The sequence below is a fragment of the Arvicanthis niloticus genome, chromosome 8 (assembly GCF_011762505.2).
Source record: "Arvicanthis niloticus isolate mArvNil1 chromosome 8, mArvNil1.pat.X, whole genome shotgun sequence".
In the NCBI taxonomy this organism is placed as follows: Eukaryota; Metazoa; Chordata; class Mammalia; order Rodentia; family Muridae; genus Arvicanthis; species Arvicanthis niloticus.
Genome location: NC_047665.1, coordinates 75,122,920 through 75,385,635, shown reverse-complemented (window position 1 = coordinate 75,385,635; position 262,716 = coordinate 75,122,920). Strand labels below are relative to the sequence as shown.

The window sequence follows — 262,716 nt, the reverse complement described above, 5'->3', positions numbered from 1 at the left end:
AATTAGACAAGGAAATATATAAGAAAAAAGACTCCAATAGCACAGGAAATAATCTCAAGAACTGAGAAGACTGAATTGAAATGAAAATGTTTCCCAAGACAAAGAAATCAGCCAGCATATTGTGAAGAGCTGGTCTAGTAAATAAGAGAAAAATCTTTGCTAACCATACCCAACATGGGACTAATCTAGGATTCACAAAGAATTACAAAAAAACAAAACAAAAAAAACAAAAAAAAAAACCATTTTTTTAAATCATCAATTTTTAAAAATGTACTGATGAATAAAATAAGCAATCCTCAAAAGAAAAAGCACAATTTAGCCAGTAAATATTTGAAAAAGCATACAACAACCTTGGTAATCTGGAAAATTAAACTAAAACTTCTGTAGCTAGGCAGTGGTGGCACACTCCTTTATTCCCAGCACACAGAAGGCAGAGACAGGTAAGTGGATCTCTGTGAGTTTGAGGTTAGCCTGGTCTACACAGAGAAACCCTGTTTCAAACAAAACAAAAAAGCAAGAAAACAATGACAATAATTATGGCAAAGACATGGGAAACGAGAAATTCTTAGACACTGGTACAAGAAATGTAAATTAGTTCAGCCATGATGGAAACTGGGGTGAAAGTTCCTCAAAAAGCTAAAAATAGAGCTAACTAACATATGATTTGGCTACACCACTTCCTGGTATATACCCAAAGGACCGTATGTTTGCATACCACAGAAATACATGCACATCTGTGTTTACAGCTGTTCTGTTCTCAACAGCCAAGATATGGGCCTCCCCCCCCACACACACACACACAGGTGTTCACCAAGAAGAATTGTATTAGTTACTTTTCTTTGTTTCCTTTTATTCCCCCAAAATTTTAAAACATCATGTGCATGAGAGTATGTCTGTTTGTGGGTGTGTGCACATGAGTGCAGGTGCCTGCTAAGACTGAACACAGTACATGTCCCTAGAACTGGAGTTACAGCATTTGTGAGGTGCCCAGCATGAGGACTCAAAACTGTCCTCCAGTCCTCTGCAAAAGTAGTACATGCACTGAAGCACTGAGCCATCTGTCCTGTCTGCCTTCATTTACTTATACATTATAATTTTAATTAATAATATATAATTAATATAATATATAGTTATATAATATATAATTAATATATGTAATATATAGTTACATATGCTAACTATATATAGTTATATATAATATATAATGTATAATATATAATTATGTATATATGATCTATAATTTTAAATTATAATATAATCACAGCATCCCTGCTTTCCTTCTTTCAACTCTCCCTACATATCCCCCATTTTCTCTTTCTCAAAATAATGACCTCTATTTCTTTTTTTTTTTAGATATTTTATTTACACTTCAGATGCCATATCCTTTCCCCATTCCCCCCCCTTAGAAAACCCCTATCCCATGCCCCCTTTTCCTTTTTGCACATATACATTTTTTTAAAATGTTAATCATAGGCTTTATAAGTTTGGTATTGCTCAATCAGAGGTGTAACCCACTACCCAACCTAGATATATCAACTATCTTTGACTGGTGGAGATACATGAACATCTGCTTCCCTGTCTCCCCCCTCTTTCTCTCTTTCATCACCTAGCTTCTCCTCTCCTTCTTCTCCTCCTCTTCTTACTCCTTCTCTTCCTCTCAGTACTCCTCCCACCTTAGCTCCTCCTACATATCACCCTTCCTGTTAAAATGAAACTTTTCTCTCAAAATACAATTAGAGCATAATTATGCCAATTTGTACCCGTGAGGTACAAGATAGTCCTCATACCCAGTCCATCATTTTGTTGACTAACCAGAACCTCTGTCGTCTCTCCTAACTAAAACACTTAGTTCTGAACCTGGCTTTTTCCTTGGCTTTAGGATGAATGTCAACTGACAACCATCCACTCAAATCTTTTATCTCAAGGTAAATAGCCAGGATTGGCTATGAGGCTATAAGTTTTCAACCCCATCAGAAATCCAGAATGACTGAGTTAACTATAATTGTGGGAAACACAAAGCATAGCTTCTAAAACTTAGCCAATTTATAGAGACCTCTGAACACCTGGACACTCCCTCTACTTCAAAATGTTGGAGCATCTGTTCTTCCGCCTTCTGGCCCAGGATCATCTGACAGACCTTAGTGCTGCAGAATTATTAAGGGCTGATTACTCTGTCTAGGCAGATATAATCAGTCGACTATTCTGCGAGTGTGTCCTTTTCTGGACAGTAATTTGTCTGTAGAAGGAAAGAGGCACTTCTTGTCTAGTGGCTGTCTCACCACAACTGGAGTAACTCCAAAGATGCTCAATTTCTTCTTAGAATTCAATATATGAAGCTGTCAGGAGCAGACAGGTCTCTAATCAAAACGAACATTAATACAGAAATGTTTGTCATGTCAATTCTGTGGATTTCTGATGTTTTGAAAATCAACTATCCATGTAAGGTAACCTGGACTGTTGCCTGTTAACTCCACTCAGCTATTTCTAAATAAAACATAGAAAACACCCTAACAATAAACTCCAACCCATGAATTTGCTGTAGTCCCTTAACTCACAGGCTAACCATCTCAAATCAGTTAAAAAAAAGTTAAAGAAGGACTGGGTCTAAGCCTTGTATTCCTAAGTGTGTTATACTGGTACAATGCCTATGAGGGTAACAATATTCATCTCACTCTTATATCAACAAGAAGCTCGTACCAATGAAAACCTTAAAATTTGTAATCAAAGTAAATTGGTGCCATTTAAGAATTTATATCTTCATCTTGATACTAATTATACAGATTTCTACTAATAGGTTATGGCTATGCAATAAACCCTAGCTAATCCTCTCTATTCCCACAAAACCACTACTTTTCCCAAGAAAGACAGCCCAACATTTACCACCTTAGTCCCCAAGCCCAGGGAATAGGGGTGCTGACTCTTCATTAGCTTCTTTAAGCTGAATATGGGCGTTGAGATATTAGAAGAGGGGTGGGGGGGGGGAGGAAGAGCAAATTGATAAGCCTCTGATGCTGTGTCTTCACTGCCTCCAGATGGAATTCCCGGACCTCAGAGGTTTGAGCAGGTCTGCCCAGCTTGCTTGTTGAGTAGATACACCAAGGCTGATCATTCTGCAATATACAATTCTCAAAACAAATTTTAGTATCAAGATAGTTTTTTTAAAAAAGAGAGCTGACATTTTATTAAGGATGTTGGTTCTAACCGCTTTTTTCCCCCTCTTTTATTGGATATTATATTTACATTTCAAATTTTATCCCCTTACCACATTCCCCCCCCCCACCTCCCAGGAACCCCTTATCCCATCCCCCCTCCTCCTGCTTCTATGAGGGTGTTTACCCACCTACCTCCCATTCCCCCTCCCCACCCTCATATTACCCCACACACACTCAGTGCTCAGCCTTCAAGGTACCATTGACCTCATCTCCCACCTATGCCCAACAAGGCCATCCTCCCCTACATGTACAGCTGGAGTCATGTGGCTCTCCATATGTGCTCCTAGGCTGGTGGTTTAGACCCTGGGGAGCTCTGGTTGGTTGGTATTGTTGCTCTCCTCATGAGGCCACCAACCCTTTAGGCTCCTTCAGTTTACTCTCTAACTTCTCCATTGGGAACCTTTGATCAGATTAATGTTTAGCTGTGAGTATCTGCCTCTGGGTATGTCAGACTCTGGGGGACCTCTAAGGAGACAGCCTTATCAGGCTACTGTCAGCTTTCCCATCCTGACATCCATATCAGCGTCTATTTTTGGTGACTGCACATGGAATGAATACCCAGGTGGAATGGTCTCCATATAACCTCTCTTTCAGATTCTGTCCCACACTTTGTCTCCATATTTGCTCCCTTGAGTATTTAGTTACTCCTTCTAAGAAAGACCTAGGCATCCTCACTCATGACCTCTATTTCTTAACTTATTATGTTTATGTGTATGTATATAGCCTCCAAAATCTTTAACTACTACCTGCTCAGTATTTATAATGCATTTGTACATATATTATTTCAAGGCTGACCACCTGGCATTGGATAACCAGTTTGGTGCCCTTCCTTGGTGATGACCACTTCTCTTGCTACTTTCCTATAGTTCTTTGTCTAGGGTTGAGGCTAGATGAGATTTCCCCTTTATTGTTAGCCATATCTGTTCATGTTCTTGTTCAGGTCTTGTTTAGACACCATGTTGATAAACCTAGTAGGTGAGACTTCTCTGACATTCCTAGGAGGCAAAATCTCATAGCTAGCTTCAGATTCCTCTGACTCTTAGAATCTGCCCCTTCTTCTGAAATGATCGCTGAGTCATAGGTGCACGAGTCGTGCTGCATGCAGATGCCCCAGTTGGAGCTGGGTACCACCTACTTGCTTGTTCTCTGCATCTTTATCAGTTGTGGCTTTCTGTGATGGTCTTGGTATGATGAAAAGAGAAATTTCCCGAATGAAGAGTGAAGTACATTTACCTATGGGCATAGGAAGCATATTTAGAGAGTAGTTAGGGATTATGTTGGTTTAGTAAAGGGTGGTTGTGGGTTCTCCTCCAAGATACATGAGTTCATTAGCCCTAGCCAGTGGGCTGGTTTCCAGTGACAGGCATGGTTTCTTTCTTGATGAGCAGGCATTAAATCCAACTAGAAAGCTGAAGTGGAAATTTCTGGTTTCTTCAGAGACTCAGTTGTATCATGTGATGTTTTTCTGGAAACTGTCTTTTCAAAAGATGTTTTTGCTGAAGCAGACACATGGGAGGATGTTTTGCTGAGAATTGACAGGCGGTGTTTTTATGGAAGTAGCCTGGGAAAAGAGCATGTGATGTTTTGCTAGAGCATATGCTTAGAGGACACGTGGTGTTTGGAAAGGTTATAAGTATAACCCAACAGTCAGTGGACAATGCTGTATGGTATTGGTTCACCTTGCCATTCTTTGTTGGTCATCATTTGTTGTGACTTCATAGAGAGAAACACCACCAAAGATCTTCTGGTAGTGTTTCCTCTTGCCACTTCCGAGGACTGGGGCGGATTGGCAGCACCTCATGGTTTCTTCTGGATCGAACTGCCACTGCTGATGGTGTTTGTGAGTGGATCCAGCTGCCACTGCTGACAAAGCAGATTGGATTTGCTCCATTGAACTATTTCTAAACAAGAGCAAATCTTCCTTTGCCCTATTAACCTTTCTTTTCTACTCCCTCTGGTGGGTGGTGGGCTAGAAGGGAGGTTAAAACATTAAAGGACCCTTATTAAAAATAGATTTAAAAAAATACAAGCCTACAGAAAGCTCCTGATTACTGTGAACTACGCATTCCTCTACTGCACCCTTAGGGTTATTGTGCAATGTCCCTCCGTGTTGCGGATTATAGGCCTCACAGTTGGGTAGAAGTATTGGCTGCTTCCTTCCTTTGGAAAATCACATGGCACATTCTGGTATCATGAAAGCTAGTCCTCTGGAAGGAGGCTTTCAGACAAAGACTTCAGATCATCTGGGTCTGAAGCATATGGTGTAGTCCTGTCCCCCACCCCACCCCAAGACAGGGTTTCTCTCTGTAGCCCCTGGAACTTGTTCGAAACTAGGCAGGCCTGGTACTCAGAGATCCACCTGCCTCTCCCTTCCAAACGATGGGATTGAAGGCACATAGGGTGTCTTTAGCAATGGGACTTACCTTTAATTTCTGGGAGGCAACCAAAGGCACAGAAATAGCAATGTTTTGGGAGACTTTGGGAGCATTTATTAAATAGTTTATGACTCTCAGGGGAAGAGGCATTGATTGTCACCCTAGATGGGAAAATATCATTTAAACTGTATATGTGTATGCAGACTTACACATAATTTTAGGTAGATGGTTAATAACATGATTTCTTATGATTTTTTTTCAGACACCTTAATGGTTATTTTACCCTCTTTCTTCTGTATTAATTTACTCTCTCCCTAATTAAACCCCCATCCTTTCATTCTTTAAAGATTCTTATCACATTATTTATTTCTCGTGTGTGTATATGTGCCTGGTATGGTTGTATGACTATGTGTGGGTGTAAGAGAGAGCTTGCATGCATGGTAAGTGTGTGGAGGCCAGAGGACAATTTACAGAAGAAGGTGGTTCTCTCTCCCTCGGAGATCCTAGAATCAAATCAAACTCGAGTCATCAGGCTTGAAATACAAGCACCTTTCCTTGCTGAGCCATCTCACTGGCCCATATGGGTGATTTTTCTCATCAGTGTGAACAAGCACCCGAGAAGAATCGACTTTGGAGAGAAAAGGGCTTTGCTGTTGTTTTATGTTCAGGGTGATCCAGCCCACCATGGTGAGAAGCATCATGGGAGATATAGGAGGTGGTTGACAACATTGTTTATGCAATTAGGGAGACCAAAGAGTTGGATGCTGGTGTTCAGATTTTCTTCTTTTTATTCAGAATAGGTTCTCTGTCCAGGGAACGGAGCTGCCCACACTTTAGGTGGGTCTTCCGGTCTCCACTCACTTAAGGCGCAGACTCTTACAGACAGACCCAGAGGTTTGCCATTTTGTCATTCTAGATCTTTTGAGGAAACAATTAATATTAACCACCACAGGAATGAATAAAGAAAGTTCTGTACAGGGGCTGAGAAGATGGCTTAGCCAATAAAATGCTTGCCTGGCAAACAGGTCTCAAATCTGAGTCAGATCTGAGACCCATGTTTAAAAAATAAATCCAGACTTGATGACATACACTTATAATCCCAGTGGTAAGGCTTTCTGGCTAGCCAACCTTGTCTAATTGGTGAGCTTTGAGTAATAAGAGGTCCTGTCTCAAAAGAAGAAGAAGAAGGAGGAGGAGGAGGAGGAGGAGGAGGAGGAGGAGGAGGAGGAGGAGGAGGAAGAAGAGGAAGAGGAAGAGGAAGAGGAAGAGGAAGAGGAAGAGGAAGAGGACGAGGAAGAAGAAGAAGAAGAAGAAGAAGAAGAAGAAGAAGAAGAAGAAGAAGAAGAAGAAGAAAGAAGAAGGAGGAGGAGGAGGAGGAAGAAGAAGAAGAAGAAGAAAGAAGGAGGAGGAGGAGGAGGAGGAGGAGGAGGAGGAAGAGGAAGAGGAAGAGGAAGAGGAAGAGGAAGAGGAAGAGGAAGAAGAAGAAGAAGAAGAAGAAGAAGAAGAAGAAGAAGAAGAAGAAGAAGAAGAAGAAGAAGAAGAAGAAGAAGAAGCAGCAGCAGCAGCAGCAGCAGCATTTGGTACCTTAAGCCTTCAGCCAATGACCTTTTCCCATTCTGGAGATTCTGACCCTGCTTCCATTCCCCAGATTATAGATTATATAAACCTTGAATCACACTAAGTAAAGTTGATCTGCCTCCCCACAGCTAGCCCTGGTTTCTGACACCCTGTGTCTGCTTCCTTTGCTCTCATGGATGGCTATCAGATGAGGATCCCTGGGGGCAAGGAGGGACACAGGCGTATTTGCCTAACAGGGCCCTAGATCTTAGTAGGCCCTGAGACCTTAACACAATTGACTCCATGGTGGAAATACTAGTCAGGTTGTGAAATTTAGCACATAGACAGTACCACCTGCCAAAAGTAAAACAAAGACTTGATCCATCAAAGTCCATAGTTATGAGAAAGTCTCTAAATGTGCTCACCTTGCTTTTTGGCTTCTGAAGTTCTGCTTCTGGTTAACTGTTCTTGTTAATTGAAATATGTCAATCAAGGATATGATTTTTGTGCTTAAAAGCTCACCCTAAAATAAGGTGGGAGCTACAATGGGATTGATGGTCAGCTAATAAAGATTTTATACAGGTGTCTTAGTTAGAGGTTTATTGCTGTGAACAGGCATCACAACCAAGGCAACTCTCTCATAAGGACAACATTTAATTGGGGCTGGGTTACAGGTTCAGAAGTTCAGTCCATTATCATCAAGGTGGGAACATGACAGCATCCAGGCAGGCATGGTGCAGGAGGAGCTGAGAGTTCTACATCTTCATCTGAAGGCTGCTAGCAGAATACTGGTTTCCAGGCAGCTAAAATGAGGGTCTTAAAGCCCACACTCATAGTGCCACGCCTACTGCAACAAGGCCACACCCACTCAAACAGAACTACACCTTCTAATAAAGCTACTCTCTGGGCCAAGCATATACAAACCATAGCAATAGGCTTAAACCCTTGTCTGACCAGTCTTCTCTGGTAAATACCCCAAAACAATATACAACAAAAAATTTTTTTATTGAGCTACAAAATAGGTGGAATTTTGACGTTTGCAAGAAAAATAGAAGAAAAGAATGAAATAGATTGGATTAGAATGAGTCAGACTCAGAAAGACAAATATATTTTCTCTCACGTGCAGAATACAGATTTAAATTTCTGTGTGTGACATTGTAAATGGAAACACACAGAAAAAAAAAAACAAGCTATGCCTGTGTTGCGGGTTGTAAATGAACATGTGACTTATTTGAATTTCTTCACTGTGGAGTTAGAATGATGTACATATAAAGCCAAAACTCTTGAGCTGCTAGGCATAGTGGCCCTTACCTTTAATCCTAGTGCTTGGGAGGCAGAGGCAGGAGCCTATCCATCCTGGTCTATAGGGCCAGTTCAAAGACAGACAGAGGTACACAGAGAAACCCTGTCTTCAAAAACAAAACAAACAAAAACCTCTTTAGCTATTTTTCACACCCTTTCTCTTAAAAGGGTGTTATTATTTACCTTTTATATGTCTGGCTGTCTTGCCTGCGTGTGTGTGTCTGCTGTATGTGCTTGCAAAGGAAAGACGATAGCATCCAAACTCCTGGAGTTATAGACTGTTGTTAACCACCAAGTGGGTGCTGGAAATCTACCCAAATTTCGGTCCAGTGTGATTAGCTGTTGAGCCATTTCTCCAGCCTCTATTTTTAATATTAATTAATTTACTTTACATCCCAAAAGAAGAGGGGAGTTTCCCCTCCCTCTTCTCCTTCCAATCCTCCCCCAACCAATCCTCCTCCCCCTTCCTCCTCCCTTTCTTTTCAGAAAAGGGCAGGCTTTCCATGGATATCAACCTGCCTTGGCATATTAAGTTCAGTAAGACTAGGCGCATCTTCTCCTATTGAGGCTAGACAAGGCAACCCAGTTAGGGGAAAGGGTCCCGCAAGAGGCAACAGTGTTAGAGACAATCCTGGCTCCCTCCTGCCCCTATTTTTAGTACCCTTAATATCCATTTATTTCTTATCTCTATGTCTGACCTAATATCCTTTTGAGTTTCAGGTAAAACTTTTGAAATGGCTTTTAGACTCATGTCTATCAATCTGAAAGTTAAGAACGCAGCCGTGTGGGGTCTGAGTCAGCTGCAGAATTTATTCACCTAACTGGCTATAGCCTTCCTTTCTAAGGTCCCCAACTCTGTAGCTGGTAAATACATTGATTTAGAAATCTCTCTTTCTATAACTAATAACAGCTCTAAACACACATATAACTGCTTCCAAGGTGAAACATATCCGTGGTGGTTTGAATCATGCACCAGGTACGCAGACCTACATTTGGGGGGAAAAAAAGTGAAATAAAGTTGGAAAAAAAAAATTGCATCAGAATCCAAGGGTTGTAGCACATGATTGCAGTTCCAGCATTCAGGAGGAATTATGAATTGCAGGCTAGCCTGGGCTACATGGCAAAACCCAGTCTCAAAAACACCCAAACGAGGGCTGTTAGGATAGCTCAGTGGGTAAGAATACTTGCTGTGCAAGCACGAGGACCTGAGTTCAAGTCCCTGGAGCCCATGCTAAAAGCCAGCATGGTTTACACAACCATGTGTGAACACATGTGTAAACAAACGCAAGGCAGTTACCTTGAGTTCACTGGTCAACCAGCCTACCCTTAAATGGCTAGTGTCAGTTTTAGTCAGAGACCTTGTCTGAATAAAATAAGGCTAAGAATAATAAAGAAAGTCACCTGACGTGCTGCTCTGGCCTCTAAATGTGTATACAAAGGTACATTAGCATAATATACCCCTGTGCATGCACCAGACAGACGGAGGTGAGGAGAGAGGAGAGAAGAGAGGAGAAAGGAAAAAAAAGAACCGAGATAGAGGACTGTGGAGAAAGCTCAGTGGGTAAAGAGACTGTCTTACAAGCATGAAGACTTGATCCCCAGATAAAAAAATATTTAACAACAAAGTGCCTGGGGGAAGGTGCTTGCTTGTAATCTCAGTGCGGGGCACTGGAACACACATATAGATACAGAAAATAAAATAAAGGCTGGGGAGACGTCTCAGTGGATAGAGAGTTGACCCTGAAGGATGAGGACAGAAGTTTCAGTGGATAAAGAGTTCACCCTGAAGGTGTGAGGACAGAAGTCTCAGTCACCAGAACCTGCAGGAACCTGGGCCTCTTGTCAGCACAGGGCAGCAAGACAAAGACAAGGGATCCCTGGGGCAAAGTGGCTGGCTAGATCAGCCAGATTGGGGCTAGGAAGACAGCTTGGCAGGTCAAAGTGATCACTGCCAAGCCTGATGAGGTGGTACATTTAATTCTTAGACCTCTACAGTAGAAAGAGAGAATCAAAGTATCTCTGACCTCCACATGTGCTATGTGCACCCTCAAATAAATAAGTGAGTAAATAAATAAATAACAAGTAAATGTGATTTTCAAAAGGACAGGAGGAGACTCTTTCCTAAGAAGTAAAGTGGAGTGTGATTGAGGAATACATTTTACAGCAACTTCAGACCTCTATAGGAAAGTATACCTGTACCCAGATGTGATCACACACACACACACACACACACACACACACACACACACACACACACAGAGAGAGAGAGAGAGAGAGAGAGAGAGAGAGACAGACACACAGGCACACAGACACACACAGACACACACACCAAGATAAAGAAAAAGCAATTGCAATAAAATAAAGAGTAACAGTGTTTATATTAAACGTAATGACTTTTGTCAGTGTTCAACCTATAAATCTGACCATTTATTTATTTAATGAGATAAAGTCTGTTGTAGTCCAGGCTAGTCTCAAACTTAGCATGTACCCAACGGTAGCCTTGAACTGCTCCTCCTGCTTCCATCTTCCTAGTTCTGGGATTACAGATATGTGCCTCCACATCTTGCTTTATGAAGTGCTGGGGGCTAAAGCTAGGACTTTATGCATACTAGGCAAGCAGTAACCCAGCTAAGCTAAATTCCCCAGCACCTGTACCCTTCTTTTGACGGACATAAGCAAATTAGTTTAATAATGAAAAAAGATTGTGAAGTGCACATTCTGGGCATAGGGGAGAAATTTTTACTGATTGAGTTTTAAGACATTAGATCACTGACAATCATGGATTTTGCTTCAGAGAGTTAAAGAGATACTCTATGTGGTTGAGCCTGGTCATGTGCCATTACAATTCTAGCACTTGGGAGGTTGAACTAGTAGGAATTGCCCTTGGGTGTCAGCCTGGGTGTCAGTATAATTATGTCAGTACATAATTATACTGATTATTATCTGGCACATTATACTGAAAAAAAAAAACCTTCAGAACTCTGTTTTTTGTTTGTTTTTGTTTTTACTTTAGAATTCTGTGTAGATAATTCATAGCACTGTGTACCAAGACACTAAGTAGGTGGTCAGCAAGCTAGAATCCAGAATGGCAATGTGATATACTGGAAAGAAGCTAGCAGTCAGGAAGCCAGAGACACTCTCCCATCTGTCCTTCACCCTCCAAAATACTCCCACCACTTGCTTTGCCATCATCCCTATATGGCATCATTTCTTGTGTTAGGAAGGGTTATGTAGAGAAATAGACTCAAAGGAAAATACATAATGTGTAGTGTGGTGGTTTGAATAAGAACGCCTCCAGAAGCTCATATATTTGAATGCTTAGTCACCAAGAAGTGGAACTGTTTGAAAGCAATAGAATGACTAGGAAGTACCATCTTGTTGGAGCAAGTGTGTCACTGGGCATGGGCTTTGACGTTTCAAAAGCCCACACAAGGCCCAGTCTCTCTCTTTTTGTACCAAAGGATCAGGATGTAGTAGTTTCCAGCTACTTCTCCAACACCATGCTTGCCTGCTGCCATGCTTTCCTCCTGTGATGATAATGGACGAACTCTCTAAAACTGTAAGTAAGCCCCCAATTAAATGCTTTCTTTTCTAAGAGTTGCCATGGTCATGATTTCTCTTCATAGCAATAGAACAGTGAGTAAGAAAGTTATTTGATTGGCAAAGGACAGAAGTGGCGGGGAGAGGAGTGTAGCAACCGCTGTCTGCACAGAAGAGGAAGAGAACTCAGTAACTGCTTGGTCCACGAAGCTGGAGCCGCAGCCACAGTCTGGCTAGGAAGCTCCCTGGAGAACCACAAGGATTCAGTTCCTATTGGAAAGCCAGAAAATCTGGAGTCTGGTGACAACCTCAGTGATGCAGGCGTCCACACTCAGGAGAAGTGAGAGAGGCGGATGACATGGCTTTTTTTTCAGACTTCTTTATAATGGAACCACTCATTCTCTCCTATCAGAACGTTAATCCTCTCTGGAAACACACGGGCAGACATGCCCAGAGGTTTGTTTCCACAGTCATTCCAAATCCCAGCAAGCTGACAAGACAAGCCATCACGTTTCTCTTCTACATGCACAGAAAGTGGACAAAATGGTATTGGTTGTATCCCGATGAAAGGTAGCTCAGACAACAGGAAGGTGTTGCTCAAAGTTCTGGGTGACACACGTCCTGAACAAGGTTTCTCCTGAGGCTCTCACCTTGCAAGATAATCTATTAGCCCTCATATGACATTTTCTTTTTACGTATCCAACCCTTGTGTCTTTTCCTGTTTTTATAATGACACAAAATCTCAGCTGTATTTAATTAGGGCACTAGTCTAGTTACTTCATTTTTACCTTACTTACTTAAAATCTAACTCCAAGTGTAGCCAAATACAAAGTACAGGAGGTGAGGCGTTCAAATATGAATTTGGGAAAGGTACTGTGGCAAGACACTTGAGAAAGATAACTTAAGGAGGGAAGGTTTACTTTGGCCCTCAGATTGAGAGGCTTTAGTCTGTGGCTTGTTTAGCTGCATTAATGTGAGTTTGTGTTGGGGCAGAACAGGGTGGGGGGAGTGCATGCTGAAAACAAATCAATTCCTTGTATGAGGCCAGGGATGGTAGGGGACACGAGAGAGAGAGAGAGAGAGAGAGAGAGAGAGAGAGAGAGAGAGAGAGAGAGAGAAGGGGAGGAGGAGAGGGAGGGGGAGGGGGAGGGGGAGGGGAGAGGTGTAGATCACAGTGATCTATTTCCCCCAGACAGGCCCTTTTTTTCTCTTTCTTTCTTTCTTTCTTTCTTTCTTTCTTTCTTTCTTTCTTTCTTTAAGATTTATTTATTTATTTTATTTATATAAGTACACTGGAGTCGTCTTCAGACCCACCAGAAGAGAGCACCAGACCCCATTACTGATGGTTGTTAGCCACTATGTGGTTACTGGGAATTGAACTCAGGACCTCTGGAAAAGCAGTTGGTGCTCTTAACCACTGAGCCACCTCTCCAGCCCCAGGCCCTTTTTTCTAACTGCTCACTCAGCTACAAACTCACTGTTGGATTAAGCTGCTTATGAAATCAGGGTGTCTATGATCCATTGTGTATCAACAACTGGGGACAAAGTCTTCAATAAACACATAAGCTTTTATGAAGAACATTTCATATCCAAACTCTAGGAAGAAAGGCCAAAGTTTCATTTATAATAGGGGATTCACTAACATTCTGAAATTCTGAAACCCTCAGTAATTTTCCCCTTGCTGCTACTCTTGCTGATGCCACTGCCACTGATGCTGCTATTATCCCTCCTCCTGTGATGATGAGCATTGATCCCAGGGCCTGGCACAGATGGACCACCCTGACTCCATCTTAAAAGTCATCTTGTGCCGGGCAGTGGTGGCACACACCTTTAATCCCAGCACTTGGGAGGCAGAGGCAGGTGGATTTCTGAGTTTGAGGCCAGCTTGGTCTACAGAGTGAGTTCCAGGACAGCCAGGGCTACACAGGGAAACCCTGTCTCGAAAAACCAAAACAAACAAACAACAAAAAGTCATCTTGTTACAAGGTCAAAGCAAGCTCATTCCTGTTTGCTGTAAAACTTGGGTTTGACCATGTCTTGCCCTATTTTCTGGAATTTGACATGTCTGACACATGTTTAGCCAAATAACTTTGAGATGTTTTCCAAGTTCCTATGTAACCAAAAACCCTTGAAAACTTCCCAGCCTTGAGGTTTTGAGATAAATATAAACCTCCACCTCCTCCTGTGTGCAATACTATTTTCTCAAGCCCTTTAGGGAGATAGTCCTATCTGATGGAAAAGAAAGCTTGACTAAAAGAATTTATTCTCCTTTGGAGGGATTAATAGCACATACTAATCAAGCAATCTATGACTGAACCCCCACTCCTTTTTTCTTTTTGAAACAGTCTTACTATGTAGCCCAGACTGGCCTGGAGCTGACTGTGTAGACCAGGCTGGCCTTGAATTCATAGAGAACTGTCTGCTACTGTATCCCAATTGCTAGGATTAAAGGTATAAGGCACCACAGCCAGGTTCCCCTTGCTTCTCCTCAAATTACTATCATCGGGCTGGAGATCCTGTTCAGTGATCAGATGTGTTCCTAAGGACAAGGAACCTGGATTCTGTCCCCAGCATTGAAGAAAAGAATAACATTACTATTCATGAAACTCCATAAAGGAAAGAAAGATGAATAGACTATTACTTCCAGTTTAGCAAAGCCCACAAGAGGATTTCAGAACTCAGAATGAGGTAGGAACTTCCCTTTAGCTTTTATGACAGTTGATGCAAAAAAAAAAAAATTACCTTACGCAGTTATATTATTTGTAACATAAAGACCCACAAGCCAGCTTTCAGGCAGATCTAATTATTAATTTAAAATAGGAGAAATGCTCTGTAATGTGTGTTGTGTTGGTAAATCGTCATGTATGCTCATGAGCCCCTCCCACACTTCAGCTCCAAGTACATTTATGTGGCGTGTCCTTTGAGATCCTTTGAGCTGTGGCAGGAAGGAGAGAGCAACAAAACATAAGAGAGTAAAAATACCATGTCCTTGAAGACAGACTGTTTTGTCATTTATCCTATGACATGGAGAGGACCCCAGGTCCCAAAAGACTTCAGTTATTGGGTTCAGCTGTAGGAAGCTCCTTCATTGAGAGAAAGCTTAGATGGGAACTCCAAATGACTACTTCGTCTTTCCTAGTCAGTTCCAGGCCACATGTTTGTAAACCCCTCCTTGATGATGTCATCCCTCTGTTATTTATTCTTTCACTTAGAAGACTCACTTGAGGGGATGATCACTCTATCCGGGTTTTCTCTCTCTGTTAGGTTCCAACCGACTGCCTAAACAGGCCTTCCTCCAGTTGACTTACCCTGGATGTTTTATATATATGACCAGTATTGTTTTGGTTCCCCCACTGCCCTAGTGCTCTTCACTCTTTTATGTAGGCTTTCTATATACATAATGCATCCATTTAAAACCAAAAGTATGGCTATCATAGGGCAATCTCCAGTTTGTACAGCGCAAGGTCTTTCTTGGGATCTCAGAAGATCTTACACCAAGCCACAGACAAAAGTAGTGCAGTGTGGGGAAAGCTATAAACAAGAAGCAATTAAAAATTAGCAATGGACAGATGCACAGTAGAGAGAGGGACATGGAAGGATTCTGTGACAACCTCTACTCCCCCTCCATCAAAAAGTCACATCCTACACAAGAAACTATCGAAGAGAACTAACTTTTTTTTTTTTTAAAGATTTATTTATTTTATATATGTGAGTACATTGTAGCTGTCTTCAGACACACAAGAGGGCATCAGATCCCGTTACAAATGGTTGTGAGCCACCACATGGTTGCTGGGAATTGAACTCAGGACCTCGGGTAAAGCAGTCAGTGCTCTTACCTGCTGAACCAGCTCTCTAGCATGAGAACTAACTCTTAAAATGTGTGATGGAGATGCCAAAGTGTAGCTTTCCATGATTGATGATTTCTGTTGGGGGAGGAGGAAAAGGATTCAGTTCTATTTAAGCGGCAGGCCACAGAGAGTTTAACCATGCTCCAATGATTATACACATAACACAAATAAGACTTGTTTATTTTTCTATTTTTATTCTTATTTTTATTTTAATGGTTTTTTTTGGGGGGGGTCACAATAATTGGGGATGGACATGGAAAGACTAGGAAATGAGTGTGACTGGAGTGCATGATGTGAAATTCCCAGAGAACCAATAAAAATGTTATGTTGAAAAAAAGTAGAAATGAGCTAAAAATGTGATGTACATTGTGTCTATGCAGAAAAATGTATCTGCGAGTGAAATATTATTCTGTTTTCACTTCTATTTCAGGAGCTGCAATATTTGCAACATGATTTGGATGAACTAATCTTGTTAATTTTGGAAGCTGCTCAATCAGTACACCCCCTCCTTCACCTCTCTTTCTCAACTTAGTAAGATGCTATTGATATTTGTAACGACAAGCAGTTTCTGTGGCACTTGACCTGGATAGCACTAACAAGTACCTCATTCACTAAACTGGGAGCTAGTCCCAAAAAAAAAAAAAAAAAAAATCCTTAGCTCCAACCTTTTCAATGTTTTGTTTTGTGGTTTTGTGTTTTTATAAATCCCTTACTGTGTGAAGGTCCTAGTATAACTTCCCTTTTCCTGAGTGAACGCTGATAAAATTGACCAAATTGTACTAAGATGTTCTCACATTATCATCTGGATGTATAGAGATGGAAGAGCATGTGCTTTGTATTCCTAAGGTCCTGGGCAGGGCCAATGCCCAAAATTAAAAAAAAAAAAGTTCTAAGAAAAAAAAAAAAGACAATCTGTGTAGTATTTCTTAGCTGAAATTTATAAACAATAACTCAGTTTCAGCACTCAGGAGTCTGAGGTAGGAGGATCTTAAGTTCAAGACCAGCTTGGGTTTATAGAGCAAGACTCTGATATAATAAACAAAACAAACCAACCAAACAAACACAAAATGAAACAGAAAAACCACACAACAACAACAGTAAAATAAGGGTGAAAAGTGAAGAAAAACGGGGTTTTTGCTGTGAATATTGTTTCATACAACACAAAAACAAAGTTCTAGAGCAAAATCATCTTAAAGCATAGAAACTTGGGTACTAGTCACAATTAATGTATTTTTTTTTTTTGAAAGAAATTAAAATTGAAGATGTACCTAAAAGTCCCTGATGGCCAGGTGAGGTGGCATGTGCTCTTAGTACCAAGATGGGAAATGTACTGGTACGCTGGTGGATGGATTTAACACGTGTATTGACTGACTTCCCTAATAATGAGTGCCGCTGCTGGGTACTTTTCAGGACTATCGGCCGTTGGGTATAATCTCTGTAGAAATGCCTATCTAAGTCTTTTTTACATTTTAGAAACTTGACTTTTCCATTGTTGAATTTTGGGAAGTAGCTGTTTTGTTTTCAACTGTGATATAGCTAGGTGACTGCAGGGACCTCAAACTCCTGCTTTCAAGTGGTTCTTTTGCTGCAGCCGCTGGGCTGTTGTTTAACAAAATCTCAATTGTTTGATTTTACCAATGAAGAACCGGAGGCTGGGAGAGGAGAGCTAGCTCAGAGGCAGAGAACACACCCAGCTGACCTTCCTACTCAACAGAAGGTGTACCTTTCTCTTCTACTTCCTGTGTGTTTCCCACCTGTCCTCTTGACTCCCTCTTACTTGATATTTTTTCTTAATAATCCCATCTTCATTTACTGGCATTTGTTTGCTTGCTCTGCCTTTGACCTATGGTTGACTTTATTTTTAATTCTGTTTAAAATAAGGCTGAGCCACACCACAACTAGAAGCAGGTTTTTCCAGTAAATAAATGAAGATCCTAGAGTAATCCAGGCATTGATCTGCTGCCCCCATCTTACTGCATGTCCTCAAGCCCAACATTCTTGTCAGCTGCAGTAAAACAAGCTGGCCTGTGTGAGCCTCACAAACGTTGAGATAAGACTGGTGCTTTAGAATAGCCTTGAGCCCATGCCAACATCCTGCTATCTGACACACCCTGGACTCGAGAAGTAACCCTCAATTTATGAATTCATTCTTTATTATACCGTGAATACCTGCTCATGGGTTTATCATTTCAAAGAAGTGTGCTTGGGCCCTTTAAAGGTCGTTGTGTCCGCTCCTGAGACTGACCACGACCCTAACTAATTAGAAGCATTTTCCCTCAGTGAATAAAGTTGCTTTTGGTTTATTTCTGATTTCAGTAGTCCTTCCTCGTTATTTGTACACCCCATGACCCCAACAAACACAATCTTGGGGTTCACAGTGTGATCAAATATCCTGCAACAGTCCGTAGGCTAACTAGGACTGTAGTTAGGTGTGCTATTACACCTAGTTTTTAAAAAAAAAGTATTCATTTTGTATGTGTGTGTGTGTGCACGATGTGCCTTTTTAATCCATATCTTTAATCAAGCTATCCTGTTTCCATAACACTTTTACCAAAACCAAAACCCAAACAATTCAATAAAACTTTTTTTTAAAAATTATTTGTGTGTGTGTTCCCACATTTGTGTGTATGTGGGCACACTCACGCACAGAATAAACGTGGAGCACAGACCACAACCTCAGGGGTTAGCCTTCAAATTTCATCTCATTTGGGACAGGGGCTCTTTGATATTTTTCTGCTGCATATGCAAGGTCATCTGGTCTGGGAACTTCCAGATATTGTCCCAACTCTGTTTCTCATCTACTTCTAAGTATGGTGGAATAGCGATGTGTACCACCACAGTCAGCATTACCTAAATTCTGAGGATTCAAACTCAGATCCTCACGCTTGCATGGCAGGTGGTTAACCTAATGAGCCATCTCCTCAGGCTTCAATATAAATTTAATTGAAACATGACATTTTGAAAAAAGTATCGTTTGGTAGTTTCATAAAGTCCTTGGTCCTTCTGTACCACTTCTCAGCGACTAGGCTTCTATGCTTGGGCCACTCTTCTTTTTTTTTTTTTTTTTTTTTTTTTTTCAAGACAGGGTTTCTCTGTGTAGCCCTGGCTGTCCTGGAACTCACTCTGTAGACCAGGTTGGCCTCGAACTCAGAAATCTGCCTGCCTCTGCCTCCCAAGTGCTGGGATTAAAGGCGTGCGCCATCACCGCCCGGCATGGGCCACTCTTCTAATACAATTATTAAAACACTTTATGTGTTAGGATCATATAATATTTTTCTTTCGAGTTTCAGGCTTTTTTCCTTGCTTTTATGACTCAGATTATAATAGCTACGTACAGTTTCAGTTCATTTGGTCTCCCTGTTCTTTAGCAGTTCACATTTATCTATCCCACTGGTGATGGTAGGTAACAGAGCTGTTCCTGGATCTGCGCTGTTACTTGTGTTGGTGCTGTAACAAAACACCTGACAGAAGCAAGAGAGGGAAGGAAGGATTTATTTTGGGTTATATTTCTAGGAGATACAATCTATCATGGTAAGGAATGTATAGCAGCGTTAACAGAAGGTGTAAAGAGGCCATGAATCTGAAAGAGAGCAAGGGGGGATATATGTGAGTGTGCAGAGGGAGACAAGGGATGGGAGATATGATATAATTATACTATAATTTCAAAAATAAAAGAAAACAAAAGAACAGAAAGTGGTTGGCCACATTGCATCCAAGTCATGAAACAAGGAACAATGAATGTGGGTGCTCAGCGCTCTCTCTCTCTCTCTCTCTCTCTCTCGTTCTGTTTCTGTCTCTCTTCTCTCTTAAAAATGAACTTATTTTATTTTTATTTATGTATATGTGTCTGTGTGGGGGTATGTGCATGAATGTTGTGTAGGCTTAAAATTTTCAAAACCTACTTTAGTAAGGGTTCTTAACTGCTTTAACTTCCCTTCTAGCCCACCACCCACCAGAGAGAGTAGAAAGGAAAGGTTAATAGGACAAAGGGGGATGTGGACTTGTTTAAAATAGTTCTTTTGGGTGATTCCAATCTTTTTTGACAGGATATCAGCTGTTCAGATCACAGGAATCAGCAGCAGTAGCTCCATCTACTCCAAAACACTACTTACGAATCAGCAATGGAAGTTTGATCCAAAAGAAACCACATAGCTCTGCCAATTGGCCCATGTCTGAAAAAAAAACAGTAACAAACCAACCCACAGAAATATCATGAGAAACATTTTAGTACATTTTTATCTATGAACTCATCAGCGACAATAAGCGAAGAAGGCAAGGTAAATCACTGCCACACAGCTTCATCCATTGTCTATTGGGTTATATTTATACCCTTTCCAAACATCACATGTTCTCTCAAGAGTCTGCTCTAGCAAAAAACCATAGGCTCCCTTTCCAGGTTGCTTCCAGAAAAACACCACGAGTCTGTTGCTCAGTAAAACATCCTCTCTTATGACAGTTTCCAAAAAAAAAATCACATGACACAAGTGAGTCTCCAAATTACCTCGAAAATTTCCACTTCAGTGTTGGGTGCCCATAGAGGCCAGAGACATTGGATCCCCTGGAGTTGGAATTAAAGGCAGTTGTGAGCTACCCAACATGGGTATTAGGAATTGAATGCAGGTCCCCTGGAAGAACAGAGCACACTCTGAACTGCTGAGGCGTCTCTCTATGCCTCTTCCTCCTTTCCATAATTTTGTGTATTTCATTAATGCAATAAGACTGTTTCTATATCCTTCAGTATTTTCATATATATTCATATTTTCAAGGCTACTACATTGTTTTAATTATCTTACATGTTTTGTTTGTCACACTAGACTTTGAGTTCCTTGAGATTAATTAATTTTGTTTCTTTTTGGCAGAACAGAAAGCCAATTCTAGGGCCTCAGACATGTGGGGAAGCACTCTGTCACTGAGATACACTCCCACCCATATTCAAACATGGTGGGAGTTTGGGAAGTATTTGTAAAAGAAGGAACATCTAAAATAACCCTTTCAAACTTAATCTTTATTCATTTATGCCTCTTAGGACACATAAATGTATCACTTTACATTTTTATGGCCATATGCAAAAGTAAGTATTTTAAAAATAAAACATCTATAGCAATGCATAATCAAGAATACTTCAAATTAGGCAATATACTGAAAATACTTAAAGACATTAAACATGTTTTATGGGATCAAGTTTTCAGTTAGAATTGTAACTTCACATCATTAGAAGGCAGTTTGGGCGGATTTCTGAGTTCGAGGCCAGCCTGGTCTACAGAGTGAGTTCCAGGATAGCCAGGACTACACAGAGAAACCCTGTCTGGAAAAAAACCAAAAAAAAAAAAAAAAAGGCAGTTTGGGAACTGATTCAGTCTATCATATCCACACATATATTATAGCAGACTTAACACTTTAAACCAACATAGCTATACAAATTACTTTTTCTTTTTTTAAATTTTATTTTCAATATGTGCGTGTGTGTGTGTGTCTGTTGTGTACACGTGTGCAGGTGCCAATAAAGGTCAGAGGAGTCATATCTCCTGGTTCTGGAGTTACAGGTGGTTGTGGGCCCCACAATGTGAGCTCCAGGAATCAAACTTTGGTCCTATAGAAGAGCAATCATGTTCTTGACTGCTGAGTTAGCTCTGTAACCCCAAACAAATGAACAAAACCTTTTTTAAAAATCAGATTTATTTATTTGATTTTACCAGTGTGAGTGTTTTGCCTACAAGGTATATACCCCATATGGGTGTCTGGTACCTGAGGAAGTTAGAAGAGGGCATTGGAGCCCCAAGAACTGATGTTACTAGAGGTTGTTAACCCCAACGTGAGTGCTAGGAACCAAACTTGGGTTCTTTGCAAAAGCAACCAGTGCTCTGAACTACTGAGACATTTCTCTAGAATTTTTTTTCTTTTCCTTTTTAAAGACAGGGTCTGTCAACATGGCTGTACTAGACTTCACTATGTAGACTAGGCTGGCCTTGAACTCCCAGAAATTTTACTGTCTCCCTGAATGCTGTGATTAAAGTCATGCCACACCATGCCTGGGTCATCTCTCTTTCTAGTTTTAGCTAAGAATCTCAATATTTTGGGAAGGCTTGTTTGAACTCCCAAGTTAAGAGTGTGACTCTCATGCCTCTGTTTCCCTTGTGTATGTGTAAACCAGAGTACACATTCTGGGCATTAGTTCTTGACTTCCAACATGTGAGTACTGAGAATTGAACTCAGGCTGTTAAGTTGGTGGCAAGCACTTTCACTCACTCAGCCTTATCACTGGCCCTCAACACATTACTTTCAAAAGTAAATTAATTTCTTTAAGGAATATGTGAAAAATGTACATGTCTATGTCTGGAATATATATATATATATATATATATATGGAATATATATATATATATATATATATATATATATGTCAAATTCCCACACTTTTCTTCTACTTCTTGCTCCTACTTGCAACTTCTCTCAAGTAAGTAATAGGCAGCTGTGCTAGTTTGGGTTACTATTGCAGTGATGGAACACCATAACCAAGGCAACTTGGGGAGGAAAGAGTTTATGAGTTTATTTGTCTTACTCTTCCACATCACTGTTCATCATCAATGAAAGTCAGGACAGAAGCCAAGCAGTGGTGGCCCATGCCTTTAATCCCAGCACTTGGGAGGCAGAGGCAGGCAGATTTCTGAGTTTGAGGCCAACCTGGTCTACAGAGTGAGTTCCAGGACAGCCAGGGCTACACAGAGAAACCCTGTCTCAAAAAAACCAAAAAAAAGTCAGGACAGGAACTCAAATGGCAAGAACCTGGAGATCTGATGCAAAGGCCATGGAGGGTGCTGCTTACTGGCTTACACAACCTGCTTTCTTATAGAATCCAGGATCAACAGCTCAGGGATAGCACCACTCACAATGGGCTGGGTCCTCCCACATCAATCACTTAATTTAAAAAAAATGCTCTAAAGTTCTCTAAGAGTCTGATCATGAAAGGATTTTCTCGATTGGGGTTCCCTCCTCATAGATGATTGACTCTAGCCTATGTCATTTTGACATAAAATTATGTCAACCTTGTTTAGTTTCTGAGACTGGACCAGATCTTGTCCCTTTAGGGTGGTGTGCCCATAAACTACTTTCAACCTCTGAGATCAACATTTTTTATATTCTATACATGAGATCATGCAACACTTGTCTTCATGTGCTTGACTCATTTTGTTTAGCATAATCAACAGTTCCAGTCATACTGTCAGGAATGACAGGATCTGTGACCACCTAAGTGCTTAGTGGCTAAGAGTCTTTGCTGGCAGATTTCTGAGTTTGCCAAGCCTGACAGACCAGCTGAATTCAATCCCCAGAGCTCCCATTCTGGAAATAGAGAACTAATTATGTAAACTGTCCTGTGACCTGAGCATTTGTGCCTCTCTGCCCTCTACCCACACAAATAAATGTAATAAAAAAGGACTGGCAAGATTTCCTTTTTCTTAAGGCTCACCAGTTTTCCATGTATACATACCACATTTTAAAAGTCCATTTACCGGTTTATACTTAGCTTGCTTCCGCTTCTTGGCAAAAGCAGCTATTTTAAAAATAGTTTACTTGACTAGCCTCAATTTCCTTTATCCTTATGCTATTCCACAACTGGAGATTCATAAACCACACAATAAAATTCAGTGCAGTCACTGGCAAAACATGCTGTCATTAGTACCTAAAGACCGACAGAACCAGTAGGGTAGTGTATTACATAAGTCTAATTAATAGTTGTCAAAATTGAGTATTAAAATAAACACCCAAACCTTTTTCATGAATATGCATACCTGAGTATACTAGGACTGACTGAGAAGCACCCACGTTCAAGAAAACAGCAGGTGAGGCAAAGGTGAAAACACAGTGTTCTCATGTTGAAAAAGTTAGAAAACTTGTGTCTTTCTTTGACATGATCAGGACAAGTCTCATTTATAACAGGTTTTATGATTTGACTGACCCTACTCTTGCTAACTCATTAAATTTTAGGACCTTGGGCAGGTCAACTGCCCTCATTTATAAACACCTTATAGTGCTTTTGAAATAGATCATACGTTTGCCAAACATCATACATATGAAGGTGGTGAGGCACTTGGGAGAGTCTCTCTTCTCTCTCTCTCTCAATTAGAGAATCTAATCTCAGTTAGAGAATCTCCTTGTTTAAAACAGTTTCTGATACTTTGTTTTGACTGTACAAACAAAACTTAAGCTCTCTCTCTCTCTCTCTCTCTCTCTCTCTCTCTCTCTCTCTCTCTCTCTCTCTCTCTCTCTCTCTCTCTCTCGTTTTTCAAGACAGGGTTTCCCTGTGTAGCCCTGGCTGTCCTGGAACTCACTCTGTAGACCAGGCTGGCCTCAAACTCAGAAATCTGCCTGCCTCTGCCTCCCAAGTGCTGGGATTAAAGGCATGCGCCACCACCGCCCGGCACGAGAGGTTCTCTCTTGATGCCAGCGCTCCTCCAGTGCGTTTTGTCTTTTTGATTAATTGATCAATGAGTCCAGAATTTTTTTCTAGAGTACTTTTGAGTACAGGCCACATGAGCTCTGAAAGAACTCTTCAGGTGACACTGTCCGCAACACCCAGATGGACATGTTATCAGTGTACGTGCCTGTCAGAGCAACTACAGAGATTGTTTTTTGCTTGAAGCTTAAGAAGCACTTCGGGGCCGGACAGTGGTGGCGCAAATCCCAGCACTTAGGAGGCAGAGGCAGGTGGATTTCTGAGTTCGAGGCCAGCCTGGTCTACAGCGTGAGTTCCAGGACATTCAGGGCTACACAGAGAAACCCTGTCTCGAAAAACAAAACAAACAAAAAACAGAACAACAACAACAACAACAACAACAACAACAACAACAACAACAACAACAACAACAACAACAAAATCAGCACTTCGGAGACGCCCACAACGCTACCCGGAAGAAAGGAACTTCCGCCACACATAGGGAGGGTGGGCTACTCGAAGAAGCCGAACCGGAACAGGAGGGAATGACGCCTTCCTACAGAGGAAGGTGTCCGGAAGCGCCGTGGGACTACAGTTCCCATAAGCCCGCGGGGCAAGGTGAGGGGGCAGGCGTCGAGACAAAACCGGACAGGCCTTGCCGGTCATTTGGCTATATCAAGGTAAATGCCGACACCGCGGCTTCGAGGGAAGAGTAACTTATAGTTCACAACTAGATTTGTACGAGTAATCTTCCCAACCCATACTAAATCGACAAAAGTGACGCTCCCAACGGGGCGTCCTTGAGATTTCCCGGCCACGGCACCTCACGCCTGCGGCGAGCTTTCTCAGTGCCTAGGACGCCGGCATTACTTTCCGCACCGACCTTCTCCATCCCTAGCCTCCCGCGGGGCTGGAGGTGGGCTGAGCTTGACTCCTGGGCGTGGAGAGTTGGGTAGTGGAGGTGTTGAGCAGCGGGCCGCCACTGTTCACCTTTGCTCGCTCCGTGGCTGCCCTCGGCACCAGATGGTGAAAGCTGTTCCAGACTTGGAGTCCATCCTTCCACTTAATCCCCCTTTCTACCCTTTAGCGTGGTGTAAATCCACAGGAGAGGCCAAGTGACTTCTCCTAGGTCATAGAGATTAAGTGTCAAAAAGGAAGTTTTGAACCCAACTTTTTATGATTCAGTCCCTTCCACAGTATAATCCCGAAGCTAGGCGCTGAGCACCACCGACTCGTGTGTGTTTAAACACAAGCGGTATCCAGGGGGCCCCTTTGGGACCTGACATAGAATCCTAGCGCGTCATCAGCCTCGCTATCCTCAGCCTGAATATAAACAAGCACCGGGTTCTCCGAAGACCGACCCCAGCCAAAGCGCCTCGCAGCTTCTTTCCCCTCCTCTGAGAACGCGCAGCCCCCGTGCACGTCACCGCGGCGGAGCGGGTGGGTGGGGTTTGCTGCACCGCGGCGGTGGCGGCGGAGGCTAGTGGGTCCTCCGGTGACTCCGGGGCGGGGCTGTGGGGAGGGTGCCCACCGACTGCAGGACTTCTCGGAATGGGGGGTGTGGCTGGTCGGCCAGCATCTTCCGGGTGGGAGAAAAGGTCCGCTATTACGGGCGGCGCAACCTCGAAGGCCTGCTGCTAGAGATGCTCTTCCTCTCGGTGAGTTGTTTGGCTGTTTTTGTTGGCTGGGATGTACTCTAAGACACGCCCCACGAAGGAGGAAGGAACCAGGCCACCTAGGTCGGTGTGGCCTTGATTGGGCAGGCAAAGGGGAATTGACCAGCTATGCTCCCGTCATTAATCCGCGGCCGCGCTCGGTGTTCAGTTTCATGCAGGCTCTTGGGAAAGCTGGTGCTGCTGCTGCTGTGTGATTCCCGCGGACAGACCTTGGGACCGGGGCCGGCGCTGGCAGCTGGAGATGGCGGACACACGATCAGTGTATGAAACCAGGTTTGAGGCGGCCGTGAAGGTGATCCAGAGTTTGCCGAAAAATGGTACGTGCAGTGGCTTTGGGTAAAATACCTCTCAGCTGGTTCTAGTCTACGTTGTTTAGCGTCCCCTCCCATTCTGTCTTTAAAAGGAATGTAATTGAAAGAATGATACTGAATGTTAATTAATTACTCGCTGATTTTTGAGGCCAAAGGGCGGCGTATTATCTAGGTTTTAAGTAGTTTATATTCTTGAGAACAAGTCTTATCACTTAATGACTGTGGATTTGGGTAGGTTAATAAACAAAACCAAAAACAGAGGAGGGATATCTGGTGCTACCTAACTCAAAAGTGTCATCCAAACCTTCACAAACTTTTGATATGAAGTGAAAGGGAAGAACAACCATATTCACTTGTAAAATGATTGTTTTGACTATGCTGTGTCAAACACTTTTCTTTGTGTGTACCCTGGCAACAACTTGTAAAACTTTTTGTAATTTTGTTTGACCAGTGTTAAGGAATTTTTTCCATCACTAACTTTTTTCTTTCAATGTTCTAAGTAGAGAAGCTTGGGAAGGGAGACTTTTAATTTGAAATTTCATATTCATTTGCTTTGTGATTTACTTTTCATAATAAATTAGATTAAGACTATCTTAAGCATTTTTCTGTATGCACTAGATTTGTAGGCCAAATCAAACATAACATTGCTATAATACTATGGTATTTAATGCCTTCCCTTTCCATTTATCATCATTTGGCTAAGTAATGAGTAGTCAGCATAGTTCATTTCAGTAAAAAATTTCAGGCATAGTTTTGGAAGCTTGTAGGGCATATGATACCATGTGCAATGCCCTGATTTAGTTCCTGCACACCTTCAAAAACAGTGGCCAGGCTGTGATCCCAGCTTCTTTGGAGGATCAAGAGGGCTGGAGTTAGGATTTTGTAGGGAGCACTTGCCTACTATGTAGAAGCTCTAGGCTCAATGATATTTTATGTTTCACTTTGTATTGGAGGAGAACACAGGGAAGACTAAAGGGTAAGTCCAAACAAGCTAAATGAAGGAAGGAATAATAAGACCAGAATGGTGATGCATGCCTTTAATCTTAGCACTCCAGAGGCAAAGGCAGCTGGATCTCTGTGAGTTCAAGGCCAGTCTGATCAGTTTTATGCGAACCTGTCTTAAAAAACAAACAAAAAAAAGAAATAATATAGGAACTCAATTAGACATTTATTAAAAAATTGTTTTAAATTTTATTTACATTATATTTAAATTTTATTCTGCCTCCATGTATGTCTGTTGTGAGGATGTCAGATCCCCTGGAACTGGAGTTACTGTTACAATTGTGAACTGCCATGTGGGCACTGGGATTTGAACCTGGGTCCTTGGGAAAAGTGGCTAGTGTTCCTAACCGTTGAGCCATCTCATCTCCCCAGCTTCAGATATTGAGACTTTTAAATGTTCAGTTAAAAATATTTATAGGGCCGGGTGGTGGTGGCGCACGCCTTTAATCCCAGCACTTGGGAGGCAGAGGCAGGCGGATCTCTGAGTTCGAGGCCAACCTGGTCTACAGAGTGAGTTCCAGGACAGCCAGGGCTACACAGAGAAACCCTGTCTCAAAAAACAAAAAAACAAAAAAACTCTGAAATCATACTTTCCTATAAATATTCTTTAAAAAAAAAAAAAAGCCTCTGAAATCATACTTTCCTATAAATATTCTTTTTTTTTTCTTTCTTTCTTTTTTGGTTTTTCGAGACAGGGTTTCTCTGTGTAGCCTTGGCTGTCCTGGAACTCACTCTGTAGACCAGGCTGGCCTCGAACCCAGAGATCCGCCTGCCTCTGCCTCCCAAGTGCTGGGATTAAAGGCGTGCGCCACCACTGCCCAGCGATTTCAGAGTTTTATGTAAGTAGTATATTCACTTTTCTAACCCATGCGTTTTGTAGGTCTTTGAAAATTGCTAAGCTAGACTTGCTCTTTGTATTCTTTCTACTTCATTATTTTACATTCTACGTATTGAGAAACCTATATATAATGGATTGCAGGCTAGCCAGTTTGGACTACAAAGCAAGATCCAGTCTTTTTTTTTTTTTTTATTAAGATAGACTTGTTAAATGGACCTTGCAAGAGATGCGGTGTACTGTAGCTCAGTGATAGAGGTTTCCTGGGACCTTGGGTTTAATCTTCAAAGAAAAAAAGGTAAGAGGCAGGCATGGCTGGATGCCAGAGTAGACATTTAGCAGGCACGAAGCCACCAGTAATAGAGACAACCCCCTCAACCCCAGGAAAAGGACAAAAAGGCACTTGTGTTAGACAACATGTAATGTGCTGTCCCTAAAGCTAACTGATATATTTGAACAACATTTGGTACAATGAAGTTAAATATTTTTGTAGTTTTTTTTTTTTTTTTTAGGTTTATTTATTTATTTATTATGCATGAGTACACTGTAGCTGTCTTCAGACACACCAGAAGAGGGCATCAGATCTCATTACAGATGGTTGTGAGCCACCATGTGGTTGCTGGGAATTGAACTCAGGACCTCTGGAAGTGCAGTCAGTGCTCTTAACCACTGAGCCATCTCTCCAGCCCCTTGGTTTCTTTTTTGAGTCAAATACATGCTATGTAGCTCAAGCTGGCTTCAAATTTGGGAGATTCTCTTGCTCCTAGTTCTGAAGTACTAGAATTATAGATATGTTCTACCATGCATGGCTTATAATACTTTATTTAATTGCTTATTTATTTGTATCAACATCCTAAGCAAATGCTATACCATTGTGCTGTAGTTCCAAAAGTTATTTTAAACTATTTGGTTGGCTTTGAATTATTTTGCAAGGAAATCTTGAAGCTTTTGTTATTTATTTCCTAACTTTTATTTATAGTCTAAAATAATGAGGGGCAAGGGAGATGGTTCCTTTGTTAAGAGTGCCTGCTGCTTTTTTAGAGGACCCAAGTTTGTTTCTCAGTGTTCATCCCTCCTATAACTTCAGCTCTCGGGAATGCAGTGCCCTCTTCTGGTGTCCACCAGTTCTGACATGCACATGGATATACACAGGTGCTCAATAAAAATAAAATTACAAACAAATCTAAGTTAATTAATTATGTAAGGATTGATAGACTCTTAGTTACTAGACATGTAAATGGAAACACATCTGTTGCGTAGTCATAGAAACATCTTTAGGACAGAAGTAATGCTGTCTTACACTTAGGATATTTAATATATATTTTCATTTTTTGTTTACATACACTGTAATATGTACCATTTACCTAAACCAATAAACTGTAGCTTTTGTTAGCTTACTGAAGCTAGGAGACGAAGTTGTTTAGTTACAGTATTTTATATTTACTGTGTGTTATGTGTGTATCACTTGTTGAGGTTAGAGGACGTCCTACAGGAGTTAATTTTCTCTTTCCATGGTGTCTTGGCTACAAGTGCCTTATATGTGCTGAGCTGTCTCACCTACCCCTCCTTTTACAGTTTTTGAATTTTTAAATTTAAATTTGTGCTATTACCTCATTCTGTCTTTTTTCTATTTTTATTTTTTGCTGTATAAAGAATAACTATCTTGTTAGAATACTATATCTAAGAAAAAATCCTAAATGTTTATTTATTATATAGGTAGTTATTATGGTGATTTGGAATTAATTATACACTCTTGGTCAAACCTGAAATACTAGGTTTCAATCTGACTATGTTGTAATTTCTAGTTAAAAAAAAAAGCCTGTTAGCTTTTGATTACTGCATGTAATGCTTGATATATAAGTTATCTTGAAATTATCTGTATAGTTACTGTTTTATAGCAATTTTCACTTTTGAAAAGCATTCAGCGCTGGGATGAAGAGCTGGCTCAGCAGTTAAAAGCAGGTGCTGCTCTTCCAGACCTATGCTCAGTTCCCAGCACTCACATCAGCCCACTCACAAAGCCCTGGGACTCCAGCTTCAGGGGGTTCTATTTCAGCGGGCACCTGCACTCCCATGCAGATGCCCATGCAGATACCCACTGTCTTAGGGTTTTACACTGTGAAGAGACAACTCTTAATAAAGGACAACATTTATTTGGGGTTGTCTCACAGTTTCAGAGGTTTTGTCACTTTTCATCATGGTGGCATGCAGGGATACATGTGGTCCTAGAGAAGGAGCTAAGAGTTCTACATCTTGATCCGCAGGCAACAGGATCCACTGAGCGCCACACTGCCAGAGCTTGAGCATATAATACCTCAAAGCCTGCCTCCACAGTGACACACTTTTATTGAATATTGAAACTTATTGTACTTGCTTATATAATTTGAGAGTTTTAAATATAAAAATGTTAGCTGGGTGGCAATGGTGAACTCCTTTAATCCCAGCACTTGGGAGGCAAAGGCGGGTAGTTTGATGCCATTATGCTCTACAAATCAAGTTCTAGGACAGCCAGGGCTAGAGAGATTAACCCTGTCTCAAAAATCAGAACAAACAAACAAATCCAAAAAGATATGATATTGGAAACATAAAAAACAAATATATTAACATGTACAATAGCTTAATATGGAAAGTAAAGCTCCCGTGGGAATCTGAGTGGCCCAAGTGAAAAAACTACATGGCTATGTTGACTATTAAATATCAATGACTTGGCCAAATGTCAAGTTTTTTTTTTTTTTTTTTTTTTACCAGATAAAGGACTTTGGGAGATCTAGTTAGTTTTGGACACCTTTGTTTGTTTCTCTCTCTCTCTCTCTCTCTCTCTCTCTCTCTCTCTCTCTCTCTTTTTTAGGTGTTTTGTTTTTAGAGACAAGGTTTCTCTGTGTAGCCTTGGCTATTCTGGAGTTAACTCTGTAGACCAGGCTGGCCTTGAACTTAGATCCAAGTGCCTCTGCCTCCAGATTGCTGGGATTAAAGGTTTGCATCACTGCCTGACCACCATTAATTTTTTTGAAAATAGTTCTTCACATATATATTTTTTTAATGTAACACTTGCTGGTTATTTCATTTACATCTTTAAAATGGTTGCTAGTTTATTTATTGGACTGATACTGTCCTTAAAAGTTTGAACTTCCAGAACTTTCTGAAAGGAGCTTTAGCCCAGGTGTGGTGGCTGCTGCTTTAACTCAGCACTCAGGAAGCTGATGCAGGAACATTGCTGTGAATCTGATGCCAGTTTGGGTTGCATAGCAGGTCCAGGCATACCTGAGCTACAGTGTTATACTGTATCTGAATAAAACCAAACCAAACCAGGAAATCACTAAGTGTGTGTGGGTGGCTAAGATAATACAGGGCTTTATGTTAATGAGTCATAGTCCCAAGTGATCTGTATTTAATGTATGTTTCCCATAGGATCATTCCAACCAACAAATGAAATGATGCTTAAGTTCTATAGCTTCTACAAACAGGCAACTGAAGGACCCTGTAAACTTTCAAGGCCTGGATTCTGGGATCCTATTGGAAGATATAAATGGTAATTGCATTTATAGAGCTAAGAAAGACTTTTAATTTAAATGAGTTAATTATATAGCTGTTATGTGTTTTGTGCATAAAGCATCCTAGGTATACTTCACAATTTTATTTTTTAAAGTGCTCTTAATATACTTTTACATAAAATTTTGGGGAAGATAAGAAAACAGCAAAATGTAATGACTAGATACTTTACAGATAGAAAACTAAGAAAATGTTTGTACTTAGTTTTTCTTTTATAGAGATTCCTTCCTCTACTCCCAGATTAATTCCTCATGTTAAATGAACAAGTTTGATGTTGGTAGTACAACTCAGTAATTCTAGCAGTCTGAGGTAGAGGCAGAAGGATCAAGAATTCAAGGCGAACTCTGGCTACATAGTGAGTATAAGGTAAAAAAGAAAGAAAGAAAGAAAGAAAGAAAGAAAGAAAGAAAGAAAGAAAGAAAGAAAGAAAGAAAGAAGGAGAGAAAGAAAGAAACCCAAAATCAACTCTTTATCTCTTTGAGTTGCCAAAGAAAATAGTGGCTTTGTTTGTCAAGTGAATTGTTTGCTTTGAGACTTTAAGGTAATGTGTAACAAGGTATGACTCAGACTGCCACATTAACTTTGGTCTAAGGTGACTTCTGACCCTTGAGAATAATATTGGTTGTTAATGTTGTAGCTAAAAGAGCCATGAAATATCTAGATGCTCTTCTCTTTTCTGAATCCACTAATACTTGATTCAGCTTAATATCTGTAAAGACTACTGCAGATTTACAAATATCTGACAAAGGTTAATTTTAGATTATACTTTATCAATAGAGTGTGGTGATTAGTGCATCGTGTTTTCAAACAATTAAACCATTAGATTCACAGATGAGGAAATCATTTCTTTCCCTAGATTTGACCTTGGCAGAGTTAACTGCTTCAAAAAAAAAATGTTTTAAGACAGGATTTGTGTTTTTTTTTTTTTTGAGACAGTCTCATCCTAAAATTCACATGTAGCTGAGGATGGCCTTGAACTTCTGCTCTCCTGCTCTGCCTTCCCAGATTTGGGGTTACAGGCAAGATTACAAGCATGAACTACGATTGCTAATTTATTCCATGCTTGGGACTGAACCCAGGGCCTTGTGCATGCTAGACAAATACTTTTACCACCTGAACTACATCCTTAGTCCTGGTCCATCCTTAGTTCTAGTGTACAAATTTGTTGCATATTTAAATTAATGGAATTTTAACCAAAATGTTTATTTGTTTACAACATGGCTTTCAGAGTTCTTAAAATCTTCTAAACTATTCATTATTGCTACTATTCTTTTTTTTTGTTTGTTTGTTTGTTTGTTTTGTTTCTTGTTTTTTTTTTTTTTTTTTTTTTTTTTTTTTGAGACAGGGTTTCTCTGTGTAGTACTGGCTGTCCTGGAACTCATTCTGTAGACCAGGCTGGCCTCAAACTCAGAAATCTGCCTGCCTCTGTCTCCGTCTCCCAAGTGCTGGGATTAAAGGCGTTCGCCACCACTGCCAGGCTTGTTTTTGCTTTTTTTGTTTTTTGGGTTTTTTTTTTTTTTTGTTTTTTGTTTTTTGTTTTCTTTTTGGTTTTTCAAGACAGGGTTTCTCTGTGTAGCCCTGGCTGTCCTGGAACTTACTCTGTAGACCAGGCTGGCCTCAAATTCAGAAATCCACCTGCCTCTGCCTCCAAATTGCTGGGATTAAAGGCATGAGCCACCACTGCCCAGCATTTTTAATGATATAAAACCTTTTGAGACTGGAGAGTTCTTGCAGAGGTCTTGGGTTTGATTCCAAGCACCCACACTTAGATGTCTTACAACTGCCTGGGACTCCAGTTCCAGGGAATCTAATACCCTCTTCTGGCCTGTGAGGTCAATTGCATATAAATTTGCCTGTAAATGATACACATACACACTCAGGCTCACATATATACACCAAAAAAAAACAAAAAAATCTTTCGGGTTGGAGATATGACTCAGTGGTTAAGTGTACTTGCACAGGACCTAAGTTTAGTTCCCAGTACCATATGTGGTACTCGCAACTGCCTGTAGTTCCTGTTCCAGGAATCCAACACCCTCTACTGGCTTCTGTGAGTTCCTGCACACAAGTGGTGCACATAAACTCCTGTAGGTATACACACATGCTAATAAAATTTTAAAAATCCTTAAAACCTTTGAGAGGGTCCTTAGGAAATATTTATGAATGGTTATAGTCTTCTGTGCTCTACACATATGTTGATGGGTTAATGCTTAATATATTAAAATTCTAATTTTTTTTGACTATTTATACATATATGAGTAGTACACTGTAGTTGTCTTTAGACACACCAGAAAAGAGCATCAGATCCTATTACAGATGGTTGTGAGGCACCATGTGGTTGCTGGGAATTGAACTCAGGACCTCTGGGAAAGTAGTCAGTGCTCTTAACTGCTGAGCCATGGCACCAGCCCTAAAATTTTATTTTATTTTTTTATATTTTCAAAAATGATTATAAAAGGTTCCATACAGCCATTTGCATGCATGTATGTAATGCTCTCTGAGCTCATCCCTCCATACTCTGCTGCACTTCCCTTTCCCCCTTTCATTAGCTTCCTCATTTCACTAAGCCTGGATGCATCGGCACAGACATGAGCTTCTTCTGTTCAAGCCTAACATCTGTAAATGAGAGAAAGCCTGAGAAGTCTGTCTGTCTGAGATCTGGTTAGTTCACTCCATAGGATTTTCTCTACTTGTACTCATTTTCTGCACTTAGCATAACTGCATTCTTTAATGACTTCAGGCATGAACTATGATGCCTAGGTCAAAAATCAAGTGTTTCTTGTTATTACTTATGAATTTTAAATTCTAGGGATGCTTGGAGTTCGCTGGGGGATATGACTAAAGAAGAAGCCATGATTGCATATGTTGAAGAAATGAAAAAGGTAGGAAAACAATTTATGGCAGAGAATAAAAATACTCAAAGGAGCTCGAATTTACTTTTTTTGTGTGTATGTGATAGTAGTTGGGATTAAAACCATGCCAGTCAAGTCAACTACCGTACTATTAAGCTATATGTCCAGCACCTCTGATTTATTTATTTATTTATTTGTGACAAGGTCTTATGTAGCTTAAGCAGCCTAAACATTGACAAGTGACAGAAGATAACCTTACAGGTACCACGCAGCCCTGGTATTGGAGATAGAGCCCTATGGCTTCATACATGCTGGGAAAACACTCTGTTAACTGAACTACATGCCCAGCCTGTCTGATGATCGTAAAGAAATTCCTTCTGAGCATAAAGGAAATCTGTAATAAGGGAATTAGTCTCCCCAACCCCAGAGGGTTTTCAACAATTTCTGTTTGGAAAATTCAGATTTTTTTTTTTTGTCTTGCCTATGTTATGCCCTTTGTTACGTTTTCACAACTTTTGTTTAGTGGACTTTAGCACAGAGGGCAGAGTTTAATTCTTCTGCTGTTAGCACTATCAGTAGCATAAACACAAAGGTGCCTTTCAAAAGCAGAGAGAATCAAAAGGCATTGCAGTTTGATAATTGTTTAAAAAGTTATACTTAGTTATTTGTGTGTATGTTAATTAAGTATAAAGTTGAACTGACAATAATCTTTATTCATTTTTTTCTAGAGTTTTATAAAGTAATGGTTTAGCCACATTTTAATGTGAGAAAGAGAGCAAGTAATTACAATTACTTGCACTTGTAATTCTAGCACCCTGGACTCTTATGCAGGAGGATCTCTATGAGTTCATGACCAGCCTGGCCTACATAGGGAGTTCCAGGACAGTCAGGGCAACAAAGTGAGATTTGTGTACTTACCCCCAACCCCAAACAAAAACAACAACAAGCCCCAAACCTAAACCCAAGCAGATGGATGATTCTAATGTGTCCTATGGTCTTGAAGGTGTCAGAGTGTTTATCAATTCCTGCTTTTGTTTTCTTAGAAGCTTCCTTACTATCAAACAGTGCATAAGAGGGGCCCTCATTCTAGTGCCTTCCACACCCCTGCTTGTAATGTACAACTTACAGATTCTTACATCGAGTTTCACATGAAGCCTGTGTAAAATACTATTTGAATGAGAATACTTTTAAAATAAAAAACATTTTCTTTATGTGTATGCATATGTGCCTGAGTGTATGTGGAGCACATGCATGTAGGAGCCCTCAGAGGGTAGAAGTGGAGCTGCAGATGCTTGTAAGCCTCCATGTGGGTGCTGGGGACTTAACCTGGCTTCCCTTTAAGAATACCAAGTTCTCTCTAACAGGTAAGCCAGATCTCTAGCCCCAAGACAAGAAATCCATGTTTTAATTTACTTGAAAACAAAATGTAGTCTGTATACATTTATATATATTTCCCTTTGGGATGTGTGCTAATGATTTCAAATCTGAAAATTATTGACAAGCTGGAAGAAGTAGATTTTATACCACTGCAGATCAATTTAATAGTTGATGATTTTACAGCATTCCTCTCTCTTACTTACAGATTATTGAAACGATGCCCATGACTGAGAAAGTGGAAGAGTTGCTGCATGTTATAGGTCCATTTTATGAGATTGTAGAAGACAAAAAGAGCAGCACGAGTTCTGACTTGACCTCAGGTTGTATGATCTTTGTTTCTCTGTAAGACACACTGTCTTATGAACAAGGGGGGCGGCCAGGCTGAACTCTGACTCGCTAACTTCTTGCCTCCCTGCCCTGTCTCCTGGATTACAGGCGTGTTTAATCCCGCACAGCGCTGTTTTACTTTTTTAAAATTAACTCAGCAGCTGATATTATGCATACACTAACACCTGTATGTCTGATTTTCTCTTTTACTTTCACATGCCAGTCCGATTGGAGAAAATCTCCAAGTACTTAGAAGGTAGGAGTCATGAAATCCATGTAAAACTTCTGTTTAAAATTTGCAGGGCAGTGGGGCTGGAGTTATGGCTCCATGGTTAAGAGCACTTTCTATTTTGCAGAGGATCAAGTATGATTCCCAGCACCTTATGTCAGTCAGCTTACACCTGCTTATTACTCTGGCTCTAAGGTATCACCAGAGGCCATCTTCCCCCCATACATATGGAATCCCCTCATACTCACATACCCTCAGACATAAAAGTAAAGATAAGTAACTGGATTGAAGAGACAGACGGCTAGCTGAGTGGTTCAGAGCACTGGCTGCTCTTCCAGAGGTTCTGGGTTCACTTCTTAGCACTGACATGGTGGCTCACAACTGTCTTTAACTCTAGCTCTACAGAATCTTGTGCCCTCTTTTGGCCTCTGAGGGTACCAGGCATGCAAGTGGTACACAGACATATGTGAAGGCAGAACACCCAAACATGAAATAAAATTTAATAACCAAAAATACTAATAGAAAAATAAATAATAAAGTTTACAGGGAAAAATAATTCTGCACACATACATAAAACATAAATTTATCATCTAGAAATTGTTATCCAAAGCAAATATATTGTATTGAGATTCTAAAACATTAAGCTGTATGTTTTAACCTTATTAAAATTTGCCAAGTGATTTACTTTTATATTACAAAAATATATAATTCATATCTTTTTGGGTTCTTAATTAAATTAGAAAACTTATATTAAGTGAATTAATGCTGCTATGCCAAGGGCAGAGGTCAGAGGGTGAACTGGGATTCGGCTATGTATTTCTTTCTAGTGAGTCCTAGGGATCAGACTCAGGCCCTCAGGCACGGCAGCAGGTGCCTTGTCCCACTGAGTCATCCCACTGTCCAGTTTGTTTTCATAAATGATTTTGTCTTGTGAAATATGTTATTTATACCATGGATCAATTATTTTTTAGCTTATTTGTAAAATACTTATATATTTAGAAACAGTTTGTTATCATAACCCTGGCTTTGAACTTATTATATAGATGAGGATAGCCTTGAGCCCTGGTCAGTCTGTTTTAGGTTGTGGGGTTCCAGGATTGTGCTTCCATGCCACCTGCCCTGTACTTACATGTTCATTTATTTATGACACAGTGTTGGTATATATAGTCCTGGTTGGCCCAAAACATGCTATGTAGAGGAGGCTGACCTGGAACAGTTACTTCTTTCTTCCACCTCCTAGTACTAGAAATTCCCCCCCCCCCCCCCCCCCCCCCAGACAGTGTTTCTCTGTGTAGTCCTGTCTATCCTGGAACTCCCTCTGTAGACCAGGCTGACCTTGAACTCAGAGATCCTCCTGCCTCTCCCTCCTAAGTGCTAGGATTAAAGGCGTGTGTCACTACTACCTTGTTTAATCTTGTTAATAGTATTAATAGTATCTTTTGTATTGCAGATTCATTATTTTGTGTTATGCTATTGTAGATTGAATTCTTTTTAAAGCTTAATTTTTGAGTTATATATTATTACTAAATAGAAATAGAATTGTTTTGGTATATCAATCTTATATGTTTCATTTGCATTTACCATTATCCTAATGGCTTTCTTTTTTTTTTTTTTTTTTTTTTTTTTCGAGACAGGGTTTCTCTGTGTAGTCCTGGCTGTCCTGGAACTCACTCTGTAGACCAGGCTGGCCTCGAACTCAGAAATCTGCCTGCCTCTGCCTCCCAAGTGCTGGGATTAAAGGCACTCCTAATGGCTTTCTTTTCTTTTTTCTTTCCTTTCTCTCTCTCTCTCTCTCTCTCTCTCTCTCTTTCTCTCTCTCTTTAGCTCTGGCTGGCCTAGAACTCATAAGAGACAGTAATTTGAATTAAGGGATTAGTGGCCTTGGGGCAAGACCCCACCCAGCTAAATTTAGGTCCAAGCAGTAGTACAAGCCTTTAATCTCAGGAGGCAATGACAAGCAGATATCTGAGTTCAAGGCTAGCCTGAGGCAGAGCAAGTTCTAGATGAAAACTTAAATCCAGGCTTGGTGGACCACACCTTTAATCCCATTGCTTGGGAGACAAGCATGCAGATCTTGGAGTTCACAGTCAGTCTACAGAGCAAGCTCCAGGACAGCCAAGCTTAGGCAGGAAGGAGTTGGGAAACTGAGAGCTGGTGGTGATGTAATAGAACAAGGGGCCATGTTCCAGCCCCAGCAAGCAGCAGAACTCGGCAGCTTTGGCCACGTGGCTCTGGCTTTAGAGTAAAAATAGAAAGGACTACTGGGACAACTGATGCTGGTTAGCTGGAGCTAAGAAATTAGCAGTGATTAAGAAGAAACCAGCATTGCTGAGGTGAAATCTTCTGGGAAGTGTTTTTGAGAGCACAAAGGAGCTGTGTTCCATAGTTAGCTCACATTGTACCTCATGCTGCAGCTGGACTTGGCAATGTGTAAGCGTCACCCAGGTGGTACTGGTTCTTATCTTATATGTTCTGCCTGGGTGTATGTAAGCAGAACTGGAGTTATGGACAGCTAGCTACAAGCCACCATGTAGGTACTAAAATCTGAAGCTAGGTCTCTGACCCGTTTTCATTTCATGTTTTAGATCTTGGTAATGTTCTGACCTCTTCAAATGCCAAAGCTGTTAATGGTAAAGCGGAGAGCAGTGATAGTGGGGCTGAGTCTGAGGAAGAAGAGGCCCAAGAAGAGTTAAAAGGAGCAGAACAAAGTGGCAGTGATGGTAGGTGTTGGGAACCTGATTAATACAGTTAATAATTCTATACTTGATAAGATAAAAGGACATGAGAACATTTGTGCTGATTTTTTTTTTAAATTATATATGATTAATGCATGTGGCAGCATTTGGGGTATTGTTTGAACTATCAAGATTTTCAGTGGGATCAAAATGTTCTACTCTAGAATATCTGGGCAGCCAGCCTTCATCATAAATCAAGAGTTAGCTGAGGGTGGACAAGAGTAGGCTACTCTTCCAAATGTTCTACATAAAATGATATACTATATAATTAAGACAGGGGTATTTACTTTTATTTTACTATGTATATGGGTGTTTTGTCTGCATGTGTTTTTGTGTACTGTGTGTGCAGTGCCCTCAAGAGGCCAGAAAAGGGAATTTGGAACTAGAATTACAGATGGTTGTGAGATGCCATGTGTGTATAGGGAATAGAACCCAGGTCCTGTGGAAGAGCAACCAATGTTCTTAACTGCTAAGCCATTTCTGTATCACAGTATTTATAATTTTAATTTTTGGAAAAACTGCCTCAGTTATCCTAGGCTGGCCTTAAATATGTTCTGTAGCTAAGGATGACCTTGAATTTCTGATCTTCCTACCTCCAGACGCCCTGCTGGATTACAGCTGAGTGCTATCATGCTCAGTTTATGAATTGCTGACATTTAAGGCCCTGGTTCATTAGTGTTATGCAAGGAACTCTATCCCTAGCCCCATACATATATTGTTTATGGTGTTATTTTTAGAATGGATATATGTATATATACTTCAGCATTCTATCAAAATTCTTTAGCATTCTATCAAAGATAAAATGGAATTTAGAAAACAGAATATAGGCATAAACATATTTTTGCTTGCTGAGGATTGAATGCAAGTCCTGGCACATAGTAGACAAACTTTCTACCCTGAGCTATGTGCTCATTTGTAAATATTTTGAGACTAAGTCTCACTATGTAGTTCAGGTTCATTCCAAATTTAACAATCCTCCTGATTCTGTCTCTAGAGTGTATTGATTACATTGTGTCACTTGCTAATCCCCTTTTGCATACTGGCTTTAGTGCTGTCCTGGAACTTGCTATGTAGACCAGGCCTCAAATTCACGAAGATTGAAGATTGCCCTGCCTCTTGTTTCCAAGTGCTAGGATGAAAGGTGTCTGCTACCAAGCTCGTGTGTGTGTGTGTGTATATTTTAACAAATTTGTTTACCTTTTGTTTGTGTACACATTTGTATGCATATGGACATCAGACGACAGCTTTTGGGGGTCAGATACCTTCTTCCATCATATGGGACTTGGGGATTGAGGTCAGGTCATGAGACTTTACAGCAAGTACATGTACTTGTTGGTCTCCAGCTCAAAGGGTCATGTTTGAAGCCAGGTCTGTTGACTTAATCCTATAGGCAAGAGGACAGGCTGAATTACAAAGTGAATAGTAGACCATTTAAGACTACATAGTGAAACTATTTCTCAGAAAAACCAAAACAGGTTTTGTATTGTGGTAGACACCTTTAGTTTCAATGATTGGGAGGCATTCTCTGTGAGAAGTGTTGTATCCTGATGTCCTGTCTTAACAAAACAAAATACCCACAGAAACCAAAGGAAAGAACATGGTAATATTCTTTTAAACCTTTTTCCCATTTTGAGATTTATTTTATTTTTGTGTGAGTCTGTGAGCATATTGCTGCCTACAATATTGGATCCTCTGGAGCAGGAGCTCTAGGCAGTTGTGGGTCTGACATGGGTGCCGGACAGTCTCTGTAGCACGAGATGATGATGATAAGGAGGAGAAAGAGGAGGAGGAGGAGGAGGAAGAAGAGGAAGAGAAAGGGGAAGAGTTTTTAAAGGATTTTTGAAGAGTTATGGTGAGTGGGAACAGTTTGAAAAGTTAAGACGAAGTTTGAGTGAGCGTTGGTATTTAGCAGTTCCATTTACAAGGAACATTTTTCCTATCCAGATAGGAAGCCATTCAGAGGATTGTGGTAGTTTGGGAATTATAGAAGTGATTATAGAAAAAAAATTTTTTTCTTTCTATGTAGACCATGCTGGCTCTGAATTCAGAGTCCACCTACTTCTGCCCCTCGAGTGCTGGGATTAAAGGCTAAGTCATTAGGCCTGGCTACTAGGTACTTTTGTACATCTCCTTTTTATTTGTTTTCATACAAGATAAGAAAATGATGAAGAAATCAACAGATAAGAATTTGGAAATCATTGTTACCAATGGCTATAAAGATAGCTTTGCTCAGGATATACACAGTGACATTCATACCGATTCTTCCCGGAGTACCAGAAACAGTGAAGATGAGAAGCCTGGAGAACAGAGCTTGCAGCGGACAGCAAACACTGCTGTCTGTGTTCACCAAGGTATTGTCCTCAAGTGCCCCCTCTAATCTTTTTCCGACAGTTAAAACATTCTAATAGTTCTAGAATGCTTAGGAATCATTTAGAACTTAAAAATGTCGTATTTATTAATGTCTTCTTAGGGTTTGTTAATGCTGTAAGGGTTAGTTACTTTGAAGCACGGTGAATTAGACTCAGGGCATTTTCTTTGTTTCTTTTTTATTTTGTTCATAGTGTGTGGTTTGTGTATCATGGTAAGTCTGTGGAGGGTCTGTGGAGGTCAGAAAGGACAACTTGAGTTTCCACCATGTGAGTTCTGGGGAGTGAATTCAGGTTGGCAGGCTTGGCCGCCAGCTCCCCTGGTCTCTGAGCCATGGTGTATTTTATTAGGTCCAAGCTCTGTAGACCTGGTGGCCTAGAACTGCTGATCATTCTCCTGCCTTAACTGCCTGAATCTAGCTGACATTTGTTCAGTTATGTAGATATAAAGTTTTGGAAGCTTATTTAAAAAAAAAAATCCTGACCAGGCGTAGTGGAATACCTGTCACTTGAGCACTTGAGAAGCTGAGGTAGGAACCTTGTGGATTTGAGACCATCCTGGTAGACAGATTTCTCTCCCAGAATGAGTATAATATAGGACTGCTGAATTGTGAAAAATAGAATGAAAATGTATTTTTCTTGTCTTAGAGTATAGTTACACTGTCTGGACATTTATTTATTCATATTTAGATACAAATGAAGATCCCAGCGAAGATGCTTCAGGAATACATCATTTGACAAGTGATTCAGATAGTGAAGTATACTGTGATTCTATGGAGCAATTTGGACAAGAAGAGGTAAAGATGACATTTTCCTATTGACAAATCTTTAGAGTGGTATTTCTAGCGCACAGAATATGGTATGACATTCATGCACAGAAATGCCATAATAAAATCTGTTACTTTGTGTGATAACAAAAATTAGCAAAGGCAAAAAACCTTTTAATGCATAACTCTAATGTGCCTGCCTCTTCATTGCTTTGGAAACATGCCTGCTGCAGGGCAAAGTGCTTGCTACAAGCTGCAGACTCGAGAGCCTCAGACCTTACACAAAGCTGGAGGGTGTTTGTAATCTTTGCACTTCAGTAGTGAGATGGGATGTGCTGACAGGAGAATCCCTGGAAGGTCACAGGCCAGCTAGACTGCTTATGTCCTCATGAAGGATGAAAGACCCTGTTTAGTGGAAAGCAAGGGAAGGCACCTGAATTTGTGGTCGCTTAACCACCACATGTGGGACTGTGGCACTCTAAATGCTAAAATAACAGCCATGAACACATGGAGTACATACACAACACATGCACAGACACACACACACTCTCTTTCTCTCACATCACACACATACACACACACACACACTCTCATACACTCATACATACATGACTAAAAAAACCTTAAAATGCTTAAACATTTATAGTTGTGTGTGTGTGTAAGTTAAAATATATAATAAGGCTGGGAGATGGCTCAGTGTGTAAGAGCACTTGTTACACAAGTATGTGAGGACCTAAGTTTGAATTCTCAGCGTCTATTCAAAAGCCGTGTGTAGAGGCCAGCATGGTGGTGTACAGCTTTAATCCCAGAACTCAGGAAGCAGAGGCAGGCAGATTTCTGTGAGCTTAGTCTAGCCAGGTCTATATTGTAAAACTTTGTCTTAAAAGGGAAAACAAAAGCCACTAGTGGCTCTGTGTGCCTGCTCCACTTTAGTACTGGTGGGAGTAGAGAGAGGATGGTCCCTGGGATTTTCTGCTGTCAGCTCTAGGTTCAGTGAGAGACCCTGTATCAAGGGAATAATGTGGAGTGCGGCAGTGATAGAGTCAGCTACTAGATACTGTCTGGTCTCTGCGCGTGTACACATGGGAGTACATGCACACACTGATACGTGTGCTTTTACACACACACACACACACACACACACACACAAGAAAAAATATACCACATAATTTTATTAGAATACTACATTAGAATCAGAATGTTAATATAAATGGTAGAATAATAAAATAATATAGAATTCTATTATAATTTACCATATGTGTATTTTATAAATATTTTATGGCATGTAAATAATGGAGATGTAAAGAGTAAACTGTGTAGCCATGAGCTTTTCTACAACGACGCTGAAACTTAATTATTTATGAATAAATGCCTAGGCCATAAGCTTTGACTCCTTCTCTGACGAGCTCATAACTTATATAACCTGTTTGATTATTCTAGTTTGTGTCTGCCACATGGCTAGTTACCTCTCCTCAGTTTCATTTGTCCATTTCTTCTGAGTCTGGACAAAGTTTCTCGCCTCTCTAACTTCCGGAGTTCTAATCTCTCTCTACCGGAACTCCCACCTTCTGTTTCCTGCCATCAGCTTTTTATTAACAGGTCATCCTTCCACATAAGAGATCCTCTTATACAAACTGTGTATGCTACTGTTCCTGCTAAAACATTGATTAGTGAAGAAAATTGAATGATCTTCAGACATAAATTCTTCAAACTGACTATACTCCAGTCAATGAAAACTTTTTGTTCAAGGGCTGGGGAGCTGGTTCAGCAGTTAAGATCCAAGTTCTGGTCCTAGCATCCATGTCAAGGCAGCTCACAATTGCCTATGAACCCAGCTGCAGGGGATCTGATGCTCTCTTCTGGCCTTCAAGGGCAGTACTCTTACTTGAAAAACCTCCACACAAATCTACATACAAGATGTTTACATACACACACATACACAAAACTAAAAGTAAAAATGAAGCCTTTAAAAGCAGAAACTATTTTTAGTAAAAATATTCAGATTTCTGTAAAGATTCAGTACTGGAAGAACAAATTAAAACAATAGTCTGTGGTTGTATGTGGTGGCCTACACCTTTAATTCTAGCAGTTGGGAGGCAGAGGCAGTCATATCCCCAAGTTTGAGGTCAGCCTGGTTTACGTAGAAAGGCCCAGGCCAGCCAAGGCTACATAGTAAGACCCCTGAAACAAAACAAAACAAAACAACAACAACAAACCCATGAAAGTTGGTGATTTGTACCTTTTCCCCCCTCTTCAAGATAAAGTTGTACTATGTAGCTCTGGCTGGCTCAGAACTCCATATGTACTCATGTCTGGTGTTGAGTTTGACCTGTGATGGCACCTGCCTGTGCCTCCCTCATGCCTCCGTTGTGCACTATGGCGTACATTTCATGGCCGTTACCTTTTTCTGTTGACCCATGGATTTAATCTTCAGGAGTTCTGTCTTGGTTACTGCTGCTTTGGTTTCAGCCATGATATGGCTAACTGTCAAAGAAATAAGCTTAGTGTTTTCTCTCTTCTGAACTCTATTCTTTGTCTAGTATGCTGGCACTAGTTTTGTGTCAACTTGGAAGAAGCTAGAGTAACTTTTGGAAGGGGACCCTCAGTTGAGAAAATGTTCCCACCAAAATAATCCTTGTGGGGTCTTGGTTGAGAATGATGTACATGAGCCCAGATTACTGTGGACAGAGCCACCATTGAGCCTATGCTCCTGAATGGTGGAAGAAAGCAGGCTGAGCAAGCCATGATGAGCAAGCCAGCAAGCAGCACTCCTCATGGGTTCCTGCCTTGATGTTCTTACTCTGACTTCCTCAGTAACTTACAAGTTGTATGGTGAAGTTAACTCTTTCCTTCCCTACCTGCTTTTGGTCATGGTGTTTCTAGCCTATGACAGGAACTCTGAGACACCTCTGGCTTCAGTTTTCACTTGCCTGTATGTGAACCATTTTCTTTTTCTGTCCTCTTACAGTCTCCTCTCCTATACTTATCGTAGTATGTCAGCAAGTTGTCTAGTCTGCAAAGCTCTCCTGCTTTTGCCCTCCGTGCTCAGGCTTTTGAGACCAGTAGGATTCTGTTGGAAGTTTTCAAATCATCTTCCATCCTACTACACCGATGGCCCTCTGTCTCTATGAAACCTTATACTCATTGGTTCTTTTTGCTTTTGCATCAGTGGCTGACTATAGCTCTGGCTGGTCTGGATCTTACCATGTAGACCAGGCTGTCCTCTAACTCAACAGAGATCTGCCTGCTTCTGCTTCTGAGTGCTGTTATTTAAAGGCATGTACTACCACTCATTTGTTCTCAGTTGAAGCCTTTTCTGACCTGAGTTGCAACTCAGCTCTAGTAAGGGTTAGGTACCAATTTGATTGACCTCTGGAGTCTGTGCTGTGTGTTGTTTCTCATGAATCTCCACAGACAATGGAGCAGTGATCTCTTCTGACTCCTTACTAAGCTGGTAAACAAAGATCCCCTTTCCTTGAAAAGGAAATTCCTATCTCTATTATTTCCTGTCTGTGGGAAGCCGCATATAAATTGAAGAATTTTTTAAATAAAGGAATATTGTCATCAGGAACATGAAAAGATTCTTTTAGAAAAGCAGTATTTATATTACCATGAAAACTTTGGTCTATCATTTATATGTTTTTAAGTTCTAACTGTCATTTTAAATTTGTAGCCTTTAGACAGCTTTATGTCAAACAATGGACACTTTCAGTGTTACTTAGGTGGTGATCCTACTCAGCACTTGGAAAGTTCTGGTTTTTGTGAAGATGCTCGACAGTCTCCTGGAAATGGCAGCATTGGGAAAGTGCAGGTGGTAGCGGTCAAGGGAAAAGGTGAAGTGAAACACGGAGGAGAAGATGGCACAAGTAGCAGTGGAGCCCCGCACCGTGAGAAGAGAGGCGGAGAGAGCGAGGACTTCTCCAGTGTCAGGAAAGGGAGAGGTGTGTAGTTCTTCATTGACTCCTGACGTAGTCTCATTGTCTAGGCTCAGACGTGGCCTGGGACTTGGGATCCTTTTGCTTCTGGCTGGCAAGTATGACAGTGCTCAGCTCTATTTCTTTTAAATCTTTTGCGCAGTGTTTTTTTAAAAGAACGTTTTGTATCTCTCTCTCTCTCTCTCTCTCTCTCTCTCTCTCTCTCTCTCTCTCTCTCTCTCTGTGTGTGTGTGTGTGTGTGTGAGAGAGAGAGAGAGAGAGAGAGAGAGAGAGAGAGAGAGAGAATGTGTGTGCGTGTCTGTGTGTGTGTGTGTGTGTGTGTGTGTATACTCTCTACATGCAGTGGCATGCATGTGGAACTTCGAGGACAGCTTTTAGGAGTCGGTCTTCTCCATCATGTGGCTCCCATAAATCAAAGCCAGGTCGTGAGCTTAGGCAACAAGTGTCCTTGCTGAGCCACCCTGGCAGTCCATTATAGAGTATTTGTAAGGATTTGTCTTTCCTTCTGAGCAATCACTGGCTGCTCCAACTGTGCTGCTACTTTTGTTCTCCGTGTAAAAGTCAGTCTGAATCTTTCATCTTTCCTTACAAATCAACTAGTAAACATGAAGGAACACTGAACACTGACACACTGACAAGGGAGTGTGGGCTTGGAAGAGAGTCAGTGGCTAAGTGTGCTTGCTCCTAACTTGAAGATTTAGGTTTGATCCTTGGACTGAAGGGAATATAACTTCCATTAAGTTGTCCTCCGACCTCTAATGCATGCCTTGGCATGAGCATTCCCTCTGACACATCTGACACTAAATAAATAAATGTGGAAAGACTTAAAAGAGAATAGTGACATGATCAGGGAGTAGATTAGATACGAATGAGAAAACAAGTAAATGTATTTGTTGTAGTTATTTCTGGTGAGAAATGAAGATACTGTTGATAAATGAGAGAGAGATAGAGAGATAGATAGATAGAGATAGATAGATAGATAGATAGATAGATAGAGAGATAGATAGATAGAGAGATAGATAGAACATAAATATATAGAATTGTAGTGTAGAACAAGAAGTATAGCTCAGTTATAGCTTGAGTTCCATCCTCGCCATTGATGGAGAAAAGAAAGGGGAAAAGAAGGATTGAGAAATAAGCATTTGAACAAAGTATGGATAATAAGGTTATGGCCCAATATATCCCTTATGAATTGTATTATAAGCTAAATATTTATATAACCTGTCTTCAGTATACTCAAAACACTGTGTCAGTCTGCTCTTGGGCAAAGTCATCTAACACAAAGCTTGTTTAACAGTATCCTGTACTTCAGGGGCTGAGAGATGGCTTGGGGATGAAGAGTATTTGTTGCTCTTGCAGAGGACCTGGGTTCAGTTCCCAGCACCCATATCACAGGGTTCAGAACTGCTTGTAACCCCTGTTCTGGAAATTGAGCACCCTTTTCTGGCTCTGTAGACATCTGCACAAACATAAACATTCTCTCTCTCTCTCTCTCTCTCTCTCTCTCTCTCTCTCTCACACACACACACACACACACACACACAGAGACAGACAGACAGACAGACAGACAGACAGACAGACAGATCTTAAAATAACATACCACACTCCAGGTGAAAATCGCATTGCTGTATGGGTATTTTTTTGTACTGCTGCAGTGTTAAAGAACTATCTGTAGAGTCTGTGTATTCAGGGCAAACGTGTGTACACAAAGCATAGAAGTAGAGAGGAAATCAGGGATGGCATCTTGTACTAGTTCACTGACTTTACATGGTTTTTTTTTTTTTTTGCCAGAGCTCAAATGGATAGGGTGTGCTTTCACACTTGATTTTTCTGCTTATACCTTTGAATAAGAGGGTGTGGGGAAAGGCAAGAAGGAAATACCCTTAGCTTCTGTTTTAAGGGAAGATCTGTAACACTCTATTTTTGCAAGAGTATACAGTAATAAAAACTGTTAGCTCTGCTGGGGATGTGTAGTTCAGTGGTAGAGTGCTTGTCTCTTGCATGTGAGGACTCAAGCCCCAGGAACACACTACACACACACACACACACACACACACACACACACACACGGAGGGGGGAGGAGGGGGGAGAGTGAGGGAGAGAGAGGGAGAAAGAGAGAACACATAAAGGACAAGAGGAACAACATAAACATCTCAGCCTTCTGAAAATAATTTGGCAATACTAATGAGGAACCTTGACAAATCTGAAACCCTTTCATTCAACAGTATTATATTACAATCTGTAAGTCAGTACTAAAGGCGGTTGATGGTTAATAATTGGTTGTCACCCTGATAGGATTTATAGTCACCTAGGAGTAAAGCCACTGGGCAGGCTTATGAGGCATGTCTAGTAGGTTAATTTATCAAGCAGAACTTTCAGTAAAAAAGAGGAACTGAGAAGAGCACTGGTGATCATCTCACTCTGCTTCCTAACTTCAGATTCTCTGTGCCCCATGCTCCTGCTGCTATGCCAGTCCTGCCATGATGGACTTCCCCTTGACTGCAGGCCCAGATAAAGCCAACCAACTAGCCCTCCCACCCACCCTCCCTTCCTCCCTCCCTCCCTCCCTTCTTCCCTCCCTCCTTTCCTCCCTTCCTCATTCTCTCTCTTTTCCTTCCTTCCTTTCTTCCTTTCTTCCTTTCTTCCCTCCCTCCCTCCCTCCCTCCCTCCCTCCCTCCCTCCCTTCTTCCTCCTCTTCTTCTTCCTCCTCCTCCTCCTCCTTCTTCTCTCTCTCTCTCTTTTTTTTGAGACGGACTTTCTTGGCTGTCCTGGAACTCAACTCTGTAGAACAGGCTGTCCTCAAACTCACAGAGATCCACCTGCCTCTGCCTCCCAAATGCTGGGATTAAAGGCACACACCATTACTGCTTTGCTGAAACTTTCCTTTCTTAAGTTGCTTTGATTAGGTACTTTGTTCAGCAACCAGAAAAGTAACTAACATAGGAGTCAACAAAAAATTTAGAGATGGATTAGTGTAGAAAGACATTCATTGCAACATTTATTTGTATTAGCAAAAATTTGGTTTTGAAGCCTGAGAGACAGTAAAATTGCTTGCTACATACACCTGATGGTTCAGTCCCTGGAACCCACAGTAGAGGGAAAACGTGATTTCTGATGGTTGTTCTAGGATTTTCACATATGCCGTGGCACACACACATTACATCCATAGTTACACACACACACTTTAAAAATAATTGTAGGTTTTTTTTAAGATTTATTTATTTTATGTATATGAGTGCTCTATCTGAATGTACACCCACATGCTAGAAGAGGTTGCTGGGAATTGAACTTAGGACCTCTGAAAGAGGAAGCAGTACTTTTAAATGCTGAGCTATCTCTCCAGCATCGGTTTTCATTTTTTTGAGACAGGGTCTCCCTATACAGCCCTTGCTATCCTTGACCTCTACGTAGACTAGACTGGCTTTGAACTCAGAGATCTGCCTGCCGTTGACTCCCAAGTACTGGGATTAAAGGAGTGCACTGACTCACACAGTTTTAAAATAATTGTTATTCCTCCTTGCAGCTCTCCCCATTGTCTCATGTATCCTAGGCTAGCTTTGACCTCTTTATGTAGCCCAGGATGACCTTGAACTTCTCCTGCATCTACCTCCCAAGTGCTACTGTACCTGGTTTTTGTATTAGCAAACATTTATAACCTCTAGTCAGTTGTGCAGAATGCTTAGGTCAATCACTTCGTTGTTTATATTGGGTGTTTTTGGAGTAAGAGTCAATGATGGAGATAAATGTTTGTAATATGATTTAAATAGTACATAATCATGAGGGATAAAGCCAAATTTTAAATCTGTGCATATGAAAAGTGGTAATATAGAACAATCTTAGTAGGTTTTTAATATGTATAAGGAATATGCAGTTTATAACTAGAAAAAAACCCCTTTTGTGCGCTTACAGTATATTGAAACCAAGAAGAAAAATTTTGTTATTTAAATACTTTTAATACTTTAAAACAACAGTTAAGGCATTTTTAGTTTAAATCAGTTTTAATTGCAGTAATGAGCATTTACATTTGAAAAAAAAGATTTATTTTGTGTGTATGAATATTTTGCCTGTATGTATATATGCACCATGTGCATGCCTGGTACCCAGAGTTCAGAGGTCAGATTCTCTAGAACTGGCATTACAAATGGTTTTATGCTACCATGCAGGTGCTGGGAACTAAACCCAGGTCCTCTTGCAAGAGAAAGTGTTTTTAACTGCTGAGCCATCTCTCTAGCCACAGTAAAGAGGTGTTTTTTTTTTTTTTTTTTTTTTTTTTAATATGTATTCTGAGCATGTATCTTCCTTATGAATTGTATAAAAATGGTCATATATTATTAAATTATTAAATTATGTACATATTTCCCTATTATATAGTGATTTCTTTAATGCTAATGGTTTATTTTGTGTACTTCTTTATTGCTTTTATTTTACTTTGTACATGTATTTACACATCAAGGATTAGCAAGGAAAGTGAATAACAGACTATTTCTATTTGAAAAAGAAATGTACAACTTACTTTACTCTCTTAAAGTAGGGCATAGAATGCCGCATTTGAGTGAAGGAACCAAGGGTCGGCAAGTAGGAAGTGGCGGTGATGGAGAACGCTGGGGCTCAGACCGAGGGACCAGAGGCAGCCTCAACGAGCAGATCGCTCTTGTGCTCATCAGATTGCAGGAGGACATGCAGAATGTCCTTCAGAGACTTCACAAACTGGAAACACTAACTGCTTCCCAGGTAAGCCGCTGAGTTTATCTTCTTGTTATCTTCTGGTTTTTGATTCTATAGAGCGGTTGTAAATTCTGTCTCCATGAGATTTGTGTAAATACATCTTTACATTCAAATTTACATAAATATATATTTTCACAAGTTGACACAAATTTAAAATTTTTTTGTTAACAACCAGATCACCTGGTTTGAACATATTGTTTAAGAAAAGACTGGCCTAAAAGACGAGTGCTGTTTCCATGAATAGAAAATGTTTAGAGTGTGAAGTTGAGCATTACAGAGGGCTTGAGAATATAGTTAAATGTCTTAGCTTTCACAAGGCGCTGGCTTCAATCTGCAGCACTAAATGGAATAAAAAATCAGCACATTGAAGTTACAGATTGGATGCTTGGTATTAGAAGAAAAATTTTTACCTCGCAGGTTTAGAGACCACACTGGCCCTACAACTCCCAGTGTAACTGATTGTGAGCTTCTGATCCTTCCTGCCTCCACCTCCCTAATACTGAGATTATAGACATGAGCCACCCTGTTGTACATCCATCCCCAACCCCACAGCTGTGGTCAGTGTAGGCTTTAGTGTGATCTAAATGTAGCACGAAATGAGACAACAAGAAAACCATCTTTTTCTTTTTTTAAAAAAAATTAGAACTATAAGAATGTTATACAGGACTATGGCTGTAGCTTAGTTGGTAGAGTGCTTGCTTGCCTAGCATGCATGAAACCCTGGGGTTTGATTACCAATATTGCATAAATTTTGTGTGTGTGTTGGAACAGCACAGGAAGGCAGGATTACAAGTTCATATTGAGTTATATTGGGAGTCGTGGGACCAGCCTGGGTTAGAGACCCTTTCTCAAAATAGACACAAACAAAAATAACCCAAAATTACACATTTTTTTTTTATTCTGTCAAACCTTTTACTTTTTGTTTGTATTTTAAGGCGAGATTATCATTGCAGACAAGTAATCAGCCCTCCTCACAGGTAAGAATTTTAAATAAATTATAAGACATTTATATTTTATGAGATACTTAAGTCATTAAATATATATGAAATCTACCCTTTAGAGCATTGAAGCTAAAAATATATTTAGAGTGTGGTCTTTTGGCTTTTACCCATTTTTTCCCCCTTGAGAGTGTTTTACTTTATTTTGTAATGAACTTATTTCCTACAATAAAAAATTGGATGTGTTTACTTAAGTCTCAGAAGTCTGCTTACTGAGCATAGAATGATCTGTCAGAGTAGAGGTTTGTTATTTGCTTTATTTTTTGAATTATGTATTAAGAATGTGTTTAAGTTTCTCCATATGGTATTTAAGAGATAAATGACAAGTGTATTTTATTTTTTTCAGAGACCATCTTGGTGGCCCTTTGAGATGTCCCCTGGTGCATTAGCTTTTGCTATCATATGGCCTTTTGTTGCACAGTGGCTGGTGCATTTGTATTATCAAAGAAGGAGAAGGTAATACTATAGTTTTCTACTTGAAATAGTGCATGCAGCCTTATAACTTGTAGTAGACATAATTTGAGTGGTAATTAAAGAGATAGGTCCATTTTATAGTTGCATTGTCATTGTGAATATCTGCTGATCCTGACCCCTAAGCTACCTTGAAAAAGATATCTCCATATTTCTAGGTACTTGTAAAAGATAAGCAAATTTTCACTCAGATATGTGATGGATTTGTACACCTCTAAGTTGTGTAACATGACAATAACTATATGCTTTTTAAGTTTTATGACTAATGGAAATATCATGCTTTTAAAGGCTGTTTATTTAGAAATAGCTTTAATAGAATTTCAGAAGCAGCAGTCAGTGTCTTGGTAGTACCTTTATAATCTCTTCATTCGTGTGCTCTTTGAAGATACAGACACTAATTTAAATCACTTCGACAGTACTCATGTGAGTTCCACCTGTTCTTTGCCCCCCCCCCCCCCACCTGTTTTTTTGAGATAGGGTTTCTCTGTGTAATAGCCCTGGAATGCACTTTATAGATTAGCCTTGAACTCAGAGATTCACCTGCCTCTGCTGGGATTAAAGGTATGGATCACCATACCCTGCTCAACCCCATTTTTTATTTTTTATTTTTTATTTTATTTGGGGTATATTAGGTGCTGAGACCCAGGGCCTCATAGTAGGCAAACAGTCTACCACTGAGATGTACCTTCTAGCTCCCTCAAACTTCTTTTCATGTTTCTTTGGTAGAAAGACAGCAGTTTAGGGCTATAGAGATAGCTCAGTTTAATTTTCAGTACCTACAGAACAGAGCTGGGCATGGCGGTACATACTTGTAATATCAGTGGTAAGGAGGCCGGTACAAGCTGATCAGGGGCCAGCCAGCTTCACTGACCCCCTTTAAAATAATGGTCCTTAATCCTCCTAATGCTGTGACCTTTTAATACAATTCCTCCCAATCATAGCATTATTTTTGTTGCTACTTCATAACTGTACTTTTGCTTCTGTTATAAATCTCAATGTAAATATCTGTATTTTCCAGTGTACTTAGGTGACTCTTGTGAAAGAGTTGGTTGAGCTTCAAAGGCGTTGTGACTCATAGGTTGAGAACCTGTGTTCTAAAACAGAGATAGCCACTAAGGCAGCAGTTCGCAGTCTGCCACGGCATTAGGAAGGTTGAGAACCAGTGCTCTAAGAATGCCACCTGAAGTTAATCTATGGCTTCTGCATGCAGCCAGCATACACACATGCACCTACACATACATGAATACATACACACATGAAGCTCCCCTCCAAACACATGCACATACACATGTAGAAAATATAGAAAAGGAAACTAGTTGAGAAATTTGACATAGAACAATAATTTTTTACTTAAGATTGAAGCAGCTTATTACATTGTGAAGGGTTAAGAAACAAGTGACATACCAGGCATGATAATCCATGCCTATAATTTCAGCACTTGTTGGGTGCACACAGGAGGAGCAGGAGTGCCAGGCTAGCCAGTTACATAAGGAAAGAAAATTGTTTTAGTAGTTACAGAAAATTGGACTTTTTTTGTTTATTTTTGTTCTTTATTCCTTGAGCTTGAGTTTCAGTCTTAGCCTAGGCTGGCATGAGCGCAGGCTAGCTTTCAACTTGTAGTAGTATCCGGCCTTAGCCTTCCAAGTGCTGAGATTATAGGCCTGTACCACCAGAGCCCTTTGAAAATTGGAGTACTTTTATAAAATTAATTCAGTGATTCATTTGCCTTAGAACAGCAGTGCTAGCAGAAGTCTAGTAAAGGAGGCTTACCATTTCTTCTAAGTGTCTCTTTAGTCTAGTAAAGGAGGCTTACCATTTCTTCTAAGTGTCCCTTTAGTCTAGTAAAGGAGGCTTACCATTTCTTCTAAGTGTCCCTTTAGTCTAGTAAAGGAGGCTTACCATTTCTTCTAAGTGTCCCTTTAGTCTAGTAAAGGAGGCTTACCATTTCTTCTAAGTGTCCCTTTAGTCTAGTAAAGGAGGCTTACCATTTCTTCTAAGTGTCCCTTTAGTCTAGTAAAGGAGGCTTACCATTTCTTCTAAGTGTCCCTTTAGTCTAGTAAAGGAGGCTTACCATTTCTTCTAAGTGTCCCTTTAGTCTAGTAAAGGAGGCTTACCATTTCTTCTAAGTGTCCCTTTAGTCTAGTAAAGGAGGCTTACCATTTCTTCTAAGTGTCCCTTTAGTCTAGTAAAGGAGGCTTACCATTTCTTCTAAGTGTCCCTTTAGTCTAGTAAAGGAGGCTTACCATTTCTTCTAAGTGTCCCTTTAGTCTAGTAAAGGAGGCTTACCATTTCTTCTAAGTGTCCCTTTAGTCTAGTAAAGGAGGCTTACCATTTCTTCTAAGTGTCCCTTTAGTCTAGTAAAGGAGGCTTACCATTTCTTCTAAGTGTCCCTTTAGTCTAGTAAAGGAGGCTTACCATTTCTTCTAAGTGTCCCTTTAGTCTAGTAAAGGAGGCTTACCATTTCTTCTAAGTGTCCCTTTAGTCTAGTAAAGGAGGCTTACCATTTCTTCTAAGTGTCCCTTTAGTCTAGTAAAGGAGGCTTACCATTTCTTCTAAGTGTCCCTTTAGTCTAGTAAAGGAGGCTTACCATTTCTTCTAAGTGTCCCTTTAGTCTAGTAAAGGAGGCTTACCATTTCCTCTAAGTGTCCCTTTAGTCTAGTAAAGGAGGCTTACCATTTCCTCTAAGTGTCCCTTTAGTTGTTCAGAGAGGGAGAAACAGTAATGAAGTTTTCTGCCTCTTTATTGAGTTTTACATGTTAAGCTATCTTTCCAATGCAGATTGCTCAGTACAGTGTGTTTTAGTGAGGTATGTTTGAACACAGTTTGCTTATATATGTGTGTATGTGGCAGATGATCCTGGAAGGGAGGCAGAACTATGTTGATAAGGAAATGAGTGTTACACTTGAGGGTATTTAGGTACCTTAACCTGGGCTTTTTTTTTTTTTTTTTCCCCGCTAAATTTTATTTTTTTCTTTTATTGATTTATATCCTGATTATAATTTCCCCTTCTAATTTTTCTATTTCCTCCCAACTTCTCCTCCCTTATGTATCTGCTCCCTTTCTGCCCAAAGAACAGGCTTCTAAGAGATAATAACTAAACAGGACAATATAAAATATAACAAGATGAAGCAAAAAATGGTCATATTGAAGTTGACATGGCAACTAAACGGGAAGAGTCTCTAAAGCAGGCATAAGAGTCTGAGACCCACTCATTTTCAGTCAGGAGTCTTATAAAAAAAAAAAAAAAACAAAAAACAAAAAAAACAAAACTAAGCTGAAAGCACCAGAGGACCTGGTGCAGACCCATGTAGACCCTGTGCTTGCTCATGTGCACCTTGCTTAGTTGATCCATAGGGCTTTTTTCTCCTGGTTACCCCTGTCCCTGTAGCTCTTATGGTCATTCTGCCTTTTGCTCCTCTTCCACAGCATTACTTTAGTTGTGAGGGGAGGGCTTTGATGGAGACCTCCAATATGGACTCTTTCTCCAAATAATGTCTGGCTGTGCGTCTTTGCATCTATTCCAGTTTGCTGCCAGAAGCAAACCTCTCTGATGATGACTAGATAAGGCACTGAAGTATTAGTTTAGCAGAATCATTGGGAATTGTTATTGATTTTTTTCCCCCCTTGTAGTAGTATGTGGTTTTACCCTAAACTTCTGAGCTAACTAGTCTCTCCTTCTTGGTTGCCTAAGCAGTGTCAAGTGTGGAGTCTTTCTTAAGGTCTTAGATCAAATCAGACATTGGTTACCTTATTTTCCACCATTCTGTGCCACCATTGCCCTAGGCCCCCAATCCCAAATAGGGAACAGATCTAAACAGAAAATTCTCAATAAAGGAATTTCAAATGAATGAGAAACAAATAAATGTTCAACATCCTTAGCCATCATGGAAATGAAAATCAAAACTGCTTTGAGATTCTGTTTTACACCTGACAAAATAGCTAAGATTAGAGATATAAGTGGCAGCTCATGACAAGGAGAACACTCTTCCATTGCTGGTGGGAGTGCAGACTTGTACAGCCCACTTAGTGCTGTGAACTTGCCTCTTAGAACCACTTTCACTGTATCCTGTAAGGTTGATATGTTGTGCCTTTATTTTTATTAAATTCTATAAAGTAAAATTCTTTTTTTCTGTCTTGACCCATTTTTTTATTGAGTAGAAAGTTGTTCATTTTCAATGAATTTGTAAGCTTTCTGTTTCTATCATTGATACCTAGCTTTAATCTGATAGGAAACATGGAGTTATTTCAATTAATTTTTTGTATCTGTTGAGATGTGTTTTATGTCTTGAGTATGTGGTTAGTTTTGGAGGGAGTTCTGTGAGGTGCTGAGAAGGTATAGTCTTGTATCTGGGTGAAATGATCTATCTGTTAATATCTGTTATAGATATTAAGAATTGAAATTAATTTTTCTTTTGATGAGTATTTCGTGTCCTCTCCTATCTCTTCTGATTAGTTTTGATTTGTAGTATATTTTGGTAGATATTAAAATGGCTACTCCACTTGCTTCTTAGGTCTGTTTGCGTTGAACATCTTTTTCAAACCCTTTGCTCAGAAGTAATGTCTATCCTTGATATTAAGGTGTGTTTCTTAAATGCAGAAGGATGAATCACTTCTGCATTCATTTTGTTAGTCTGTGTCTCTTTTCATTTGAGACCACTAACATTGAGAAATATCAGTGATTAATGATTTTTGATACTTATTATTTTGTTGTTGATGGTGGTTGTTTTTGTTATTGGTGTGTGTTTCCCTTCTTTTTTGCTGGAATGTAATTATTTATCTCCTGTGTGTACTTAGCCTCCTTAGGTTGGAGTTTTCCTTCTAGCACCCTGTGTAAAGCTTGATTTTATATATAGATATTGTTTAAATTTGGCTTTATCATGTAATATCTATTTTTCCCTTCTATGGTTATTTGAAGCTTTGCTGTGTATAGTAGTCTGAGCTAGAATCTGTGTTCACTTAGAGTTTACAGCACAACTGTCTAGTATAATTGAGAAGTCAGGTTTAATTTTAGGTCTGCCTTTACATTGTTACTTCGCCTTTTTTCTTCTTGCAGCTTTTAATATTCTTTCTTTGCTCTGTGTATTTAGTGTTTTGATTATTACATGGTGAGATTTTTTCTTTTATCTTACCACCCCCTATTTATTTATTTACTTCTTTTTTTTTCTTTCTTTCTCTTTCTTTCTTTCTTTCTCTTTTTCTTTCTCTCTCTCTTTCTCTCTTTCTCTCTCTTTCTTCCTTTCTTTCTTTCTTTCTTTCTTTCTTTCTTTCTTTCTTTCTTTCTTTCTTTCTTTCTTTCTTTCTTTCTTTCTTTCTACAGTGTTCTGCCTGCATGTATGCTTGCAAGCCAAAAGAGGGCACCAGATCTCATTATAGATGGCTATGAGCCAACATATGGTTGCCGGGAATTGAACTCAGAACCTTTGGAAGAACAGTCAGTGGTCTTAACCTCTGAGCCATCTCTTCAGCCCAAGACTTTTTTTTTCTGCTCCAGTCTATTTTGTTCTCTGAATGTTTCTTGTACCTTCATTGACATCTTTAGGTTAGGAAAAATTTCTTCTGATTTTGTTGAAAACATTTTCTGGGCCTTTGAGTTATGTTTCCTCTCCTTTCCCTATTCCTATTATTCTTAGGTTTGTTCTTTTTAGTGTCCCAGATTTCCTGGATGTTTTATGTCAGGAGTTTTTAGATTCAACAGTTTCTTTGATTGATGTATCCATTTCTTCTGTAGTATCTTCAATGCCCAAGATTCTCTCTTCTGTTCTGTTGGTGAAGCTTGCCTCTGCAGTTCTTGTTTGAATTCTTAAAATTTGCATTTCCAGAATTCCTTCAGTTTGTGTTTTTATTACTTCTAATTTCATTTTCAGGTATTGAATAGTTCTATTCATTTTCTTCAAATGTTTGTATTTTCTTTAAGGGATTTATTGATTTCCTTCAATTGTGTGTGTTTTCCTGGGTTTAAGGTTCTCTATCACTTTCACATAGTTGATTTTAAGGACTTTTTCTTGTGCTTCATCTTTGGAAGATTTAGGGCCTGCTGTGGTAGGATAGCTGGGCTTTAGTGGAGACACTGATCTGGCGTCTTGTTGATTTTGTTTCGCGCTGGCATTTGGGTTTGGGATGCCTGTGTAAAAAGGTCTAGGTGCTGATTTCTGGATTTATCTTGTTAGCTGAGTCTTTTTTCCTTTGTTCTTATTTGTGGGTTTGCAGACAGAGAAATAGCTGTACAGTGCATGTTTTCACAGCCTGTTCCCCTGGTGTGTTCTCTGGGAATGCCTGCTCATTTGGAGCCTTTGTAAGTGGGATGAGTTGGGGGAAGGAAGGTTGGAGGAGAAGGGCTTGTGATCCATTGGGGATGGGGCCAGAGAGGAAAGGGAGACCAAGGCAGACTTCTCGCCTCAGAGCTTCGGGTGAGATCTGGGGGAGTTGGGTCTTAGCTTTAGGAGAGGTGTGGCTCTGCCTTCAGCCTACTTGTTGCCCTGGGAAGAGCTGCCCTTGGGTTAGCAGGGTGTGCCTGTTGGAGTTGGGATCTGGGACAAAGGAACAAGTGAGGAGAGGTTAGGAAGGTGTGGTCTGGGGGACCCACAGGAGATGTGGAGACAGGTAAGAGAAGGTTGCAGCTAGGGACAAGACTCGGGGATTGGGTCTGGGGGATCAGAAAAGATGTGGGGACAGAAAAGATGTATGTGGGGACAGCTGAATGGTTTTTCTGACAGGCATGGCCTGTGGTTTATCAGGGGCTTAATCTGGTAATTTTTAATTTCATAGTTAAGTAGTGACTATAGTTTGGAAAAGAGTATGTGAAAGAAAGGTGTCTAGGTCTTGTATTGTGATTTGTTGTTTTTCTCATTTTGGTATAGAGTATAAATTCAGAGGTAAAAGATTAGTTACTTCTTGCATGTGATGTAAAGAGCAACATCTATAGATTTCTTGTTTAACCCAGTTCCTAGGGATCTTGCTTAGCCTCTGCTAGGAAAATAAAAATATTATTGAACAGACTCATTAAAAACTTGAAGAGCACTCTGAAGTTTTGAAGGTCTTGATTGATATTCATTTGCACTTTGGAAGACTGGGAGTCCAGGGACTAAATTGTTTGCTGCTTTGTAAAGGACCTGTGTAGCAGTCTACATCATGTGGTCCTTGATAAGTATGGGGAACTGTTTGGGTATCCTGTACCCACAGCTAACATTTCTGCTACACCTTTGCAAGCAGGTTTTTTTTTTCCCCCTCCAGAATCACCTACATGTCTTCGTCAGGCATTTGAATTTTCTTCCATGGGCATTTTGTTCCTGATGCAGAGAACATCTGTTGCTTAAAACCTGAATATTTAAAATGTCACTTGTGCCAAGGAAATATATAGGTTTTCTACAATTAAGGATGATTTGAGTGTTTAAGATATTACACCTTGGAGAGATGGTTAAGCTATTAAAAGCACATACTATTATACTAGAGGACCATAGTTTTGTTCCCAGTACCCATGTTGGTGTGTCACAACTCTCCCAAACTCCAGAGTATCTGATGCCTCTTCCAGCTTCCATGGACACCTGAAATCATGTGCACATGCATACTCCCCCTGATCCCCCCCCCCCTTTTTTAAAGCACTTCAAGGTGCTGGTAAGAGTCAATGGTGGTGGCACACTTTTTTTTAAAAAAAAAGATTTATTTATTTATTTTTTATGTGTGAGTACACTATAGTGGTCTTTCAGACCACCAGAAAAGAGGGCATCAGATCCCATTACAGATGGTTGTGAGCCACCATGTGGTTGCTGGGAATTGAATTCAGGACCTCTGGAAGAGCAGATGGTGCTCTTAGCCCCTGAGCCATCTCTCCAGCCCGCTCACTCCTCTTTAACACACAACTAAAAGTAAATAAAAAATGATTTTGCCAATGAGCTGCATAGGAGTGTGTCTAGGGTGAGGAGTAGATCTGCGATGAGAATTCTGTGTCTTGGCATCCTGAATCTGCTATACATTCTTTCCAGCAGTGCAGTCTTTTACACATCATATACTGACTGTTGTGCTCTGAACTAGCAAGACCACCTTCATAAAACTGTCATATTATATATTCATGTTTTGAGGTAGATGTTGCCCCACCCTCCAATCACTGAACTGAGCTAGGAGCCTGCTTTATTTAATCTCTGAATCACTGATCCAGTACATGAAAATAAGTCTGGGCTTTTAAACTTTTTCATATTTTCATAAAGTTATGAATTAAGTCCCCTAATATTAACTATATATCAGCCAGTTAGAAAAGTATGAGAATTATAAGGTAAAAGGAAAGATATGAATTGAATTTGTCAGAAATGCTTTGAGGGCTGTTATAGCTTTACTTAGCATGTGAAAAGCCCTAGGCTTAGCCCTACAGCAGCAGGAAATGAACAAATACATTTGATAATTTGAGTACCTGCAATTACATCTTTGCTACCAAGTTAAGTCACATGAAGTAAACTTAGAATCTTCATTTGTAGTTTTATAGTTTTATTTTGAATCTGAATGCTGTGTTATTGTCCATAAAAATCATTGGTATGAATGTGCTTCATATTCAGGTTACATTTATACTTACAGGAAATTGGTTTTTACTTTCTTTTTAAAGAAAACTAAATTGAAGAAGTGGCCTTTTATTCAAGAAGACTGCTGGGCCTGAATGACTAAGAGATGGATTGGAAATGAAGTGGAATTCACAAGAAAATCTCAGTCTGTGATGATTACATTTTTTTGTCCAGTAGTTTGGTTTATATAAATATTCTTTGCACTACAAAATGGTAACATTTTAAAGACTAATATTGCTGATACTTGAAAAATCAATCTCAACTAGGTTTTACGTAGCATCCATAGACTTACTCTTTTTGAGCTTGAAGGACTTTAAGTTATTAATTATTGTTCAGTAACTATCACCTGATTTTCTCCCATAAGAATTATAAGCTGCATTTCTAAGGCATAGCTACAATTATGAGATAAAATTTATACTTTTTACATTTCTAAATTAAATACAAGAAAGAATGCAAAAGCAAGAGTGGCTTTTAAATGAGGTTAAATCATTTTGTATCAGTCCCTGAACTGTGAGCTATGTAGCAGAAAACTGACGGAAGAATCCTCTCCATTCTTTGTGGTCTGCACGTAAGACGGCTTTATTTAGTGGCTTGATTTCCCTGGCTTGCTCAGGGGAACTCAGAAAATCATCGTCCTTGGATTGTGCTTACTATTTACATACAAATGATCGCTGAACAGACTTAACTCGATGATGGAGATGAAGAAAAGGCCTAATGTAGGTGTAAAAGTGTATTCCAACTTCAGAGATGGCTTATCAGATTTTAATTTAACCATATACACTTAATCCTTTGTAACCATTTTTCTTTAAGTGAGGATATCTACTGTCTGCTTCATAGGCTGCTTTGCAATAAAATGAAAACTTATTTATACCTTTTTTACTAAGGAAACAAACGCATGAAAATCCTTTTTTTCTGCAAGGGGTAAATGACAGTCTGGATTCTTAACCTCTTAGTGCCTCAGTTTTCCTTTGGGGTATACTTCACAAGGCATCAGAAGTACTTTCAGTCTACAGGTCTCTATGTCCACATAATTAAGGAATGCCTAAATAATGGAAGTTTAAGTTCCTTCTGGCCATTAGAATCAAAGGAAGATTAATTTAGATCCTGGAAGAATGTATTTAAAAAATAATCTTCCTCATATACTTTCCCAGCCTATGCTCAGTAATATACTTTATGCTTTGAAGATTTAATTTAAAAACTTTATAGCAGATCCTTATCTGCTTTTCCTTTTGAGACAGAGGCTTGGTAGCTCATGCTACCCTCCAGATCTCTATGTAGCTGAAGATGACCTTGAATACCTGATGTTCCTCTCTACTTTTCAGTTTCTGGGACCACAGGCATGTACCACCATGGACAGCTTTGGATAGTAAAACATTGCAATTTGTTCTTGATATGTATGATGTTGGGGGCATTAGCATTAGGTCTGAATATTTTTGGTAAGAAGGAAAGCATCCATCTCTAGAATATAGGGGTATTCTTTGGAAAAAAATATGAAAACATAATTTACTTGTCCTAGACTTTATAAACAGTTTTATTTTATTTTGAGACAGGGTTTCTCTGTGTAGCCCTGGCTGTCCTGGAACTCACTCTGTAGACCATGCTGGCTTCAAACTCAGACATCTGCTTGCCTCTTCTTCCCAAGTGCTGGGATTAAAGGCGTGTGTCATCAACGGCCCAGCATAAACACACTTTTTAAAACTATAACCTTATTTTAAAATTGTGTATCACAACTTGGTTGATCTGCCTAAAATGATCTACTGGCTTTTGCTTATGATTAAAAAACTCTCAAATCTATCTTATACTTTTTCAAAGGATGAAAAAAAAAAGCAAATAACTGAATTATTATAGAAAACTTTAGACCTGTGGAGATTTTTGTTTTAAATTATAAAATTTTAAATTATAGAAGAAGTTGGTATGGTAAAGTGATGGCTTGTTTTCTTCTATAAATCAAATGCAAATCAGAGATGTAACCAGTTGTGATTCATTGCAATTAGTCAAGTGTAACTAACTCCTAAGGGCAACCATTTGTATCTTATATATCAGAATTACTTTCTATAATTTGAAAGCACTTTGCACATACTTCTTGTATATAAAGGATGTAATTACAGTATCCTGTGGTAATGCTTTAAAAGATGAACCTCATTTTAAAAATTGACAGCTATGGTATTTTTTTAATGATCAGCTTTTTCGTTTATTGTAAAACTAAGTTAAAAATAAAAGGTTAATGAGAAATGAAATGGTTTTTATGACTTGTTAACTGCATTGATTGTGTACAAAGCTAAAGTGAGAAGAAACAGTAGTTCATATACTGTAATCTTAAATAGCAGGCAGGAGATACAACTCTCGAAAATGCCAAGCATGTGACCTCCCGAGGTTCAATTTCCAGTACCATGTAAAAAGATAAAGTTCACGAGACTAAATAAAGTCGTATTATTATATATAACTTGATCAAAGATGCAGAAATGAATGCAATTTAACTCATTTGTCATCTGATACTAGTAATACAGTTAAAAAAAAAGAGAGGGAGATAGGATTTTACTATGTATAAGCTTCGACTGGCTTTAGACTTGAAGCAATCAGTCCTCTTGCCTCAGCCTACAAAGGATAAAAAAAGAGCCATTTTGCGTTTCAACAGATGTGAAGCTGAGAATGTAAAGGTACAGAGTAAGGTGCTGTTTCCTGGCTCAGGCTAGAGTTGTCTCCAGTGAAGGAGACTTTATACCCATATACACAAGGACAGAGATGGCTTCCTAGTGTTTGCTGTTTCAAATCGCCTTCAGCCCAAACAATGTTTATGGGAAGGATGATTTCTGTAGGGAACAACCAAGATTGTTTATCTCACTGTTTTGTTTTTTTTTTTTTAAACATAGTTTTTTTTTTTTTGGCAGGTGTAAATTTAGATGATACATTATTCCCAATAACTACCATTACACAACAGTGCTTTATTTGGTGGCAGGATATTAGGTGATGAGCAGCATATGCCATGTCTGTGATAGCAAATTAATTTTCTATTTAAGGGCTATGTTGGCCAGTTTGATCTCTAGCTGACAGGCTATATGAAAGGATATGAAAGGAGAGAACCTCACTTGAGGAAGTGCCTCCATGCCGGGTGGTGGTGGTGTACGCCTTTAATCCCAGCACTTGGGAGGCAGAGGCAGGCGGATTTCTGAGTTCGAGGCCAGCCTGGTCTACAGAGTGAGTTCCAGGACAGCCAGGACTACACAGAGAAACCCTGTCTCGAAAAAAAAAAAAAAAAAAAAAAAAAAAAGGAGGAAGTGCTTCCATAAAATCTGGCTGTAGGACTATTTTCTTAATTAGTAACTCAAGGGGGAGGGTGCTGCCACTGTGGGTGGTGCCATTCCTGGGCTGGTGGTCCTGGCTTCATATAAGAAAGCAGACTGAGCAAGCCAGGAGAAACAAGGCAGTAAGCAGCACCCCTCCATGGCCTCTACATCTGCTCCTGCCTCCAGGTTCCTGCCCTGTTTGAGTTCCTGCCCTGACTTCCTTTGATGATGAACAGTGATATAGAAGCGTAAGCCAAATAAACACTTTGTTTCACAACTCGCTTTTGGTCATGGTGTTTCTTCACAGCAAAGGAGACAAGAAATAAGTCCTATGCAGTAATGTTTTAGGTTTTAGTGTTTTTGGGTATGCCCATGTCACAGCACATGTATAGAGGTCCAAAAGCAACTTGCTGTCCTCTCCTCCCATTGTGTGGCTCCTGGAGACTGAACACAGGTGGTTGGGATTGGTGGCAGGGACCTCTACCTGCTGAACCACTTGCTGGCCCTAGTTTTTATCTTCAGAATGTTTTACTTACTCATTCATGTATATACCATTTAGTCACCTGAATATGTAAATAATCTGTATTAGTTACTTTTGACCAATGCAGCTTATTAAAAAAATAATTTGGGGCTGCTGAGATGGCTCAGTGGTTAAGGGCACTCACTGGGTGTTCCTCCAGAGGACCTGGGTTCAATTCCCAGCATCCACAAGGCAGGTCACCATTGTCTGTAACTCCAGCTCCAGCAGTTCTGATATTTTCATAAATATACACACCCAGGCAAAACACCAATGCACATTAAAAGATAAACTTGTCAGGCTGGGATGGTACACATTATTATTTGCAGTGCTCCAGATGCTGAGGCAGGCAGATCTTTGAGTTCGAGGCCAGTTTGGTCCATAGGACAACCAGGGCTACAGAAAGAAACCCTGTCTTGAAAAACTAAGCGTGCTGGGAGTGCCTTGAGTCTTTTGAAACGTGAGTGCTCACCTCCAGTGACACACTTAATCCTTCCCAAACAGTTCCACCAACCAGGGACCAAGTCTTCAAGGATGAGCCTATGGGGACCACTCTCAGTCACACAATAAAAGAAACAACACTTCTGGAACATAAGTTAAATAATCTGAAAAAATTTTTAATCATTCTGTACAGAAAAATAAAAGAAAATGAAATATAAATATGTGCAAACTGATTCACTCTGAAAACAACGCAGAAAAAAAAGCATTTTACAAAACATACAGTGTCTTCCCACCCTTCTCTTCTGTATACTTACATACAGCACACTGTTTCCCTGTTTATTCAGCCATCATTTACATACTTTTCTAACGACTCAATGTTACATTCATGTAGCCCCAGGCAGGCAGGACCCCTCAATAATCCCCAGCAGAATTTTACTATAACTAATTGTCCAGTGATTTAAGAAGCCACTAGGGGCCAGGACTCTTGAACCCCAGGTTTGTTTCTTAATATGGCTCTGCTTATTCTAATTCTACAAAGTAATTAATATTTGTGTGTTAGTGGGGATTGAACACAGGGTCTTTTGCACACTAAGCATCTGCTACCTCCAGCCCCCGGCATCTTCGTGCTCACTTTTAACTTGCCCACATCTTTTCAATTTGGCAGCACAGTCATTTAGCCATTTTTTGATTCCAAAGCTTTTTTTCTTTCTAGTACTTGAAAACACTATGAGGATGATAGAGTGAATAGACTGGAGAATTATGCTGTCACCTGAAAGTGAGTCAATTAAATGAAGTTGTAAATATATTTTGAATATTTCTAGTAAAAATGGTGACTGGAACATTAAGTAGTCTTTACTAAAATAAGCACAGTAAGCACAGCACTGATTATGCATCGTTGCAAACTCCACTCTATCTGGGCTGTGACTAGGTAGGAATGAGAGCACTAAAGTCAGTATGCAAAAGGGGATTAGCAAAAACTTTACCTATGACACACGGGAATCTTAAGTTTGCTCTTCTAGGGAAATATTGAAAGTCTCAACTAGTTTAAGATAAGACTTGTGAGCTAAGTCTTAGTACATATTCTTTGAAAAGAATGATACTGAAATCACTAGTTACAGCTACATTTAGTAAGCAAAAGTAATTATTACTATTTGTCTCTCACGATGTTTGAAACAATATGATGTAAAGTATAAGTTTTTCTATTAAAAGTGAATAAGCTATCAAAATCACTTAAAGTATCATACCCAACCTTTCCACTACCCACTTAAACAAGCAGGAATTGTAGGGGGAAGCACCAAGAGCATTCAAGGCAGTGAGACTCCATCACTAGTAAGGTGAGCTAGAACCTTAGTTCTTTTGACTAGTCCACACTCTGCAGACATACAGACTGCTGAGGAGTATGGTCTTGGTTGGCCTTAGTCTTTACATTGCAGTCATACTCTGGTGTTACATCTGCTCCTGAATATGGGGACTTCCATCATCATGTCTGGCTCACATGATTTTCTCAGTCATGCTTGTCTCATGACAGCCTCAAGAACGGCTTTGCATGTAACCATGTGCAAATAAATTAAATTTAAATGAAACGGTATTTTTTTTGTTTGATATTAACACCAAAGTGAATAGAATTCAGCAGATACAGATAAGCTTATGGCTCGTTCCCTCTATTTAGAGTGGTAGTGTTTTGGTTTATTGATATGTTGCTCTTCATAAAGTGCCATGAATAAATAAGATGAAAAAAGCTATTATGGTTTATATACAGTTCTAAGGTAAAGATTAATTACTGGTTATATTTCTTATGTATTTTAACTCTATAAAAGCTGTTGTACTTAGTAATTAAAAGCTGTTTAGTCTAGGCAAAATAATGACTCTTATCCCATTTAGACCAATCTAGTATTAAGTAGCATATTATAGTAAACCATAATTCTGTATTACAAGTTAGATAAAAATGGCATGCGTGCTACAGACTAAAGCCAGATATGGTCAGGTGCTGAGCATTGTTCCTGGCTTCAAAATAGGATGTATCTGTTTCGTCGTCTGGTTGGGGTACGAAAGGCATAGTCTGATGCTGCAGATTTTCCCAGTCCACCTCACTGAAGAGAGGATGCTGTTTCAGTTCTTAAGAGGGAAATACATAAAAAACCAAAATGAGAAGATGATACCATGATTTAAGCTCTGCTCTCAGGAATTAAAAAAGAATACCTTAGATGTATCCTACTTTACTATATCTGTTTAATGTGTGTCTCGCTAGTAAGCTACACACTTTAATCTATGTCATTTTGCACATCTCCTGGTGTATGACAGGTGCCTGGATTATATTTGTTCAGTGAGTGAATGAATGGATGTTGTAGAAGTGCATCTTTCTCGATGCCAGCGTCTTCTCACACCGTCCCTCACTTGAAGATGGTTTGGCTTGCTGCTTCCCTGCCTCTGGAGCTCATGATTAATGCTCCAGTTCTCATTCATCTCCTCAGCCACCTGCCATGTCACGGCAGTCTCTAAGCACCATCTATTGCTCTACAACTCAGAGATGAAGCTCGTCCTTCACTCTGCTTTCTGTACTTTATGCACATTTCACATACATTGATGATGATCTGCTGTCTGTTTAACTTACTGCTCTTTTGCTTTGCTCTTTATCTGTTTGAAATAAGGTTTCACACTGTAGCCCAAACTAGCCTGGAACTCACTGTGTAGCTCAGGCTGAATGTTTTTACAGTTCTCTTCCTTAGCCTCTCAAGTGCTGGCTTCACAGGTACATACCAGTGTGTATGGCTTGGTTCTGGTCTTCAATATTTCTCACACTTTGTCTCCATGTCTCTGACTTCCTTGATTCCACTGACTGCATCTTTAGAATTTAGTAGCTAGCACTATATGTCTAGAATATTTCCATCACAGCACACCCCTGTTTATAAGATGTCAGACTCTACATTTAAAATTTTTTTTTTTTTTTTAAATTTTGAGACAGTCTATGTAATCCTGCTTGTCCTGGAATAGTCTCTACGTAGACCTATTAAGGTCAGCCTTAAACTGCCTGCCATCATTCCTGGGTCCTTTTTATATTTTTATTACTTCTACCTACTAAAATGAAAGCATGTTCACTGGCTGGACTACACTGTGATATTTAGTTGCTAAAAATCAGCACTCCTTTCTTGGCTCCTTCACTGTTTGTTCTTGGCAGTGCTGGTGATGGAGCCCAAGGCCCGGCACATGCAGTGCAAGTGTCTACTGTGGGGCCACAGCTTCTCTGCATGGTTTTTTGGAAAGGCTTTATTTTATTTTATTTACTATGGAGTCTAGACTGGTTTTGAACTCATGGCAGTTCTATGTCAGGCTCCTAAGTGCTAGGATTAAAGGTATGAGCCACTAAGTCTATCTCTTTTCAACCCTTTACCTTTAAAAGCAACAATATAAATGTTAGTAAATAAAGAACTGACAAGACAGTAAGTAAACTCAACCATATCTACTTTTAAGGAGAATACTGGAAGATGACTAATGGTTATGGTGGTAATATTGATTTAGGAGATTTATATGCCTATAAATTGTATTTTCTCTAAAAGATACGGTATAATATTGTTTCTGGTACCTTATGGAGTTACAAAATTCAGTGTGTTAGTTGCAACTACACTGGGCCGAGTTTTAAAATGAAATAAAGACACACATATAAATGCCTGTCTAGAGGAGTAAGCAGTAAAATTAGTAAGTGTACGTAGGTCACTGACAAGCCCTTACCTCTCATTCCCGCTCTCTTTGTGTCGTCAATGGTTAAAAGCATGGCCATTGCACTTTGTGCATTATCAGATAGCTTTTCTTCACCTTCTGGCCACGGGATATCTACAAGTGCAAATATGCAAGTAAAGCTGGTTGATGTTACTTTCTGCAACCTTGAAGAAATCAACACCCATTTTTCTGGGTGTATCTTACTTTCTTCTGCCTTATTTTCTCATGCCCCTCTGGCCCCATGTTTAACTCTATATTAAAATGCCTTTATTAAACAGATTTTTAAATCATTCTCAACTAATAGGGATTAATAATGATTTAATAATAAGTAGTAATTATTTTCTTTTCCCCTATGGGTGCAGTTAAGGGTCTTGTGTATGCTAGACAAGTGCTCTACCATTGGGCTGCATCCTCCAACTCTGAATCTATCCTAATAGAAAACATAAAAAGAATCACCTCTTTTTAAAATATTCTGAAATACTTGTTGTGGCGTTTCATCATTGAAAGGGGGAATTCCTGTTAGAAATTCGAACAAGCAAACTCCAAGTGCCCACCAGTCTACCGCAGGACCTGAAATGTGAAAGGAGACACGCGGAACTTACAAGCATATTATACAAGTAATTGACAACAGAAACATCAGTGCACTGATGCTTGAGCCATCAAAGCCTTCTGACTTCAGGGCTTTCTTCTGTTTCCATACAGCACAAAAACTCAAATTACCTTCAGTCAGGCAATAACAGTCCCCTTAGCTTTCCAGAGGTTTAGATTAGCAATACTTTTCAAGGCCACTTTTGAGAGATTAATATATTCTGACAGTTTGATGAATTCTATATATTAACGAACAATGGAGTATATTTTAGAAAATATTAAGTTAAGAAATGACAACATAGCCAGGTAGTGCTGCTATAAGCTTTTAAACCCAGCATTTGGGAGGCAGAGGCAGGCAGACCTTACGTTTGAGGCCTGCTTGGTCTACAGAGCAAGTTCGAGTTCCAGGATAGCTAGGGCTACACAGTGACCCTGTCTTGAAAAAACAAAAATAAAAAACCAAAACACGCCCCCCCCAAAGATTACACTGTATTTCACTTGTTTCACCCAACATATGACAGTAATATTTATACCAACTTAAAGAAAAGTAATTACTGAATACCCTAAATAGTGTTTTACTATATATTTTGTTGATGTAAAAATATAGTTCTTAGCTCAAAGGGAATAAAAGCTATTCTGTAGCCAAATTTGAATGATCCTGGTTCCAGATTTAGTTTGTCTTCAAGGACATGTCTGGAGTCAAGGAGATGGTTCAGTGGTTAAGAGCACTGGCTGCTGTTCTAGAAGACCTGGGTTCCATTCCCAGCACTACAACCATTTTTAACTACAGCTCCAAGGGATCCAATACTTTCCTCTGGCCTCAGTAGGCACCAGGCATGCACATGGTGCAGACATATATGCAGGCAAAACAACATACACATAAAATGAAAATAAGTAAAATCTCAAAAAGGAAAAAGAAAGGCGTGGTCCACTGTGGAAATGGTTACATGGGACTGTATTAACAAGGAAAGTTGTAAGTCAGACACTGACTAGGTAACACTGGTGGTGCCCACAGGGAGGTCATAGAAAAGCAGGAAAAACTCAGTTATAGTCTAACAGTCTTAAGCTTTTGGATTGGTGGGAGCTAGTGGTTTGCCAAAAATGAACATTAGTTTTTGCTCTTTGCTTTAAAACATTTTAAAGGTTTTGATGGTTACAGGATGTTAGGTTAGACATAGAGGTGGGCAGTGATGGCTTTTAAATGTACTAAAAAGAGCCCAGGATAGTTTGACTCTGGTCTGTGATACCTTTTAACTCTCCATAATCCTAATGTTCAATCATTTGGTCTTGTAGAGTCTTTAACACAGATGTGGACTTTGTTTCTGGGAAGTTCATTCACAGGTACCCAAATGGCCAGTTTAAATATTTTTATGCCACAAGGCTAGGAATGCAGCTGACAGCAAAGACTGGGCTGAATAGACAAAAACGCAGCCTTTGGAGGGAGGAACACTTGGTAGAATCATTAAGAAGTACATCTACCTATTACAACCTGAGTCAGATTGTTTTTTTCTTTGTATTATAGTAGTACTATACTTACAGCTTAAATAATTAAGAAAGCAGTCAGGGAAGGTGATGCCTGCCTGGTTTGCAAGTTCTAGGACAGCCAAGACTACAGAGAGCCTATCTCAAGTTTCCCCAACAACCCTCCCCCCGTAAGATAGTAGGTATGTAGCTAAGTTATTAAGACTGTTTGCCTTTCTTCTATGAGGCCCTAGGTTCAAGTCCTAGCACTCTAGAGCTAGAAGCACAAGGATTAGAAGTCCAGGGTGATCCTCTAGCTACATGATGAGTTCAAGGCCAGCCTGAGCTACCTGAAATCCTGTTTTGAAATAATAACCCTATAGCTTAACGAAGCAAAAGTAGCAGCTGAGTGAGAAGCAATTGAATTGACCAGGTTGACTGTATTTCTCTATGTGTTTACAGTCCTTTGAACTATATGCAGTGTTTTGTCTAGAGTATGTTTTGGTTTTTCTTTTAGCTAGTTTGATTACATAGCTATGACCTCCTGAGGCATGGCTAGTTCAGGTTTCAGGAATGGTCAGCTTCAAACATCTGGCTGTTATAAATCTTGTGACTATATTTTTCCTACTCTTTTGGTATTAATACAGATCAGATAACAATTATTATTTTAAAGTTTTTTTTTTTTCAGAAAAATTGTCTTTTTCCTGTGTACCAAATGTTATTAGTGACAAGAGTAGAAATAAGAGGTCAGATCCCTTGGAACTGGAGTTGGAGATCGCTGTCAGCTGCCATGTGGGTGCTGGAAATTGAACCTGGGTCCTCTGAAAGAGTAGCCAGTGCTCTTACCTGCTGATTTATCTCCCAGCCTACTTAAGGATTTTAAAATAAGATTTAAAGGTTAACTATGGTAAAAATTAAAGAGTATATACATTAAGTACATATATGCTTTTATCTTTAAAAAACCTGTTTATGGCACACTTTATTTTTTTTTGTCTTCATCATTTCTGTTTAGGAAAACTCTGACTATAAAATATTATTTTTAGGGAAATCTGTATTTATTATGAGGTAGAAGTGACATACTATATCTTAGGTAGGCTTTACTGCTGCTTGGATTCTCAAAAAGGCTCTTAATACATTTTTTTTTCTTGGTCTTAGTTTGAGCATTAAAGAATGTCTCATTTCCACAAGAGCTGGCCAAGATTATAACTGACACTGGCTGACGAACTTGTCTTAGCAAAGCAGGAAGGGAAAACAAATATTGTCAGACATCGTTCTTTGTTATCCTTGTAATTGTAGTTTTGAAGAAAAAGGGAGGAGCTAGCAAATGTTTTTTTGTTTTTTTTCTTGGAGGAATAAGGGGAGAGACAGGAGTCTCTTGGGACCAGTGATGGCAGACTGGATCCAGATTACTTATGTATTTACAACATCACCACTATCATGATATATCTGAAAAATGAAAGAAAAAAAATCTATGACTTTTTGTTAGATTGCATCTGTCAGAAACAGACTTACCTCGAATTATGTTGTACGCCATGAGTACACTGTTACAACAGAGTAATGATTTAATGAACACACTCTAATCACAGTATGAACAAATTGTTTTATCTAATCTCATACATATTATTTAACAGCAATGAATTAATGGTGAGTGGCAAATTTACCTTCCTTGAACTCAACAATGAAAAATGTTTAATGCAGAACAAGGTCTAGAAACTATGTAAAAGATTTTCTACATATAGACTAGTTCTTTAACTTTTAAACATATTCTAAATGTACATTTTTAAATTTGATTAACAACAAGCAGTTTAGAAACCTGAGGGCTGTGGTGGTTTGAATGACAATGGCCCTAGAGGCTTGTAGATCTGAATAGCATGCCACTGTGAAGCTGCACCATGTGAAATGATTAGGAGATGTGGCCTTGTTGGAGAAGTGTGTCACTGACGGTGGGCTTTGAGGTTTCAAAAGCCCACTCCAAGCTCAGAGCCCCTCTTCCTGCTGCCTGTGGACCTGGATGTACAACTCTTCACTACTTTTTCAGCACCCTCTCTGTCTGCCTGCCGCGGGCCCTGCTTCCCACCATGATAATAGACTGACTCTCTGAAACTGTATGCAAGTACAGCCCAATGAGATGCTTTCTTTTCTAAGAGTGGCTTTGGTTATAGTCTCTTCCCATCAGTAGAGCACTCATTAAGACAAGCACTTAGTAAAAAGCATATTTTAATAATTTAATCACTCACTAAATGCAAGACATTAGTTATTACTCTTGTAAATGTTTCTTTTTCTCTTTTTTAGCCTTACTTTTCAGAATTAACATTTGAAAATGCCAGATTCAAATCAATCAGAAAGCTCAAAATTAATGTTTTACTATCTACAATTTTGTTGGCCCTGACTGAGATAAAAGTCTTTGTATACTACCTTTTAAAATTCTGTCCTAAATTCTACAGTTAATTCTCAGAAGTGTGTATCTTAGCTAGGCCTGGCTGAGACCTGGAATAACTGGTTTTTAATGGCTCAGAGAGACAAAGGATGAGGGAAACATAGATAGGCAATGATCCCTACACATTACTGCCTCTGTTATGTCTTTAAAAAAATCCTAAAATGCTCATACTTACATATATTACATTTAAAAATAGTTAGACATTATCGATCCATAAGGAATAACAATTTTAGTTTTCAGTAAGTTAAAATGAAGTGGCCAAAGGTTTGTAATTCCATTTTCAGGAATCTTAGGGGGCAGACTGAGTTTTTGCCCATGTTGTTACATAGACAAATGATAGAATGTTTTTAAAGTAAACAACAACAACAACAAAACAAAAACCAAACCCTCAAATAAGCGAGCTCAGCAACACAGCTCTGTGGGTAAAGCAGCTGGCACGCAAGTCTGACAACCCAAATTAAGTCCCTGGGACCCACTTGAAGGTAGGTGGCACAGCAGGTAAAATGCGGTTACAGGCTTCAGATGCTGCTGACATCCTTAGCTCTAGACTGGTAGAGGCCAATGATCTGCTGAGAATAATTTTGGCTATGATAGGCACAAGGATGTTAGATCAGATAGGAGTGGGCAGTATATGGCTTTCAAAGGCATTAAAAGTAACTCAACATAATTTGGCGATGGTCTGCAGTATTTTCACTACAATTAGGAAGCTCAGTTATTTGGCCGAGTAGACTTTAACACAGGTGTTGGGCTGGGGAGATGGTTCAGTGCATTATAAGTGCTTATCAGGGGCCAGGCACTTTAATCCTGGCATTCTGTAGGCAGAGGCAGTGAGTTCAAGGCTAGTCTGATGTATATAAGAGGAATCCATAGTGAGACCATGTCTCAAAAACAAAAACACCGCATACCTCTCAAAGAAACCAACACCAAAACCAAACCAAACAAGAAACAGCTGTGCTTGTGAAGAAAGCATGGCGCTGAGTTCAGAGTCCCAGGGTATATGTAAACACACAGATGCAATGGCATGGGGGTCTGTACCTCACTGCTCCTGCAGGGAGACAGGAAGCAGAGACCAGAGGATGCCTAGGAGTCTAGGAATGGGCTGCTTAGCCTGGAGTACACAGAGAAAAATAGCAGAGACTCTTTCTCCAACAAGGTGGAAAGCAGATGAGGGCCAATACCTATTTTCTGACTTGAGTGCCTGCATTTACATATGTATATGTACACACATATACACACACAGACACGTGTATATACATCTTTATTAAAGGTCTAACTTTTGTTTGTTGCCCCCAGTCTCCTGTCCTACCTTTTTCATACCATTCCTCCTCCCCCTTTCCTCCTTCCGAGAGAGGGTGCTCCCCATCCCTGAGGCCTTAAGTCTCAAGGATTAAGTTCATCTTCTCCCACTGAGGCCAGACCAGGAAGACCTCTGCTATGTAAGTGCCAGGGGCCCTGGACCTTCCTGTGCATGTTCCTGGTTGGTGGCTCAGTCTCTGGGGGCTCCCTGGGGTCTGGGTTACTTGAGACTGGTGGTCTTCCAATGATGTCACTTTTTTTTTGTTTTTGTTGTTTTTTTTTTTTAGATTTATTTTTTATTATTTTTATTTATGTGTCTGTGAGTGAATGCCATGTGTATGCATGTGCCTGGAGGTCAGAAGACGTTCAATCCTTAGTTACAGAGGACAAAGATTGATCCTGTATTTATTTATGTGTGTGCTGCATGCATGTATGGTCTGTGCATGTGCACTCATCTGTGCATGTGTGTGTGGAGACAAAAGGTTAACATTAGGTGTGATGGTTTGAATAAGAATGACCCCCATATGCTTATATATTTGAATGCTTAGTCAATTTGAATGCATGGCACTATTTGAGAAAGGTTAGAAGGATTAGGAGGCATGGTTGTTGGAGGAAGTGTATCACTAGGGGTGGGCTTTGAAGTCTCAAAGCTTAAGCTAAGCCCAGTCCTCTCATGCTAGAAAGCATGGTCAGGATGCTAGAAAGCATGGTCAGGATGCTGAGCATCCTTTCAGCTACTGCCCTAATACCTGCCTGCCACCATGCTTCCTGCCATGACGGGAATGCACTGCTGAAACCGTAAGCAAGCCCCCAATTAAATGCTTCCTTTTCTAAGAATTGCCTTAGTCATGGTGTCTCTTAATAGCAATTGAATAGTAACTAAAGCATTGGTATTGTCCTTTATTGATCTCTACCTTATTTTTTGAGACAAGATTTCTCACTGAATCTGGAGCTCAAAAATTTTTCCTTGAATTACATACACATGCGCACACTACATTAATAAATGTAATAAAAAAGGCACACACACCTGACTTGAAAGCAGAAGCAAGACTATTTGAGTAAAGGAAGGTTTCTGGTGAGTAGGAGTATTAATATTAGGCAAGTATAATGCTACATACATAATATATACATATATACATGATGAAACTCATTACTTGGTATGCCAACAAAATATTAAAAAAAATTAATGCATAAATTTAAAAACTCACGATGACATGTCAAAATAATGCAGCTAGAGATACAGAGAAAACACCACATATAAAGAGATAGACGGCCAGGAAACTATCACAAGCTTGCACATCATGAAAGGCTTGCTTCTTCTACGGGTTTTAAAAGTCTCTACTCTGGACTTCAAACTTTTAGATCTGTGAAGCAGAAATTTTTGCTGCATTTTGAGCCACTAACTTTGTAATATTTTGTATTATCAACTTGGCAGATGAATATAGTTCACTTCAGAATGTAGAAAGAAGCATATTTTTTTTTTAAAGAGAAAGGAAGAAAAAAAGAGATGGGCAAAGTATTATTTTATTCTAATGTACCTTCCTGAAGGTTGGTTCATTTCTGGATTGACCATTCTGGTGAGGATAAATAGGGGTGATTTGTATTGCTGTTGTTATAATGACTATTGGTATAAGTTACCCAAGTAGGCCAAGCTTTGAAGTACAGCAGTGTCTGACTGGAGCTGGGGTAGGGTAGAAAGCAGGAGAAAGGTGGAGCTATCAAAGGATACATGGTTTACGGCTGATGGAATGTCTTAATATTATAGTGATGTTTGTACAACTTCGGAAATACATTGAAACAAGCAAACAAACAAAACCCTGCATCGCATACATTAACTGAGTGAATTGTAAATAATGTAGATTGTAACTCAAGAAAACTATTTTCTGGAGTTCTGAGTTCGGTTCCCGGGATCTACAATGTGATGTCTCACAATGAACCTGACACTCCTCTGGCCTCTCTGGACACCAGGCATGCACCTGGTGAACATACATAAATGCAGACACTCATACAATGATGATGATGATGATAATAATAATAATAATAATAATATAATAAATAATAATGGAATCGTTTAAAAAAGTTACTATTTTATAAAAAAAGGGCTAATATTTAGTTAACTATAATTTTTCATGAAATACAGTTTTTTTCATTACAAAATTGCATTGTAATAATCTGTTTTACTTAATAGGATTATGTTGAGGTTTTTTTTGCTTGTATTTAAATTTCATAAGTACATTGCATGCTCTTCTGTTTTTGTATACAAATGTCTGTATTTGTTGGTCTAATTCACATAAATAGTCAAAATGATCTAAAGTTCATTAGAGCTGGAGTTGATAGATTACTGAGTGTGTGTCGGACATGTCTTACAACCTCTGCTCCAAGTTTGAATGAGACATGGGAAAGAAAATGACCAGAGCTTCACTGGAACTGACACGGCCTGCTTACTGCTGGGGTGTCTCAGACACTGAGAACCCAGTGTGACCCCTGCCTCTCCAGACCACGGCAGGGTAATTGAGAACCGAGTGTGTGACTTGCCTCTCCAGACCACAGCAGGGTAACTGGGATTTGGGATATTTGGCTGTGCTTATGTTGCAGTTTCTATTATATAAATCCAAAGTATAAATAAACTGTTAAATTTAACTGTTAACACCTGACTGCATTAGTTGCTTTTTGCATTGCTGTGACTTGAAAATAAGGTTAGATTCTTAAGAGTGAACAGAAATTTAGGGCTAACTTTAAAGTCACTTTAGTCGAGATTGAGGGGAGACTCAGTGAGACTGAATCAAAGAAGGCAAAACCATTGAATCTCAGATGTGGCTCAGTGGTAGAACTCTTTCCCAGAGCACATTTAAGGCCTTGGTTTTTATCTTCAGCCCCACAAAGTAAATAAACACAAGAGAAACGGCTACATGATTTAAAGTGTTTATTCCCCTATACCCAGAGAATGCTTTTTTTTGAATCGTGTATGTGTAGTGATTTATGCATTTTGTATGTATATATACATGTGTGGGTATGTGCACACATGAAGAGGCCACAAAGTTCACGTGGAACATCTTCCTCTATTAGTCTCTGCCTAATTTTGTGAAACAAAGTCTCTCGACTAAACCTAGAACTCACTGATTTGGCAAGACTGGCAGGCCAGCAAGCACCTAGGATCCTCCTTTCTCTGTCTCTTCACTGCTAAGATTATAGGCATTGGCCAACATGCTACCTCACTCTCCCATTTCATGACTCATTTTTAATGTAGGTGCTCTTGGTGGATCTGACTCAGGTTCTTATGTTTGCACGGCAAACATTTCATTAACTCACCTGGCCATCTCCACAGCTCCAAGTTGTTTCCTTTTTCCCACTATAAATGCTCCATGACAAAGAGATGCCATGTACTCTTTTTAAGTATCGAAACCAGGTCTACATAGGAAAATGTTGTCTCAAAGAGCAAAAATAAAACAAACAAAAAAGCCTTCCGGTTTGTACCTGTGCTTGGAGCAGAATCTTTGCTCTGGATCCCCAAGAACTTAGCCCATACTCAGTTGCAGCTTGACCCTCCAGGTGTTCTGACACATCTAGGATCACAGACACCAAATACTGACACTGTTGCTGTTGCCAAGAGGTGCTTGCTGACAGGAACCTGGTGTGGCTGTTCCTTGGGAGGTTCTGCCAGCAACTGACCAATGCAGATGTGGATGCTAGGAGTCAACCATCAGACTAAGTTCGGGACTCCGGTGGGGGAGTTGGCAGAAGGACTGGAGTAGTGGAGGGGGATTGCAACCCCATGGGAAGAATAATGTTGGCTGGCCACACCACCCAGTGCTCCCAGGGACTAGACCATCAACCAAGGAGTGTACAGGGAGGGATACATGGTTCCAAATACATCTGTAGCAGAGGATGGCCTTGTCTGACATCAATGGGAGGGGAGGTCCTTGGTCCTGTGGAGGTTTGATGCTCCAGGTGCTGGAGCAGTGGGGTGGGAGAGGGTGGGTGGGTAGGTGAGTACCCTCATAGAGACAAAGGGGAGGGAGGAGAAGGTGGATGTGGGATGGGGGATTTGTGGAGGGGTAATCAGGAAGTGGGCTGTCATTTGAGATGTAAATGAATGGAATGATTAATAAAACAAACAAACAAACCAACCCCATGCCCACAGTATGGATGTTAGAAGACAACTTAGTGGAGAAGAGGAACCATGTAGTTTCCAGGGACTGAATACAGATCAAAGAAATTTCATATAAAAGCGCAATGTAGTCACTGATAAGATATGAAACCCAAGACACATAATGCATATCTTACCATGGGCTGTACCCAGTAAGAGCTCAGGTGCCAGGTAATCTGGAGTCCCTAGAATTCGTCCGTCATCTACTGGCGGTGCCCCTCTTCTCACACTCTTTGGAGTTCTGTATGATGTTCCCAACTTGACCTGATTTGGAGTCTGCTCATTCAAGAGACAACAAATATGTTAATTTCTTTCAAATGAGTAACAACAAACATTCTCTAGGTATGAAACATGCATTCAAATCAGGGATTTAAAAGCAGACTCAGGCTGGTTATAATTATAAAAAGGTTCTTACTGTGATAAAATTCAGTAGCTCAGATAACATCAATTGTTTCAGTAAGATATGACTGTAAACAAAAACAATTTCTTTTGAGAGAGTTTTACTATATAGCTCACACTGACCTCAAACCCATGATTCTCTTTTAGCCCCAGGGAATTCAGATTAAAGGTTTATAAGGAGGTATTCCACCTAAGAAAAGCACCTTGACAGCCTAGATTGATACAAATAAGAAAAGGTATGGCTGACAAAATGACTGAAAAATATTAAGACGATATGTAAGATGAACCAAGTATCTGTCACCTCTTGCACTAAGCAGTCCTTAAAGGTTATAATGTAACTGCTGTTTAACATCAACCTCTGGAAGCAGTGTGATGGGGCTTTTGCCCCTTACAGGCATTTGGAAAATAGGTTCTGAGGTTAAGGGGCATCGAAGCCCTTAAAGGAAAACTGAAATCTCATAACCTAAATTTGGAGTGTAATCTTTTTTATAACGCCCCATCAAAGGAATAAAAGAAATGGAATTTTTGGTTTATATAGTATAGAAAATAAAGACAAATAATATTTGAAATATATATGCTGTTGGCGGATATCGAGATAAACTTCAATTTCCTATCAAAGTATATTGAGATCAGTTTCTTAGAAAAGCACATTTATACAACTATTAAGAATAATAAACATCACTATCAGCTTCACTTTTATGCATGAAAAAAATTTCAACAATCTACAGGAGAATCAAACTGTGTAATTAATACCATATAACCTGGGCAAGAGGCAAGCATGTGTCTTAATAGGTTACTATTCTAATATTGAAAGAATAAAGTGGAATATACCTGATGTGACATACAGACCCTTCCTTTCTCAGTAGGGGTCACAGCCATGGGATATGAACCACTGTAATCACAGGAAATGTCCATACCATCTAAAGAAGTTATGCTCATTTTGGATGGTTCTGAATTACTGGATGCATTAATATGACTGTTAAAACTTCGAAAAGCCACGATGTTGGTTTTAGAGGTTAATGTTTTGGGCACCTTTGAAGGAGGAGCTAACATTTGGCTAGTGTCTTGGCTAGAAGCATGCCAGTCATCTTTTGGCAAGGAATTCTCTTGGCATTTTGTTAACATAAGTAGATCTTCAGTATTTGGTTCTTCAAAAGAGTAGTCTCTGATGCTTTTATCTGGTTCTAAAGCCTGAATTTCCAGTGAACTTTCCATCATAGACGCTCCAGGAAAGGATGAATCAGAATCCATACAGACAGTTTTAGGAGCTCTGTCCTCTTCAGAACATACAGAATTAGAATTGAGGCAGTCCTTTTTATTGCTCAGCTCGCAGTCTTCATCGAGTTCAGACATAAGGTTCTTTGCTATCGTTGGTATATGCAGTTCTTCTGCAGTTAAATAGGTGACAATGTTCTCCTTATTAGCATAGTCATGTTGCTGACTTCCGCACACTGATAGCCTTAGGTTCTGGACTTCCGTTGTCAAGCCTGTATTTTGATTTGCACAGCAGCCCGACCTTTCCTTATTGGCCTCAGACTCCATACAGTGTTTTTTACTTTGTATAATTTCCTGACAAGGACTGGAGTCAACCAAGTGGAAATTTCTTTTACAGTTTCTTTTACCAAGGTGTTCTTCAGATGTAGCACTGGACTTTACAGCCCACTGACTGGACTGACAGAAACCAGCCTGTCTCTCGTCAATGGTCATGTTCTCATTATTTATATCTGGTTCTCTTGCTTCCCAAGAGATTTCCCTGAAGCTTTTTCTAGGGAGGGTCTCTTGGTTGCTTCCAGGGGCGGGAATGGCACTGCTGTCACGAATGGGAGAAAGTGTTAATTCCAGATCTGTTGTTGTCTCGATGGCACTTGTAGATTTTGCATACAGCATTTCAGCTGCATTCCAGCTCATCCTTGCACAGCCTGGGGACTTGGTACTCTATGAGGAGGTAAATGCTACTCTCAGTTACACACCTTAGATCTTTCATAGCTTCCAATCTATGATTCCCCACATGTGATAAATAACCCAGTGAGCTAGTATGTAATCCTTTATTGTTTTTAGATGAAACAGAAGAATTAAAAGCAGTTATAGTATAAGCTACAATATAATACTACATTGGTTATAATCACACTGTTCCAAATGTAACATTGATTACAATTTAAATAAGTTATGTCCCAATGCTTATTTTGATAATATGTTACATGATATTAAACAAGAAAAATTAACAGAATATATTCAGTCAAATTTTGGGGTAGGCTTATATTATAAATATAGTACATGATCTATTTTGCAACAGGGATATGGTGATTGTTTAAAATGGCAAAATGTAAAAGCCTAAAATCTACTGACTGAAAAATTACTGACCAAAAGTAGTTATTGTAAACATGTGTCACTATATAAACAATAACATAAAACCAGAAATATGTATGAATTAAAATCCATTGTTGGGGCTCTGGATATAACTCAAGTGTAGAGTGTGCCAGTGGACAAAAATAAATTAATAAAAAAGTAATTATCAAAAAGACCAACTGACACTGGATTGAAAACAAAGTGCTTTTCTTCCTTTTAATTATTTTATTTTACTTATTCATTTTACATCCCACTCACTGGCCCCTGCCAGTCACAGCCTCCCACAATCTTCCGTTTCTTTTTTGAGACAGCCTCATGTATCCCAGGCTTGCCATAACTAAACACATAGCAAGGAGGAGCCTGAACTCTGATGGAATTACAGTATGTGCCACCAGACCCAAGTTTCATGGTGCTGGAGACTGAGCCAGAGTGCTGTGCCTGCTAGGCAAGCACTGTACCAGCCCCAGAGGAGCAAAATGCTTTTCTTGAAGACTGAATTGAAAAAAAACCTGAAGGTACTTGTTTCAGAATTTTGTATATATTATATATACAATATATTGTGTAAGAGCAGCCAGTGCTCTTAACTGCTGAACCAACTCTGTAACCCTATAGGATCTTATAAGAATGCTTTCACAGCACAATCTTCTGCAGTATCAGTACTGCCTTTTTGTTTTCCTGGCATTACTGGAGACTGAATTTAGGATTATGCAAAACAAGAACTATACCACAAAGATACAACCCTAGCTTTAATGGCATGTATTTTTAATGTACAAACATCAAACTTTGTTAACTATCATTAACTTACTTAGTAGTGAGGAATACTTAGTTCTAAGCAAAAAGATTTTTGAATTATAATTCAGTGGTATTTCTGGTATAGAACTGATAGTGTTATCAGAGCCCCTCCTGGTCCACTGTTACTTGTATGATCTCAGCTTTCCTATGCTCTAGTCGGCTGTGCTCTCAGGCATGCTTCCTCAGTGTAGCACTGAGTGGGAGGAAGTGAAGCTATAGATAGACTGAAAGAGCGCACAGTGTGATCTCTGTAATATGAAGGAGATGAAATAAGAGTTCTAGGAGTAAGAATCTGGTTATTATACAGCATGTGTATCTGTAGCAAAGTCTAAAAAGAAAAAGACTCGATGTCTTGTTTTATCTATGTTTGACTTTACCCTGAAAATACAAATATCCAACAATAATGAAAAAAGTCAGGTTTCTGGGAATAAGAAGCAAATATGATATAAATTGCTTTATCAAATGACTTATTTTGATCTTAAACTTTGATGGAGAACTTAGTATTATTTTACACTTACGTTTCTATGACCTTTTCTATTTATTAGCACCAGTAACTTCATAGAAAAAGCAAAAACAATGTATAAATTAAATAAAATAATATTTGCAGGGTTGATTCAAGGCAGGGTTTTTCTTTGTAGCCTAGGCTGTTCTGGAACCTAGAGATCCACCTGCGTCTGCCTCCTGAATGCAGGGTTTAAGGCATGAACCACCACAGCCTGGCATAAGTAAAATAATTTAAAGACCATCTATTCATGTGGCTAACAGCTGCTCTGTAATAGACTCTTTTAAGGAAACATCCCTATTAACTTTATGTCCTAAAAGTTATATCTGAAGAGTTTCCATTCTATTCAATGAGAAAGTCATAGTAAACAGTACTGAAAGAGATATTGTAAGTTTTAAAATTATGTTGGGAAACAAACAACAAACCCTCAGTTATCTAATGTCTTTATTACAAAAGGAAATGAAAAAGTCTGCCTGGAAGTCAAACATTTTCTGTCCAGTTACTACAATACTTATTCGTTCATCATACATTAAGTAAGACCAGAATCACAACTAAATGAGAGAAGAATTGAAGCTTTTACAAGAATCTGACACAATAAAACTGAAGAATTTTTTCTAATACCTCAACCGTACCCATGTAGCAATGTCATTTCCTACAGGTTTCTTATGGAAAGGTATGGTGTTGGTATCATTGGTTTCATGTGCATTATTAGTTTTAGGTTATGCGTGTACTTCCTCCTAACCTGGCAGTCTCTTTCCCACTTGGGACTGCTGTGGCATTCTGACTCCACACTGGATACGAAGGTATGAGACTGGCTACTGGTACTTGAGGTACCCAGTCTTTTCCTACACTGGAGTAGATTAGAAGTCAGACATTTCACAGGTATTTCTGGATTGGATGCAAGTGTTTCAAAACCTGTAGGGAAAAGAAAATGCTAGTTTATTTTCACAGTTACTAGTTGTTTATGGGTCTTGACTCTTTCCAGGTAAGTGTACTATATATTATATATTATGACTACTCGTTGTGAGCATTACCTAGTCCACAAAGATATTGATACATCTGCTATGATTTTTATTATGTTTATATTCAGGAACTATTTCAAATGTAGGCAATGCTTTGAAGGTTATAACTAAACCAAATCACTTTCATTTGTAAAATGAAAGCCAGGATAAGGAAATTAAAATACAATTAGAAGAAAATTGATTTTGAGCTATATATGATTTATTTTGGAGTTATCAATAATGGACCATTTACTGGTATGCATTAATAAGATATGCTGTAAGGGTAGAATGTTATTAAATTTATCTAGCTCAATTTATGTTTAATTAACGCTGTAGCTGGAGATGTTGAAATTTATAATGCTCATTGGTGTGAAAATTACAGAAAGCCATAGGCATTTGCTTTTTTTTTTTTTTTTGCAGTGCTCAAGATTGAACCATTGACCGTGTGTGTGTGTGTGTGTGTGTGTGTGTATCTCAAATATTCTAACAGTGAGCTTTACACCTATGCACCTATGCCTCTCTTTAAGGGATTCTGTTCCTATGATCTGATAAGTCACATGATAGAAAACTGACTACTAATGAGCCACTGCGATAAGGAAGCACCCAGAGTACACATGCTCCTTCATCCTACATAAATAGCTAGAAACGGCTGCTCCTTAGTTGTGTGTGTGTGTGCGCGCGCACGCGCGCGCATTTGAGTTGGATGCCAGAGATCAGTCTGGGGCAGGGTGTCCCATGCACCATGCATCTTCTTATTTTTTAAAATATGTATTTAAAGTAAGTTTTTTTTTTTTAAAGATTTACTTATTTATTTTATGTATATAAGTACACCATTGCTCTCTTCTGACACAGCCGAAGAGGGCATCAGATCCCATTACAGATAGTTGTGAGCCACCATGTGGTTGCTGGGAATTGAACTCAGGACCTCTGGAAGATCAGTTGGTGCTCTTAACCGCTGAGCCATCTCTCCAGCCCTAAAGTAAGTTTTAAAATTTTTATATGTATTATATAAATTTTAAGTGTTTTGCTTGCATGTATGTCTACACCATGTGCATGCCTAGTACCTGTGGAGGCTAGAGTATGTGTAAGATCCCTGGAACCAGAGTTGTAGACAGTTGTGAGCTGCCATGTAGGCACTGGGAATTGAACACAGGTTCTCTGGAAAAGCAGCCAGTGCCTTTAACTGCTGAGCCATCTCTCCAGTCCCTACTTAGTTTTTTGAGATAAGGTCTCTTTTCTGGTCTAAAGCCGGATAAACAGTCTAGGCTGGCTGGCTAGTCAGCCCAAGGGATTTCTGTCCCTATCTTTAGTGTTGAAATTACAACAGTGCACCACCATGCTGGCTTTCTCAAGTGGTTCTGTAGACTGGTTAAAGGCCCTCACTTCACTTTTCATTAGACCAAGACAATTACGCTTTACTGACTTAGGAGAGGATCTAAAGAGTTTATGTACATATAATGGACGCACACTGTGACGGCTTGAATGAGAGTGGCCTGCAAAGGCTCATGTTGGACTGATTGGTCCCCAGTTGACAAAACTGTTCGGGAAGGATTAGTTATAGCCTTATAAGAGGAGGTTTGTCATGGGTACAGACCTGAGGCTAAAGAAAGACATTGCCAGTGTGTCCTTGGCCTCCTGCTTGTGGATCAAGATGTGAGCTTTCAGCTGTTACTCAAACCATTACTTCTGTGTTCTAGCTCTGCCATCATGACCTCTAACCTCTGGAACTGGAAGCCCAGTTAAATTCTTAAATGCTTTCTTTTGTTAAGTTGCCTTGGTTATGCAGTTTTATTATAGCAATAGAGAGGTAAGAAACATACATCGTTTTTCTTTCTCCAAAAGGGATGAACATGGCATTAAACGCTAGGAAATTAGAGCCTTGTAACATAGTAAGCATTACATTTTACAACTAGGAAGGAAGTTTCATTTCAAAGCCCATCTAATACAACTTAATTTTTCATACACAAATCCTCTAGGTGGATCAGTAGGTCTTGAACTAAGGACCTAGCTGCCTCTGGGTGCTGGGATTAAAGATGTGTGACATCATCCTCAGCATCCGTTTTCAGATACAAAGATACGGTTACTTGGAAACCAGTCATGGTGACACACACCCTTAACTTTTTTACTTAGGAGGCTGAGGCAAGAGGATTGAAATTTAAAGGCCAATCTCAGCTCATAGTTCAACATCAGCCTGGACAACATATTGAGAACTTGTCTCAAAAACACTAGCAAAACAAAACAAAATAAACAAACAAAAGCCCCAAAAGGAAACCAAAATCCTACCCCCAAAACAAATAGTAATAAGAAACTGCAACCTTTGAGTTTTTAAATTTAAACTACCTTGAAAAATTTTAAAATAAGTTTACAAAGACACTAAATACTACAGTTACTTTGTTCTCTTCATGTAAAATTTCCATAGACCCAATTATAGTGAAATTCACCCAACAATCATTTAGATAATTGAATATGATTATTAGCAAGATGGTTTATTCTATGGACTTATAAAATCTACTGTGTTTGTCAGAAATGGCGTATATATAATGAAATATAGAAGGGCCACAGATGGCCTGAAGTTATTAAATTGCTATTAGAAATGTAAAGTTTTGAGATATTTTTGTTCTTTAAAGGACACACTTAGTGGAATAAGATACCCTTTTATACTCACTTGATTTTAGTAGTTTGCTTGAGTAAGAAGTCGGCTCCTTCTGATCTACGGACATAGGACAAATTAATCCTTGAGAAAGTTGTCCTTCAGACTTAGGGGCTGAAAACATGTTTGCAGAGTCTTGATCTTTTTCTCCAACTGGTGTGAACTATTAAAAAGCAAAATTATTTGGGGTCAGTGAGATGGTCAAGGTAAAGGCACCTGCCACCTGATGGCATGACTTCAATCCCGGTTCTCCATGTGGCAGAAGAAGAGAACTGCCTTATACAAGTGTCCTCTGCTTCCACTTGTGCACTCTGGTGTACACATCACACCTACATGTGATAAAAATGTTTTAAAAAGAAAAAAATACTAAAAGCAAAAATTAAACACAAGTACTAAGAGCTTCAGCTTCAGATGAATACTGTAGAAGCTCTACCACCTGAATAAAAGAACTGCCAACAGTAACGCTGTCTCATGCTTGGTACTTACATCCATCCTATTTTTATTTTAAAGCAGGCTTTAAAATTTTCAGTGGTAATCATGTAAAGGTATTTTATAAATTTTCCTTATGAGGTACTTACAAATCCCAAAGAACTGATGAGAGATAAGACTTGTCCTGGGGTTCTTGAATAATCTTGCTTAGGTTTAGACATTGACGGTGTTGTGAGAATATCCATCATATTGATGTCTATACATGCAAAAGAAAATATATGAATATATTTAAAACCTTTGCTTATCATTGAGTATATAAATAATACATGTTCTGAACTTTGTCTTTCTGTGCTAGAAACTTTACCTATAGAACTGGCTGGCGTAGGATACACATATGCAGAGGCAACATTTATAAGTAATTAACTAATTGAAATCATTAAAATTTTGAGTAGAGATATAGCTCAGTGGCAGAGTGTCTTGCCCAGAATAGCATGCATAAGGCCCAGGGTTTAAGTCTCAGGACTGGAAAAAAAAGTTTTCTTGAACAGTCTTGTAGAATAGGTTGAATATAGTGAAATAACTCAAAATGCTATCAACTATTCAGGAAACACTAGCTCACAAATTATCAGTTATCTCAGTCAAGCAATTGCCACTGCTGTTGACTAGTCACCAAAATGAGATTGTATGGCTTACTGCTGAGCAAACTACAGTCTCTCACTGTAAGATACAGAAACACTACCATGGAATAGAGCTAGGAGTTTCCTCCCTGCTGGCTAGCCATCACAGTACCAGAGAGTGCCAGGGGTCTGGCAGGGAGGGACTGGGGATAATCAGTAACAGTTTTATTGAGCTGTAGATACATACTGCTGCTAGACTAGAGGCAGACATGACCACTGGTGCAATAGTTTTAAGTGTGTTATGTGGGTGACTTACTAGTCTCTGAATGGATTTAAGCCCTGCTCTGAGGGAGGGAATCCTTGTCTGAAACTGAACTCAGTCATAAGTTCATGGCTGGGAATGTATTAGGTCCTGGGGAGGGGGAGGTCCCTACTGCTCTTATTCTGACACATGGATATGGTGTACCTGTCAAATCACAATCAAAATAATTATGTTTACTAGCCACAGGTCATTGTTGCTGTTGGCTCTAGCTAGAGAAGTTTATTTTTGAAGTGGGCTTAGTAAGTACAGATGCTCATACCCAATCAAAGTGATAAAAACAACTGACTGTCGAGTGCTCAGCACGAAGGGACACACTTCACTATAGCTGGCAAGTGGGGGAGACTGGCGTGGAATTCTGACTTACAGGAATGACTACAGGATTCTTAAATTTAAGCCAATGTGATCACCTGACCAAGACTTAAGATTAGGCCCACCAACATTATGCCATGGGGTGGAAGGTGTTAATGACGTTTCTCTTTCCTGAGGATCTCTATGTCGTTAATGGTTTCTGAGGGAGGAAGAGACAGTTCTTTCTCTGAGGTAGCTACTGTTAAGGGCACACACTCTAGGAAATGACCCTACTATAACTAACTGGGCATTTAAGAAAACACAAAAGACATGAAAGCATCAGATGCACTAATTGGGAAGAGGAAGGGGATCAGTAGACATGGGGTGACAGGGGGAAGTGTGTGTGTGAATATGACTAAAACACATTATAAACATGTATGAAAATTCACTGTTACCTGTTAGACTTAAAAATTATAAGCTCTGAAATTAGGCAAGAAAATTTGTTATAAATAAAGTACTGAGAAAAAAAGAAATAAGTTAATTCAACTATGGGCCTTTTATATCAACTAATATGTTAAGCTTAGGTCAAGAGAGAAATGAATCTATTTTGTTAGCATGTTTCAATATATTTGAATGCTTAGTGACCTGGGAGTGGAACTGTTTGAAAGGATTAGAAGGATTAGGAAGTGTAGCCTTGTTGGAGGAGATGTGACCTTGTTTGAGGAACTGTGTCACTGCAGGGTGAGTGTTGAGGTTTCAAAAGCACATACCAGGTCCAACCTCTCTCACTCTGCCTATGGATCAGGATGTAAAGCTCTCAGTTACTGTTCTAGTACCTGCTTGCATGCAGCCAAGCTCTCTGCTATGTTGATAATGGACCTATGCCCTGAAACTGCAAGCAAGCCCCCACTTAGCTGCTTGCTTTTATGAGTTGCTTTGATTGTGCTGTCTCTCATAGCAATAACAGTGATTGAGATACTACTTTAAAATAATTCAACATTGAATATAATACTTTATTATTTTATTTAGATGATAAAGTAAAAGTCTGTTCTATTTGATGTAAGTCTTTAAGAAATATATTCAACCTGAAACCCAAGCTCTTGGAAGGCTGAAGCAGTAAGATTACTATGAGTTCAAGGTCCAAGGAAGGCCCTGTCTTAAAAGCATTATACTACAAGTCTCAACATACCAATTTCATTTGTTTCACACTGATGAAGCAGTTAAAAAAAAGGAATAATAATCTTACATATTCTAGGCCTGCCTTACTTTATGACCAAAAATGACTTGAACATACCAATATAGTCCTTTTCCATTTTGCAATAACTGATTAGGAGCTGGGTTTATGTTAAAAGAAAGATAATATGGTAAATATATTATATATTATAGAACATCCCTCCTATAGACTGCACAATCAGATATTACCTCTGAATCAAGACATGTGAAAAATCATATGAAGCGGGATTAGGAAGACTATAAAGACTTTCATATCAGCTTAGGTAAGACGTTTACCTAATTTAGGTATAATTGTAGACTTGTATTTTTAAACAATTATAATTTAGAGCTTACAATTTTGAGTTCCAATTTTACATTACTCTTCATACATTAAACAAACCTTTTGAAAAAACTAGCACATGACTGTATACCTGTGTTCAGGGGCAGAGGCTAGAGAGACAGGAAGACTGACAAATTCAAGGCCAGCCTGATCTCTATAATGAATTCTAGGCTAGTCAGGGCTATAGAATAAGAACATGTCTGAAAAGTCCAAAAACAAGGGCTAGTGAGGTGGCTTAGCCTGGTGACCTGAGTTTGAACCCTGGAATCCATGTGAAGGTAGGAGGACAGAACTTATTCCACAAAGTTGTTTCTCTGACCTCCACACATGCCATGAATGCCTCCACATCATGCACATATACACAATAATAAATAAATGAATAATCCAAAATCCAAACCAAAAAGCTCTGCCTTTTCCTACAACCCTTTTGGTGTGTGTATCTGTGTTGGTGGAATACAGATCTAGGGCCTTGGATATGCTAAGCAAGCAAATTACTGCAGGGCCACGTGTAGCATTCTCATCTACAGTTTTCCTTTGGTTTGTTTTTTAAGCTTTTAAATTAGCACACAAAGGGCTGGATTTCATCAATAGCATCTTTATACATTGTGTGGTTACACTTTGTTCTCATTCCTTACCCTACCCCAGGGTCTCTTCACCTCTCTTCTTCATCTATACTTCTTTACAAAAAATGGATTTATGTGTACAAGTGTGTGTCTGCATGTCTGTAAGCCCAAATGCATCTGTGTGCCTGTGGAGGCCAGCAGAGAGCAGCAGATCCCCTGGAGCAGGATAATAGGCAGGTGCAAGCCCCTGAAAGTCAGTGTATGGAACTGAACTCTGGTTAGAGAACCATGTGCAGCAAACACTTTTAATTGTTGAGCCATTTCACTAGTCTCTCTTATGTACTTCTTTTTTTTTTTTTTCTTTTCTTCAGAGCTGAGGACTGAACCCAGGGCCTTGCGCTTGCTAGGCAAGCGCTCTACCACTGAGCTAAATCCCCAACCCTTGTGTACTTCTTAATAGAGAATCAGCTCTACTTCCAAGTTGGTAATTTATCATCTTGCCACATTTCTATGATGAACTTAAGTAAAGTCTTGTTTCAATTCATTACACAATGGTACTGCAAATCATTTTATTCACTTACATTTTGTTCTCTAGACATAGTGCCTTAAACTTCAAAACCTAAGATCGACAGGCTAGGAATGTAGCTTAGTGTCAGAATGCTTGCTTAGCGTACAAGAGGCCTTGAGTTCAGTCTCTAGTATTTAGAAATCAAAACATCAAAACCAGGTATAGTTAGTGATCTACTTTTATAATCCCAGCACTTGGGAGATGGAGGCAAGAGTTCACGGATATTTTTGGCTACATAACAAGTTTGAGTACAAGCAAGGCTACAAAAACCCTGTGTTACTCTACCTTCTTCCCCCCAAAAATCTATATAAAATCAGAGAGAATTAAAATATTTTATCTTTTTAATATACAAATTTCCTTTTGCCAGCATTAGGCCAATATACAATCTCTTTAGAAAAACTGTGCTTTTTTTTTTCTTTGTAGTTTTATTCATGAGTCAGTTGTCCTTTGTGATATTAACAATGTGAAATGTTTACTTTGTTTACTTTGTTGTTTTTTTATGCTAGCATTTTAAAAATTCCTACTCAGAAATGAACTTATTTCCTTACATACAGGAACAAATTGTATCTGTCAAGGTCTTGGTGGTGGCAAGATGTACCTACATAAGTGTTTTAGGAATCAGCTCTGGGTTAGATTGTTCATGCTTAAATATTCATCCTGTTTCAGCATGGATAAAGAGAATGGTGGCTGCCAGTTCCAGTTTTAAATATCTAAGGAATTTTAAGGATCTTTGAAGATCTAAGAATGATCTTTTATTTGTTTGTTTCTTCTTCCTCCTCCTCCTCTTTCTTCTTTTTTTTGTTCTAGGATTGGATCCAGTTAAGCAAACATTCTGCCAACATACCCCAAGCCTCCTTTGAGTGGGACAAAACCAACATCACATACTCATTTCTAGCCTATCTCAGAACAAACAGCCGTCACATTTTATCTAGTATAGTAAAAAAAGGTAATGGAAGAGTCTCAAAGTTTGTTGGGTTTTTAAAAAGGCGCTTACCTGCTGTCATTCTTACCTCTATTCAGAGTAACCTTGGAAAGGCCAAAATCTGTCAGCTTAATATGACCCTCATTGGAAATAAGCATATTGTCTGGTTTCAAATCCCTGAATATACAAAAAAAGCAAACTGATACTGAATTACAAAAAACAACTGTAGTTATTTCTTTTCAAATAAAAGTATAGAAAACAGCTCTCAGAAATATCTGTTACATATTAGAATCTACAAAAATCTGTGTGGTTCAATACTAGATTATTTGGCATTATTTTTGGACATCTCATCCTCCTGCCAGTGCAAATTTATATCCACTTTTTAAAAGTAAGGCATGATTAAGCTTTAACAGAGCAGAGCCACTTACTTTTCTCTGAACAGACGAAAGGTGGGCATGTCAGCTGGGACCACAAACTCTGTTACTATTGCATGTATTGGTGTGGGAGTGGAAAGAGGTTAGTAATCTTTACATTAAAATGTCATGTTTATGTTCGAAGCAACAGTAAACAAATACAGGCAGGTTAAATAAGAGCTAATGCGGTCTCTAAGTACATATTACAACTGTGCTGTAGGTCAAATAGGCACGTCCTGTATGTGAGCAAGTAGTCTCTGCAGAGAGTCAAGATTCTAACACATCCTCTTTAAGTAACAATGTGTGAAACGTCAGTCTTACCTATGGATGATCCCATGTCTGTGCAGGTAGTCTAAAGCCAATGCTACTTCAGAAATATATTTTATAGCCATCTCTTCATCAAAATAACCATATATATGTAGGAGAGACTTGACATCTCCACCAATAAGATATTCCATTATCTATCAAAAGAGAATTTAAAAATGATATTTTTGAAATATATAGTGTTTAGGCATTACTGTTTTATTTTGTTTAGAAGAGTTATTTTTATTTTTGTTATCACTCATGGGCCTGAGTAATAACAAAAAATATTTTCTGCCCCAGCTTTCCAAGTACTGGGAATGTAAGCATGCACCATTAATCCCAGCTTCTTACTATTTTTCTGGTGAAAAATTAAACTGGTCAGTTTGAACAAAAATCAGTTATATAAAAGTTCTAAGACTATTAGATTTACTTCCCACTTGCCAACATCTCAGTTCACAAATTTTTAGCATGGGCCAGAACTGGTTTCTTCTCCACACACATATATTTTTTTTTTTTCCCCACGAGACTCGGGAAACGGGACGGCGGGACTCGAACCCGCGCCACACACATATTTAATGTTAGTATTATGAATTGTCCTGGCTAGTTTTTATGTCAACTTGACACAAGCTAGTGAACCTCATTTGAGAAAATGCTCTCATAAGCCTATAGGACATTTTCTTACTGATTGATGGAGGAGGGCCTAGTACATTGTGGGTGGTACCATCCATGGGCTGGAGATTCTGGGTTCTAGCAGGCTGAATAATCCTAACACCTCTCTGGGTGTTAACTTTGCATAATGAGATTATGAATGTAAGGAATGCTGCTCTGTTGACCTTTAATGCTGCAGATAATGCTGATAAAATTATCCATGGCCTGAGCTCAGTATTTCCAGTTTGGACAAACCTCAGGAATGGCATATATAGCTTGATCAGGCTAGCCCTTCTTGTCCTGGGAATACTTTTATTTCGACCCATCGTGTTAAAGCTTATCTTTAACAACATCAACATGTTGGCAGCTGAAGTACATGGCTTAAACCTGAAAATGGACCCCCAGACAGAGTTATTAAATTAACAGGCTGGCAAGCCAAGGATGGGTAAGATTCTGCACAGAGCCTTACCAACCTAAGACATAAGTGCCTTTGATAATGCATATCCCATGACAGATAAGGAAGGCATTCTTGTCAGAATGACCTAAGACAGGCTCAGTCTTGTTAACAAAATAAAAAAGGGGGAGAGGGGGAGAGCCTTTGGGGCTGCTTGGCAAGAAGCTGACATGGGCCAAGGACAAAAAAAGGGGCTGCTTGACAGAAATATGACATTGGCCAAGGACAAGGAAGTAGGCTTCAAGCAGGAATCTGACATTAGACTAGAACAAAGAAGCAATTTCAGGTAGGAGTCTAAATCGTAGGCTACAACAAAGAAGTAATCTCAGGCAGAAATCTAAATATTAGGCCAGAACAAAGAATGAATTTCAGACAAGAATCTAAATTTTAGGCTAGAACAAGGAAGTAGGCTTCAGACATGAAAATGACCTTAGGCTACTATAGGGAAGTAGGCTCAGACACTTTGGTCATCCCGATAAGCCTTTAGAAACAGTGATCACGTGAGTGTTCATGTAACTGGGTTTAATGCCTTGCTTTTTCTTTGACTATTTGTGTTTATTGTATTGCTTGTTTCTCAACTATTTGCATCTATTGTATTGTTAGACCCTCAACCTAGAACTGACCTTAATACATGCATGTAATCAAAATGGTATAAAAGCATAAAGGAAGAAGGGGTATAGGATCTAGGGAGGGGAAATGGGGAAAGGGGATGACATCTGTACTGTAAATAAATAAAATATCCAATAAAAAAAAAAAAAAAAGAAAAAAGCAAGCAAGCAAGCAAGCAAGCAAGCAAGCCGAGTAAGCCCTGAGGAGCAAGCCAGTAAGCAGAACCCCTCCATGGCCTCTGCATCAGCTCCTATCTCCAGGTTCCAGCTTTCTTCAATGAATATGTAACTCAGGACATGTAAGCCCCAAACCCCTTTCTTCCCCAAGTTGCTGTGGTTATGGTGTTTTATTACAGCACTAGAAACCCTAAGACACATGTTAACATTTACAGTCTAATAAATATGCTGTTGAGGCTAGCCTTGAATTCCTGGGCTCACAGACCCTCGTGCCTTGGCTTTTTTATTGCTGCAATCACAGGCACACACCATACCTGGCTAGTGTTATATTTTTGCTGACTAATTTGATAATAAAAGTTAATGAACTGTTACCCTGAAATTTTTGTTTTAAGATAGGGTATTCTGCTGTACCCCTGGGCTGGCCTAGGACTTGCAATCCTCCTGCCTTTACCTCTCAAGTGCTGAGACTGTGGGCTTGTCCTGTGACACCTGACTGCCATTAAACTTGTCATGAATTGCTGAATAAGACAGCCTTATGCAAATACAGAGGAATAAGATTCTAATATATAGTATATATTTAGATTTCTATGACCATCTCAATATTGTTCTTTATAGATTTCCTCCCCAGTCTCCATTCACCAAGACCACAAAACAAGTTTTTTGTTACATTTCTTGATTTCTCTAGTCTGGAGCCTATGTCTAGTGTTTGTATGTCTAGTGTGCATCTTTCACAATACAATATTGAAGAAAACAGGTTTATTTACAGGAAGAGGCTTTTTAATTTGAGGTTTTCGGTTATTTCCTCATGGTTCCACGTTGTGAATATTGGGCAGAAGTATCAAAGTGATGCTCTCCTTTTCAGTGATGGCTACTAGCAGAGCCACTTAGAAGTGACTCTAAGTCTTTTTGAGTTGCCCTCCATCCCCAAAAACCTAGGGACTGATCCTAGGGCCTTGTGGACATTAGGCAAGCAAACTACCACTGAGCTATATCCTCAGGCCTCTGGATCTCTAATAATGCCTTAGATAGTGTTGACATTGTTTGTGTATGGACCACATTTTGAGCACCAAGATCTAAGAATCTAAACCAATAATGAAGTTAGATATGATAGGTAAGACACTGTCTATTATTGAATGTCTAGAATGAATAAAAATAGAACTGGGGATACAGCTCAGTGGCAGGATTCTTCCCTAGCACGTGTAGGGGCCTGGGTTTGGGCCTCAGTACCACATACAAACAGTAAGCCAAAAACAACAAATGAAAGAAATATTATAGCTGTCTAATTATTACAGCAATTCTAGAGTAAAAATAAAAGGCTCCACATTCAGCAATCACACCTAGCACTCACCTACTGTTGTAATAGGACTGAAAGCTACTGGATACCAAGGAGTTAAATCCATCAGTCACGGTTTTTACATACAAACATGCAAAACAGGGTGCTATAAAAGTATTTGGAGACCTCAGGAAGAATTAAAGGATTAAGCAGAGGCAGGCAAGCATAGAGATAGCTTACCAACCCAGGGTCATTTCTGGCTTGAGCCCCATCTGCATTCAGCTGCAAGTACATCCCCTCTCCAAACAAAGCAGTTGGGTCACCCTGACCCATCCTCCCTAGCAGTCCTTATTAACTCTCTGTGGATGAACACATCTTGAAACATATCCTGAAAGCAGAGGTAGTGAGCCTGTTCAGTTTACGCTAGTGCAGCAAGATGATCCACGTTCTAAACATGAACTGTCAAGGGAAAAACCCTATTTATGACCAGATGCCTATGCATAACTGGGCGTGTACATAATTAAAATCAGATGCATCATAGGAAAGGACATGCAGAGTGGACAACAGTTTAAATAACCCGAGTTTATTAAACAGAAAACTCCCCAAGTCTCTCCCCACTCAGTCAACTCCTCTTCCTCCTGGAAGACTCAGGTAGCCCAAGGGCTTTGGAGCAGATTTCTCAGTCTGCTATTCCTGTTCAACTGCCCATTATTCACCCTGCCTTTGAATAAAACTTGGCTATTTGTGTGTTTCTTGAATTCCTGGAGCAAGATGCCAATAACCTGGAAACTTCTGGTAACAACTTTCCTACCTTCTTTGGACATAGCATTCAATATTACCTAGGTCTCATATTCCACAAACCTCTGATGACTAATAGGTGACTAAATGGTCCCCAACATAAAGTCTAAACTCAACATTCATTCATATTCATATTCATTCTCTCTCTCTCTCTCTCTTTCTCTCTCCCTCCCTCCCTCCCTCCCCCTGCCCTTTCTTTTTTAGGGTCTTCTATATAGCTCCAGCTGGCCTAGAACTTGCAATCTTCCTTCTTCTGCCTTCCACGTGCTGATATTATAGACCTGTGCCATCTTGCACAGCTTTTAACTTTGCTTTGGAGGTGAATACCCAGACAAACTTGCATCCTCACACCAAAGGATTCTGTGTTGTCTGCTGCCTTCAGAGAAAACAGGCAGGGGCTTCCTGTATGATTCCCTTTGCCATTCATTTGAACTATGGCTTGTTGAAAAATAAAAAGAAAACAGATTGCCTTGTTTGTAAATTCATCTTGATGCAGTAAAACAGTGCTCAGCACTATGCCACAGAACCTCGTCCTTCCTACAAATGTTGTCTTAGTAGATCTTTGTACCACACTTAACACGAGTCTAAATATACTTGAAGGTTTATTGAAGACTGCAAATGGACTAAATCATCAGGTACCAGGCCAGTTTTTAGACAAAGTATCATTTTTATAACTCACTTAAAGTATTTAGATGAGGTATAATTTAAATTAGTAGGCACATTATTCTCCATAGTGTCAATAGATTGCAAACAATCCATTGAAAGTTGTTAACAGAAGACAAGACTAAAATCCTCAAAGTAAAGGGAGGCCTGCCTTCAGACGGCTTGGAGAAATGACAGCATTAATACTTCATCAGTTTCTAGAGCAACAATCTACCTTGTAGTTTGGATTTGCCACCTACCAACAGTTACTGGTCAGATTCCTTAAAAACGGATCCCTCTCTCTGTGTCTCTATGTGTGTGTGTGTGTGTGTGTGTGTGTGTGTGTGTGTGTGTATAAAACCACATCCTATTGATTCTTTTTCTCATTAAAACAACATGTAAGTCACCAAAGCAGGAATTCATATGTATGTATGCTCAACACAAATACTGTGCTCTAGATCACTGGGTTCAGTGACTATTGAGTCAACAGAGAGTACAAAGCTGTTTACTCACCAAGTAGACATTGCTTGCTGACTGCAGTGAGTAATACAGATGCACAACAAAAGGGCTTTTGCTCAGTGCCAGGGCATCTCTCTCAGCTTGTACCTGATGAGTCATATTTTTATTGATCATGTCTGCCTTTTTGACAACCTGTAATAGATAACATGACAAGAGACACATTTACTCTCATTAAAACGTGTTCAGAAGTTTCAAAGTTGACATCATAAACACCCCAAGAAAGAGAAAATATACAGATGTCATTTAGATCTGACATCAGGAAACTTTTTTTCAGGAAAAATATTTCAGATAGGGAAACATGTTAAAAAAAAAACGTTGCTTTCAAGATAACACTGCTTGTGTTGGGCAAAATACCAGGTACTTGAGAAAGAAAATGAATTAGCGACTGACTGATCTGTATGTTTGTATGAAAGCTTTATTGTAACAAAGTAAAAAGATAATAATGTTCCTAATAAGCCCATCCAATAACAGTTAGCTAGTTAAATGAATACCAATATATGTTTACATGTAAACACATATATTTTAGCTTCTCATTCTTAGGAATAGAATAAAAATGTCAGGGGCTGGAAAGATGGTCCACTGGGTAAGAGTGTATATTACTCTGCCAGAAGATCCAAGGTCTTCTCAGCACCCACATCAGGAGACTAACACCTGCCTGTGACTCCAGTTCCAAGAGATCTAGAACACCTTGACCTTCACACATGTGGCACACACTCACATACATATAATTACTCATTGATAGAAGGGAATAGAGTAAAAATGTTGGGGGCTGGATTCAGACTGCTGAATGCTTAAAATAACTTGTTGCTCTCATGGAGGACCTGAATTTAGTTCCCAGCACCCATATGGTGTCTCACAACCATTTGTAACTCTAGTTCCAGGGAGATCCAACATCCTCTTAGAGCCTTTCTGTGTACCAGACATATACATGGTACACAAAATATTGTCAGGCAAAATGCTCATACATATAAAGAAATCTACCCCATTTTTATGGTTGGAAGTCTGTTTATTTCATGAATGATGAAAACTGGTAAGGATAGTTAGCACAAGACTGTAATATCAGATTTTGGGAGGCTGAGGCAAGCTTGGACCACAGAACAAAATTTTAATCTTAAAAAATACCAACAAATCAAATTCTGCTTTAGAGAAAAATCTGAACTATATCCCCATCCTTATGTATCTGAGGCTGGCTTTAAATTTGTTATATAGCTGAGGCTGTGCTCAAACCCTCAATTCTATGATATCCACCTCACAAGTGTTGGGAATACAGGTGTGCGCCATCATATCTGGCCCAACTGCAGCTTTTAAGTTTCAAGGTAAACTGGCTTAGAAACAAAACAATATGTTAAAATTAGTGCATTAAACGACATAGTAACACGGGGATTATATAATTCTCAAAGAATTAGTGAAAATATACTTGAAAAAAAATACTAGGATCCTTCCCCTCACCTCTTGCCACCTACAACAAGCAGGAGAGCTGGTTCCAAGGCAATGAGAGCCTTGGGGAGTACAACAGAGCTGGCCCTGGTGGTGTAGGGAGGGTGAGATAGCCCAGAAGGCATGAGAGTGGACTCTGTTCTTTTGCCAGTCTGGGCATTGGATAAGCTACCTGCTACCCAGGACAGTGCTGGAGAGTTTGCCTTGGTGGTGTGGGTGTAGGAGAGCTGCTGGGCTGACCAGCTACACACGCCACCACCCAGATCTGGATTTTGAGTTGGCTCACCCCAACATCTACCCCATCTATGAACTGCTGTAGCATGTGAAGAGACTGGTCTTACAGATTCAAAGCTGCAGGACGTCCATGACACAGGGCAACAACAGGATATCTGAGAGGGGTCCTGGTGAGGATCCAGAATTGATAGTGTAGCAGAAGCCAGAGGCCTCGAAATGAACATTTGCAAGTAAAGAAGTGTGGACAAAAAGGTGTACTGTGGGACACACTGCGGCTTCCACAATGAGATTTTGTTTGTTTGTTTTCTTTTGGAGGGTGGGTGCAATGATGGAAGGCGGGTAGAAAGGGATGGGGAGAGGAATATGGAAATGGTGTGCATGATGTGAAACTCATAAAGAACCAATAAAAAATACCGGAATGCTTATTACTACTATAAAAAAAAGGCACTCATTAAAGTATTTAATAAAATGATAAATACATGACACAATTTAGCTTCACCTCCTTTCCTTAAGAAAACCAAGGCAAAGGCTAAGGATGTGGACCAGTGGTAGACTTCTAACCTGACAGTGGTAAGGCCCTAGGTCTCTCTTTTCCAGCATTGAAGAGAGATTAACAAATCAAGCCAACAACATGATTCTACCTGTTATCTTACTGGCAGAAGCTCTATGAAGCTTGTGAGGTGGCACCATGCCAAGGTACCCAAAATATTTACAGGAGAGATTCATTGGTGTTTTTATATCAACAATTAATGACTGCTTGAGGTGTTAGAGAAAGAAAAGCAAGTATTCTGGCAACATATAAAGTAAGTAACAGCCTGGCGGTGGTGGCGCACGCCTTTAATCCCAGCACTTGGGAGGCAGAGGCAGGTGGATTTCTGAGTTCGAGGCCAGCCTGGTCTACAAAGTGAGTTCCAGGATAGCCAGGACTACACAGAGAAACCCTGTCTCGAAAAACAAAAACAAAAACAAAAAAAAAACAAAAACAAAAAACCAAAAAAAAAAAAAAAAAATAAAATAAAAAATAAAGTAAGTAACAATTTCAATGAGTTGAGTTTGGAAGATCAGAGGTTTCCTGAGAATTAGATAAACCTCAAAACAAAACAATGAGTGAAAAGCAGAGAAAGGTGGAACAAAAGCAGTTAAGAAAGAACCAGAATAAACTTAAGTCCTGAAGTGTGACAATAAGTCATGGTTTTGAGGGACCAGTAGGCTGCCTGGATGTTGCTTTAACATAGGTTATGTGGAAGATAAAGTAGAGATCATGGGCCAAAAATTGGAATATGACTGACTTTTTAAGGCGTCTGGATTTTGGCCTGCAAACCATAGCCTAAAGAATGGATTAAAAGTAAAGTTAATGGTTCTAGTTAGGGAACTACTCCAACCAACTAAGTGTAGAAATTAAGGTCTGATGACCCTTAAGCCACCAGGCAAATGAAGAAGAAGAAAGATCATACACTGTAAGATTTCATTTACAGAGATAAAGTGAGTTGGTGCATAGGGATGTTGGTACATGCCTGTAATCTCTGCACTTGGAAGGTGGAGTCAGAAGTATTAGTAGTTTAAGGCCAGTCATGCTCACCTACGTCATATGTCTGAGGCTATTTGGGACTGTCAAAGAGAGAGACAGAGAGAGGAGGGTTAGTAGTTACCTGCTGACATATTAAGGGAAGAGGTACTGTGAATAGGCAGAAAGACACATTTGGGCTATAGAACTATTCCTTAAAACTGGTTTTCAATGATTGTTATACAACTATTTAATTTACTAAATATCATCACTGAACTGCGCTTTTATGAATAAGTAGGTGGGGAGAAATGAGGGCCTGAACTTAGTTATTCACTTGTGAATGAAAAAAGCAAAATAAAACAAAGATAAAGACAAACAAACATGAGAACGTTTTCCAGAGGGAGAACAGGAACAGTCAAAGGATATATGATGCGTAGATGAAATACAAGAGTCCCTCAAGTTTCTAGCCTGAAGGGTAGGGGTGACATTGGCATTTAGGTAGTCAGGTAAAGGGGCTGCTTATGCTGACTCCTTTGTGCTTATTATAGCCTCCTCTGTCATTTTCACTCATTACCACAGCGTTGGGAATGATGAGAGGCAAGGGTGGATAGAACAATTTTAAGTGCACACTGACTGTTTTTACGATCACAAATAGATAAGAAACACTTGATTTAGCACACATTTCTTTCTACTTGCTCTATAAATGAATTTATAGCTCACATATCACTATGGAAACCGTGAAAAGCAAAACTGAGGTTTAATGAGATCTTTTGGTTTTACAGCACTTGCTCCTGCTTGGTAATCTATTATCAAAGAGATGGGATCAAAACATAATCAGAAAGTGACTATTACAAACTTAATCAAAGTATCAAACTTAATTCAGGTGAAGCTCAAGTTAGTAAAAGAGCAAAACAAACCCACTAGTGATCCAGGTGATACATAAAATAAATAATACTACAATTAAAAATTTTCACAACATAAATCTCATCACAGAAAAACAATATAATGCAGCTTTTTTCCTGGTAAGAGTGGTATTTGAAATCAGTGTCTACAAACCAATCTTGTTTGTGATAACAAGATTTCGGCTGTTCTATATGTCAAAGAAGGAAAACAGAACCAACAAGTATTTCAGGCCTTTTGGATTTTTGAAACATGACTCATGAATCACGAGTGGCTTCAAGTGTCTGCTTTCAGCCGTAGTTTTCTCATTTGTTTATCACTGGCCAGGACACAATTGGGTAAGTTTTGCTATTTTCACTGGGTAATGATTCTCAGGATACAGAGAAGGGCAGGGCAAGGGAAACGACGGACACCTGCTCACTGCAGTCTGCCCAAACGCCAACAGTCAACAAGTAGGACTGTGCAGACTTCTGTAAGCCGGGCATTTCAGACTAGTGCTCCAGCAGCCCCAGAGCTTGTTCAACCACGTAAAAAGGAGGTCCGTGAGGGAGGACCATTTAAGAGCTTCTAGACTGCCTACCTTCACTGCGTACAACTTGCCGCCTTTCTGTCCCAGGTACACTTTCCCGAATGCACCACGGCTAATGGGCTTTACTATGGTGAACTCCTCAATGGAGGGTGGTCTTGGTACTGGGATCGTATTCACGCACTCCTCTATCGCCGCACCTCCTTCATTCTCCTCACTTCCCGAGGCGGACTCCATTGCTGTATAATTCGCAGCAACTCCCGCCAACTAGATTCAAAAGGTTTCGCCCACGCCAGACGCCTCCCGTGACGTCATCGCGCGCCTGCGCTCTGAGCCGGCATAGATGCGTGGGGTCTGCGGAGCGCTGGGCAAGGCCGGTAGCACTGCTGCGCGGGGTCTGCGGAGCTCTGGGCGGGGTCTGCGGAGCGCTGGGCGAGGCCGGCGGCGCTGCTGGGCGGGGTCTGCGGAGCGCTGGGCGAGGCCGGCGGCGCTGCTGGGCGGGGTCTGCGGAGCTCTGGGCGGGGTCTGCGGAGTGCTGGGTGGGGCTCAGCCGCTAGTATACAGGCTGTTTTTGTGACGATGGAGTGCATTCGCTGGCCAACGACCAAGGGGACTATTAAGACTTTAGTGTAGATTGTGTCTGGTGAGGCCCTTTCGAGTCCCAGTTAAGATCTGCAGTTCTCCCTCCTTCCGCGTGAGCTAGAAGCCAGGCCGACTGTTAAGTAAAGCCATGGCTAGGGATGAGGTGTGGAAGCTAGCGAAGTCGCAGAATGTGGAAAACCTGCGTGAGCAGGAAGCGCGGTGGACCCCCTACTGAATTCAGAAACAAATTAGGACCGACCAGAAGAACATCCAATTTATTGTGTGGGGAGGGGGGGAGTGTGGAAAAAAAAATCCTCAAAAAAGTGAAATAGTTCCCGGAAGAGGCGGAGTGCTGACGGATGGGGGGCGGGGTGAACGTGGAGGCAGTCACTTGCTCCGGAAGTACTGTTTCCATAGCCTCTTGGTCTTCCGGGGCAGACGTCGTCGTAGCAGCTGTCGGGAAGGGAAGCCATTTTTTGCTTCTGGGAGGAGTAAGAGAGAACCTGGAAGAAAAGCGGAAGGAAATAAAGAGAAGATAAAAGGGCTCAGCCCCTTTCCTCTGAGCTGAAGATAGGAAGCAGTTTCGGCTGGCGGGTAAGGTCCCGAGGGCCCAGAGATGTTCTCCCTGTCGAGCACTGTGCAGCCTCAGGTGAGCCCAGCATTCAGCCGTTTTCCTGCGGCCCTTTTGCGACTGTTTTCCGGATGCTGTAGTACAATCGGTGTTTCTGAAGCTAATTACTGAGGGAAGCTGAGGGAAGCGACAAACCCAGAGTGAGTCGCGGGCTGAAGAGTAGATCAGGTGACAGTGCTGAGAGTATGACCTGACGGTAACCCTGGTGGACATCACATAGCTTATCCAGTGGCTTGCACAGAATTTCTGTTGAGAATTCAGGCATTGTTTGGTGTTGGACAGTCTGAGATAGGAATTTGTAAGGTCTGCGAGAGAGGTAAAGAAGACAGTGTTCTTTCTATCCACCTCTTTCAGATCTCCTATTTTTTCTTTCAAGCCGAATTTAGTTCAAATATACTCTAATAATTTGAACAGCATCGCAGTTTCTTTCTTTCTGGCCAGAATTAATTTGTGTATATTTATGAATCATTCTATTTTTACTATTAATTTTTTTGTTTTGTTTTTCGAGACAGGGTTTGTCTTTATAGCCCTGGCTGTCCTGGAACTCACTCTGTAGACCAGGATGGACTCGAACTCAGAAATCTGCCTGCCTCTGCCTCCCAAGTGCTGGGATTAAAGGCGTGCGCCACCACTGCCCGGCCTATTAAATTTCAAAACTTGATTTAAATTTTTTTTAATCAGGATCCAAATTGTGTTAATTTTTTCTTTGTTTCATTAAAAATTGTTTTCTTTTTTGGGGGAGGTGATAACACTGTTTAATTAATTATATTTTATTTTTTGAGGCAAGGTCTCACTCTCTTTTTGCTGTCCTGGCCCTCACTATGTCCAGGCTGGCCTCCGAAGTGTTGGGATCATGGCTCCCATCACTATCACACCAGATGCACCCTCAACTTCTTGTCTTGAGAATATGATTATTCCTTGGCAGGCAGAGAGTCTAGAGATGTTACATAGTGATAACTTGTTTTAAAAGACCCCCACCCCCCCATCCCACTCTTTAATTCTTACTACCTGTCCTTTTTGTGCTCCTGTGGTATTGGTGGACTAATGGAGAATGGAATTGCTTAGGTACTTCTTAGGCAGCAAGAGAACAAAGCATACGTGGATTTCTCCTAGTTATTGGAACTAAAGATGAACAATAATCAGGAATTTCAGGCAGACAGAAAAATATAAGTAAAAAATCCTGTGGGGGAACAAAAGTCAGGCCAGTGTGGCAAGAGCAGAGTGATTAACCGGAGCAGTGTCAGAGAAGTCTGAGGCAGTTAGGGAGTTCTATTCATTTGATTTCTGTGTCTAGGTTTTCATTTGGAGGCTTGCTCTGGCTTCTTGTGTGGAGAATATGAGAGGGCAAAAGTGTAAGTGTTCTAGATTTAAGGATGCTTTTGCCCTGACACAGGAAAGGCAGTCAGTAATTATGGAAAAGAAATCACTATGTCTAGTGTGGCATCTCTTAATTCCAGACTTCATGGCGGGGGTGGGGTGGGGGGTGCGACAAGAGGATTAGGAATTGGCAGCCAACCCATCTCAGAAAAATTAAAGTAGAAAAGAAGCAATGGAATTCCACTCAGTGTAAGTGTGGGAGATGGTGGAAAGTGATGTTTCTGTGTTGGTCAGCTTGATACAGGAAAATTCTGTTTTCTAAGATGACAGTGTCTGGGGAAGTTTTAGTAATTAAAAAAGTCTGGTAGAGCCCTGCAGTGGTGGCTCACGCCTTTAATCCCAGCACTTGGGAGGCAGTGGCAGGTGGATATCTGAGTTCGAGGCCAGCCTTGTCTACAGAGTGAGTTCCAGGACAGCCAGGGCTACACAGAGAAACCCTGTCTCGAAAAACAAAAACAAACAAAAACAAAAAAAGAAAAAAGAAAAAAGTCTGATAGAGACTGTGGAATATAATATTAATTTATATGAAGAAAGCATGATGAATAGTATACCGCCATAGGGTAGACAACATAACATGGTAGAGGAGCAAAAGAGCAAGGGATACACTCTCGGGGTGTAAGGACTGGGCTTCCATGGCTTCCATGTTTGCTTGTTGTGGGTTTTGTACAATCCTATGTAGCAAGGAGCAGTTGCCTTGTAGTGCTGTGCTGTCGTTCCTAGTTAATCACTTCCTACCTCTTACTGCTGTTACAGTGGAAACTGAATTAAGCGTGAATTTTAAAGGGACTCAGCCTTCAAATCACAGCAAGAAGTATAACACTGGCTAATTTTAATGTCAGGGATTGAATTAAATTATTAGACTTGGTTTATAATTGGAGCCCATTATTTTATTCACTCAACAAAAATGCCTATTTAGCATTCTCTGTACACTTGTGTGGGGATGCAACATTGAATACTAAAATAGAAAAAGTCCTGCCATATGGAGTTTATCCTTTAGTTGGATAATATGCTATGACAAAAGAAATACTTAATTTTTGTTTTTTTCCTTGTGCCAAGCTTCTGTTATATTCTTAAAATTTCTTGAGCTATGAAGCTTATGGTTTCATAAGCTCCAAGGATTACATTTGTGCTTGTCCTAGCAAGGTAACTTGAATTTGCAAATAGTCCCAGAATGGGACTCGTCAGACCAGATAATTTCATCATACTGTAATTCCCACTACTGGAGGCAATAATTGAGTGAGCTGCTGGGTGGTGAATTCCTATGCAGAAGGATTTTACATCATAACTCCGTAGAGGATGTCCTCCACTACAGTGTCTTTTCCAGGATTTGCCCTATGTACTTCTTCTCATATGTTCTTATAGACTGGTAAATTAAGTAAAGTGTTTTCATGTGTTCTTTCTAACACAGGGAATGAAGGGGCATGGATGAAGTGTGAGGAAATATAAAAATCAGACTGTAGAGATTTTCAAGTTCTACAGGTGTTAGAGTTTAAGCAGAAGCATGAGCTAGCAGACTTTAGTTATTATTACTTTTATCTCTTGCTGGTAGTGTGTTACAGCTGGGTAAGGACAGAAACAGGAGATTAGATGGTGGGATTCAGAACAACATGGTGGCAATGGGGAAGTTCAAAAATCAGAAAATTCTTGGTGTGAGCTTTTGCTTTTAATGTTTGTGAAGTCTTTCTGTGGAAGTGCCTTTTATTTTGCCACTTCCCTAATAGTCATTTTCTCCAACTTTCCCTTTCTTTTAAAATTATGTTGGAAAAAATTGTCATATTAGTGTGCATCATTTGTCAAATTATTTCTATAGAATAAATTTCTAGAAAGCAGACTTTAGAGAATGAAAGTATATGTATTTCAAATTAATTAATTTTTGTGACAGCCAGTGTAGTCTCCTAGCTGGCCTTGAACTCTATGTAGACCAAGCTAGCATCGAATTCAGAGATCAGCCTTGTCTTCCTCCCTATTGCTGTGGTAAAAAGTATGTACACCATGCCTGGTTTCTAACATATCCAAGGTAGGATCATGAAAGAACAAACCAGTTTTCTTCCTGTCACAGTAAATGGATATGGACAATTCTTTTTGCGTGTGTGTGTGTTTATGTCTATGCCAGTCTCTGGTGTATGTGCATGTGCTTGGGTATGGTGCTGAAGCTCAAAGAGAGATCATCACTTACACTGAGCATGGAGCTATTTCCAAGCCTATCCATAATTTTGACATCTGATGTATTTTTAACTTTTAATAGGTCTAAATTCTGACTAGAAAAAAGAGACTTTTGTTTAAAAAAACAGACTGCTTAATTTGAACTTCTATTTTTTTTTTCTAGGTTACAGTTCCTCTCAGTCATCTCATCAATGCCTTCCATTCACCAAAAAATATCTCTGTTTCTGTCAATACATCTGTTTCTCCAAAACAGCATCGAGATACAGTTCCTGAGCATGAAGCTCCCAGTAGTGAGGTAATAGTTAATCTAAATCTGAACTATATGAGAAAGCCTTTTGGTATGGTGAATTTTAATCGTATATTTATTTGGTCAAATATTTTTACTTAAGCATTTATTCCAATGTTTTTTGCTTTCAGCTAATCTTTGTAATTAAAGGCAGCTAATTCTGGCTTTTGTTGTTTGCTGTATGTAGTAAGAATATTAGTTTATTTGGTTATCGTTTTTAAAACATATGATATTTGCTATGTACCTCCGTATTACTCCTTGTTGATACCAATTAGTGTTTTATAAAAAGAGTATTAAATTTTTTTTTAGTTATTTTTATTCTTTGTGTATAAACCTTTGCCTATATGTATATCTGTGTAACACTCTGGTGTCCATGGAGGTTAAATTAGGATGTCAGATTCCCTGGAACTAGTTACCAGATGATTTTTAAGCCACCACATGGGAACTAGAATCGAATCCTGGTCCTTTGTAACAACAGAAAAAGTGCTCTTACCCATTGAGCCATTTTTCTAACCCCCTTTCTTCCTTTTAAAAATAAAATCTAAAAATTGACATTTTCTTAGTTGTATATAATGTTTTGTCATTTTTATTTCACTTCCTCTGAGTTCTTCTAACAACTGTGTCCCCATCCCACCCTTCCCAACTCCCAGTTTTCATGTCTTTGTTGGTATGTGGTTTGGCATGCTTCATTGTTAGTGACCCACTAGGGTATCTTGTATGAGTAGTGGGTTACTTCTGGAACATAAGTAACATACTAGTGGCTATCTGTATCACTTAGGGAAGTGATAGGCTTCCCACAGCAGTCCTCAGTTGTCAGTAGCTCCTTGGGGGAAGAGACTGAGAATTCTCAGGTTAGTGACAGTCATTACCTAAGTCTTAAGGAAGTCAGCAGCGCAGTGACACCATCATTGTCTACTGCCTTATAGATAGATTAAATGGAGATGATGACATGGCTGGAGTCCCAGCATACACTCTATCTCCAACAACCAACTCAAAAACAAAACAATGAAAATAATAGAGCATACGTACTTGAAAGTAAGATCTGTAAGCCAGGAAACTATACGTTCAGCATTTTTATAATCATGAAGTCAGTGATACGCAGTGTGCATGCATTCAGCAAGACGTGAACTAAGAGCCTTTTCTATTTACAAATTTTATTAATAAGATAGTTAAAAGCTCAGAGTATTCTTCCTTCCTTCCTTCCTTTTTTTTTTTTTTTTTTTTTTTTTTCTTCAATACAGGGTATCCCTGGCTGTCCTGGAACTCACTCTGTAGACCAGGCTAACCTTGAACTCAGAGATTTGCCTGCCTCTCCTGAGTGTACTTTTTATTGAAGAAAAAAGTGAGAAGGTTTTCAAAACTTAACCTGTAAATACTGGCTGTTCTTAATTTGGGATTAGGACTGGTGGCAGAGACAATAGAGGAAAGAAGCTCGCTTGAGGTGGTGATGGTCATCATGGCTCAGGTCTTGAATTCAGGGACCTTCTGCTAGGATTGCATGTGTGCCCCGAGGTGCCTGGCATGACAACACATATTTTGAGTACATGGGAAGTTTTTCTTGTCATAGTTGTACTTTATTTTACCCTATTGCCCAGTTCCTCTTGCTCCTTTCTGTAGGTGCTCCATTGCTTTTCTTCTCTTGATAACCCTGCTTTCCAGTCATACAATTCAAGAAAGCCTCACTAATGAAAATACTATAAAGTTGAATTTATAAGTTAATAAGATTAATAACAGTAGTGAAAGAACAATTATATATTACAATGGAAGTTATATCAGTATGATCTGTCTCAACATAGTCTGTTTCACTGTACACTACTCAGCAAATAATTATTTTTATGAATGACAGATGGTTGTTAGGTTGGCACCAGATCACAGTGCTTTATATGAAGAGAAGGAAAACAGTGTAAAGCTTTTCACTTCATTGTGACTCAGAATGCTAAACTTAACTGGTTCTTTTGGTTTCAGTGTTGTCATTTATTTAAGGGCACTATTATGGAATTTTGGGGTGGGTAGTCAAATGTCATGACTAAACCTAGTAAAACTATAACAAAATGTTTGTATTTACTTATTTTTAGGAATTAAAAAAATCAATACATGTTTATATTTAAAAAATCCTTTTCATGTTTGATAAGTATCCTTTAAATATTTGGTTAATGTTAATTTAACTGACTTGTCTTTTTTAGCCTGTGCTTAATTTAAGGGACCTTGGATTATCTGAACTGAAAATTGGACAGATTGACAAACTGGTAGAAAATTTACTTCCTGGATTTTATAAAGACAAAAGAGTTTCTTCCTGTTGGCATACATCCCATATCTCTGCACAGTCCTTTTTTGAAAATAAATATGGTATGTTACTTATTGTCTTTTCTAACTAAAATAATGATATAATAGGTGTAGTTTATTAGCATTTACTATGGGCCAGTTCTTTTTTTGAGTTTTTTAAAAAAAGATTTATAACTCTTCTTACTGCTATAATTTAAATTTATAAAAAAAATTAAAGTACAAAGAATTTATCCTTTGCTTCCTGTAATATTGACATCAGAGTTTGCTCTCGCTTTGTAAGCCTTCTACCACTGAGCTGAATTCACTCCATGGGATTGAATCCTTAACCTCACTTGTGCTAGGGAAGTGCTCTACTAGTGACTTACTTTCTTTTTTTTCTTTTTCTTTTTTTTTTTTTTTTTTTTGCCAGAGTTTTGACAAGTTACCCAGGCTGGCCTTGTTCTTCCTGTAGCCCTAGGAGATCTTGAAATTATGGTCTTCTTGCCTCAACCTTCTCAATATCTCAAATTATATTTAAGCCTGGGCCACATGTAATTTTTTTTTAAAGGTCATCAAAGTAGGTAGTAGTAGAGCCTTTATTTGTTTTTCAAAACAGGTTATGTCTGTATAGTCCTAGAACTCACTCTGTAGACCTCAAACTTCGAGGTTTAAACTGTAGGAGTCCAAGAATAAAAGATGAAAAGAATGAAAGAGTGAGAAAAAAGTGTATTTAAGGTTTGAGTGCTCAGACTAGGACACAGACGTCCTAAAGTGTTTGACCCAGATTACATCTTCTAATGTGTTTTTCTAGTCTGCATTTTCACAATTTAAAGTTCTTCATACTATGAGGCACTTACTTTACTTGGGCATGCAGAGATGTTAGGAATGATTTCTTAGTTGCACACTTTGGAATTTTTTGAAAAATGCCATAAGTCTCCCTGGACATGCAGACAAATAGTAATCACTGAGGAGTTGGGACTGAGAGTATAGTTCAGTGATCCTGTAAGGTTGTAAGCCTGGCTATTGAAGGAACCTTTTTCATGCTTTACAACACTACCTACTTTTTGGTTTTGGTTTTTGAGACAGGATTTCCTTATGTAGCCTGGCTGTCCTGGAACTCACTATGTAGCCAGGGCTGGCCTTGAATTCATAGCTTCACCTGCCTCTAACTCAAGAGCTTTGGCATTAAAGGTACTCACCAACATACCTGGCTTTCCTCTAGATACTTTAAGTCATATTAGAAGCTGTGTTTGCACTGCTCTACGACATCATTAGAGCTTTGAAATGGTCCCTAAGCTATGACACCTCTGTATTACTCTATCCTAGTAATAAAGAGGCTCTTTTTATATCTACTGATTTTAATTTAGCTTCATGGGCAGATAAAATCATGTGCCAGAGAGAAATAGTAATCGCACCATAAGTGATAGTGAAATGAGGATCTGTGAGCTATAAAGACGTTATGTTAATATGTCAGATGTCTTTTTAAAAGTAAAGTTAGACTATGGAAAATTACTATGTAAAACTCATTATGATTTTTGTAGTATTTATAAATTTATATTTTATACAACTTTAACGTGCTTTTGTTTTTCACTTGACAATTAGACAGTAACCTTGCAATTTCTTTCCAGGTCACTTAGATATGTTCAGTACATTACGTTCCTCTAGCTTGTACAGGCAACATCCAAAAACTCTACAAAGCATTTGTTCAGATCTTCAGTATTTTCCAGGTACAGAACAACTGCATTTATTTTGAAAAACATAGTTATATATAAGACTTGTTTTTGTTAGTGGTGGTAACTGAAATATTTATTCCTTGTATAGTAGACTTAAAAGTATGGTATTATTCATTTGATTAGTTGTATATTTTTTGATGTAGAGGTTTCACTACACTAGACTGCTGGGAACTTGTAGTCTTCCTCAGTCTCTTATATGTTAGAAGTTACAGGTATATGCCACCATGGTTAGCTTTCTTTGTAAACTTTTGAGGAAAAAAGTATTTCTTACTTTATATGTGTGTATATTCCACCTGCATGTATGTCTGTGTACTATGTGTGCCTGTTTTCCCCTGAGGCCTAAAGAAGGAAACTCTACAAGCCACTATGTGGTTATTTGGAATTGAACCCAGGTCCTCTGGAAGAGCAATCTATGCCTCTTAGCCCTTTGTCTAAACCTCTTTATAATCTCTCAGCTACAAAATAAATAGAAGCCAAGCTGTGTAAGTGCTAAGTACCAAGGTAAATCAGACCTGGGAAACTCATCTATACCTTTTTCAAAATAATTGGCTAAGCATATTTGTTTACCCTCACTGGAGAGAACATCAGAATGTTTTCATTAACATCCCAGAAATAAATGGAGTTTATTATTTAAAATAAATAAATGGAGTTTAATTAAAGCTGTAAAGTAGATGATACCAGATTTTTAGCATTGTTTGCTACTTTCATGCAATTTAGGATATAACAGTGATTCTCAACCTGGGGGGTAGCGGGGAGGGTTGAATGATTCTTTCCTGGGTAGAATAGTAGATATCCTGCATATCAGGTATGTGCATATAATTTATAACAGTAGTAAACTTAATACTGAATGAAATGGACTTATGATTGGGGGTCACCACATCACGAGCAGCTATATTAAAGAGTCAGCAACCGGAAGGTTGAGAACCACTGGGATAAGAGTGTCATAAATGATATGAATGATTTTATTTCTACAACATAGAGAAAATGCCAAGCTTAGAGTCAATAAGGATGGGCTTTGGAATTTGTCCTAGTTTGGGTTTTGTTACCTTGATGAAACACTGGCCAAAAGCCATTTGGGGAGGAAATGGTTTATTTGATCACAAATCCTAATCCATCACTGAGGGAAGTCAGAGCAGAAACAGGAACTAAAGCAGAGACCATGAAGAAGTCCCATGGTTTCTTAGCTGTCTTTTTCATGCAACTCGGTATCACTTAGCCAGTGGGGTTAGCATCCTTCATGGGCAGGACCCTCCCACATCAGTCATTAAGACTTGCCTCCAATCCAGTCTTTTTTTTTTTTGTTGTTTTGTTTTTTTGTTTTTTTCAAGACAGGGTTTCTCTGTGTAGCCCTGGCTGTCCTGAAACTCACTCTGTAGACCAGGCTGGCCTCGAACTCAGAGATCCGCCTGCCTCTGCCTCCCAAGTGCTGGGATTAAAGGCGTGCGACACCACCGCCCGGCTCCAGTCCAATCTTATGAAGGCATTTCCTTATTTGAGGTTCTCTAGTTCCGAATGACCCTAGTTTATGCCACATTTATAAAAAACTAACTAGTACAAGATTGTAGATGAAATAAACACTTGAAAGATTGCCAGGAATGGGCCAATCATAGAGCAAATGTAGGAATTAACTTTTAGGCTACAGTCAGCAACAAACACCTTTCCTTATAGGCACTGCATTTGTATATGTATTTTGGGGAATCTATTTTTTGGGAGCTCTGGTTTGAACCTTGATGCTAAAGAAGAAAGGCAAGTTTACTTTGGTTTTGAATTGTGTGTACACTTGTCTTCGTTCACATAATTCGTGATTTATAGTTTCAGTACATTATTGCTTTGTTAGTATTGAGGAAACATTTGCTATTGGTACCGGCTACTCTATTCTTATTTACAAATAGAAATGGGAGCCATCTATGATGATACACATCTTTAATCGTAGCACTTGAGAGACAAGGCAGGACCAACCTGAGCTATATATAAAGACTGTATTAAAATGAAAAGTACTGGATACTAGGACTCTCCACATTTGAGGAAAGTACTTACAGAATGAAAAAGAAGGAACGAAATTCAGTTAAGTCCAGTAATCCTATGAAGAAATGGCTAGTGGTGAAGACAAAAGGGTAATTAAGGCAGATGATACGTATGTTAAGAATTTATGGAATTCTGAAGTCAAGTTAATTATCAAACAGTAGAACTAAAATATAAGAATACCTGAGTACTGAAGACTTCAGTTTGCAAGTACTATCTAATGGCTGGGGAAGTCAGTACTGAAATTAGAAAGTAGTTTTTTAGATCACAAATTTCACTTTTAGGAATTTAGTCTTCATATGTTGAAAAAGCATGAAATTGTAGTATTATGTTTGGCAGTGAAATGAGGAGCTGGAATTAGAGCTTAGTGTAGAGGACATGTTTAGTGTGCTCAGCCTGTGACTTCAGCCCTTAGCACCAAAAAGCAAACAAAAATGCAACACTCTCAAAACAGTCTTTAGTGTAAGTTAAAAAATTATAAATGACCATTAAATGTACTCTGTTATATTCTGAAATATTTCTATGCAGTTGAGCAAACTGTATTTCTAGAATGTTTTGTTTGACACCATGTCTCACTATGTAGCCTAAGGGACTTTATGATCTTGAGCTCATGGTTTTCTTGTCTCATCTTCCTGGGTGCTGGGATTATAGGCACATGCTAGTTTACTCCACTTAGAATATTTTTTTTGCAGAAATGTGTGTAGCCCTGTGTGTGCTCTTGGCATTAAAAAGGCTAGAAGATTGTGAACTCCAGTCTAGCAAATAAGTAAAAGAATAATGTGTATGCACAAGCATTTAAGAGTAGTTACAGAAGTATTAAGAATGATTACTTTGGGAAATTGATTTTAAATGTAAGAAATTGATATGTAGTTTGATTTTTTTTTTTAATACTAGAAACAACTATCAAAGAAAATTTAAACTTAATTGTTTATATTTAATCAATTTCAATAATTTAGTTTTTGTTTTTGGAAAGTGTCACAGTTTGCTACTGCCTTGTTTTCTGTGTTATATTATAAATCCTCTTTTTACTTTTTCTCCTGTCAACATGAAATAAAATGTTCAAAGTTGTTTGAAAAATGTAAAGCATATGGAAATGTTAACAGAATTAGCTGTTTCTAGAACTTAGATACTAATTAGGACTTACAGTTATGGGTCAGACTTTGCACTCGATCATTTTCTTCTGTATTACAGCTACAAAGTAACTGGCACTGTTTTGTTCAGTTTTCATACAGTCTCGGGGTTTCAAAACTTTGAAATCAAGGACACGACGTTTGCAGTCTACCTCTGAAAGATTAGCAGAAGCACAGAATATAGCACCATCATTTGTGAAGGTAATTACCTCTTTGTGGTTTAGAATGTAATAATTTTCAACTATTGAGACCAAAAACTTCATTTTTTCTAGTTGGAGCCCCACCCCTTTTCTTTACATCACTGATAATTAATTGTGCTTATAAATCCTTAAACATAATTCTCTACTTTATTCTTGAGAATTTTATACATCTATTCAATGAAATATCATATCTACCTCCTATTCTTCAGCTTCCTGTATGTTTTCCCCTCAACATGTATGCCTCCCTATTTTGTATTTTTAAAGTTAAAATTTTTTTTTTTTTTATATTATAACCTACTTAGTCCAGTTGGTGCTGCTCACACATGCATCTGTGTGGGGTTATTCACTGGAACATAGGAATTCTCCCAATGGCCACATCCTTAGGAAAAACTACTTACAGTAAGTGGTGGTCCTTGAAATTCTCTACCACATCTATGTCAAAAGTTTGGTTAGCTTGATCTTGTGCAGGTAATCTTTGTTGCTGTGAGTTCACGAAGATTATAACTGTATTATACCCAAAAGACAGTCTTTACAGCATTCCTTCCTGTGCGATAGCTCTTAAATTCTTCCTGCCTCTTCCTCCATATTCCCTGAGTCTTGTTGGAGGAGGGATATTTGATATAGATGTCCTGTTTAGGGCTGAACACTTATTCTCTTATTCTTAGTACTTTTACTAGTTTTGTATCTCTTCCTTGATTGCTGCACAGTGCAAAAAGAAGTGGTCTGACAAAGGTTGAAAGCAGGCCGGGTCTATGGTTATAAACATATAAATATTTAGAAGCCACTTGCAAGCATCATGAGTTGGCAAAAATATAAATAGCAGATTTTACCCTAGTATCTATGACCATTCCAGCCATGGGCTTTTTGATCAGGATTACAGTACCAGGCATGGAATTCCCTTTAGTGGAACAGTCTCCAATTCTTTCAGAAAGAGGTTAGGTACCTCAGTAGCAGTCATACCTTTATTGTACTAGTAGGCTTTTCTTGCTTGGCTAGTCAGTATTGGATCATGCAGTGTGTAAAGCTGGTTAAGATCACTGATAGTTTTCTCTCCCAGCAACCTGCAGTGCACCCTTCAGCACTATGAAAGGTAGCACATAGGGAGGAAGATTCTCAGTCAGTTTGGGGTTGATTTTCTATGGACTGTATGTAACCAACATGTATGGTGTCTTTAGCAATTGAGGTTTACTGTGTAGGCTTGGTGGGTAACAAGGATAATGGCAGTAGCCATTGTTGTTTTGATGATCCCAAGGGCCTCCCTTACCAATGACATCTTGAAAGGTCTCCTTCCTTGTATTATGACTTGATTGCTTATATATTTTGAGAACCACATTGTCTATCTTGCAGGATAATTCCATTTGAACGATTTTTTTTTTAAGTTGTATTTTGAAATTAGCATACTATTGGTTTGTATAAGACTTTTGTCTACATCCTTAGTTTTGGTTAACCCCCATCTACCTGCCCATATCTGCTTAAGCTTTAACCTCCACTACTCTTCCCTCTTCTCTCATTTCACAAGTGGTCTATTGTGCCTTCACATGTTTTAAAATTAGGGTGTGAGATACAGCTTTCCATATACTTACACTTTTTTTTTTTTTTGCGTTAGCTCTCCTTTTATTTCCAGGTTTCCCCCATACCCATTAAAGCTTTTCTGCTGCCAATATTTCACCTCTTTTTAGCTATAATATTACTCTTCCTTAAGGTGTAGATGTTGTTCTCCATCTCCCTTCCTCCCAAAAGGCCACTATCTAGTTTCTTGCCTTTCCACTTAGGCTCCAAGTTAAATACACAAACCAAAAGATTTGAAGTTAGAATCTGCATGTAAGAGAGATCATGGCATTTGTTTTTCTGGGCTTCTTACCATAGTATAGTTTTTTTCCTATTTCATACATTTACCTGCATATCTCTCTCTCCTTCCCTCCCTCCTTTCTCCCCCACTACCCTCCAACATGGTTTTCCTACATAGCCCTGAGTATCCTGGAATTCACTATGTAGATCAGGGTGGCCTCAAACTCAGATGGGATTCATCCGACTCTGCTGGGATTAAAGGTGTGCAGCACCATGACCAGTCCATATTATTTTAATCCGTCCATTACCATGTAGGCTGATTCCACTTCCTTACTATTAAAAGTAGAATAGTAATGTGTATGTCTCTATAGTAGCATATAAAGTACATTGGATATATGCCCATGGTATAGCTTAACTGTGTGGCTGTTCTATTTTCAGTTTTAGAGAAGTCTCTAGATTGAGCCACTCCAGAGTGGCTGTACTAGTTTACACTTTGACCAACAGTGTATAAGGGTTCCCCTTCCCATCTACCTACACCAGCATTTATTTTTGCATTTGTTTTTATCTGTGTTCCTCAAATTTGAAAGTAGTTTTAATTTTCCTTTTCTTTCTTTCTTTTTTTTAATAGAACCTCCATCTTAGGAGGCTTTCTTTCTTTCTTTTTTTTTAATTATAAAGATTTATTTATTTATTTTGTGTATGTGGGCACATTGTTACTGTCTTTAGACACACCAGAAGAGGGCATAGGATCCCAGTACAGATGGTTATGAGCCACCATGTGGTTGCTAGGAATTGAACTCAGGACCTCTGGAAGAGCAGTCAGTGCTCTTTACCACTGAGCCATCTCTCCAGCCCAATTTTCCTTTTTTGAAGGCTAAGTATGCGGAATGCTTTCTAAAATGTTTACTAGCCATTTATATATCCTTTGAAAAATTTCTGTACAGTTCTATTGCCCAGTTTTTAACTGGTGGCTTTTCTTATGGTTAGTATTTTGTGTTCTTTTGTATGTTCTAGACAGTAACTCTGTCACATGCATTGCTGGTAGGTCTCTCCTATTCTGTGGGCTATGTCTTCACTTGCTTGATAGTCTCTCTTGCTGCACTGAAATGTTTTGAGATCTTACTTGTTTGTTATTCTTACTTCCTATGCTACTGAAGTCTTATTCAGAACTGTGATATGTCTGCTAAGTGGAAGCATTATGCCTCATTTCTTTCTCCAAGTTTCAGGGTATTAGGTCTTCAAGTTCTTGAACCATTTGGGCTTGAATTATGTTCAGGGTTAGAAATAGAATTTATTTATTTATTATGCATTTTGGAGTCCATATTTCCCAGTACTGTTCATTGAAAAGGCTGTCCTTTCTTCAGTGTGCACTCATAAGTAACTAAGTAACTTTGGTGGGAAGTGGTGGTCCTAGGGATTGAACCTAGGCATTATATATTCTAGCCAAGTGCTTGTCACTGATCTACACCACTAATCTGAAATGCTTGTCTTTTTGTTTTATGTGTCTTGTTTTTTTGAGCAAGGTCTTAGTCAGGTTATTCTAAATCTCACTATGTAGCCTAGTTTTGTCTCCAACTCAAGGTGATCCTTCTGCTTCAGGTTCTTAAAGCTGGGATTATAAGTGTGACCCACTTTGCCCAGCTAACATTTCTTAAAACTTTCCCTTCATCTTTTTGCACTGCCATTCATAGATAAGCACAACATTTTATTGGGCGGGTTACTCTAAGTACTCATTAATCCTTTGTTTCTACTCTTGGTCCTTTCAGTCCTGCTTCCAACTCACTGTTGTTTCTCATTAATTGCATTACTTCACTTTATTACCCAACACAGCCTCATATAACAGAGTGTTTTATTGCACCTTATTTACCATTTTTCTGTTCTCATCTTGAATGTGGTCATAAATACCCTTATTCTCGTGACATTACATTTTACCAGATTATTTACAGTTTTTGGACATTATTTCACATTGTTCTTTCGAATTGCTCATGATGTCTGTTTCCTGTGTATATTTTTGGTGTGTGTGTGTGTCAGTTTTTTTTCGGCCCAGGCTGTCCTTGAACTCAGTCCATCTTAAGTCCTACAATTACAGACCTGTAACATGATGCCTTTGGCTATATGACTTTTAAGGGAGGGGGCAAGGAAGTTGGAGAGATGGTTTCATGTAGCACATGACTCTTTGTGTACCTAAGGGTTACCTTTAATTTTCAGTTCTCCTGCTTTTACCTCTTATGTTCTGGCACTGCATACTTGTGCTACCAAGTCCAGTTTATGTGGTTCTTTGAATCAACCTGAAGGCCTCATGTATGCTCAGCAAATACCGTCTACTAATCTACATCTTCAACCTTCTCTGTGTGGTTTTAATGTCCCATTCTCTTGATATTTTGTTTACAAGCCTTGCTTTTAATGGCTGAGCCATCTCTCTAGCCCCAGGGTCCCATTCTCAGTAGGAAATTCTGTTTTCCATAGCTAGCAGTTACTAGATTGCCATTCCTATTGCTTTAGCAGAGTATCAAAATTATTTGTAAAGTATGCCTATTTGTCCAGTAGATTGAAAATCTCTAGACACTGCCTTCTTTCTTTGTATTGTTCTGACATTGTTTTATTTTCTTAACTTTTTAGGGGTTTCTTTTGCGAGACAGAGGAACAGATCTTGAGAGTTTGGACAAACTTATGAAAACTAAAAACATACCTGAAGCTCACCAAGATGCATTTAAAACTGGTTTTGCAGAGGGTTTTCTCAAAGCTCAAGCTCTTACACAGAAGACCAATGGTATGATGAAAAGACACTTCGCCCTCTGCTTAAAGTGTTACAAAAACTTTTCTTAATTTTAAACCAGTTATCACACTGTGTGTGATGTGAGTGAAGCTGGGCGGCTTGTGCCACAGCGCACGTGTGGAGATCCCATGGCTTTGGATGGCAGTTCTTTCCTTTGCTTTCCATCTTTTCTCTATGGATTCTAGCACTCAAACTCAGGTCGCAAGGCTTGCACAGCAAGCTTTTACCTGCTGAACAATTTCACTGTCCTGTAGAAAAAAGTAAATCAGTCTCAATATTGGTCATGATTCACAGTAAAGCTTAAGATTGCTTAAGCTCTGTGGGAATGGAAATAAAAATAAAGGATAGAATTGAATATTTTCTTAAATATAAAAGCCAGATTCTGATAAATGTTGTATGTTTATTTTTATGCAGAGTTTGAGGATTTGTGCATATATATGCATTTATTTTTATGCTAAGTTGGAGGGACTGGGCTTTAAAGGGAGTAGGAGGGACAAACATTTAAGTATTTTTGCATGCAGAATCGAAGGTGAACTGTATGAGATATGTGTATATGAATAATATGAAAGTAGAAGGACAACTGTTGTAGGGGAAGGAAGGTGATAGCAAAGAACACACACACACACACACACACACAAATACAATAAAAACCTTAGTCTTGTGCTAACTGAAGATTGTCTCATACCAAGATTAAGCCCTCATATAAATTATGCCAGATAAAATTCTGTGAATGTTGGTTTTCTTGCTAACAAGTTTTCTGCGTAAATGCATATTAGTTGGTGATCAGGGCAAGGTGAGTGGTAAAAATATACTTTCAACTTTTCTGTAAACCTAAATTTTGAAAATAATTTGTTGTTCTTCTGAGGATTCAATCTAGGACTTCAGGCATCATAAACATTCCACCAGTGAGAACATTCTCATCTTAAAATCTTAATGTAATACATCGAATTCAAAACAAAGTAGTGATTAATACTTGGCCATAAAGGTGTTATATTTCATTGATGTCATTTAATTCAAGGCCTTTTCCTCTTTCAGATTCCTTAAGGCGAACTCGTCTGATCCTCTTTGTTTTGCTCCTGTTTGGCATTTATGGACTCTTAAAAAATCCATTTTTATCTGGTAAAGACTTTCATACATCTGAGTTAATTTATTTTTTCCTTAAGCATCTGGCTTTTCTATTGTTTACAATTGTAACAAATATTTTACTATTGTACCCAAATTTTTTTTTGTTGAACTTAGGGTTATTGTTAATGGGAAAGACTATTTGAAAAGTAAGGTCCATTTAGTTTGACTTAAAAAAAGTTAGTGTAATATTTTGTTTATGCTGGGTTTAAAGTAGTATTTTCAAAATTCCATTTCTGTGACTAGTTACATTAGAATAATAAGTTATTAAATGAATAATTTTAAAAATTAAAACTATCACAGTTTTAAAAAATCATGACTCCTAAGTGCTTTTCCTGAATGAACAAACCATTAGTCTTTTTATGACTGGGCCTTCATTACTATGTTCCTCATGAGATTATTATTCACGGAACTCTGAAAACCATTTATTTAAAGAATTTTTGTTCCCTATCCTCCTTTTTTTTTTTTCCTTGTTTTTTTTTTAGGTTGAGTGCTGGGATTATAGACATGTAATTTACATGTACAATTTATGGGACACTGGGGTTTAAGCCCAGGGTTGCATGCGTGCTGGATGATCACCATACCAACAGAGCTTTATCTCAGCTCCGAAAAACTTTGTGTTGGACACAAGATCTCTGTGACTTAGAGCCCTGGCTGACTCTAAGCTCACTGCGTAACCTTGAGCTCCTGGTCCTCCACCTCCTGTGTGCTTGGATTGCAGGGTTGCAGCCACAGCTGCTTTGCTTGTTTTTGCATAGCAGAGTAAAAGCTAGGGACTTGTCTGCAGAGTAGAGAGGAACACACTGGAAAGGGGTGAGAGTGGGTAGGCACAGATTATAATATCAGTCTATGTTTCAAGCTTCTGTCAGGAATCAGAGAGAAGTGAAATGCTGGTGTTTAGTTCACCTCCTTTTTATTCAGGACATGACCCTCACCTTCATTTAGGTTGCACTTTCCATCTCAATCCAATTTAGAAATTCCCTTGTAGGTATGCCCAGAAATTTCTCACCTAGAACCTATTAAATTGACAGTGATAAACATCACAGTGTTGAAGTCCTTGTTAGGCATTCTAATTTCAGTCGTTCTAATTTTCTATTGCTGTGATAAAACGCTTAAACAACTTGGGGAGGAAAGGGTTAATCTACCTTTCACTTCCATGTTAACAGTTCATCATTGAGGGAAATTAAGGTAGTGTGCAGCTTTTTTTTACACAGAACAGGACTACCTACCTGCCTAGATGGTACTATCAGGACGTTGATATCAAATACCTTCACATATTTTCTTCCTGTTAGTGCGCTTCCGGACAACTACAGGACTTGATTCTGCAGTAGACCCTGTCCAGATGAAAAATGTCACTTTTGAACATGTTAAAGGGGTAAGTTGGGATTTTGCTTTGTTTGTTTTTTGGGTTTTTTTTTGTTTTATTTTTTTAGTTTTTAGTTTTTGCTTTCCTTGTATTTTATCTCATTGATACTCTGCATTAGGCTTCCATCTGGTTATACCTAACTGCTCTACACTTTTCTTACAATTTAAAGCTATGAGCCCTGTTTGAATTATAAAAAGTGAATAATTTAGGAAAAGATTGATATGATTGATATTTAAAATTTAAATCATTAGTATGGAGCTGGGACCTTTCTATTCTGACTGAGGTCTGCAGTCAAGCATAAATTGAATTTTGGAGGTTAGAGAGATGCTGTAGTGGTTAAGAGCATTTACTGGTCTTGACAAGACCTAAATTGAGTTCTGGCTACCACAGGTAGCTCACAACTGCTGATTAACTCCAGTTCCAGGGAATCCCACTCATTTTCTGGCCTCCATGAGCACCTGTCCTCAGCATACACATACTCTATACAGGCACACATAATATTAAAAAATAAAGCTTATTTATTTATTTGGATTTTTCTTTTTTTTTCCCCGAAAACACTTTATTTATCAGTATTTGTATATATATACATACTTATACATGTATACATATATACATACATATATGAACAATAATTAAATAAGATATATTGGAAAAGTATTGGGGGTTGGAAAGGGTGGGAGGAAGGAGAGAAAGAAAAATATTATGTAAATATAGTGCTCATATAAGAAATTCTCAAAAAGGAATCCATTTTTTAAAAAAATGTTCAACAGATTAACTTTCATTTTACAATATGAAAATAAATATGACCTATAATTATGTTGAAGGACATTTTAACTCACTACAAACTTTGAAATTTAAAATGAAATCAATAAAAATTATTTTACCCAGCATACTAACCAAAACCACAATAACATTTTATAATTCAAAGTATTTATAAGAACAAGAAAATGGATTGTCAGAAACTAAGTCAGCAGAGCTAGGGGGATACTGTGTGTTATTTCTTTTCATTTCTTTTTTTTCTTTTTTTTTTTTATTATTATCAAATCATAATTTTTACTTTTTAACACAGGGGTTATAAACACGAAAATGCAGGATGTGAGGAAGGGGATGACACAGGAGCATAGATGTTCAGGGGGAGTACAGATATCTTTCAGAACAGGGTATCAGCTGGGTGAAGGTTCAGGGGTCAGGTCACTATGACTCTGCCTATGCTTCACTTGTCCTTATCACTATCTGCCAAGGTTGCCTATTTACAAGGTCTATAACTACTCAAGCTGGTAGATTTCCACAAAAGGTGCCTGTTTACAATAGTTTATAGACATCTGTTTCAGTGTTTTTCCATAGAGACCCAAGACATTGTGTTAGCAGGCATGTATGTCAGGCCTATTGCTGATTTTAGGCCTTCAGTGTATAAACAGGGCTGCCCCTGACATCTCCCCCCTTCTCCAATTATAGAAGGGCTGTGGCGATTCTAATCTTGCCAAGGCGCGGATAGAGGCTTGACCTCCAGTAATTAAAGGGGACCTTGTAATGGCTCCAGTCCTCCTGTCGTCCAGTGAGGCATGAGGGCCATACCCGTCCCAATATCTTTTTCCTGGAGAGGGGATACTTTTGACATCAACCCCCTATGCAGTCAGGCTTGTCCCTCAGGGAATTCAGAAACATATTTTTAACTTTTATTTATATTCCCTTGCAGTGCTTAGCCTCGCAGCCTAAGCAAGAATTCAGATCGCCAGACAGAGCGGGTTCTGGGTGGCCCCTCTCTGCTTGGTCTGGGGTGGAAGTCCCTCTTTTAGGTTGGGTGGCGATGGGACTTGGGAACACCCTGGATAGAGTAACATCCTCATCTAGAGTTTTGTGGTCCTCCATAGCTAACTTATGATAATGTATCTGAATAGATTTTGCTATCAGATTATCTATCTGTTGTTTCACAAAGTTAGTCAGCCTATTTAAGACCCAGGGACCAAAGGAAATAAGCAAAAATATCCTAATTAATGGTCCCAAGATGGAAGGAAGTAGGGTTAACAATCATGGAGAGGTTGAATACCAATTCTTGTACAAGCTCTCATTTTTCTCTAACTTTTTTTTTTATCCCATTAAACTCGGGCAGAGTCACACTGGGAAAGCGGGATTCGAACCGGGAGAGAGAGAACAGAGGGCACAGGCTCGCCCTCTGCAGGCGGCTACCTTAGCCGCTGCGCCACCGCTGGCTTGCTCTTACATGGTTTAATATCTATTTATGAATCAAAAATTAATGCATACATGAAATTATAACTTTGTAAAGGTTATCTATAACTTCTTTGTATAATATTTATATGTATGGTATCTACATGATACATCTATACATGCATTTCTGTGGTTTATACATGTGCATGTACACACATGGACACTCATCAATCAGTAATAAATACCAAAATACAAATGAGTTATGGAAAGGCAGTTGGGTAGGCTGTATTAGTCAGGATTCTCTTAGAGTCACAGAACTAATGGAATGTATCTCTATATTGAGGGAATTTATTGATGACTTACAGCCTGTAGTCCAAGTAACCCAACAATGGGCAACTGTGGATGGGAAGTCCAAGAATCTAGTAGTTGCTCACAAGGCTAGTTGTTTAAGCTGGTCTTCTGTAGAAGTAGGTTCCAACAGATGTGCTGGCAAGTAAGTGCAAGCAGGTGAAGAAGAGTCTTATTTGGATTTTTCAAGATGGTTTTTCAAGATGGTTTTTCTATGTAACAGCTCTGGCTGTCCTGGAACTCACTCTGTAGACTAGCCCAAACTCACAGAGGTCCACTTGCCTCTGCCTCCCGAGTGCTGGGATTGTAGACATGTGCCACCATGCTGGCAATAAAGTGAATCTTTAAAAAATTGAATTCTTGTTGAAGCTGTTTTTGGTTGGCATATATAAGTTTCTGGCTACAGTAGGGATGAGGCAATGTCTGAGTATAGAACCAGAGCCAGGCTAACAACTAAATAACACAATTGAGTAAATTTTGACAAAATTTAAAATTTATGTATGCAAAGTAACTTGGTAGAATATACCATAGGTTTGCTATTACACAGTTTTGCCACGTCTTCACAAACTTACATAACAATTATTTTTCTGCTCAGGATTTTTAAGTATGCATGTATGTATATATAGTGCTGCTTTCAACTGTTTAATGCTCTTAACCCTACCTCACCCAGTGGCTTTTCTGTTACCTAACTAGAGATACTTTTGCCACAGAGAGTGGGGGCAGATAATGTTTATTTTGAGAAGTAAATGGTATCTTTTGTCTCTTGCTTTATTCTTAGAATTTAAAATTGCCATTTACCCATTATTGTAAGTTTAGTCTATCTCTGTGCAGTATCCTTGGGGTTTTTTAGAGAAGTGTTCTTTTTAAGTAACTCATTCAGGTCTTTTTGAAGTTCAACATATTTGCTTAAAAGTACATAAATAATAAATTTCAAGAACAAACACATGTTTTTCATCAGTTCTCAGCCCAACAAAGAGCATCAGAACGCCACAGCCTCCCAGAAGTTTCTTCTGTTACTGTCTCCATCAGTGAAAGGAGAGTCACCCTTCTGTCAGACACTTTACTTCGCTTCTACTTTTCCATCCTAATAGCTGCAGTACATACAGAGTGTCCTGTTTTGTACCTTCCTTTGTTCCACATGATGTTCTTAATTGGGTTCTAGCCATGCTGTGTGGAGTTGTAGTTCATATATCCTGATTATTCAGTTTGCATTATATGGCTGTCAGAATACATTCTTTATTCTAACTATCTTAGACATTTTGGTTGTTTGTAGTTTGGGATTCTAATTTTGTGAATATGTACCCCATGCATTTTGGTGAACATGTGTCTGTTCTCTTGAGGCTAGGAATGAATAGACCTTTATTTTTACTAACTATCATTACAAAACTTTTAGTAAAAAACTTTCTGTCTCTAATATTTTCTAGAAATACTTTTGGGAAATTTTTTAGAAATATAATTACAACCTAAACAGTTTAGATTTTTAGATTTTTTTGTCTCTAAGCTGTGATTTCCCTAATAGTTTCCGTTTAAGCCTGACCAATGTATTTGACTTGTTTCTCCTACTTAGTAAAGGTGAGAGTGTCAAAGGACTTCTGTTGGCATAATAAGGATACAATGTAATTGGAAATAAGGATTGGGAGAAAACCTTTAGCATGTTAAAAATACTTTTCACTGAAAAAGGCCAAATTCACTCAAGTATACATTTGGTATATGATTACCAAAGAGGAAGCTTTGATAAGCTAACCATTATTTTATTATTTGGTAAATTGCACTGTTTAAGGTAGAAGAAGCCAAACAAGAATTACAGGAAGTGGTTGAATTCTTGAAAAATCCACAGAAGTTTACTGTGCTTGGAGGTAAACTTCCCAAAGGTAAGAGATTTTCCTTTTTATCATCATTTGGTGTAAAACATAAAGTAGTATAATACAGATTTTATTTGATCATATTATAACTGATTAAAATTCAATTTCTAATTTTTGTTTTTAAAAATATGTGCTTATTCTACACATAAAGTTCTATAACTTCTTTTTAATAAGACATAATGTTTTATTAAATAGTTGGCTGTACACTTACCAAAAATGATTTCTTTAATTAAAAAAAAATTCCAAGGTTTATGTATATGGTTTTTTGCCTATGTGTCTGCCTACTCTGTGTATGCCAGATACTAGTAGAGGGAAGAAGAGAGCATCAGATTTTCCCAGGACTAGAGTTACACAGGTTGTGAGTTGCTATGTGGGTGCTGGGAATTGAACCTGGGTTGTCTAGAAGAGAATCCTGTGTTCTTAAATACTGAGCCATCTCTCTAACCTGACATAAAGATATTTTTTCTATGGCATTTATATAGTTAAAACTAGCACTTTTACATGGATATAAAATTGCTAATGTCCCTGTTTATACACAAAATTCATAATTTATTGTACTCTCAATCTATGTAATGTCACCCCCATCAGGGTCAGGTATGAATCCAGGGTTACATGAAGCACTGATATTTTTGATCTTTGTTTTGTTTTGTTTTGTTTGTACTGGAGATCAAGCTCACTAACCTTGTGTATGGTTGGTAAGTGCCATACCACTGAAACTACACCTAACTCCTCAGGTTTGGTTGGTTTTTTTTTTTTGTGTGTGTGTGAGAAAAATTTTTAAGATTTTTGTTAAGTGGAACTATGGAAATTGTACTCATGATCTTTATGAAGACAAAATGGTAATTATTTTTAGCATGTGTACTTTTATATAAGCATATGTTTTTTTTTATACTAAAAATAGCACTCTAACCCAGGTTTTGCCCTTCAGTTAGATTGTTACTTATAATAAATTTGTAAGGGATAGGTGTGTCTGTATCTCAGTTTGTATGGTGCTTATCCAGTATGTATAAAGCCCAGGATTTGATCCCCACCGTGGTAGAAACTGAGCCTATAAACCCAACATGTGGGAGATGAAGCAGGTGAAGCAGAAATTCTAAGTTAGCTTGAAAAATAAAAGATACTTAGCTTTTTTTTAAAAAGGGGAACAAATTTCTAGGAATAGAACTTCTGTGTTAAAGGTTATAATTTGTTTTTGTTGTCTTTAAAGGTTTGTTTCAGGCTTGTAGTATTAGAGGTTTCAATCCACAATCCTGATCCATCACTGAGGTTCGAGGTGAGGCTAACCATTATAGTGCATGGTAGCACAAAGCCCCTCATCTCACAGTAGAGGGCAGAGTGGAGAGGGTGGCTGGGTGTACTAGACACAGTCAATCCTTTGAAGGCACAGCTGTGCATGTGGCACAGGATTGAAGATAAAATCTACCCTTCAACAACCCACCTCTTCCTACTAGGTTCTGTCTCTTAGGTTTGACAGTCTTACAGCAGTAGCTTAGGCAGACCTTTAACAGGCAGTTATTTGGTAGCTGTTTCAGATGATCCTGACTTGCTGCAGTTTTGAGGCTACATTTTAGACCACTGGGAGTATCTCTTCTAGGAGTTCTATAGTGAAAGTAGGAGAAGGTTCCCAAAACTTTTCCCAGTTAGGGGCACAGTGATAGAATATCATAGAGAGACTATTTAAAACTGTAGTTACACTTAATTTCTAAGCATTATATAAATTTATAGAAAAAATTTGAGATATATACAAAGATATATTAAGTCAATATTGATAAGCATCTTAAGCCAGTTAGGTATCACTAAAGGATGCTATTACTAGCGTGACCTTCATGCTGCTTTTTGGCTTGTCTTTACTTTTTTTAAAATGTTAAAATGCAACATCACTACAGATTTATTGCTTTTTAATGTAAATTATAAAAGTTATATATAAATTAGAGATTACTCTTTTCCAACTTTCTATGGGAAAACCTTACTGTTATGAAAAGTTAAATATTTGGGAGACCTTGAAATAATAGTAGTTAAGATCTGTGTATTATCAAGATAAACTCAAGTATTTGACATTTTGTCAAATATTTTTTGTGTTTGCCTATGTGTATTCATGTGCATTTTATTTCTCCCTTGAACATATGAAAGCTATAGATATCAACTATGTATCATCTACAAGTAAAGATGCCGCATTAATCTTATCTAACTCTGCCCAAATTAGTATTATTTGTTTAATATTGGCTTTTCTCGTTTTTTTTTTTAGTTTATACCATGTCTCTAGAAAATATTTTTTAGTCTTTTATGGAAGTAATTTATCAAGATTCTTCCATTTATATTTGGTTGCTTATTTTTTAGTGTGAATTTTATGTTATAAGTGAATCTGTATTCCTTTGTCTTAGTATTCTTTTCTTGTCTTGCTTGTTTATGTGTGAATTTTATACACACGCACACACACAATACAGTTTGTTTGGGATAGACTCTCACTCTCTTCCCCTAGGTTGACTCTGAACTCACAGATACCGGTTTGCTTCTTCCTTCTTAGTGCTGGGATTAAAAGTGTATGCAACCTCTCTTTGCTATAAATAATATTAAAATGGTATAAGAAAATTAGGTGTAGAGAAAAATTTAAAGTGAAACATCAGAAACTTTGTTTTTTCCCCATGTTTGGCAATATTGAACATTACTGTCATTTCTGTTATGGCAATTAATATTTGTGTTAGAGGTTCTTATTGAGGCATTTAAAAAGTGATGACTCATTCTTGTCTCTTTTTCTTCTAGGAATTCTTTTAGTTGGGCCACCAGGAACAGGGAAGACACTTCTTGCCCGAGCTGTGGCAGGAGAAGCTGATGTTCCTTTTTATTATGCTTCTGGATCTGAATTCGATGAGATGTTTGTGGGCGTAGGAGCCAGCAGGATCAGAAATCTTTTTAGTATGTTTGGTGTATATTTTAGTATCTGTGTTAGAGCAACAGTTATGTTTTATTTACCCTTTCCTTGATAATTGACTTTAGTGTCAGGTAACTTAATGGAACTGAATGCTTTATTTTACTTTGTGAAATATGTGCAGTCAATTCTCTTCTGCCTTTTTTGGGGTTCAGGAATTGAACTCAAGCTTATTGTATACTGAGCTATCTTACAGGCCCTGCATCCTTTTCTAAAATAGGCTAAACAGTCATAAGGCCTGGTAATGTGCTGGAAGAAGTTAGGGACTATTGATATTGAAAAACCCTGGAGTTTTTTTGGTTTTTCATTTTATTTATAAATTCTGTAGCATATAATTAATATTTATTAGCTTCAATTCTGATTATATTACATTTGTACAAATAGGAAGAATGGAAAACCAGTTCTTAAATATGACTCTGATAGTCTTACAGGTTTTAATATTTTTATGTTCAGAGGGTGTTGATTTCTTTCAAGTTATTTGAATATTTTTTGTTTTCTTAGGAGAAGCAAAAGCAAATGCTCCTTGTGTTATATTCATTGATGAATTAGATTCTGTTGGTGGGAAGAGAATTGAATCTCCTATGCATCCATATTCAAGGCAGACTATCAATCAACTTCTTGCTGAAATGGATGGGTAATTGAATCTTTGTTAAATATGATGAAATATTTTAAAAATTAGCATTTATACAATTTTAATGGCAATTTAGAGTAACAGGTACCTTCCATTATTTGATATTTACAAACTTGGTTTTATGTAGATTCTTCTCATGGAAGATTTGGTATAATTGTATAGATATTAAAAGTTATATATGCTTAGATAACCGTCAAATGTAAGAAGTCAAATTTTTCTTTGAATATTGTTTCTCTTACTAATTGATGTATCAGGTCCTCTCATTCATTTATTCATTTATTGTACTTATAAGTAGAAAACTGATTCAGGTTCAATCTGGTCTATTTAAAGAAAGATATGGAGTAATAGCTATAACTCAATGGTGAACCTTCTGCCGCTAATATATATGAGTACCTGAATTAGGTCCCCAGCACTGACTCGTATGCTCCCCTCCCAACACACATAAGAAATAATATACTCGTTTCTATATAGCTGATGACTGAAAAGGAAGAAATGTTGCCTTGAATAAATTATCTTAATGTCAGTGTGAGACATTTTGACTAAATAAAGGGTCTTGTCCAACATAATTAGAATTGATAAAGTTAAAATTAATTTTTCAAAATTTAAAGACGAGCCTGGGATTTTGATGTTGGTTTGCTTTCCTAAATAACAGTTAGTTTGTGATTTATGTGACTATTGGTTTATTATCAGATAAGGTTAGCAACGAGCAGTTTTGTATATAGGTATTGTTACATGTAAGCTGTACTTCAGTTTTCAGTGAAACGGTACTTTTTTTTTCTTTCTAGTTTCAAACCCAATGAAGGAGTAATCATTATAGGTGCCACAAATTTCCCAGAGGCGTTAGATAAGTAAGTATGGAAAGAAAAATTTTGTGAAGAATATGTGCTACAACATTGTACTAAGAGAAGCCTACCACAGAATAACTTGCATAGTTCCCTTAATAGAGAATATTAAAAATATGCAAATTCAGAGACAGATAGTGACTACTAAAGGCTTGGAGAATATGACCGTGGATGTAGAATTTTTAAGGAAGAAAATAATTCTAAAATTATATCAAATGATATGTGCAAAACCTAATAAACCCAGATCGATTATTTATTTTGAATTTAGAACTGTTAGAATTACTGCTCAATAATACTGAAAACGTGTCACATTTATACGGAAAGCATTTTAAAATGAAAATTTGTAGTATTAAAGGTTTGTCTTGGGTGAGGCTAGAGATGGCCCAGTGGTTAAGGAGCATGCTGTCCTTGCTGTGGATCTGAGTTCAGTTCCCTTTCCTTGGGCTCTCCATCCCTCGGGGATGGAACACTTTACTTTGGCCACTGTAAGCACCTGCTCTAAAGTGCACATACCTGTGCCTCTTCCATATTTAAAAACAAAAATAAGTTTAAATTTAAAAAAACGTATATGAGTTATTTTTGTGTGATTAGTAGCTTGTCTTTTTCTGATATAACAATCCAGTACTCCAGATATCAATAAGGGAGTGTCTTTTTAAAAATAATTGTTTTATTTTTTGAGGTTGTAATTACATCATTATTCCCCTTCTCTTCCCTTCCTTTAAGTCATCTCATGTAACCCCAACCCCAAGTAGGCTCCTTTCTAAATTCATTGCCTTTTTGTGTGTGTGTGTGTGTGTGTTCCTAAATACATAAGTACAACTTGTTCAGTGTGTATAGTGTTACTTGTATGTGTATATTTTTTAGGGCTGATTGTTTGGGATGCTCTTCCCTGGTTGAGACTTGCTCCTGTTCTCAGCAGTTTGACTCACCTGTAGTTCTTTGTCTAGGGGTCAGACTTCATGAGCTTTCCCCCCATCCACATTTGCATAACATAACATCACCCTTTTTAAGGTCACGCTTAGGCAGCTACCTTAGTGAAACATGATGACTGTCACTTCTGACATTCTAGGAGATACAGTTTTACAACACGCCCTCTGACTCTTTGGCTCTTACAGTCTTCTAAAATGATTCCTGAGCCATAGGTATAGGAGTTGTGTTCTTGATTTATCAGTTGGGACTGGGCTCTACAACTCTGCATTTTGATCAGGTGTAGTTTTCTTTTTCTATAGTAGTCAGTTGCAGAGAGAAGTTTCCTCGATGAGGGGTGAAGACTACCCTTATCAGTGGGTATAAGGACAAATATTTAGAATGTTATTAGGGATTGTGCTGGTTTAGCAAAATAGCAGTTACAGGCTCTCTTCTAAGATCCCTTACTATCTCTGGGTAGCTGGCTAGGTTTTCAGTACCAGAGATGATTTCTCTCTTTGTCTAGTGGGTTTTAAGTTCAATTAAAGAGCTGTTGGTTACCACTGAGGTGTGCATACCTCTACTGAACTCTTAGTGTTAGCGCGCCATGCTGGGTGATATCATACTTCATAGGTGTCATTCTTGGGTAGGACTGCATGGTGCCTTCTAATATTATGAAAGCTAGTCTTCAGGGAAGAGATATTCCAGTCAGTTACAGCTCAGAGGTCTCTAGGTCCTGTGTCTGAAGTGCATGTGCCTTCTTCCATACAGAGTTATTTTCCACCTCTGGTGGGGCAGGCAAGGACAACACTGACCAACAAACTCATGCTTAGTGTTAAGTTTTTTGTTAGATGCTCTATGGTTCTTTGGGGGAAGTATCACCAACCTAGAAGGGAAGAAGACAGACAGACAGACAGACAGGTTCTTTGGGGGAAGTATCACCAACCTAGAAGGGAAGAAGACAGACAGACAGACAGACAGACAGACAGACACACACACACACACACACACACACACACACACACACACACAGAGAGAGAGAGAGACTTATATATATTATAGATATGTTTAGGTGGACAGTTAAAATATGCTGGGCATCTTGCCATACCCCTTTAATCTCAGCATTTGGAGGAAGAGACAGGCAGATCTCTGTGAGTTTGAGGTCAGCCTGGGCTACATATTAAGTTCAAGAACAATTGGGACTATATAGAAACCTTGTCTAAAAAAACTTATATATCATTAGTCAAAAAAAATTTTCTGTGATAGACTGATATAGAAACGATGCATCCCGTTCCATGTCTTCAGATGTGAGTACCTAACCTGGAATAGCTGCACAAGCTAGGAAAGTAAAAAGGGACCACTGGGGAGGAGCTGCAGCTGCAATAGAGAGGAACACAGGGAACGAATGATCTGAGGGGCTCTAAATAGGGAGGGAGAAGAGAGAGAGTGCTACCTTAGTGGCTCACATAATGTCCATGTGAACTGTTTCTCCTCCCTTCTGTTCATTATTATTTCACACCAGGTTACACTACAGATTCCTGGGACTCCTTCGTTAGCTTCTTGAGTTCTGTGGCTATGGGTGTGCAGTTCCTGTGATCCTTGACTTATAGCTTCTGAGGGAACTGTCTGAACATTTATATTCAGAATTCTTTCTTATCTTTGCTTGTCATTGTTTTTCCATCATGTGTTGAATGTGTGCTAGCATCTTTGGCTTATTAATTTATATATATCCTTTTATTTTTCTCCCAGTGCCTTAATACGTCCTGGTCGTTTTGATATGCAAGTTACAGTTCCAAGGCCAGATGTGAAGGGTCGGACTGAAATTTTGAAATGGTATCTCAATAAAATAAAGTTTGATAAATGTGAGTCCAATTTCTCAATTCAAACATTGTTATTTCAGGAAAATGGAAATATATCTAACCATTCTGCTTGATCCTATTTGGACCTTTATGGTCCCTTAAATCTCAGACCAGTTAGGTTTTTGCTCCTCTCTATACTCGTTTATATGTGTGTTCTTCAGTTTGTATATATATTCAGGATATTATTTTATTCTTGTATCCTGATTCCAAAGGAAATTTGGTTTGGGGTTTATAGACATGCATGTATGAACATATATTCATATATATATATAATTTGTGTGTTTGTTAAATGCATGTATATATGAAGATGTGTGTATAGATTTAAATCAACATGTAAAATACAAAAAATAGGCTTCATTTAGAAAGAAAGCAAAATATGAAACAAAGGTATATATACATATAGAATGCTTGAAGACAAGGAGCAGTAGTATAAGCTGCATGATTTTCAAGGATATCTCCCATCACAAGGAGAGACGGTATTTCAAGGTGAAATTTTAGAGAAAAGAATTTGGCTTGCTTTTTCATTTGTGGCCAGGCTCGATATAATGTAGGGCATATCTAAGATATGTTTATTTTTATCTTTTATGTGTATAACTGTTTTATCTGCATGCATTTATTTATACTATATGTGTGCAGTACCAATAGAGGCCAGAAGAGGAGCTGCCCTGTGGATGCTGAGAACTGAACCTGGGTCCTCTGCTAGAGCAGTTGCTACTCTAAACTGCTGGGCCGTCTCCCCAGGCCCAGCATTAGCTATATTTCAAGTTTCTAATTCCATTTCAGTAACTGCTTTTTTTTTTCCCCAGAGAGCTAGTAAAACTTAAAACTTTTCTGAAAGTTTTATTATTGAAATATTTTTTATTAATAATAATAATGTTAATTATTACTAATTAATAGCAATTAATAACTTAAATGGCATATTTTGTTGTTTAAGTTTTGTTAAGTTCAGTTTTGTTTTAAGATACCTGTTGTAATGCAGAGTAGTTATGTTCTTTCTCCCTTCAGACTGTGAGTTGAATGGGAAGAGCTTGTATTTAGTGATGGAGATTTATTATGTTCTCTTTGTCTATAGCTGTTGATCCAGAAATCATAGCTCGAGGGACTGTTGGGTTTTCTGGAGCAGAGTTGGAGAATCTTGTGAACCAAGCTGCATTAAAGGCAGCAGTCGATGGAAAAGAAATGGTTACCATGAAGGAACTCGAGTTTTCCAAGGATAAAATTCTAATGGGTATTTCTTCCTTCATCATCTTCTACAGTACTTCTTTTTCTTTGCTTTTACTGTGCCATACCTTTTTGTTTCTGAGACTGACTTTGATTCTGTAATCCAAGCTGGTCAGCTGGCCCTCACTTCCACTATATCTCAGGCTGGCTGGGCATTCCTGCTAGTCATCCTGCCCTGCCTCAGCCTTCTAGCCACCATGCCTCCATCCTCCATAAGGAGTACTCACTTGCTCTTTCTGCTCGCTCTCGCTCTCTCTCTCTCTCTCTCTCTCTCTCTCTCTCCCTCTCCCTCTCCCTCTCCCTCTCCCTCTCCCTCTCCCTCTCCCTCTCCCTCTCCCTCTCCCTCTCCCTCTCCCTCTCCCTCTCCCTCTCCCTCTCCCTCTCCCTCTCCCTCTCCCTCTCCCTCTCCCTCTCCCTCTCCCTCTCCCTCTCCCTCTCCCTCTCCCTCACCCCGTGTGTGTGTGTGTGGTTTGTCTGTTTGCTTTCTTCTTACCAAAGAGACTCATGGGTAACCTGAGACTTACTATTCTCTTGCCTCTGGAGTGCTGTGATTATAGGCTACCATAAACAGCAATTAAAGTATACTATCCTATATGTTGCTTTTCTTAGGACCAGAAAGAAGAAGTGTAGAAATTGATAACAAAAACAAAACTATAACAGCTTATCATGAATCTGGTCATGCTATTATTGCATATTACACGAAGGATGCAATGCCAATCAATAAAGCTACAATCATGCCTCGAGGGCCAACACTTGGACATGTAAGTTTCTTATAGCCCTTCCTGACCCCTTCTCCCATTAATGTGCTTGGAACTCAGAGACTCGTGCATATGAATCAAGCTCTCACCACTGAACCATGTAATGTTTGTTTTTGTTTACTTGTTTCCTTTGAGACAGGGTTTCTCATTTTGTAGCTCAGATTGGCCTAGAACTCTCCATGAAGCCTAGAACTTGTAGTCCTCCTGCCTTGCCTTCACAAATCCTGAGAACACATATATGAGCCACCTTGTCTAACATACCTCATTTTCTTGTTTTAAAATTCACTTTCAAATACAGCTTTCTAGAAGCATATATAAGAGATTGCAAATTCCTAATGATTTTTACCTATCCCTTTTGATTTCCTGAACAACACTGAAATAAGATCCATTTGATTTGCTATCAAAGTAGTTTTAAAATGTGTTTCAGGTGTTACATATTTATACTGAAATGTAATGGAAGAGTCACTATTGACTATAAATTTTAAATATCTGAGTAAGCTACTACACATATAGATATTATATGTCATAGTGGTTGGTTTCATAGTTGTTCTTGATATTTGTTAGTACATGTTCCATTCTTGAATCTTATGTATTTTTGTGCAGCTAGGAAAATATCCTCTTGCAGCATCATGCACCTATTATTGTTTGTCATATGCACTTTTATATTGAGGATTTTCTTTGCTTTTCATGTTGGTTTTGTCATTGAGTTACTTGCGGATCATGTCTTTTGGCTTTCTGCATTATCATACTGAATACTGTCTGGGAAAAAAATTAAATAACTTTGTTTATGACTGTAACTCAGAAGTGTGTCTGAATGCCTTTCGGTTATTATTGAATTGTATAGGTATCACTGTTGCCTGAGAATGATAGGTGGAATGAAACGAGAGCCCAGCTGCTTGCACAGATGGATGTTAGTATGGGAGGACGAGTGGCAGAGGAACTCATATTTGGAACTGATCATATTACAACTGGTTGGTTTTTGATAAGAGTATTGTCTTCAAATTTATGTTCATTCTTGTAAAGATATTTTCAAATTATGTTTATTTTTTTAATCTAGGTGCTTCTAGTGATTTTGATAATGCAACAAAAATTGCTAAGAGGATGGTTACCAAATTTGGAATGAGTGAAAAGGTAGTTGGATTTACCATGTGGTTCTTTGATATATTTATGAGTTGATAACATTTCTTTCCTTGTCTGATTACTAATTTGTTTATGACTTATTCTAAGCACTGCTTTGACTAGTAATAGTTTTTTTTATCTGCTTAAACATCATGAACTAAGAAAGTATAAAATTATTTAGCTTATCTTTCTAAACTTTCTATTTTACATTTTCAGTATTTCACATTCCTACTTTATCATTGCAGTCCATGCGGCACATGAACTGAATTGCTATATTTGGGAGAGCTGCAAGGGTTTTCTGAGAAGGCACTCAAAGGACTTAACTTTTATATGCTATACACTTTGCTACTTTGGTTTGTCTTTATGGTTTCCAAAGAATGATACTCCACTGTGCTCAACATTGTATGCTGCATTTTTTGTCTCACACTGCCACACATAATATTTGTTTATATATAGGCTGGTACTTGCTGTGTTCCATTTCTTGATAGTAATTTGTTCAATTACTTTATCTCTTTTGGTATTAGCTTGGAGTTATGACCTACAGTGATACAGGAAAGCTAAGTCCTGAAACTCAATCGGCCATTGAACAAGAAATAAGAATCCTTCTACGGGTAATATTTTTCTGAGCTTGATTTAAAAAAAATTTTTTTTAATACAAAATGTGCCTAAATATTTTTAAAAATGATAATAAGGGAGGTATAGTTCATTAGTAGAGCATGCTTGTTTAGCTTATGAAATGCCTTAGGGTTTAATCTCTAGTTCTGCAAACAAAACAAATGATGATAACTAAGGCTTTTAAATCTCACCCTGCAAAATGCAACTGGTACAGATACACTGAGTGTACTCAAGAGATACTGATGAAGCTTTGGGATATGGTTCAGTTGCTAGTGATTGCCTAGTATGTGTGAAGCACTGGGTTCAATTCCCAGCCCCACAGAAATTAGGCCTGTGAGCACATGTCTGTAATCTTAGCATTTGGAAGGTAGAAGTAGGAGGTTTCAAAGTTCAGGGTCACCTTTGGCTTCATAGTACATTTGAAATCATCTTCAAAAAAAGATGTAAACTTAAAACAGGTATCAGTTATGAAAGGTAAGAGAGCAGCTGGAACTGTTTTTCAGATTTGTGCCTCTGGTAATTATATTGTTTATGCTATTAACTGAAGAACATGGAGACCAAACTGGGATGTAAACTGTTGGTGTAGGTAGATTTTTTTTTTTCTAATAAGTTATTGAGTTTGGACACCATAATGAAGATTTAAGTTAGAAATGGGTATGTTGGTCTGGAGCTTACTAGAAAGCTTGCTTACATATTCTTAGATACTGAAGTTGCTCATCCCTTAAGGTAGCTCTTGGAATGAAGAAAAGATCTTGCTGAGACACAGTACCTATTGAGTGAGGAATGTAATCAGTATTAATTAGATAGCATGAGGAAGCTTTGGTGTCAGTACTCCTTGGGAGTAGTGTTTTCTGCAAGACGTAGGCTCCTGATGATGGGGAAATGGTGGTGGGAACAGGGATAGCATCTAGGATGAGAGTAAAACGTCAGGAAAGCAGACTTCCTAGGACACAGCTAGGCTTTAATTAACTGCTTTGAGGGGTAAAGAAAGAAACGCTTTAGTAGTTAAAACTGACAGAATGAACATCTTGGAAAGGCAAAGGCTCTTGTGAAACATTTTCTGACTTCTTCTGTTGCAATACATTGCATATACTATTTATATTATGTACAAGTAGTTTGCATTTTAAACAAAACTTTTAAATGCATAAATCATCAGATATTTTTAAGCCACTTTAGTTTTATATTTTTCTTACCTATGGTTTTTGCATCTCTACACTTTGTTGTATGACTTACTTTTTTTTCTCTTTCAGGAGTCATATGAACGAGCAAAACATATCTTAAAAACACATGCGAAAGAACATAAGAACCTGGCAGAAGCATTGCTGACCTATGAGACTTTGGATGCCAAAGAGATTCAAATTGTTCTTGAGGGGAAGAAATTGGAAGTGAGATGATAACTCTGTTGATATTGCTGGTTTTATTACAAGAATATACTTAGTCCTGCAGTTTCCTTTGTGACACTTTCCAACCCCCGCTTCTGACTTGGTATATAATTCAAGGATGTGAAACACTTTGTCAATCTTTGTCCCATTATTTGATTTTGGTTATTTCTGTGATGGTACCATTGGAGATTAGTAACCCATAGCAAATACATGAAAAGATAAATAAAGAGCTGTCAGGATTAAAGACAGATTGAAAAATGTCAATCATGTTGAAAGTAAGCAATCATTTTGTGGTTGATTACTCCAAGTAAAAATTGTGCCTTTCTCTACTACTGGTAAGTATTCTTTTTTTTTTTTTTTTTTTTTTTTTGGCAAGCTTTATTTGAAAAGCTATCATCTCCTGATAGTAACATTTCTCTATTGGGAAAAAAATGCCGTGGATAAATCATTTCTACTTACATCAGTAGAAATGCCATTAAGATGTACTTAATTATGTTCTTGACTGACCATGTAAAATGGCCTTTAAAAGAAGCTATTTGAATTGTAAATATAAAGATATACTCAGAATTTAAATGATTGTAATGATTTAAAATGCAGCATGTATGCCCATTTTCTTTCTATCTCACTGACAAAATTTGTTTCAGAACAATAGTATTTTATGAAGTAAACAAGTAACATTATATTCTGAATATCTGTAAAATTACATTTAATCTCAAAATCAAAATGAAACCAAAAACTCATTGCTTCAAAAATGATTTTTCACCATCGCCTTGTCAGAATTGGAAGGCTTGTACCATCTGCACATTACAGGGTTTATAGGTAATTTCCTACTCAAATCATTAGACTATAGTGTGAGTGTATTATATTGGTGTTAACAACCAAGTTACATTCTTGAAGGAACTATTAAAATTACATTCAGTTTTCTTATTGAGGATGTATATGGTCTTTATTAAAGAAGATAGGTATAATTAAAGGGACCTTGTTACATGATACTTTTGACCTTTTTAAATAATGTTAAATTTTTTGATGCAATTTCAAGGTGAGAATGTTGATAAAGCTCCTTTATATTGATTTAAACTGACAGGTTTTAATTTTCACTGCTGTTTGCTGTCTGCATTGTCATTCATGTTCATGTGATTGTTCTCTTGTCCCCTCATTCTCTACATAGTCATGCCCATACATATGGAAAACATCAGTGTTTTATCTAACCTGACTTCAAACATTTTTACAGTCCTATTGAGTTGTAATTTTCATGTTATAAAACTTATCCATTGTAAATATGTATACCAAAGACCCCCTTTTTTTCTTATTGTGCAGTCATTACCACAGTTAGGTTTTAGGACAATTTTTTCAAGCCTTCAAATTTCAAAGTGACTACATAGTTTTGTATCTTGTATTATGTGAAGTTTCAGTCATCACTAGTCAATGTAAAGTGGTGTTTCACTATGGACATCCAAATTGAATTTCTCAAAATTCCAGTCTCAGTAAGTTATATATAGCGTGTTTATTGTGGCTTTTGAGTTTTAGTTGGTTTTATTGCTTCTACTTTGTGTGTATGCAAAGACTTTGACAACCAAGTATAGATATAATTAGCTGGAGAATTTTCTGCTCTGTATGTCTGGTAAACCTAGGATATTTTATGATGTGATTATCAACTTCCTCTGGGCTTTTCACATCACAGAAATATCACACTTACTTGTATTTTGCAGAGCGGCCAACTGTTTCAGGCTAGTGAGCTGCTTATTGTTGAGAGCATAGAATTAGTCAGTAGTATACCAAATCAGCTGAGTTTTCTTGTGAAAATGAGAATAAGCCTTTTTTATATTTTTCTTGGGCTAGGTTTTTGCTGTTTTGTTGTTTGTTTTGTCTGGGGTCTTTTCCAGAAAGTTTTCTGTATGTAGCCTAGGCTAGCCTCCAACTAACTGACATCCTTCCACCTAAACCTCCTGGGTATATCATTCTTGGCACACAAATCTTATTTACAAGGTCTTCCTTCACCCTGGTTTAAACATGTAGACTAGGAGCTGTCCTGAGTTGGCAGGACCGCCAAAGAATCATGTTCTTTGTTAAAATTTAGAGGTTTTCATGAAGAAAAAAAGTCATACCATGTTGTAGGTCTCTTGTTAATTCCTGGAGTCATAGACTGGTTGATTGTGTTGGTTTTGTTGAGGTTTGTAGTTGACTCTTTTCAAATAAAAATGAATTCATCCTGATATATTTAAAAATCACATTCCAACTGAAGCATTTTAAGGAGAATGAATTTAGAAGTTTTAAGCTTTTCTGAACTCACATTCAAAGCCATCCAAATGCCTGAATTGAATTAGGTAATTGGACTCTCTAGCTTCTGTCTTCCAGCATGAACACCCACTTAAATAATTCGTTATATGTGAAAATACCTTGACTTTTATCAAGCAGGCCTAGTTGCAGCATTGTTGTAAGTTGAGTATGATAGAAAAGACAGTTGTACATTACTTAGGTTACACTTGTCCATGTCTCAACCAACAGAGCATGAAGATAGAGTCTCTGTGGGGAAAGGGGAATAAAGTACAGAAAATGGTTTCAGAATCCAGTACTGGGTTTGCACACATCCCCATGTCCACTCTCCTGTGGTGACAGTGACATGGTGGCCGACTGTAATGGCCATTGGCTCAGAGTAACCTATAGCAACAGATATGCCTCAGCCCTCAGCAGTTGTGATTCCGTTCCCTCTGAATGCCACATCTAGCCATGGTAGTTCTGGGTTTAGAGTACTTCTGCAGCTCCAGTGATCATAAGCTTAAGGACCTTAACAGAAGACCTTGGAAGGCTTACTGTGGGATGCCATTTCCAAAGTCAGGCTACAGAGGCTAGACTCAGCACAGCTTCAGTGAGCAGGCAGTAGACTTTAATCATAAGGACTAGAGACAGTTAGAAAAATAGCAAGATACAAGTCAAGGTATTACTAAATAATCCTGAAGAAAATTTAACTGTCAGTGGCAAAGAATACACAGCACCCCTTTTGAAAAACTAAACCTCAAGGAAGTAATTTTGAAATTAGAGCAATTTAATAGATTGAAGTAATTTTTTAAAATTTAATCTAGGAGTTTATAAATACTGTGGAGTATAAAATGGTGGTGGAGATCAGCAAGAACAAAATTGTGAAAAATCTTATTAACTAATAACACAGCAACAAAAAAGCCTCTAACACCTGAAAATGAAAAAACCAGGGGTTCAGTGAAAAGACTCAAGTGTAAAGCATTGGCTGCTGGGATTGATGACCTAAGCCATACACATGATACAAGCAGAGAGCCAACTGTTCGTGTAGGGATTTGTTGTATCAGCTCAACACAAACTAGGGTCAACTGGAAAGAGGGACCTCAGTTATGAAAGTGTCTCTATTGGATTAACCTAAAGCAAGTCTGGAGTCTTCATGATTTGTGGTCCATGTGGGAGGACCCAGCCCATTGTAGATGGTGACACTTCTGCAGGTGGACCTGGGAGGCACAGGGAAGGTTGCTGGATATGAACTTGGAAAGCTGTCTCATAAAGCTCTCTGAGGTTTCTGTCTCTGTTCCTACATGAGTTCCTGCCCTGTGATGGATGAGCCCAATCTTTTCCTAGCCAAGTAAGTTTTGGGTAGTGTTTTATGACACCAGCAGAAAAGCCAAGACAACTCCTTGAAGTTTTCTTCTCACCTCTACTGGTGTTCACACATAAATAATTAAATGGAAATGAAAAATGGACAATCAGAAGAAAAGGAATGAAAACAAGATTTAGGACACAACAGAAAGGGAATATACATCAGCTGTTGATTTGGGCATAGAAAAAAAATGAGTTACAAGTTTTATTTGAAGGGGTAAAGCCAAAAAAAAAAAAAAAAAAAAAAAAGCAAACCACCCCTTTTCAACCTGTAGAAAGATATAAAAGGTATTTTTCAGAGTTACCTGGTTATACAATGAAATGAAGGTGAAGGAAAAGAGATCTTGAAATCAAGAGAAAAGGAGTTCACGTGAATATTTTGCATGCCTAAAGCACATAGAATCTTGGCAGACTAAGAAAATAGTATAATATATTCAAAGTGCTAAGTAAAACCCTGCCTGCTTGCACTTGATGAAACTGACCTTCAGAAATCGGCCTCAGACAAAAGCCATGAGAAGGTATCACCTTCAGACTCGTTGAAAAAAATGCAAAAAGGAGTTGTTCAAACAAAAAGGAACTTGCTAAGAGTATACCTCAAAGTCAGATAAAAGTAAGTTTAGAGCACTCTGATGGTTATATTTAAATCCATACATTTAGTATAGAGCAGTGGGTCTCAACCTTTGTAATGCTGTGACCCTCATGACCCCAATGATAAAATTATTTTTATTGCTACTTTATAACTAATTTTGCCATTGTTATGAATTGTAAATGTGTTTTCTGGTGGTCTTAGCTGGCCCCGTGAAAGGGTCATTGATCCCCAAGGGTATTGTGACTCACAGGTTGAGCTCTGCTATTGTAGATGTTAAAGGAAAATAATTATAATACTCAGGGGATTGTGACAACAAACTACAGATTGGGTGTAAGAAGTAGAGGATGATTTTTCCCTATCAAAGTTGTCATCTTAGTCCTGTCTTGGCTTTCCTTAGTGATGGGTTGTAACCCTTCCCTTGCCAGGTTGCTATTTTTCATGAATTTTATCACAAGAGTAAAAGCAAACTGTTAAGTATACAGCAAGACAAATAAAAGACTAAAAAGTGGGCATGATTCTGTTTTTTGTGTCTGTTCTGTGGAACAGCAGGCAGTTGTTTTCCATCTCTTTTCTCCCACACTGAAGTATGTGCCTCCACCTCATGGAAGACTCAATAGACATGGACATGAGCCTTTTTAGGCCTCGGAACTACCTTTTCGGTTAACTAAAGGCTGATAAAGACTATCACTTTAAAGTGGATAATGATGAAAATGAGCACCAGTTACCATTAGGGGCAGGGGCAAAAGATGAATTGCACATTGTAGAGGCAGAAGCAATGAACTATGAAGGCAGTCCAATTAAAGTAACATTGGCAACTTTGAAAATGTCTGTACAACCAACAGTTTCCCTTGGGGGCTTCAAAATTACACCACCTGTGGTCTTAAGGTTGAAGTGTGGTTCAGGGCCTGTGCACATTAGTGGACAGCACCTAGTAGCTGTAGAGGAAGATGCAGAGTGAGAAGATGAAGATGAGGAGGATGTAAAACTCTTGGGCATGTCTGGAAGTGGATCCACTCCTGGAGGTGGTAACAAGGATCCACAGAAAAAAGTAAAACTTGATGAAGAAGATGATGACAATGACGATTTTGATGAAGAGGAAACTGAAGAAAAGGTACCATTTAAGAAATCTGTACAAGATACCCCAGCCAAAAATGCACAAAAATCAAAGCAAAATAGAAAAGACTTGAAAACATTAAAGGGTCAAAAGTCCTAAAAAAAAAAAAAAAAAAAAAAAAAACCAGGAAAAAAAACAGGAAAAAAACCTCAAACACCAAAAGGACCTAGTTCTGTAGAAGACATTAAGGCAAAAATGCAAGCAAGTATAGAAAAAGATGGTTCTCCCAAGGTGGAAGCCAAGTTCATGAATCATGTGAAGAATTATTTCCAGATGACTGACAGGCTATTCAAGATCTCTGGCAATGGAGGAAGCCTTTAAGAAAATGGTTTAAACAGTTTGAAATATTCATCTTACTTCATTTCTGTAATAGTTGATATCTGGCTGTCCTTTTTATAATGCAAGGTGAGAACTTTCCCTACTGTATTTGGTAAATGTTTCCAGGTTCAATTGCCAAGAATGTGTTGTCTGAAATGCCTGTTTAGTTTTCAAGGATAGAACTCCAGCCTTTACTTCGTTTTAAGTATGTATGGAATGTTATGATAGGACCTAGTTATACTGGTGGTCAGATGTGGAAACAAAAGTAAACGTGAAATAAACTCAGTATTTAAAAAAAAAAAAAAAGACTAAAAAAGCAAATGGCAGATGATAGCAAAACATCCAGCCAAAGTGCACAAAACATCTAACAGAAACTGTGGAAAGGTCCTTTAAGGCAGTGGAGTTCCCAGTGGGGTCTTTGGGCAGAACAGCAGAACATTCCCTTAGGCTATCAAGTAAGAGAACAAATAGCAGAGAAATACCAAACCAGATGCTAAGAATATCCTGCAAAAGTGGACTGGGAAAGTTGGAGCCGTTGCTGGAATTTCTGGTTGAGAATGTCCCTTCCACTCTGGATCAACGTTGTGTGGGTGAACTTTCTGTGCCCGAACTTCTGAATTCTCCTCACTGTATGCACTTTGATAGAATAAACAATAGTAATGACCTTTTGGAATTGCTTACCTTCAAGCTGATTTCAAGGGCACTATTTGTCTTCAGTTGGTTTATCCTGTCACAATGGTGGGGAACTAGCTCCGTCTGCCAAAAGGGGCCTTGGAGACAAACATTTGGGACTGAAATTGCAGTGGGAGGCAGCCTCACTTTTTGAGTTGGGTTAGTGAATTCTGACAGCACACACAGTTTACCAATATAATGTACATTATATTTGACTCTTAAATTGCTTATGTGCTGCTATAGGATATATATATATAATATATATATATCCTATGAGCTGGATGGATCCCTCCAGCTCATTTGTACTAAGAGTGGATGAAATGCATGACATTGTTTTGGATGATCTAACAGCCCTTGGTAGAAGGAGGAGGTTGTGGTTGGGTGGATAAGTGTGCAAGAATGGAATTGTGGGTATGCAGAGAGTGAAAGTTAATTTGTGAGTGTGAGCATGTTTGAGGATGCAGGTAGGCACGAGTAATCGTCAGTGTGAGCAACCATGTGTTGTGTGTGAGAATGATTTTGTGTAGCTGTGTGATTGTGCATTTAAAGTTGTGCCAATGTGCAAAAGGTGTGGGTTTTCATTAGTGTGAAAGAATGTAGATTCTCTGTACATGTGTAAATTTTAAGAAAAAGGATTGAACAGTATGTCTTCATGTTAGATGAACTAAACCAGGCTCAGAAAAAAACATTTTATCTTAGAAGTCGAGTCCAGAAATTAAGAAATAAAATACATATTGAAGGTAAAGTATTGGGAAAAAGAATGGGACTAGGGATGGACTGGGGAGAAGTATTTATGAGATGGTAATGGGGGATTAATATGGTCAAGTGCTTCATATGTACATACAAAAATATAGCAATCAAGTCCATTTCATAAGAATAATATGTACTACTAAGAGAGTCAAATTCTAAGCATGGATATTTTTGTTCTTAGAAGCAAGTCTTCTGAGCATTAGGTTTTTATGGTAAGGGAAGTATCAGGAATATTACTTTGTTATCTATCTAAGTTATGTACACTATTTATCAAGTAAATGTGAGCATTGACATTTTAAACTAATGAAAACCCATCCTGTCATACCTTACATATTTGGTGTAAAATTTTTATTTTTTTGGTTTTATTTTTATCTCATTAGAAAATATCTTCAAACTGACCAGGGATGTATGTCAGATCATTTGTTGCCACATTACATACTGCTTTTACCATTATACAGTGTAAAATATTAAAGTATTTTTATTACATAGTTTCTTGGGGAAAAACTATTTGATAGAGGCTTTAAGAAATAAAAATGGAGAAGATTTTTAAAGCCAGTACAGTTCAGTTTTTCAGAGCAGGTGAATCTATACGAAAGCTCACACTGATACCTACAAGACACTGTTCAGCAGCCCTCACACATGAACCACAGCATTGCACAGAACTGAAGGGAATTCCTGCCAACAGAAGTGTCCTGGAAGAAGGGTACCATTACCTGCTCCACCAAGGGAGTAAACTACTGGAGCTGTGAACTCACGTGGTTCTCCATCGATGAATGGAGTCAATATTGGACAGAAGAGTCCTGAGGTTTGGAGGAACTACTACTTTATTGGACAGCTGTATGTTTGCAGAATTTGGAAATAAGGGCGTTGAAGCCTTTTCAGCATGTCAAAAGACTGAACGACTGTATACACACACACACACACACACACACACACACACACACACACACTCATACACTCATTGTAATCAAGTGAGAAAAGATGGGTTGGGAAAAGAAAATTGCCAATTAAAACATTTAAATATGTTGCTCTCTAAAAGAAAAAAAAACCCACCTTGGGATTATTGCAGGTTTTATAAGAGCAAATAAAATAGGGAGAACATAAAAATGTAGTCAGGGCAAAAGAGGCGAGGAGGTATGTTGGTGGATGTGCATTACTTTCTCTTCAAATTTTGCCTCTGAAGCTATAAAAAGAGACCACTGTTAGTCCCACTGCTGAATTCTCGTACCCTACTGGTTGTGGGAAATAATAGAAATTAAATGACCATTCCTGTAGAGCAGGCCTTTGGCATTCCATGTGCGCCTTCACTTTCAACAGCTATGCACAACACCCATGCACACTCCTTTCCCATGGCTGTAAGTCAGCCTTGGAAATGACGAAAGGTCAGCTAGTTCTCTTTTGACTTGACATTTTAAAAAATTTGTAATTTTTATTTTTATTTTTTTTATGCAAAACATATTTTATGCAGAACCCCAATATAACTTGATAAGAAAGGAACCTAGCATACCTAATTAAAACTTGTATTGTTCTAAGGTTAGAAAAATCTTTTGGAATCTTCCATTAAATGAAAGAATACATATAGAATATTTTCTTTTTCTATACTGCATATATGTCAATAGAATCCAGCTACAAACCTTGTAGGATGTGTAGTAACTATAGAAATGTATCATACGTATAGTTTTTAAAAATATATTTCTTTTTTTACTTTTAAAAAATTATTTTAAATTTTTAATTTTTTTTCCTTTTTTTTTATTATTATTAGATATTTTATTTACACTTCAGATGGCATCCCCTTTCCCCATTCCCCCCACCCCACCCCCCTTAGGAAACCCCTATCCCATGCCCCCTTTTCCTTTTTGCATTTATACATTTTTAAAAAATAATGCTAATCATAGGCTTTATAAGTTTGGAATTGTTCAATCAGAGGTGTAACCCACTGACCAACCTAGATATAACAACTATCTTTGACTGGTGGAGATACTTGAACCTCTGCCTCCCTGTCTCCCCCCTCTTTCTCTCTTTCTTCACCTAGCTTCTCCTGTAATTTTTAATTATGTTCATATGTCTGTGAGGGAATGTGCCTGTGTGAGTATAGGTGCCTACAGTCCAAAAAAGGGCATTTGTAAGCCAGCTCTGGTGGGTGCTGGAAACCAAGCTAGGTCCATCTGTTAGAGCAGTACATGCTCGTAAACACTGAGCCATCCCTCCAGCCTCTTCTGACATTTGAAACAACACATGCTGACTCTGCAGAGATTTGACAGGTTGGACTATGCACATGCGCATTGATCTTTATTGGCTTCAGCCAATTGAAGGTCAGAGGCACGCACACGGTCGAGTACACCCTTGCGTTCTTGCATCCACCAGCATGGCTGGACAAGCGCTGTTCTGCCAGCTGTCCCTGCAGTTGATAGACACTAAGTGAGGGAGCGGATTTGAGAGGACAGGGACATTGGGAGAGACTTGGCTAGTCTATGACAAGCGATAATATTTGGGTCAGGATGGGTAGGCTTATTACATCATTGATACTTAGATAAGGAATAATGGGCTAATTATATGATATTAAAAACTGGAGGGGTAGACTTATAATTCGACATAAGATGGGAAGAGTCTGCTTGTTATAGTAACGTTGATACTGGGGCAGTTAACGGTTGGCTTGCTGTATATAACCTTGCCTGAGGTGGGAGGAAAGTACAGCCGAGGGGAAGACAGGAGGCCTTTGAGTTTTTCAGGCTTCTCTGCGCTGTGTTGGTGTCAGAAAGGGTACGGAAGAGACGCCCTTGGGTTTCTGCGATGTTAAACCACGAAGAAGCAACCCGTGCTTTGGAAGGGAAGATTCTGCTTATTTAGACATGGCATACTTTCCTGACAATGATCTACACATGACGGCCTGTGCAGGAGATTTACCTTTTGTGCGGCTGTACGTCACTCTGGGTAAATACGAAGTCAATCACAGAGACGGGGAGAATAGGTAAGAGAGCCTTCAGACCTGGAGGGGGCGGGGTGCAGTGTGGGAGAAGACACCTTTACTGGTTCCCAGGACAGGAACAGGAGCAGGGAGGGCCTAGCCCTGGTTGCTGCCACTATACATTGGCTGTTTTAGAGCACACAATTGATGTTACATTAATTTTTCATAGGGTGATATAGTGACTTTCTGAGAAGTTTCAGGGTGCTCAACAGGGACACTGGGGCGGATTCCTGGGGAGTTTATTAGAGTTAGTAACACCATGGATAGTCAGGTGTTAGCCTCTAGAACAAAAGCTGGCATCTGCACTCATTCATACGAGAATATTATTGAGTCCAAGTAGTGTGCTGCACGGTATTCTGGATGACCTGGACCAGCATCCAGAATCAGGGATTGCTCAGTGGATATAGAGTCAGGACAGTTATCAAAGGAAAGTAAGGGAGTCCAAGAAGACATTTCACATCATTTAAACTTGAAATTGCTAAGAGAAGGTGATACTTGAGATAATAAGGTTGGAATTTGTGGTTTTTGAAGTGGTTGTGAGGAAGATGGAGAGTAAAGATAGGTCATAGTAGGGTTTCTATACTTAAATACCATCTCAGCAGGGAAAGGTAATAGATTTGGCTATTTTTGTTGTAATTTTGAGGTTACAATTTAGTTACAATGTTTCCCCCTTCCCTTTCCTCCCTCCAAGCCCTCCCATAACCTCCCCTTGCTCTTTTTCAAATTCATGACCTCCTTTTTTTATTAATTGTTATTGCATATATAAATGTATACACACACACTGTTGAGTCCATATAAATTTATGCATATGATGTGTATATATGTTTTCAGGGCTGATCATTTGGCAGTAAACAACAAATTGGTGTGTTCTCTCTGCCCCAGGGAGGACCACTTCTCTTGCTCCCAGCTTTATTTAGTTGCCTCTAAATTCTTTGTGTAGGGTCTTGGCCTCTTGAAATTATTCCCATCCAGTTTGGCATGGTCATTGGTGCCATCCTTCTTCAGCTCACATTTTGGGCTGTGATGTTGGTGATACTTTATTGATGTAGCTCCTAATGTTGCTAGAAGATACAATCTTGCAGCAAATTTATTGATCTTACAGTCTTTCTTCTCTGTATACATTAATGTTCCCTCAAGTGTGGGAATGTTTTGTAGATAAATCCACTGGGACTGGGATACAAAACTGTGCATTTTGATTAATTTTGGTTTTCTGTATGTTGCAAATGATAAGGAATGAAGGCTACACTTATTTGTAGATATACAGAAGGAAGTGGGAGTAGGGTGACAGGGAATAGCAGAATGCAAGTGATCTGACGTACATTTGTGGGTGCAGGTAAATACAGATTGGCTATTAAAAGACTAAAATAGCCCAATATAATTTTTCCTTTGGACCTGTAAAATTCTAATTCTCCACACTTAGAGATGTAACATCAAACATACAGCTTGTGGAAGTTCCAGCAGATGTAACTACTTTTATAAGTCCCAGCTTATGGTCCATGCCAACTCATGTCCCATGGCAGCCAGGAACTTATCCTGGAATCTGGGAAGGCTACAACATCAGGAAGGCAGATCTTCAGAAAAAGAAATAATTACCAAAGGCTACTAAGGAAGAAATTTCCAGATTCTACTATTAGTCATATTCTAATCCAGGTTTAATTAATTATTTTTGTCTTTGCTATGTGCTATAACATTGATATAACAGAAATAAAAGCAATAAATAAGCATTAAAATAATTAGTAACATATTTCTGAAAGGGGCCAAGATAACAGATAAGCAAGACTGATGCTTTAATTTGATCTTGGTAAGTCCCCCTACTCCAGCAAATGGAGTCGACACTGAAAGAGGGGCAAGCTGGTTGATTTGACCTTTTTAATACCTGTAAATAAAGAATTTGCCCCAGGCATTAAATATAGGTTTAAAGTATAGGTGTTTCCAAAATTGAGGGCTTTATTTTGCTGTTGTTGTTAGTTTAGGATTAGATCTCTTTCACCCAAATTATATTGAATAAGACAATTCTTTTACCAAGACAGTGAGAAACACTTGTATGTTTTTAAAAATTTGACTTTAATAAGGCAGGGGGTCTGGGTAAATTAACAATTATATATCAAACATTATTAAAGTAAGGACATGGTATCACTTTCACTTGTACCAAAGTGGCACACAGAAGACAGAGAGATATATGTGTGGGTGCATCAGCTCCTAAAGGTAGTCTGGGTGGACAGTGGAAAGTGCTATTCTTTGAAGAGTGTTGTCGCAGAGTGCAAGGATAGTGACAACCCTCTTATTTGAAGCCACTGAAAGTACTGAGCTATGACTGAGCAACTGTGGTGCAGGGGCGGTGTGGTGTGGTGAGGTGGAGAGTATTGTCACTGTTCCCCCAAAATACAAAATGGTAAAATGGTCTGAGCAGCAGTCCTGGACTGGACACAGAGGCATGTTACTCAGCATGGGATTTTCTTGACTCAAAGATGAACAGGCTCCCAAAGATGTGAAAGACTCACTAGGTCAAGGCAGGGGCCTATGCTGGATATGGAGGTAGCAGCAAGAAAAGGGGGAGATCCCTAAAGGGTTATGCATTTCCGTAGAGGATTCGTGTCTCTTAGTTTGAGAGGGCTGGTGTCTCAGTTAGGATTTCTATTGCTGCAACAAAATGCTATGACCAAAAGCAAGCTGAGGGGAGGGAAAGGTTTATTTGGCTTTCACTTTTACATTGTTGTTCATCATTGAAACCAGCATAGGAACTCAAACACAGCAGGAACCGGGAGACAGGAGCTGATGCAGAGGCCATTGAGGAGTGTTACGTACAGGCTTGCTCATCACAGGTTATACAACCTGCTTTCTTATAGAACTCAGGACCACCAGTCCAGTGATGGCACTACTCAGAATTGGCTGGCCCCTCCCCCATCAATCACTAGTTCTACATACAGGCTGACTCTCAGCCCCACCTGAAGGAGGCATTTTTCTCAGTTGAGATTTCCTCCTCTCAGGTGACTATAATTTGTGTTAACACAAATTCAGCCAGCAAAGCCAGAGATCAGGAGACATGCTGAGACTGATGACTCTGGAAGAGAGATTTCTTAGCATTAATGCCGTGACAGAGAGGAAACCTCTTGACTAGGGTGGAGGACGTGGGGCACATGGGTCCAGGAAGAGGTCAGGTCCAGCACCAGGGACAAGCCCTGGTGGTTTACAAAAGGAATCAGAGCCCATGTGACAGTTTCAGGGTCTCTAAAGCTTTCTGAAAATGGGGGTGGTGTTCACAGTATATGCCTATAGCCCTAAGCATGGAAGGAGACGGGGAGCAGCAAGTGTCGTTACCAATACCCACTGTGATGTGAACTCGCTTTCTAGAGGAAGGAGCCTGGCACTGGGAAGGGCTGTTAGTTCAGGGCCTGCGGTTGTAAATACTGAAAACCTAAGAGGAATAATGGTGATTAAAAATCCTTTCAATAATTTAGCTTTAGCTGTTCTGTGCAACAAATTATTCACTGGGAGAGTTAAATATGTACAGAGTATAAATCAAGTACCAGGAAATTTCAAGAATAGGCAATTTTTATTTTAAATTAAATTTGAAGCCTAATTTTTTGCAAAGAGTAAGTATTTCACATGTAAATCATTTAAAAATAATCATCTATTGGTAAACACAGCATCAATAAGGGTAGAAATAGTCCACAATTTAACTTTAAAATTCTGCAGAAACCTGGACTTAGAGAGGTCTCTTAGAGAATCAAATCCAGTCTTTTATGATTTCATCTGACTGATTTGTTCCTGAGCAGAGAGCACATCCATTATCTGAGACCCACTCTGCAAGGAATCCATTTGAGTATTTCTTTGTGTCATGCAGTTGTTCTATGTTAGTACTTGAATCTACAACCCTTTACTTATGGAATATTGTGATATAAGTTTCTGGGTTTACAACATTATATTAAATTGACATGTTGAAAGTTTTCCTGGCTGGGGATTGAGAGATGGCTTGGCAGATAAAAACTATTGGCTGTTCTTCCAGAGGTCCAGAGTTCAGGTCCCAGCACCCAAGTCAAGCAGCTTACCACCACCTGTAACTTCAGAACCATGGAAATCTGACACTCTCTTTTGGATTTCACAGGTACCCACATGCACATGCAAATACTTACATGTGGACAAACAGACATCCTAGTGAATAAGAATTTTAAAAAATCTTAAATCTTTAAAACAGTTCTTGGGCTGGAAATGTAGTTGCATTGGGGGTGCTTGCTGAGCATGCTTATGACCCTGTGTGTCATCTCCAGCATAGCAAAGGTTTCTCTTGTTTATACTATAAATAATGAAACTCCCACTGGAATATCTGCAAGTCTTGTTTGGTTAATTATACTAACCAGACAGACAAGAGGCATATTGCAAAGAACATTTTTGTTTTCTCTTTCACATTACCCTTTGGCCTTTGTTGGCCTTTGTTATATTATAAATTATATATCCATGTATCTATATCACTATTGGAATTTCATTGACAAGTCATTGGCTTTAGTTTATGATTTATACTTTGATCAAAATGAAAAGTAACTATAAATAGTAATTAAAATAGTGCCATAATAATCATAAATTAAAAATAGTAGACAATTCAGGATAAGTGCATATACTTGTTATCTTAGCACTTAGGAAGCTCTAGCAAGTAGAGCATGAGTTCAGGCTACCCTGGGCTACAATTGGGATCCTGAACCCCTCAAAAAGAACAGTAATACTAGGGTCACTCACTCTATTATTAACAGTGAAAAAACATTTTGTCCTGTGCTTTCTAATAGATGAGACAGTCTTCAACTTATAATATCAGAAAAGCCACAGACCTCTTAGTAAGAAGCATTTAAACCATTTAAAGTCCTTTTGAAGATGCATGTGACTCTTCTTAATCCTCAGAATATAAATTGTCTGTTTCCAGGTAAGATTCTGCACAGAGCCTTACCAATCTAAGACAGAAGTGCATTGCTTTTGATAATGCATATTCCATGATGGGTAAGGAAGGCATTCTTGTCAGAATGACCTAAGACAGGCTCAGTCTTGTTTATGAAATAAAAAAGGAGAAACAGAGAACTTTTGAGGCTGCTTCGCAAGAATCTGCCTTAAGCCAAGGACAAGGAAATGGGCTGCTTGGCAGGAATATGATATTGGCCAAGGACAAGGAAGTGGGCTTAAGCCAGGAATTTGACATTGGGCTAGAACAAAGAAGTAATTTCAGGCAGGAATCTAAATCTTAGGCTAGAACAAAGAAGTAGGCTTCAGACATGAAAATGACTTTGGGCTAGGACATCAAAGTAGGCTCAGATATTTGGTCATCCTGATAAGCCCTTAGAAATAGTGATCATGCCGGGCGGTGGTGGCACACGCCTTTAATCCCAGCACGTGGGAGGCAGAGGCAGGTGGATTTCTGAGTTTGAGGCCAGCCTGGTCTACCGAGTGAGTTCCAGGACAGCCAAGGCTATACAGAGAAACCCTGTGTCGAAAACCAAAAAAAAAAAAAAAAAAAAAAAAAAAAAAAAAAAAAAAAAAACCTCCCATATATATCATATAAGTTACATACGAATATCATATGAAATGATCCACAAATGAGAAGGAATGTTTGACATTTGGTATTCTGAATGTGGGTTTAATTAGTACAATATTCTGTACTACCATCTGTATGGCTGCAAATATTATTACTTCACCTTTCTTTACAGATGATTTGAATCCCATTGTGTACGTGTGACACAATTTCATTACCCATTTATTAGCAGAAGGACAACAGATTCTTTACATTTCCTAGCTTCGTTAACAGAGTGACAATGAAAATGTCTGAGCAAGTATCTGCAAAATAAGAGAGGATGTCCCTTGGGCATGTGTCAAGGTGTAAAAAACCTTTTTGATATGTCTCAATGTTGATTTCTGTAGTGCCCGTACAAGTCCTTAAGCAGATCAACAGTGAATAAGGGATCCTGTCCCTCCACATTCTCATCAGCATTTGTTGTCAGCTGTTTTCTTTTTATTATAAACAGTAGCTCTCCACTACTGCTCCATCACCATGCCCGTCTGCCTGTCTGCTTCCAGCTATGATGATCATCAAGGAACTCTCTAGTCCTTCCAGTCTGGGCCAGAGCACTGAGCAGATCTGGGGTGGCAGCTCTGCCCCCCAACCTTCAAGAACCCAGAGGACGTGGGGATCCCAGGCGCTCTAACTCGGGCAGTATCTTAGGTAAGCAGACAGCAGGACCCGCCCTAAACAGGGAGTAACTGGGACCCACGGAGGACTCAGGAAGTCACTCCCGGCCCGGAACACTGGTTCCTTCCGGTCTGGGCCAGGGCACTGAGCAGATCTTGGGTGGCAGCTCTGCCCCCAACCTTCAAGAACCCAGAGGAAGTGGGGATCCCGGTCGCTCTAACTGGGACAGTGTCTTAGAAACTAGTTCTTGGATCTGAGGCCTGGACCAGACCTCTGCCAGGTCTGCTGTTGGGTGGACCCTGGATTCCACCTGAGACATACTGGAAGGTCCACTCAACCCAGAGCCACAGAGGAACAACTGAACTCAGAGCGTCAGACAACATATCCTGAGATATTCTAGAAGAGACACTGCACCCAGAACAGCAGAGACCTAGCCGGACTGCTACCTTGGAGACACCATATCCTGAGGCATCCTAGAGATACCACTGTAATCAGCTCAGCTGGAAAAGATCACAGAGACATCTGGACCCCTAGAAGATCAGACACAAGCTAGATAACTGAAAAGGCAGGCTTCAGTCAGAAACAGCAAGTACAGGCAACACTAGAGTTAACCAGATGGCAGAAGGCAAGCGCAAGAATGTAAGCAACAGAAACCAAAGTTACATGGCATCATCAGAACCCAGCTCTCCCATCAGAGCAAGCCCTGAACACCCCATCACACCAGAAAAGCAGGATTCAGAATTAAAATCACTTCTCATGATGATGATAGAGGACTTTAAGAAAGACATAAATAACACTCTCAAAGAAATTAAGGAGAGCACGAGTAGACAGATAGAAACCCTTAAAGAGGAAACACAAAAATCCCTTAAGGAATTGCAAGAAAATACAACCAAACGGGAGAAGGAATTAAACAAAACCATGCAGGATCTAAAAATGGAAGTAGAAACAATAAAGAAATCACAAAGGGACAATACCATGGAGATAGAAAACCTAAAAAAAAACATCAGGAGTCATAGACACAAATGTCACCAACAGAATACAAGAGATGGAAGAGAGAATCTCATGTGCAGAAGATACCATGGAAAACATTGACACAACTGTCAAAGAAAATGCAAAATACAAAAAGCTACTAACCTGAAGTATACAAGAAATCCAAGACACAATGAGAAGGCCAAATCTAAGGATAATAGGAATAGATGAGGGGGAAGACTCCCAACTTAAAAGACCAGTAAATATCCTCAACAAAATTATAGAGGAAAACTTCCCTAACCTAAAGAAAGAGCTGTCCATAAATATACAAGAAGCCTACAGAACTCCAAATAGTTTAGACCAGAAAAAAAATACTCCCCGCCATATAATAGTCAAAACATCAAATGTACAAAACAAAGAAAAAATACTAAAATCAGTAAGGGAAAAAGGCAAAGTAACATATAAAGGCAGACCTATAAGAATTACACCAGACTTCTCACCAGAGACCATAAAAGCCAGAAGATCCTGGACCGATATCATAAAGACCCTAAGAGAACACAAATGCCAGCCCAGACTACTATACCCAGCAAAACTGTCAATCATTATTGATGGAGAAACCAAAATTTTCCATGACAAATCCAAATTCACACAGTATCTCAACACAAACCCAGGACTTCAAAGAATAATTGGTGGAAAAATCTAACACAAGGAGGGAAACTACAACCTAGAAAAAACAAGAAGGTAATCTTCCAAAAGCCTTAAAAAGAAGGTAGCTACACAAACATATCTCCACGGCCAATAACAAAAATAACAGGAAAAAACATTCATTTCTCCTTAATATCTCTTAATATCAATGGACTCAATTCTCCAATAAAAAGACATAGACTATCAGACTGGATACGTAAGCAGGACCCAACATTTTGCTGCATTCAGGAAACTCACCTTTGTGAAAAAGACAGGCACTACCTCAGAGTAAAAGGTTGGAAAACAATCTTCCAAGCAAATGGTCCCAAGAAACAAGCTGGAGTAGCAATTCTAATATCAAATAAAATCATTTTTCAACCAGAAGTAATCAAAAAAGATAAAGAAGGATACTTCATATTCATCAAAGGAAAAATGTACCAAGAGGAACTAGCAATTCTGAACATATATGCCCCAAATGCAAGGGCACCCACATACATAAAAGAAACTTTACTAAAGCTTAAAGAATACATTGCATCCTACACAATAATAGTGGGAGATTTCAACACCCCACTCTCAGCTATGGACAGATCATGGAAACAGAAACTAAACCGAGACACAATGAAACTAACAGAAGTTATGAAGCAATTGGACTTAACTGACATCTATAGAACATTTCATCCTAAAACAAAAGAATATACTTTCTTCTCAGCACCCCATGGTACCTTCTCGAAAATAGACCATATAATTGGTCACAAAACAGGCCTCAACAGATACAAAAAGATTGAAATAATCCCTAGTACCTTATCAGACAACCATGGACTAAGACTCATCTTTGACATGGACAAAAACAACAGAAAGCCCACATATACTTGGAAACTGAACAATGCTCTACTCAATGATAACTTGGTCAAGGAAGAAATAAAGAAAGAAATAAAAGACTTCTTAGATTTAAATGAAAATGAGGACACATCATATCAAATTGTGGAACTCCATGAAAGCAGTACTAAGAGGAAAAATCATAGCTCTAAGTGCTCACAAAAAGAAATTGGAAAGAGCATACATCAACAACTTGACAGCACACCTGAAAGAGTTAGAACAAAAAGAAGCTAATATACCCAAGAGGAGTAGACGGCAGGAAATAATCAAACTCAGGGCTGAAATCAACCAAGCTGAAACAAAAAGAACTATACAAAATATCAACAAAACCAGGAGCTGGTTCTTTGAGAAAATCAACAAGATAGACAAACCCTTAGCCAGACTAACCAAAGGGCGCAGAGACAGTACTCAAATTAATAAAATCAGGACTGAAAAGGGAGACATAACAACAGAAACAGAGGAAATTAAAAATATCATCAGATCCTACTACAAAGGCCTATACTCAACAAAATTGGAAAATCTGGATGAAATGGACAATTTTCTAGATAGATACCAGGTACCAAAGTTAAACGAGGAGCAGATAAGTCATCTAAACAGTCGCATAACCCCTAAAGAAATAGAAGCAGTCATTAAAAACCTCCCCACCAAAAAAAGTCCGGGACCAGATGGTTTTAGTGCAGAATTCTATCAGACCTTCCAGGAAGAACTAATACCAATTCTCTTCAAACTATTCCACAGAATAGAAACAGAAGGAAAAATACCCAATTCGTTCTATGAAACTACAATTACGCTCATACCTAAGCCTCACAAAGACCCAACAAAGAAGGAGAACTACTGACCAATCTCTCTTATGAATATCGATGCAAAAATACTCAATAAAATTCTTGCAACCCGAATCCAACAACACATCAAAGCAATCATCCATCACGATCAAGTAGGCTTTATCCCAGGAATGCAGGGATGGTTCAATATTCAGAAATCCATCAATGTAATCCACTACATAAATAAACTCAAAGAAAAAAAACCACATGATCATCTCACTAGATGCTGAGAAAGCATTTGACAAAATACAACATCCCTTCATGTTAAAAGTCTTGGAAAGATTAGGAATTCAAGGTCCATACCTAAACATAGTAAAAGCAATATACAGCAAGCCAGTAGCCAACATTAAACTAAATGGAGAGAAACTTGAAGCAATCCCACTAAGATCAGGGACCAGACAAGGCTGCCCACTCTCACCCTACCTATTCAATATAGTACTGGAAGTCCTAGCTAGAGCAATTAGACAACAAAAGGAAGTCAAAGGGATACAAATAGGAAAGGAAGAAGTCAAAATTTCACTATTTGCGGATGATATGATAGTATACTTAAGCGACCCTAAAACTTCCACCAGAGAACTCCTAAACCTGATAAACAACTTCAGTAAAGTGGCTGGATATAAAATCAACTCAAACAAATCAGTAGCCTTCCTATACTCAAAAGATAAACAGGCTGAGAAAGAAATTAGGGAAATGACACCCTTCACAATAGCCACAAATAATATAAAATATCTTGGAGTGAATCTAACTAAGCAAGTGAAAGATCTGTATGACAAAAACTTCAAGTCTTTGAAGAAAGAAATTGAAGAAGATCTCAGAAGATGGAAAGACCTTCCATGCTCCTGGATTGGCAGGATTAATATAGTAAAAATGGCCATCTTGCCAAAAGCAATCTATAGATTCAATGCAATCCCCATCAAAATTCCAAATCAATTCTTCATAGAGATAGAAAGAGCAATTTGCAAATTTATTTGGAACAACAAAAAACCCAGGATAGCGAGAACTATTCTCAACAACAAAAGAACTTCTGGGGGAATCACCATCCCTGACCTCAAACTATACTACAGGGCAATAGTAATAAAAACTGCATGGTATTAGTACAGAGACAGACATGAAGATCAATGGAATAGAACTGAGGATCCAGAAATGAGCCCACATACCTATGGTCACTTGATCTTTGACAAAGGAGCTAAAACCATCCAGTGGAAAACGGACAGCATTTTCAGCAAATGGTGTTGGTTCATCTGGAGGTCAACATGTAAAAGGATGCAAATCGATCCATTCATATCTCCTTGTACAAAGCTCAAATCCAAGTGGATAAAAGACCTTCACTTAAAACCAGATACACTGAAACTAATAGAAGAGAAGGTGGGAAAGACCCTTGAATACCTAGGCACAGGGGAAAAGTTCCTGAACAGAACACCAATGGCTTATGCTCTAAGATCAAGAATTGACAAATGGGACCTCATCAAATTGCAAAGCTTCTGTAGGGCAAAGGACATTGTCAATAAGACAAATCAGCAACCAACAGATTGGGAAAAGATCCTAACCAATCCTACATCCAATAGAGGGCTAATATCCAAGATATACAAAGAACTCAAGAAATTATACTCCAGACAACCATATAACCCTATTAAAAAATGGGGTACAGATCTAAACAAAGAATTCTCAACAGAGGAAACTCGAATGGCTGAGAAACACCTTAAGAAATGCTCCACATCCTTAGTCATCAGGGAAATGCAAATCAAAACAACCCTGAGATACCACCTCACACCAATCAGAATGGATAAGATCAAAAACTCAGGTGATAGTAGATGCTGGCGAGGATGCGGAGAAAGAGGAACACTCCTCCATTGTTGGTGGGATTGCAAGCTGGTACAACCACTCTGGAAATCAGTCTGGCGGTTCCTCAGAAAGCTGGACATAGCATTACCTGAGGATCCAGCTATAGCACTCCTGGGCATATACCCAGAAGATGCTCCAACATGTAATAAAGACACATGCTCCACTATGTTCATAGCAGCCTTATTTATAATAGCCAGAAGCTGGAAAGAACCAAGATGTCCCTCAACAGAGGAATGGATACAAAAAATGTGGTACATCTACACAATGGAGTATTACTCAGCTATTAAAAATAATGAATTCGAGAAATTTTTAGGTAAATGGATGGATCTAGAAATTATCATCTTGAGTGAGTTAACCCAATCCCAAAAGAACACACAGGGTATTTACTCACTGTTAAGCGGATGTTAGCCCCAAAGCTAGGATTAGCGAAGACCCAACCAGCAGACCACATGAATCTTATGAAGAAGGAAGACCAAGAGGGGATGCCTCAGTACTACTTAGAACGAGAACAAAAATGCTCAAGGGAGCAAATACGGAAACAAAACATGGGACAGAAACTGAAGGAGGGCCTATCAGGAGACCACTCCACCTCGGTATTCATCCCATGTACAGCCACCTAAGCTAAACACTGTTGTGGATGGCTGGAAGTGCATAATCTGAGGAACATGATATAGCTGTCTCCTTAGAGGTCTGCCAAAGACTAACACACTCAGAGGACGATGCTCACAGTTAACCACTGATATGATCAGGGGTTTCCCAATAGAGAACTTAGAGAGAGGACTGAAGGAGCGGAAAGGGTTCGAGACCCCAGGAGGAAAGCAACAATACCAAAAACCAGAGCCCCCCAGGGTCTAAACCACCAGCCAGGGAACACATAGGGAGGGACCCAAGACTCCAGAGGTATATGTAGGGGTGGATGGCCTTGTCGGGCATAGGTGGAAGAGGAGTTTCTTGGTCCCATTAAAAAATAAACACAGAGTGAGGGGGAATGTGAGGGTGGGGAGGGGATAGTTGGGGGTGTAGGTGCAGTCACTGCCTCATAGAAACATGAGGAGGGGGATGGGATGGGGGGGTTCTGGGTGGTGGGAGGAAGTGGGGTTAGGGGATAAAACCTGAAATGTAAATATAACAACCAATTTTAAAAAGGGGGGGGGAAGAAAAGTTGTTAGAACCAACATCTTTAAAAAAAAGTCAGCCCCCCGGGGGGGGGAATTTTTTTTTCCCTGATACTAAAACTTGTTCTGAGAATTGTATATTGCAGAATACACAGCCTTGGTGTATCTACTCATGAAGTATACAGAGCAGACCTGCCCAAACCTCCGATGTCCTGGAATTCCATCTGGATTCAGTGAAGACACAGCATCAGAGGATTATCAACTTACTCTTCCCCCCACCCCTCTTCTAATATCTCAACGCCCGTAATCAGCCTGAAGAAGTTACAGAAGAGTCAGCGCCCCTATTCCCTGGGCTTGGGGACTAATGTGGTTAATAATGGTCTGTCTTTCTAGGGAAAAGTAGTGGTTTTGTTGGAACAGGGAGGATTAGCTAGGACTTATTGCACAGCCATAACCTATTGGTAGAAATCTGTATAATTATTATCAAGATGAAGTTATAATTTCTTAAATGGTACAAAATTTACTTTGATTTCAAATTTAAGGTTTTCATTGGTATGAGCTCCTTATTAATATAAAAGTGAGATGAATATTGATACTCTCATTGGCAATGTGCTTGTATAACATTTAGGAATACAAGGCCTAGACCCAGTCCTTCCTTAACTTTTTTAACTGATTTGGGATGGTTAACCTATGAGTTAAGGGACTATAGCAAATTTATGGCTTTGAGTTAATTGTTAGGAGGTTAACCATATTTTATTTAGAAATAGCCAAGAGGAGTGAACAGACAACAGTCCAGGTGACCTTACATGGATAGTTGGTTTTCAAAACGTCAGAAGTCCATAGAATTGACGCTACAAAAATTTATATAAATGTCCATTCTGATTAGAGACCTGTCTGCTCCTGACAGCTTCCTGTTGTGGATTCTAAGAAGAAATTGAGCATCCTTGGAGTTACTCCAGTTGTGTGGTGACAGCCACTAGGCAAGAATTGCCTCTTTCCATCTACAGACAAATCACTGTCCAGAAGAGGACACACATGCAGAATAGTCGACTGAATATCTGCCCAGACAGAGTAATCAGCCCTTAATAATCCTGCATCACTAAGGTCTGTCAGATGACTCTGGGCCAGAAGGCTGAAGATTTGATGCTTGAACATTCGGTAGTATAGGGGCTTCTCAGGTGTTCAGAGGTCTCTATAAATTGGCTAAGTTTTAGAAGCTATGTTTAGTGCTTCCCATAACTTCAGTTAACTCAGTCATTCTGGATTTCTGACGGGGTTGAAGACCCATAGTCTCATAGCCAATCCTGGCTATTTACTTTGAGAGAAAAGATCTGAGTAGATAGTTTTCAGCTGACATTCATTATAAAGCCAATAAATAAATAAATAAATAAATAAATAAAAAGCCAGGATCAAAAGTAAGTGTTTTAGTTAGAAGAGATGACAGAGGTTCTGGTTAGTCAACAAAATGATGGACTGGGTATTAGAACTATCTTATACCTCACTGGTACAATTAGGAATAAGTATGCTCTAACTGTATTTTGAGAGAAAAGTTTTACTTTAACAGGAAGAGTGATATGTAGGAGGAGCTAAGTGGGAAGGAGTACTGAGAGGAAGAGATGGAGTAAGGAGAGAAGATGAAGGAGAGGAGAAGCTAGGTGATGAGAGAGAGAAAGAGAGAGGAGGCATGGAGGCAGATGTTCACAGGTCTCTACCAGCCAAAGATAGTCTTTATATCTAGGTTGGGTATTGGATTACCCTTCTGATTGAGCATTACCAAACTTATAAATCCTTTGATTAACATTTTAAAAAAAATTGTATAAAAGCAAAAAGGAAAGGGGGGCATGGGACAGGGGTTTTCTAGGGAGGGGAAATGGGGAAAGGGGATGGCATCTTAAATGTAAATAAAATAAAATGAAAAAAATAAAAAATAAAAAATAAAAAAATAAAAAATTTCAATAATCCACACACAAAAAAGGAACTCTCTAAAACTGCCCTTAATTTAATGATTTTTTTTAAGGAGTTGCCTTGGTCATAGTGGCTTTTCTCAGCAATAGTACAATAACTAAGTTGGTGTTTTGTCAGCTTGTCACAAGACAGAGTTGTCTGACAATAACAAACCTCAAATGAGAATATACCAACATGATATTGGCCTAGAGTAAGTCTGCTTACTATGTTTTTTTATTGGTTATTATTTTGGGAGGGTCCAGTTTACTGATGGTGGTGCCAACCCTGAACAAGTGGTCTTGGAATGTGTAAGGATGCAGACTGAGCAAGCCAGTAGGCAGTGTTCCTCCATGACTTTTTCTACAGTTCCTATCTCTAAGTTCTTTTTCTTGCTTGAGCTCCTGCTCTGACTTCCTCAGTAATCCGTTCTTATCTGGAAGTGTAAACTAAAACAAACTCTTTTTCCAAGTTGGTTTTTGTCATAGTGTTGTTTCATAGCAATAGGCAACTTATCTAAGATGTTTATCTATGTATATGAATGGTTATAAAATGCATAAAAATTAAGAGAGAGATTGAAATGTTAACCATGATAAATAAGTGAAAGAAGAGGAGGCAGAACAAGAAGAAGGATGAGGAGAAGGAGAAAGAGGAGAAGGTCCTAAAGCCAGGTATTGGGGCATATATCGTTAGTCTCAGCACTTGAGAGGCAAAGAAAGGAGACTCTCTCTAAGTTTGAGGCTATCCAAGGATACAAAGTGAGACTGTAGAGAAAAAAAAAAACAAAAAACAACAACAAAAAAAAAAACAGTAAGGATATCAGAAAATGTCATAAGGAATCATATTTAGTATCTATTTAAAAACTATAATGCATGTAAATCTGTGTATAAATAAACATATATAGTTGAAATAAAATGTTCTCACCTGGGCTGATGATAATTCCCCTAAAAACCAAATAATATCTGACAAAAGCCCCAGCACAAGGTATGAGAGTCCTTCTTTGAATTGTTTGTCATTGTTGATTGACATACCCTGAAAACATTACTATAATTATTGCTATTGGTAACCCACCATAGGTGGAGGGCAAGTTTCCATTGTTGAAGACACCATGTGTTTCAGACAGGGTTCAGAAGACCCTGAGCTGGAACTGGCCTGAGTGCTTCCTTCCTCAGGAACACTTTTGTGGTAGCAGAAAGCACCAAGGAAGTTTAAAAAGGAAGTAACCCACCAACAGTTATGACACCTATGACCCATGACAAGAAGTAGCATAACAATAACCCTGAGAGTGCAGCAATGGCATGCCTACCAAATCAAACAAAAATAAATATAAATGTAACGTTCCTTTCCAAAAATGAAGTCTTTGCTTCTTAGACAGATAACTTCATGAGTCTCATATTTTCATTAAGAAAATATAATCAGACATTTATCTACTACTCTAAGTGTAGGTGTTTATTTAGAACTGAGTTTAATGGAGATAGTCTGTATGAGCACATGGCATTGTATTGCTAGTTTCCAAAATCTGCCCATTGGAACATCTTACAAGAATGCACTGGGAATGAGTCTGTGAATTTAAATGATAGTTGGGAGGTGGGAAAGCAATATGTGAGGGGTCAAATGAAAGAAAGGAAGGGTGCAATCATATATAAAATTTAAAAAATTAAAATGTATAAACTGTATAAAAATAAATATAGATTTTTATAAAATGCTGTATAATGATAAAATACATATTTTTATTATTAATTATGTTTCCCTCCCAAATGTTGCCCTCCTCTTCTGGTCCCTTCTTGCAGAGTTCTTCACCCATCCCCCCACCATTTGCCTCTGAGAGGGTGCCTATAAGAAAATAATCTTAGTGATAGAAATAGTGCATTTCATATTTTTATTTTACAGCCTTTTAAAAATATTTTTATTCTTTGAGAGTTTCATGTAATATACTTTGGTTGCATTTATACCTTTCTTTATATCAAATTATACATTTCTATTTAAAATTCTCCCAGATCAACTCTCACCTCCATAGTCATACACCTTTGTATATCCACTATTTTTTGTAGCTCATGAAATCCGATTTGTGTTCTTCAAATACCCTTGTGTATGGAGACAAACCATGGAGTATGCTCCATCTACAAATGGTCACATGTTTAAAAAAACAGATTCTCTTCTCAGCACCTATCAATTTATAATGGCTTATAAATTTTGTTTCTATTTAACCTCTTTTCATATATTTATCTGTTTATATTTTCCAAAGTTTCTGCAGCAGGGTTTTTGGCATCATATTTTTTAATATTTTAAAATTATTATTGCATTTTTATTATTTAAAACATTATAAAATTTAAATATATTTGAATTGTATTTTTCCTCTTCCCCAAGTCCCTCTAAAAGCTCTGCTTCTCCCTACCCACCCAAGTTTAATTCTCAAAAAAGAAATAAAAATCTATACAACACTTCCAAACAAAGAAAACAGAATAAAACTACATCCAAAACCAAACCAAACCAAAATAAAATAAAATAAAATAAAATAAAAACCAGAGAAACAAATAAATGAGCAAACAAAAAACCCACGAAACTGTAACCAAACAAAAGTACACACACAAAATGGTGGAGACCAATTATATATTGGTCAACTATTCTTGAACATGAGGCCTGTCCTGGAGTGGTTGATATACTAAGTGTCATTGTATTGGAGAAAACTTATTTTTTCTCTCCCAGGATATATAAGCAATAATTAAATTGTTAACCTTTGCTCTAGTGGCTGTGTTTTCATTAATTATTTTTTAAAATATGACAAAATAAAATATAATTAGATAAAATGAAAACCATCATATCAAAATTGAATACTACAAATCACCAGAAGAAAAAGAGCCCAAGAGAAGACACAAGAATCAAAGACCAACTCCTTTGGATACTTCAGAGTCCCATGAAAAGACTCAACTACAATATATGTGCAGAGGACCCAACCATAATACAATATATTTTATATGACTTCTTCAGAAATTTCTCAGTTTTAGTTATCTCTCTCCATATTCCATCCCGTGGGACCATGAAAGGATGATTTGGTTTCCAGTAGAGCACTGGCTTTGAGATAGCCTGAGACCCAACAGGTGTCCATTGCCGGTGTAGGGACGGCTCATATCTCACCACGGCCCCGAATTCCAGACTCCTGACTTGTGGTCTAAGATCTCCATTTGTTCTGTGCCTTGCAGTCATATAGATCACAGGTAGAGGGCATGACTACAGGTTTCAGCCTCAAGAGAGTTCCATATTAATGAGATACCTAAAGGCCAGAGGGCTTAGCTGATAAAGAGACCCTCCTCCCTCTCCCTCCCTATTTAAGTCAGGCCCACTCTGACTTAAGTGGGGGTGCATTCAGACCATCTATCACCAACCATGCCAATAAAGCTCTTGGAACCCCAGACTCCATGTGTCTTTTGGGGCCCTTCTCTGAGTTCCAGCCACAAGGACCAGCACCATCTCATTCTCCATCCCATTTTATTTTTTACCCTCCCCTTCTTCCACTTTGTATTACTATCTGTCATGCCTTGAAAGCCACCCTACCATCTAATATATCTGCCTTCTATGGGAATTCCAAGTAAAAAACACATATTGTCTTAGGGTTTCTATTGCTGTGAAGAGACACCATGACCCCATCAACTCTTAAAAAGGAAAACATTTTATTGCAGCTGGCTTACAGTTTTAGAGTTTAGTCCATTATCATCATCATGGAAAGCATGGCAGCATTCAGGCTGACTTGGTGCTAGAGGAGCTGTGAGTTCTACATCTTGCTCTGATGGCAACAGAAGGAGAAGCTATACACACACTACTCGGTGTAGCTTGATCATAGAAGATCAAAGCTCACGCTCACAATGACACATTTCCTCAAAGGCCACACCTCTTAATAGTTCTAGTCTTTATGGGCCAAGCATTCAAACTTATGAGCCTAGAGGGTCTATTTAAACCTATGTAAACAACCACACATATGTAAAGATTCAGAGATAACATCCAAAAATGGGATAAAGCATGCAATATTTGACTTCCTGGTTCAGTTTAACACACCCAGCATGATTATTTCCAGCCCAATATATTAACCTATGAGTTTCTTATTTTCAATTTATTAACACCTAAATGATACTCCATTGGATAAAAGTATCATTCTTAATCTATTCATCCTTTATGGAATTTAGGAAATTTAAATCTTCTGGATATTGTGAATAAAGAAGCAAAGAACATGGATGAATAAGTATTTTTATAGTGAGATATAGAGTCTGCTGGTTGTATGCCCAAGAACTGTTGTATAAGTGCATCATGAGGTAGATATATTTATAGATTTTTGAGGAATCAGCCATCTTTATCATTGGTGTAAAGAGACACCATGACTAAGGTAACTCTTATGAAAAAAAAGCATTTAATTGGGGCTGGCTTACAGTTACAGAGATTTAGTTCATTATCATCATGGTGAGAAACATGCAGTCAGAGATAGTGCTGAAACAGTAGCTTCAGAGAGAGAGAGAGAGAGAGAGAGAGAGACTTGGCCTGGCATGGGTTTTTGAAACCTCAAAGGCCACCCTCAGCAACATACCTGCTCTAATAAGGCTACACCTCAAGACCCTTCCAAAAAGTTCATCAGCTGAAAATTAAGTATGCAAAAATATGAGCCTATGGGGCCATTTTTCATTCAGGCCACTGCACTGCCAGGCTGATGTTCATAGAGCTGTACCAATTTGCAATGCCATCAACACAGATTTAATGCTGCACTTTTCTCACATCAGTGCCATAGTTTATTGGCACATGCTTTCTTGTTCTTCACTATTCTGACTGGGTTAATATGTAATCTAATGTGTATTTCTCTGATGGTTAAGAATGCTGACCATTTTTTTTCTTTTTGGAAAGATTTATTCATTTATTTTATGTATGTGAGTACACTCTCACTGTCTTCAGACACATCAGAAGAGGACATCAGATCTCATTATAGATGGTTGGGAGCCACCATGCGGTTGCTGGGAATTAAACCTCTGGAAGAGCAGTCAGTGCTCTTAACCGCTAAGCTCCAGCTGAAAAAAAATTTTTTTACTTTTTTTTTATTAGATATTTTATTTACACTTCAGATGGCATCCCCTATCCCCATTCCCCCCCACCCCTCTTAGGAAACCCATATCCCATGCCCCCTTTTCCTTTTTGCATTTATACATTTTTTCTCACAATCCAAATTGCCTCCATATATTTTAGCTGCTAAATGGAATTTGTATAGTGCATTACATTTTTTTTTATTTTTTTTATTTTTTTTTATTATTTTTTTATTAGATTATTTATTTACACTTCAGATGCCATCCCCTTTCCCCATTCCCCCCCTTAGAAAACCCCTATCCCATGCCCCCTTTTCCTTTTTGCATTTATACATTTTTTTAAAATAATGTTAATCATAAGCGTTATAAGTTTGGAATTGTTCAGTCAGAGGTGTAACCCACTGACCAACCTAGATATAACAACTATCTTTGACTGGTGGAGATACATGAACATCTGCCTCCCTGTCTCCCCCCTCTTTCTCTCTTTCATCACCTAGCTTCTCCTCTCCTTCTTCTTCTCCTCTTCTTACTCCTTTTCTTCCTCTCAGTACTCCTCCTACCTTAGCTCCTCCTACACATCACCCTTCTTGTTAAAATGAAACTTTTCTCTCAAAATACAATTAGAGCATAATTATGCCAATTTGTACCAGTGAGGTACAGGATAGTCCTAATACCCAGTCCATCCTTTTGTTGACTAACCAGCTCCTCTGTCATCTATTCTAACTAGAACATTTAGTTCTGAACCTGGCTTTAGGATGAATGTCAGCTGAAGACCATCCACTCAAATCTTTTCTCTTAAGGTCAATAGCTATATGTTTTCAACCCCATCAGGCAGTTGTAGTTTATCTTTTGAGAACTCTGTTGAGTTCCATACCTCATTAACTTTATAAAATTTCTATTTCTATTATTGTTATTATTTTACACCATTATGCAGAGGAGGCTGGCCTCAAACTCACAGATATCAGCCTACCTCTGTATCTAACTGCTCCAAATACTCTATCTTTAAATTGGGTTATTTATTTACCTTGTATTCAATTGTTTGTACTCTTTGTATATTTCTGATATTAACACTCTGGCAGAAATGTAATTGCTGAGGATTTTCACATGATGCTTGTTAATTTGTATGATGGTATCATTTGCTATAAAAAAACATCTCCAATTCATGAGGTTCCATTCATCAGTTATTGGTACTAATGCCTGTTGTACTGGATTTTGTTCAGAAAGTCCTTTCCTCTGCCTATATGTTCATTAATATTCTTTGGTATCTTCTATGTGCTGACAAGTTAAATACTAAACACGTAAGAGCCTTTCTGTATTGGAAAGTTTTGAAGTTAGATTGAAAGTGAAAGATTTATAAATCTTTATAAAGTTAAATATTATAATATATAAATATATTTGTACAAGTATATAAGATATAAATTCTTTATGTTTTCCTATGTAAAGAAAACACATTGACTGCATGCACAAGACATTCATAAGATCAAGCCATCAAAACCACCAGCATGATGGAAGAGGAAGTTCATAAAGGAGCCATTGGCAATTGATGGCTGCTGTGGGGAGTCAGTATTCTTTGGGGCTGTTTTCTCTGAGAACCCGTGCTCCAGTAAATAGTCTTATATCCATACAAATACAAGAAATGTTGGTCAAACTCACTGGATTTAAAAACCATAAAGTTGTGAGGGAGAAGTGGTAAATGGTGGAGGCAGGTAGAGGAGAAATTGGAAGCAGGGACTAGGACATGGATGTGACCAAAGCTCTGTGTGTATTTGAAATTCTCAAGCCATGAAACACCAAAAAGGAGAAAAATGGCTTATTAAAGTAGAGGCTAATATAAAAGACTATATGTAGACAGGGGTAGCAGTTAGAGTAAAATTTTGTGGTCAGGGATCATGCTGAATCTGAGCGTTATGCTGAGATAAGCTTGTGTCTGTTAAGGGAATGCCGAGCAGTACTGCACCCTGCTCAGAGTGCACAATAACAGCATGTGTTCATCAATTGACTCAGATAATCCTGGATAGCAAAAAAGTAGCATTGCTAGAACTACTATTTATATAAAACACACAAAAAACCAAAGAAAGGATATAGGCAAATAAGTATCAGATGCACACAGAAACTTAATTAAAATGTGATGTTGTCCATCCTAAAGTTTGCTATGAGTCTAGAAGTTTTCTCTTGATCAGGAAACATTTGAATGTTACATCAAGGATCCCAATGCATTATTTCCATTTAACACAGGTGAAATTTTTGTAGTTTTGTTATGTTTTTTATTTTCTACTGGAGTTTTGTTTTCTACTTATAAGAAACATAATGGAAACATTAGATTTAGTTATCTGCTTCTGAAATGAGGTGGTGTTCTCTTCATGCCTACCATGGCATACTACAAATTATATAACAGATACATACATCCAATCAGCCTGAATCCTGTAATTATAATCATGCTTCTTGTTTCGTGGTTTGTTTTTTAAATCCCCTTTTAAGAAACTGGACACACAAATGTACTTTATAAACTGTCATCTAAAATTGTGGGAGATACAAAAGTCACTTTCCTGCTGTGTGCTGAGAATGTTTTTTTTTCTGGCTTTTCATATGAGTTGGTGCATGTGGGCATGGATGTGTGTTTGTGTGTGTGTGTGTGTGTGTGTGTGTGTGTGTGTGTGTTTCTGGCCATATGACCTGTTTTGTAGTAAATATTTATCTTAAAATGATATTTTTAAAAGATTATATATACTTTTTATACACTTAAACATGCAAGCATAAACACTTTGAAAATAAGGACAAATTTCATTTTAGCATTTTATTCATGTAGCTCCAAGCATTCTGAAGCAGATTTATGTAATCTGTTTATCAAGCCCCAATTTAATTAACAATTAGAAGTGTGAATTTGTCACTGAAGGAGCTTTTAACATGCTTTTCTTTATTTTGAGCATTTCAAGTTTATATATAAAAATGCGACCTATTTTTCTCTTCAACATCCCAAACATATTCCTTTAACACCAGCTTCCAATTGATTTCTTGTGATAACATGTTACACCCAGTCAATATTTTTTCATGGATGTGGGGCCATCCACTAAAGCAGTGGAAACATGCCGGTGACATCTCCTTGTCCCGGTAACTATGAATTTCCAATAGCTCCTTGGTATGTGATGCAGCCTAGTGATCATGTAGCCCATCTATGCTGAAATTTAGGCTTCAACTTACCTGTGCAGGTAAAACACGGCTGCTGCGAGTCCATGATTGAAGAACCTAAGCATGCCCAGGGAACAACTAGCATTAGACAGCACTCATTCCCACCTCTATTCATAAAACATAAACAAACATTCATGGATAGAAGCTTATGAAATGTATGTATTCTCTCTCTCCCTCTCCCTCTCCCTCTCCCTCTCCCCCTCCCTCCCTTCCTCTCTCCCACCTGTATATAATATGTGGTATGTGTGAGCATGCATGCAGACTGGAGCGTCCTGCTTCATGACATGGGTTCTCACTGAACAGATAGTGTCAGTCACAGATGCTAGGCTCCAGTGATTCTTCTATTGGCCACACAGTTTCCAGTGCAGTGTTCCAGACAAACCTTTATCTGATTTTTACATGGTACTAGCCACTTGACTGTGGATGCTTTTGACTGTAGAGTAAGTACCCTTACCACTGAGCCAGCGCCCCAGCTCAGAGAAAATGCTTTATTGGACTTGTTTTAGCAGAGTATGTCTGGGCATACTGCAGTAACAGTAGGATCCAATAAAGTAACAGTAGGATTCAATAAAGCTCCCCATTTGCATGAGACAGTAAAGGAGGATGACAACCCTGAAAATGGACCAAAGAAACCTATTTCATATATATATATATGTGTGTGTGTGTGTATATATATATATATATATATATATATATATATATATATATAATGCTGGTATACAACAGTACTATGTTCCCTCAACAAAAGAGTTACCACTATTTATGGAGGTGAAAGGACAAGTCAATGGTGAGAAGCCCTGCATGTTATCACAGTCAAGAAATAGGTAACACAGAAACAGCTACTGGGAGAGCTGGGCTATGACTCATATCAAAAGAAATTTCATACTTGAGAACTTGGAGGAAGTGAAGGAGAGAGAAAAGGAATAGAGACTGAAAAGCCAGTGAGTGCAGGTGGTCAGTGAGGGGAAGTGAGGTGTGTATGCACAGTGTAGTCTGGAGAAATAGAAAGCCTTTAGAGAGGAACACTTCCTAACACTAAAATCTATTTGAAAAGAACATACTGTCAGACACCTAATCCTCATTTCTTCTAAGCCAAAATTTCAAGCACCTGATCATGCAGAGATTGTTTTGAAGAAGCTGATCATGTAGAGTTATGTTTTGATTACCTCAGATAAAAATACATGATCAACCACATATGTATATGATAATGTTATGCCTCATGTGTAATTCACAGAGCATTATATGTGGTCCAAAATATAAAATAGGACTGGAAAGAAGAATAAAATTGACCTAGGTGTATGAAGATCAAGAAAGTCATCAAAAATTTTTTAAAAACTCTTGAAAAAAGAACTGAGTTCATAGGATTTCAAATTAAAAGATAAACTCTATCTTGTTAGGAAGCCAATAATTTTATGCCCCAACCAGCATGAAACGGTATTCTTAGGATTAAATGCTTCCACCATTTTACGGTAGTGATGTGCACATAATAGGGTCATGAAGCATGTAACTAGTACAAGGGCTTTCTGGCATCCTTCCCACAGCAGAGCATACCTAGCTGGCCCTGATGTGGCATGCAGCTCCCTCCCCCCACCCCATTCTTGTCTGCTACAACCTAGGCCTTAAATCATAAGAGAACTTCGTTGAGGCATCTGGAAACAAGGATGGTCTTGAAGCTTCAACCATACTCCTGCCAGGTCCTCAAAACTTCTGGCCTCCTGGCACTCAGCTGATTAGTTTTTCTTCCCATTTTCCATAGATGTACAGAACCAATTAACTCTAGCATATGTGGCATGTCTGTTTTTTTGTGGCATTTGCTCATTGTGTATTTTCTACTGCTTGAATTGAATTTTTATGGTTAGCTCACTTGTATGTGAAGTCATCTCAATGAACCTTGAGCTCTTGGCTTAATTTTAAACCTGATAGTAGTATATTAATATTGACTGTCCTGTGGTTGCTGTGGACAGCAACAGTAAGTGAGACCCCAGGAGCTCAGTAGGTAAATGGGGCTCTGGCAAGCCTTGGGCTGGGGTTGCTTGTGACTTACCTGTCAGGTACAAGAGTAAGAACAGAGGGTTATGGGACAGAATGCTGGCCAATCCTCATGACTTATGAAATGCCCTTGATCAGAAAATAGGTCCAAAAAAGTGAAGCATCAGCAAGACTCTTGAGGACTAGCCAAGATTGGTGAATATTACTCAGAAGATGTCCTGGTCCTTTACCACTTTACCACCCAATGCAGGGGGCATAGAAACGATGAAGCTAAAATGGTCTGAAACCCAGGCCTCTATACAGCTCTCAGGCAATTCAATCCAGGGAACTAGGTATCCTAGAACAGAGCTTGTTTCTCATGAAGCCATGGTGTCACTGGGGATCAAGTGGTCAGAGTCACTATATCAGGAGTAATTTCTTTCTGAGGAACATTGTCCAGTCTCAAAGATGAACTGGGCTCCATCATTTTATTTTTCTGAGATCCTCCTGGCTTGAATTAAGCTGGAAGTGGATCCCAAAGAGGAGCCCCAAACTTGTTCTTCTATGATGAGAAAACAAGACAGTGTAAAATCCCTGCTAATGTAGCTTCGGGATGTGTAGTCCTCTAGTGAAATGTGTATGTGAAGTTGCACCTGCAAAGACTAGTAGGATCCAGTCAGATTCAGTACTCTGAGATCTATGACTGATGGAGTAGTTTGTGTATAAAAGGAATCGACACAGTCAAGGGCTGCATTGTAGGACAGAGAGGCCTGACAATCAGGATAGGACCTCAGAAAAGACAGTCACTATGAGAAATGCCATGAAGTCTTACCTCCTCCTAGGTTGTTAAGAGATGAAGGGAGAATGATGGGAAAAATTTGGAGTACAGGAGTGGAGGAAAGAATTCAGAAAATGGAGATGAGTTGCAAAGGGGAAAGCAGATGGAGTAGGGAGAGGAAGATGCTGAGAGCTGTTCCAGGTTTCTGGGGTAGGATGTAGCATTGATGGCCCTAGGAAAAGACAGGGGGTCCTAGATGGATGAAACCCATTTCAGGTAAGTATAGCATTAGACACAGTCTGTGCCAAAAAGGTACTCACACAGAGCAGCCCAACATGAGCAATGCTCAAGGAAGATACAGGGCTCCTGAGCAGAGTAGACTTCATAGTCTATGGAAAGGAGCATTGTGGAGAGTTGGGAAAGGGGCCCATCTGGATGGGTGAAGGGAGTGTAGATAGTAAGAGCAAAGTAACATAATCCTGGAGGGCTTAGAGAAAGAGGTCAAAGGGCACTAATGCTAAAGCAGCTTTATGCTCTCAGATGAAACCTGATGGAATGAGTGGTGGGCATATTGTGCAAATGGAGAGGTTAGACCCACATGCTCCCAAACTCCTGACCTGTAACCAGTACAACACAGAGTCTTGGTAACCTTTCTTTCCAGAAGATAAATGCCAGGGCTAGGCTTGACAAGAGTGTTTCTACCAATTCCCCTAGAGCAGAACTACAAAAGAGATGTCTGGGCTGTGCCCTGCCATGTTTCATGTCCCAGCTTTGCCGTCTCACCAAGCCTACTTCATACATGCTTCATGAACAATACTATAGGAAGACCCATGTGCTGACAGCTACTGTACCAGAGGCAGTGCCACTAAGGGCATAGCCAGCCTTTCTCTGTCTAAAGGTGTGGCCTGATGCACAAGGTGCTCTGAGAAGGTACTTCAATAGTTGCCACATACCTACTGTGTCAATATATTATCACCAGGCCCATGATCTTTCCACTTGCTTCCAAATATCTCCAAACTCATCTTGATAGCACATCAGAGGATGGCCCAAATGCCTGCCCAGGTGTTATGGTGAGAGCCAAGTGACCATTTTGAACGTTCCTTTGGCCCCATACAATTGACCTCCTGCAGAAGTGTATTTATTGCAAGGCACACAATGACTTGCTACTTGTTAAGTGAGTCTAGACATGTCCACCAAACCTAGTTTTCCTGTGCTTTCTAGCTATATTTGCATGGTCTGCCCCACACTATCTATAGCCATTGTGAGCTTCAGGTATTTTCGTAGTAGTCTCCTTGCCAATCATTGATTCCAAGTCTTGAAATCTTCTTGTATGAGCTTCTTAAGACCTGAGCCACCAGCAACTAGCTGTTTTTGCTACTTCTAGCAATGTTAGGATTGACATGTCTGGGCAGTTACATCTCTGTACTCTGCAATAGTACTATCAGGAAACCTTCCTTAAAGTCCCACTTTTGCATATTCTCTGAGCTACAACAATCCTGGCCTCTCTGTCCTCATCACACCTAGAGTGCTTGGATTGTACTATCATCAATATCCCTGGGCCTGAGCCTGCTAGCTTTAAGAAAGGATGGTAAATGGAGACATGACAGGCCTGAAGGTGTTTTGCTTTGAAAAGTGATGAAGATTCTCTTCCAAACTGGAGAATACATGACTGGACTAGGTGCTGCAACCTCAGCCAGGGTTACTCATTTCTCATCATGGAGACATCTCTAGTATGCTCAACAGGACTCTAAAATATAGTATGGGGGGGGGGAATGATAAAATGTAGGCGATAGTGGAGGGCTGGGTGCAATATACTTGGCTATTTTCCTAATGAACCACCTAGAAGGTAGAAGGGTAGTTCAGCTTCTCAGCTGAATAACCAAGGCCCACAGAAATGCAGATTCTAAAAGCCACAAAGTCAGTAAAAGGGACTGGTTTTAACGTCTCCTCACAATTCCCTATAATCGTGACTAATAGCTCCTTTGTGCTGAATCTTTCTGAAGGTGTGTTGAAGACATAAAGCACTTGTTCTTGATGCTAAGTTCAAGCTCAGAGTTCCCTGCATCAGCACATGTTTAAGAAATTGCCTCTCTGGATCCATGACTCAAGCCAGCTCAGTATTTAAAAATCCACCTTCTAGGACATGTGGGTCAGGTCACTTCTTGTTTATTGAGTTGCAAACTGGAAGGTAAGGTCAGCCCATGCTTAAATGAGTGTTTCTACGAACCCATGGGTTAGAAGTGGCCATGTTGAAGAAGCAACCTCTCCAACTTGTGGATCACTTTAGAGCATTATTAAGAACCACTCTCAGGCTGGAGAGATGGCTCAGTGGTTAAGAGCACTGACTGCTCTTCCAGAGGTCCTGAGTTCAAATCCCAGCAACCACATGGTGGCTCACAACCATCTGTAATGGGATCTGATGCCCTCTTCCAGTGTGTCTGAAGACAGCTACAGAATATTTATATATATATAAAAAGAACCACTCTCGTAGACCCATGAGTAAGGCCAGCCCATTTTTAGGAGTGGACTCATGGGATCTCTAAGCGATATCAGATGCACCAAACTTTCATTATATCATCTCAAATGCTCAAAGACAAAGAGTACTGTCACAACACACTATAAAATGCATTATATAACCAGAACTTCTGGGTTAAAATTCTGGCTTGTTCACTGAACAGAGATAATGGACTTGACATTCCCTATCTGTGCCAAATCCCTTCTTTTATCATATTTTGAAGATATTAGTCACCTCACAGGATGGTTATCGAGCTTTTTCATATGAATTTAGGGCATGTGGTAAAAATATATATTAATTGCATAGTGTGGTGTCAGTCCTAATATTAACTGCTATTTATACTTTTAAAACGCTCATCAGGTCTGAACTTCAGGACTTATACATTGGTTTTAGTGCACTTAAAAATCTGTTTTTAATTGAGAATTTTTACCTCAGTTGTCTCAATAGTCACTCGTCTCTTATTATTCTCTAATAATTTTGCACTTGTGCAATGTTTCTCAAACTTTTATCTTTTCCCAGCTTTCTCCTCCCAAACCTCTTGGACACGCTTCGTCCTTCGTTCCTAAAGGTTGTCTTTTCTGTTGGACTCACATAGTCTTACTAATGTCTACTAGAACTCTGATTGGTCTTAAGCCTTTAATATTAATCTTAGGAGGTGAAACTATTTATATATTAAATCCAAACCTGACACAAGGCATATGTTTCTTAAAGTGATAGAGCTTGTTAAATTTATAACACTTAAAGAAAAACCTCAACCCTTCTCCTTAACATTGTACCTTTGATTAATCTCTCATTGTTTACTGGCCTAACTCTTCTCACAAATCTCCTTACCTCAAGTGAATTAAAACGTTAGTCTAAGCATGTGATAGACTAGATACCATTAATCTCTATAGCATCTTTTGAGCAATCACTGATGAAATAAAATTATGCACTAAAACAATCATTATGATCCTTAATAGCACGAGTTTCTCTTTCCCTGGAATCTCCAAATAAATCTATTAAATCACAGTGCACTACGTGGAGCATTATGAGGCCTTCTACACGCCATCTTCTGTGAAGCAACATTAGCTATCATTATTCTCTTAATTACACTATAAGAAGTGAGTCATCCACTTTATCAGTACTTACTTATACAGAAGGACATATGTTATTGCTTCTACCAAGAGAATACCAGTCATGAAATGATTTATGTATCCATTAGCAAAGACTATGAGAATACCCATTGGTTTAACTGAATGACAGTCAAAATTAGCTTCAAAAATTGAATGTTGGACATGCCTTGCTGCAAGTTTATTTGCTTTTTAGGACAGACTACACCAATATCATTATAATAAAATTTCTAACTATTTTATAAAAAAGTACTATATAGACTTTGCCACAAGTTTTACACTGAAATTTATTTAAAATTCCATGGCTTAGACCCTGGGGAGCTCTGGTTGGCTGGCACTGTTGCTTTCCTCTTTGGGCCACAAACCCTTTCAGCTCCTTCAGTCTTCTCTCTAACTTCTTCTAACATCTCCATTGGGAACCCTTGATCAGATCAATGGGTAGCTGCGAGATCCGCCTCTGGATATGTCAGACTCTGGCAGACCTCCGAGGAGACAGCTACATCAGGCTCCTGTCAGCATGCACTTCCTGACATCCATATCGGCGTCTATCTTTGGTGACTGTACATGGGACAGATATCAAGGTAGAGTGGTCTCCCGACAGCCCCTCCTTGACTTTCTGTCCCACATTTTGTCGCCTTATTTGCTCCCTTGAGCATTCTGTCTCTCCTTCCAAGAAGGACCGAGGCATCCACACTTGGTCTTCCTTATTCATGAGCTTCATGTGGTCAGTTAGTTGAATCTTGGCTATTTCAAGCTTTTGGGCTAATAGCACAAAGGGAGGCACCCATGACTTCAGCTGTATACTTAGGGGAGGATGGCCTTGTCAGGCATGGGTGGGAAAGGAGATTCCTGGTCGCATAAAGGCTGGACACCGAGTGGGAAGAAATTCGAGGGTGGGGACGGAGGAGTAGGGGGTAGGTGGGGGCACACCCTTGTGGAGGCAGGAGGGGGGATGGGATGGGGGTTCCTGGATGGTGGGGGGAATGGGGTGAGGGGATAAAATCTGAAATGTATTTAAGAAATAAAAATAAAGGAAAAAACCCTCCATGGTTTACCATTACATTTGCAAGTTATGTTACCATCAGTTCTGATATAACCAAATAACACATTATGCAAAATTCCCTCCTCTCATTTGTATTTATGTTTGTGTATATTTTCTTACTTATACACAGAATTGTTAGATAAAGTGTTAATTTGATAGAGTAAATATCAGAAATTAAAGCCCATATATCTACAATTGTAATAATTGAAACTACTTATCCTGATTAAAATTCTCCTTGCTATGTGTTATGCAATCTGCTGTTCTACAATCAGGTACACATGAGGCCTAAACTCTGAAGTGTTTTCTATAACCTTCCCATACAAATATACTCACTAACCTATTATTTTATGTAACATTACCTCAATCCCTTAATTGTCACACTCAGATAACTATGTTTTGAGTCTAATATAGAACTCTATCACTTATTTATAAAGAAACTACATAGTAATGTCTAAATTATGCAACTTCACACAAAGAAACCATTTCTCCTAATGTATTTTTAGGCTGGGTATCTACATACTTGTAAACAAGTATTTAATTGGATATCACCCATTTTTTTTTATTTTGTAGATATTGTTTCCTATTTCAATTATTTATTCATCTATACAAAACATTATCACCAGGCACTAAGTTCACCATTAATTTTATCATGCCTTTATCATGACAATGTACAATGACAACATAAAATTTCTTTATTTTTTTCAATCCAGGCCCTGAAAATACTATTTTGGGTTGAAATAGAATAAACTACAAAAAGAGTTCAGTGCTGGGGTTTTAAACACCTTGGGAGACATATAATGAATTTTTCCTATTTAATTTTCAGAATATATGAACTCTGCTTTCTAGATGTGAATCCTAAAAATTTGATTTTGTTGTTTTGACAAGGCAGATCGCTGGGCGGTGGTGGTGCACGCCTTTAATCCCAGCACTTGGGAGACAGAGGCAAGCGGATTTCTGAGTTCGAGGCCACCCTGGTCTACAGAGTGAGTTCCAGGACTGTCGCTTCTCTATCTGACCAGCAGACAGGAATAATGCAATTCAGAGTTCTTCTCATCGCAGTTTTATTCAGGATCTTTTACTATCCTCTCTCTATGGAAGCCCTTCTCTTATTTCTCTTTCTCTGGATGCCCTTCTGTCCTCTCCTCTCTCTGGATGCCTTTCTGATCTCTCCTCTCCTGGATGCCTTTCTCCTATCTCTCTGGATGGTCTTCTGCTATCTCCCTGGGTGGTCCTACTCTCCTCTCTTTTGGGAGGCTCTTCTGCTATCTCTCTGGGTGGTCCTACTCTCCTCTCTTTCGGGAGGCTCTTCTCCTATCTCTCTAGGTGGTCTTTTCTCCTCTCTTTTGGGAGGTTCTTCTCCTATCTCTCTGGGTGGTCTTCTGTTATCTCTCTTAACGGCCGTTCTTTTTATACCCCTGCCTGTCCCAATCAGCACCTGCCACATGGGCATGCCTCATTGGTGTACCTCAAACAGCCCAATCCTGCATAGCAGCAAGTGTGTGTATTGTGGCTCAGTTAGGGAAAAATGCACGGTGCACAAACTGCCAAGAAGCAGAGCTCGAGTGCACCTGCTCCTCGCTCGAGCGCACCTGCTCTTCACAATTCCCCCTTATTTATTAATTTTGGCAGAGAGAGTGCCTGTCTTAGGTTTCTCCTTTCAAGCAATGTTCCTTACCCATTATGGGGAGTCAAACAGCTTTGGTTTGGTCCCTGTCTTAGGTTGGTAATGAGTCTTACCCGTCATTGACTACCTCTCTAGCATGCCAAGCCACACTTGAGGAGACTGTCCGTCTCCACTGCTGCAAATGCTTGTTCTGAGATGTTTTCTGTTGGGCTTTCATCTGACACATGCACCAAAAGGCAAGGCAACTGATGGGGACCAGGCACATAGCAACCTCCCCGATCCCCACCCACTCCTTGATGTGGGACATTGCTTGAAGAGTCAGTCCAGCTGGTTAATCCGGAGGCCAGGGAGGCGTCCACTCTGGTCGAGTTAATGTGAACAATGGACTGTCCTGTAAGAAACTGAGAAAGGCTTTTGAAAAGATTATTAGCATGGCTTATAAAAGAAATACTGAGCTTTCAAAGGTAATAAAAACTAGCATTGCTCCTTATCGCTGATAGAATCCACATCAGCAGAAGAGTTTTTCTTAGCATCTCCATTCCTGTCTTCTTGCTGTATAACCCTGGTAAGTCTTTCTGGAACCCAAATTGGCTGATGTTGATTCTGAGGAAACACTCAAACAGACCCTCTCGCCCATACCAATACTGGGTCAGGGCAACTTTATTTTCCTTCCACATTACCATGCCTTTATGGGTAGCATCGGGATCAGCATGGCGATCAGCTGCAGACCGTCCCTGCTTATCCAGAGTCAAAAAATTTAGGGTAAAGAGGGCTATAGCTACTCTCTCTCTCTAGGCTTATGGCCAGAGGCTATTCAACCTCTTTAAGAAGGCAATTTAACAAAGGCTTTCTATGGGTGATCCATGGAAAGACCACAGGATGAGCCTTAATCAACTGTAATATAGGGTCCTTTGGTAAATGATTATCCATTGTCCCATTAAAAGTACATCTCAAAATTGCCCAATCATCCACAGTGGCCATCAATACTTCAAGTTGAGCGGCTGTATATGGTATACCTTGTTGAACCAGCAGTAAAGCTGCCCTAGCTTCCTCAGTGAGCTGCCTAGGAGAATTCAAATTTGGATCACCAGGTAGGATATCATACAATGGTTGTAGCTGCCTGTTGGATAAGCGAAGGTACGGTCTTACCCTTTGTATATCTCCCAATAATCTTTGAAAGTCATTCAGTGTCTGCAGGACATCTGTACGAATATGAATCTTTGGGGGAACTATCCATTCAGCTGATATCCTAGTTCCCAAGTACTCAACAACACTACCTTTTTGTACCTTTTCTGGGGCTATGACTAATTGTTTTGTCTTTAGACTGGATATAATAAAATTGTAGGCATCATCAAGCATTTGTTCTGTAAACTATCTATCATTCTGCAGTCTAAAACTAGTGAGACTTCCAAACTTCAACAGTTGGACTTAATATAACTTTCACTCTCTTGCTTGATGCAATGTTTGTCTTAAAAGTTAAGAAATCAAGTATTAGAAGCACAAGGGCCTTTTATTTTTAATGCAATTAGAAAATACTGTGTGTTCTTCTTACCAAAGTTTACTGAAAATTAAGAGGGGTGCATCAATTCACTAACCTTTCTTAAGCCAATTTAAAAACACTCAAACTTTTGCTAACCTCGTTCCTTCGATAGATACTAATAGGGGAGGGGGAAGAAACAAAGATGGTAACCTTGTATCTCTACTGACTCTTGGAAAAAACTTTGTTGTTGGTATCGAGTGCCTTTTCCTTTCACTTTTAACTCCTCTCCAAACTGGGAACTTATACTTTCACTTTCAGCTCGTCCCCAAACCGGGTACTTATATTTTCACTTTTAGCTTGTCTCCTATCAAAGAAATTAACTTGTCCCACTTGCCTGGGAACTTTATAGTCTCTGAAGCGAGAGCTTTCTTTTGTCCCACTTACCTGGGAACTTACTAGCTAGCTGCCCTGACTGCGTTGAGTTCTGAATCTCCCTGTACAGGCCACCATTTGTCGTTTCTCTATCCAACCAGCAGACAGGAACAATGCAACTCGGAGTTTTCAATGCAGTTTTATTCAGGATCTTTTGCTAACCTCTATGGAAGCCCTTCTCTTATCTCTCTTTCTCTGGATGCCCTTCTGTCCTCTCCTCTCTCTGGATGCCTTTCTGATCTCTCCTCTCTCTGGATGCCTTTCTCCTATCTCTCTGGATGCCTACTCCTATCTCTCTGGATGCCTTTCTCCTATCTCTCTGTATGGTCTTCTATCTCCCTGGGTGGTCCTACTCTCCTCTGTTTTGGGAGGCTCTTCTGCTATCTCTCTGGGTGGTCCTACTCTCCTCTCTTTTGGGAGCCTCTTCTCCTATCTCTCTAGGTGGTCTTTCCTCCTCTCTTTTGGGAGGTTCTTCTCCTATCTCTCTGGGTGGTCTAATGTTATCTCTCTTAACAGCCATTCTTTTTATACCCCTGCCTGTCCCAATCAGCACCTGCCATGTGGGTATGCCTCATTGGTGTACCTCAAACAGCCCAATCCTGCATAGCAGCGAGTGTATGCATTGTGGCTCAGTTAGGGAAAAACGCATGGTGTACAAACTGCCAAGAAGCAGAGCTCGAGAGCTCTGTTCCTTGCTCGAGCGCACCTACTCCTCACACAGGACAGCCAGGGCTACACAGAGAAACCCTGTCTTGAAAAACCAAAAAAAAAAAAAAAAAAAAAAAAAAAAGAGAGAGAGAGAGAAGGCAGATCACCTCTTTATACTTAAAAATGAATCATTTTTGTTTTCTGCAATCAGATAATCATATAAAAGTGAGTACAATAAGAATTGAAGTAATAATTTTGAAATTTTGATGAAAATTCTAGACATACATATCTAAAAGTCTTAACATAAAGCAAAACATGTGTAAGATAGCACTTGAACACACACAAAATCAAACTGCTCAAGTGGAGTAGTAAAAACAAAAAAGTAAAATATCCGTAGGAAAAAGACAAATAACAAAGAGAAACAAATATAAAGGAAAATGTTTTTGTCTTAATTAAGGTTTCTATTGCTTCAGTGAAACACCATTACCAAAAAGCAAGTTGGAGGAAAGGGTTTATTCACCTTTCACTTTTATATCCCTATTCATCATTGAAGGAAGTAGGAACAGGAACTTGAAGAGGGCAGGAAGGAGAGAGGAGCTGATTCAGAGGACATGGATAGATGCTACTTACTGACTTGTTCTTTATGGCTTGATCATCCTGCTGTCTTATAGAACCCAGGACCGCTAGCTGGGAGGTGGTCCCACCTATGATAGGTTCGGCCTTCCAACATCAATTGCCAATTAAGAAAATGCCTTACGAGTCTGGCTACAACTTAGTCTTGTGGAATCATTTTTTAAAAATTGAAGTTCCTTCCTCTCACATGACTTTAGTTTGTGCCAATTTGACATAAAACTATTTAGCTGAGTCTTCCCCATCCCTAAAATGTGTGTATTGAAGACACAGGCAATATTATTAAAAAAGCAAATGAAAACCATTGTCAAGATCAATTTCATATACAAAGAAACATGTACTTGACCAAATTTAATTAAAAAATGGTGACAGCAGATATATTCTAATATAAGTAATAATCATGAACAAGCACTACTTTCTAATATTAGAGAAAAAGGAGATGTATACATCATGTGATACTGTACAGAGCACAAGTACAACTGAGCAGAAGAATAAATAAAACACAAATGGGAGGCCAGGGCTCAGTAACACTGAGATAATGTATCAGCAACATCAACTAAAAGGCAACATGCAAACAACTTTCAAAGAATAAAACACAACTGTGTCCTTAACTGATATAAGAATATAATTTACAGTGCAGAAAAATTCAAAATTTATACTGCTGAACACATTAAAAAGTAGTAAGAGTTATAATTTTAAGTAATAGTCCTTTTGCACAAAAATTTGCACAAAAATCAAGTCCAAGTTGATCAAGGACCTCCACATTATACCAGATAATCTGAATCTAATAAAAGAGAAAGTAGGGAAGAGGCTCGACCATATCACTGCAGGGGAAAACTTCCAGAACAGAACACCAATGGCTCATGCTCTCTAAGATCAACAATCAATAAATGAAACCTCATAAAATTGAAAAGTTTCTGTAAGGCAAAGGACACTGCCAATTGGACAAAACACCAACTCAAAAGACTGGGAAATGATCTTTACCAACCCAACATGTCCAGTCCAGCTGGACAATCAAGTGAGACCCTCAGACCCCGTGGAGAAGACTGAGATGCACGAGAAAATAAAGAGGCACAGCAAGTCAAGATGTCTGATCAAGCTGGCAAAATTTGTATTGTCCACACAGGTTATATACTCTGAAAACAGGATATGGGTAGGGGCAGGAAGGGAAAGGAGCTTTGCAGGTGGAGGAAGCTGGCTGCGGCTGTGGGGTCTAACTATGTTACTCTCACAAAGCCTTGCCATTACCATGGGTTCTAAAAACATCTATCTAGCAGGACATTGGCTAAATCTAGAGATCAGGAGGAAGGGTTACTAAGGTGGGTTACTATGATCCCTTGTTTGAAGTTCTGAGAACTGAAAATGCAGCAAGTGAATCATGGAAGGTAAGCAGAAAGAATAGTAGATTGGAGAGCCAAGACTGAATGGTAATTGGATATTAGCCCAAAAGCTTAGAATGCCCAGGATAAAACCCACAAACCATATGGAGCTCAAGAAGAAGGAAGACCAAAATGTGGATGCTTCAATCCTACATAGGAGCTGGAACAAACTAATCATAGTAGGTAGAGGAATGAAAGGACCTGGGAGAGAGAGAGAGAAGAGGGGGAAGGAAAAGGGAAGCAAACTCAGATAATGGGAGGGACATGAGTGAAGTACAGAAATTTAGGAAATCAAATAGATATATGTAGCAGTTGGGAATAGGGAACTTGGGGTATCCACTAGAAAGTCCCAGAGGCCAGGGAAGTGAGAGGCTCCAGGACACAATGAGGCTCATTTTAGCCAAAAATATGTGACAAGCTGGAGGTAGAACTTGTAGATACCACCTCTAGTAAGCAGGCATGGCCCCCAGTTGAGAGATGGGGACACCCACCCATTTCAAAATTGTTACTCCAGAAATGTTCCTGCCCAAAGGAAAGACGGAGACAAAAAAAATGCAACATAGATTGAAAGAAAGGCTATCCAGGAACTTCCTACCTAGGGATCAATCCCATCTGCAGATACCAAACCCCAACACTATTGCTGATGCCAGGAAGCACTTACTGACTGGAGCCCAGTATGGCTGTTCCCTGAGATTTTCTAGCAGCACCTGACCAATACTGATGCAAATACTCACACCTAAACATCAACTGAGGCCAGAGTCCCCAATGGAATAGTTGGGGTAAGGACTGAAGGAGCTGAAGGGGATAGCAACCTCATAGGAAGAACAATATCAATTAACCAGACCAGCCAGAGTTTGCAGAGACTAAACCACCAAGCAAAGAATATACATGGAGGGATCCATGGCTCAGATACATATCTAGCAGAGAATGGCCTTATCTGACATCAAATAGGAAGGGAGGCCCGTGGTTCTATGGAGGCTTGATGCCCCAGAGTAAAGGGATGCTAGAGCGGTGAGGCAGAAGTGGGCGAGTGGATGGAGTAGCACCCTCATACAGGCAAAGGGGGGAGTTGAGGGGGAATGGGATGGGGGAGTTGTGGAGGGGAACCAGGAAGGGGGATATCATTTGAAATTTAAGAGAATAAAATGATTAAAAAATAAAATAAAATAAATAAATGCTATACCTTAACTGAATAGTCTCTAATCTATGCACATATTCCCAAACAGTAGTACTACCTAAACTTAAAGGGTTATTTCTATTTAAACCTTGAGGTGGTGAATAGGACCTGTTGGAGGTGTACAGAAGGAGCTAGAGGTGGGGAAGAGGTAGATAGCTATGATATATTTTTTGGTATACCTGAATAAGATTCTAAGAAGAAAAATCTTTTAAACTAATCACACAAATAGCTATTAAGACATTCATACACTGAATGCAGAGACAAATGAGACTACCAAAAGTTACTGAGCCAAGTGTGCTCAGAAATATAAGGTCAAAAATAAATTAAGTATACATTACATAGAATAATTTATTTATGGAAATGCAGATATAAAATTACATTTTTCATAGGTTTTGAGAAAATTACTAACTAAATAAATATGTGAATTACTTTAAAGATTAAAATTATACCTGCTTAACTCTTTTGTATATTCCTTGTTTTTCTTCTGTTCTTCTTCCAATCTACACTTCAGGGATTGATTTAACTCAATATACTTCTCATATTTTTCAGACATTAAAAAATATTTTCAGAACTATAGACACACTATTTTATGCCTTAGAAATATTACTTCTAATGAGTTCATGACAATATCTGCTTAGACAGACTGACAAATTACATTTCTGAATATGATACAACTAAGTACAGACTTTAAAATAATCACCATCCTCAAGGTATTAAATTGATTTATGTTGATTGTTCACCATTAAATTTTCTGAATGTTTATTTACAGATTTTGTTTGTATAAATGGCTTCTCTACAGTATGTGAAACATCTCTCATCTCTTGTTGGGCATTCCCTTTTGGGAGGCCTTAGTTATCCTGAGATACATGACCTCATCTACAAATAGTTTCTATCACTATCTATCTTCACTAAGTCTACTTTTTCAATCCTGCTTACTGTTAAACTTTCCAGGTTGCCAAGCATGTTTTACTTTAAGCCTTCATTCTTCTTCACTTCTTGAAAGCAATCATGCACAATGACCAGCCTCACACCTTGCTCTTCAAGAGGACCTGCCCTTCAAACCAGCAGCTTCCAATGCTTCCTCCTGCCCTGTCCACTTTTGTCAACATGAAAATTCTCTCAGAATTCCTCTGTCTTAAATACTTTAAGTCAGCACATTTAATCTTAACTTTTTTTTGGTTTTTTATTTTCAAGACAGGGTTTCTCTGTGTAGTCCTGGCTGTCCTGGAGCTCACTCTGTAGACCAGGCTGGCCTCGAACTCAGAAATCCACCTGCCTCTGCCTCCCAAGTGCTGGGATTAAAGGCATGCACCACCACTGCCCAGCTAATCTTAACTTCTTAACTCTGGCCACTTAAAAATCTACGTCTTCCTTCTCATTCATACATGAATTTGGGAAGAGATTTCAAGGATATGTTGGATGTCAAGAATGAGAGCATATGAATTAAAAAATTATCCATATGTGTGAGAGTCACAAATAATTGCATCAACTTTAAAGTTATTAGAGTTTTAAAGTTATTAGAGTTTAGAATTATTAGCATTTTAGAAGAATACATATATATGTATGTATGTATGTATGTATGTATGTATGTATGTGTATGCATTTCAGACAGAGAAGATAGCTTCATGGATACAGGTAGCTGACACCAAGCCTGGTAACTGGAGTACATTTACCAGAACACACACAGTATGAGGAGTGTACCAAGTACAGCAAGTTGTTCTCTCTATTTGATATTCACTAGGGCAGTCACATGACAACACACACAACTGATTAGCTAAATCTAATTTTTAAAATATATCATTTTTAAATTGTTAAATTTATTCATTGTTTCATTTCTGTGCATTGGAGTTTTACATGTATGTATCTCTGCAGAGTGAATATGTTCTGAATCTTCTGATGGATGTTCCGGTTCACCTTTTATCTTCAGATTTTCAAGATTCAGTCTAAAAACCATATTTTAAAATAATTATATTCACAGATCAATTTTTACAAAACAAAGTTTCTGAAATGTGCAGATACTTTACTAAAATTATTCAAATGGATGGCTTGGTAACCATCATTTTATTAGCTGGGCTTGAAATTATTGCCAAGATAAAATGTACAAAATGTAGAGAATAATTGGCTATGTTCAGTTCTGGGAGAAGTCCCAGAACTTAAAATTACATTAAAATTACATCCTGCATTCAGCTTTTCAATATAGGTCCTAGCTTTTCAGGTACATATGCATTAACAAACACTAGAATCTTCCATACTGAAAAGTGTGACAGAGAAGCAGAGTCCTGCTGATTTTTCCTATGTTTATCTATCAAATTCAAAATGAAGATAGGCACAATGATCAGGAAGATATCTCTCTCAAGTTCCCTCCTACATCCCTGTTTTGTGTGTGTGTGTGTGTTAAGTGTAATGATAGACTTGGGTTTCCTATGCATCCCTGTCTGAGCCTGTCCAAGTACTAATTCAGGCTTACAAAAATCTTAAGGCAATCCCCATTCCTAAAGTTTATGAATGTTGAGAATGTTAGGTACTTACCATCAAACAAAGATTAGAAAAAGTTTGCAGAAAACAGTCAAAAAATTGAAGAGAAAAAAATCTTTTAAAAATGCACTTTCATTTAATGTTGCATTTTAAAACAAAATGAATATAACATGTTGAATATAACATGATTATGCTGTTCGTTTTAAATCAAATACTAAAGTATGAATTTGCAAATCTATGCTTTAAAGTAACTCTGATACTAAAAATCTTCAGCTACTATTAACAACAAACAGAATCAGATTATGAATGAAAATCTTTGGCCCATATAGAAAACTACTAATGAATCTGTTTATACACCTTTAAATTGGATAATGGCTTCTCTGTCTATTGAAACTAAGTATTGATATCCTATTAATATGTTTATTTGTTCTTCATACCAACTAAATGGAACTTTTTACACTACTGTGTTAAAAGAATAAATAAAGTTGAGGAGTTCCATGTTTTATATTTAATAATTGTGAGGATTTTGATAAATTTACTTCATTATTTTATTAATGATAACTCTCAAATCATAATTCAAAAAAGGGTGGGATTGAACTTAGTTATCTTATCAGCAGGCCATAGGAGGTATAAAGTAACACACTGTCAATAATCATTCTCTTCCCCTAATGTGAGAAAACAGAATCAACAAATGGGTCCATTAAAATAAGTGCAAGCTTCTACATTTGCGTTTGTAAATCCAATAATTTTATTCTGTATACTGCTGTCATTTTCATGTGTGTGTGTGTGTTTTGTGTGAGTGTGTGTATGGTGTATATGTGTGTGTATGCGCATGTATGTATATGGATGTGTTTGTGTGTGTTTCTTTTGTCAATATGTTTAGGTGTGTGTGTCTGTGTGTACACTGTCTAAATATTCTTCAGTAGATGTCATTTGACGGTTAGCTACCTTGACCCATTCTACAAGTCCTGAGAAATAATACATGTCAAGGAAAAGGTTAGTGCAGGGAGGCAAGCCTTTTATGTTTTCAACATCACACACTCAATAACTCTGTGCTATATTGTCAAGATGCTGTCAAAACATTGTTTACTATTCTAATTTCCAATCAAAACTCCCTTTTACCCTGGATTCTAGACTGTTAGTTGTCACATGAGTTTGCCAACAGTTGTTGTCTTTTACAAAAAGCATGTCCACAGAATTGGAAACAATAGCATCTGATTGATTATCAGCATCTTATGATCATAGAAGTCTGACTGTGCCAGGTTTAAGAAGTATCCAACATGGTCATCGTTCCTATGAGCATCACTAGAGAGTAACATCTACTGTGAAATATCACGGTGGCCTTACCCATCATCTTCTCGATTCTCCTCAACAGGAACAGGTTGTTCTTCAGTTTTTCCATCCTGTTTTTGTAGAACTAGGGCTGCAGCACTGTGGTTCGGGTTTTCTGCTTCTTGCACCACACTGTTCATCATGGTTTTGAGCTGCGGGCACATCAGTCTGAATCTCATTTTCTGATGTGTATGCCGAACTGGGATTCAGGTTTTCTGATACATGATTTGCACTGTGATTTCCATTTTCTGGAGCATGAACCACACTTTGAATCTGGTCTTCTGATGCATGTACCCAACTGTCATTCAGGTTTTTTGTTGATTGCAATCTGATGACTTTCTGCTTATCAGCTTCTTCAGTGACCTTTAATGAAAATCAATATAACTGACTTTAATTCTTTTATTTCTCTTGAGGGAGTTTCTTGTCTGTATGTTTGTCTGTGTATGGGTTCTGGGGATTGATACTAGAACCTCTGTGGGGCTGTGGTGCCTGCGTGGGTGTGGGTTTTGTTGGGCTAAGTTGTGGTTTCCGTGTGTCTGTCCCCCAGGTGTCTGGAACTGAGGCTCAAGGGGGTGCAGAAGAGCAGGAATTTGACTGAGTTCACTCCACAAGGCTCCTGCAGACGTCAGGCAGTGATACCCCATGGGGCATAGCTCTTAGGTTGGGGGTCTCTGGGCCAAGGCTGCTGGTGGGATACTGGTGGTCTCAGACCATGGCCACCCAGGCACTGTTGTGAGACCACAGAAGGACTGAGACAGGGGTCATATGGGCTGGACTGGTCCACAGCTGAGATGTATGAGGAGGAGAAGCTTCAGTGGTGCCCAGAGGGGTGGATGAGACTATTGGTCAAGGTGACTTACTTGGCTGGGTCATGGCTGGGTTGGCTAGCTTGCTTGAGTTGGCAGGCCTCTGTTGCTGGAAAGTAGAGAAGTCCTCTGGTGGCAGATTAGGTTGCTGCTCATTGGTTGAAGGCCCCGTCTATGGTTCTCCACAGCACGCCCCAAAGACGAGAGGTAGTCCAGGGTTTTTAAAGGTTTATTGTCAGGGCAGAAAGTGGATGAAGCTGTACCGTGTTCTCAGGGCGGGCCTGAGGTTAAATATCTTTTAGAAGGAGGAGGGTCTGGGAAGGAATGCTTAATTGGCTAAGTACTCTGGCCTTTAGGTATCTCATTAATATGGAGATCTTTTGAGGCTCTGCAGCCTGTAGTCATGCCTTTTATCTGTGTTACCTGTGCTATGTGATCTAAGGCCATAAACGTTTCTTTGGGAGGGGATATGGATAATTGAAAGGAACCAGGGCCCAGGAGCAAGGCCAAACTGTTACCATCCCATTAGGGTCACCAGGGTTCAAAGCAGACCCAACTGGATACTCCACTGCTCTCAGAGCCCACCACCCCACAGACCTCCAGAAGAAAAGCAAGAGGTCTTAACTGTTGAAACATCTCTCTAGCCCAAGTAATTGATGTGTTTTAATATACAGTTTCCTTCTCTAATTTTAACAATTCACTCATTAGTTTTCCTGATTTTTTTTAACTTAGAAATTGTTTGTTTAGCTTAAAAGTCCAAGTTACAGTCCATTATCACAGGAAAGCCAAAGGAGCAGGAACATGTGGTAGCTAGCCATAGTTTATCCACAGAAAGGAACAATGAATGCATGCACGCTAACATTACAGTCATTCTAGACTGCAATAATGCTGGGCCCAGCTCAAGAATGGTGCAGTCCAAATTCACAGTAAGTCTTTCAAACCCAGTGACCCAAATTCAGAAAATCCCTCAAAGGAAAGACCTCAGGCCAACTTAATCTAGGGAATTTCTCATTGAAGACACATTTCCAAACTGATTCTACATTGTGTCAAAAAGAAAATCAAAACTACCCACAACAATGTACTTATCCTTACTATCAATAATTTTGAGTACATTTAGAGTTATTTGACGATAAACAATAGTTTGAGAAATTCTCACACTCCAAATTGCCTCCATATATTTTTGCTGCTAAATGGAATTTGTATATTGCATTACATTTTTACATCCATTTGTCAACTGATGTGAATTAAGGCAGTCTTCATCTTTTGGCTATTATGAATAATACTGCCATAAACATCCATATTGTGTGATATATATTTTTATTTCTTCTTGAAATGTACTGAGAAGTGGAATTGTTGGGCTCTTGGATTTAATTTATTTTAATTGTTAAGAAATTCACAACATATTTGAAATGTAATATTCAATATTGCTTTCACTCCAGCTGTGTGAGATGGTTCTATTTCTCCACGTCTTCGAGAATACTTATACCTGCCTTTAACAAAAAAAAACAAAAAAACAAAAAAACAAAACAGAATTATAACTACTACAGAAGTATGAAATGGAATCTACTGGTTTAAGTTTATTTTTTCCTAAGTTTAATCATGTTAGGCAAATTGCTGTTTTTATAGCAATTTCCATTTCTTCAGGGAAATATATATTCAAAATATTGACAGTTTCAAATGAATTCTTTATCACAGTATGAAATATTTCTATATATATTATGAAATATTTATGGCCGGGTGGTGGTGGAGCACGCCTTTAATCCCAGCACTTGGGAGGCAGAGGCAGGCGGATTTCTGAGTTTGAGGCCAGCCTGGTCTACAGAGTGAGTTCCATGACAGCCAGGACTACACAGAGAAACCCTGTCTCGAAAAACCAAAAAACAAAAAGATATTTATGATATATTAATAACAATTATGAAAATATGACTTGTAAATCTCATGTCTTGTTCCTTATCTGTGTTTTATCATTTCATTTCTATCATGAAGCTCACAAGTTCTTAGTTTGTTAAAGCTCAAGTTATCAATTTATTTTTTTCCTTAGACACAATTTTAGTGAAAAAATTCATGTATGCATATAATGCATACTTTATCAAACTCACTCTCCATTTTTTTACTTCCAGTTTCTCCCCTATTCCATTCAACTTCAAGTTTCTCCCTGACCCCGTGTGTGTGTGTGTGTGTGTGTGTGTGTGTGTGTATGCACGCATACCTGTTTGTAGCCAGCCTTGTGTACATGTCTGTTCCAAAACCCAGGAGTCTAATTAGTGCTGTTTGTGTATGCAAGAGTGTAGAACCATCTACTGCACATGGGTAGCTTTGCAGTGGCAGCATATTTGAAGAAAAGTTACAAACCTTGTTCAGCAGCCATTAATTATCAAATAGATTCTCAGACATGAATGGGGCTTTTTGACTGGGATTTTGGCTGGCTCTATCTTACAGAGGTATTGTGCATGAAGTCATAGTCTATGTTAGCTCATGTATGCATTTGTCCCACCATGATCAATAAATAAAACTCTATTGAGATTTCCAGTGTCTACCACTTACACTCCTTCTGTCCTCTATTCAATAATCCCAAAATCTTGGGAAGAAAATGAGTGGTATTGATTGTAATACACTCAACAGCTACTGTTCTCTGTATTAATCACAATCTGCAGAAGAAAATTCCTTCAATGAGGGTTGAGAGATATATCCATGAACTAATTTTTATGAATGGCATGAGGTAAATATTTGCAATATATAAGTACAATATATACACACAATATATAATTGTGGTCTTTGCACCTTACCCAGGTTTGTCCCCATGTTAAAAAGTAAAAATTATGATTTGATAAAACACACACACACACACACACACACACACACACACACACACACACATTGTTCCCTGGTTCTGCTGACTTAGCTCCTGACAATCTATTCTCTTGTTCTCAGAAATACTTTGAATTATAGAACGTTATTGTGGTTTTTGATAGTATGCTGGGTAAAATAATCTTTATTGATCTCATTTTAAACATCAAAGTTTGTAGTGAGTTAAAATGTCCTTTAACATAATTATAGGTCATATTTATTTTCATATTGTAAAATGTTAGTTAATCTGTTGAACATTTTAAAAAACTGGATTCCTTTTTGAGAATTTCATATATGAACACTGTATTTATATAATTTCCCCCTTTCTCTCCTTCCTCCCACTTTTCCCAGCCCCCCATACTTTTTGAATACATCTTATTGCTTAATTATTGTTTATATATGTATACATGTATATGTATATATGTTCATACAAATATTGATAAATAAAGCATTTTGGAAAAAAAAAACAAAAAAAACCCCCCAAAAAACAAAACAAAAACAAAATTCCCAAAGGCTCAATAAAAATATTATGTTGAAAAAAAGATAATTTTAAATAAGAAGTATAGCATTTGCATAATTTTCAATGTTAGAACTAACTTACCAGTTTCTGAAAAAAAAATATATTTGATGCTACTGCAAATGGAATGTTCGTAATTTATTCTTTTTGGTGTACAAAGAGAAAACTTATTTCTACAATGAGGTTATATATTGTTAATTTGCCAAACTCCTACTTAGTTTATAAGTGTCTTTATGTGATATATATTAAGTAATATACTTAATTTCCTATAGTCCATATTGTATTATCTACAAATCTTTTTTCTATTTTTATTAGATATTTTCTCTATTTACATTTCAAATGTTATCCCCTTTCCTCGTTTTCTCCTTAGAAACTCCCTATCCCTTTTGATCTACCCTCGCTTCAATGAGCGTGTTCCCAGAGCCACCCATGAAATGAAGGCACATCATACCAAAACTTATGAGACACAATGAAAGGGGTAAGAGGAAAACTCATAGCTCTAAGTGCCTCCAAAATGGAACTGGAGATAACATATACTAGCAGCTTGATAGCACATGCAGAAGCTCTAGAACAAAAAGAAGCAAATACACACAGGAGTAGCAGAAGTCAAACTCAGGGCTGAAATCAACCAAGTAGAAACAAAAAGAACTATAAAAAGAATCAACAAAACAAAGACCTGGTTCTAATACAATCCAGTAGAAAAAAAAAGACAGCATTTTCAACAAATGGTGCTGGCTCAACTGGAGGTCAGTATGTAGAAGAATGCAAATTAATTCATTCTTATCTCTTCTACAAGCCTCAAGTCCAAGTGGATCGAGAACCTCCACATAAAACCAGATACACTGAAACTAATAGAGGAGGAAGTGGGGATGCGACTGGAAAACATGCACACAGGGGATAATTTTTTGAACAGAACACCAATGGCTTATGTTCTAAGATCAACAACAGACAAATGGGACCTCATAAAATTGCAAAGCTTCTTCTGTAAGGCAAAAAGCAATTTCAATTGAACAAAACAGAAACCAACTTTCAAGAACTCATAGCAGCTATGGTTACCTACACGCAACATACAAAGAATGACAGAATGTACAGAGAAATTGCTCATAAGGCTCCACCCTTTTCTGAGCAGATACTGGAAGTTGATGGCTGGTGATGATGGGTGAATTTTTTATGGGGAGAGAGTGTAGATACTGAAAGGTTGATCACTATTCATGACATGGCCCCACATCAATAAATATATGACCAGCAGTAATCACACTTCGTAAAATAATTAATAATAGACACGCATATGGAGTAAAAAGAGGAGGAATAGGAGGAAGGGTGAGAAGAAAGAGAGACATGAGGTAAGCAAGGGATCTCAAAGATATCTTGGATGTCAAGAATGGGAGTATATGCATTAAAAATTATCCATATGTGTGAGATTCACAAATAATAAATAACATCATTTTAAAGTTACTAAAGTTTTAGAGATATTAGCATTTTAGCAGAAAACATACATGTGTATGTATGTATGCATGTATGTATGTTCATATGTGTGTATGTATTTCTGACAGAGAAGATAGTTTCATGGGTGCAGATAGTTGACACCAAGTCTGGTAACTGGAGTGCATTCCCTGGAACACACACAGCATGAGGAGAGAGCCAAGGCCTGAAAGTTGTTGTCTCTATTCCATTCTCACTAGGGCAGTCACATGACAACACACACAACTGATTAGCTAAATCTAATATTTAAAATGTATCCTTTATAAATTGTTAAATTTATACATTGTTTCATTTCTATGCATTGGAGTTTTGCCTGTATGAATCTCTGCAGAGTGAATATGCCTGCTATTGCTCATGGGATGTTTCTCATGGTACCTGAAGTATTCCTATACAACACTGCTTGACAAAGAAAAATAGTCTGAACACAACTGACTTACCAAACTTGTACAATCCAGGATCACCTGAAGCTGTTCTGAATCTTCTGTTGGATGTTCCAGTTCAACTTTTATCATCAGGTTTTCAATATCCAGTCTAAAAACCATATTTTAAAATAATTATATTCACTGATCAACTGTTACAGAACAGAGTTCCTGAAATGTGCAGATACTTCTGTAAAATTATTCAAATGAATGTCTTGGTGACATTTTTCTAGCTGGGCTTGAAATCTTGGCCAAGATAAAATGTCCAAAATACATAGAATAATTGGCTATGTTAAGTTCTGGGAGAAGTTCCAGGGCAATAAAATATTAAAATTACAACCTGCATTCAACTTTTCTATATTGGTCCTAGCTTTTCAGGTCCATATGAATTAACAAATGCTACAATCTTTCATTGCATACAATATAGTGGAAAGTGTGACAGAGAAGCAGAGTCCTGCTGATTTTTCCCTATGTTTATCTAATGGTGTTGACATTTAAAATGAAGATAGGCACAATGACCAGGAAGATCTCTCTCTTACTCTCTCTCCTAACCCCCCCTCTCTTTGTGTGTATGCATGCATGCATGCCTGTGTTTGTGTGTGTGTGTGTGTGTGTGTGTGTGTGTGTGTGAAGTGTAACGATAGACTTGGGTTTTTTATATATCCCTGCCTGAGTCTGTTCTAGTACCAATTTAGGCTGATCAAAATCTTAAGGCAATCCTCATTTCTCAACTTTATGAGTGTTGAAAATGTTAGGAACTTACCATCAAACAAAATTTTAAAAATTTTTCCATAAAACAGTCAAAAACCTGAAGAGAAAAATAAGTCTTATCAAAATACACTGACATTTAATATTACATATTAAAAGGAAGTGAATATAACATGTTGAGATACAAAATGATTATTCTGTTCATTTTAAATCAAATAACAAAGTATGGATTTCAAAATCTCTGCTATAAAGGAACTATGATATTAAAAATCTTCAGGTAATATTAACAACAAACAGATTCAGATTATGAATGAAAATCTTTGGCCCATATAGAAAATTACATATGAATCTGTATATAAATTTTGTAATTGAATAATGTCTTCTCTATCTATTGCAACTGTGTTTTGATATCCTAATTAATATATTTATTTGTTCTTCATACCAACTAAATGGATATTTTTACTCTACAGTGTAAAAAGAATGAATAAATTTGGGGAATTCAGTGTTCTATATTTATTATTTGTGAGGATTTAGATAAACTTAATTAAATTTTTATTATGATTACTCACAAATTATAAATAAGGAAATACGTCAGATTAAAGGTATACTTATTTTATCAGCAGGCCATAGGTGGTCTAAAGTAACATAGTGTCAATTATCATTTACTTCCTTTAACATGAGAAAACTGCATCAAAAAATGGGTTCATGAAATCAAGTGCAAAAACCTCTATAGTTTCATATGCACGTCCAATAGTTTTATTCTCAAGACTGCTTTCATTTTCGTGTGTGTGTGTTTTGTCTGAGTGTGTGGAGGGTGTATGTATGTGCATATGTGTAGTGTGTGTGTTTGTGTGTGCGAGTACACTTTCTAATGTTCTTCAGTAGATGTCATTTGACGGTTAGCTACCTTGACACATTCTACAAGTCCTGAGAAATAATACATGTCAAGGAAAAGGTTAGTGCAGGGAGGCAAGCCTTTTATGCTTACAACAACCCACACTCAATAATACTGTGCTATATTGTCAAAACACTGTCAAAACATTGTTTACTATACTAATTTCCAATCAAAACTCCCTTTGACCCCAGCTCCTAAACTGTTAGTTGTCCCATGAGTTTGCCAACAGTTGTTGTCTTTTACAAAAAGCATGTCCACAGAATTGGAAACAATAGCATCTGATTGACTTTCAGCATCTTATTATCACCAGAGACTGACTTTGCCAGGTTTAAGAAGTATCCAACATGGTCATCGTTCCTATGAACATCACTAGAGAGTAACATCTACTGTGAAATATCACTGTGGCCTTACCCATCGTCTTCTAGATTCTCCTCAACAGGAACAGGTTGTTCTTCAGTTTCTCCATCCTGTTTTTGTAGATCTAGGGCTGCAGCAATGTGATTCGGGTTTTCTGCTTCTTGCAACACACTGTTTATCATGGTTTCAGCTGTGGGCACCTCAGTCTGAATCTCATTTTCTGATGTGTATGCCGAACTGGGATTCAGGCTTTCTGATACATGAATTGCACTGTGATTTCCATTTTCTGAAGCATGAACCACACTTTGAATCTGGTCTGATGCATGCACCCAACTGTCATTCAGGTTTTCTGCTGATTGCAACCTGATGACTTTCTTCTTATCAGCTTCTTCAGTGACCTTTAATGAAAATTAATATTAAGAATAACTGACTTTAATTCTTTTATTTCTCTTAAGGGAAAGAGTGTCTTTTCTATATGTGAGTCTGCTTATGGGTGCTGGGTATTGACACCAGAACCTCCAAAAGAGTAGCAAGAGCTCTTAACTGCTGAGCCATCTCTCCAACCCAAGTAACTGTTGTGCTTAAAAATAAAGTTTTCTTCATTAATTCTATCAATTCACCCACTAGTTTTCCTGATTTTCTTTTTTTTTAAACTTAGAAATGATTTGTTTAGCTTAAAAGTCCAAGTTATAGTCCATTGTCACAGGAAAACCAAAAGAGCAGAAACATGTGGTAGCTAGTCATAGTTTATCCATAGACAGGAACAATGAATGCATGCATGCTAACATTATAGTCAGTCTAGACTGCAATAACCCTGGGCCCAGCGCAAGAACGGTGCAGTCCAAATTCTCAGTAAGTCTTTCAAATCCAGTGACCCAAATTCAGAAAGTCTTTCACAGGAATGACCCTAGGCCAACTTAATCTAGGAAATTTCTCATTGAAGACACATTTCCAAACTGATTCTACATTGTGTCAAAAAGACAATCAAAACTACCCATAACAATGTACTTATCCTTACTATCAATAAATTTTAGTTATTTGACAATAAGTACAATACAGTTTAAGAAATTCTTTCTCACAATCCAAATTGCCTCCATATATTTTAGTGCTAAATGGAATTTGTATAGTGCATTATATTTTCACGTCCATTTGTCAAGTGATGTGCAGTAAGGCAGTCTCCATCTTTTGTCTATTATGAATAATACTGCTATGAACATCCATAATGTGCAAGTCTTTGTATGGTGATATGTTTTTATTTCTTCCTGGAATGTACTGAGACATGGAATTGTTGGGCTCTTGGATTGAATTTATTTTAACTGTTAAGAAATTCACAACATATTTGAAATGTAATATTCAATATTGCATTCATTCCAGACATATGGGATTGTCCTGTTTCTCCACATCTTCGAGAATAATCATATCTGTCTTTAAAATAACAGAATTATAACTACTACAGAGGTATGAATTGAATCTAATGCTTTAAGCTTAATATTTTCTAAGTTTAATCATGTTGGGCCTCTTTTCCTGTTTTTATGGCAATTTGTATTTCTTCAGCAAAATATATATTCAAAATATTGATAGTTTCAAATGGATTCTTTATCACAATACGGAACATTTCAATACATATCATAAGATATTTATGACATATAAATAAGAATTATGAAAACATGACTTGAAATTCTATTCAAAATCTCATGTATGGTTTCTTATCTGTGTTTTATCATTTCATTTCTATCATGAAACTCACAATTTCTTAATTTGTTGAAGCTCAAGTTAACAAGTTTTTTTCGGTAGACACTGTTTTATTGAAAAATTCATATATACGTATAATGTGTTTTTATCAAACTCATTCTCCATTTTCTTACTTTAGGTGTCTCCCCTATTTCATCCAACTTCATGTTTTTTCATGACCCCGTGTGTGTGTGTGTGTGTGTGTGTGTGTGTGTGTGTGTGTGTGTGTGCACGCTTACCTGTTTGTAGGCAGTCTTGTGTGCCTGTCTGTTTTAAAACCCAGGGGTCTGATCAGCACTTTTTGTGTATGTTACAATGTAGAACTATCTACTGGACATGGGTAGATTTGCAGTGGCACCATATTTGAGGAAAATTTACTCAACATTGTTCATTTGCCATTAATTACCAAATAGATTTTCAGAGAGGAATGGGGCTTTTGACTGGGATTTTGGCTGGCTTCATCTTACAGAGGTGTTATGCATGTAGTCATTGACTTTGTGAGTTCATGTCCCCAGTCTTACCATGATAAATAAAGAAAACTCTATTGAAGATGTCCCCTATCTACCACTTACACAAATTCTGTCCTCTATTCAATAATCCCAAAGTATTGGGAGGAAAATGCCTGGTATTCTCTTTAAAATCACCATCTTGAAAAGAAATTTCTTCAAATGAGGGTTGAGAAATAAACTAACCTATTGGTATAAAGATGGGATAACTTAGTACAATGATCTTTTTGAAAAATAATAGTATTAGGTCTCCCATATATCTATGACCATAACAGTAAGAAAGTTTTGGCCTGTTTAACAATATCAGAAATGGATTCCATCTTGCAGAGTGAGAATTAAATCCATGCCATTTATGCCACTATCACACCAGTGGCCATAGCTTGCCAGTACAATCACTACTAGGCTGTTCATTTTAAAAATTAAGGTTTTAGTGGCATATCTACGAACTCTTTCTGATAAAAAAAATTATAAACATTTTCTTGTTTCACAACTTCAAGTTTCATAATTCTAGCACTTGAATTTACATCCATGAGCTAATTTTTATTGATGGCATGAGGCAAATATTTACAATTATATTTAAGTGCAATATATATAAGTACAATATATAAATACAATGTTTAAGTGTGGTCTTTGCACCTGACCCAGCTTTGCCAAATTGCCTTGGTACTTCTGTTAATGCCAACTGACCAAAAATGAGGGATAATTTTCTGGGTTCTCAATTATACTACATTGGTCTACAAGCCATTATCAGAGTCTCTTCTTCATTAGATTTTGAACAGTAAATTTCAAGATAAGATATATGTAACCTAATTTTGTTAGTTTTTAATAAGTAATTTAACGTTTGCATCATTTTCAGTGTTATAACTAACTTACCAGTTTCTGAAAAAATAATGTATTTGATGCTACTACAAATGGAATGTTTGTAGTTTCATTCTTTCTGGTGTACAAAAAGAAAACTGATTTCTACAATGAGGTTATATTTTATTAATTTGCCAAACTCCTAGTTAGTTCAGAAGTGTCTTTATATAATATATATTAATTAAGTAATTTCCTATAGGCCATATTATATTATCTAGTAATAAAAATTTTAGTTTAATATTTTTTAACCAGATTTTTTATTTAAATTTTAAATGTTATCCTCTTTCCTTGTTTTTCCCTCAGAAACTGCATATCCCTTCCTACCTACCCCGCTTCATCTAGGTTGTTCTCCCAGCCACCCGTGAAATGTAGGTACATCATACCAAAACTTATGGTACACAATGAAATCAGGGCTAAGAGGAAAACTCATAGCTTTAAGTGCCTCCAAAAAGAAACTGGAGAGAACGTACACTAGCAGCTTGACAGCACACCTGAAAGCTCTAAAAGAAAAAGAAGAAAATACACCCAAGAGGAGTAGATGGCAGGAAATAATCAAACTCAGGGCTAAAATCAACCAAGTAGAAACAAAAAGAACTATGTAAAAATCAACAAAACTAGGACCTGGTTCTAAAACCATCCAGTAGAAAAAAAGACAGCATTTTCAACAAATGGTACTGGCTCAACTGGAGATCAGCATGTAGAAGAATGCAAATTGATTCATTCTTATCTCTTCTACAAGCCTCAAGTCCAAGTGGATCAAGAAACTCCACATAAAACCAGATACACTGACATTATTAGACGAGCAAGTGGGGATGCACCTGGAAAATGTGCACACAGGGGAGAATTTTCTGAACAGAACACCAATGGCTTATATTCTAACATCAACAACAGACATATGGGACCTCATAAAATTGCAAAGCATCTTCTTTAAGGCAAAAAACAATTTCAATTGAACAAAACAGAAACCAACTTTCAAGAACTCATAGCAGCTATGGTTACCTACACGCAACATACAGAAAATAGTCTGAAAGAATGTACAAAGGAATGGCTCATGAGGCTCCATCCTTTTGTGAGGAGATATTGGTAGTTGATGGCTGTTGATGAAGGGTGAATTATTTGGGATGAGGGAGTGTAGATACTGAGAGGTTGATCATCATTCATGACATGGACCTACATCAATAAATCTATGACCAGCAGTAATCACCCTTGGTAGAATAATTAAAAATAGACAAGAATATGAAGAAAAAATAGGAGGAGTAGGAAGAAGGGAGAGAAGAAAGAGGAGACAAGAAGTTGGGAAGGGATCTCCAAGTTATGTTGAATGTCAAGTATGGGATTACATTCATTAAAAAAATACCTATATGTGTGAGATTTTCAAATAATAGATAACATTAATTTTAAACTTATTAGAGTTTTAGAGTTATTACCATTTTATCAGAATACATATGATACATATGTGTGTGTGCATGTATATATGTGTATGTCCATATGTGTGTGTATGTATTTCCAGTAGAGAAGATAGTTTCATGGGTACAGATAGTTGACACCAAACCTGGTAACTGTAGTACATTCCCTGGAACACACACAGCATGAGGAGAGAGCCAAGTCCTGAAAGTTGTTGTCTCTATTCCATACTCACTAGGGCAGTCACATGACAACTCACACAGCTGATTAGCTAAATCTAATATTTAAAATGTATCCTTTATAAATTGTTAAATTTATACATTGTTTCATTTCTATGCATTGGAGTTTTACCTGTATGTATCTCTGCAGAGTGAATATGCCTGCTATTGCTCATGGGATGTTTCTCATGGTGCCTGAAGTATTCCTATACAACACTGCTTGACAATGAAAAATAGTCTTCTGACTACAACTGACTTACCAAACTTGTACGATCCAGGATCACCTGAAGCTGTTCTGAATCTTCTGTTGGATGTTCCAGTTCAACTTTTATCATCAGGTTTTCAATATTCAGTCTAAAAACCATATTTTAAAATAATTATATTCACTGATCAACTGTTACAGAACAGAGTTCCTGAAATGTGCAGATACTTCTGTAAAATTATTCAAATGAATGTCTTGGTGACATTTTTCTAGCTGGGCTTGAAATCTTGGCCAAGATAAAATGTCCAAAATACATAGAATAATTGGCTATGTTAAGTTCTGGGAGAAGTTCCAGGGCAATAAAATATTAAAATTACAACCTGCATTCAACTTTTCTATATTGGTCCTAGCTTTTCAGGTCCATATGAATTAACAAATGCTACAATCTTTCATTGCATACAATATAGTGGAAAGTGTGACAGAGAAGCAGAGTCCTGCTGATTTTTCCCTATGTTTATCTAATGGTTTTGACATTTAAAATGAAGATAGGCACAATGACCAGGAAGATATCTCTCTCACTCTCTCTCCTAACACCCCCTCTCTTTGTGTGTGTGCATGCATGCATGCCTGTGTTTGTGTGTGTGTGTGTGTGTGTTAAATGTAATGATAGACTTGTGTTTTCTATGTATCCCTGCCTGAGCCTGTCCTATTCAGGCTGACCAAAATCTTAAGGCAATCCTCATTTCTCAAGTTTATGAGTGTTGAAAATGCTAGGTACTTACAATCAAACAAGATTAAAAATTTTTTTGTGCAAAAAACAGTCAAAAAACTGAAGAGAAAAATAAGTCTTATCAAAATACACCTTCATTTAATATTGCATTTTCAAACGAAGTGAATATAACATGTTGAGATAAAAAATGATTATGATGTTCATTTTATATCAAATACTAAAGTAATGATTTCCAAATCTCTGCTATAAGGGAACTAGGATATTAAAAATCTTCAGGTAATATTAACAACAAACAGAATCAGATTGTGAATAAAAATCTTTGGCCCATATAAAAAATTACATATGAATCTGTGTATAAAATGTGTAATTGGATAATGTCATCTCTATCTATTGGAACTATATTTTTATATCCTAATTAATATATATATTTGTTCTTCATAGCAACTAAATGGATAATTTTACTCTACTGTGTAAAATAATTAGTAAAGTTGGGGAATTCAGTGTTCTATATTTAATAACTGTGAGGATTTTGATAAATTTAATTAAATATTTTAATATGATAACTCTCAAATCACAAATAAGGAAATGAGTGAGATTGAACTTATACTTATTTTATCAGCAGGACATAGGAGGTATAAAGTTACAGAGTGTCAATAACCATTCACATCCCCTAACGTGAGAAAACTGCATCAACAAATGGGTCCATGAAATCAAGTGCAAAAACCTCTACAGTTACATATGCACGTCCAATAGTTTTATTCTAAAGACTGCTGTCATTTTCATGTTTGTCTGTGTTTTGTCTGAGTGTGTGGATGGTGTATGTATGTGCATGTGTGTAGTGTGTGTGTTTGTGTGTGCAAGTACACTTTCTAATGTTCTTCAGTAGATGTCATTTGACGGTTAGCTACCTTGACACATTCTACAAGTCCTGAGAAATAATACATGTCAAGGAAAAGGTTAGTGCAGGGAGGCAAGCCTTTTATGCTTACAACAACCCACACTCAATAATACTGTGCTATATTGTCAAGGCACTGTCAAAACATTGTTTACTATTCCAATTTCCAATAAAAAAAACCTCCCATTTACCCTGGATTCTAGACTGTTAGTTGTCCCATGAGTTTGCCAACAGTTGTTGTCTTTTACAAAAAGCATGTCCACAGAATTGGAAACAATAGCATCTGATTGACTTTCAGCATCTTATTATCACCAGAGACTGACTTTGCCAGGTTTAAGAAGTATCCAACATGGTTATCGTTCCTATGAACATCACTAGAGAGTAACATCTACTGTGAAATATCACTGTGGCCTTACCCATCGTCTTCTAGATTCTCCTCAACAGGAACAGGTTGTTCTTCAGTTTCTCCATCATGTTTTTGTACAACTAGGGCTGCAGCAATGTGATTCGGGTTTTCTGCTTCTTGCAACACACTGTTTATCATGGTTTCAGCTGCGGGCACCTCAGTTTGATTCTCATTTTCTGATTTGTATGCTGAACTGGGATTCAGGTTTTCTGACACATGAATTGCACTGTGATTTCCATTTTCTGAAGCATGAACCACACTTTGAATCTGGTCTTCTGATGCATGCACCCAACTGTCATTCAGGTTTTCTGCTGATTGCAACCTGATGACTTTCTTCTTATCAGCTTCTTCAGTGACCTTTAAATGAAAATTAATATTAAAAATAACTGACTTTAATTCTTTTATTTCTCTTAAGGGAAAGCATGTCTTCTCTGTATGTAAGTCTGTGTATGGGTGCTGGGAATTGATATCAGGACCATCAGAAGAGCAGCAAGAGTTCTTTACTGCTGAGCCATCTCTCCAACCCAAGTTACTGTTGTGTTTAAATATAAAGTTTCCTTCATTAATTCTATCAATTCACTCATTAGTTTCCCTGATTTCCTTTTTTTAAACTTAAAAATGATTTGTTTAGCTTAAAAGTCCAAGTTACAGTCCATTATCACAGGAAAACCAAAGGAGCAGAAACATGTGGTAGCTAGTCATAGTCCATCCATAGACAGGAACAATGAATGCATACATGCTAACATTATAGTCAGTCTAGACTGCAATAACCCTGGGCCCAGCCCACGAATGGTGCAGTCCAAATTCTCAGTAAGTCTTTCAAATCCAGTGACCCAAATTCAGAAAATCTTTCACAGGAATGACCTTAGGCCAACTTAATCTAGGGAATTTCTCATTGAAGGCACATTTCCAAACTGATTCTACATTGTGTCAAAAAGACAATCAAAACTACCCATAACAATGTACTTATCCTTACTATCAATAAATTTTAGTTATTTGACAATAAGTACAATACAGTTTAAGAAATTCTTTCTCACAATCCAAATTGCCTCCATATATTTTAGTGCTAAATGGAATTTGTATAGTGCATTATATTTTCATGTCCATTTGTCAAGTGATGTGCAGTAAGGCAGTCTCCATCTTTTGTCTATTATGAATAATACTGCTATGAACATCCATAATGTGCAAGTCTTTGTATGGTGATAAGTTTTTATTTCTCCCTGGAATGTACTGAGACATGGAATTGTTGGGCTCTTGGATTGAATTTATTTTCATTGTTAAGAAATTCACAACATATTTGAAATGTAATATTCAATATTGTATTCACTCCAGCCATGTGGGATTATCCTATCTCTCCACATTTCGAGAATAATCATATCTGTCTTTAAAATAACAGAATTATAACTACTATAGAAGTATGAAATCGAATCTACTTCTTTAAGCTTAATATTTTCTAAGTTTAATCATGTTGGGCCTCTTTTCCTGTTTTTATGGCACTTTGTATTTCTTCAGGGAAATACATATTCAAAATATTGACAGTTTCAAATGAATTCTTTATCACACTGTGAAATATTTCTATACATATCATGAGATATTTATGATATATAAATAAGAATTATGAAAACATGGCTTGAAAATCTATTCAAAATCTCATGTCTGGTTTCTTATCTGTGTTTTATCATTTCATTTCTATCATGAAACTCAATTTCCTAATTTGTTGAAGCTCAAGTTAACAAGTTTTTTTTTGGTAGGCACTGTTTTATTGAAAAATTCATATATATGTATAATGTGTTTTTGTCAAACTCATTCTCCATTTTCTTACTTCCAGGTTCTCCCCTAGTCCATCCAACTTCAAGTTTCTCCCTGCCCACATATGTGTGTGTGTGTGTGCATGTTTCTGTGTGTATATGCATGCATACTTGTTTGTAGGTAGTCTTGTATACATGTCTGTTTCAAACCCCAGGAGTCTGATCTGTGCTGCCTTTGTATGCAATATTGTAGAACAATCTACTGGACATCAGTAGCTTTGCAGTGGTAGCATATTTGAGGAAAAGTTACTCAACCTTTTTCAGCATCCATTTGTTGGGGGCCGACTTTTAGCAGAAAGTGGCTATCAGCTTTGCAGCCATCTTGAGCCATATACCCTGACATGAGATTTGAATTACAATAGCCTACAACAGCTGAGAACACTCTGATAATCTTGGTTTAGATACCTTGAGATTAAAGGTGTGTGAGATTATAGAGATCAGAGTTAGAGACAAGACCTAAGGGCATGATTAAAGGTGTAACTTAGAGGCGTGGCTTAGAAGTCAGACTATAGAAGACAGAACCAGAGATCAGAGAATATAGACGGAGATCAGAGAATACAGGGGATCATCAGAGACGAATCTCAGACATTAGGTAAAATCTGGCCTCACCCTCGCTCTTGCTGAACCCCCGACCTGAAGACCGGAGCGGCAACTTGGGCCGGGATACAGTGGCCGCCCAAACGTGGGTCGGCCCAGGCCTCAACATTTTGCTCAGGCCGAGACATTTCTTTTGGCCACCCCAACGTGGGACTAGTGTGGTCCCCAACATTATTTTGGTGCCCGAACCTGGGGCAGCAAGAACGAGAGACCCAGTGAAGGACCTTACTGGAAGAAGGATCTGTTGATTGTCGCAGGAATCTGCCGCGTTGAGAAAGGTAAGGAAATGGGACAAGAAATTAATCAGCCTGAATCCAACTCTCTGTTTTGGTTTTGTTGTTTGCTGCTCACATGTGTTAATTTTCTGCTTTTGTTCTTGAATGCTGTCGTTTTTGTTCAAAATAAAAGGAAGCATAAGTTAGAATCCAAAATACAACCAAAGGTTGATGACAATTTGTCAGAGCCAGATTGTGCTGACCAAGAGAAAGAGGAAGTCAAATTTTATGACGCTGAAATGCCCCCTCCCTATGCATCTCCACCTCCAAGTGCTCCCCCAATGGAGATGGTGGTTATAGATCCCATAAGGAAGTTACAGGAAAAAATATCTGTTCTTAAACAACAAATAGAGCTAGAAAAAGAGTATCAGGACTTAATTAATCAGCTACAAAAATTAAAGACAGGAAAGATGTCTCAAGAGGTAAACTGTGAAAATCCCCTGGCTCCTTGCATTCCTCAACCAGGAATCCAAAGGCAGTCCCTATCACCTAGCTTAAGATTAGCCACAGATCAGCCAGAGGAGGGAAAGGCTGAGGCTTTCCCTGTATCCGAGACTAGAGACAATCAAGGAGTTGCTTGGAGACATCACACAGGTTTTAATTTTCAAATTATTAAGGAATTAAAAAATGCAGTATCTCAATACGGTGCCACTGCTCCTTTTACTCTTGCAATTTTAGACTCTGCCGCAGAGGAGTGGCTAACTCCTAGTGATTGGAATACCTTAGCGAGAACAGTTCTTACTGGTGGAGACTATTTAATTTGGAAATCAGAGTATCATGAGAATTGCAAAGAAACAGCTAGGAGAAATATTCAGGCAGGTAATGGTTGGCCCTTTGATGCCTTAGTAGGAGAAGGGCAATTTGCTTCTAGTGATAACCAGATGCAATATGACCCAGGTTTATTTGCTCAAATTCAAAATGCAGCCATGAAGGCTTGGCATAAACTTCCGGTAAAGGGAGACCCTAGTGCATCTTTAACAACAGTCAGGCAAGGGCCTGATGAGCGATTTTCTGACTTTGTTCATCGATTAATGACAACAGCAGGAAGGATTTTTGGTAATGCAGAGGCAGGTGTATATTATGTGAAACAACTTGCATATGAAAATGCTAATCCTGCCTGCCAAGCGGCCATTAGACCTTATAGGAAAAAGACAGACCTTACGGGGTACATCAGACTTTGTTCTGACATAGGTCCCTCTTACCAACAGGGCTTAGCTATGGCGGCTGCTATGCAAGGAAAATCAGTAAGAGATTTTTTGGCAAGTAAAGACAGGCATGTTTTAAATGTGGTAAGCCTGGACACTTTGCAAGAGATTGCAAAGTAGAAAATGAGTTAAGCCAGAGACAGCCCAGAAAACAGCCTGGGCTCTGCCCAATTTGCAAACGTGGAAGGCATTGGGCTAGTGATTGTAGGTCTAAACAAGATGCACAAGGTAATACCCTTTCCCATAATCAGGGAAACGGGAACAGGGGCCAGCTCCAGGTCCCGAACCGACACAAGCCAAAACAGGCTTATGGAGTAGTCAGTGTCCTACCAGAGAACACCAATCCCTTTCTGAACTTAGTCGAGCAACACCAGGAAGCGCAGGACTAGACCTCAGTTCTGCCACCCACACAGTATTAACCCCAGAAATGGGACCTCAGGCCTTACCCACTGGAGTGTTTGGACCGCTTTACCCAAATGTGTTTGGCCTGATAGTGGGAAGACTATGCAGGGACTACAAATTTTTCCTGGAGTTATAGATAATGATTATCAGGGTGAGATTAAAGTAATGGCACAGGCAATTCAGAATATAGTCACCATTCCTACAGGAAAGAGGATAGCTCAACTATTGTTACTTCCATTGTACCCTACTAATCACAAATATAAGAGTCCTAAAAGAGGGGATCAAGGTTTTGGTTCCTCTGATGCATACTGGGTACAGCCTATAGTTAAACAAAAACCTATGATGACAATTTGGCTAGATGGAAAGGCATTTCAAGGCTTGGTTGACACAGGAGCTGATGTGACTATCCTAAAACAAAGTGATTGGCCTGCTACCTGGCCTCTGACCCCAACCTTAACCAATTTAAGGGGTATTGGCCAAAGTCAAAATCCACTACAAAGCTCTAAGGTGCTAACGTGGAAAGATAAAGAAGGAAATACAGGAAATATACAACCCTATGTCATCTCAGGCCTTCCCATTAATCTCTGGGGCAGAGATCTGTTATCCCAGTTGGGATTGATTATGTGCAGCCCTAATGAAATAATCATGGCTCAAATGGTAAACTCTGAGCCTTCCTCAGGCAAAGGATTAGGAAAAAGTGAAAATGGAATTATTCATCCTACTGAGGTTTATGGTAACAATGAAAGAAGAGGCTTGGGGTATTTTTGATGGGGGCTACTGATTCAGCTGCACCCCTAGGACGTTGTGCGGATCCCATCACCTGGAAAGGGGACTCGCCCGTCTGGGTGGATCAGTGGTCCCTAACCACCGAAAAATTACAAGCTGCTCAGTTGCTAGTGCAGGAGCAATTACAGGCAGGACATTTAGAAGAGAGTAACTCTCCCTGGAACACCCCAATATTTGTCATTAGGAAAAAGTCAGGAAAGTGGAGATCGCTGCAAGACTTGAGGGCTGTTAATGCAACCATGATTAAAATGGGAGCCTTACAACCTGGGCTGCCCACACCGGTGGCCATACCTTTAGGTTATTATAAAATAGTTATAGATTTAAAAGACTGTTTTTTTTTTTTTACTATCCCCTTGCATCCTAATGATAGAAAACGTTTTGCTTTCAGTGTTCCCTCTATAAACTTTAGGGAACCTATGAAAAGATATCAATGGAAGGTCTTGCCTCATGGTATGGCTAACAGTTCTACCTTGTGCCAAAAGTTTGTGGCTTCTGCCATAGAGGGTGTTAGAAACATGTGGAAGCAAATCTACATGATTCATTTCATGGATGATATTTTGATAGCTGGAAAAGATGGAAAACAGGTACTCCAGTGCTTTGATGATCTTAGAACAGCTTTACAGACTGCAGGGTTACAAATAGCACCAGAAAAGGTGCAATTACAAGACCCATATACCTATTTAGGATTTCAGATTAATGGTCCACATATTATTAATAGTAAAGCCACACTGAGGACTGATTCCCTTAAGACACTTAATGATTTTCAAAAACTATTGGGAGATATTAATTGGCTACGACCATATTTGAAACTTACAACAGGAGAATTGAAGCCTCTATTTGATATTCTCAAGGGAGATCCTGACCCTAAATCTGGCAGGGCTCTAACAGAGGAGGGTAGAAAAGCCTTACAGAAGGTAGAGAATGCTATTTCATCTCAATTTGTAACTCATATTAATTATTCTAAGCCTTTATATTTTCTTATTTTTAACACAAAATTAACTCCTACTGCAGTTTTTTGGCAAACTGCACCCATATTATGGGTTCATCTTCCCTCATCCCCCAAGAAAGTTTTTAATCCATACTATGCAGCTATAGCAGATATAATTATGTTAGGCAGAGATAACAGTCAAAAATATTTTGGAAAAGATCCTGATATCATAGTAAAACCCTATACAAGGCATCAGGTTGATTGGCTTATGCAGAATTCTGAAGTCTGGCCTATTGCATGTGCTTCATTTGCTGGTCAGATAGATAATCATTATCCACCAGATAAATGGGTTCAGTTTTGTAATCATCATGAATTTGTTTTTCCATCTCGTACTGCACATGAACCTATCAAGGAAGCATTGCTAGTTTTCACTGATGGTTCCTCGTCAGGAACAGCTGCTTATGCCTTTAAGGATCAAGTAATCTCTTTTGCTACATCATCTGTATCAGCTCAATTGGTTGAATTACATGCTGTTATTGCAGTGTTTCAAGCATTTCCAAATCAAACTATTAATATTTATACAGATAGCTCATATATAGCTCAGTCTATCCCTCTGCTAGAAACTGCTGCACAAATAAAGCATTCCTCAGAAGCAGCTGATTTGTTTTTACAGTGCCAACAATTAATTTTGAGGAGAAAGTGTAAATTCTTTATAGGACACCTGAGAGCCCACACTGGGCTACCAGGTCCTCTCTCTGAAGGAAATACCAAGGCAGACCTAGCTACTGGAGTAGCTGCAGTTACTTTATCAGATTCGCAATCTAACTTGGATAAGGCCATAAAGGCTCATGAGTTACATCACCTTAATTCTAAAACTTTAAAAGGTATGTTTAGAATTACCAGAGAACAAGCTAGACAAATTGTCAAACATTGTCAATCATGTGTTAAACTTTTACCAGTTCCTCATTTGGGTGTAAATCCAAAGGGACTGATACCAAACAGTATCTGGCAAATGGATGTTACTCATTATAATGAATTTGGCAAGCAAAAATATATACATGTATGTGTAGACACATACAGTGGTTTCATCTATGCAACATTACAAACTGGAGAAGCAAGCAAGCATGTGATTGCTCATATGCTTGCTACAATCGCTGTATTGGGTGTGCCTAAACAGATAAAAACTGACAATGGCCCAGGTTATACAAGCTCCAGTTTCCACCAATTTTGTGAAAGACTGGGAATACTACATAAAACGGGTATTCCATATAATCCACAGGGCCAAGGTATAGTAGAAAGGGCACATCAAACCATTAAATGTCAATTTGAAAAAAATTAAAAAGGGGGAATGGTACCCTACCAAGGGATCCCCCAGAAATATCCTTCATCATGCACTCTTCATTTTAAATTTTTTAAATTTGGATTCTGAAGGAAAATCTGCTGCAGATAGATTCTGGCATCCTGATATCAAAAAGAATTTTGCAACAGTCCTCTGGAAAGACCCATTAACTGGAACCTGGAATGGGCCAGACCCAGTGCTTATCTGGGGAAGAGGTTCTGTTTGCATATATTCCCAAACTGCAGATGCTGCACATTGGCTGCCAGAGAGACTGATTAAACAAATAGATAACAATAACAAATCCAGGGAGGAGAAACCCCCTGAGAAGCGTATTTTTTCTTCACAGGAAGCATGAAGATGCTTCACAATTGCCTTCAAACTGGAACAGATCAACGAGTAAACCTGACTTGGGAAGTTATCAGTGCTGAAGAAGACATCACCACCCATATCTCCAGGGTGGCTCTATTGGACTCTTGATTCCCTGACTTATGATTTAGTGGGGAACTAGATTGTTTTAGATTTAGTGGGAATTTAGATTGTTTAGACCCAGGAGAAAACCCACTACCACAGTTACTATAGTTGTTTTTTTGGGTTTGAGGTTGACTAGAGCAGGAACAGGGATTTCCTTAGTTTTCTTTAGATCAAAGCTATGATCAGTTTTGTATTTATATAGATTTAGATTCTGATATAAGACATTTATAAACAGAATAGAAGAGGCTTACACTTTTTACTCCTCTGATAGAGGGACTTATATGTTGCCCTTTAAAAAGAGTGTTGCTGTCATACTAACTATTCAGGCGTTGTTAAGTCTCTTGTCTTTTGGGTCTATGCGGTTCAACAAACTGATGGCTTTTGTATGAGATGCTATTCAAATGAAACCCACACAGGTCCATTATTACAGACTGGAAGTAAGGGATTGCAAAACCTCTGTCATCAAGACTAATGAGGTGTATCCCCTAACTTATGCACTAAGCCGGATAGTCAGTGACAGGTAAGAGAGCATACCGAGACCCTTGCCCCTAAAAGAAGGGAGGCCTCACCATCCTAAGACAGGAGCTCAACCAATGGCTGTTGAGTATCCAAGGACAGGAAAGGGAGGCTGGGGTCCTTTGCTCCAACCTAGGACAGGCACAGTTTCCGTAAGTTTTCCCAGCCTTCCCTTTTAATAAAAAATTTAAAAAGGGGGACCTGTTGGGGGCCGACTTTTAGCAGAAAGTGGCTATCAGCTTTGCAGCCATCTTGAGCCATATACCCTGACATGAGATTTGAATTACAATAGCCTACAACAGCTGAGAACACTCTGATAATCTTGGTTTAGATACCTTGAGATTAAAGATGTGTGAGATTATAGAGATCAGAGTTAGAGACAAGACCTAAGGGCATGATTAAAGGTGTAACTTAGAGGCGTGGCTTAGAAGTCAGACTATAGAAGACAGAACCAGAGATCAGAGAATATATAGACGGAGATCAGAGAATACAGGGGATCATCAGAGACGAATCTCAGACATTAGGTAAAATCTGGCCTCACCCTCGCTCTTGCTGAACCCCCAACCTGAAGACCGGAGTGGCAACTTGGGCCGGGATACAGTGGCCGCCCAAACGTGGGTCGGCCCAGGCCTCAACATTTTGCTCAGGCCGAGACATTTTTTTTGGCCACCCCAACATGGGACTAGTGTGGTCCCCAACATCCATTAATTACCAAATAGATTCTCAGACAGGGATGGGGCTTTTTGACTGGGATTTTGGCTGGCTTTATATTATACAGGTATTGTTCTGAAGTCATAGCCTCTGTGAGCTCATGTATGCAATTGTCCTATCATTATCAATAAATAAAACTCTACTGCAACTGTCTACTATCTACTGCTTACACTCCTTCTGTCCTGTATTTAATAACCCCAAATTCTTGGGAGGAAAATGAGTGGTACTGATTGTAATATACTCAACAGCTACTGTTCTCTGTAATAATCACCATTTGCAAAAGGAAATTCCTTCAATGAGGGTTGATAGATATACTAATCTATTGGTATAAAGATGGAAACTTAAGAAACAATTTAGTACAATGTTCATTTTGAAAAATAATAGTATTAGGTCTCCCATATATCTATGACCATGACAGTCAGAAAGTTTTAGCCTAGTTAACAATATCAGAAATAGAGCCCATCTTGCAGAGTGAGTATTAAATCCATGCCATTTATGCCACTATCACACCAGTGGCCATAGCTTGCCAGTACAATCACTACTAGGCTGTTCATTTTAAAAATCAAGGTTTTAGTGGCATATCTACGAACTCTTTTTGATAAAAAAAATCATAAAGATTTTCTTGTTTCACAACTTCAAGTTTCATAATTCTAGCTCTTAAATTTACATCTATGGGCTAATTTTTATGGATGGCATGAGGCAAATATTTACAATATATAAGTACAATATATATATATATATATATATATATATATATATATATATATATGCAGTATATAAATACAATGTGTAAGTGTGATCTTTGCACCTGACCCAGCTTTGCCAAATTGCCTTGTTACTTCTGTAATGCCAACTGACCAAAAATGAGGGATAATTTTCTGAGTTCTAAATTATATTCCATTGGTCTACAAGCCATTATTAGAGTCTCTTCTTCATTAGATTTTTGAACAGTACATTTGAAGATAAGACATATGTAATCTAATTTTGTTAGTTTTTAATAAGTAATTTAACGTTTGCATCATTTTCAGTGTTATAACTACCTTACCAGTTTCTGAAAAAATAATGTATTTGATGCTACTACAAATGGAATGTTTGTAGTTTCATTCTTTCTGGTGTACAAAAAGAAAACTGATTTCAACAATGAGGTTATATATTTTTAATTTGCCAAACTTCTAATTAGTTCATAAGTGTATTTATGAATATATATTAATTAAGTAATATACTTAATTTACTATAGGCCATATTATATTATCTACTAATAAAAACATTTCTTTAGTTTTGTGTTTTTTATTAGATATTTTCTTTATTTACATTTCAAATGTTATCTCTTTTCCTGGTTTTCCTTCCAGAAACTCCCAATAACTTCTCACCTACCCCCAATTTAATGAGTGTGTTCTTCAACTCAACCATGAAACGAAGGCACATCATACCAAAACTTATGGTACACAATGAAAGCAGGGCTAAGAGGAAAACTCATAGCTCTAAGTGCCTCCAAAAAGAAACTGGAGAGAACGTACACTAGCAGCTTCACATCTGAAACATCTAGAACAAAAAGAAGGAAATACACACAAGAGTAGTAAAAGGCAGGAAATAATAAAACTCAGGGCTGGAATCAAACAAGTAGAAACAAAACGAACTATACAAAGAATCAACAAAATGAGGAGCTGGTTCTAAAACCATCCAGTAGAAAAAAAGACAGCATTTTCAACAAATGGTACTGGCTCAACTGGAGGTCAGCATGTAGAAGAATGCAAATTGATCCATTCTTATCTCTTCTACAAGCCTCAAGTCCAAGTGGATCAAGAACCTCCACATAAAACCAGATACACTGACATTATTAGACGAGCAAGTGGGGATGCACCTGGAAAATGTGCACACAGGGGAGAATTTTCTGAACAGAACACCAATGGCTTATATTCTAACAACAACAACAGACATATGGGACCTCATAAAATTGCAAAGCATCTTCTTTAAGGCAAAAAACAATTTCAATTGAACAAAACAGAAACCAACTTTCAAGAACTCATAGCAGCTATGGTTACCTACACGCAACATACAGAAAATAGTCTGAAAGAATGTACAAAGGAATGGCTCATGAGGCTCCATCCTTTTGTGAGGAGATATTGGTAGTTGATGGCTGTTGATGAAGGGTGAATTATTTGGGATGAGGGAGTGTAGATACTGAGAGGTTGATCATCATTCATGACATGGACCTACATCAATAAATCTATGACCAGCAGTAATCACCCTTGGTAGAATAATTAAAAATAGACAAGAATATGAAGAAAAAATAGGAGGAGTAGGAAGAAGGGAGAGAAGAAAGAGGAGACAAGAAGTTGGGAAGGGATCTCCAAGTTATGTTGAATATCAAGAATAGGATAATATTTATTTAAAATTATCCATATGTGTCAGGTTCAGAAATAATAAATAACATCAATTTTAAAGTTATTAGAGTTTTATAGTTCTTAGCATTTAAGCAGAATACTTACGTATGTATATGTGTATGCATGTATGTACGTATGTGTGTATGTACTTCAACAGAGAAGATAGTTTCATAGGTACAGGTAGTTGACACAAGCCTGGTAACTGGAGTGCATTCCCTGGAGCATACACAGCATGAGGAGAGAGACGGGACATGGAAATTGTTGTCTCTGTTCCATACTCACTAGGGCAGTCACATGACAACACACTCAACTGATAAGCTAAATCTAAGTTTTTAAATGTATCTTTTTTTAAAATGTTAAATTTATTCACTGTTTCATTTCTATGCATTGGAGTTTTACCTGTATGTATCTCTGAAGAGTAAATATGCCTGCTATTTCTCATGGAATAAGTCTCATGGTGCCTGAAGTATTCCTATACAACGCTACTTGACAATGAAAAATAGTCTTCTGACTACAACTGACTTACCAAACTTGTATGATCCAGGATCACCTGAAGTCCTCTTGAACCTTCTGTTGGACTATTTGGTTCAACTTTTATCTCCGGATTTATATGTTTCAGTCTAAAAATATATTTTAAAATAATTATACTCACAGATCAACTTTTACAAAACAGTGTTTCTGAAATGTGCTGATAATTTTCTAAATTATTAAAACAAATGTCTTGGTAATCAAAATTTTTCTAGCTGGACTTGAAATCTTGGCCAAGATAAAATGTGAAGAATAATTGGCTATGTTAAGTTCTGCATTCAGCTTTTTATATAGGTCCTAGCTTTTCAGATCCATATGAATTAACAAACACTAGAATCTTTCATTATGTAAAATATAGTGACAAGTGGGACAGAGAAGCATAGTCCTGCTGATTTTTCCCTATGTATATCTAATGGTTTCCACACTTAAAATGGAGATAGGCAGAATGACCAGGGAGATATCTCTATTAATCTCCCTCACACACCCCTCTCTCTTTGTGTACATGGATGTGTGCGTGTGTGTCTACACACACGTACGTGTATGTGTGTGTGTGTTAAGTGTAAAGATAGACTTGTGTTTTCTATGTATCCCTGCCTGTATATATTCCTAGTACTACTACATGCTGACAAAAATCTTAAGGCAATCCACATTTCTCAAGTTTATGAGTATTGAGAATGTTAGCTACTTACAGTCAAAGATTAAGAAAAACATGTGAAAAACAGTCAAAAAACTGAAGAGAAAAGGCTTTTTAAAATTAACTTTCATTTAATTTTACATTTTAAAAGGAAATGAATAGACATGTAGAGATAAAATGATTATGCTGTTCATTTTAAATCAAATAATAAAGTATGGATTTCAAAACCTATGCAATAAAGAAACTCTGATATTAAAAATCTTCAGGTAATATTAACAACAAACAATATAATTATGAATATAAATCTTTGGCCCATATAGAAAATTACATATAAATCTGTATTTTCACTGTTATTTGGATAATGGCTTCTCTATTAAAACTATGTTTTGATATCCTAATTAATATATATATTTGTTCTTCATACCAACTAAATGGATATTTTTACTCTACTGTGTAAAATAATGAAGTTAGGAAATTCAGTGCTCTATATTTAATAATTGTGAAGATTTTGAAAATTTTAATTAAATATTTTATTATGATAACTCTCAAATCACAAATAAAAAATGGGTAAGAATGAACTTATACTTATTTTATCAGCAGGACATAGGAGGTATAAAGTTACAGAGTGTCAATAATCATTCACTTCCCCTAACGTGAGAAAACTGCATCAACAAATGGGTCCATGAAATCAAGTGCAAAAACCTCTACAGTTTCATATGTATATCAATAGTTTTATTCTAAAGACTGCTGTCATTTTCATGTTTGTCTGTGTTTTGTGTGAGTGTGTGGAGGGTGTATGTATGTGCATATGTGTAGTGTGTGTGTGTGTGTGCGAGTACACTTTCTAATGTTCTTCAGTAGATGTCATTTGACGGTTAGCTACCTTGACACATTCTACAAGTCCTGAGAAATAATACATGTCAAGGAAAAGGTTAGTGCAGGGAGGCAAGCCTTTTATGCTTACAACAACCCACACTCAATAATACTGTGCTATATTGTCAAGACACTGTCAAAACATTGTTTACTATTCCAATTTCCAATCAAAACTCCCTTTTACCCTGGATTCTAGACTGTTAGTTTTCACATGAGTTTGCCAACTGTGGTTGTCTTTTGCAAAAAGCATGTCCACAGAATTGGAAACAATAGCATCTGATTGATTATCAGCATCTTATGATCATGGAAGTCTGACTGTGCCAGGTTTAAGAAGTATCCAACATGGTCATCGTTCCTATGAGCATCACTAGAGAGTAACATCTACTGTGAAATATCACGGTGGCCTTACCCATCATCTTCCTGATTCTCCTCAACAGGAACAGGTTGCTCTTCAGTTTTTCCATCCTGTTTTTGTAGAACTAGGGCTGCAGCATTGTGATTCAGTTTTTCTGCTTCTTGCACTACACTGTTCATCACGGTTTCAGCTGCGGGCTCCTCAGTTTGAGTCTCCTTTTCTAATGTGTACACTGAACTGGAATTCAGGTTTTCTGATACATGAATTGCACTGTGATTTCCATTTTCTGAAGAATAAACCCAACTGTCATTCATGTTTTCTGCTGATTGCAACCTGATGACTTTCTGCTTATCAGCTTCTTCGGTGACCTTAAATGAAAATTAATATTAAGAATAACTGACTTTAATTCTTTTATTTCTCTTAAGGGAAAGAGTATCTTGTCTGTATATATGTCTGTGTATGGGTGCTGGGGATTGATATCAGGACCTCCAGAAGTGTAGCAAGAGCCATCTCTCCAACCCAAGTAACTGTTGTGTTTTAATATAAAGTTTCCTTCATTAATTCTATCCATTCACTCATTAGTTTTCCTAATTTCCTTTTTTTAAACTTAGAAATGGTTACTTTAGCTTAAAAGTTTAAGTTACAGTCCATTATTACAGAAAAACCAAAAGAGCAGAAACATGTGGTAGCTAGCCATAGTTCATCCACAGACAGAAACAATGAATGCATGCACGCTAACATTACAGTCACTCTAGACTGCAATAACCCTGGGCCCAGCGCAAGAATGGTGCAGTCCAAATTCTCAGTAAGTCTTTCAAACCCAGTGACCCAAATTCAAAAAATCCTTCAAAGGAATGACCTCAGGCCAACTTAATCTAGGGAATTTCTCATTGAAGACACATTTCCAAACTGATTCTACATTGTATCAAAAGGACAATCAAAACTACACATAACAATGTACTTATCCTCACTATCAATACTTTTTAGATATTTGACAATTAACACAATACAGTTTGAGAAATTCTTTCTCATAATCCAAATTGCCTCCATATATTTTAGTGCTAAATGAAATTTGTATGGTGCATTACGTTTTTACATCCATTGGTCAGTTGATGTGCATTAAGGCAGTCTCTATCTTTTGGCTATAATGAATAATATTGCTATGAACATCCATGATGTGCAAGATTTAGTATGGATATATATTTTTATTTCTCCTTGTAGTGCCCTGAGAAGTGAAATTGATGGGCTCTTGGATTGAATTTATTTTAATTGTTAAGAAATTCACAACATATTTGAAATGTAATATTCAATATTGCATTCACTCCAGCTGTATGGGATCATCCCATTTCTCCATATCTTGGAGAATAAATATATCTGCCATTAAAATAACAGAATTATAACTACTACAGAAGTATGAAATGGAATCTACTTGTTAAGTTTACTGTTCACTAAGTTTAATCATGTCAGGCCTCTTTTCTTGTTTTTATGGCAATTTCTATTTTTTTCAGTGAACTATATTGACAGTTTAAAATGGATTCTTTATCACACTATAGAATATTTCTATATATCATTAGATATTTATGATATATAAATAAGAATTATGAAAACATGATTTGTAAATCTATTCAAAATCTTGTGTCTGGTTTCTTATCTGTGTTTTATCATTTAATTTCTATCAAGCTCACAAATTCTTAGTTTGTTGAAGCTCAGGTTATCAATTTTTTTCCCAAAGGCACAATTTTACTGAAAAATTAATTTATTCATATAATATGTTTTTATCAAACTCACTCTCAATTTTTTTACTTTCTGGTTTTCGGCTATTCCATCCAACTTCATGTTTTTCACTGACACCATGTTTGTGTGTGCATGCACTCTTATCTGTTTGTAGGCAGTCTAGTGTACATGTCTGTTTTAAACCCCAGGAGTCTGATCTGTGCTGCCTTTGTATGCAAGATTGTAGAACCATCCACTGGACATGGGTAACTTTGAAGTGGCAGCATATTTGAAGAAAAGTTACTCAGCCTTGTTCAGCATCCATTAATTACCAAATAGATTCTCAGACAGGGATGGGGCTTTTTGACTGGGATTTTGGCTGGCTTTATATTATACAGGTGTTGTTCTGAAGTCATAGCCTCTGTGAGCTCATGTATGCAATTGTCCTATCATTATCAATAAATAAAACTCTATTGCAGCTGTCTACTATCTACTGCTTACACTCCTTCTGTCCTCTATTTAATAATCCCAAAATCTTGGGAGGAAAATGAGTGGTACTGATTGTAATAGACTCAACAGCTACTGTTCTCTGTATTAATCACCATGTGCAGAAGGAAATTCCTTCAATGAGGGGTGAGAGATACACTAATCTATTGGTATAAAAATGGGAAATTAAGGGACAATTTAAGTACAATGTTCATTTTGAAAAATAACAGATTTAGGACTCCCGTATATCTATGACCATGACAGTCAGAAAGTATTGGCCTGGTTAACAATATCAGAAATGGATTCTATCTTGCAGAGTGAGTATTAAATCCATGCCATTCATGCCACTATCACGCCAGTGGGCATAGCTTGCCAGTACAATCACTACTAGGCTGTTCATTTTAAAATCAAGGTTTTAGTCCCATATCTACGAACTCTTTCTGATGCAAAATTATAAAGATTTTCTTGTTTCACAACTTCAAGTTTCATAATTCTAGCTCTTAAATTTACATTCATGAAATAATTTTTATGGATGGTGTGAGGTAAATATTTACAATATATAAGTACAATGTATAAGTGTGGTCTTTGCACCTGACCCAGCTTTGCCAAATTGCCTTGGTACTTCTGTAAATGCCAACTGACCAAAAATTATGGTTAATTTTCTGGGCTCTCTGTTTAATACCATTAGTCTACAAGCCATTATCAGAGTCTCTCCCTCATTAGATTTAGAACAGTTAAGTTGAAGTTAAAACATTATATGTAATCTAATTTTGTTTATGTACATAATATACTTAATTTCCTATAGGCTATATTATATTTTTATATTACAAATATCATTTATTTTTATATATTTTATTAGATTTTTTCTTTATTTACATTTCAAATGTTATCCTTTTTCCAGGTTTTCTCCCTAGAAACTCCCTATCCATTCCCTCCTAACTGTACTGCAGTGAGGGTGTTCCCACACCCACCCATGAAGTAAAGGCACATCATAGCAAAACTTATGCTACACAATGAAAGCAGGGCTAAGAGGAAAACTCATAGCTCTAAGTGGCACCACAAGAAAACTGAGAACACACACTAGAAGGTTGATAGTACATCTGAAAGCTCTAGAACAAAAAGAAGGAAATACACACAAGAATAGTAAAAGATAGGAAATAATCAAACTCAGGGCTGAAATCAACCAAGTAAAAACAAGAAATATTATGCAAAGTATAAAAATAACAGGAGCAGGTTCTAAAACTACCCATTTGAAAAAAGACAGCATTTTCAACAAATGGTGCTGGCTCACCTGGAGGTCAGCATGTAGAAGAATGCAAATTGATCCATTCTTATCTCTTCTACAAGCCTCAAGTCCAAGTGGATCAAGAATCTCCACATAAAACCAGATACACTGAAACTAATAGAAGAGAAAGTGGGGAAGAACCTGGAAAATGTGCACACAGGGGACAATATTCTAAACAGACCATTGGCTTATGCTCTAAGATCAACAATAGACATATGGGACCTCATACAATTGCAAAGCTTCTTCTGTAAGGCAAAGGAAAAGTTCAGTAAACAAAATGGAAACAAACTTTCAAGAACTCATAGCAGCTATGGTTACCTACACACAACATACAGAGAGTAGTCAGAATGACAGAATGTACATAGGAATGGCTCATGAGACACCATTGTTTTCTGAGGAGATATTGGTAGTTGATGGCTGGTGATAATGGGTGAATTTGTTTGGGGGAGTGGGTGTAGATATTGAGAGGTTGATCACCATTCATGAGATGGCACCACATTAACAAATACATGACCAGCAGTAATCAGATTACGTAAGATAATTAAAAACGGACAAGATCATGGAGAAAAAGAAGAAGGAATAGAAAGAAGGGGAGAAGAAAAAGGAGATATGAAGCCGGGAAAGGATCTTAAAGATATGTTGAATGTCAAGGATGGAATTATATGCATTAAAAATTATCTATATGTGTGAGATTCACAAATAATAAGTAACATCAATTTTAAAGTTATTAAAGTTTTAGAGTTATTAGCATTTTAGCAGAATACATACATATGTATGTAAGTATGTATTATGTAAGAATGTATGTATATATGTATGTATGTATGTTTGTATGTAAGAATGTGTGTATGTATTTCAGACAGACAAGATAATTTCATGAATACAGGTAGTTGACATCAAGCCTGGTAACTGGAGTACATTCCCTGTAACATACACAATATGAGGAGAGAACCAAGTCCCATGAGTTGTTGACTCTAATACTCACTAGAGCAGTCACATGACAACACACACCACTGATTAGCTAAATCTAATTTTTTAAATGTATCTTTTTAAAATTGTTAAATTTATTCATTGTTTCATTTCCATGCATTCGAATTTTGCTTTTATGTACCTGTGTACAGTGAATATGCCTTCTATTGGTCATCTGATATTTCTCATGGTGCCTGAAGTATTCATATACAACCCTATTTGACAAGAAAAATAATATTTTGAATACAACTGACTTACCAATCTTGTACCATCCAAGATCACCTGAAGCTGTCCTGAATCTTCTGTTGGAAATTTTATTCTAACTTTTTTCTTCCGTCTTTTACGTTTTAGTCTAAAAACCATATTTTAAAATAATTATACTCACAGATCAATTTTTACAAAACAGAGTTCCTGAAATGTGCAGATAATTTTCTAAAATTATTCGAATGAGTGTCTTGGTAACCATTATTTTTCTAGTTGTGCTTGAAAATCTTGCCAAGATAAAATGTACAAAATTTAAGAATAATTGGCCATGTTAATTTCTGGGAGAAACCTTGGGGCTATAAAAACATGAAAATTACAGCCTGCATTCAGCTTTCCATATAGGTCCTAGCTTTTCAGGTCCATATGAATTAACAACCTCTAGAGTCTTTCATTGTGAACAATATAATGAAAAGTGTGACAGAGAGGCAGAGTCCTGTGGAGGTTTCTCTATGTTTATCTAATGGTTTGCACATTTAAAATGAAGATAGGCATAATGACCAGGAAGATACCTCTCTCAATCTCCCTCCCAAGGCCCCCCTCTGTGTGTGTGCGTGCTTGCATGTGTGTGTGTGTGTGTGTGTGTATGAGCGTGTGTGTCTGTGTGTGTGTGTGTGTGTGTGTGTGTGTGTGTGAAGTGTAAAGATAGACTTGGGTTTTCTATGTATCCCTGTCTGAGCCTGTCCAAGTACTAATTCAGGCTGATGAAAATCTTAAGGCAATCTCCATTTCTCAAGTTTATAAATGTTGAGAATGTTAGGTACTTGCCTTCAAACAAAGATTAAAAAAAAACTTTGAAGAAAACAGTCCAAAAACTGAATAGAAAAAAATGTACTTTCATGTAATATGGCAGTTTAAAAGGAAATGAATTTAACAAGTTTAGATAAAAATATTCTTATGCTGTTCATTTTAAATAAAATGCTAATGTACAGAGTTCCAAATCTGTGCTTTAAAGTAAATCTGATATTAAAAATCTTCAGCTAATATTAACAACAAACAGAATCAGATTATGAATGAAAACCTTTGGCCCATATTGAAAATTACTGATGAATCTGTATATATACTTTTTAATTTGGATAACTGCTTCTCTATCTATTGAAACTATGTGATGATACCCTAAATAATATATTTATTTGTTCTTCATATCTATTTATTGGATCAGACATTAGTGATTGTACCCATTATAGACTACCACAAAGACAGAAAAATAACAGAATTAGCAACTTTACCGATTCAGTTCATCCACTCTCAGTATCTGGTCTCTCTTGTCTACTAAAAATTTTGCCAGGCTTTCGTTGTTTCTTAATCGAGCCAAAGTACATGGTGTAAAAGTATCCTGTAGAAAAACAATAGTTGATAATTCTGAGAACTTGATATCTCTCAAAATAATGGACAATCCCATGGAAGACTTAATGGAGCTCCCTTCTCCTGAGGGTCAGCGAGCCACAGCCTTGCCCTTCTCACCCCACAGTGCTCTTGTACTTGTTGCTCTTCCCTTTGCACAGCCTCTGCCTGCTGCTGAGAGCTGCTTACAAATCCTGTCCTCCTGACACTCATTTGAGGGTGAAAAGGTCACCTGAGCTTGGCTTTTTCCCTGGCATTACCATGGTATTTGAGTCATGTGATTGCTCCTTGCTAAACCAAAGCTCCTTGAAGATGGAGCCCTGGTTTTTACCTCTAATATCCCAAACATTAAACCATAGTGAAAAGGTCTCCAGTATTTCCATTGAGTGATGAGTTAAATTGCATCTCTGGGAGAGGGTTTAATCCTTCATATTACAAACTATATTTAGTTTACCAGAATACCATGCCTCGTGTGAGCACCATGTTCATCTGTTAGAAAAATGTTATAATCCTGAGCACAATAAGACCAGTATGGAAGAAATATCATGACATACATAATCCTCCCTACATGGTGATTTTGTGGCAAACACACAACTTCACTGAAAGCATTACAGAAACAATTGCATTCCTACCAGGCTATGGAAGTAACTCTTTAGATTCTACTTATGGTATTAGGAACCCATGGCAGACATGCAAATGGTTCACTGAGACATAAGTTGTGAACTAAATGATACAGGCATCAAATGTATTCTGATAACTTATGAACAATGGATCTATGCCATTTTTCCACCTACAGGACAATGAATCTCTTATTTTTAAGAACTCTCAATGTCTCTGATACAAAAATTTACTTAAATTTTTTTAGGCCAGTTTCTTTAATTACTACTTAAGGTTATTTACAAGCAAAATATAAATCAGATATTAAAATGAAACTATTTATAAATACAAAGTCTGCTAACTGTCTATGTGGTCATTTTAGAAAAATGAAAACCACTAACTGACTGCATGTGGAATAGTGCATGACTTTAGTCCCAGCATTTGGGAAGCAGAGACGCAGTACCAGAAATCCAGGGATACACAGAGAAACAGGCAGACAGGCATACAGGCAGACAAACAGACAAACAGACAAACATACAGACAGACAGACAAGGAGATAGGAACTGAGCTGCTAGCATGTTCAATGAACAATGCTGAACAAAAAGATATTTTTCTTTGCAATAATCATAAGCCTTGCACCCACTCCTATAATTAACTCCATCAAGCTTACAGATATGCAAAGTTAATGGGATTGCTTAAGGGATGAAAATTGTTTTTAAAAACCACCTCTAACTATTAAAATAAAATACCATTTGTAAGATTGTTATAAATTACACAACATAGTCTTATCAAATAATATACTTATAAATGTCCTATCATGGTTTTTACAATGCAAATAAGTAATTTAAAGCACATGCAGTGAAAATAATCTGTAAATCAAAGCTGTGTGGTCTCTACCTTGTTCCTTATACTGATGTCAGCATGGTGTTCCAGCAGTATGTTTGCCATTGAGGTGTTGTTATACCAAACAGCATAGTGCAGAGCCGTGTTCCCATGGTTGTCCTTGGTATTTGGATCAGCACCATGATCCAGTAAAATTGACGCGCATTCTCCATTCCCATACTGTGAAGTCTATGAGTATTACATTAAGAAATAAATAGTAAAGATGGGAAATATGAAAATTTCACATATTTCACTAACAATTTGCATTTAGCCGAGATCATGTTTATTCCCAGAATTCCCATCAAATTCATGTCACACTGAAACTGTTAGGTGATATCTACCTTAATTAGTGCTGTGCAGTTGTCACTGTCACGGAGATCAATGTCACAATTCCACTTTATTAGGAGGGCAACTACAACGGGATGGCCATGTGCACAGGCATAGTGCAACATTGTTCTGTGAAAATGAAGACATTTTAACAATTTTTATGACCCTTCCAGTCTGCACTGGTGCCCGGAGAGGTCGTAGGGTGCCAGCTCTGCACCATATTTCCCAAAACCCAGAGGAGGCTGGACTCCCAGGAGCTCTAACACACCCAGGAACATAGAATAATAGGACCACAGGATCTCAGAAGCCTGGGCACACCAGGATGTTAGGATCCCAGAAGCAACCTGACTCCCAGGAGCTATCTGGGATCTCACGATCACAGGATCACAGAGACAGATGACTCTGACAACTTCTGACACAAGCAAGATAACAGGATAGACTTCTCCAGTAAGACATAATGAGTGAAGGTAGCATTAGAGATAACCAGATGGCAAAAGGCAAGTGTAAGAACATAAGCAACAAAAATCAAGGTTACATGTCATCATCAGAACTTAGCTGTCCCACCATAACAAATCCTGAATATCCCATGACACCAGAAAAGCAAGAATCAGATATAAAAATAACTTCTCAGGGTGATGTTAGAAGACTTTAAGAAGGATCTAAATAACTCCCTGAAAGAAATACAGGAGAACCCAGGTTAAACAGGTACAAGCCTTTAAAGAGGAAACACAAAAATCCCTTAAAGAATCACAAGAAAACACAACCAAACAGGTGAAGGAATTGAACAAAACCATCTAGGACATAAAAATGGAAGTAGAAACAGAAAAGAAATCACAAAGGGAGACTACCCAGGAGATAGAAAACTTAAGAAAGAGATCAGGAATCATGGATGCAAGCATCACCAACAGGATACAAGAATCTCAGGTACAGAAGATACCATAAAAAGCCTTGACACAACGATTAAAGGAAATACAAAGTACAAAAGACTTCTAACCCCAAACATCCAGGAAACCACAATGAGAAGACCAAACCTAAGGCTAATAGGTATAGGTGAGAGTGAAGATTTGCAAATAAAAGGGCCGGTAAATATCTTCAACAAAGTTATAGAAGAAAACATCCCTAATCTAAAAAAGAGATGCCTATGAACATTAAAGAAGCCTACTGAACTCCAAATAGACTAGACAAGAAAAGAAATCTCTCCTGTCACATAACAATCAAAACACCAATAGCACAAACAAAGAAAGTATATTAAAAGCCGTAAGGGAAAATGGTCAAGTAACTTATAAAGGCAGACCTATCAGAATTACACCAGACTTCTTACCAGAGACTATAAAAGCCAGAAGATCCTTGACAGATGTCATACAGACCCTAAGAGAAGACAAATGCAAGCCCAGGCTACTATGCTCAGCAAAACTCTCAATTAACATAGATGGATAAACCAAGATATTCCATGACAAAACCAAATTTACACAATATCTTCCCACAAATCCAAACTTACAAAGGATAATAGAGGGAAACCTCCAACAAAAGGGTGGGAAATTATATCCTAAAACAAGCAAAAAAAGTAATGTTCTTTCAACAAACCCAAAAGAAAATAGCCACACAAATAAAATCTAACAACAACAACAAAACAGGAAGCAACAATCGCTTTTCCTTAGTATCCCTTAATATCAATGGACTCAATTCCCCAATAAAAAAACCATAGACTAATGGACTGGATATGTCAACAGTACCCAACATTTTGCTTCATACAAGAAATGCACCCGAGTAACAAAAATAGACACTACCTCAGAATAAAAGGCTGGAAAACAATTTTCCAAGCAAATGGTCCCAAGAAACATGCTCAAGTAGTCATTCTAATATGGAATAAAATAGACTTTCAAACAAAAGTTATCAAGAAAGATAAGCATGGACACTTCATACTCACCAAAGTAAAGATCAACCAAGATGAAGTCTCAATTCTGAACATCTATTCTCCAAATGCAAGGGCACCCACATTCACAAAAGAAACTTTACTAAAGATAAAAGTACACATTGCAACTCACAAAATAATAGTGGGAGACTTCAATACCTTACTCTCAGCAATGGAGAAATCATGGAAACAGAAACAAACAGAGACACAATGAAACTAACAGAAGTTATGAACCAAATGGATTTAGCAGATATTTATAAAACATTTCATACAAAACCAAAAAATATATATCTTTTTTCTCAGAACTTCATGGTACCTTCTCCAAAATTGACCATATAATTGGTCATGAAACAGGCCTCAACAGATAAAAAAGGACTGAAATAATCCCATGCATCCTATCAGATCACCACATATTAAGGCTAGTCTTGAATAATGATAAAATCAATGGAAAGCCCACATACACCTGAAAAATGAACAATGCTATACTTAATGATAATTTGCTCTGGGAAGAAATAAAGAAATTAAAGACATTTTAGAATTTAATGAGAATAAAGACATACCATACAAAAACTTCTGCGACACAATGAAAGCAGTGCTAAGAGGAAAACTCACTGCTCTAAGTGCCTACAAAAAGAAACTGGAGAGAGCATACACTAGCAGCTTGACAGCACACCTAAAAGCTCTAAAACAAAAAGAAGCAAAACTACCCAAGAGAAGTAGATGGCAGAAAATAATCAAACTCAAGACTGAAATGAACCAAGTAGAAAAGAAGAACTATACAAAGAATCAACAAAACCAGGCGCTGGTTCTTTGAGAAAATCAACAAGAAAGATAAACCCTTAGCCAGACTAACCAAAGGGCACAGAGACAGTATCCAGATTAATAAAATCAGAAATGAAAAGAGAGACATAACAACAGAAACTAAGGAAATTTAAAAAATTATTGGATCCTACTACAACACCTATAATCAACAAAACTAGAAAACTGCATAAAATGGACAATTTCCTAGACAGATACCAGACACCAAAGTTAAATCAGGATAAGATAAACCATATAAATAGTCCCATAACCCCTAAAGCAATAACAGCAGTCATTAAAAGTCTCCCTACCAAAAAAAAAAAAAAAAAAAAAAAAAAAAAAAAAAAAAAAAAAGCCCAGGACTAGATGCTTTTAGTGCAGAATTCTATCAGACCTTCAAAGAAGTCCTAAAACCAATTCTCTATAAACTATTCTACAATATAGAAACAGAAGAAACACTACCTAATTCGTTCTATGAAGCCACAATTACACTCATACCTAAACCACACAAAGACCCAACAATGAAAGAAAACTTAAGACCAATCTCCCTTATGAATATTGATGCAGAAATATTCAAAAAAAAATCTCACAAACTGAATAGAGAACACATCAAACCTGTCATTCACCATGATCAAGTAGGCAGGAATGGAGGGATGGTTCAAAATTAGATATTCAGTATTCAGAAATTCATCAACGTTCTCTGCTCCTGACAGCTTCCTATATTGAATTCTAAGAAGAAATTGAGCATCTTTGGAGTTACTCCAGTTGTGGTGAGACAGCCACTAGACAAGAATTGCCTCTTTCCTTCTACAGACAAATTACTGTCCAGAAAAGGACACACTTGCAGAATAGTCGACTGATTATATCTGCCTAGACAGAGTAATCAGCCCTTAATAATTCTGCAGCACTAAGGTCTGTCAGATGATCCTGGACCAGAAGGCAGAAGAACAGATGCTCCAACGTTTTGTAGTAGAGGGAGTGTCCAGGTGTTCAGAGGTCTCTATAAATTGGCTAAATTTTAGAAGCTATGCTTTGTGCTTCCCACAATTATAGTTAACTCAGTCATTCTGGATTTCTGATGGGGTTGAAAACTTATAGCCTCATAGCCAATCCTGGCTATTTACCTTGAGAGAAAAGATTTGAGTGGATGATCATCAGCTGACATTCATCCTAAAGCCAGGTTCAGAACTAAATGTTTTAGTTAGGATAGATGACAGAGGTTCTGGTTAGTCAACAAAATGATGGACTGGGTATTAGGACTATCTTGTACCTCACTGGTACAAATCGGCATAATTATGCTTTAATTGTATTTTGAGAGAAAAGTTTCATTTTAACAGGAAGGGTGATATGTAGGAGGAGCTAAGGTGGGAGGAGTACTGAGAGGAAGAGAAGGAGTAAGGAGAGGAGGAGAAGAAGGAGAGGAGAAGCTAGGTGATGAAACAGAGAAAGAGGGGGGAGACAGGGAGGCAGGCAGATGTTCATATATCTCCACCAGTCAAAGATAGTTGCTATATCTAGGTTGGGTAGTGGGTGACACCTCTGATTGAACAATACCAAACTTATAAAGCCTATGATTAACATTTTTAAAAAATGTATAAATGCAAAAGGGAAAAGGGGGCATGGGATAGGGGTTTTCTAAGTGGGGGGGAATGGGGAAAGGGGATGGCATCTGAAGTGTAAATAAAATATCTAATAAAAAATGAAAAAAAAGAAATCCATCAACGTAATCCTCTATATAAATAAACTGAAAGAAAAAGCATATGATCATCTCACTAGATACTGAGAAATCATTTGTCAAAATTCAACACCCCTTCATGGTAAAAGTCTTGGAAAGAATAGGAATTCACGGTCCATACATAAACACAGTAAATGCAATATACAGCAAACCAGTAGCCAACATCAAACTAAATGGAGAGAAATGTGAAGCAATCCCACTAAAATCACGTACTGCCTACTCTCTCCATACCTATTCAATATAGTACTTGAAATACTACCCAGAGCAATTAGACAACAAAAGGAGGTCAAAGGGACAGAAATTGGATAGAAAGAATTCAAAATTTTACTATTTGCAGATGATATGATAGTATAATTAAGTGACCCCAAAACTTCCACCAGAGAACTCCTAATAAACAACTTCAGCAAAGTGGCTGGATATACAATTAACTCAAACAAATCAGTAGCCTTCCTCTACTCAGAGGATAAACAGGCTGAGAAAGAAATTAGGGAAATGACACCCTTCACAATAGTCACAAATAATATAAAATACCTTGGTGTGAATCTAAACAAAAAAAAAAAAATGACAGATTTGTATGACAAGAACTTTAAGTCTCTGAAGAAAGGAAATGAAGATCTCAGAAGATGGAAAGATCTCCCATGCTCATGAATTGGCAGGATTAATATAGTAAAAAGTGGTCATCTTCTGAGTACAACCTGCAGATTCAATACAATCCACAACAAAATTCCAACTAAATTCTTCACAGAGTTAGAAAGAGCAAGTCTCAAATTCATTTGGAATAACAAAAAACCCAAAATAGCAAAATCTATTCTCAACAATAAAAGAACTTCTGGGGGAATCACCATCCATGAACTCAAGCTGTACTACAGAGCAGTAGTGATAAAAACTGCATGGTATTGGTACAGAGACAGGCAGGTAGATCAATGGTATAGAACTGAAGAGCCCAATTAACCCCCGTACCTATGGTCATTTGATATTTGACAAAGAAGCTAAAAACCATTCATTTGGTAAAAGACAGCATTTTCAACAAATGGTGCTCATTCATCTGGTGATCAGCATGTCAAAAAATGAACATTGATCCATTCTTATCTCCTTGTATAAACCTCAAGTCCAAGTAGATCAAGGACCTCCACATAAAACCAGACACACTGAAACTAATAGAAGAGAAAGTAGGGAAGAGCCTTGAACACATGGGCATAGAGGAAAAGTTCCTGAACATGACACCAATGGACTTATGCTCTAAGATCAAGAATTGACAAATAGGACCTCATAAAATTGCAACGCTTCTGTAAGCCAAAGGACACTGTCAATAGGACAAAACAGCAACCAACAGATTGGGAAAAGATCTTTACCAATCCTACATCTGATAGAGGGCTAATATCCAAAATATCCAAAAACCTCAATAATTAGAATCCAGACAATCAAATAATCTAATAATCTCATTAAAGAATGGGGTACAAAACTCAACAAAGAATTTTCAACGGAGGAATATAGAATGGCCAAGAAGCACCTAAAGAAATGTTCATCATCTTTAGTAATCAGGGAATTGCAAATCAAAACCACCCTGAGATTCCACCTCATACCAGTCAGAATGGCTAAGATTAAAACTCAGATTACAGTAGATGCTGGCAAGGATGTGGGAGAGGAGGTCCCTGGTCTCTTGAAGGCTGGATGCCCTAGTGAGGGGGAGTTCGAGGGTTTAGAAGGGTGGGAATGTGTGGATGGGAGGGGGAATACCCTCATAAAAATAGGAGAAGGGAGAATGGGATAAGGAGATTCTGGGACAGAGTGAATGGGGTTAACATTTGAAATGTAGATAGATAAAGTATCCAATGATAAAAAAAACAAAATGAAAAAACAAAAACAAAAAAACTGATAATGGAACTGGTTATCACAGTAGAGCAATTGAGACTTTTGGAAGCAATTTAAGATTACCCATACTACTGGGATACCTTATAATTGTCAAGAACAAGGGGCTGTGGAAGGGGCCCATGGAACTTTAAAACAATAGCTTCATAAAATAAAAAAGGGGACGTATATCTCTCTACACCACAAATTTATTTAAATCATGTTCTTTTTATTTTAAATTTTTTACAAAAAAATTTGGATGCTAAGGAACTATCTGCTGAGTGTCTATGGCACTCAACAACTAGGCATACTTACGCATAGTTGAAAGGGAAGGATCCACTTACTGGCATACGGCATGATCCGGATCAGGTATTTAATATGGGAAACAGGGCATGTTTGTGTTTTTTCTGCAGGAAGCTGAAGGATCAGGGTGGCTGCTAGAGCGATGGGTGAGACATACTGATGTCCAGACAAAGAATGATGTTGACCTGTGAGCTTGCTGAGTGTCCTGACAATGGTGACTGGGAAGCTGTATTGGACATATGTTCCTGACCCACCTCTGCTTACCTATACTCCTGATGGGAAAACCTGACTTGCCTCTGGTTTTTAGACTTCATGGGACAGAGAATCAAAAAGAGAATTTGGGCTGCTTGGTATGAATATGACATTGGCCAAGGACAAGGAAGTGGGCTTCAGGCAGGAATCTGACATTAGGCTAGAGCGAAGAAGTAATTTCAGGTAGGAATCTAAATATTAGGCTGGAACAAGAAAGTAGGCTTCAGACATGAAAATGACTTTGGGCTAGTATAGGAAAGTAGGCTCAGATATTGTGGTCCTCCAGATAAGCGCTTAGAAACAGTGATCATGGAATTCTTTGTTTATTGCCTGGCTTGTTCTTTGACTATGTTTACTGTCTTGCTTGTTCCGTGACTATTTGCATCTATTTTATTGCTAGTTCCTCAACATAGAACTGACCTTAATACTTGCATGTAATAAAATGGTATAAAAGCAAAAGGGATGGGGGGGGGATGGGGTAGGAGTTTTCTAGGGAGGGGGGAAGGGGAAAGGAGATTGCATCTGAAATGTAAATAAATAAAATATCCAAAAAAAGAATTTTTACAAAAAAAAGTCAAAACCACATGATTATTCATGTAACTATAAACATTATTAGCATGTAATTAATTTTCTTTTGATGTAGAATCAATATATATCAGCTCTTAGCACACAATTCCTTAAGTTAGGGCAACCAATTCAGAGATTCTTTTTTAACTTGCACTGTTAAAAACATGGCACATATTTCCTGCACAGGAGGCAAGGATGGCACCACGGAGCTGAATGCCAGCTGTCTTAGGTTTCCATTGCTGTGATGAAACAACATAACCAAAGACACCAGGGGAGGGAAACATGAGATGGCCCTGATAGAGACTTTAAACATCCCTCCGATGATTTCCAAGCCAAGCCTCCATCCACTGCACTACCCACAACATTCTTATCTTCCAAGCCCCTACAAAACAGCTCACCAAATATTGAACACTTGGTTGCTTTTCCTAAACAATATTCAAAAATCATTCTGCCATCTTCCCCAAAATTATGGTCAGCTCTATCATGGCAATCCCCCACTATGATTGTACCACATTTTCTTAGTTATGATTTCCTTTGCTGGAATGAAAGACCATGACTAAGCAACCTGGGGGTGAATTGGCATATTTCACTCGCAGTTCCAGATAAAAGTTCATCTCCCAAAGCAGTGAGGGCCGGAAGTCAAACAGGGCAGGAACCTGCAGGCAAGAGCTGATCATGCAGGTCATGGGAGTGTTGCTTACAGGCTTGTTCCTCATCTTTCTTATGGAACCCAGAACCACAAGAACAGGGATGGCACCACCCACAATGGGTTTGGGGCTTCACCATCCATCACTAATTAAGAAACTGCAATATAGGATTGCCTACGGCCATGTCTTATGGAGACATCTTTTTTTAGTTTAGGTTCCCTCCTCTCAGATGACTTTAGCTTGTGTCAGGTTGACCTAAAACTATCCAGCACACTTGGCCAAAGCAACCTTTCTGAATTAAAACTTACTTCAATTTGGACCCAAAGCTTGCCTTAAACTCTGTTGCTAGACATTGTATTATTTTCTCCATCCCTAAAACCCTCAGTCATAAAATGGGGATCAAAATACGCTCATCTCATATGTCACAGAGGAATTACTCAACAAACACACGTGCAAAGCATTTAGAGCAGTTTCTGCCATGAAACTGCTCAGTATTTAGATACTTGGGTATTTTTGCTTTGAAACAGTCTTGCTATAGGTAAAGAGAATATGGTAATAGCAAATTGTATCTGAAAAATAACTTTAGATTTATAAATCTTCAGCTAAAGAAAAAACAGGACTCAAATGAGAAAGTATGGGTCATTTTATTACTTACTTAAATGTATGCAGTGTGCAGAAATGAGAGGTTCCAATGATTAATGAATAGGAGATTTTGATAATGCTATAATTTTTCAAAATAGCTACACTTTATAATTTCCTAATTTTAGAAATATTGTTAATTGAAAGGAAAGAGGTAGAGGTCCAATTAGACTTGAGGCCTATTTCTCTAAACTTTCTACATAGGGCAGAAAATCTGTACAGGGTGAGAGACATTTACAGGCCATAGAATAAATGTGATACCTACATAATAGAGAATCAGTGTATATTTGGTGAACTATTGTGTAAAAAGAATAAATAAAGTTGAGGAGTTCAGTGTTTTATACTTAATAATTGTGAGTATTCTGATAAATTTAATTAATTATTTTATTAATTATAACTCACAACTCATAAACCAAGAAATTGGTGAGATTGAATTTATATTTATTTTATCAGCAAGCTGTAGGAGGTATAAAGTAACACTGTCAATAATCATTATCTTCCCCTAATGTGAGAAAATTGCCTCAACAAATGGGTCCATGAAGTTACATGCAAAACCTCTACATTTGCATTTGTATGTCCAATAGTTTTATTTTTTTAGACTGCTGTCATTTTCATGTGTGTGAGTGTGTGTGAATGTGTGTATGGTGTATGTGTGGGCATGTGTACAATATGGGTGTGCATGCACATGTATGTATGTGGGGAAGTGTTTCTGTATTTCTTGTGTATGGTGTATGTGTGGGCATATGTACAATATGGGTGTGCATGCACATGTATGTATGTGGGGAAGTGTTTCTGTATTTCTTGTGTTAATATGTGTAGGGGTATGTGCCTGTGTGTGTGCCTGTGTGTGTGCCTGTGCGTGTGCGTGTGCGTGTGCGTGTATGTGTACAGATGTGCCTATGTATTTCCTGGATTAATAATGTTAGCTAATCTTTAAGTCTCTATTTTATTATCTTCAATTCAAGGCCCACAGTTATGGAAAGGTTTTCACTTAAATAATTACAATATGGGTCTTTCACCTAGAACCAGAGCCTTAACTGAGGAATTCTGTACATCAGGTTTGGTGTGGGGATGTGTATAGGGTATTTTCTTGTTAACTGTAGAAGGACACACTACAGGTACCAATGTTCTATAGGCTGAGTAATGAGAGCTAACTGTGAGCAGTTTGTTTTTCTTTCATTCCTTTCTTGTCTGTGGATGTGGTGTGACTAGATCCTGACTCTGATTTCCCCATTATGATGAACTATATTCTAGAACTGTAAGCCAAATACCCCCTTTCTTCCAGTATGTTGCTTTGTCAGGGTTTTTGATCACAGTAACATAAATGAAGCCATGGAAATAGTAAAATGACCCTTAAAAAGTTTTGTGATGAGTACCTGATGTTCAAGATAAAAAACAAAATGTACCAAGATATAAATAAGACAATGGCCAGTGAAAAATATAGAGAGCATTATGCAGACTTTCTAAAAAAGAATGAAGTTATCACAGAGTATGCCAATTGGATTTTCAAACTGCTGGTATTCATATATGGTCTTATGTAATCATTTGGTGTTTACCAAGCATAATGAGAGGTAAATGATCATCCTGTCCAAAATTTTCCAACATGCAAATGCACACAACTTTATAAAACTCATATTTATTCTCTTGTGCCTATATTTATAATTTCCTGATTTCAGGAAGCCACTTTTGCTTTTTCTGTGAATATCTCTGATTTTTCCTTCAACATGTCTAACCTAAGCTTTTGTCTTCCTCCTGTTCTAAGACAAGGCACTATACATGATTCGTGTATCTCAGCTTTAAAAAACTTTCTTTAGTAGGTTGAAAAAAGTAAGGAGCATATTTAAGACAGATTTTCAGTTTAAAGTCATTTTTCCTTCTCATTCTTATGACTGCAGACATTATGGCTTTTGAAGAAAAACTTGTATAAATGGAAAGAAAACCTGTATTTGAGATAAACACATTCAATGTCTTATTTTCAGAAAACTTCAACTAAAATGATGTCTAATTATTTATGTGTAACAAACTTGTAAGTATATATGACTGCATAATAAACTTTAAGTTTTGCATTAAGATTTATTCTTTTCTTCTAAAGTCATTAACTGCTTTTAGAATATATTAATATACAGTATAAATAGTATACAATAATTATTATGTGAAAAATAGTTATAAACTTGCATGTCACAAGAAATATTTTATTACCAATAAATGTATAATAATAATTCTCCATGTGTTCATGGCAGAATTCACAGATAAAGAAAAAATTAAGGTGCCATCTAACAAGGATGACATATTGGATATGAATTCTTTGAAATATACAGATTGAGAAAAATGAAGGTAACAACCCACCCTACACGAAAGAGCTGAGGGAAAACCAAAGCTACAGTACAGTTTGCAGATGATGAAAAACATAAAGAAATATCAAGGAATGAAGGGGAAGCAGCCTGTGTGGCTCTCCAAGGACGAGGAGAGCTAAGCCTTCCAAAAGATAAACCATGTGGTCCTGAATTTCTGCCCTGGGATGCATGATAAGACCATAGTTTCCAGAAGCCTGGAATTCAGCTAGAGACAGCCTTTGAAAATGACACCAAAGATTAATGTTAGCATTGCAGGAGTTCACGTTGATTCTCTGTATACTTCCCGTAGGTGAACTCAGATGCCAAATTGAAAGAGTGGTTATTACTATTAAGTGAGTTAGTTATTTTGGGGCACTGAAGGAATGAAATTTAATGACATGAACATATCAACCTACTAAAGAGCCTGGGAGAGAAACATGTACATCAGGCAATCACAGAAAAGAGGAGGGCTGAATATCAAAACATACAGAAATTCAAGAATCAAGGGAGTTGAGTGGTGAACAGTTCTAGGTCAGTAGCGCCCCCACTCCCCACCTTCATGGAACAGTAGAGTAACCGCCAAGCTCAGAGATGACCACCTTTGATTCCTAAGACATCTTAATGACAAAGGCCAATATACTAGTCACCAGAACTGAAGGCATTGGCAGTTCCCTCCTCGCTCGTTTTCTGGACTACTTAGGAAAGCTGACACATCTTTCTCCACTCGACTCCCAACCTGTGCCTTGGCCCTGACTCTCAGTTCCAGTTACCTGTCATTCTTGTCTCGATCATTGACGCCATTTTTTTCAAGTATGAGTCTGCTCTGAACCGTGGCAACAGCACCCCGGCTCGCAGCCTTGTGAATCTTTCCAAAAGCTTTGTAGCTTTTGAGCTTTTTGAAGGAGTGGAGGGCAATAGCATCCCAGCACTGCCCATCAGGGCCCAGGAAGGACTCCTTCTGGCTGGTGGAGGAGGCAGAAGAAGAATGCCTTCGATTCCAGTTGCCAAACAACTTCTTCATGGTGGAGCTCCCCCATCCACCCGAAGTCACCCTCCCCCTTGGTTGTTGGCCACCTTCAACCAACACACTGTTATGTATCAAAAGGAAGCCAAATGAGTTTTGTCACCACCACCACCACCACCACGACAAAGCACCCACAGGCAAGCTCAGTAGGATAGAGTCCAGGCAGCACAGGTACTCCTCTCAACTGAAGGCCATCCCACTGTTGCCAAGCAACGCATCAAAACACAGGCATGAGCACTCTGACCAATTGGAATGCCTGTATCAAACTACTATAATAGAAATTCTCAGCATGCTTGCTGTTTATGCTCATGGCCTGATCTGGGAAATTGGATTACTATCTCAGTCTAGCCTTGGATCTGAGAAACCACACATTTGCTGGGGACTGCTGAAGCCTGCTGGAGCCAGCACTGGTTTAGTCTCTGAGAGCAATTTCCTAAAAACCTGTCAGTCAAGCTTCCCTTTCTTGGACTTCCTTCCCAAGGCAAAAAAAAAAAAAAAAAAAAAAAAAAAAAAAAAAAAAAAAAAAAAAAAAGCCATTGTGCCTCCACTGTTGTCTATGGGGATTTAGCAGGAGCCATTAGGCAAGGAAGACGACTTTGGTGACTCCAAAAGCAGTGACATTATTTTGGGTTTTTGGTTTTGTTTGTTTGTTTACTTGGTTTGGTTTTGGGGTTTTTTGTTTTTGTTGTTTTTTGTTGTTGATTTGGAGAGGTATTTTTGGTTCTAATATGGGCTTTCAGTAACAGAGAGCTAGATGGGCTCACTTACTAGACCAGGCTGGCCCAGGAATGAAAGAAATCTGCCTGCCTCTGCCTCCCATATGCCAGGATTAACAATATGCACCACCACACCCAGCCATATTTGCAACTTTTTCTTAGCAGAAACAAGCACCACTTAGCCTGATAAGTGAGAAGCCATCCAGTCTTTTTTCTGCCCTTTGGAGCAGTCTGTCCTTCACTGTATCTACGCTGTTGGATGTGTCTGCTTGAGTTAGGAACATTTTCAACATTTGAATTACTTACTCCTTTACTTCTCATGAGCCCTGTAATTTCTTTATTCTCTGGGTAATAATGTCAGTGTGATATGGGACTGAAGATGAGCCTGGAAACAAGACAGGTAAGAATGGACTCTTCTGGAGTTTCTGCTTCCAATTTCCTGCCTCCAGCTCAAGCCTTGGCTTCCATTATAAACAGAAATGAACACTTTCCTTCTCAGACCTGGTTATTGTCACTGTTTTATTACAGCAATTTTGGGACACCCAACTATTAAGGTTGTAGTCTCCCAAGTATGGATAGCTTTCCTGAGCTACATGCAAAATAGAGGACTGTCTTTTCTTAGTGGGACTTCCTCTTCTCTGCCCGATTTGGGGAACCCGATCCCAACATTCTCTTCTTAAAGAATGTCACAAAGCCTTGTTGAGATTACAGGTTCAACTTCCTGTCTCCTAATAAGAACCTTACAGCAAACACTGGGGATTCCTGCAGTGCCTTTCCATGCAAATGAGGCATTCCTAGTATGTTAAGCTCCAGCCAATAATACATACTGAACCTGGAAAATGTAGCCCTTTGTCATCCCATATAAAACCGAGCTGCCTCACTGAAGCTCATCCTGGAAGTCAGACATTCTGTAACACTCATACTCTCTGACTATCCAAACACTGCTCACCTAACTTCAGCAACCCAGCACTCGAGGACTAGTAGCCAATGACCCACGAGGAAGGAAGACACACACAGCAATAGAGAGATGGACTGGGACAAGAAACTAGCTAAAAGCACTCTCGTTCTGATGTCCACAGGAGAGAAGCTTTCTCCCACATTTACACCTCTCACATTGGAGTTTCCCTTGGGAGTCTGTAAACATGTGCAAATTGGAAGAGCATCTTCAACATGTGGGTCAAATAAACATCTCACCAGGATCTCACTGGAAACTGCTCTCTTATTTATCTCCCCACTGTTTTTGTCACAATCTTCAATCTTAAGGGGTGACATTCTCCTTTGCCCAGTTACTAATAACCAATAAACAGTTCAGCTCAAAAGAAAGTCTTCATTAGTACTACTACTTGATCTACCTCTGCATTGTTCACAATTTAGAGTGTGAGTCAGTGCTGGACTTGCCATTGTAGTCTCTTTCACTGTCACACTATGTGCACCACTTGTAAAACAAAAGTACTAATGACCAGATAAAAGTCCTATACCAGGTGTTGATTCCATTTGGTCACTAGCTGACTTTGCTCTAACCTTAATGTTTTGTGATTAATGACCTTTGCTGCATATATTTTAAACTTTCCCAATTATCTGCACTCTTGTATGCATAATTGTTCTTTGTTGCTATGTTATGTCTTCATGTTAGGAAAATATGAAATTCTGTGAAGAAAGGCCCTTTACTTTTAAGAAACCAAAGCACCCTCTTTGCATAGCAGGAAACAAATTCCAATACAATCCTTTACCTTGAAAGAACAATACTCACATATACATAGAAAAACTTCAAGGTAGTTAAAACAATCCTGTACAATCAAAGAACTCCTGTAAGGATCATCATCCCTGATTTCAAGCTGTACTACAAATAAATACTAACAAAAACTGCATATTTGCATAAGAGCAGACAGGTTGGCCAATGAAACTGATTGAAGACACAGAAAATGACCCTCACATCTACTGACACTAGATTTTGACAAAGAAGCCAAAATGATACAATGGGGAAAAAACCAAAGTATCCTCAATAAATGCTGCAAGTCTAACTGGATGTCTTCATGTTACAAAATGCCCCACCCCTCAACTGGGGGCCATGCCTGTCTATTGGAGGTAATCTCTTCAGGTTTTAGTGTATTTCAGCTAATGTCATCCTGGAAGACTCTTGTAACCCTGGTGTCTGGGACTTGGTAGCAGGTCCCCTCATTTCCCATGCACCAGTGTTACATATTTCTATTCATTCTCCTGACACTCTGGACTTCTTTCCTCTTTCCTGTCTCTTCCTATATCTGGTCCTGCCCTCCCTTTTCCCTCCCAGTCCCCACTCCCAGGCAGGTCACTCCCTCTCTCTTCCTGCAATGATTATTTTGTTCCCCCTTCTAAATGGGAATGAAGCATCCAGACTTTGGCCTTCCTAATTCTAAGCTCTATCTGATCTGTGAGTTGTATTATGGATAATCAGAGCTTTAGGCTAATATCCTAAATCACTAATATCAGTGAGTATATACCATGTATGTCCTTCTGAGTCTCTGTTACCTCACTCAGGATGACATTTTCTAGTTCCTTCCATTTGCCTGCAAAATCTGTGATGTTGTCATTTTTAGTAGCTGGGTAGTATTCCATCCTGTAAATGTACCACAATTGATGGGGATTGTATTAAATCTGTAAATTGCTTTTGGCAAGATGGCCATTTTTACTATATTAATCCTACCAATCCATGAGCATGGGAGATCTTGCCATATTCTGAGGCTTCAATTCTGAGGTCTTCTTTATTTTTTTTCTTCAGGGACTTGAAGTTCTTGTCATTTGGATCTTTCACTTGCTTGATTAGAGTTACACCAAGATATTTTATATTATTTGTGACTATTATAAAGGGTGTTGTTTCCTTAATTTCTTTTTTAGCCTGTTTGTCCTTTGTATAGAGGAAGTCATCTGATTTGAGTTATTTTTATATCCAGCCATATTGCTGAAGTTGTTTATCACCTGTAGGGATTCTCTGATAGAATTTTGAGGGTTCATTCTGTATACTATCATGTCATCTGCAAATACTGATATCTGGACTTCTTCCTTTCTAATTTGTATCTTTTTGACCTCCTTTTGTTGTCTTATTTCTCTAGCTAGAATTTCAAGTATTGTATTGAATAGATAGGCCAAGAGTAAGCAGCTACATTTTGTCACTGATTTTAATGGGATTGCATCAGGTTACTCTTTGTTTAATTTGATGTTGGTTTGCTGTATATTGCTTTCATTATGTTTAGGTATGTGCCTTAAATTCCTAATCTTTCCAAGATGTTTAACATGAAGGGGTGTTGTACTTTGTCAAAGGTTTTTTTTTTTTTTTTCAGCATCTAATGAGATGATCATGGTTTTTTTTCTTTCAGTTTGTTTATATGGTGTATTGTGTTGATGAATATTGAACCACCCCTGCATTTCTGGAATGAAGCCTAATGGCTCCTGGTGGGTGTTGTTTTTGATGTGTTCTTGAATTCTGTTTACCAGTATTCTCTTTTCTTTTCTTTTCTCTTCTTTTTTAAATTTTCTTTTCTGTTCATTCTGTTATTTTGCTTTTGAGTATTTGTTTTTGTTCATAATGGAATTTGGCTTGAAATTCCCTTTTTTGTTGACTCTGTATGATTTAGGTATCAAGGTTGCTGTAGCCTCATAGAATGAGCTGGCAAGGTTCCTTCTGCTTGCATTTTGTGAGATAATTTGAGCAGATTGGAATTAGCTCTTCCTTGAAAGCCTGGTAAAGTTCTGAGCTAAAGCCACCTGACCCTGGGCTCTTTTTAGTTGATAAATAAGGGAGAGAGGACCAAGAGAGAGGAGTGAAATCAGTGGGGCTAGAGGTCACATCTCTGGAACCAAGTAGAGACCTGGGATTTGTAAAGCTCCAGAGAGTCTATGGGATTGACCCTAGCTGAGATGATTAGCATTGGGGAATATGGAATCTGAAGTGGCCTCTTTTGGTGGCCAGGCAGGACTTTAAGTGTAGGGGTAATGATACCAACCCATCCACAAAACCTTTGACCCAAATTTGTCCTGCCTACAAGATGTACAGAGATAAAGATGGAGCAGGGATTGAGAGACTGGCCAACCAATGAATGGCCCAACTTGAAACTCAAGCCCTCGGTAAGGTCCAATTATTAATTGGCTCTATTAATGATTCTCTGCTCTGCTTGCAGACAGGAGCCTGGTATAACTGTCCTCTGAGAGGCTTTACCCAGCAACTGATGGAAACAGATGCAGAGAGCCAGAGACAAACATTAGACAGAGAACAGGGAGTCTTGTGGAAGAGTTCGGGGGGAAAAAGAATAAGGAACCTGGAGGGCTCATGGACACTGCAAAAAGACCTACGAAGTCCACTAACCTGGGTCTTTGAGTGCTCAAAGAGTCTGAACAACTAATCAAACAGCATGCATGGGCTGGAACGTAGCCCCACCCCACACATATATGTATATATGTAGCATATGTCCAGCTTGGTCTTTATTTTGTTTCCCAATAAATGGGTTAGGGCTGTCACTGACTCTGTTACCTGCCGTTGAATCCCTTTCTCTGTGCTGAACTGCCTTGTCTGCTCTCAGTGGGAGATGGTGTACCTAGTCCTGCTGCAAGGTGATGTACCAGGGCAGGTTTGCCACCAAAAGGGCCTCTCCTTTCTCTCATAAAAAAGGAAAGATGGCTTTTCCGGTCTGAGGCCTGGGCCGGACCTCTGCTCGGCCAGCTTGTGAGTACAACCCGGATTCAGCCAGACACATTCTGGGGGATCCATAGAACCCATAGCCAGCGCTAGCACTCCCCTGCCACCTCGTGCCCCTCTTCCGGTCTGAGGCCTGTTGGTGAGTGCACCTCGGTTACTGCTGCCAGACACATTCTGGGGGCTCCACAGATCCCACAACCAACTTTAGATAGGAAAACCCACATAATACCCTGAACTCATAGCTGGGTGCCCTGACTGCTCAGAATCCAGCAGATACCCCCCCCTGCTGGCTAGCACCCCCCTTCTGCCCATCTCCCGGGGTCTGAGGCCTAGACCAGACCTCTGCCAGGTCTGCAGTTGTGTGGACCCTGGATTCTGCCTGAGACATACTGGAAGGTCTACTCAACCCAGAGCCACAGAGGAACAACTGAACTCAGAGTGTCAAACAACATATCCTGAGATATCCAAGAGGAGACACAGCACCCAGAACAGCAGACAACTAGCTGGACTGCTACCTTGGAGGCACCATATCCTGAGGCATCCTAGAGATACCATCGTAATCAGTGCAGCTGGAAAAAAATCATAGAAACATCTGGACCCCTAGAAGACCAAACACAAGCGAGACAACTGGAAAGGCAGGCTACAATCAGAGACAGAAGCACAGGTAGCACTAGATTTAACCAGATGGCAAAAGGCAGGCACAAGAACGTAAGCAACAGAAACCAAAGTTACATGGCATCATCAGAACCCAGTTCCCCCATCATAGCAAGCCCTGAACACCCCATCACACCAGAAAAGCAGGATTCAGAATTAAAATCACTTCTCATGATGATGATAGAGGACTTTAAGAAAGACATAAATAACACTCTCAAAGAACAGATAGAAACCCTTAAAGAGGAAACACAAAAATCCCTTAAGGAACTGCAAGAAAATGCAACCAAACGGGAGGAGGAATTAAACAAAACCATGCAGGATCTAAAAATGGAAGTAGAAACAATAAAGAAATCACAAAGGGACAATACCCTGGAGATAGAAAACTTAAAAAAATGATCAGGAGTCATAGACACAAGTATTACCAACAGAATACAGGAGATGGAAGAGAGAATCTCATGTGCAGAAGATACCATGGAAAACATTGACACAACTGTCAAAGAAAATGCAAAATACAAAAAGCTACTAACCCAAAATATACAAGAAATCCAAGACACAATGAGAAGGCCAAACCTAAGGATAATAGGAATAGATGAGGGGAAAGACTCCCAACTTAAAGGACCAGTAAATATCCTCAACAAAATTATAGAGGAAAACTTCCCTAACCTAAAGAAAGAGCTGTCCATAAATATACAAGAAGCCTACAGAACTCCAAATAGTTTAGACCAGAAAAGAAATACTTCCCGCCATATAATAGTCAAAACATCAAATGTACAAAACAAAGAAAAAATACTAAAAGCAGTAAGGGAAAAAGGCAAAGTAACATATAAAGGCAGACCTATAAGAATTACAACAGACTTCTCACCAGAGACCATAAAAGCCAGAAGATCCTGGACTGATATCATACAGACCCTAAAAGAACATAAATGTCAGCCCAGACTACTATACCCAGCAAAACTGTCAATCATTATTGATGGAGAAACCAAAATATTCCATGACAAATCCAAATTTACACAGTATCTCAACACAAACCCAGCACTTCAAAGGATAATTGGTGGAAAACTCCATCACAAGGAGGGAAACTACAACCTAGAAAAAGCAGGAAAGTAATCTTCTAAAAACCGTAAAAGAAGGTAGCTACACAAACATATCTCCACTGCCAATAACAAAAATAACAGGAAACAATACTCATTTTTCCTTAATATCTCTTAATATCAATGGACTCAATTCTCCAGTAAAAAGACATAGACTATCAGACTGGATACGTAAACAGGACCCAACATTTTGCTGCATTCAGGAAACGCACCTCTGTGGAAAGGACAGATACTACCTCAGAGTAAAAGGTTGGAAAACAATCTTCCAAGCAAATGGTCCCAAGAAACAAGCTGGAGTACCAATTCTAATATCAAATAAAATCAGTTTTCAACCAGAAGTAATCAAAAAAGATAAAGAAGGACACTTCATATTCATCAAAGGAAAAATGTACCAAGAGGAACTCGCAATTCTCAACATCTATGCCCCAAATGTAAGGGCACCCACATATATAAAAGACACTTTACTAAAGCTTAAAGCATACATTGCACCCTACACAATAATAGTGGGAGATTTCAACACCCCACTCTCAGCTATGGACAGATCATGGAAACAGAAACTAAATCGAGACACAATGAAACTAACAGAAGTTATGAACCAATTGGACCTAACTGACATCTATAGAACATTTCATCCTAAAAAAAAAAAAAAGAATATACCTTCTTCTCAGCACCTCATGGTACCTTCTCCAAAATAGACCATATAATTGGTCACAAAACAGGCCTCAACAGGTACAAAAAGATTGAAATAATCCCTAGTACCCTATCAGACCACCATGGGTTAAGACTTGTCTTTGACATAGACAAAAACAACAGAAAGCCCACATACACTTGGCAACTGAACAATGCTCTACTCAATGATGATTTGGTCAAGGAAGAAATTAAGAAAGAAATTAAAGACTTTTAAGATTTAAATGAAAATGAGGACACATTATATCAAAACATGTGGGACTCATTGAAAGCAGTACTAAGAGGAAAAATCATAGCTCTAAGTGCTCACAAAAAGAAAGTGGAAAGAGCATACATTAACAACTTGACAGCAAACCTGAAAGCATTAGAACAAAAAGAAGCTAGTATACCCAAGAGGAGTAGACGGCAGGAAATAATCAAACTCAGGGCTGAAATCAACCAAGTCGAAACAAAAAGAACTATACAAAATATCAACAAAACCAGGAGGTGGTTCTTTGAGAAAATCAACAAGATAGACAAACCCTTAGCCAGACTAACCAAAGGGCGCAGAGACAGCATTCAAATTAATAAAATCAGAACTGAAAAGGGAGACATGACAACAGAAACAGAGGAAATTAAAAAAATTATCAGATCCTACTACAAAGGTCTATACTCAACAAAATTGGAAAATCTGGAGGAAATGGACAATTTTCTAGATAGATACCAGGTACCAAAGTTAAACGAGGAGCAGATAAACCACCTAAACAGTCCCATAACGTCTAAAGAAATAGACACAGTCATTAAAAATCTTCCCACCAAAAAATGTCCGGGGCCAGATGGTTTCAGTGCAGAATTCTTTCAGACCTTCAAGGAAGACCTAATACCAATCCTCTTCAAGTTATTCCATCGAATAGAAACAGAAGGAACACTACCCAATTCATTCTATGAAGCTACCATTACACTCATACCTAAACCACAGAAAGACCCAACAAAAAAAGAGAATTACAGACCAATCTCTCTTATGAATATTGATGCAAAAATACTCAATAAAATTCTCGCAAACTGAATCCAACAACACATCAAAACAGTTATCCATCAAGATCAAGTAGGCTTTATCCCAGGAATGCAGGGATGGTTCAATATTCAGAAATCCATCAATGTAATCCACTACATAAATAAACTCAAAGAGAAAAACCACATGGTCATCTCACTAGATGCTGAGAAAGCATTTGACAAAATTCAACATCCCTTCATGTTAAAAGTCTTGGAAAGATCAGGAATACAAGGCCCATATCTAAACATAGTAAAAGCAATATACAGCAAGCCAGTAGCCAACATCAAACTAAATGGAGAGAAACTTGAAGCAATCCCACTAAGATCAGGGACTAGGCAAGGCTGCCCACTCTCACCTTACCTATTCAATATAGTACTGGAAGTCTTAGCCAGAGCAATTAGACAACAAAAGGAAGTCAAAGGGATACAGATAGGAAAGGAAGAAGTCAAAATTTCACTATTCGCAGATGATATGATAGTATACTTAAGTGAACCTAAAACTTCCACCAGAGAACTCCTAAACCTGATAAACAACTTTAGCAATGTGGCTGGATATAAAATCAACTCAAACAAATCAGTAGCCTTCCTCTATTCAAAGGATAAACAGGCAGAGAAAGAAATTAGGGAAATGACACCCTTCACAATAGCCACAAATAAAATAAATTATCTTGGAGTGAATCTAACAAAGCAAGTGAAAGATCTGTATGACAAGAACTTCAAGTCTCTGAAGAAAGAAACTGAAGATCTCAGAAGATGGAAAAATCTCCCATGCTCCTGGATTGGCAGGATTAACTTAGTAAAAATGGCTATCCTGCCAAAAGCAATCTACAAATTCAATGCAATACCCATCAAAATTCCAAGTCAATTCTTCATAGAGATAGAAAGAGCAATTTACAAATTCATTTGGAATAACAAAAAACCTAGGATAGCAAGAACTATTCTCAACAATAAAAGAACCTCTGGGGGAATCACCATTCCGGACCTCAAACTGTACTACAGAGCAGTAGTGATAAAAACTGCATGGTATTGGTACAGAGACAGACAGGATGATCAATGGAATAGAATTGAAGACCCAGAAATGAACCCGCACACCTATGGTCACTTGATCTTTGACAAGGGAGCTAAATCCATCCAGTGGAAAAAGGACAGCATTTTCAACAAGTGGTGCTGGCTCAACTGGAGGTCAACATGTAGAAGAATGCAAATTAATCCATTCTTATCCCCCTGCACAAAGCTCAACTCCAAGTGGATAAAGGACCTTCACATAAAGCCAGATACACTGAAACTATTAGAAGAGAATTTGGGGAAGACCCTCGAATACCTAGGCACAGGGGAAAAGTTCCTGAACAGAACACCAATGGCTTATGCTCTAAGATCAAGAATCGACAAATGGGACCTCATCAAATTGCAAAGCTTCTGTAAGGCAAAGGACACTGTCAACATGACAAAACGGCAACCAACAGATTGGGAAAAGATCATTACCAATCCTACATCTGATAGGGGGCTAATATCGAATATTTACAAAGAACTCAAGAAATTAGACACCAAACAACAAAATAACCCCATTAAAAAATGGGGTACAGAGCTAAACAAAGAATTCTCAACTGAGGAAACCTGAATGGCCGAGAAGCACCTTAAGAAATGTTCAACATCCTTAGTCATCAGGGAAATGCAAATCAAAACAACACTGAGATACCACCTCACACCAGTCAGAATGGCTAAGACCAAAAACTCAGGTGATAGTAGATGCTGGCGAGGATGTGAAGAAAGAGGAACACTCCTCCATTGTTGGTGGGGTTGCAAGCTGGTACAACCACTCTGGAAGTCAGTCTGGAGGTTCCTCAGAAAATTGGATATAGCACTACCTGAGGACCCATCTATACCACTCCTGGGCATATACCCAGAAAATGCCCCAACAAATAACAAAGACATATGCTCCACTATGTTCATAGCAGCCTTATTTATAATAGCCAGAAGCTGGAAAGAACCCAGATGCCCTTCAACAGAGGAATGGATACAAAAAATGTGGTACATTTACACAATGGAATATTACTCAGCTATTAAAAACAATGAATTTGGGAAATTCTTAGGTAAATGGATGGAACTAGAAAATATCATCCTGAGTGAGGTAACCGAATCACAAAAGAACACACATGGTATTTACTCACTGATAAGCGGAGATTAGCCCAAAAAGCTGAAACAACAAAGATTCAACTACCAGACGACATGAAGCTCATGAAGAAAGAACAAGTAAGGATGCCTAGGTCTTTCTTAGAAGGAGTAACTAAATACCCAAGGGAGCAAATATGGAGACAAAGTGTGGGACAGAATCTGAAGGGGGGATTGTAGGGAGACCATTCCATCTGGGTATTCATTCCATGGGCAGTCACCAAAAATAGACGCTGATAGGGATGTCAGGATGGGAAAGCTGACAGCAGCCAGATAAGGCTATCTCCTTAGAGGTCCCCCAGAGTCGGACATACCCAGAGACAGATACCCACAGCTATCCATTAATCTGATCAAAGGTTCCCAATGGAGGAGTTAGAGAGTAAATAGAAGGAACCTTAAAGGCTGGTGGCCCCGTGAGGAGAGCAACAATACCAACCAGCCAGAGCTCCCCAGGGTCTAAACCACCAGCCTAGGAGCACATATGGAGAGACACATGACTCCAGCTGTATATGTAGGGGAGGATGGCCTTGTTGGGCATAGGTGGGAGACAAGATCATTTTTACCCTGAAGGCTGAGCACAGGGGGGGGGGGGGAATCTGAGGGTGGGGAGGGGGGCTGGGAGTAGGTGGGTAAACACCTTCATAGAGGCAGGAGGAGGGGGGATGGGATAAGGGGTTCCTGGGTGGTGGGGGAAATATGGTAAGGGGATAAAATTTGAAATGTAAATATTATATCCAATAAAAGAGGGGAAAAAATAGAAAAGCTGTTAGAACCAACATTCTTAATAAAATGTCAGCCCTCTTTAAAAAAAAAACTATCTTGAAACTAAAAGTTGTTTTGAGAATTGTATATTACAGAATGATCAGCCTTGGTGTATCTACTCAACAAGCAAGCTGGGCAGACCTGCTCAAACCTCTGAGGTTCGGGAATTCCATCTGGAGGCAGCGAAGACACAGCATCAGAGGATTGTCAACTTGCTCTCCCCGCCCCCCCCCCCCCCCCGCCCCCAGTCCTCTTCTAATGTCTCAACGCCCATAATCAGCTTGAAGAAGCTAATGATGAGTCAGCGCCCCTATTCCCTGGGCTTGGAGACTAAGGTGGTAAATGTTGGGCTGTCTCTCTAGGGAAAAGTAGTGGTTTTGTCGGAATAGAGAGGATTAGCTAGGGTTTATTGCATAGCCATAACCTATTAGTAGAAATCTGTATAATTAATATCAAGATGAAGATATAAATTCTTAAATGGCACCAACTTTGTTTACAAATTTTAAGATTTTCATTGGCATGAGCTTCTTAGTGATATAAGAGTTAGATGAATATTGTTACTCCCATAGGCATTGTACCAGTATAACACATTTAGGAACACAAAGCTTAGACCCAGTCCTTCTTTAACTGTTTTAACTGATTTGAGATGGTCAGCCTGTGAGTTAAGGGACTATAGCAAATTCATGGCTTGGAGTTTATTATAAGGGTGTTCTCTTGAAAGACCCCAGCTTAGCAGAGTTGTTTTGTTCAGTAGAGTTGTTTTGTTCAGTAGAGTGTTTTGTTCAGCAGAGTTATTTTGCTCAGCAGAGTTGTTTTGCAAGGCTGGAAAAATACTGGGCCCCGAGCAGGTCATAGATAGTGCCAAAGCAGTGCACCTGGCCCCAGGCGGGGGACAGAAAGTACCCAGAAAAACACCAGGTGATCCAAAGAACAATAGAGACTGCCCCAGCACCTCTTCCTGGAACAGGGTGTTGACCCTAGGTTGAATCTGGCCTTATTTGAATTGTCCAATTAGAGCCCTGTAACCATGCTTCTCGCTTCTGTAAACCTAGCTTCCTGCTCTGAACCTCTATAAAAACCCCAATCCCTGGACCACCGCAAGGCAGTCCTCCTCCGTCCGGTACCCGTTTGGAAAAATAAAGCCTCTTGCTGTTGCATCCGAATATCTGGTCTCGGTGTCTTTGGTGACGGGGGTGGGGGGGTGGGGGTGGGGTGGGGGGGTCTCTCAGAGCGAAAGACCTGAGACCTGGGTCTTTCACTCTAAGTTTTATTTAGAAATAGCTGAGTGGAGTTAACAGGCAACAGTCCAGATTACCTTACATGGATAGCTGGTTTTCAAAACATCAGAAATCCTTAGAATTGACATGACAAACATTTCTGTATTAATGTTCATTTTCATTAGAGACCTGTCTGCTCCGGACAGCTTCCTATATTGAATTCTAAGAAGAAATTGAGCATCCTTGGAGTTACTCCAGTTGTGGTGAGACAGCCACTAGGCAAGAATTGCCACTTTCCTTCTACAGACAAATTACTGTCCAGAAAAGGACACACTTGCAGAATAGTCGACTGATTATATCTGCCTAGACAGAGTAATCAGCCCTTAATAATTCTGCAGCACTAAGGTCTGTCAGATGATCCTGGGCCAGAAGGCAGAAGAACAGATGCTCCAACGTTTTGAAGTAGAGCGAGTGTCCAGGTGTTCAGAGGTCTCTATAAATTGGCTAAGTTTTAGAAACTATGATTTGTGCTTCCCACAATTATAGTTAACTCAGTCATTCTGGATTTCTGATGGGGTTGAAAACATATAGCTATTGACCTTAAGAGAAAAGACTTGAGTGGATGGTCGTCAGCTGACATTCATCCTAAAGCCAGGTTCAGAACTACATTTTTAGTTAGAATAGATGACAGAGGAGCTGGTTAGTCAACAAAAGGATGGACTGGGTATTAGGACTATCCTGTACCTCACTGGTACAAATTGGCATAATTATGTTCTAATTGTATTTTGAGAGAAAAGTTTCATTTTAACAGGAAGGGTGATGTGTAGGAGGAGCTAAGGTAGGAGGAGTACTGAGAGGAAGAAAAGGAGTAAGAAGAGGAGAAGAAGAAAGAGAGGAGAAGCTAGGTGAAGAAAGAGAGAAAGAGGGGGGAGACAGGGAGGCAGAGGTTCAAGTATCTCCACCAGTCAAAGATAGTTGTTATATCTAGGTTGGTCAGTGGGTTACACCTCTGATTGAACAATTCCAAACTTATAAAGCCTATGATTAACATTATTTTTAAAAAATGTATAAATGCAAAAAGGAAAAGGGGGCATGGGATAGGGGTTTCCTAAGGGGGGTGGGGGGAAATGGGGAAAGGGGATGCCATCTGAAGTGTAAATAAAATATCTAATAAAAAAAAGAAAAAAGAAAAAAAAAAGGAAAGATGAATTGGGGGAGGGGGAGTTTTTTTGGGTGGTGGACTAGAAGGAGAATAGGTAGGGAACCTGTGATCAGGATGTATACTGAATGAACAAATTGGTTGGAAAAAATAAATTCTAATTAAAACAGAAAATGAAAGAAAAAAGGAAGGAAGGAAGGAAGGAAGGAAGAAGAAAGAGAATATCCTAACAAAATAAATATTGCATAATTTTCCTTTTTATTTATTTTTATTGAGTATTTTATTTATTAACATTTCAAATGTTATCCCTTTTCCAGGTTTCCCCTCCTTAAAACCCCTATCCGAAAGCCTCTCCACACTGCTTCTATGAGGGTGCTCCCTGACTCACCCTCACACCCTTTCCCCTCACTGCCTTAGCATTCCTCTAGCCTGGGGCATGGAGACTACACAGGACCAAGGACCTCTCCTCCCATTGATGCCAGATAAGGCAATCCTCTCCTTCATATGCAGCTGGAGCCATGGGTCCCTTTGGTTGGTGGTTTTGTTCTTGGGAGATGTTGGGGGGGGGGAGGGGTTGGTTGATATTGTTGTTCTTGCTATAGGGTTGCAAACCCCTTCAGCTCCTTCAGTCCTTCTCCTAATTCCTCCATTGGGGTCCCTGTGCTCACTCTGATGGTTACCTACAAGCAGCTACATCTGTATTTGTCAGGCTCTGGCAGAGAATCTCAGGAGACAGCTATTTCAGGTTCCTGCCACCAATTACTTCTTGGCATAAGCAATAGTATCTGGGTTTGGTGTCTGCATATGGGATGAATCCCCAGGTGGGGCAATCTCTGGATGGCCTTTCATTCAGTCTCTGCTCCACTCTTTGTTCCTGTATTTCTTTTAGACAGGAGCCATTTTTGCATGAACATTTTTAAGAAGGGTGAATGGCCCCATCCCTCAACCAGAGACTGTGCCTAACCTCTGGATATGGTCTCTACAAGTTATCTCCCCCTTTGTTGGGTATTTCAGCTAATGTCATCCTTGTTGTGTCCTAGGAGCCTCTTGCTTTCCTGGAATCTTGGACTTTCTGGTAGCTGCCCCCAGTTCCCCATCCCCCACAGCTACACATCTCTGTTCAATTTCCTGACCCTCTGTACATCTCCCCTGTCTCCTCCCACAACTGGTCCTGCCCCTCTTTTTCCCTTCTCCTTCTCTCTCCCTCTCAACTCCCTCCCTCCTACCTCCTGTGATGATTTTCTTTCCCCTTCTAAGTAAAACTAAAGCATCCACATTTTGGGTTTCCTTCTTCTTGAGCTTCACATAATCTATAAGTTGTATCATGGGTATTCTGAGCTTTTTGCCTAATATCCACTTATCAGTGAGTACATACCATGTATGTCCTATTGTGACTGGGTTACCTCACCCAGGATGATATTTTCTAGTTCTAGTCACCCTATTATGAGATCACCTCACTTCTTGTCTTACATGTGCGTGTTTTAGGGAGCTCCTCCAAAGGATGTTTATGTACAGCTTTTTTGAAAGGTCTTTTTTTTTCACTGTAAATTTCTATTTTAAAAGGACATTTTCTCCAAGCCATGAATTTGCTATAGGCCCTTAACTCACAGGCTAACCATCTCAAATTAGTTAAGAAAGTTAAAGAAGGACTGGGTCTAAGCCTTGTATTCCAGAAGGCTGAAGATCAGATGCTCCAATGTTTTGTAGTATAGGGACTGTCCAGGTGTTCAGCGGTATTTATAAATTGGCTAAGTTTTAGAAGCTATGCTTTGTGCTTCCCATAATTTCAGTTAACTCAGTCATTCTGGATTTCTGACGAGGTTGAAAACTTGTAGTCTCATAGCCAATTCTGGCTATTTACTTTGAGAGAAAAGATTTGAGTAGATGTTTTTCAGCTGAGATGTTTTCAGCCAAGAAAAAAGCCAGGTTTAGAACTAAGTGTTTTAGTTAGGAGAGATGACAGAGGTTCTGGTTAGTCAACAAAATGATGGACTGGGTATTAGGACTATCTTGTACTTCACTGGTACAATTAGGAATAATTATGCTCTAATTGTATTTTGAGAGAAAAGTTATTTTAATAGGAAGGGTGATATAAAAAAAGTTATTTTAATAGGAAGTTATATAAAAGTTATTTTAATAGGAAGGAGGAGCTAATGGGGGGAGGAGTACCGAGAGGAAGAGATGGAGTAAGGAGAGGAGAAGATGAAGGAGAGAAGAAACTAGGTGATGAGAGAGAGAAAGAGGGGGGGCATGGAGGCAGATGTTCATGTGTCTCCACCAGTCAAAGATAGTTGATATATCTAGGTTGGGTATTGTGTTACACTTCTGATTGAGCATTACCAAACTTATAAAGCCTTTGATTAACATTTTTAAAAATTGTATAAAAACAAAAAGGAAAAGGGGGCATGGGATAGGGGTTTTCTAGGGAGGGGAAATGAGGAAAGGGGATGGCATCTGAAATGTAAATAAAATATAAAATAAAAATAAAAATAAAAAAAATAATAAATTACTTTAGTAAATGTAGTAAAAAAGAAAAGAAAAAAGTCTATTGTAGAAATTATTTGAATCCCCATCCTTGGTTTCTACTCCACCTTTGGTTATTGAGTTAACAGATTAAAAAAAAAACTACATTCCTTATAATAAGCTTTAAGCAATGTAAGAGCTGAGCAGTTGCCTATCTCCCATGTTGTTAGAATCTATTTTCCTATTGATAACCCTGAGTTATTATTTATTGTTTATTATGTTTCATATGGGCTGATCTAAAGTCCAATTGCCTAGGCCACCAGGCCATATTTTTAATGGCTCAGCTAACTCATGGCAGCTTCTCCTTTTCTATCCTGCATGTTCTTCTGCTCCAATTGCTCAAACCCCAAGACTGGGGAAACCTAACTCCACCTATGCCACTTCTGCCCAGCTATTGGCTGTTGGCATCTTGATTCATCAATCAGAAATAAATTAGAGCAGGGTCTTGGGGGTTACAGCTAGACTCCAGGACTTGAGGGCCCACACTTAACATTACAATAAACAGTAAAAGACAAACAATTAATTCCCCCATTTAGTTTGATGAAGGCTCTTTTCTCTCAGATATACATTGAATACAATTATAACAATTACGTATAATATAACAATATATACTATGAGGTATGATACATATTTATAACATTCAGTCTATCATGTAGCAATTTAGATAAAGTATTTTATCATCTATTTTAATCAGTTACAATTTTGTATTTAAATTGTGTTTGATTTTAATTTGTATTACCATCTGAAAATCATCTTTTTAAATCTACAACATCTTCTTTAATGTTGAACAATCCAAGTTCAATTATGAGACTATAATTAGTCTTTAATATCATCAGAGATTTAAAAAGGAAACCTGTATCAATGTATCTTTGAGTATGTAAGGAAGTAGCTTCCAAAATTTAAACAGTTGGCAGAGACAGCTGACTGTCTGGAGACTGCCTAATATTTCTTATAATGTTGGAGCATCTATATTTAGCCTTTTGGCCCAGAACATCTGACAGACCTTATGATAAGTAGTAATTTTGAAGCACTCTCTTACTCTATCTTGGCAGAGATTAGCAGTTCACTATCTTGCATTTGTTCGTTGTTTTGGGATGGCATTTTGTCTGTAGATAAAATTAGGGCATTTTTTACCCCAGTGGCTACCTTGACACAAATCAAATAACTCTGTATAAAGGCATTTGATGTTCAAAGCCTTTGTGGAATGAAGGTACTATCAGGAATATATTTCTCTTGTAATTAAAAGGTCTTTTCATAATGAAATGATTTATTTTGTGGATCTCTGACACTTTTGAAGAACATATATATACATATATTTATGTCTGTGTGTGTGTATTTGCTAAACATTGATTATATTTAGTTAGTTTTTACTTGAATAATCTGAAAACACTTTTTGTAATTAACTAAATTAGAATCTAACATGACTATTAGTATGACTATTTGACTATTAACTTGTATTATTTAATTATTTTAAACAATTTGTAATTACAACTATTGAAAGAACTGGCTCTAAGCCTTGTATATTTAAATAAGTTGTAAAGGCACAATGCCTAAGAATAACAAAATTAATTTTAACTTTTTTGTCAATTATAAAGTTTTATACCATTAAAACATTAAACCTGTATCAACATATAAATTTTGTATCAATGTAAGAAAATGTTACTTTCATTTTGTGTCAAAATGTAAAGATTTTATCAATGTGAGATTATAGCTATGAAATATTTTGTGTAAGAGTAAATTTAATAATTAATCCCTATTTTTCTAATTTTTATAATATTTCTATATATCCTTTTCTCTTCTCAATCCCCTTACATTCACCTAAAAAAGAAGGGAGTCCTTCTTATTTCTGTCTGTGCCCCAGAGCTGACCATGTGCCACAGCTCTCCATACCCAAATTCTGCTGGAATAGAGCTGGTCTCCCAGGAGTGCACACACACCTGTGAGCACAGGTAAGACAACCACTGATGCTCTGAGGGAACCACCCAGAGCCCTCAGGACAAAGGAACTGAGGAGCAACCTGGGACAGAATTTTCCAGTTTCCATCTATGCCCAGAGCTGACCCTGTGCCACATCTTTCCATACCCAAATTTCTTACAGACATAAGTGGTCTCCAAGAAGTGCTGACACACAGGTTTGCAGGAGAAACAAGCACAGTCAGAAACATCAAGACCAGCTAACACCAGAGATAACCAGATGGTGACAGGCAAGGACAAGAACATAAGCAACAGAAACCAAGGTGACTTGGCATCATCATAACCCAGTTCTCCCACCACAGCAAACCCTGTATAGTACAAAACACTGGAAAAGCAACACTCTGATTTAAAAATCACATCTCCTGATGATGATGATGGAGGACTTTAAGGACATAAATAACTCCCTTAAAGAAATACTGGAGAACACAGGTAAACAGGTAGAAGCCCTTAAAGAAGAAACACAAAAATCCCTTAAAGAAATACAGAAAAACACAACCAAAAAGGTGAAGGAATTGAACAAAACCATCCAGGATCTAAAAAACGGAAATACAAAAAAATAAGAAATCACAAAAGGAGACAACCCTGGAGATAGAAAACCTATTAAAAAGATCAGGAGTCATAGGTGTAAGCATCACCAAAAGAATACACGACATAGAAGACAGAATCTCAGGTACAGAAGAAAACATAGAAGATATTGACACAACAGTCAAAGTAAATGCAAAATGCAAAAATGTCCTAACACAAAACATGCAGAAAATCTAGGATAGAATGAGAAGGCCAAACCTATAGATAATAGACGTAGAAGAGAGCAAAGATTTCCAACTTAAAGGGCCAGTAAATATCTTCAAAAATTATAGAAAAAAAGGTTCCATTTCCCTAACATAAAGAAAAAATGCCTATGAACATACAAAAACCCTATAGGACTCAAAATAAATTGGACCAGAAAATAAATTCCTCCCACCACATAATAGTCAAAATACCAGTTGGACAGAAAAAGAAAGAATATTAAAAGCAATAAGAGAAAAAGGTCAACTAACATATAAAGGCAGACCTATCACAATTACACCAGACCCTTCAACAGACACTATGAAAGCTAGAAGGTCTTGGGCAGATGTCATCAATCCCTAAGGGAACACAAATGCCAACCCAGGCTACTATATCCAGTAAAACTTTCAACAACCATAGATGGAGAAACCAAGATATTCAGTGACAAAACCAAATTTACACAATATTTTTGCACAAATCCAGACCTACAAAGGATAATAGATGGAAAATTTCAACACAAGGAGGGAAACTACACCCTAGGAAAAGACAAGAAAGTAAGGCTCTTTCAACAAACCCAAAAGAAGATAGCCACACAAACAGAATTCCAACTTTAACAACAAAGATACCACAGGTAGGGAGAGAGTGGTAAGCCTTGTCTAGTCTCTAATTTTAGTATGATTGCTTCACATTTCTCTCCATTTAGTTTGATGTTGGCTACTGGTTTGCTGTATATTACTTTTACTATGTCTAGGTATGGGCCTTGAACTCCTGATCTTCCCAAGACTTTAACCATGAATTGATGTTTAATTTTGTCAAATGCTTTCTCAGCATCTAATGAGATGATCATGAAACTGGAAATCTTTAAAAAATCTGTGGGTGGTCCAGCTCTCTAGCTATCTGGGTTGCCTGCCATGTTCCCACAATAGAATCGGCCAGAGGTCAAGAGCACCCCACAAGACATTATCATGGTGGCTGGATCAGCTCTATTGAGACCAAGCCCAGAAGCATGGATCTTGCACGAACCCTGTCACCCTCATGGTTCTTTGCTAAGCCCCAGCAATACCCACCATGCTCCAGGTTCCTGGTAGAATGAAGATTCTTAACGATTAAAGATTATGGATTGGATTCAGCCTGCTCAAAAAGATAAAATTTATTACTGGAAATATAAGTGCAGCCAACTACCTATATAGGTAGAATGGTAATAGTCTTTTAGAGGAGAATCTACTATTGCCATTTTTTCTAAAGCTTTATACCCTAATTGTATTATAAATAATTGTCCTTTTACCTGCTGATTAGTGCAACTATCACCCCTCATTAAAGAAGCATATTTGCACAACATGGTAACTATGTAGCAGTTATATCCTCAACTGGTGAAAATACGAAGAATAAGTGAGTGTCAGATGCACATTCTCAATTGATATATCTACAGTGGAACATCTACACCTTGGGTTTCATGGAAACTTGCAGAAAGGAGAAGCACGATGGTTGTAAGAGCCATATAACCAAGATGTGTGCTGCTACATTATTTTTTTAAGACAACACAGGGAAGCTACACCATGAAAGCTCAATAGTACAGTTGCCAAAACAAGACCTGCTAAATGCCAGCATCTCTTGAAACCTCACTAGACCTCTTCCCTAAATGAAAGACTAAAGTTTATCAGGGGCTGCTAAAAGAGGAAAAATCAGTTTTCTCTAAAACAAGCTCTCTTCTAAGTTATTCAATATAAAGTTCTCAGTTTTATACAAATGAGCATACAAGCAACTCTAAATGCAATTGGTATAAACTATGGGTTGGGGAAGGGGTAAATAGTAATAAAGAAGGAAATGTTGGAATCTGAGTGAATGTGGAGGACAGCAGGGGCATGGGTGGCTTGGGGGCAGGAGATAGCATTAAATGATGCTACTACAGTAGTCTTGTATAAAATTTTCATAAAAAATTTAATAAAGGCTCCAAAGTAGTAATGGCTTTCCAGAAGTGAGTGGAGTGGCAGAGGAAACAGGTCCAATGTAACCCTAGTGCTCAGAGACAATGACACCGTGATCTGGTAGTGTAGGAAAGAACCAAAGTGGACAACAAGACCAGCAGGACTGCACATGTACACTGAAGCTCAGAAGGCTTGGTGGCAGCACCTGCTGAGATGCCAAGTGTAAATTCCCTTCCTGGGGTATTATCCTTCAACAGGATGTTTTGTTCTTAGAAAAACTGCAGAATGTTACTTTGCAGACAGCAGCACACAGAAAGTCTCAGCCAAGGCATAGCAGCCCTTTGGGGTCCTACAAGTCCCCTGTTTTTATTCTATAGGTGAATAGCGTCTGTCTTAGGTCACCTTCCATCAATACCAATTATCCATCAGTGGGAATCCCTGCCTGCCTCAGGGCCCCTGTCTTCGGTAGGTAAGGACTGCAAGGGAGTTGCCCGTCATTAACTAACTATTCTCTGTAAAGGCTGAGACAAACCTGGGCAGTAGGTTTCTCTTGTGCCAGTGACACAAGCACCTGCTTAGTAATTGCCTGGGACTGTGTCTGCTGTCTGCAAAAGCAGCAAAGAAATATCAATCCTGCTTCAGCTTTTTCAGTAGTCCTGTTAGTGGAAACTATGACTGGCCAGGTCAAGCTGCTTATCCCCATTGACATCAGAACTGGGGGGCAGGTTCTTCGCAAAGCTCCAGTAGATCTCTGCCTGGGCGAGGCTCCATAGTGACAGGGTGCACACAACTCTCAGGAATTCAAACAGGACTTTCAGCATCTTAAGGAAAAACACAAACAGAAGCTCTCACCCTGGCTAACACAGAGTCAGGGCCTTTTCATATACCTGATGACAATTCTTTCCATTTCACTAAGCCCAGTGCCTTCTGGGATCATTTCCAATGTCTGTCTGCTGCAGGCAATGCATTCTTACCCAGTAATTTAAAAATTTAAAATATATAAAATAAACAATAATCTTGCATGGGGTGAGGTAAACTCCCCCCCCCTTTTTTTCAAGATAATTTTTCAAAGTTAAATGTGTTCTTTCTACTATAGCCTGGCCTTTAACAGCTGAACCATCTCTCCAGCCCTGAGTTAGTAGTTAAGCCAACTTTCTATTATCAAAGTTGTGAATTTTTAATCATACCCAATAAACACCTTTTTAATATAAAACATAGAACAACAACCATTCAAACAATGAAACAAAAACAGACAATTAACACACGTGGACAAATTGGCTGACCAAGAACTGACAATAGACAGGGAAAGCAGAACTAAGGATTTCTCCAGTAGGAGCCAGAGAGAAAGCAGGATGTCTCCTGATTTTCTCCTGCTCCTAGCAGGGCTCTGAAACAGCCTTTTCCTTATCTTTTGCTAACACAGCCAGAGAGAGGACAACTGCTTTTCTGAACCACCCCAACCCCCATTTTTTTGACTAATGGTCAAAAAAGAAGCTCCATGATTTTCACAAATTCTGATGGTTCAATTACATCTAAATTTTCTTCTAATTTATTTAAGAACATTACTTCTTTTGGACTGTGAGTCTTTGGCCAGTATTTGAGAAGTGCCATTACCATTGGTTCAGTGAGGGTACTGTTCTTCTCTAAAAATTGCATGACACAGTACGCCAGCTTGGGATGGTAGACACTCAGGGACCTCACTTTGTGCAAGGGCAGCAACACCTTCAACAGGAAAATCTTGTACTCTTCCTTTAGTGGCAAGGCAAATCCATTAATTATACTTCCCAGGATCTCCAGTAATTCTGCTGTGTCATTTTGGTGCTCTGTCTCATAGATAAACCTATGAAATATATTATTGATCTGTTTTCTGATGTAAGTACACAGGCCTAAGAACTTCACATAGATTCTGTGCAGGGTTGTTTTTAGAAAATCTCTCTCCCAAGGATCCTCACTGTCAAAAGTTCTAGAAGCTGCAATAAAAACTTCTGATCAATGTATTTCTTTGCTATATTGGGATGGAAATCTGGAGACTCTAAAAATCTTAAGAAAAATTCACAAGTAAGCTGCGGATGAGGCCGGACTGCTTCTAACGCTGGTTCATCTCCTCCTGGCTCGAATTCTGCTCCTGTGGGATTGGAGGAGGGTCCAAGGTTCAAAACCTTTTTAACTGCGAACATGTGGATGGCTTTGGAGTAAATGGGCTCTGTGATCTCGTTCCAGTTGTGGGTGATATACCTCCACCATCTCGCTTAGCGCAGCTCGCTGCTTTACTTCCTTCCTCTTCAGGTCACTCAGTGGGTCAGAAGCAAAGTTAAAGAGGATACAACACTGATGTAGCTTCTGGATGAAAAGCTTCTCTTGACCCGCAGGAGGAACATCTTGTAAAGATGGAAGTTTTTGCAGTTCTCTATTATTGCTGGCATTAAACTGTCAAGAGTTCTGCCATTTGTCTTTCTTCACAGGGACTATTGGCTGAGGGGCTGGTACTTTTATTTTAGTAGATGTCAAAGACTGAACAGTTGCAAGGCTGTTTGTCCTGCTGGCTATCTCTGCTGTAACTTGTCCTTCTTTTGAACCTTTTCCACTTTTCACCAGTTTTGGTGGTTCTTTCTCTTTCTTGTTTTTATTCGGCATGGCTGGTGACCGTGGCCTCCGCAGCTCCTGCAGCCACCTGATGCCACTGCTGCTATAGCAGCAGAAATGCCCCCAGTTCAGCATCATGCCGTCCCAGCTGCCACTGCAGTCACCGGAGGACTGAGTTGTTCATCTGCTCTCACTTCCCCTTTTCCAGGCTCCCCTTCCAACTTTTTGACCTGCATTTCTTCAATTATTTTCTAAACTTTCTCCCTCATCCTCGGAACTGGAGCTGTTCTCCACCTCTTGCAAGGATTTCTTAGCAGCAGCATCCTGTCACTATTTGTAGGAGGCACAATCAAAACAATCAGACTCTCATAGTGCTACTTACTACTTTCAGTTTGTCCCTACTTCTCCAATTCGTTCCACTCACTGAGCCGGCGGACTTCTTCCAGGAACAATCCCGTCAGGTTCTTCTCTCTTTCCAAATTTCGGTGGGACCTCC

General features: G+C 38.5%; 4 protein-coding genes, 1 long non-coding RNA gene and 2 pseudogenes across 17 annotated transcripts; 3 read left to right on the top strand and 4 right to left on the bottom strand.

Moving 5' to 3' along the window:
• Positions 1 to 19,308: 19,308 nt before the first annotated feature.
• LOC143443385 (uncharacterized) lies at positions 19,309 to 25,551 on the bottom strand. The gene is made up of 4 exons (XR_013112337.1): positions 25,149 to 25,551; positions 20,336 to 20,459; positions 19,947 to 20,006; positions 19,309 to 19,414 (listed from the first exon to the last, which is right to left on the bottom strand). It is a non-coding gene; the product is annotated as an uncharacterized LOC143443385 (long non-coding RNA).
• A 235-nt stretch (positions 25,552 to 25,786) lies between these two features.
• Positions 25,787 to 63,203, top strand: Acbd5 (acyl-CoA binding domain containing 5). Of its 10 annotated transcripts, none has more exons than XM_034510298.2 (14): positions 25,787 to 25,923; positions 26,090 to 26,258; positions 31,498 to 31,618; positions 34,448 to 34,520; positions 36,073 to 36,187; positions 36,418 to 36,450; positions 39,009 to 39,143; positions 41,312 to 41,509; positions 42,215 to 42,321; positions 46,004 to 46,232; positions 50,758 to 50,957; positions 51,887 to 51,928; positions 52,296 to 52,405; positions 61,011 to 63,203. In XM_034510298.2, exons 1-14 carry the CDS (start codon positions 25,909 to 25,911, stop codon positions 61,021 to 61,023), a joined length of 1,560 nt encoding a protein of 519 aa, XP_034366189.1. In that variant the 5' UTR covers positions 25,787 to 25,908; the 3' UTR covers positions 61,024 to 63,203. The 10 variants fall into 10 exon arrangements, with proteins under 10 accessions (XP_034366189.1, XP_034366188.1, XP_034366185.1 ...); XM_034510297.2 differs by having other exon boundaries at positions 50,755 to 50,957; XM_034510294.2 differs by having other exon boundaries at positions 45,965 to 46,232.
• A 2,160-nt stretch (positions 63,204 to 65,363) lies between these two features.
• On the bottom strand, positions 65,364 to 102,658 carry Mastl (microtubule associated serine/threonine kinase like). Its single transcript, XM_034509637.2, has 12 exons — positions 102,293 to 102,658; positions 97,632 to 97,769; positions 92,537 to 92,676; positions 91,891 to 91,979; positions 87,120 to 87,226; positions 86,557 to 86,704; positions 83,633 to 83,805; positions 80,082 to 81,185; positions 78,989 to 79,127; positions 69,379 to 69,492; positions 68,935 to 69,036; positions 65,364 to 67,323 (listed from the first exon to the last, which is right to left on the bottom strand). Exons 1-12 carry the CDS (start codon positions 102,473 to 102,475, stop codon positions 67,166 to 67,168), a joined length of 2,595 nt encoding a protein of 864 aa, XP_034365528.1. The 5' UTR covers positions 102,476 to 102,658; the 3' UTR covers positions 65,364 to 67,165.
• A 272-nt stretch (positions 102,659 to 102,930) lies between these two features.
• Yme1l1 (YME1 like 1 ATPase) lies at positions 102,931 to 138,575 on the top strand. 2 transcript variants are annotated; one of them, XM_034509771.2, is made up of 19 exons: positions 102,931 to 103,469; positions 107,155 to 107,286; positions 109,461 to 109,623; positions 111,168 to 111,266; positions 114,516 to 114,625; positions 119,032 to 119,182; positions 120,224 to 120,307; positions 121,603 to 121,685; positions 125,971 to 126,061; positions 128,813 to 128,965; positions 129,480 to 129,612; positions 130,395 to 130,457; positions 133,107 to 133,219; positions 134,289 to 134,444; positions 135,047 to 135,198; positions 136,040 to 136,166; positions 136,253 to 136,326; positions 136,839 to 136,925; positions 138,180 to 138,575. In XM_034509771.2, the coding sequence occupies exons 1-19, from the start codon at positions 103,437 to 103,439 to the stop codon at positions 138,321 to 138,323; spliced, it is 2,148 nt and encodes a 715-aa protein (XP_034365662.1). In that variant the 5' UTR covers positions 102,931 to 103,436; the 3' UTR covers positions 138,324 to 138,575. The 2 variants fall into 2 exon arrangements, with proteins under 2 accessions (XP_034365662.1, XP_076795771.1); XM_076939656.1 differs by having other exon boundaries at positions 103,226 to 103,414.
• An 806-nt stretch (positions 138,576 to 139,381) lies between these two features.
• Positions 139,382 to 144,618, top strand: LOC143443384 (nucleophosmin pseudogene; annotated as a pseudogene).
• Positions 144,619 to 191,690: 47,072 nt separating this feature from the next.
• LOC117714038 (uncharacterized) lies at positions 191,691 to 238,499 on the bottom strand. 3 transcript variants are annotated; one of them, XM_076939654.1, is made up of 13 exons: positions 238,042 to 238,481; positions 226,252 to 226,366; positions 225,926 to 226,099; positions 224,317 to 224,423; positions 223,085 to 223,178; positions 221,867 to 221,974; positions 218,431 to 218,744; positions 216,513 to 216,606; positions 204,575 to 204,921; positions 202,592 to 202,685; positions 197,669 to 198,012; positions 195,673 to 195,766; positions 191,692 to 191,879 (listed from the first exon to the last, which is right to left on the bottom strand). In XM_076939654.1, the coding sequence occupies exons 1-13, from the start codon at positions 238,290 to 238,292 to the stop codon at positions 191,844 to 191,846; spliced, it is 2,172 nt and encodes a 723-aa protein (XP_076795769.1). In that variant the 5' UTR covers positions 238,293 to 238,481; the 3' UTR covers positions 191,692 to 191,843. The 3 variants fall into 3 exon arrangements, with proteins under 3 accessions (XP_034366535.2, XP_076795769.1, XP_076795770.1); XM_076939655.1 differs by having other exon boundaries at positions 191,746 to 191,875; XM_034510644.2 differs by lacking the exon at positions 221,867 to 221,974 and having other exon boundaries at positions 191,691 to 191,879; positions 238,042 to 238,499.
• A 22,214-nt stretch (positions 238,500 to 260,713) lies between these two features.
• Positions 260,714 to 262,716, bottom strand: part of LOC117714065 (serine/threonine-protein phosphatase 2A 56 kDa regulatory subunit gamma isoform pseudogene) — a 2,181-nt pseudogene continuing 178 nt past the window's right edge.

Coding starts and splice junctions, on each gene's coding strand:
- Mastl (XM_034509637.2), bottom strand. CDS start 102,475: ATGGAGTCCGCCTCGGGAAGTGAGGAGAATGAAGGAGGTGCGGCGATA. Junction 97,770..102,292: donor GCAAGTTGTACGCAGTGAAG/GTAGGCAGTCTA, acceptor TATCTATTACAG/GTTGTCAAAAAGGCAGACAT. Junction 81,186..83,632: donor AGTGGGAAAGAGACTGCCAG/GTTAGGAGGAAG, acceptor ACCTCCTCATAG/AGTACCAAGTCCCCAGGCTG.
- LOC117714038 (XM_076939654.1), bottom strand. CDS start 238,292: ATGAAGAAGTTGTTTGGCAACTGGAATCGAAGGCATTCTTCTTCTGCC. Junction 226,367..238,041: donor GATCGAGACAAGAATGACAG/GTAACTGGAACT, acceptor TCATTTTCACAG/AACAATGTTGCACTATGCCT. Junction 218,745..221,866: donor TTCTACATGCTGACCTCCAG/GTGAGCCAGCAC, acceptor TTTTCATTTAAG/GTCACCGAAGAAGCTGATAA.
- Yme1l1 (XM_034509771.2), top strand. CDS start 103,437: ATGTTCTCCCTGTCGAGCACTGTGCAGCCTCAG. Junction 111,267..114,515: donor AGATCTTCAGTATTTTCCAG/GTACAGAACAAC, acceptor TGTTTTGTTCAG/TTTTCATACAGTCTCGGGGT. Junction 119,183..120,223: donor TCTTACACAGAAGACCAATG/GTATGATGAAAA, acceptor TTCCTCTTTCAG/ATTCCTTAAGGCGAACTCGT.
- Acbd5 (XM_034510293.2), top strand. Junction 26,259..31,497: donor CCAGAGTTTGCCGAAAAATG/GTACGTGCAGTG, acceptor TGTTTCCCATAG/GATCATTCCAACCAACAAAT. Junction 51,929..52,295: donor GTAATCAGCCCTCCTCACAG/GTAAGAATTTTA, acceptor TATTTTTTTCAG/AGACCATCTTGGTGGCCCTT.